At 42.7% G+C, this 288,358-nt stretch overlaps 2 protein-coding genes across 4 annotated transcripts in view; one reads left to right on the forward strand and one right to left on the reverse strand.

Moving 5' to 3' along the window:
* Positions 1–46,927: 46,927 nt before the first annotated feature.
* Positions 46,928–195,239, reverse strand: AIPL1 (AIP like 1 HSP90 co-chaperone). 2 transcript variants are annotated; one of them, XM_073616737.1, is made up of 6 exons: positions 195,107–195,239; positions 162,889–163,068; positions 105,186–105,374; positions 99,825–100,001; positions 87,922–88,063; positions 46,928–49,716 (listed from the first exon to the last, which is right to left on the reverse strand). In XM_073616737.1, the coding sequence occupies exons 1-6, from the start codon at positions 195,200–195,202 to the stop codon at positions 49,514–49,516; spliced, it is 987 nt and encodes a 328-aa protein (XP_073472838.1). In that variant the 5' UTR covers positions 195,203–195,239; the 3' UTR covers positions 46,928–49,513. The 2 variants fall into 2 exon arrangements, with proteins under 2 accessions (XP_073472838.1, XP_073472839.1); XM_073616738.1 differs by lacking the exon at positions 162,889–163,068.
* An 82,879-nt stretch (positions 195,240–278,118) lies between these two features.
* Positions 278,119–288,358, forward strand: part of PIMREG (PICALM interacting mitotic regulator) — a 39,374-nt gene continuing 29,134 nt past the window's right edge. For both annotated transcript variants that reach the window (XM_073616739.1, XM_073616740.1), the window contains exon 1: positions 278,119–278,223. The gene's annotated coding sequence lies outside the window, so the exon portion shown is untranslated. The remainder of the gene's footprint in view (positions 278,224–288,358) is intronic.

Raw genomic sequence — 288,358 nt, forward strand, 5'->3', positions numbered from 1 at the left:
TAAAGGAAAAATACATCTAAGTATGGGATTAGGAGATGAAGCAAAGGTGCACACAGCACCTGGGTCTTCTTATTCCTGCCCCTCTCTTCCTCTATACATATGTGGGCTGTTGAACACACAGTGAGGAGCTCTCCCATCAGGGAGCATCAAGGATAGACGCTGGTCTGAAAGGCATGATTCTCTCTTTTTTCACTGCACAAGGTCACAGATGTTCTCTGTGGTAGCTGGCCTCTTTGGACATTGTGCACCAATTTAGACCATGTGTGTTGGCCTAAGGGTTCCAGGTAGTATTATGTTAGAATTTTATTCCTTTCCCTTTCATCCTTTCCTTTGGTGTGTGGTTTCTATTTTACATGTAGCCCCCATGGTTTGAGGTACATTAAGTGACCTTATATTTCCCCTTACTTTACACTTAGATATGGCATTTTCCCATACGATCACATTTTCACTCACTACCTTTCGGTGATAGCATTGGCCCACACTTTACCATGTTAAATAGGTACACTTCATTATATGTAATAATACACAAAATTTCAACACTTATTTGCAGAGGTTCCACAGGTATCCCATTCACATCGCCATTAACCATCCATGGGGGCCCTTACTCCCAGGGACATCTGTCTCCTGAGTGTTTTTCCATCAAATATCTTGGGTTTTCCACCTCAGCTCCCGGGGCTAGTGAATTGTTTGGCCGGTCTGCAGATCTCATAACTCTATTTCAGACTCATAGCTATATTGTAAGTATGGGTGGATATTTTCCATACTTTTGTTTTTCTCTCCCTCCCCTGCCCTTTTACATTGAGACTGATTATTAATGTGTACAACTTATTAATTATAGATATATATCAAGCATCTGCTCCTGATGAGTGGAGGTCATCCACGAAACGTGTCGAGCTATGTTAATGACACTATTATGTTTACAGTCAGGATCACTCCATCACTTTTATTCTGTTTTATTGCAATATGTTGTAATAATCATGCACTTTTATATATGTATTGTGTGATACATGGGTTAAGTGTCCGACGTTATTATTATGGATTATTATGCTATATTATTATGATGTTTTGGTTGTACACATCATATATGGAATACATTTTTATTCTATTATACTCGTTATGTGCATTCTACTGAAATTTAATAATTACAGTTTTATAACGAACTGGTCAGACACAATTTGCATCATGGTCATCCCCCCAGCTGCATGCTTCATACAAAGTCCCAAACCTCTCTCTTCAAGGAACTTGCATGCAGTATAAGTACAGTATAGGTATGGTATAGTCTTGACACAGGTGCAAGATAGATGTGTTTCAGATGCAGTTTAGGTTTGGAATAAGTGCGGTATAGGGTGCAGTATGGGTGCGATATGGATTGAGTACACTTGATGTCTTGCTCTCAGTTGCTCAGTTTTTGCTAGCAGTATCAGTCATGGGCGAATAGCCCTTTCACCAGTCCCTGCAGCAGTGCTTCAGTGACCTCTCACTGTAGAAGGGAGGCCCTTTCGGTCTGTTCCAGAAAACCTCAGGTAATCAGAGGTGGGAAGCAGAGGGTGAGTGGACGCTCCAGTCTCCCTGGTGGCTGTAGTCACGGAAACGAAAGTGCAAGTGATGTGATGTTGGTGGTGCTGCGCTGCCCCCCCCCCCCCCCCGTGTCCTGACTCCCAATCTCAAATTTAGATCTCTGCTGATATAGTTTCCCATATTCAGACAGAGGTGCTCCCTCTCTATCTCCCTCAGTTCCAAGAGGAAGAACTTTCCCAGGCAGTTTAATGAAAATCATATCTCCGCTCTTGCCTATTAGGATCTGTAGTGTATGGTGCCCATTCATCCCATTTTATGGCTGCGGTCTCTGACTAAAGCCCTCAGGATTCTCAGCACTCTGCATAGATATCTATGGGCTTGCTTTGCTTTAGCTCTCCTACTGCACCTGGCTACACAAAGATCTCAGTCTTCTAGTAACATTAGAAGCTATAGACAGAACACTACCCACCCACCCCAACCCCCCCAAATTATTATATATAGAGCCTATCCCGCTAGCAGGATATTTATAACCTCTTTCTCTAAAAATTATATTCAGAACCTCTTCCCTATAAATATAGATGGAAGCTCATGACCCCTACCTTCTGCAGTATATACCCCAGGAGTATATGAAAAACAATCTTCCCCCCAAAACCACCTTCATCCAAATCCCTAGACGTGTATGCAGACTACTCCCCTGCAGTACTGTATCCAGAACCTCCCTCACTCCACCCCAGCAGTGTATGGAGAACGGAGTACGGAGAATTTTTGGTACACATATATTTGGTATCCATTCCATCTAGAGTGCTGGCATATGGACAGCTCTAGAACTAAGGAGAATCCATCACTTACCATGTGATACACTTCCCAACCAACCACTCCTTTTTATGCTGGTCTACCACATCGTACAGACTTCTTTGTCTTCAAGGCTCTGATGAAGAGGGATTCCCTCGAAATGCGTCAGCCCACTTTTTAGTACTTGCCCCTGTATGGGCATGTCTAATTTTTAATTTAATGTGACTTTTTTTATATGCATTTATTTATTTTATATGTGAATAAAACTGCATTATCTAGATCAAAGCGTCAGATCACGCGCCTTTCCTTCTTTTCTATGTGGCTCTCTTCGGACCACCCCTGGTCAGTTTGGGCAGCGGGACACCTATGATCATCTTCTAACTTTTCTTCTTTTGAAAGTACTACTACCCTATACCAACAACGCCTTCACAAGCGCAGGAGAAATTATTTCTTTTTATTTTCACAGTGTATGGAGAACAGCATATCTTTGCCCTCAGCAGTATATGCAGATTGTCTGTGCCTCCAGCATTATATATCATTTCTGAACCCCCAGCAGTGTATGTAGAATATCTGTATCCCCAGCAGAATATGCAGAATGCCTGTACCCCTAGCAGTAAATATATAATGCCTATAGCCCCAGTAGTATATACAGAATGCCTGTACCCCCTAGCAGTATGTATAGAATATCTGTGCCCCCAGCAGTATGTATGGAATGTCTGTGCCTCCTGGCAATATACTGTATACATAAAGTCTGTGCACCCAGCAGTATATACAGAATGTCTTTGTCCCTAACTGTATATATCCAATGTCCGTACAACACAAATATCTAATCTCAGTTGAAAATTGAGGTTAAATTAACGCATACATTGTTACTTCATAACTTCAAAAATTATTCTTTTGGCGCTGGTTGTGCAGAGGAGAGAAAGACGGTTTATTTAAAGAGGAAAAAAGTAAGATCAGTGCTACACCACAAGAAAAATTAGCTGCTGACAATAAAGGAAATACACAGTCCTTTATCAAACATAAAAAACTAAATTGCAGCGCTTCTAACAATAAAAAGTAGTCCATACATAAAAGTCCATAAAGAGTGCGTTGCTCCTTTAAATGTGCAAATAAGCGAAATGGCAACTCACCAGAAGTAGGTGCTGTCTCATTCAAGAGAACAGCCAACACACTTTGTATAATCAAATGTAGATACAACTTCCAATGTTTATCCACGTATGGTCTCAAACTTTGTCAAATTCTCAGAATCATGTGTAATGGCATCCAGTCATATAAAAGAAAAGTCTCCTAGTGTAGTAATTGATGGATATTTAATAGGATAGTGATCACCCGAGATTATGACAGAAGTTATTACAACCATGCTTCACTCTGCCTTCTCCACATGCAATGCAAGTTCACCAAAAGGAGAATATAGCCATGCAGTATGCAGGCAGCACTCTTAACATGGATGGATAGATGGATCCAAACAAAAAAGTCTGTGTCCTCTATTCCAGATCTTTAACGCGGATGTCCACTAAAGGATCTACCACATACTGTGCTGCATATTCTGCCATCAGCACGGGCTATCCACATATACTCTATACCTCAAAAGTATGAAAAGTGTGGATATGCCCCCTTTTCCACTTACCTTCATTACTTTTTCCTGAAGTGTCTGCTGCTCCTGCCTGCCATTGGCTGTTGCAGCTACCCAAGGCCAGTGAGAAGACCAAAGGAAGCAGAAAAGTAGATGAAGGAAGGAACCACATCTCACATGAGATGCTTTATGTTCACAGGTAAATCTCCAACAGGTGAAAGAAGCCTACTACAGTATTTAGAACACCAAATGACTGGTGTGGCAACTCTAATGCCACATACACACGATCAGAAATTCCGTCAGAAAAAACTTGGATGGTTTTTCCAACGGAATTCCGCTCAAGCTTGACTTGCATACACACAGTCACACAAAAGTTCTCTGAACTTTCGACTGTCAAGAACGCGATGACGTACAACACTATGACGAGCGGAGAAAATGAAGTTCAATGCTTCCGAGCATGCGTCGAATTGTTTCCGAGCATGCGTGATTTTTTTGCGCGTGCGAATTGCATACAGACTAACACATTTTCGCATAGGAACTTTTTCCGACCGAAAAATAGCTCTCAATCTTTTGCTGGCTGGAATTCTGGCAGCAAAAGTCCGATGGAGCATACACACGGTCGGAATTTCTGACCAAAAGCTCACATCCGACTTTTGCTGGCGGAATTTCTGATTGTGTGTACAGGGCATTACTGACATCCATGACTGAATTTACCATTAGGCTCAGTGGACCTGTGCTTCTAGTATATGACACAAAGGGACATCGAGCACACAATTTTCCCATCAGAAATACAATGATGTCACCTAAGCTTCTTTATACACTGGAATAACATTCTATGAAAACAAGTGCTTCTAGTGGAGGGGGGTTTCATTTGGCACCAAAGGCTGTGTGCCTGCAGTCTCCACTGATAGAAGTCTGGCCCTGCTAACCCCAAGCCAGAAGAGGGTGCATCCTCACAAATCCAGGACATGCTAAAGGTTTTCGGGCTGTGTTAAATTGGAAGCACCGAGCTGTCTTGGTTGCAAGTCATTAAGGAGAAAACAAGGCTATCCTGACTTCTCTTTAATTAAATGACTGGTAATGTTTTACAGTAACACTGTTAATTCAAATATTCTAATAGGTTCTTCTGTTGCAGATAAATGCATAATTTTCAAGATTTTTTTACATTTAGACAACTGTTTTGTACAGCCTACATCACAGTGTAGCTGTTGTCCATGGTGCTGATCTCTGGTACTGGGCAAACAACAATAGGTTTATGCCCTCTAGTGGGCATTTGTATATTAACAATTTTATAGTTTACTTTTTAAGAGATAGTAAAGTTTTTTTTTTCCTAAAATAAAAAAAAGAGGTCATACAGTATTTAAATGCCTGTGCAACAATATTGCAGAGAACAGCCCCTTACCTCCACTTCTGGAGTCCCCCTGCTATGGGGGCACCCGTGCGTATGTGCTCTCAAGCCAACTGTGTGCATCCATAGACACACACAGCATGGCTCAGCCATGCCCGACGCTCCCTCCTCACAGGATTTTAATGACAGTAGCAGTATTTATCCCGCTGCTTTCAGAGTCTCCTGCACCACAGACAGTACATCGCTGGATCGGTGTCAGAGCTGGGCTCAGCCTGTCCTTCTCTGAACTGGCCGCTCAGCTGTTGGCTAATTCCCAGCTCCTATTTCTCCACAGTGACTCACCTGTTGATGTTATCCTGCTCATCAGTCTTGCCTACTTAAGCCGTCCAGCCCAGATGATCTCTGCCTTCGCCTTGGTCACATCTCTAGAGACGCTCTCCTGTGTTCCTGTTAAAGACTTGTTTGGCTGACATTCCTTCTGGCTCCAGATCCTGCTTGCTGTTCTACTACACTCATCTCTGGCTCCCTGATGTTTTGGCTTGTCTGACTATCAGTTCCGGTTCATGAACTCTGACTATGTTTTGACTATGTTTACTCTGTTTACCTTTTTTTATTATTATTAAACAAGTGAGATTTAACTGCACTTCTGTCTCAGTCTGATTTATAGTTTCTGACAATCAGTAAGTGTTTAGGGATCTTTTTTTGCTTCCATTGGTTTCGCTATTTATGAAATATTGATCAGCTGCAGCTTCAAAGATCTGCAAAATATTGTCAGGTACCGTGTAAGTACTGCCTTTTAGTACACATATGTAGTATAAATTGTATTGGACATCTTGAGCAAAATACAAAAAGCCCTACAAGCTGCCTTTATTTCATATCTTCACTTATGTCCGCAATAGCTGTCTGTAGCCAGCCAATAGCATGCAAGTGTCACGTCTTACTGAAAATCAATGAATCTTTTACAGTATTGACTAACATTGTGGTGTTTACATGCCTGAGTGAACATCTGCAGTGCTTCAAGCTGTCTGTTCGATATACTGTATAGACAAGAGGATGGGGGGGTGGGATATGGAGATCCCAATATAGTGAACAATTTCTGTAATATACTGCAAATATGATATCCAGCTAAGATGAGATCACAACAGACATTTTCATTAAAAGATAACCATCCGTGATTAATATTTAATCCCCAGCCCCCATGACTTCTCCTTCTCTTCAAACTTTGCAATTTAACCATTCCATAAATGTTACTGTGGAAAAACACACCAAAGTTTTGTGATGTTACAAACCATGTAGTATAACTACTATATATGATAAAATAACTATTAAACTGGATCTATACTCAAAAAAATTGGTATCAAATACAAAACATTTAGAAAGGTCAATTATGCCTTAGCATTACCCTGAAAATCTATCCTTTCCTTAACCCCTTCAGATCCGTGATATAGACGAATGAAGGCTACAGCGTGGATCTACTTTACCGGGAGGCCGTCAATAGATCGGAGTAAGGGGCCGATCCCGGCCCCTTACCATGTGATCAGCTGTCAGCCAATGACAGCTGATCACGTGATGTAAACAGAAGATCTGTAATCATTTTTTTTTTCTATTACATTTACTTTACATTAGATCCTATTTGGTACCTTTGTTAATTTTTTTTCAGATATGTTATGCTTTTTCTCCTGATGAGGGGCATATGGCCACGAAATGCCTTGAGCCTATTGATGTCATTATGTTCCCAACATATAGCTTGACCTCAACTGTGATTCATTTGCATCCTATAACCTATTTGTAGCCATTACTCAATAAGCATTTGGCTTTTTATACTAGTTACTTTAATGGGATACTATGCGATTTTTAGATGCATGCGTGTATATATATGAATTCCTCTTTTTTGTATGCCATTGCCTTGTATACAGATAAAATACTCATGTTCAACCATGTATCACATGTTTATAAGGTATGCTTTGTTCATATGCCTATTAAACAATTTTACTGTTTCTCCTATCACGTGTCTTGTGCCTCAGTCAAAGTCCCCAAAAAAATCCTTCTTATTCCTACTTTTACAGCTGATCACTACTGTTCTGACCGCACTGAGATTTGGTAATGCTCTTCTAGGAGGGAGAAAGTTGTACCTGAGGATCTCCCTCTTTCTGCTCCATTCATTATGTGCTTCCTCTACTATACCAACTGCTTCTTGATCATCATGCCATCCACTGGCAGTGGGAGCCTCCGTGTTGTTCTTAAAAAAGTTTGTCCTTTAAGCGTTGAATAGATATGGATGTCAAGCCTATATACCTAAAAAAAAAAAAAAAAAACAAGCCAGCAAAGAGTACTCCTATAGTCCTATCTTGACCAATTCCCAGGCTACCAAGATAGTAATATCCTGATGCCCCAACAAACAGCAGGCCTGAACCACTAATTTCTAATATAGGGCAAACTAATGAAATGTTTGAGAACATTTGTGAATGGTGGGAACTTTGGTGAGTATTTTAATCACAAGCGGCCTTGTTTTAGAAGCAAAATTGAAGGTAATATATCACAGGTTCCCATTCACTCATGAGCATGCACACATATCATACCTCAATGTTTAATGTTTAATGAGCCATACCTCAATGAGTCATACCTCAATGTTTAAAATTTTTTATGCAACTTGTGGCTACCATTTTCCATTTGGAGAAATTTACAATTCAATAATTATACAGAATGCAGACATGAGAAAGCTTTTCAGTAAATATGGGCAAAAATCACAATTGTGCAAACATTTTGTGTTGATATACTGGCGTTTGCAACTCATTAACAGTAGGGATGGGTGAACGGTTCGGCCTGAGCATAAGTTCGGGCCGAACTTTGGTTGCTTGGATGCTCTGCGAACACCGTTAAAGTCTATGGGACACTAATATGAAAAATCAAAAGTGCTCATTTTAAAGGCTTATATGCAAGTTATTGTCATAAAAAGTGTTTGGGGACCCGGGTCCTGTCCCAGGGGACATGTATCAATGCAAATTTTCAAAAAAATTTTCGGGAGCAGTGATTTTTTTTAATGCTTAAAGTGAAACAATAAAAATTAAATATTCCTTTAAATATCGTGGCGGGGGTGTCTGTAGTATGCAAAAAATTGCATGGGGGTTCCCTTCGGGGTCTGATATGGAAATTAAGAAGAACCCTGCACCAAATTTAAAAAAAAATGGCGTAGGGGTCCCCCCCAAAATCCATACCAGACCCTTTAGGTCTGGTATGGATTTTAATGGGAACCCTGCACCAATTTTTTTTTTTAAATGGCGTAGGGGTCCCCTCCAAAATCCATACCAGACCCTTGGTATGTTCGTGTTCGTGTGTTCTGCCGAATTTTTTGCATGTTCGGTATGTTCTGGTGCGAACCAAACCGGGGGGTGTTCGGCTCATCCCTAATTAACAGTTACAACATTTTATTATTTTATATTTTTGAGATTTCTATAATACATTGGTGAGGAAGGCTCCAGGGAGGTGGGAAGGGATAGGGAGGGAAGTGGGGGAAAAGGCAGTACTAGCATATCGATCTGGTGTTCAACAAGGAACATTTAAACTTTTTATCTTTTTTGTTGAATGTGGAGGAAAATTGTTTACACTCTGTTGGCCTTTGCAACTAATAATCATTTACAACCACAACTTTATGACCACTGACAGGTTAAGTCAAGAACATTTTGTTGTTGCTTCAATGGGATATATTGGGCAGCAAGTAAACATGTTACATAGTTACATAGTAGGTGAGGTTGAAAAAAAGACACACGTCCATCAAGTCCAACCTATGTGTGTGATTATGTGTCAGTATTACATTACATATCCCTGTATGTTGCGGTCATTCAGGTGATTATCTAATAGCTTCTTGAAGCTATCAATGCTCCCCGCTGAGACCACCGCCTGTGGAAGGGAATTCCACATCCTTGCCGCTCTTACAGTAAAGAACCCTCTACGTAGTTTAAGGTTAAACCTCTTTTCTTCTAATTGTAATGAGTGGCCACGAGTCTTATTAAACTCTCTTCTGCGAAAAAGTTTTATCCCTATTGTGGGGTCACCAGTACAGTATTTGTAAATTGAAATCATATCCCCTCTCAAGCGTCTCTTCTCCAGAGAGAATAAGTTCAGCGCTCGCAACCTTTCCTCATAACTAAGATCCTCCAGACCCTTTATTAGCTTTGTTGCCCTTCTTTGTACTTGCTCCATTTCCAGTACATCCTTCCGGAGGACTGGTGCCCAGAACTGGACAGCATACTCCAGGTGCGGCCGGACCAGAGTCTTGTAGAGCGGGAGAATTATCGTTTTATCTCTGGAGTTGATCCCCCTTTTAATGCATGCCAATATTCTGTTTGCTTTATTAGCAGCAGCTTGGCATTGCATGCCATTGCTGAGCCTATCATCTACTAGGACCCCCAGGTCCTTTTCCATCCTAGATTCCCCCAGAGGTTCTCCCCCCAGTGTATAGATTGCATTCATATTTGTGCCACCCAAATGCATTATTTTACATTTTTCTACATTGAACCTCATTTGCCATGTAGTCGCCCACCCCATTAATTTATAGATAGAAAAAACTTTTAAATATGGGACTTTGAGGGCACAATAGTATTCAACTACAAACTATATATTTATTAGAGATATTTTATTAGAAAAATATAAAAAACATTAAACACACATAAATTGTTTAAAAACACTACAAATTCAATGTAGATACTAATGATAATACACCGTATGGGTCCTATCCTGCCAATTTGTATAACATAGAAAAGGCTATAGACAAATACATGTGATGCTTAAACCAAGTATGGGAGAAATACTTCCCCTGAAAATCAAACAGTAGGCAAGCATATAGCTATAGCAGAGAAAATACAGCAGGTTTGGTGATCCACGGTGGGGTATTCTCTAGTTGCTCTACATGTTTCGCGTTTCGCAGAACGCTTCCTCAGGAGCTAGAGACTCTAAGATTCAAACAGATAAAAACAAAAAAGAAAAGAAAATCAAAAAAACATGAGTGTACTAAACACGGTATATATATGGATATCAATATTGAGAATATAATCACTACCAGATAAGATGGCCCGAGGGACTAACACTATAAAAGATTATGGTCTCCAACCAGCGCACGGTAAGCCCAAAGGTTGGAGCCAACAAAAACAGGGAAAGCGGCTAGTACAGTTTGCATTAAAAAGTAAAAAAATATATAGATAATGATAAAAAATAAAAAGTAAAGGTGTAAACACTTACCAATTGGATATGGTAAGATTGCCCAAATCAGCCAGTGGTAACCATATATAACTGACCACAATTTGATCATAAATGTAGAAAGTTTAAATCAGATTGTAAACAGCAATCGGTCATAACCTGGAACCTCTCCAAAAACTGTAGCGTCAAATGTCCATATGAAGGAGAGCACAGGCTTAAACGTTGTAGTGCTAATATATAAAAGAAAAAGGGAAGGGAGGATAAACAAACAAATGATCATTGCTGTCAGTCAAAGAGACAGACAAAGGTGGACTGCAGGCATACAAATGCCTTGCTCAAGGTTGAAAGACGCTAATCCAATAAGACTAACCTTACCCTAAGGAAGATGAGGGGGAGCAACAGGTTATGCCGTCCGGTCTGTGTAGGGGCCGGAGCTGTAGCTGCAGACGGATACAAGACATCGCGTCCCTATATATGGTGGCTCCGGCCGGAAACGGGCAGCCCCAGGGGGGCGTGACGCAATCAGGCCCCGCTGCAGGCTGCTGCGCATGCGCCGCGACACGCTGCCCTCACGCACAATCGCGGCGCCGGGACCTTCCGCGCATGCGCCGAGAAGCAGCGCGAGGGGGGACGGGACAAGGCGAATGACGCAGACAGCAAAGGCGGAGCTGACGGGGAAGGAAGTCCCCGTATCTCCGACAATCGCCGCACATCCGGCCAGACGAGCGGACCAGATGCGCGGCGCTGGGCAGCGGTACTCTTTAGGCAAAAACTATGCAGAGGGAAAGAGACCAACACTAAGGGAGAGCCCCCCGGCCATCAACCTGGCATAGTTAAAAATAGAATTGACGATCCAATGTATATAAACTGTTATAGCATTAGTATAAAATTACACAGTCCCATAAAGGGATATTTAAGGAACAGGTAGACAATGAATTTAATATTATTAAACATGAGGGGAACATATTGAAAACATCGAAAAAAAAAAAAAAAAATTACAAAAGAGATATTTAAAGTATGTAAAAAATATATATGTATTAATTAAAGTTGAATGTATCATATTATAGAACATTCTTTGCAACTCCATTAACAAATTAAAGGGCAGATGATGGTATATCCTGAAAGGGGCTCCCTATGGATCAAAGAAAGGGTCTATATGAATGAGATTCATTTAAACCTGGTGCTCTGGTGGCATTCAGCCGCTCGATCCAGAGGGTCTCTTTTTGTAATATGAGTTTGTCCCAATCACCACCCCTGGGGTTTTGGGGAATGACGGCCAAAGCAGCAAAGGAGATTGACGATGTATTAAAACGGTGGTATAGATCAAGATGTCTGCTCACCGGAGTGAGCATTTTTCCATTCCCTGAATAATAGATGTGATCGTTAATTCTTTGTCTGAGCTGCCTGGCCGTCTTTCCCACATAAAAAACCCCACAGGTGCATTCAGGTAAACCACCCCTTGAGTATAGCATGTGGCTGCAAATTTTGGATGGTAGATTTCACCATTGGGAAGTAGAATGGGATGTTCAGAGGATATCCATGGGCAAAAAGAACAGCTGCCGCAGGGCGATGTGCCCCTAGGCAGTTGTAAAGCGGTAGAATTAAAGGGCTTATACTGACTGGTGACTAATCTATCTTTCAAAGAAGTAGCCCTTCTATAGACTGTTTCAGGGTATGTATTAACGTGTTTCTTTAGAATGGGATCCTCTGTCAGAAAGTGCCAATGTTTTTTTAGAATATTGTTAATGTCGAGTTGATGAGAGGAAAATTGAGTGATGAATCTGACCGTTTGTTTTTGTGGCTGGGTTTTTTCCCCATACAGAAGGTCAGTACGTGATTTGCTCTTGGCTTTATTAAAAGCCTTACGTAAGAGCGATCGGCTGTAGCCTCTGGCCAGGAGTCGAGATCTTAGGAGGTTAGACTGGTGTTGAAAATCCGTCATCTTAGTACAGTTTCGACGAAGACGGAGGTACTGTGCATACGGTATACTCCTAATGAGGGGGGGAGGATGTGCACTCGTGGCATGTAACAATGTGTTTCCTGCCGTGTTTTTTCTAAATAAGTCAGTGGATAGAGTGTCGTTGGTGTCCCTGTAGATCTCGAAATCTAAAAAATTAACTTTGTCGGTATCGGAAAAATAAGTAAAATTTAAATTGAACTGGTTAACGTTAAGTATTTGTATGAACTTTTTAAGGGTCTTCTTGGTTCCTGTCCAAATGATAAAAATATCATCTATATAACGTTTCCAGATCAAAATCTGATCTGTATATTCCGAATACCGGTCTCGAGAGAACAGGTAGCGTTCCCACCCCCCCAGGTACAGATTGGCGTAGCCAGGGGCACAACAGGTGCCCATGGCTACGCCCTGCACCTGGAGGTAGTGGGAACCCATAAATTCGAAAGAGTTGTGAGTCAAAATGAAATTGAGTAACTTTAAAATAAATTCATTATAGTTCCACTGGTGGTGATCCTCCTCATACAAAAAAGTGCGAACCATCTCGATGCCCCGCTCGTGAGGGATGCTGGAGTATAAAGCCTCCACATCTAACGTCACGAGCAGGGCACCGGGAGGGACCGGCAACCCCTCAATCTGTTTCAAAAGATCTAATGTATCTCTGGTGTATGACGGTAGGGCCCTAACATGGGGCATGAGTGTGGCATCTACAAGTTTACTGGCATTGTCCGTTAAACTACCAATACCCGAAATTATCGGTCTCCCAGGGGGCGACACCGGGTCCTTATGCACTTTGGGGAGTGCATAGAACGTCGCCACCCTGGGAGACCGAACATTCAGGTACTCATAGGTGTCCTTCGTAATTAGACCTCCTAAATAAGCGTCTCCAATAATGTCCAAAAAATGATTCCTAAAGGATGTGGTATCTGATAGGGAAATTTGCCGATACCAGTTTTTATTGGATAAAATATTCAAGCACATGTTTTCATAGGAAGATCTAGTGAGGAGGACAACATTACCGCCTTTATCGGCAGGTTTCACTATGATATCAGGGTGATTGTGTATTTTAGAGATAGCTTGGCGCTGGGTTAGCGTCAAGTTATTTTTTCTGTAGGGTAGGTCTATATGTTTGATGTCACTGATCACATTCTGTAGAAACGTCCAGATTTGAGGATTTTGAGATAGGTCGGGAAATTGACGAGATTTAGGTTTGAAATTGGTGACTGGAGCTGTAGAGGGAGTAGACACAGTTGGAATAGATGTGTCAGTAGCGTGGGTATTGTCACTTTCCTCTAGTAGAAGGATTAGGTCCCGTAAAGCTCGGAACTCATCCATCTTGAAGTGTTTTATGCTCTCTGAAAATTCCCGTTCCTCTTTATTTCTAAGTCTATCTGGATCAAATAAGAATTTATAAGTAAGGTTGCGGGCGAACATATAGACATCTTTAATGGTTTCATATTTATCAATTTTTTGCGATGGACAGAAGCTTAAACCGAGTGTCAAAACATTTAGTTCTTGTTCAGAAAAGTGATAAGGGGTGAGATTCAGGACATCCAGTCCTAAGTGTGGGGTGGTAGAGTCCCTAGCACGGGAAAATTTACAGTGGAGGTAGCGTTTGAAACAATGTGAGGGTCGAGAGTGCTTTGTTTTCTACAATTTTGTGATTGTGTAAGGGAAAACGAATTCCCTGGGTTGAAAGAATTGGATGGATTGGGTTGTTGTGTAGCAATGGTGAGTGTATTGTTGGATAAAGAGGTGTTGGGGGTATCGCGGATAGGACCAGAATAAGTTGTAGTCAATGTTGGATTAGTGCGATTTTGCAAGTTTAACATTTGTAATGCTTTGTGGGCATTGGGACCCATATAATTGGGTTGTGAATCAGTACCACCACCGTGAGTGGGAAGAGGCCCCTGATGTAGTGAGCCATTCGAGCGTTTGATATCTTGTTTGTCAATTTTCTTTTTAGGATAGGGTGTAAAGTCCCCACCGTGGATCACCAAACCTGCTGTATTTTCTCTGCTATAGCTATATGCTTGCCTACTGTTTGATTTTCAGGGGAAGTATTTCTCCCGTACTTGGTTTAAGCATCACATGTATTTGTCTATAGCCTTTTCTATGTTATACAAATTGGCAGGATAGGACCCATACGGTGTATTATCATTAGTATCTACATTGAATTTGTAGTGTTTTTAAACAATTTATGTGTGTTTAATGTTTTTTATATTTTTCTAATAAAATATCTCTACTAAATATATAGTTTGTAGTTGAATACTATTGTGCCCTCAAAGTCCCATATTTAAAAGTTTTTTCTATCTATAGTCTGATTCTTGGGGACGCTGGCACATATTGTTACTGAGTACCTGCAGAGTCACCCTGCTTACTGAGGTACTCCGATACTAGGTCTTCCTTTTGACACCCCATTAATTTGTTCAGGTCTTTTTGCAAGGTTTCCACATCCTGCGGAGAAGTTATTGCCCTGCTTAGCTTAGTATCGTCTGCAAATACAGAGATTGAACTGTTTATCCCATCCTCCAGGTCGTTTATAAACAAATTAAATAGGATTGGTCCCAGCACAGAACCCTGGGGAACCCCACTACCCACCCCTGACCATTCTGAGTACTCCCCATTTATCACCACCCTCTAAACACGCTCTTGTAGCCAGTTTTCAATCCATGTACTCACCCTATGGTCCATGCCAACGGACCTTATTTTGTACAGTAAACGTTTATGGGGAACTGTGTCAAATGCTTTTGCAAAATCCAGATATACCACGTCTACGGGCCTTCCTTTATCTAGATGGCAACTCACCTCCTCATAGAAGGTTAATAGATTGGTTTGGCAAGAACAATTCTTCATGAATCCATGCTGATTACTGCTAATGATATTGTTCTTATTACTAAAATCTTGTATATAGTCCCTTATCATCCCCTCCAAGAGTTTACATACTATTGATGTTAGGCTAACTGGTCTGTAATTCCCAGAGATGTTTTTTGGGCCCTTTTTAAATATTGGTGCTACATTGGCTTTTCTCCAATCAGCTGGTACCATTCCAGTCAATAGACTGTCTGTAAAAATTAGGAACAACGGTCTGGCAATCACCTGACTGAGTTCCCTAAGTACCCTCGGATGCAAGCCATCTGGTCCCGGTGATTTATTAATGTTAAGTTTCTCAAGTCTAATTTTAATTCCGTCCTCTGTTAACCATGGAGGTGCTTCCTGTGTTGTGTCATGAGGATAAACACTGCAGTTTTGGTTACTGAAGCCCCCCCGATTCACTCATGAAGACTGAGGAGAAGAATAAATTCAATACCTTTGCCATCTCCCCATTCTTTGTAACCAGATGTCCTTCCTCATTCTTTATGGGGCCAATATGGTCTGTCCTCCCTTTTTTACTGTTTACATACTTAAACAATTTCTTGGGATTTTTTTTGCTCTCCTCCGCTATGTGTCTTTCATGTTCTATCTTAGCCGTCCTAATTGCACCCTTACATTTCTTATTGCATTCTTTATAAAGTCTGAATGCTGAGGATGATCCCTCAACCTTGTATTTTTTGAAGGCCTTCTCCTTTGCTTTTATATGCATTTTTACATTGGAGTTAAGCCATCCAGGATTTTTGTTCGCTCTTTTAAATTTATTACCCAATGGGAAACATTGGCTAATGCCCTTATTTAATATGCTCTTAAAGCAAACCCATCTCTCCTCCGTATTCTTTGTTCCTAATATTTTATCCCAATTTATGCCTTTTAGCAAGGTTTGTAGTTTAGGGAAGTTGGCTCTTTTGAAATTCAGTGTCTTTGTGTTCCCTTCATGTTTCCTATTTGTGTGATTTATACTGAAACTAATTGACCTGTGATCACTGTTACCTAAATTGCCCCGTATTTCCACATCTGTGATCAGGTCTGTATTGTTGGTAATCAGTAGATCCAGTAAAGTTTTATTTCTAGTTGGTGCGTCTACCATCTGACCCATAAAATTGTCCTGCAAGACATTAAGGAACTGGCGAGCCTTAAATGAATGCGCGGTTCCCTCCGCCCAGTCTATGTCTGGATAATTAAAATCCCCCATTATGATAACACTTCCCATCCTTGCTGCTAATCCAATTTGTGATAGGAGATCCGTCTCCACTTCCTCCCTCAGGTTAGGGGGCCTATAGCATACTCCCAGTATTATTTTCCCCTTAGCTTCATCCCTTTGGAGCTCTACCCATAAGGATTCCACCTCCTCTCTAGCTCCCTCAGTGATGTCATCTCTCACATTCGCTTGTACATTATTCTTGATATATAGGCATACCCCTCCCCCTTTTTTACCCTCTCTATCCTTGCGGTATAGGGTATACCCTTGAATGTTTGCCAGCCAATCATGAGAGCTGTTGAACTAGGTCTCTGAAATTCCCACAAAATCCAAATCCTCCTTGTACAACAGTATCTCTAGTTCACCCATCTTGTCCGCCATGCTCCTGGCATTGGTGAACATGCCACATAGTTTAGACCGGTCGCACATTGTCCTCGTATTGGGTGTTTGAAGATTGCAACTAGGACTTGCTACTATACTCACCTTGTGTTGTGTGTTGTGTTGTGTTGTTGTTCCTGATGTGTTGAAAGCAGAAAAAAAATGACATGAAATTTCTCTGTGTATAGGGCTGTGTTGCTGCAAGACAGTCAGGAAGCCCATGCTGACCTGTGTCCACAGCCAAAAGTGCCTACAATGGGAATATGAGCATCAGAACTAGAATACTCACGTTTTCTTTTACATCAGGTGGATGGCTGGGTGTATGTTTATTACTTGCCTAGAGGAAGAGATTGCACCAGAATGCACTGGGAACATTGCAAGCTAGTAGAGGCAGTGTGATGCTTTGGGAAATGTTCTGCTGGAAAACCTTGTTCCTGCCAGTCATGTGGATGTTACATAACATGTGCCACTTATTAAAACATTGTTGCTGACCAAATACACCCCTTCATGGAAATGGCATTTCCTGATGGTGTTGGCCTTTTTTAGCAGGATAATGCACCCTGCCACACTGCAAAAATGCTCCAAGAATGGTTGAGGAGCATAACAACGAGTTTGAGGTGTTGGATTGAGATCTGGAGAATTTGGAGGCCAAGTCATCAAGTATCTGTGAGATGTGCTGGAAAAAATAAGTGTGATCCATCAAGGCCTCCACCTCACAGGACTTAAAGGATCTTCTACTGATGGTTTGGTATCAGATACCACAGCATACCTTCAGAGGTCTATCAGGATCAATGGGTCAGGGCTGTTTTGGTAACAAAAGGGGGACCTACTCAATATTAGGTTGGTGGTCATACAGGTATGCCTGATTGGTGTATGTGTGTGGAATACCAAATACGGGTATCCAGCAGGAATGACCAGATCAGTGGGCAACACTTCAAGAAATCAGGAACCAGACCAAGTATGATTAAAAAAAGTTTAACAATATAAATAAGACCCTTCCAACACCAACATACCATAAACAATGTAAAGTGAGAAAAAAACTGTGACAATGCAGGAAAACCCAGAACAACCACCAACTAACAAACATTCTGTGCAAAAATAAAGGGAGCTCACAAAAACAGGTCAGGGCTGGGAACAAGGGGAGTGGAGGAGGACACAGGGTACTGGAACCATGGTTACAAGGCACAGGATCAGGCAAAGACACTGTTCACAGGCAGAACACTGAGGCAATGCGATCCATTAATGGAGGGATTACATACTTTCCCAGCAGCCAGTGTCAGATGGAGCCTAATTACTAAGATAAGCTGGCTACTGGGAGACGCCCACTGGTGGCCACTGGAACTGTGACTTTCAACTCAGGTGATGCAAGTCCTCACTTGAGTCCTGACAGTTTGTGTGTGTGACCTGTCAATAAACCAGCACTGGTAACTTTTCTAGAGTTCACTGTAGATGTTCTGTTCTCGCTACATGTTTTCCCCTGGCGTGTATGTAGCTCAACATACAGTTTAAACCTTGAATCCTACAATAACCAGACTGTCTGTAACTTTGGATCTTTATTACGATGAATAGGTGGTGGTCATATAAGATAGGATGTATACACGCGGTACACACGTGGCGAAACTAGGAATAAACAGACAATGAACATATATAAGTACTACATGACATAACAAATGCCTACTAGGTACACAAATAAACAGTCTTTAGCATACCAGTGATGCTGCCCTAGAGGGTTAGGAACTTCTAAGAACATGCAGTACAGGCTTAGCTGGCTCCATTACAGTCTGTTCTCCTCATGGTGAAGATGAAAGAGTTGCAATAAGAAGTGGGTTAGTTCCTAGTATTATGACAGGAAATGTCTATTGACCATAGAACACTACCCATCAATAGTCCTTTGTTGAGAGTGGCATCTAGTGGGCAATGTTGATATTGCAAGTACAGAAGATATTATTTTTCCTTTATAGGCTGAAGGCATGACACTCCCAGCCTGGTATCATCAGATACCACTATTTATTCCACAGAGGACAACAACAAAATTAGCTATATGGATAAGACAAGAAATAGCTCGAAACAAGTGTCTTCCATTTTGAGAATCTGGTAAATCTGTTAGATTTAAGCTGGCAGTCTGAAGTTGCAGTCTGAAATGTCGAGATCTCACAGACGGATGTAACTATCAGAGTCTGGATCTACTAGTTCAATAGTGTCACTCTTAGGAACAGTCTGTTCTGCATTGTACAAGAATGCAGGTCCTGTAAACCACGTTGTGTCTTTAAGGTAACATGCAGCAACAGCTCTTGTAGCATGGTCTACAGGATTATGGTCAGTAGGTACGTATCGCCATTGTGTTGGACGAGTGGATCTCCTAATCCTCGACACTGTTGTTGACGTAAACAGAAATGTCTGGTCTCATTGTAGATGTAGCCTAGCACTACTTTGCTGTCAGTGGAGAGCTGGATATCCTTGAGGTCAATGTCCATCTCTGAGGTTATTAGTTCTACTAGTTCAACAGCTAGTACTGCAGCACAAAGTTCTAGCCTAGGTACAGTGTGCTCAGGGTGTGGAGCTAGCTTTGCCTTGCCCATGACGAATCCTACGTGACATTGTGCTGTAGTGTCGACAATTCTTAAGTAGGCCACAGTAGCTATTGCCTTGATAGAAGCATCACAGAATATGCAAAGGTCTTGGCTCTGTGTCTGTGTAGAAGGTATAGGAGCATATGGGCGTGAAACATGGAAATCAGATAAGACTGATAGCTCCTCTTATCAGGGTGTAGTGGGGCATCCCAGTTGGATGTTTCACGAATCAAGTCTCTAAGTAGGGCTTTACCTTGAATTGTAACAGGTGCTGCAAATCCTAATGGGTCGTATAGGCTGTTGATTGTGGACGAGACACCTCTGTGAGTGAAAGGCTTTTCTTCTCCATTTATTTGGAAGGTAAAGGAATCAGATTTCAAGTCCCCAAAGTAGACCTAGACTGCACTGTACAGGTAAAGAGTCTATACCTAGATCTAAGTCTCTTAGATCGTAAGAATGGTCTTGAGCAGTGAAAGCTTCCATTACCTGTTTGCTGTTGGAAGCAATCTTGTGAAGCCTGAGATTAGAACAAGCAAGCATTTCCTGTGCTCTTTTAAGAAGACAGATTGCAGACTTACTGGAAGGTAAGGATTTCAAGCAGTCATCTACATAAAAGTATTTCTCTACAAATTGCTTTACATCTGAGCCATACTCAAGTTCACCTTCTTGGGCGGAATGCCTGAGTCCGTAGATAGCGACTGCAGGTGAAGGGCTATTTCCAAAGATGTGTACCCTCATGCGATACCCTGAGATGTCTTTGGAAGGGTCATTGTCTCTGAACCAAAGGAAACTTAGGAAGTTTCTGTCTTCCTCTCTGACCAGGAAGCAATGGAACATCTGTTGGATGTCAGCTATGAAGGCAATAGAATCTTTGCGGAAGTGTAAGAGCACTCCCAGGAGTTTGTTGTTGAGGTCTGGACCTGTCAAGAGGACATCATTCAAGGACACACCCTTGAATTTGGCACTAGAGTCAAACACTACTCTGATTTGTCCTGGCTTTTCAGGATGGTACACTCCGAATATAGGGAGGTACCAACACTCTTCAGAGTCTTTAAGGGTGGGAGCTATCTTGCCGTGACCGTTCTCAAAGATCTTCCCCATGAAAGAAAAGAAATGTTCTCTCATCTCTGGTTTTCTTTGTAAATTACGTCTAAGGGAAGTGAAACGTTGTAGCACTTGTTCTCTGTTATTGGGTAAGCGTTGTCTCTGTGGTCTGAAGGGAAGAGGTGCAACCCAGCTGTTTGTGCTATCTTTGATTAGTCCTTGCTCCATTACTTCTAAGAAGAGTTTGTCCTCAATAGACATTGCCACATGATTGTCATCTTTAGTTCTTTGAAAGACTGTGCACCCTAAATGGTCTTGGTCACTGTCACAGGCAAAGTTATCACTAGTGGGGCTTGTGAAATGACAAGACAAGTGGGTGGTGTAGGGCAATTCCTTAACAAGGAAGTGGTTGTGGCATGGCTGGAAAAAAAAGGGACGCCCATTTTCTAGGGTATTTGTGAGCATGCTGTTGTGCACGCTTCCTAGACAGACATCTCCTATGATGACCCATCCAAGGTCTAACCTCTGAGCATAAGGAGCGTTGTTGGGACCATTAATTTGAGCTCTTGATTTGTGGACTTGTAAGGACTTGTAATTTATCTCTCCCAAGGAGTAGAATAATCTGAGCTTGAGGATCAAGTTATGGTATCAGTTGCGCTATGCATTTCAAGTGTGGGTGATGAGCAGCCACATCTGGTGTAAGAATTTCAGATCTATGGTCGGGGATCTGGTTGCATTCAATAGAGTTGGCAAAGACAAGCATGATTGTCCATCAATGGACTCGACTTGGTAGCCGAATGCTCTCCTCCCTGCCGTCTCCAATATTCCTGCACAAGTTTTTAAGGAGTAGGGGATGCTGGGGCCTTTAATGCCAAAGATGTCAAAGAAGGTTGAGCTGGCTAATGACTTGTTACTTTGGTCATCCAGAATTGCGTAAAGCTTAATAGCTTTGTCTTTTTGGCCTGCTGGGTAGACTCTGACTAGGCAGATTTTAGAGCAGGACCTGCCACCTATGACTCCCTTGCAGACCTCTGTACATTGTGAAGTGATCTCTGGTGTAGTTGTAATGGTGTGCTCACTAGTGCTGAAAGTGTGTTGTAAAGTCCATGGAGCTGGCCCAGGATGTAAACCTGTGTTGTGATCTGAGCTGTCACATTCTGTGCATCTTAAACTGACCTTACAGTCCTTGGCGAGGTGAGATGTGGAAGAGCAGTACCTGTAGCAGATGTGGTTCTCCTTGAGGAAGGCCTTGCGGTCCTTCAGGGTTTTCTCTCTGAAGATTCTGCATTTTAGGAGAGGATGTGGCTTCTGATGCAAGGGACACTGCTTACCAGGATCTTTGACCTTTGTCTCTGAGTTTGATAAGCTGGCAGACCTGTGAAAAGAATCTGGAGGAGTCACGTTAGTTTTGAGTACTGCTACTGGAGGTTTACGAGGATTAAGTCCAGAAGGAGCAGCACATGACAATGTAAAATCAAAACTTGGACCATCTCTTGTTTTAGCTTGCTGACACAAAAACAGAAAAAGGAGGGAATGGAACATCATACTGTCTTTTAAATCAGGATCCATGTGTAATCCACTGCTCTTGCAAGTTATAGGGTAACTTTTGTACAATGGGGTTGACACCTCTGACTGTGTCAAGGAATGCAAGTCCTTGTAAGTCCCCCTCGAATTTAGCTACTTGAAGTTCCATTAGCAAGTCACTTAGCTCCCTAAGTTTCTGGTAAGCTTTGTTAGGTATTTTGGGGAAGTTATCAAGTCTTTTGAATAGTGCACTTTCTACTGCTTCTGCTGAACCATAACACTCATCAAGTCTATCCCAAATCATTTTAAGACCTGTGTCTGGGTAGTGTATATTTATTGTCCTGATTCGCCTAGCGTGCTCTGCAGACTCGTTTCCAAGCCATTTGATCAGGAGGTCAATCTCTTCACTGCAAGACAGATCTAAGTCTCTGATGGCATTTTGAAAGGAAGACCACCAGGCTCTGTAGCTTTCAAGGCAGTCATTAAACTTTTCAAGTCCTTTGGTGACTAACTCACGTCGTGCAAAGAACCTTGCAAAGTCTATGATGGCTTGGTTATCTCATATTTAGAGAGTCTTTCGTAGAAGGCGTCAATTTGCATGGATTTCTCCTGTCTGCAGGCTTGAGGCTTGTCGCTGACTTGCGGCGGTACCGTGTAGTGTCTTTGGCTTGTCTTTTTGATGTCATCTTTGTCACTGTTTGGCTTAAAATGTTGGTTGATGTAATCCGAAGTTCGTTGTAGAGAATCTTGAGTTTCAGCTTTTGGTTTGAGAATATTGCTGCGTCTGCTGCGTTCATTCTCGTGTATACAGGTAATTCTAAGGCCTCTGCTTCGTCTATGGCGGCTGCTGCTTCTTTCTCTACAGTGAGTTTCTCTAGGGTTACTTCTAGGAGGGCTTCCTCGGCCTCTAACTGTGCCTCTAACTGTTGCTGCGCTTTCTCGGCCTCTAACTGTTGCTGCACTTACTCGGCCTTTAGCCTCACTTTCTCCTTTTTAATCTGCATTTCTTGTTCAGCAAAGGCTGCTCGGGTCTTGGCGGCTTCAGCTTTTGCACGTGCGATAGCGAGTGCATTGTTTGCGGAGGAAGATCTAGAGGAGCCGAAATCTTGGGACCTTGTGAATGTTACTCTGTCATGGGAAGAGTATAGGGGTTGCCATTGCTGGCCTCTTTTTGAAACTGCTAGTTGCCTGGCTGTGCTTGGATTCAGTACTTTTGAATCACAATTCTATAACTTGCATGTGTGTCAGTATTTGTCAGGGTGCACATGCCAGCCCTTCTAGAAGTACTCCAAAGCGCAGAAGAATACTTATTCCCTTTACTCATAGGAAACGAGCATTGGCGCATAGAAGTGTGCATGCACAAATTGGCATGCAAATAGGAGTTGTCGCGCATCCCCGTGCGCGCCAACGCTTGCGCGCACCCGCACACAACCGTGATTGACGCTGGCGCCAAATGGTCTATTTAAACCCAGCCAGTGCCTGCCTCCATTACTGCTTCGTCTCAGCTCCTGTGTGTCCTCCTACCTGTGAAACCTGTGTCCTGATCTCTGTGTTAACCAGGCTTGTTTTGACCATCCCTTGAACTCCACCTGCATTGACCTCGGCTTGTCCTGTGACCCTTCTTCTGCCTTCTCCCTCGGCTCCTGTTTGCACTCATCTGGTTCCAGACCTAGCTTGTCTCCTGACTACGTTCCTGCCTGTACCCTGCATCTGACTGTCTTGCCGTGTATGACAAAGCCTGCCTGACCCTGCTATCTATTGCTGTCACCTGCACCAGCTGCATGCCAAGAACCTTCCGGTATCTTCTACAGCCATCCAGGACATCCGCCCTGCTGCCTGCAAGATTCCTTGGCACTCATGCGACTCCGGCGCCTTCTGTTCACATTATCAGAGGCCCCGAGTCAGAGGTGTAAGAGAGGCCTTCCTCGTCCATTCAGGCTCTACTACCAGGTACGTGATAGTATTGTAGGTCAGCAACTCAGAAAGCATTAAAACCAAAGCCTAAAGCATGGCAGCCATGGAACAAACATGGAACAAACATTATCAAAGGTGAGGCCAGCAATGGCAGCCTCATACTTTTCTCATTGCCAAGTGACTTGTACATTTTACTAATAATATATTTTATACAAAACATATTCCTCAAAAGAGAAGTTCAGGTGTTTTTTTTTTTTTCAAGGATCATACTTACCTAGGTGCATGCAGTATTGGTCAGATGTTGCATCTGTCTCCCACTGGCTCTAAGAGACTGAGCCAGATGCCAGTCCAGGGTTGTGGGCGGATCCCGACCAGATTGTCGCAAACTTTCCCCAGGCTGTCACGTCAGCCGCCAATGGGCTGTCTGCTGAAAACAGCTCACAGAAGTGCAGAACAAACTGCACTCCTGTGATCCACAGGAGAAGTACAGCCAACAAGCTTTGGCTGTATTTCTCCTTTAAATATATTTTTTATCATTTAATAGTGTAACACAAAACAACATTGGGTAGCTTAGAAATACATGTACACAATGAAAGGGTGCTTGCAATAAATATATGGCAAGTGTGCATGCTAAGTAATATAAAAATTTATTTTGATTCTTCTTACAATGATCACATACCTTTCTCTCCAGAAAATTGTACCATCATTGTTCAGGCGTCATCCAGGGTTAACATCTACTTCCTGTACTATAAAAGCTTGCTTAGGGATGATACAATCATGTAAATCCTGGTACCGACACAGTTTTTGGCTGTGTTCATAAATGGAAGATTGAGGAAATGCTTTTTTCTTGCTTGCAGAAGACTGAAGACATAATCATAGTCAAAGTCACTTGACTGGAGCTTAAAGAATGCTTTTTGATAAGAGTGTTAATAAAGGTGCTCCAAGCTGCTCCTCTTTGCTACCATCTGAACTCTGGGTGCTGGAGGTGAACCATCTTGAACCACCTCTATGGTTTATATATGTAACAACTTTTCCTTAAAGTGATCTAAAGGAAAATCCCCGACCTCATCCACCTCCTTTCCCGGCAGCAGATACCCACTTTTCTTCACTCTTTACCCACTCCATTTAGCTACTGGCCAGCATGCGACTTTCTCCCCTTCTCCATTGTGACAACATGATTTGCTCAGCACTGTCACCTGAGGGTGGATGATTAGTCTTCAGCCCTGTGTAAGCTCCACCAGAGCTTGCACAGGGATTTTATTTTTCCATCCTGTTGGCTGAACAGAGTTACACAGTAAAGATAAAAGTTGTGTATATACTTCTTAGGCGGCGAGTTAGAGTTAAGTGCCCATTTTACTTGCTCTGTATGGCCAAGTGAAAAGATGCCTTTAAATATGATCATTTGTCTTTGCGGCATGGGAAAGGCTGTTATTCTTATTAAAATATGCATAAGTTAATGAGTGTAATTTAAATCTGCACCTTCTGATTTCATATCTAAAAACTTTCTTATTCATAACAAGCAATTATTGCCTGCTCATTTGCCCTTGAAAGTGGGAAGGGTTTATTTGCAGCTTGACCAATTTGCCCTTACCTGAAATTATTACAGCACTTACACACTTCTCCTGAGTGATTATCACTCTTGTCTCAGTTATTTCGATTTCAAATGTAACCAAATCTGTTTCATCAAATAGTTTTAATAGAATGGTTATTAAGCTGAAAGAGGACTCATTTGGTTCTGAAATGTAATGCTGAACTCTAATCAGATTTGAATAACTCATTGTTCATAATTAGGAGGATTATCAAATTATTCAGCAGGAAACAGTAAGCTTAAAACTAAAAAAAAATGGTGTTTAATGGGAACCTTTACTCAATTTGTATTTGATCAAGAGCGTGGTAAGCTCCCTCATGTTCTTGTTTTATGGAAAAAAAAACGGTAACGGAAGTCATTGCTTTCTAAGAACCCTGACTCAGAAGTTTTGTGCTCAATGGTTTGTGGGCTCTCTAAAGCCATTGCGTTTCTGCTGTACTGTTAAAGCTAAAGTCCAGACAGGAATGGGAAACCACACATTAAAAGTGTAAGTACCATGTGGTGATTAAAATGTAGACTGCCACAAACTTAGTTCTCAAAGTATTTGACAGTTGAAATATGCTCTTTTGCTTCTAAGTCCATTTTACCTGTGTAAACTAGAAACTTTTGGCCGGGGGGTTGGGCAATTGTGACCAAGTGATTGTTCATGTTGGGGGCTGGTTACTGTGGATAAATTAAACTGTACCAAGCAAAGTATTACAGTGATTGCTGGGCATGGTGTAATGTGGGTGTTCCTAAAGGACATGGAGTTTTGTAACACACCTTTTCAGATATTTCAGCATCAATGTCCCATGCTATTCTCTGCATTTCTTTTTAAGATATTTGACAGCTGCAATGGAAGTTGGTGTTTAAACACTTACCCCTGCCAGATGCTTTGACCACAGGTTTAAGAACAAAGTAGGTAGCTATATATTACCAGGACACATATATTACCAGGACAGGACACAGAAGGGGGATGCACTCACTTTTGTAAAATGAGTGTGGGCGTCAATCCAACGAACGCCGAGTTCGTATACCACAAAAGGGTGTCTTCAAACCGTCCCCATTTCCTCAATGCTCGTCACAATGGGATGAATATATGTGGAGTGTTGGAAGAGAGTGCACATAGCGTGATCCCGTATATAAATCAGTTTATTAGGTTAAAAACAACATGGTACACTTACATTTAGCAGAAGGCTATAGTAAAAAACATCCACGAGCACCGAGCTCGTATCCTATCGTCAGTCTATGACAGTTCCCATGCTCCAATCCTAATTCATACCACTTTTGTCTGTTTGGATCAGCCATTTTAGGTGTTGCAGCAGTGCCCTTTAGCATAGGTATTTCTGACAGCGCAGGAGTTTCTTCATTATTCATCTGACTGACCATTGAGCCACTCGGGCACTGCCCGAAGGCCCTGGGCCACTAGGGGGCCCCATCAGGGTTGCCAGCCTCAGTAAAACCAGGGACAGTATGGACCAGGGACATCCAATAGACAGTATGGACCAGGGACAGCCAATAGAAACATGTCTGTGTATACTGTGTGTATATGTATGTGTATAGTGTGTGTGTGTATACTATGTGGCCCCATAATCTCTGATTGCCTGGGGGCCCCATAATCTCCTATTGCCCGGGGGCCCCATGAGTTGTCAGTCCGCCCCTGTACCTCTGTTAGATTTTTTGCTTTGTTTTTTGCTATCTGTGTCCCATTTGACATATGTCCTTTACTTTCTGCCCTGTAGACTCTATAGGAATTGAGAAAAATCCCCTCTTAGAAAGTCATCTCTTGAATAGGGACACTAGTTGAAAGATTACACCTTTAAACCTGTTTCATTGACAACTCAAAATGTTAACATTTTCCTTACTTCCTAGAGACAATGACCTGCAGGATAAGTCGAGAGGATAAAGCTCCCTAGTAGGGACAGAGACAGCATGATATCTTTATCTCATTGGGGATATTTCCTTTCACTTCCTGTCCTAGATACATAGAAGGAAATCTCTCCAAATTGAAGGTAAATTTTCTCTTACATTCCCTCTCACATAACTCTCATATGGACAGGTGTCCCCACTGAAAAAGTTTAAAGTGGTTCCAAAGGCAGAAGTTTTTTTTTACCTTAATGCATTCCATGCATTAAGGTTAAAAAACTTTCTGGGTGCACCCCCCCCAGCCACCCCTTATACTTATCTGAACCCCATCTCGATCCAGTGATGTGAATGAGAGCAGCGGCTCTCCCGGGTCTCTCTCTCCTCATTGGCTCACACAGCAGTGGGAACCATTGATTGCTGATGCTGTCAATTAGAGCCAGTGAGCCAATGAGGTGAGAGCAGGGGTGGAGTCAAGCCACACTCAGTGTGTGAATGGACAATGTCTATTCAGAGGAGTGTGGCTTGGGAGTGAGCCTGCTTGAGTGCTCCCATTGCAAGAGGCTTGCTACTAGGAGCACTCAGCTGTGGGAAGGAGCCAGCAGGGGACCCAAAAAGAAGAGAATCGGAGCGGCTCTGTGCAAAAGCATTGCACAAAGCAGGTAAGTATAACATATTTCTTATTTTTTAAAAAAAATCAAAAAATAGAAGCTATGTGAGATCATTGTAGTGCTCAAATGTGATATCTTTGCTAGTAACATGAAACAAATGCATTTAGTTATATATGTTTTTATCTATTACTTTTTTTATTGGTTCTTTTACATAAAACTTCGATTTTAGGTTTGCTACCAAACTCCTTTGAAAAGTAAAACGTAATTACCATATATACTCAAGTATAAGCCGACCTGAATATAAGCTTAGGCACCTAATTTTACCACAAAAAAAATGGGAAAACGTATTGACTCGAGTATAAGCCTAAGGTGAGAAATGCAGTAGCTACTGTAAGTGGAAAAGAGGGTCAACAATGCCGATCTGCAGCCTCACTGTGCCCATTTGCACCTCACTGTGCCCATCTGCATGCCTCACTGTGTCATCTGCATGCCTCACTGTGCCATCTCCCTGCCTCACTGTGCCATCTGCATGCCTCACTGTGCCATCTCCCTGCCTCACTGTGTCCATCTGCATGCCTCACTGTGTCCATCTCCTTGCCTCACTGTGCCATCTCCCTGCCTCACTGTGCCATCTGCATGCCTCACTGTGCCATCTCCCTGCCTCACTGTGTCCATCTGCATGCCTCACTGTGCCATCTGTATGCCTCACTGTGCCATCTCCCTGCCTCACTGTGTTCATCTGCAGCCTCATGTGCCTGATCTCCAGAACACCGGCGCTGTGACATGCAGTTGGTAGCCGTTCAGTGTAACAAAGCCCCGCCTTCTTCTCATCCCTGATGGAACACCAATTCAGTTTCCCAGCAGTGAGTCAGTGTTCCGCCTATCACGAATGAGGACGAGGAGAAGGCGGGGCTTTGTTACACTGTATGGCCGCCAACTAGACTGCATGTCACAGCACCGGTTGATCAGGTGCATGAGGCTGCAGATGGACACAGTGAGTCAGGGAGACTCAAGTATAAGCTGAGGGGGGTGTTTTCAGCACAAAAAAATGTGCTGAAAAACTCAGCTTATACTCGAGTATATACGGTATTGAGTTAACAATAAGCTATTCAGTCTCTGTAAACTACTCATAGCTTCGTGACAATACTCTACACCAGGGGTCTCAAACTGGTGGCCCTCAAGCTGTTGCAAAACTACAAGTCCCATCATGCCTCTCCCTGTGGGAGTCATGCTTGTAACTGTCAGCCTCATGGGACTTGTAGTTTCACAACAGCTGGAGGGCCGCCAGTTTGAGATCCCTGCTCTACACCAATACCAATAAACGTATTCTTGGTTAAGGAATATCACCCCGTCATATAGTATTTGCTTATGTACTTGAGTGCTTTGCAAATGTTAGTTTTCAGATGAACGATATTAAGACTTATATTATAAATTCAACAGCGGTAACAACCTCTTTGTGACCAGAGGTCAAAAAGGTTAGATGGTTGGGCCAAATTTAGCAGTGTTAGCATATGTCAACTAACCTAACACCCGCATTTCACTTTGTACACTATTTTAGTAAAACCTTTTCCCGTGTGTATAATACATAAAATATATACAGTGCCTTGAAAAATTATTCATACCCCTTGAAATTTTCCACATTTTGTAATGTTACTGCCAAAAATTGAAATGTATTTTATTGGAATTTTATGTGATAGACCAACACAAAGTAAATGGTTTTCAATTTTTTTTTACAAATAAATATCTGAAAAGTGTGGCGTGCATTTGTATTTAGCCCCCTTTACTCCAATACCCCTAACTAAAATCTAGTGGAAGAAATTGCCTTCAGAAGTCACCTAATTAGTGACTACCAGTGTGTATTTAATCTCAGTATAAATACAGCTGTTCTGTGAAGCCCTCAGAGCTTTGTTAGAGAACCTTAGTGAACAAACAGCATCATAAAGGCCAAGGAACACACCAGACAGGTCAGGGATATACTTGTGGAGAAGTTTAAAGCAGGGTTAGGTTATAAAATATATCCCAAGCTTTAAACACCTCATGGAGCACTGTTTAATCCATCATCTGAAAATGGAAAGAGTATGGCACAGCTGCCGGGCAAGGAGAGCATTAACCAGAAAAGCAGCCAAGAGGCCCATAGTAACTCTGGAGGAGTTGCAGAGATTCACAGCTCAGGTGGGAGAATCTGTCCACAGGACAACTATTAGTCATGCTCTACACAAATCTGGCCTTAATGGAAGAGTGGCAAGAAGAAAGCCATTGTTGAAAGAAAGAAGTCCTTTTTGCAGTTTGTGAGAAGCCATGTGGGGGACACAGCAAACATGTGGAAGAAGGTGCTCTTGTCAGATGAGACCAAAATGTGGCCTAAAATTTGGCCTAAAAGCAAAACGCTATGAGTGGCAGAAAACGAACACTTCATATCACCTTGAACACACCCTCACCACCGTGAAACATGGTGGTGGCAGAATCATGTTGTGGGGATACTATTCTTCAGTAGGGACAGGAAAGCTAGACAGAGTTGATGGGAAGATGGATGGAGCCAAATACAGGGCAATCTTAGAAGAAAACATGTTAGAGTCTGCAAAAGACTTGCGAATGGGGCTGTGGTTCACCTTCCAGCAGGACAATGACCCTAAACATAGCAGCTGTAATTGCAGAGAAGGGTGTTTCTACAAAGTATTAACTCGGGGGGACTGAATACAAATGCATGGCACACTTTTCAGATATTTATTGGTAAAAAAATGTAAAAACCATTTATCATTCTCCCTCCACTTCACAATTATGTGCCACTTTGTGTCGGTCAATCACATAAAAAACATTTACGTTTTTGGTTGTAACGTGACAAAATGTGGAAAATGTCAAGCGGTATGAATACTTTTTCAAGGCACTGTATATATACTATGTATATATACATACACACTGTATATATATTACAGTGGGTAAAATAAGTTTTGAACACGTCACCATTTTTCTAGGTAAATATATTTCTTTTTTTTTTTTTCCAAAAGATTTTATTTAGATTTTCAAAGCGTACAAACAATATACAGCCGTTTTTGTAAAATATTTTACATAGTTAAAGGAACTTAGGTACATACTCGTGTTTACCTGAGGGATATACACTTATGTACCAGCAAGGGATGGCTGGATAACAGATAACAAACAGATCATAACATTCCAATATTTGATTAGTAATAGTAGGTACCTGAATGGATCTGTTTATAGAAACCTTAACATTAGCTAGGTAATAACAGAAACAAAGGGAAATGTAACATAAAAAAAGGAGGGGGGGGGGGGGTAGGGTAATAAGTAAGGCATAGTGGAGGGGGGGGGAGAGGGGGACTGCAAGGTTGAAAGCATAGATAATTGTCTAGGTACATATTGCTAAAGTGGTTAGCTAGTGATAATCTAATGATGATGATAATCTAATGATAATCTAATAAGGGCAGAGTTGGTGATCTGTGTTAAGGACTTTAGGTGGAGGATGTCCTTTGGGGGGTGGAGGTCGCCTCTTTTGGGATTGGAGGATAAGAGTCGAAGTATGAGAACGAGGATTGGCTGAAGTTGGCTATTTCCTCCTGGGAGAGAGAGGAAAGCATGAAGGAATGCCATTTGGAGTAAAAGTTGGCTTTAGATTTTTCTTGTTTGAAATCCGTGTTTAGACGGTCTTTGATAAGGAGATGTAGAAGCTCTCGTTTGATGTGGGTAATGTTAGGGCTGAGAGGGGAGATCCAAAGTTTCAAAATGGTTTTTCTTGCAATTAGAAGACAAATCAGAGTCCATTCTTTGTGGGAGGGGGTGACTTTTGAGATTCCCGTGTGACCTGTATTTGTAGTGGTATGGGACCAAGGTAATAGTTTAGGATCCCAATGGCCAAAGATGAGGAGTAGCGGGTCCTTTGGTAATTTTAACAAGGTTACTGCAGAGATGTAGGATAATACCTGGTCCCAGAAGGTAGAGATGTAGGAGCAGTTCCAGAAGTAATGAGTCAGAGATGGCTTTGGTAGATTACATAGAGGGCAAAAGGCTTTGCTCTGATCTGATTTTGAAGATAAGAAAGGCATGTAAGCTCTGTGAACTATTTTCAGTTTTGTTTCTCTCCAGATTTCGTTTGGTGTTAGCTTATGTACGGAGTTGAGGCCTTGTAGAATTTTCTCCACTAGGTTCGGGTCCGGGAAGTCTTTGCGCCAATTTTCGACAGAGGAGGATGAGAGGGGAAGAGAGGACTTATGTAAAAGAGGTTTGTATATGTCCGAGATTTTGTAGGAGTCATCCAGGATCATTTGGTCAGTGATGTTAGGCTGAAACCTTTGGCTATCTTCTTTACATGCGTCCTTTAAAAAGCTGATACATTGACCATAGTGGAAAGCATGTGTTATGGGTAGAGAGAAGGTTTCCGCTATGTTGGCAAAGGGTAATGGCCGTCCCGTCGTAATATTGCAGAGGGTGGAAAATTTTGTGAGGCCTTTTTGTTCCCAGACGGTGAAGGGTTTGTGTTCCAAACCTGGTGGGAAAACCGGATTCCCCTGAATTGGAAGGTGGCTTGACATGAGAGGAGAAACCTTGAGCAGCTTCCTGGTTTCTCTCCATGCTATTGCAGTATCTCTTAGTAGGAGGTTGTGTTGAAAAGGATGGGGGACTGACTTCCACCTGCAGTGTAGAAGTGCCACTAATAAATATGGGTGAGCCATGTCAGATTCCAAAGAAAAGTTAGAGTATCGGGAGGACTGTGTGATCCAATCTAGACTGGTTCTAGGCAAACATGCTAAATTATAGATTCTAATATGAGGGAGACTAATGCCCCCTTCGCGCCTGGGAAGATATAGTTTTTTAAAAGCTATACGTGGTCTTTTGTTTTGCCATAAAAATTTTGATATGACTGAATTGAGTGATTTCACATCCTTGTGATGGAGAAGTAACGGTAAAGTTTGCAATGGGTATAATAATCTTGCAAAACTGACCATTTTTATCAAGTGGCATCTTCCCAAGAGCGAGAGGGGCAGATCCATCCAGGTAGTTAATTCTTGAGTTATTTTTGAAAACAGAGGAGGGTAGTTGAGGTGGTAGAGTGAGGAGGGGAGTTTCCCTATTTTGATTCCCAAATAGGTAATATATGAATTGGCTACAGGAAAGATAGAGTTCTGGGCCCAAGATGGTTTAGAGAGAGTGCCTATGGGGAGGATTTTGCTTTTGTTGTAGTTAAAGCGGAGGCCTGAGCATAAATGAAATTCATCGAAAACCTTTTTTATTGGTGATTATATCTGATAGGGGGTCGACTGAGAATATGAGAACGTCGTCCGCAAAGAGTGAGGTGCGTAAGTTGTGTGAACCAACTTTTATGCCGTGTAAGGGAGCTGTCAATGTTAAGTATCTGGAAAGTGGTTCAAGGGCGATATTGAAGAGGAATGGGGATAGGGGGCATCCTTGGCGTGTACCCTTGTGAAGGCGGAATTCATCCGAGAGAAGGCCAGCTGCCACCAATCTTGCTGCCGGAGCAATGTACATGGCATTTATGAGATGGTGGAAAGGACCATTGAAGCCCATCGCTGACATGGTCATGGATAACAAGTCAAAACTAATGTTATCGAAGGCTTTCTCTGCGTCTAATGTGATAATGGCATGGTCTGTGTTTGGGTATTGATTAGCGTGCTCTAAGGCCAGCATGACTTTGCGGATGTTGAGGGTGGCCGTTCTGCCTTTTACAAAGCCGGATTGGGCGGGGTGTACCAAAGAGGGGATGATATCTGCTAGTCTAGTGGCTACAATCTTGGATAGAATTTTTACATCAAGATTAAGAAGTGAGATGGGTCTGTAGGAACCCGGGTCCTGGGGGTCTTTACCCTTCTTGGATAATAATTTAATAATGGCCTGATTCATTCCCCGACTGTAGATATGTACCCCCTGACCATATACCATTGTATACTTGGTGAAGAGTGGGTTCTAAGAGGGTTTGTAGGGTTTTGTAGAATTCACTAGTGAATCCGTCAGGGCCAGGGGCCTTGGAGAGGGTTAGGTTATGGATGGTGGTAGATAGTTCAGAAAGGGAGATAGGAGCATTAAGTGCCTCTAGATGTGAAGGAGAAATTTTTGGCAGGTTTATTTTCTCGAGGAAGGAGCATGCTGTTTGTTTATCTATGGGATCTGGGGCGTAGAGCGTAGAGTAGTATTTAAGCATTACCTTATTAATTTGTTGTGGAGAGGAGTGGAGGTTACCCTTGGCGTCTCTGAGAGATGAGAGATGTGATATGTGTAAGTCGGAATTGACCTTTGCAGAGTCTGGCTAGGAGTTTGCCTGCTTTATTCCCAAACTTGTGGTAGGTGGCATGGCGTCTAGATGGGCCTTTTTGGTGAGTTCAAGGGTGTTTGCCCAGGTTTCGAAGTCTCTTTTTTCTGCCTGCCATTCATTTCTGGTAGCTGGAGAATCTTTAGTGTGTAAGGAGCGTTGTGCCTAGAGTAGGCGTGCGCTGGCTGCTTTATATTTAGTTAAGGTGTTACGTTTAAAAGAAGTGGCATATGAAATGATTCGGCCCCTAAGGTATGCTTTGCCGGTGTCCCAGAAGAGGTTAGGGTCGTTCCGGTGGGGGGTGTTGGTCGTAGAGTATTCAGACCATGACTCGGACATGAACTGCTGGAAGTCTGTATTGTTGTATAGGTAGGAGGAGAAACGCCAAATGTTGGGGTGTGGGGGTAAATCCAGATTGTCGAGTATTACCTCTATGGAGGCATGGTCAGAGATGATTATGTTGTGGATGTCAGCGCTGTGGAGCATGGGGAGAAGGTTGTCAGAGCCAAAAAAGTAGTCTATCCTTGTAAAGACATTATGTGGGTTGGAGTAAAAAGTAAATTCTCTGTCAGCTGGGTGGGAGAGGCGCCAAAGATCCTGGAGGTGGATGGCATCCATAGTGGTTGCAATGTACAAAGGGGTGGAGGAGTCGGAGCTAGGTTTAGGGCGCTTAATGGATGACCTGTCATCCGTCTGATGGAGAATATCATTGAAATCTCCGCCAACTAAATGGGGGAGATGGGTGTTGCTAAGTAACCAAGTGGACAGTTCCGTGTAGAACTGTCTGCCTGGGCTATTTGGAGCGTAGACATTTGTGATCACAAGTTCCTTGGAACCTAATTGGACATGTGCCGTGATGAAGCGTCCTTGCTTGTCAGTTTTCACAGACAAAACTGTGCAGGGGAGGTTTTTGTGTATCAGCAGGAGTACACCAGCTTTGCGATCCACCGCGACAGAGCCTAAGACAGTGCCTACCCGAAGCTTCTTCATGCGGTGAAAATCTGGGGTTAGTAAATGAGATTCTTGAATCAGTGCTATGTCAGTTTTGATTCGTTTGAGATGTCGGAGAATTTTCATTCTCTTGTGAGGGGATCTGAGACCTTTAACATTCCAGGAAACTACTTTCATATTGGGGGGGTCTTGAGAAGGATATGGGCCGGTATATGAGATTTGTCGGGGGGCGTGTCCGGACACAGAGCAAGGAAGACGTGCTTGTGTTGAGCTCTGCACAGCCAGCAAACAATCCGCTGCCATCCTCCCTCTCTCTTACCCCGGAGATCTCCCAAAACCACAGCATACTCCCCAGAACACTCTTTACTACAACTACAGCTAAAAATTTTCCTCCATTTCGGACTCTGCACGGCTGTGTACACCCCGGCCTGGCTCCCTGACTCCTGGGCTCGAGGCCCGCCACCATCTTGAGGCCTGCCGCCTCCCACGCTCTTAAACACCGACCATCCTATCTCAACCTTCCAGCAGGGTACCTCCGGAGGACGTTGGATAGACCTGCAGTGGAGCTGTGCTACCTATAGATCTCCAGCCGTGAGCCTCGATATACCGTGGCCTAACGTCCATCTACAGCCTGCGGCCTATTGATCCGGCCGCATCATCCTCCCGTGGGCACAGTGAGTAGTGGAGTATCCACATCTACCATCCCACAGCCAAATACCCCTGACATCAACCACCCACTGCCCCATTAGCTGTGTTTCTTCAGGAATCCCTTTGGCCCAGACGAAGCCCAGAGGAAGCGGAACTTACACTGCCGGCCGGCCCATAGGAAAGCCCGCTGCTTCAGCCTACACACGGAGGCCGGCGGCCATCTTGGGACTCCAGATACACCCAGCTGCTTCTGTCCCTCTCTGCTGTACTTACTCATCACAGTCCATCTCTTTATACTTCCTCAATAATATCCACCACTGGGAATACTATGCCCTGTAACAGCTACTTAAAAAATTGCCCTTACAACTGTCAAATGTAAGACGCACGTGCAGCTTGCAAAAATGGAAGACATCTGAGATTTAAGCTTTGGCCTCCGCCTACATATCCGAATCTCCCGCTCCGCAACGCTATTATTTTCAAGACCCGGGAGACACGCTAACCTTTCAGGGAACCCCATAGTTATCTCTCAAACAGTATATGAGTAAAATCGGAGACCAACGCACCGTATACTCAAAACAAGCCTCGCTGGCCGCACTCCGGCAAACCCACTCAATGGAGAAATACCTACGGAGGCCTCACTCCCTGGCCTCAAGTACTCCGGAGGCAGCTATGAATCAAACGGACAATTTCCCGTTGGTTGACCCCTCTCTGTTTATTGAGGACTCTTCACAGTGCCCACAACCACCTGTTTCCCCCGTAATATCACTACCAGTGACAGTGGACGTTTTAGATACTAAGTTGCAGGCTCTGCTTCACAGCATCACCCATAACATCACCAAAGAAGTAAATAAGCTAGCCCACGAGCTTAGGGGTGAAATAGATCAACTTGGTGAATGTACAGATCATTTGGAAACTAAATTCAATGACATGGTTCAATATATCCATGTCCTAGAGGAGGAAAATGCAGGCCTGAAAAACACAGTCTCACAATTACAAACGCAGCAAGAAGACCTCGAAAATCGAGAACGCCGCCAGAACCTACGCATTCGTGGAGTCCCAGAATCCATACCAGATAAAGAAATTTGACCCTACCTCCTTGCTCTATTTGTCATGTTAGTACCTCATATTCCTGACATAGAATGGCGCCTGGATAGAGCACACAGATCACTGGCTCCTAAACCTCCTCAGGGTGCTAATCCCAGGGACATCATCGCTCGTTTCCACTTTTATGAGAGCAAGGAGGCCTTGACCATTGCTACTCGAAACAGATCAAGGGTTGAATTCAAAGGCGCAAAACTTCAAATTTTTAATGATTTATCGCCCATCACTTTGGCTAAGCGCCGCGCTTTACGCCCAGTTACCTCTCATTTGCAACAATACCAAGTCCCTTATCGTTGGGGTTTCTCGCTCCGATTATTAGTCATTAAAGACGGTTCACAATACTCCATGCGAGACTTGCAAGAATGTGAGACTTTTATCAAAAACCTAGGTCTCCCTCCCATACCAGATGAAGACCTGCAGATACAAATCCCGCCTTCTCGACAGATGTCTACGCCTGGGAAAATTTGGACCCCGGTGCGCCAGAGGTCAAGGAAGACACCAGTTACACCTCAAAGAGCTGCTCCATTTAAAGGCCCTACCTGAAAACGTCCTGTGACATGTCCTTATGGTCCCTCTTTACAGATGGGTCCTACTTTTTTGACCTATGTGTTCTGAGACTCTGGGCTCAGAGTCGAACTTCCATACCTGAAGTGCCTTACACATTTATCTGTTTGTTATAACCCAGCACATAACCTCCATGTTGGTGGTTCCCTGTTTTTCTTTTTTTGATGTTCGGATTGGGCGGAGGCCCACAATTCTGATTTTGTAGGCTGACACACCCCCTGTTAACATGGTCTTGAATCGAGACCGTGATTTCCTGAGGCTCTCACGTTCCTCAGGCCTAATAACTAATTGGTATATGTTTTTTCTTTTTTTCTTTTTACTAGAGACCCTTTTTGGTCCTAACCTGGATCCCTTTTATTTTTATTATTACTTTTCTTGTTTTCTTTTTCTATTCCCCAATCCCTTGTTTTGACTGATTTTTTCCTACACATGGGTTTTTTTTTCAGACCCATATTCAAAATACAGTTATGTTTCAAAAATTATACAATACTGTCATATGATCATTTATGATATATTTATTACTATGTTTTATACATCATGGTACACGTTTCTTTACTACCCTCTAAAGTTAATATATGCTTTACTCATATACCTGTGCTATGGCTGTAAGTATATTGTCATGCAATGTTAAAGGTCTAGGTTCCATCCACAAACGTTGGCTGGCGTTGAAAGAGTTTAGGGCATCCAAAGCAGAAGTGATCATGGTTCAGGAGACACACTTCAAGGCGGAGGAATCTTTTAAATTTGCCTCCAAACATTTTCCTACCGCTTATATAGCATCAGATCCTTCTGGAAAGGCTGGAGTAGCCATATTACTGAAACGTAATTCTAATATACGTGTCAGATCGACATATTTAGACCCTCAAGGCCGCTTTGTTCTCCTGAGCTGTGATCATGAAAATGTCTCATTTACCCTTGCCAATGTGTATGCACCCAACACAGGACAGATTGGATTTCTTGAGATATTTTTTGAAAAAATGCAATCTTTTTCTCAACCATTCATGGTCATCGGGGGTGATTTCAATTTGTGCATGTCCCCGACTAAAGACAGACTTGCCCTTTTTACACACACCCCACCTCCCCAGGTTCAAAAATTGGCTACATCTTTTAGAAAACTTATCAGAGGTCACAACCTCTTTGATACTTGGAGGGTAAAACATCCTACAGCCAAACAATTTATATTTTATTCACCCCCCCCACAAGTTTTATACAAGATTAGACCACTTCTTTGTCTCAGCACCCTTACTATCATATGTAGTTCATTCAGAAATAAATGCAATTACATGGTCGGACCACGCCCCCATAGTACTTGACCTTCTCCTAACCAAACCTACATCTAGGACATGTCATTGGCGTCTTAATGAGACCCTTCTTAAAATACCTGATATTTATATTCATCTCCAGAAAAAACTGACAGAATTTTTTTAACTCAACAAGGGTTCGGTTTCTGGGGCATCCACTCTGTGGGAGGCTCATAAGGCCTTTTTCAGGGGAGAATGCATCTCCTCAAGCTCCCGTCTCAAAAGAGACCAAGCTCTCCAAAGATCATCACTTTTACATAATTTATTAAAGCAGAGGAGTCCCTTGCCAGCCTCCCTACGGTGGAGCACCTTAGATCAGTGGTATCATTACATAACCGCAAATCTCTTGATCTAAATGCATTTGCTAAATCCTTGCTTTGGTCCAAGCAAAAGTTTTACGAATTTGCTAATAGGCCCCATAGAATGCTAGTCAATAAATTAAAGCCTAGACCCGCAGCCTCAATCCCTGATTTACTACTACAACCCAATGGTAAACCTACCTATTGCCCCCAACACATGTCCAAGGTCTTTGATGATTATTACCAAAAACTCTATAACTGCTTAGCAACAGACCAAAATTTGGAATTCACTCAAGAAAAGTTTGATGACTTCATTAAAACTCTAAATCTCCCTACACTCTCTCCTGAGAAACGCTCAGGACTCAATGCTCCCATATCTGCTGCAGAAATTACTGCGGTTATTAACCAACTTCCGACCCACAAGTCCCCAGGGCCCGATGGACTCCCTTACTCATACTTTAAAAGCTTCCTATCAGTTTTAATACCCCATATGATAAGTTTGTTTACCTCTCTGATGTCAGGGATAGTCCCGCACTCCCAATTTCTCCACGCCTTTATTACGGTTATTCCGAAACCGGATAAGGACTTATCACTACCAGACAACTATCGCCCCATCGCCCTCCTGAACTCTGATTATAAAATTTTCACTAAAATTTTAGCTAACAGACTGTCCCTACTTCTCCCCTCACTCATACATAAGGACCAGGTCGGTTTTGTTCCCACTAGACACGCAGGAGATAACACTAGAAGAACTATCGATCTTATTGACTTACTGACTAAAACTAAGAAACCAGTGCTAGTCCTTAGTTTAGATGCCCAGAAGGCATTTGATCGCCTAAACTGGTCTTTTATGTTCGCCATTCTGGCTAGATATGGAATTTCAGGCCCCTTTATATATGCTTTAAAAGCGCTTTACTCCACGCCCACTTCCCAGGTACAGCTATCTTCCCATGTCTCTCCGCTATTCTCCCTAAGTAACGGTACCCGTCAGGGATGCCCCCTATCCCCTTTACTTTTCATTTTAAGTTTGGAACCTCTGGCCGAAGCTATTCGTTCTCGTCCTGACATAGGGGGAGTGGCGCTGAGACATCAGGAATACAAGTTGTCCCTATTCGCTGATGATATTCTACTAACAATGACTCATCCCCATATATCACTCCCCTCTCTCCATGTAATCCTACATCAATTGTGGTAGCATTTCAGGTTTTAAAATAAATCCGACCAAAACTGAAGCCCTTCCTATTAACCTTTCCACAGATATGCTCTCGACTTTACAGGAAAATTTCAAATATCGTTGGTGCCCCCATTCCTTGAAATATCTTGGGGTCTATCTGACTTCCTCATATTCCACTCTTTTTCAGGCCAATTTTCCTCCTATGTTTATAGAAATTAACAAATTATTAAAGACATGGACAACTCTCCCCTTATCCCTTCTTGGAAGGATAAACGTCCTCAAAATGTCGGTGCTCCCTAAGCTCTTCTATCTCTTTGAGACCCTTCCAGTCAAGGTTCCAATGTCCCAATTAAAGCTAATCCAACGAAATTTCCTAAACTTTATATGGAATCATAAATCCCATAGGATAGCTAGCTCGGTACTTTTTGCATCCCGAGCCGGTGGAGGTTTGGGAGCACCCGACATAATCAAGTATTATTACGCCTCACATCTAAGAGCAATAACCTCCTGGACATCTAGATATGCCCCTAACAGATGGTCTGAGATAGAAATGGGTATTACGGTACCCGCACATCCATGCTATAATGTTATGGCCATCCTCGGATAAATTCATCTCTCAGTTACGTAAAATCAGCTTAAACCCGATGCTATTTACTCTCTCAATATGGAAAAGTTGCTCTGGTAAATATATGCTTTCATCCCCATGTTCTCCTTTAACAAATGTTATCTTTAATCCAGAAATCCCTGATAGCCTCTCTTATGATGCCATGTTGCCATGGGCGAAAGCCGGTATTTTCCAACTACGCCACCTGGTTAACCCAGTGACACGTAAACTCCTCACTTTTCCTGACCTACAATCTAAATATAAGATCCCAAAAAACCTTTTCTACTCCTTTCTACAAATCAAACATTTCTTCTCCACCAAAATGCCACAATTGACCCTATCTATTCCTACTGAATTTGAAATGGTGTGCTCCAGAGGTCCTCATGATTCTCATCTAATATCCACTATTTATAAAATTTTACATGCTGCCTCTCCTATCACAGAACAGACTCACACATATATGCGCAAATGGTCCCACATTTTAAACAGACCTATCCTATTAAATGAATGGAAGAATATTTGGGAAAGTGCATCTAAGACATCTAGATGTGTGGCTCAGAAAGAAACAACCTATAAAATACTGATGTTCTGGTATAGAACCCCAGAATTTCTTTTAAGACAGAAACTGACTACATTTGGACAGTGCTGGAGATGTGGCTCATCTCTGGGCACCCATTTCCACATATTTTGGGAATGTCCTTTGATAGTGCCATACTGGTCACAGATCCATGCCCTATTGGAAAAGATCCTAAAATTCTCTGTATCCCACCAACCTATACATCTCTTGCTAGGCCTGCCCCTCCCAAAGCTGCCAAAAACCCTTAGGAAACTGATGGCTTTCATCTTACTAGCGGCTAAACGGGTTATACCCCAATGTTGGTTAGCCAATACCCCCCCCTACTTTTGCACAATTTTTGTCAGTTATTACAGATATTCGCAGGATGGAACGTATCACAGCCATAATTGATGACTCCCTTTCCAGATTTGATGCTATATGGGGACACTGGGACTCCTCTGAATACAACATAGAGACTCCCCAGGTAGTCCAGAGTTAATGAGGTGTAAGGACAGATTCCTCTATTGTATGAGTGAAGCAGGGCCAATGACCATAACATTGCTTTGTTTCACTAACTGACCCTCTTATCTTCTACCATGATGTGTATGTAATGTCTGAAAATCATTTGACACTTAATGTTATTTCTTCTTGATATATAATAAGCTACAAATTTTTTTTTTTTTACCTCATTGAGAATATACTGCTATCAATGACTTTTCTATGAGAATGTATACTCTGTTTCTGTATACTTGAATATACTTAATAAATAAACAATTTTAAAAAAATATGAGATTTGTCACTGTGTAAGTGGTGAGAGAGAATCATAGCTATATTAGGGGGTATGGTGTTGGTGACCTGACGGTGAAGTGGAGTAACGAAGTACGGAGATTTGCTTGAGCCCCGGGGTAAAGGAGGATGAGGGGGGTAAATCGGGGTGGGGGATCAGAGAAAAAAACAAAACAAGCACATGTAAGAACTTCCCTTTTTTCCGCATGGAATCACTGTGTAGGACAACTCCGATGACCGGACACCAGGGGTTGCTTTCCAAGAGAGCCCATGATAGGGTAGCTGGTTCTTATGTGGGCTCCTCCTCCAGGCCGAGCATGTGGGGGAGGGTGAATTGAGCCGTACACAGTGAGGCCAATAAGGATCGTAGAATGTACTTAAAGACATTTGTAACAGTAAGGTATTTGATAACTGAACAATAAAACCTAGCATCAATGTAACAAAGCACATGACAGAATACCTTCCAGAACCTCTATTGAATTGTGGTATTTAGTGGGTATAGATGATAGGTGAGAGGAGGAAGGTAAGGCAGCACTACACGGAGTAATAAAATATTGAATAGTGTGGGGGTATAGGTGTATGAGCAAAGTCAAAGACCGAACCTGAAGTGGTGTCATAAGAGCTGCCTCGATGGTTATCGAAGAAACGTATCTGAGAGTCCTTGGTCAGCGAGGGGTGTTGCGATGCTGGTCCGGGTGCGACGATCTGAATCGCTTGGGAGAGTCTTTGCAGGGGCTCCTTTGGTCCAGGGAGCGATTGATAGGAGCAGCTTTTGATGGGGTGTGAGGGTCAGGGTTTGGATGTAGAGATCGCAGGTAGGCCTCCGCTTCAGAGGGATCTCGGAAGGATAGTTGATCGCCGTTCGGAGTCTTGAGGCGGAGGATAGCCGGGAAGGCCAGCGTGAATTTTATTTGTTGTTTAAAGAGATCTGTGCATACCTGCTAGAAGGCTTTGCGCTTTTTCTAGACCTCAATGGAGTAGTCGGCAAAGATCAGGACCCTTACGCCGTCTACTTGGAGTGAGCGGTATTGTCTGAACTTTTGAAGGATAAGGGCCTTGTCAGAATAGTTCAGGTATTTAGCGATTATAGGTCGAGGGTTTTTGCGTTCTGCGTTGTAAGAACCCATACGGTGGGCACGTTCCACTGTGCAAGATCCTGTAAGGCCCAGCGCTTCCGGAACGTGGTGTGAGCAGAATTCAGATAGAGCAGATGCTTGTAGGGATCCCCACAAATCGCAGGTTGCTCCTTCTGGATCTGTTTTCCAAATCATCGAGTTTTTGGATAATATATTGGTTTGTCTTGTCTTGTGCTTTTTCTGTGGCCTGGGCTTGGTACATCTCCTCTTCCACGCTGGACAGGCGGTGTTCTAGCTCGTTCAGCCTGGTGCAGTGTTCTCCCAGTTGGGCCTTTATTTGTTTCATTCCCGCATTTACAGCCTTTTCCACTGATGCTGAGATCATAGGGGACAAAAGGGCTGCAACAGCCTGAGCTATGAGCTCTGTATTCTGGTCCTCAGCATGTTGTGGGATGGATGTTTATAAGGAGAAGGCTTGGGAGAGGGAGACTTGAGGGAAGGAGACATGGTGAGGCTGTGGCTGAGTAGAGGAGGCTTGTGGAGAGATGTGAGTGGCTGCGCTGCCGCTTACCTCCATTTCCGCCGCCTGTGTATCTGAGCGAGGCTGCTTGTAGGCCAAGACCGGGGCCGTCTGAGCGGTTTGCGTGCGGGAGCTGGTTTTTTCTACAAACCGGTCCATGGGCTGGCGGAGTATATCCGGAGGTAGCCGAGGGTGGATGCGGGCTCCTGGGCTGATTTTACAGGCTGATTTTTCGTCCGTTCTGCGGGAGCTGAGTAGCAGAGCAGCTACTCCATGCAGTGCTGGAACCGGAAGTTGAATATATTTCTAAAGGTACTATTGATATGAAATTTTCACCACATGTTTGTAACAATCTATAACATCCATACTTACAAAGAAACCTAAACAAATACGTTCACAAATGATGTTATGTGTAATAAAATGGAATGACACAGGGAAAAGGTATCAAACGCGCTAACTGAAATGTATTTAATACTTGGTACAAAATCCTTTGTTGGTAATGACAGCTTCAAGACGCCTCCTGTATGGAGAAACTAGTAGCATGCATTGTACAGTTGTGATTTTGGTATATATATTTATATATATATATTTATATGTATATATATATATATATATATATATATATATATATATATATATATATATACACACACTCAAACACACAACTTACATGAGTTTTCCTTTTTTTACATGTAGCGCTACCCCCGCAGAAGCCTCTTAAGTATGTTTGGTTCCGTACTCTGCCTCTCAACCCCGATAACAGTCTCAGCCCCCTCTGGCACACCTGGCAATAGTGTAGGTGCAAGGACCAGATGAGAAACACACACGTTATTATAAAACACAGAAATAGTCTTTACTGCAATATTTCTGTGGAAAAGACTAACTGACAGTAACAGTATATATTCAAGTAATCCAACTGCAGAGCAATAACTGAGATTAGGAGCAATATAGCTCAAGCCTATATTCAGGCTACTTTCAGGGGAATCCAAACCTGAGAATAACCCCAAGAGCAGAGGCAAACCCTATGAGTCCAGGCCAGAGGAGAGGGGAGGAATGACCCTCTCTTATGTCAGACCTCTCTCCTATCCCCTGATACCTCAGGTTCAATTTCCAACACTGTACCCAAATCAACACTTAATAGATCAGTTCCCAAGGTAGACTATCCCGCACACCCACTACATATACAGAGCCCTGGGCATGTGTGTGCATGGCCTTAGGGCACTAGTAAATTCAGTTCCTTGGAAGAAGGATGGGGCCTTGGGTCTTCAGTTAGCCACTTCCATTGGTGCACTTAAACTCCTGAATGGCAGAGCAAAGCAATACAACTAGCCTGGATTTACAAAAAAAGAATGCAGGATCTTCCTCAGCAAGGTGAAAGGACAATGGTGTCTGTATACAGTGTCTCTGTATTTGGATGACCTTGTGTCCTGTGGCACTACAGGTGTCAGCAGCGTGACTAAGAGCAATGAGGTCTGTATATGGTGTTCATAAAGCTGGATGGGCATAGTGAAATAACTGTGTGCAGTGTCCTTGTTTCCTGCAAATGGGCAACTTCCCCCTCACCAGTCCTGCGGTCACGGCCCAAATGAATGTCCTGGAACAGGCAGGGACTGGTCACCTCACACTGGAACGCTCCACACTGTCTATGCAGGTGCACCTGGATATGTACCTAAGATCCCCCTCTTTCAGGCTGGGTGTCCCCGACCAGCCGTGGATGCCCAGGACAACGCAGTGTACTGACCTGGGAGGCAGCGCCTCTCCACTGGATCCAGTCTCTTCTCCTGCCTCATGGGGGCTGAATTCCCTTAGGCAAAAAAGATGGAGTCTTTGGTTCCTTTTCTCCAGAGCATGTTAGATCTTGTAGTTCCATACAGTTCAATCTAAATGTGAAACTTGAGTCCTGGGACTACAATTCCCTGTATGCTTTGCTCCCCGGTGGTAATCACTCTGTTGACAGGATGTGATGACACAGAGTCTTAGCTGGCACTAGAGGGAAACAGTCTCACTGCAGCAATGTTGCAGAGTGTCTTCTGATATTGCAAGTAAGATTCTTGCTACATCTATTTTGTTCACTATTTTATTTTTTTATTTACTTTTGTGTCAGTCAATTGCAGTTCTAATTAGAGGCATGCTGCCTTCTGCAGGAAGCAGTAGCCTCTGCAAGCTAAAACCAACATTTTCTCACTGCAGCCCTCAGTTTGCATGTATTGTCAAAGCTGACATTGTGATCACATGATTGGGCACCACTTTAAATGGTTCTCAATCATTAGTTGGGACAGAAGCTGAGTTTGAAAGATAGCAGCAAAATATTGGCTGTCAAAAGCAAGAAATTTGTTATTATATCCTCAGCACATTCTGTATGTGTGTATGTCATTCTGTATGGAAGCATCTGACTTTGCATTAAGGCTCGTACACACTATAAGAAAATTTGGTAAACATTTTTGTCCAAGGAACTTTTGTATGATTTTCGTATAGTGTATACACAACTTTCGACAGCCGATTCCCACTTTTCATATGAAAATTTCCGAATGCAAGAAATATTTCTTATACAGGAACAGGATGAACGATTTTCGTTTAATATGTACCATTTTCGAACGATTTTTGAACAAGAAAAATCAGAAAAGAAAAACTATGCATGATCAGAGACAATAAACAACAACAAAAAAGAATTTGTTGTATGAATTGTTATTCATCGGTTCCGTTTTCCTGGGAAAAAAACAAGGAAAATCGGACGATCGTTCGCCCGCTTTTCTTATAGTGTGTACCCCACATTAGACTTGTATCTGGACCTTAATATTACAATGTATTGCTTCAATCCCAGATTTGTTGTGTTCAGTCACAAAACAGGGGGACCATGGATGCCCTTGTGGTATGCAGAAGTTTACACCCATGCAATGTCCAACCTATTGGTGGTAATAAGAACATTTCCGAGGGAATTCAGTGCCATTTATCCACCTCCTAAAGTAACTTAAAGTAAGTCAGAGCCAGGCAGAGAATTAGCATTTTCCAAAGAAAGTCTACAATTCTAGCCTCTGTATTTATATCACTACAGGTTTCCTTTAAAAGGTGACCAGTTTAATTTGTTCTAAAAGTTAAAATACACATGAGTATAGTAAAATTATTTAAATGTATTTTATTTATATGATCAGTCTGTTTCTCCATATCTTGAAAATGAAACAAAAGCTGGTATTCTTGTATTATTAAACAATTAACAAAACAATTTGTGTGCATATGTAATGACATTTTAACTGAATATTAATTTTGTCTTACATGGAGCATTGTCTATCCCATGAGCTCTCTGAGCTTCCTAAAGATAATGCAAGGACGAATGGTTGCGTATGATCACCTGACCCAAGGGCTTCTAATTCATTCCATTAGTTTTTCTGTTGATGGCTTTTAACTGGTTATTGCATTGGTGACCTCTGCAGCATAGAGCAGTATGTATGGCACACAAAGAACAGTAATGCCCCGTACACACGGTCGGACTTTGTTCGGACATTCCGACAACAAAATCCTAGAATTTTTTCCGACAGATGTTGGCTCAAACTTGCCTTGCATACACACGGTCACACAAAGTTGTCGGAAAATCCGATCGTTCTGAACGCGGTGACGTAAAACACGTACGTCGGGACTATAAACGGGGCAGTGGCCAAAGCTTTCATCTCTTTATTTATTCTGAGCATGCGTGGCACTTTCTCGGTCGGATTTGTGTACACACGATCGGAATTTCCGACAACGGATTTTGTTGTCAGAAAATTTTATATCCTGCTCTCAAACTTTGTGTGTTGGAAAATCCGATGGAAAATGTGTGATGGAGCCTACACACGGTCGGAATTTCCGAAAACAAGGTCCTATCACACATTTTCCGTCGGAAAATCCGACCGTGTGTACGGGGCATAAGATAGGGATAACATATTTTGATGATATCCATACTGATAGTATCCACACATTGCATTTTTTTGCCTACACATGGTCATACTGTATTTTCCTGGGAAAATGTTGCTTTTCTTTGTGAGACAAATTACAGGGCAAATGACAGAACTAGCGCAAGCAATGAGTCAATTACTAATGTTTTCTAGCAAACAATGCTGATCTGCTAAAGTTACAAAATGCACCCAGTTTACCTTAATCTGTGATCTGTGTAACCCACTGTCACTAGAAACCCCAGAGCTCCTCATAGGTTCACCACGAGTGTATGTTTGTATGCATGTGTTATGTAAGTTCTCTATAAACCTTATATACAGTGTCACCAATCACATTCCAACTTCCAGTTCAGGTTTGAATATAATTGGTGGTTGTGAGGAACTTGTTAGGACTGACATTTCTTTTTAAATATTTATATCAGAAATGGGGTTTTTAAATCACCAGATCACCAACATATATTAGTTGGATGAACTGGTGCAGTACAGCAATACTTGGATGAAAAATGACCAGGTAGGTTGTGTTGCTTATACCTTTTTCAAGGCTTTATTTTACATTTTGATTTTACTTTCTGTATGGGTTTCTAAACATAATTTTAATGTGTATTCATATATAGAAGTTGGGTTTTGTAAAGTTTGCACATTTAAAGTGGAGCTCCAGCCCCCCATCCAAAAATTAAAAGTCAGCAGCTACAAGTACTATAGCTGCTGACTTTTGATATTAGGATACTTACCTGTCTAGGGACCCCACGATGTCGGAACCCCAGACGATTTTTCAGTCAGCTCTCAGGTGCTGCCGCCACCATTCCTTGTGAGGGAAACTGGCAGTGAAGTCTTGCGGCTTCACAGACAGTTCTCCGCTACGCATGCGAAAAGCACTCTGTGCTTTCTGAATCGCCTGCTAGTGGTGGAAGGAGGAGGGGGCGAAACTTCTGGGGGAACTCGCTGTGGCAAAGTCTCCCAGACGTGGGGACGGGTACCTGTCAAATTAGGTACCCGCATCACGTCCACCGAAAGAGGCCAAATGTGGCAGCGGAGGGGGGGGGGGAAGCAAACAAGTGCAGCTTCTCCTTTTGAGTGGAGCTCCACTTTAAGCAAATGTTCATTTCATGCTTTTTTTCAGACCTGTTTTAACATATCTATTAGAAGATTAAACATACCAACTCCAATGTATTTTCTGCCAGGTTATATATGTGCGGAAAACAAAAACTAATATTTTGTTTCTTTTAACTTTAGATGTACCTCTGAAACTACCTCCCGAGCAAGCCTACCACTGGCTGAGATCCTCTGCCTTAACCCAAGACAATTACAATCCAGCTACCAGCTGGTTGAGCCAACTATTGCAAGGCAAATGGTTGCACTGGGTCACATAAAACTGTTGTTTTTTACACTGATATGCTGTATACACTTGTCTAAGTAACTATTTGTCCAGTCTAAATTTTTCCTAAAAGCTTGTGAACACCAGCCCCTTGCAAAAGACCAAGATTTCTTTGCCTACACTTCTGTTTGCCACAAGCTTAAAAGAGCTGTTCTAGGGCCACTTGTACAGTTTATTGAACACTGACATTTTGGGTCATAGGCAAAAACAATTTGATGTCAGTTGATAAAAGTTTTCTTCACCTTTAGCTTGCATTCAGAACTACCGAAGTACTGTAAGTAAAAATCCACATTATGTTGAGTTTCTTGAATGATTTTAGTTGCATAGAAGATTTTCAGTTGCAATTAGACAAGCATGATACAAATGATGTTTCTGATGTGATTGCTTAATTCAAAATGTACAAGTACCATTTCATTTCTGATACTACTAATATCCTAAGAAAATAGATTTTTGTATTTCAGTTTATCTTCCTCCTCCTTCTCTTCCATCCTCACTTCCAGCTTTGTTATCTCTTTCTTGACTTGACGGGTCATTGTTGGGTCAAGTTCCACGACTTTCTCAAAATCTTTTTTTGCTTCAACTTCATTCCATACTTCAGCGTTAGCCTTAGCTCGAAGAAAATAAGCCTTTGTCAAACCTAGAAAAGAAATGATCAACTTTATATTCGGTTCATATTTTGTTCTTACACGCTGCACTGAGATATTTTCTCAAGGAACATGACACTTAAAGCGAACCTAACATCAGAGATGATCACAGAGATCATAAAACTCCATCTGATAATGCCTTCATCTACTTTTCTCCCCAGAAGTTTGTCACCATCTCTTTCAACAACTATCCAGGATCCTTAATCTAAATATTTCCACTAAATGACACAACCATTAAAGTCCCAGTGCCTCTGCAATAGCCTTTATGCCCTAAGTTATATGGCTTGTAAAGTTGTTTCAATTTATTTCATACAAAACACTCTAAAATGAAAAGTCTTAATATTGTCATGTTCATAGTAATTAATTACATAAGTCTGCAATTCTAGACAACCAACATTAATATGCAATTTTCTTCTTCCTTAATATAAGACCGCATAAAATATAGAATAATTAATATAATTAAGTGGATTACAAAAAAACATTTACTTGACCCAGCACATTATACAAAAGAATATCACTTTAGTCTCTGCAAAGTAAAATCCTGTGTGTTTGTATGTAGGATTAATTGAACCCCCTGGGACAAAGCACTCACCCTCCAGCCAGACACTGAAAACAGCTTCAATTGCTGTCATCCTCAGGTGCTTATGTGCATGGTAAGCATCAGAGATTCATTGAACCCTGCAGGTGCCTCAAGAAGCTTTGCTCTTTCTGCTTCAAACAAAGCTGGATGCAGCCAGATCTGGATGGGTTGTCAGATTGACTCTAAAAAGTCATCTAAATGAGCTTCTTGTATCTAGAACCCTGGACGGAGTTTTCCACAAGATACTGCCTGCACCAATGCCATTTTGGTCATGTGAATGAGGCTTAACTGTATTGTGTCAGAGAAGTTCCCATAATGGACGCAGTGCTTGGCGCTCTGGTGCTTGCTGGTGTGTACCGGTGCGTGCTGGCACGTGCGTTCCTGTGCATGCTGTTGTGTGTGCCAGGGTGCACTGGTGTGAGCACGCCTGTGCACAACGGTGCGCACGCGCCGCTTGGCGCAAATCGGCCTATTTAAACTGTCAGTGCTGTCTGATCTGCAGCTTCCTCTGCCCTTGCTCCTGTTACTCTGAATGCCTGATCTCCTGACTACCCGGCTTGCCCCTTGGATTATCCTTTGTCTTCTGCCTGCACCTGACCTCAGCCTGCCTTGACTCTGAACCTGCCCGCTCCCCTGTACTTCGTTGCCCGCCTGTTGCCAACCCTGCCTGTGACCCGACCTGCCTGCTCCACTCCTGCTCTGCATCTGCTGCCTGTGTACTGGTCTGCCTGCCTGCTGTCAAGTAATCACCAAACCTCCAGCACCTGGATCCACCCGCCAGGCTCTCTTACCACTCTGCACTCCCGTGCTTCCAGTCTATACTACCAGGGGCCACGAGTGAGACACGTAAGGGAGACTTTCCTCTGCTCTATCGGGCTCATCGGTCAGGTACGTGCAAGTCTGACATAGTGTGTGGGGACTTCAAGATTCTTTATCCTTCCATATGTAGAGAATTTAGTACTGTCCATACCCACATTGGCCACTGCTTAAACAGTTGTGGACAATGGATGTACTGCACATGCCCAAATAAACATTATGAAAGTACTCAGGGCATGTGTAGTATGTCCTGTTTTTCTGTCCCTCTCCTCCCTCACAATTTCTGGCAATTCTACCTTTCTGGAGTTTCTCTATAAATACAGCACAGATAATAGTTCTGCTGTCAAAAACTGAACCACCTGGCACAGTATTTATGAACTCTCTTCAGACACATGGTAGAGAGATGCAAAGTAACATTGTTACTTTTGTATGTACTCAGTTTTACTCATCTGCAGATCAAAGGGATGAACTTCAATCTGAATATGATGTCAGTTAAAACAACCTGACAAGAAAATAAAATTATTTAAAAATAGAAAAGTGTTCCTATTAAACTGCTTATTAACCCTTAAAGTGTATGTTACTCCAATATTTCATATTTCTGATATGTGTTTGTGTTACTTGTATTTAAAGGTATCCAAATCCATATGCATTGTTTCCCTTGTGTTGTGGTCGGGAGTACAGTCTGCCTCTACTTCAGTACTCAGACTTCTGTTGACATGCCCCCTGCACAGCTCTTTACTTTGTAGGTCAGTGTGCTGCTGTTTCTGTGCCTCCTGCTGATACGTTTCACCCACCCCCATCAAACACTTTACTGTGTATTTCTGTCTCTTCATTTTACAAAGGACTGTACCTGTGCTCTTTTCAAGCTGCTAGCTGCTGCTGCTGCCATGCCCCCCATTGTCACAAGCAGTCTCCACCCCCAATTCTTTATGCACTTTATAGGTGAAGGTTCACATACTGTGCCTGGAAAAAGTATTCATAACCCTTGAAATTTCCCACATTTTGTCATGTTACAACCAAAAACACAAATGTATTTTATTGGGATTTTATGTGATAGACCAACACAAAGTGGCACATAATTGTGAAGTGGAAGGAAAATGATAAATAGTTTTAATTTTTTTTACAAATAAATATCTGGAAAGTGTGGCATGCATTTGTATTCAGCCCCCCTGAGCCAATACTTTGTAGAACCTCCTTTTGCTGCAATTGCAGCTGCAAGTCATTTTGGATATGTCTCTATCAACTTTGCACATCTAGAGAGTTACATTTTTGCCCATTCTTCTTTGCAAAAAAGCTCAGGCTCTGTCAGATTGGATGGAGAGTGTCTGAACAGCAATTTTCAAGTCTTGCCACAGTTTCTCAACTGAATTTAGGTCAGGACTTTGACTGGGCCATTCTAATACATGAGTATGCTTTTATCTAAACCATTCCATTGTAGCTCTGGCTGTGTGTTTAGGGTTGTTGTTCTGCTGGAAGTGGGACTCCTGTCGCTAAAACAGGTAGAAAAAGTGGTTAGGAGAGAGTGAAAACTCCTTTAGTGTAAAAGTGTTTGTAAGGTATACATAAAAATATATATTGGGTAATAAACACAGTACAAGTGAAAACCCAGTATGTGTTAAAGAATATAAAAAACTCAGTAAAAAAGAAAATTTAAAAGAAACTAGTTAAGAAACAATCAAAAATATATGGTACAGCAAATACATATCAATGCAAGGTGAGCTGAGTGTGTTAATCCACAGAATTGGAGTTCAATGGAGGTGGTAGATCAGAAAAAGAGCACCGGTATCCCTAAGGGGAAAAAATACAAAAAATATATATACAGAGGAACTCAAAAGTCTTTTAAATGGCAAGATGGGATAGTCTCATTCAATCCCACAGGTAATTAGATGTGAACTGTCTTCTCAAGAGGTAACCTGAGGGTTATTGGGAAAGGACCCGACCAATGTGTTGGATCTTGGCTCAAATGGATAATTCCCACCAGGAGACAGGCAGAAGCAAAAAGCAAAAGAATGCCCTTACCAGATCCGGTGGACTCACGGGCCGTAGCGGTGAGTCAAACGAGCCTGTACCGTTAAACGGTGTGGGGTAAAGGTGTGTGGGAGAACTTGTAAACCATCTTGTCAGCAGTCCTCATACGAAGCACCGATTTGGAGTCCGGGATCCCCAGGGTATGGTTCCGATCAGCAGATCACCGTTTCCTCGTCTGCTGCTTCTTCCAGCAACTTCTCCTCTCTACTTCCCCCCGACTCACCTCTCACACTTCTTCACTCCAACTTTCACTTTGCAACGGTCATATTGCTGTGTTGGCTGCTTCACTTCCATCCAAGAGCTGGCGCAACTTTTACATTTTTTCCTTACACGTTCTGCTGGAAGGTGAACCTCCACCCCAGTCTCAAGTCTTTTGCAGGCTCTAACAGGTTTTCTTCTAAGATTGCCCTGTATTTGGCTCCATCCATCTTCCCATCAACTCTGACAAGCGTCCCTGTTCCTGCTGAAGAAAAGCATCCCCACAACATCATGATGCCACCACCATGTTTCATGGTGGGGATGGTGTGTTTAGGGTGATGTGCAGTGTTTTCTGCCACACATAGCTTTTTCTTTTAGGCCAAAAAGTTCAATTTTGGTCTCATCTGACCAGAGCACCTTCTTCCACATGTTTGCTGTGTCCCCCACATGACTTCTCGCAAACTGCAAACGGGACCCCCGAGCCGATGCGAGTGCCCGGCGGTCTCGATCACCGCCGGGCTCCCGCAATTGCTCGGGGCACACAGAGAACTGGGATTGGTGTGTGTAAACACACAGTTTCTGGTTCTCTGAGGGGAGAACTGACAGATCGTCTGTTCATACAGAGTATATATTAGTATATATATATACTTAATCAGTATATATATATATTTAGTATATATTTTTTGGGGATATTTATTATAGCAAAAAGTAAAAAATAATGCATTTTTTTCAAAATTGTCACTCTTTTTTTGTTTATAGCGCAAAAAATAAAAACCACAGAGGTGATCAAATACCACCAAAAGAAAGCTCTATTTGTGGGGAAAAAATTACGTTGATTTTGTTTGGGAGCCACGTCGCACGACCGCGCAATTGTCATTTAAAGTGACACAGTGCCGAATCGCAAAAAGTGCTCTGGTCTTTGGCCAGCCAAATGGTACGGGGCTGAAGCGGTTAAAATGTTATAATATAATTTAAAAAAAAAAAATGTATTAAAGTTTTTTAATAAAATGTTATAGCTTTGTATTACTGATAGTTTCTGGGTGTTTGAGGCCATAAATATTGGCTCTCACCTGTGTACATGTTGTTTTATTTACAGATATCTCTTTCGGTAATGTTAGCATAAATTTGTGGCTGACATTTTTTAGTGCTGATCAGGCTTGATTGTCTGTGTCCCCTGTGCCTTGGTTATCCAGTCTTGTAGCCACTGTTTCCGGCGTCTTTCATCTCCATGGTAACAAGTCGGCTATAAGTTTTAACAGGTGCCATAACACATACGGAGGGAGGCGCTACATTTGGATGACCTCACCCGCTGCCATCCCAATAGATGGAAGCAATACGAAGCTCTGTGTTGTGTCCATGAGCCTGTATGCTACATTTTCTTTCTGAGAAGCTTTTGGACTTTTTATCATTATTTGGATTTTGTTTTTTTTGCGCTGCACTTTTATCTTTATATTGTTTATCTCCAAGGTGATGTGACTATCCTCTAAGTGTTCAGCTGGCAATCAATTGTTTGTATTTTATTTATTTTGTCTGCACTGATTGTATTTGTTGCAAAAATTACCTAGTTATTTCTTAATCAATAGGCCCATAGCAGAAATGTAAAAATTGTTCTGATCCATAGGGGGTATACAGGTGTAAGAGCTGACGTGGTTAAACCAAATCAGTTTTTTTGTTTTATTTCTCAGCCAAAAGTCTACTGAACATATCTTTGGATCTTACCTCTATTTTTAAACTCATTTACAGGAAGTAGAAATATTTAGAATAAAAACTAAGATACCTGTCAGTATCAGAATCACCAGCACAAATGGAGAGGGTGACAGGCAGCAATGAAAAAATGACAAGGGTTGTAATTCTTCCCTGTTTCATTCAAAACTAAAAAAAATGACTATACATTTGTTTTAAATAGCAGGAAAATTGCAAATATATCTTTAAAACAAAAAAAATTCTACTGAAAATAAAAATAGCATAAACCATTACTATGGAGAATGGACCAGGAGGTATGACCAGGGCCATCTTTATTATTGATTGGACCCTGGGCAAACATTTTCTTGTCCCCCCCCCCCCGCAATTTCGCTCTCCACCCCAACAGCCCAAATATTGGTCACTAATTGGTTGCTAGAGGTTACTGTACATTTTTATCGCTCACTGATTTGGTTGCTAGAGGCTACTGCACATTAATACTGCTCACCCGTTGGTTGTTAGAGGTTTCTTAACATTATTACTGCTCACTGATTGGTTGCTATAGGTTACTGCTTATCATTACTGCTCACTGATTGGTTGCTAGAGGTTAAAGCACATTGTTACCATTCACTGATTGGTTGCTAGTGGTTACTGCACTTCATTACTGCTAACTGATTGATTGGTTGCTATAGGCTACTGTACATCATTATTGCTCACTGTTTGGTTACTGCACATTATTACCGCTCACTGATTGGTTGCTGAAAGTTACAGCCTTTTATCCATTTTTATCCTTTTATCAGCCATATACAACACATGCCAGCAGAGAAACAATAAGTGCCATACTTACGCACCAAATACATGTCAGCAGACACAAAATGGGTATATATTTATATTATAAATTACAGAAATCACAGTTGTTCCCACACCTGCAACCACCCACAGCCAGAACACGCAACCCATAGCGACTGTCCGGGTGCAGGAACCGCAGAAACACCACTAGATGCAAAAGCACCATGCAATTTCCCTGTGGCTGTATTTTAAAAAGATGTAGGCAGCTTCTGTCTGTGCAAACAGAAGCCTTTATAACTTCTACCACAAATGCACAGCTCAGAAACCATATCACATATTTTCTTTTGCTTCCGGGGTAAAACCTTTTGACAGTCTCGTGCTCATTATACTTAAGTGGACTACTTACAATTAGAAAAATGTTCAATTTGAAGAAAAATTTCCAACATGACTTAAATTTTTTTTGATCATGTAGTGAAAATCGATCATTAAAACAAGCACATTAATAATTAGAAAATCAAATCATTCAGGAAAAGAGAACTTTTGCTTGATTGTCTATACACCAATAGCCAGCTTTGGACTGAGAAATCTTTCTGTGACTTATGAAAAGGTTAGATAGTGCTGTCCATGAAAAAAAATCTATTCAAATTAATCTGTAATTAAGCCAGATGCTATCTTGCCACTCTGAGGCCAAATGGCTAATATGCAGTGAAATCTGAAAGTGTTTAATCCAGTCACTAGCCGTTTCTCTCAATTTCTAATTTTTTATCTTTAAAAATATATTTTTATGGTTGCTTGTATGTATTTGTAGACTTTATGCAATTGCATTTTTTGGTATTTATATTTGTATTATATAATATAATGATACCAGTAAATTTATGTTATCCTAATGCATTATTATTATGATGATGATTATTATTATTTGGATTTATTATTAATCCTTTCTTGAGTGGCATTTTTATTTCTTTCTGAAGTAAAGAAGAGAAAACCCTGGAGGTATTAAGAGAACCATTTGTTTCACTATAAGGAGCTAGAGTATATTAAATCAATTATGCTTGGAGACTTAGAAGGTGCTTATCATCGACTGTTATGTACACTGCATGATTTCATGATGTGATATATGAAATAGTGAATCTTTAAATTGGGCAATTTTCTTTGAATTTGTGTCCTTCAAATACCCTGGCTTTGAAGTAGTGTTAATCTCCCAGCTCAAAAGATAATCTTTGGTTCTAAGAAACGTAGAGCTTTTTTTCACAATTTCCAATAGAAGCAAATAGCTTTGCAGGAATTTTGCTTTATTAATATAGAAAAATCTTGCAGCAACATTATTACTTTGGTCTGCATATTATAGGATATGACCTTGCAAACACATACTTAAGAATTTTCAAAGAAATTAACTTGGTAGCTCAACTTTTATAAAAATTCAGTTTGCAGCTTAGACCTTAGTGGTAGGTATTAATAACATTGCAGAATATGCTTTTGCTATGGAGCCCAGGGGCTTAGAAGGTTGGGCTGCAATATAATTTTCCCTAGGTATGCTGCTAGTAAGTTATTTACTGTCTACAGGAGATGCAGTCATTTCTGTGACCTTGGGCTGATACTAGAATGTAAATGTTGGCATCTACCTAGTACTTCAGCTTCCTAATACAAAATGAAAAAAATGGAAAAACCCCAAGCATGCAGCTTAACATCACAAAACTGAAACTATAGCTAGTGGAAACTCTGAAACACTAAGGGCTGTGTCAACATGTCTTGGGCATCAGTTTGACATCAGTTTGCGAGGCCTCTTTTTTTAGAATTAATTTACAGGTGCATTTAACCTGCAGTTGGCCTCCTTCTAATCGGTGTTTGACCTACTTTAAGCATTCTTATAGACTTTGTCATTTGAAGTGAATAGAAGCCCATCAACACATGCTCTAATACCTTTAGTAGTGTAATGCCTCGTACACACGGTCGGACATTGATCGGACATTCCGACAACAAAATCCTAGGATTTTTTCTGACGGATGTTGGCTCAAACTTGTTTTGCGTACACACGGTCGCACAAAGTTGTCGGAATTTCCGATTGCCAAGAACGCGGTGACGTAAACCACGTTCAACGAGACTAGAAAAGGCCAGTTCAGAACCAAGCGCGGCACCCTTTGGGCATCTTTTGCTAATCTCGTGTTAGTAAAAGTTTGGTGAGAGACGATTTGCGCTTTTTCAGACTAGTGGTTTTCAGATCGTTTTCTGCTGTTCAGTTTGTGCTTGTGGGTTTGTATCTGCTCTTCAGTGCGTGCAAGCAAGTTCCGCGTGACTTATTTGAGTCATTGTGTTCTTGTTTGTTCGTTACTGTTTTTCAGGTTGCTCTTCACAGGCCTTGCTGTTCTTCAGTGAGTTCTGTTACTTCGTTCTGAGCAGCCGACTGTTTTCTAGCCATGTTGCGTATACATACTCCTCGTAGAGTTCGTGCTGTGCGGGGGCTTGGTGTTGGGGTCCTGACCTTGACACAAGTCCAGTCCATGAACAGGGTGGGGAGGAGTTCATGGACCAAGAATTGGTTGCTTCAGCGTGACCAGTTCTGTCACATGCCTTTGCTCCGTGAGATCCGTGAGATTAATCCTGATGATTTCAGGAACTTTCTCCGGATGACAGACCCCGTATTTCACCGTTTGTTGGCTTTGCTGACCCCCTATATTAGCAGGCAGGATACCTGCATGAGGCAAGCCATCACTCCGGAGCAGAGGCTCATCGCCACCCTGCGGTACTTGGCGATGGGGAGAAGCCTGCAGGACCTCAAGTTCTCAACAGGCATCTCCCCCCCAGGCTCTGGGTATCATTATCCCAGAGACCTGTTCTGCCATCATCCAGGTCCTACAGAAGGAGTATACGAAGGTAAGATTTTTATCCTTTAATATCACATTTTAGTGTATTTAATGTTTGATAATATATTGTATTTCTTTCCTCATTCCCTAATTACCATGATTGTAATATGCTGTGAATGTCCCCTTTGTCCTCATGCATGCTGGATTTTTATGTAATTATTATTTTGCTCCTTCATACATAGTTGCCTTCACTTACCTCCCCAGCATGGTCTACAGGCCCTATATTCACCTCATGTAGTCACCTAACAATGTATTTTGTCAGCTCCATAGTAGTGCTTTACCCCAAACACCCCCTAAAATGTTTTAAAATGTGATTGGTGCTTTAAATTCAGGCAGAGTGCCATAGGCTTTTTTTGGGGGGGTCCCCAAATCATTTTAACCCTCCCTCCCCCAACTGCTAAGTCAGCTGATACCAATTCTCTATCTATCCTCAATCATCTATCTGCTGACTTTGGCAAACCCATACACACTATACCCATCTCTTTTGTGGTCAGATTTATGGATGAATTCCCCAAAGCATGTAGTGCAAGGGCCTGCCTGTATACTTTCAAATGGTACTGTGTAAAGTTTTTTTTATCCTATTATTATCTTGATAGGTAATAGCAGAATGTCCAAATGTGCTCAAATATGTACAATGTGTATTTATATCTTTGTATTATGACACTTCTTACCTGTCCAGTGGGCTGCCAATAGTGTAACTAAGGAGGGGCTGTTCAAAGTAATACCCATTATTTAGGCATTCATCTCTCAATGAAGTGGAGAGGGTTACCTGTCCAAGAGCTCCCCCCCCTATAATGTTAGAAATGGCCCATGAGAGGGGGTGGGGGAGGGGGAATCTGATAGGTGTACCTTATACTTTGGTGTTTAAAAATTCCCATTACTAAATGTTATCTTGATGTTGGCCAAGAATGTTTGTGTCTAATCTGCTTTCCATGTTTTAATGTGCAAAAAGACTAATTTTTTTTTTCCTCCACAGTTTCCTTCCACGCCACAGGAATGGCAGACTGTGGCCTCCCACTTTGCCCAGCGGTGGGACTTTCCTAACTGCGGAGGGGCAATTGATGGGAAACACGTCCACATCATCCCACCACCCAACTCGGGGTCATACTATTATGATTATAAAGGGTTCAATAGTATTGTGATGTTGGCGGTGGTGTCGGCTAATTATGAGTTCCTGTATATGGACCTGGGGAAGAATGTCTGGATGTCCGATGGTGGAGTCATCGGCCAGACAGAGTTTTACAGGCATCTCCAGAATGGCAGCTTGGACTTGCCACCTCCAGAAGACAATGTGGAAGGACTCCCATTCATCTTCGTTGCGGATGAAGCCTTTGCGCTGGGGACCACCTTATGCGGCCATTCCTGATGAGGACCCTCACCCCGGACCAGAGGGTTTTTAATTACCAGCTGGCCAGAGCCAGAAGAGTGGTGGAGAACACATTTGGAATCATGGCCATCGGGTTCCGCCTATTTCTTACACCCATCCATATGGTGGAGTATAAACTGAATCATATAATCCTGGCGTGCTGTGTTCTACATAACTTTTTACGGGAACATTCTGCCAACTATGCTGGCTCAGTTGGGCCTGAGGCCGGAATTATAAATGAAACAACCCTGACGGCGCTTGAAAGTGGCCGTCCTGGTTTGCCCTCCCTGAGTGCTCGTGATGTCCGGCTAAGATACCTTGAGTTATTTGCGGGTAGGGGTGCCATCAATATGCCAGACAATTTGTGAAACCTTGATCAAATAAAAACAAAAAATTAAGCAAATCTTTGGTGACATTTACTGCTTGTGTTTTAGCTGACCCTGACCGAAATGTGGTGAGTCCTGAAAATGGCGTGATTGTGTAACCTTATACAAAGCACTGTTGGGTGTTATTTACTAAAGGCAAATACACTTTGCACTACAAGTGCACTTGAAAATGCACTGAAACTGCACTTGTAGTGCAAAGTGGATTTGCCCTTAGGAAATAACACCCATTGTCACAGAAAGCAGCAATTACATCACCACAAAAGTGTTGTAGCGTTGAGACAATAATCCACACATTCTTGATTAACAATCTTTTTAATACCTGCACAATCACATGTGCATTTAGAAAAGGTTTTTAAAACAAACCAACATTTTGTTTGTTGTATAACAATTTTTGTGGTGGCATTATCAAAAATAGAAATGTCCATTTAAGATAAAACAGGCATGTTTCCAAACAACAAGAAAGACACAAATCTTGAACTTACAAAGTTCACATTAGGTAAAACTTGAAGGCAATATCAGACATGAGTCTTTAGGAACTGTGTTTGATATTTCGTTCAGATGGGGTGAAGTCACCCCAGGAAAAGCCAAATTTTGAAGATGCACACCAATTTACGAATGTCAACATGTGCTAGCTGCCATCATGGGGGATCAAGGGACGTGTTTTGGGGGAGCAACCCCTTCCTCTCAGCTACTTTATTATTGAGGAAGGAGTTTCACCCCCAAAACGCGTCCATTGATCTCCCGTGATGGCAGATAGCACATGTTGACACACTGTGTGCATCCTCAAAATTTGGCTTTTCTAAAAATCGCTAAAACATTTTTAACACAAAAAAACAAAGGGATTTGGAAGGGTTTTAAACTCTCCCCAAAACATCAATGATGTTATTATTTTTTTGAATAACATCATTGATGTTTTTCTTGAGGTTTTCTAATGCTAAATTACACCCCATGATCTCCCCAATAAGGATCTGTGCACTTTCCGAGGTGAAATGCCCTGGATCCACAACATCACGATCACCTAAAAAGAGAGAAAACAAAAAAAAACATGTATTATAAATATGCCGGCATCCATCTCTTACCTGAGCCTGTGCTCGCAGACACTCACCTGTTGTGGTGGCTAGTTCCACCATGTCTTCTTCCTCCTGCTCTTCTTGTGTTGGGGGTATTTCCCCTTCTTCCCGAGGTGGGGGGTCTGTGGTCTCCTTGGATGAGGGGTGTCCTCTGAGTCTTTTCTCCCCTATGTAAAACAAAAATGGTATACTTAGCACACAGATATTTGATGGCAGAACTATAAAGATGAAACATTGCTTGGAAGTGGTGTACAATTGTCTATTTTTGCAGAGTTCCAAGATGTAGAATTTTTTATGTCCTTTGTCAAGCTTCTATACTTTACCTGTTTTGTACAAGCTTCACAGATGGAGACCCCCCTATAGTATCCACTGGAGCACCTGTGTGGGCCCCCTAATAAAAAGGGTGTTCTTGTGTCCCACACTAGTGCTCCAGCGTCCAGATGTGAAAACAGCTGCTGAGTGTCCTCTCCTTACACAGAATCTAGTTTGCATTTCATTCTAGTAACAAACCCATCTACACAACCAAATATTTTTCATACAAAAAATGTGGGCAAATGCATATTGCCTAAACAATGGTGTTTTATAGGCCGAAAGAAAAATGTTTGATACGAACGAATAATGTGCCCATGAACATGAAAGTTGCCATTTTAAACTGTACAACACTTAAGAAAAGCACATGGAGAAGCACGAACGTAATAAAGACAAAAAGAATAGGAACACAGCACAACTACTTACTTTTTTGCAGCACTCTCCGGATCTTTCTGTACTGCTCGGGCTCTCTTAATTTCAGGTCCGACCACCGCTTCCTGAGCTGATCTTTCGATCGTCGTACCCCGAAATTCCGGTGCAGACTTTTGACCACTTTCGCCATTATCTTGGCCTTTCTGATATTGGGGTTGGGGTAAGGTCCATACTTCCCATCATAGTCAGCCTTCTTCAGTATGTCGACCATCTCCAACATCTCCCCAAAGGACATATTTGATGCCTTAAATCGTCTCCTTCTGGATCGGGACGTTTCCCGATCCGGGCTTTCCTCCTCCTCCTCCTCCTCATTGCTATAATTAGCGCGCACCTGCTCTGACTCCACCATGTGCTCTTCACCCACTGCGCCGAACGAAAAGGGGTGGGGAATAGACTAGAAAGAACGTCAGGGGCGGGTGGAGTTACACGCATGTGCAGTGTGTATAAAGCGTAACACGCGTGCGTAGTACGTACGATCTGTGAGCGGAGGAAGGAGTATCGGAGGCGCCGATCGTGATAACGAAGGTAAGAGCCAAACTTGGGCCTATACTGCTTCTAGATTGAGGCCTATATTGTAACTAGATTAGGAGAGTTTTGCCTGACATTAGGGTTTGTCTTGTGTTGTGTCTTGCAGTGAAAATGGATATCTTGAATCTTGAAAGATACCGACTTTATGGCAATCTTCATAGATATGTTCAGGGAGCTGCCTTGTCTTTGGGAGATAAACCACCCTGAATATAAGAACCAAACAAAGAGGAAGGCAGCACTGGATCAATTTGTGAATTTGTGAAGACGGTGATCCCCACGGCAGAAATTAAAGATCCTAATTGGTGGCCTGAGGAGCACTTATCTAAGGGAGCACAAGAAGGTCCAGGATTCCCAGAGATCCAGAGAAGCAGATGACATCTATGTCCCCAGGATGTGGTACTATGACAGGCTGCATTTTCTGGCAGGCCAGACTAAACCCAGGTCATCACTCTCCAGTCTTCCTCCCCCCCCAGCTGAGGCTTCTGACGCCCAACCTGGGCCTTCCAGGCAGCAACATGTGGAGGAGCCCAGCTTGAGCCAGGTATAGCATTCCTCTAAATATTTCTGCTTGTCCAATCAATGATGTTAACTAGATGTTAGTTTGGAGTACTAATTTATGATTGGGATTGATGATGCAAAAACTAAAACCATGTCCCTTTTTCATACACAGGGAAGTCTCAGCCAGGAGGTGGCCGGGCCGAGCAGGCTGCCTGATATCCAGGTCCCTCCCAGCCACCTGCAAAGAGAAAGTGGCAGGAAGAGGATTACCCTGGAGGAGGCTGCCATAGACCTCTTTTGGAAGGCTACAGAGGCCCTGACAGCCCCCCACACTGTGGAGGAGGACTTTGCTGGCATAATTGCCTGCAAAATGCAGCGGATGGAGGAGGGCCAACAACTCATGTGTGAGTCACACATGAGTCACACATCTGCTACCCACATTTGTGACCTCACACATGGTCCTCCTCCTCCTGCTCCTCCAGGTCCTACTACTCCTCCTCCTCCTCCAGGTCCTACTCCTCCTCCTGCCACATCTCCAACAGCAGAGCCACAGCCAGGAAGGAAGCGTGGAAAGAAGACCAGAAAGTGATGACCCTGGGTCCAGTCTGGTCTGGCAAAAGATGCAGGCTCTTGTAGTACCACAGCCTGGGGACACAGATGTCATCTGCTGCTTTCCGGATCTCGGGAACTTCTGGACCAGACTGCACTCCCTTAGATATGTACTCCTCAGGCCACCAATTTTGATGTTAAAGAATTGATGTCTGCCCAGGGGGTCCAAGGCTTCGCCAACTTCTGCTGTTTCTCCAGCGTTGCCTCCCTCTTTGTTTGGTTCTGAGTCCTTAATAAAGGAATTTTTGTTTCAATTATACTTGCCTATGTGTGTTTTCCTTCAAAAAGGACAGTTTGTTTGTGAGGATTCAGGTACATTTCTAAAGTACAATGTGAAATTAACAAGAGACACCAACACCAAACAATCTCCTTGAGATTAAATAATACAAGATATCAATGGTGTTGTGGTAACTTGACACACAAAACACACACAGAAATATTCTGGAGTAAAACTAAAAATAAAATAAAACAAAGATCAGCCTTAAAAAAATACAAACCTAAAAAAAATAAAAAAAATTATGCCTTAAAATAAAAAAAATAAAAAAATAAAACAACCCAAAAATAATTTTGTCAGATGTGACAAATCAAAATATATTGAGGGAATCCCGATAAATAATAAAGAAAGAAGTTTGTGAGAAGTCTGTGTGAATATGAGCAGCAAAACTACTTCATTCTTCTCACATTATAAAGAAGAAGAGAGTGCGCTGTATTAAACCATTTTTAACATTGCACCGTGACGAAAGTGTTGTATCCATTGCGAACACCAATTTTACCAGACCGAGCGGATCCGTCTCGGAATTTCTTCTGAGCATGCGTGGCACTTTGTGCGTCGGAACTGGCCACACACGGTCGGAATTGACGCGATCGGATTTTGTTGTCGGAAAATTTTATAGCCTGCTCTCAAACTTTGTGTGTTGGAAAATCCAATGGAAAATGTCCGATGGAGCCCACACACGGTCGGAATTTCCGACAGCACGCTCCAATCGGACATTATCCATCGGAAAATCCGACCGTGTGTACGGGGCATAAGACTTTAGTGAGGTTCTGGTTTAGGTATCATGGTGCACGGGGTGCAGCTACCCTTGGCCTAGGAAGCTTGATGCTTGTGCAGTTACAACCTTTGCACACACAGTAGTTAGTCAACAGACCCTATATATATTTTTATGCTTGAGAATGATTCAACCCTCATCTACAGCAGGAATTGCCAGATACCTTTCAATACACAAAAATGTAGGAAGACTCCCATTTCACCCTTTTGGCAGCAGTTACCTTGTGTGCAAGCTCTCAGCAGAAGGAATTACATTTTTGCTTTAAAAGAAGAGATGCAGTTGTCATCATTGGCTTATGACATATAAGAAAACTATATGTATTTTAGGTACATATTATTTCAATTTTTAAATATTTTAAATGTTTAAACCAGGAAGGTTTTTCAGAGATTGGCACCATAGCTTGTAGACTCTATAACTTTCACAAAGACCAAATAATATACACCAATTTGGGTTATTTTTACCAAAGATATGTAGCAGTATAAATTTTGGCCAAAATATATGAAGAAAAATTTATAATTTGCAAAATTGTATAACAGAAACTAAGAAAAATTCATTTTTTTTACAGAATTTTCAGTCTTTTTTCTTTTATAGCGCAGTAAATAAAAAACCCAGCGGTGATTACATACCACCAAAAGAAAGCTCTATTTGTGTGAACAAAAAGGACAAAAATGTCATATAGGTACATCGTTGTATGACTGAGTAATTGTCATTCAAAATGTGAGAGCACCGAAAGCTGAAAATTGGTCTGGTTAGGAAAGGGCTTTAAGTGCCCAGTGGGTAAGTGGTTAAAGTGATAAACTATCACCGTCATTGCCCTGTGCTGTCTAAGGCTTACCAAAAGGTCAACGTTTATTGAGATATACATAGAAGATACATATCCAAATACATAAAGGGGGCTAACAAAGAGTCCCCCATATCTATAAAATTACCACATGTGTAACACAACATCAAATGGTATAATATAAAAACTTGTCACAGCATAATGTCAAATGGGCGTTGTATGGAGCTTGCCAACATGCCAACATGTTTCCCAGCGCAATGGTCGCTTCCTCAGGGCTTCATTCCATAGAGTATATGGAAGCACAATGGTCCCAGCGCAATGGTCGCTTCCTCAGGGCTTCATTCCATAGAGTATAACTCCACATTTATGCTCAAAATTGTGTGGCACGTCCAAGCTAAGGGGGGACCAAAGAAAAAAACATCTAGTCAGTCACAAAAGGAAACCCAGCTATATCAGAGGATACATGGTATTTACCCTCAAACCTGGATATGACGAGCCACTCAAAATTCAATCAGAGGTTAGATAATCCCTGCAATAAGTGCATATTATCCAATGGCTCAGTCTGGACTGTGGGTTCCTCAGGAGACCTAGATACTTATCATTTCTATCCCTTCCACATATGGGAGATATTTCCATGCATTTTTCAGAGATGTGAGACACCTCTACCCTTTATTTGTGTCATTGGTGGATGATATATATCTCAATATTGAATAAGGATCCTTTGATTGACTGAACCATTGAATGATATACACTTGTTGCAGGGATTACCTAACCTCTGATTGAATTTGAAGTGGCTCGTCATATCCAGGTTTGAGGGTAAATACCATGTATCCTTTGATATAGCTGGATTTTCTTTCCTGTATGTTGGTGGCTGGTTTTCTTTGGTCTCCCCTTAGTTCGGACACGCCAGACAATTTTGTTAAGAAAAGGGGGGATTTGGGACTTTGAGTGAGATGGTGTTAGACAAAAATAAATACATTGCACAATAATGAGAAAGTTTGTTCATATAACTATACATGGGACATGGTACATAGCAGATATGACGAGCTGATTGGCATATAATAGACAAAATGTGAAAATTCCATTATTGCACATGATACATAAAATCAAAGAAAAGGGTATAATATAAATGCATGATTCAATAAAAAACTGAATTTAAAAGCTTGACGCGTTTGGTGGATGAAGTTCCACTTCTTCAGAAGCAAATGTAGAATGCATAAAAAATATTCCAAATTACTTCAATAAATTAAATAAGGATGTAGGGGGAGGAGAAAACCAAACACCCCAAAATTACTTACATATCAGCTCTAAAGTTGTTCATGGAATGCTAAAACCTGATAGTTGAGGAAAGCAGGGAAATATCCCTGCCAGGAGCTGTGGGGCGTAAAACTGCGGGCAGCCAAGGCGGAGAACACCACACTCGAGGGGAGGGATGGAAAGTGTCCATGGTGAGCTGCATGATTATGCCTGAAAACAGCTCCAATCTGTGTGAAATGTAAAATGAATGTGGTCAATGGAAGTGTGGGGTATAACTAGCGAAGGGCATAGAGCCTATAGTGATGGGGTCAATGTGAAAGTGAAGGAGCAGAAAAAAGTGTAGTGAAGACCACCAGAGAACCACACACCAAGACAAACAAAGGTGGTAGGATACAACACCCTGAGATCACGACAGACCAATCCTGTCCAGGGATTCAGGACTTGCAAAAGTGTAAAAGTAAAAGAACAGAAAAAGTGTAGTGAAGACAACCAGAGAACCTCACACCAAAACAAACAAAAGGTGATAAGGTACAACATCCTGAAATCACAACAGACCAATCCTGTCCAGAGATTCAGGGACTAACTAGAGTGACGAAAAAAACAAGAAACGTGGATTTAACCAAGCATCCCCGCTGTCTTACCAGCCACAAACATGCCCTGTGTTTGTTCCCAGAAAATGCTCACCTGAGACAGCAGGAACCACAGATGTGACAAAATACTTGATATGCCGTGAAATGGTGAGCTCTGGTCTCCTGAAGTTTGACGATCGTCCAGAAAACTATTGGGCCTGGATGTCATCTTTTCTAAGCAGCACCCAAGACTTAAATCTGACAGACAGAGAAAAGCTTGACCTACTCTCCAAATGGCTCGGACCAGAGTCTTCTGAGCAAGCCAAAAGAATCAGGTCAGTACATGTTCATGATGAAATGGCAAGGTATACAATGGTATGACAGAGATTGGAAGACTGCTATAGGTTACCTGAAGTAGTTGAAGATGCACTTCTCAAGAAAATTGAAAATTATCCAAAAATAACAAACAAAGACAATCAGAAGCTGAGAGAGCTTGGAGATATACTTTTAGAGCTGGAAGCAGCAAAAGCTGGTGGATACCTGCCAGGCCTCTCATATTTGGATACAGTACATGGAGTCAAACTGATAATCGAGAAGCTTCCTTACAACTTACAAGAAGGATGAATCACGCAAGCATCAAAATACAAAGAAGATCATCGAGTTGCATTTCCATCTTTCTCCTTCTTCGCAAAGTAAATCATGAATCAAGCTAAAATGTGTAATGACGCCAGTTTCACCTTTTTAAACATGGGAGGCTCAAGCTCTGTAAAGACAGAGAAACAACCATCAGCGCACAATAAAGAATGCAGAGCAACAGTGTCTGTACGGAAGACAGAAGTACCGTCTGAGTCTGAAGCCAACCAGGATAAAAGCTCCGGAATAAAAATTGAGAACCCAGACAAGCAGTGTCCGCTACATAACAAACCTCATCCACTGAGAAAATGTTGTAGTTTCAGAAGCAAGACAATAGAGATAAGCAATTCTTCTCTTAAGGGCAAGCACATTTATTTCAGATGTTGTGGTTCTACTCAACATCTTGCAAAAGACTGTGTGAAAGCGATATGATGCAAAGAATGCAATAATGGTAATCATCTCTCTGCGTTGCACCCAGGGCCAGATCCATAGAAAACAGAGAATCCAGTTACCCAAGAAGATCATGGTGGGGAGCAAAAAGAGAGTGCAACACCAGCAATAACCTCAAAGTGCACTGAGATCTGCACAGAGACATTTAGCTCTAGATCATGCTCCGCGATATGTTTAGTCAAGGTCTCAGAGAGAAGGCAGGTCTCAGAGAGAAGGCTATCAGAATGTATGCAGTCTTAGATAAGCAAAGTAACAGATTTCTGGCAAGAACAGAGTTCTTTGACCTCTTCGGTGACAGGGGAGGTTCAACTCCATATACTTTAAAGACATGTTCAGGAGAGTCATTAGATGGGAAAACACAGCTGACTCTCCCCACTCTCATAGAGTGTGATAAGATACCAGATGATAGATCAGAGATCCCCATACCTGAAATTGCACGTCACTACCCTCATCTGACGGAGATAACAGACATGATTCCAGCACTCGACCCAGATGCTGCAATTATCTTTCTACTAGGAAGAGATATACTGAAAGTGCACAAGGTCAGAGAACAGTACAATGGGCCACACAATGCACCATTTGCACAACATCTTAAACTTGGATGTGTCATCATTGGTGATGTATGTCTGGACGGAGCTCACAAGCCAGCAAAAGTGAATGACTACAAAACAAACATGTTGCAAAATGGTCATTCATCATGTCTTAGCCCCTGAACAACAGGATACAGATTAAAGAGAGACTAGTCAACCCAATACAACAGCAAAGAGTTCAGAGCTGCATAGAGGCTATAGCCTCAGCTGCTGATACAGATGAGCTAGGATGCAAGGTGTTTGAAAGAACGCGAGATGATGACAAACCAGCACCATCTGTTGAAGATAGCTTCTTCCTTGAGATCATGGACAGAGAAGTCTTCAGGGATGAGTCAAACAGCTGGGTAGCTACCTTTCCATTCACACTGACATCAGCTTTCTAGCAACAAAGGACAAGCAGTGAAGTGCCTCACCTCATTGTGACACACTCTGGACGGAAAGCCAGATATGAAGGAACACTTCCATGAGTTCATGCAGAAGATCTTCGACAGTGGTCAAGCTGAAAAAGCACCACCATTGGAAGAAAAACAAGAATGTTGGACAGATACAAGTAGTATTCGACTCCAGTGCAAAGCATGAAGGCATCTCTCTAAACGACATCCTCCTCAGTGAACCCGACCTGAATAACACACTCCTTGGAGTTCTCATAAGATTCTGAAAAGCACTTGTTGCAGTAACAGCAGATGTACAACAAATGTTCTACTGTTTCCTTGTCCGCAAAGATCACAGAGACTACCTGAGGTCCCTGTGGTATGAAGATAATAACTTCAACAGAGATGTCACAGAATACAGGATGAAGGTACATGCGTTCGGAAACAGCCCTTCTCCAGCTGTAGCCATCTACAACCTCAGACGAGCAGCTCAGGAAGGTAAAGAAGTGCATGGCACAGTTGCCCAACAATTCGTCAAGAGAAATTTTTATGTGGATGATGGACTTGCTTCTTTCTCCAGCAATGAAGAGGCTATCGTCATTCTGAAAAGAACAAGAGAGATGTTAGCAGAATCTAACGTAAGATTGCACAAGATAGCTTCCAACAGCAGCAAGGTCATGGAAGCATTTCCCTCAGAGGACCGTGCAAAAGACATCAAGAACCTGGATCTAGGAACAGATTCACTACCCCTTCAAAGAAGTTTAGGGCTCAGTTGGGATCTGAAAACCGACAGCTTCATATTTAGAGTATCCAGAGAAGAGAAGCCGTTCACGAGAAGAGGTGTCTTGTTCACAGTCAACAGCCTTTATGACACCCTGGTGTTCGTAGCCCCCATCACCATGCAAGGATAAAGCTCTTATGAGAGAAATTGCCATTGAACATGAACAAAGTGAATGGGACACACCTCTACCTAAAGAGAAAGAAATGCAGTGGAAGTTGTGGAGGGACTCATTGATAGAGCTTGAACAACTCATCATTAAAGGTCATATGTCCCTGTTTCTTTGTCTGCCACGAAGTAAAGAGAATTGTGCATATTCTCAGATGCGTCCACTATGGCTATAGCAGCTGTAGCCTACCTTAGAGTAATGGACTTTGAAGGACAAAGTTATGTTGGGTTTATCATGGGAAAGTCCAACCTAGCCCCACGTCCAATTCACACTGTTCCACGCTTAGAACTTTGTGCTGCTGTCTTGGCAGTGGAAAGGGCAGACTTGATCGTTGCTGAATAAGACATTGAGATCCATGCAGTGAAGTTTTACACAGACAGCAATATTGTGTTAGGATATATTCACAATGCTTCAAGAAGATTCTACACGTACGTGTCAAACAGAGTGACACGCATCAGAAAGTCCACACACCCAGAACAGTGGCACTACATCAGTACAGTTAAAATTCCAGCCGATCATGGGACTAGACCTGTACCAGCGGCTGTCCTCAAGCACACTAACTGGTTCTCAGGACCATCTTTTCTGACTAGATCAGAACCTGAAGAGACTACTCAGTTAGATACCTTTGAACTTATAGAACCAGACAACGACAAAGAGGTACGGGCACAAGTTACAGCATTCAGTACCATAACTACTAGAGGCAATCTTAACGCACAAAGGTATGAAAGATTCCCCAGCTGGAAGTCACTTATTCAAGCAATAAAAGCTTTTTCACCTAGCCAGATCCTTCTGCAGAGCTACTAACACTGACAAGTATAATAGCAATCATCTTATGCAAGCCAAAATCATCATCATCAGATGTGTTCAGCAAGAAGTTTTAAAAGAAGAAATCAAGTGCCTTCTTAAAGGAGAAGAGATCTCCAAACACAGTCTTACACCCAAAAAACTGAGCCCTTTGTTTGGCGAACACAGAGTGATAAGAATGAAACACCCCTTTATCATGCCCAAGAAACATCACGTTTCATTTCTTTTAGTAAGACACTATAATGAGCAAGTTGCACATCAGGGTCGCCACTTCACTGAGGGAGCAGTCCGGTCAGTTGGATTTTGGATTATAGGAAGTAAACAATTAGTCTCCAGTGTTATCCAGAAATGTGTAATCTGCAGAAAAATTAGAGGGAAGCTTGAAGAGCAGAAGATGTCAGACTTACCTGCAGAAAGACTCGCTTTAGACCCACCATTACTTATATTGGCCTAGATGTCTTTGGTCCCTGGAACATCTCCTTTCGCTGGACCAGAGGAAGCAGTGCAGAAAGTAAACCTTGGGTTGTTCAGTTTTCTTGCATGGGTACTAGAGCAGTACACATTGAAGTGATTGAGTCTTTGTCTATCTCAAGCTTTATCAACGCTTTGAGAAGATTTTTCTCTATCCGAGGACACGTAAAGTAACTTTGCTCAGATCGTGGCACAAACTTTATTGGGGACTGTACGAAGTTGAAGAGTATTACAGAAGACTCTGAGACAAGTGCTTATCTTCAAAATTAAATATGCACTTATGACCTTCAATCCTCAGCATGCGTCACATATGGGAGGAGCTTGGGAGAGGATGATTGGAGTGGTTCATCGCATTCTGGATGCCATGTTTCTGAAGGTTGGCTCTGCTCGCCTTACACATGAAGTTCTCCCCACACTTATGGCTGAAGGCATGGCCATCATGAATGCTCAAACTTTAGTTCCAGTGACTACAGATCCAGAAATGCCACCAGTCTTGACACCTGCAATGCTTTTGACCCATAAGATTGAAACAGTGACATCTCCCACAGGAGACTTTGGGCTCAAAGACCTATACACCAAGCAATGGAAGCAAGTTTAGAATCTTGCAGACATCTTTTGGAAAAGATGGAAACAAGAGTACCTGGTGACGCTCCAGTCACACAAAAAATGGCAAGTTGACAAGCCTAACCTGCAAGTCAAAGATGTCATTCTACTAAAAGACGCTCAGGTCCACAGAAACCAGTGGCCAGTTGGACTCATTGTTGAGACAGTAAGGTTAGAAAGGTCAAAGTTAAAGTCATGAGACAGGGCACCCCTAAGGTGTACCTTAGACCTATCTCTGAAGTTGTTTTACTCCTTGCATCATCATGCAAAATGAAACATATAATGTTATTAAGCCAGGTGGGGAGTGTTCTGGTCAACATACAGTATATATTTACTTATGATACTGTTGCTTTAAATTGGCATCCTTTGCTACAGGAAACTGTAGTATATTACTCCGACTTCCTGTCTAGCAGACATTTTGCATAAACCTCCTGCAGTGAAGAAGCATGGCATTAGCATTAGCTCCACCATTTCCTAAAACTGACCTTGGAAGAATAGGTCTGTAATAGGCTGTCATTAGGACTTAATTAAGTAGTATCTGTTCTACTAATTCTACTGCATTTTTTTTGTGTTTGATGATAGTTTCTGCTAGGGAGTTCCTTTAGCTAGGCCTAGTTTCTGTTAGCTAATGCTTTACACTAATGTAGCATGTCTGACTGTACTTACATTTTATAATGTAATGTTCAATGCTAATGTATACTTTATAATTTGTGTTTTGCAGTTTTACAAACAAAATTTAGGAAACTTAACTCAAAATTAAATCTAATTCTCAGTAAAGATTACAACTGTTAACCCCACGGCCTCAGTCTCAATTGGGAAGTTGTTAGCTGTCTGCCAAGCCTTGTACTTTGTGAGGGAAGAACAAGTTTAATAAATATAAGGGATATTCCTATTATTAACAGAGACCAGGCAATAGGGATGGTCCCGATGTTTGAGTCGAACATAAGTTTGACTCGAACATCGGGTGTTCGTTTGTTCGCAGAACAACATTCATGGGGGTTTGCGGCAAATTCAAACTCCGCAGAGCGATCCATAATGTACTGCGAGATCGCAGTGCTTTGACAGCTGCTGATTGGCAAAGCATGCCCCTGACCTGCATGCTTTGGCCAATCACAGCGCGATCTGCTGTGAGAGCCATGATTGGCCAAAGTCCACGCCCCACACTATATAAGGCTGCTTACACAGCAGCCATATATAGTATTTATGAATAGAGATTAGGCAGGTAGTGTAGTGTGTATAACAGTGTAAGGCAAAGTATATATGACAGTGTAGTGTAGAGTATATAACAGTGTGGGGCAGAGTATATAACAGTGTACTGCAGAGTATATAGTACAGTGTAGGGCAGAGTATATAGCACAGTGAACTGCGTAGTATATAACACAGTGTATATATAATACAGTTCAGAGTATATAGTGCAGTCCGTATAGTATATATAAGGCAGTTCAGAATATATAGTGCAGTCCGTATAGTATATATACTGCAGTTCAGAGTATATAGGGCAGTCTGTATAGAATATATAATGCAGTTCAGAGTATATAGTGCAGTCCGTGTAGTATATATAATGAAGTTCAGATTATATAGTGCAGTCCGTACAGTATATATACTGCAGTTCAGTACGGCAGTCCAGAGTATATAGTGCAGTCTGTATAGTATATATACTGCAGTTCAGAGTATATAGTGCAGTCCATATAGTATATATAAGGCAGTTCAGAGTATATAGTGCAGTCTGTATAGTACATATAATATAGTGCAGTGCAGAGTATATAACACAGTGTATTGAAGTAGTTAAAGCGTTTGTTAACCCCAAAAAAATGGATCCTGCTCCTTTAAAGCATGTTATATGACACAGTGCTTGTGCTGTGTCATTTGGCCCCCTGTAACACCTTAAAAATCTGGCTGATCCTGCCAGTTTCTCCCCACCCCTCTGTAAACTGACCACGGTGTATCATGGCTGCTGAGACAAGACACCATGGTCAGTTTACGTGCCACTGTCATCAGCAGCCTGCTATCTGCTCTCCTCTATGCTCCTGTGTCCTCCTCTCCCCTCCCCTCTCTGTCTGTGTGTGAACTGCCCCTCCCCCCTCCTGCTGTTCTCATAACACTAACCTGTATACACCATCAGCACTGCCTCCTATTGCAGTGTCCCCCTATTGCAGTGCCCCCCTCCGTGAATGATTTATAAATATAAATGCTGTAAATACCTCATTTAAGAGCCGAAATTGCGATCACATGACCAGCCAGCTCTCTCCTCCTCCCCTCCAGACTGACATCAGCAGAAGTATCTCAGCCCCATCCACTGCATCTCTCAGAGGAGGAAAGGAGAAAGCTAGCCAGTCATGTGATCACAATCTCTGCAGTGAAATTAGGTATTTCGAGCATTTATTTTTATAAATCACACACAGAGTGGGATACTACAATAGGAGGCAGTGCTGATGGTGTATACAGGTTAGAGTGGCTTAACCACCACTTTAAGGGGAACCCTATGACAGAATTAAGAAACAAAACAGCATGGGGTCCCCCCCAAAATCCATACCAGGCCCTTTGGGTCGGGTATTTATTTTAAGGGGAACTCCACGCCAAAATGTAAAAAAAAAACAGCGTGGTACATTGTACCCCTACCCATTCACTAAAAAAAGTGTCAAAAAATAAAAACTAAAACAGTTTTTGACAATTCCTTTATAAAAAAGAAAAAAAATGTCCCACGATGTCCATCTATCTTCAATCACACCGCCCGATAGCCTGAATGGGAGGCCTCCCGCCGACTGCTGTCTCTTGGCTGTGACAGCTGTTATATAGGCAAGGGCAAAGTCACCCGGTGATGTAACCGAGTGACCCTGCCCCCTTCTGATGTCAAGTGAGGTTAGAAGGGGCGGGGTCATCCGGTTACGCCAGTAGGTGGCCCCACCCTTGCCTATATAACAGCTGTCACAGCGAAAAGACAGCAATCGCCAGGAGTCCTCCCATAGAGGAGGAGTTTTTGTCGGTTTTTGTTTCTATTTTTCAGGTCCGTCGGGTGGTGTGATTCAAGATGGATGTACATTGCGGGACACTTTTTAATTTTTTAATAAAGGAATTGTCAACAACTGTCTGTTGTGGTTTTTACATTTTGACACTTTTTTTGGTGAATGGGTCCCTACCCAATGTACCCGATACCCATTCACATAGGGGGGGGGATCTAGGTGCCCCTTTGTTAAATGGGGCTTCCAGATTCTGATAAGCCCCCCGCCCGCAGACCCCAACAACCAATGGCCAGGGTTGTCGGGAAGTGGCTCTTGTCCCCATCAACATGGGGACAAGGTGCTTTAGGGGGGACCCGGGCAGACGCCGTTTTTTTTCCTTAATTCTTCATCTATATTGCAGGAAGCCAGCAATACATTACAGCCACAAGCAAGTTTAAATTACATTTTTTCCTTTAGAAATGTCATTTTGCTGCCACACGGTTCTACACATCGCACAGATGTGCCACTTTAGAGGCAGACTAAGGGGACACCCCCCCCCTCCCCCCTGGTGCAATATTTAAAGGAATTTTCCATTTTTATTGTTTCACTTTAAGCATTATTAAAATCACTGCTCCTGAAAAATCGGTCGTTTTTTGCATTGATACATGTCCCCTAGGGCAGTACCCGGGTCTCCGTACACTTTTTATGGCAATAATTTGCATATAAGCTTTTAAAATGAGCACTTATGATTTTTCATGTTCATGTCCCATAGACTTTAATAGGGTTTGCATGTATGCTAGAACTTTTTTGCCTGCTCGTGGTGTTCTGGTGCGAACCGATCACCGGGGCGAACACCAGCTGACCGCCCTGCAAATTTGGGTGTTTGTTGAACAGGCAAACAGGCAATGTTCGGGCCAAACTTTTGCTTGGCCCAAACCATTGACCCAACTCTAATATTTTGTGTTAGTGTGACTCTTTTAGATTAAATAAAAATAGAGATTGACTCAACTTGGGTTCCATGTACATCCTTGGGGCTCCATAAGGACACAGCAGTTTGAAAACTAACACAGATACTTGAGGACACTACGGGCTTTCAGTATTTCAGAACTATTGTTACCTACTAAACATTTTAGGGCAGGTCAGGTTCACTTTAAAAGCTTAACAGGAAAGAAAATAACTTTTCCCATAGAAAGCTACATCCAATTTATAAACAGGGTATATCTTTTCTTTAATTTATCTTCTTAGTCTGTTAATAAGAGTTAAGACATAAACAATGCCAACAAACCAACTTCGACATCTAGTAATAGATTGAATCTCTGCGCTGTCTTTGCAGAGGAGCTGAAGGTTAGAGCCCCCACCACATTTGCTCTAGTCTCATTGACTAGCAGGTTCTGCTATGTCAGGTTTTATTAGGGTGTTGGAGATCAAAATGTCCGGAGAGATCTAAGCAAACGAATAGGTCTGTACAGAAAACTGAAGTAAGAGAGACAATTTAACCGGGAAGAGCAGAGGGGGATAACATTGTTAACAAGGAGAGAAGATTCCCAATGCAAACATGATGCACAAACAATAAGTAGGAAGAAGGAAATCAATGCAAGTGAGAAACTGAGCATGGTGAAGCTTTGAAACCATTCCAAATGGGAGTACAAGTAGTGTCGCCCTCTGACCTTTGAAAGGAAATGAAAAGAAAGCAGCACAGAGCTCTTTCCTCATCTGCAGTCATTTTGCAGCATCTCCGTCTCTATAATCTTATCTTTGCGCTGGCTCTGATCCAAGAACAGTGGCAAACAACAGACAGGACTGATGGTTAGCACACTATTTTCTTGCTAACACATGTTATTTTCTATGCCTGCATATGGCACAGAGTAATCATAATGTTCAAAGAAATGGATGTTTTCTCCTGCTTTATTTTTAGATGTTTACAGTCTGTTTTTGTTTGTATGCTGGAGGATGAATAGGTGAAAATGAACCTGCTTTCGGAACTTTACATAAAGTAACCAGATATTTTTGTTTGCCTGTAGCCCCTCAGTATCTTAGTGAATAATATGTTATACATTGTACTGTATATTGATTAAAGTATCATGACCCAGGAGTGCCATAAAAGTCCACTACATCCTAATGCCACATACACACGATCGCACATTCTGACAAAAAAATCCATGTTTTTTTTCCGACTGATGTTGGCTCAAACTTGTCTTGCATATACACGGTCACACAAATCTTGTCGGAAATTTCGAACATGAAGATCGCGGTGAAGTACAAAAAGTATGACGAGCCGAGAAAAATGAAGTTTAATAGCCAGTGCGGCTCTTCTGCTTGATTCCGAGCATGCGTGGAATTTTGTGCGTCAGAATTTTGTACACACGATCGGAATTTCCGACAACGGATTTTGTTGTCGGAAAATTTGAGATCCAGATCTCAAATTTTGTTTGTCGGAAATTCAGATGGAAAATGTCCGATGAAGCCTACACACGGTCGGAATTTCCGACAACAGGCTCCCATCGAACATTTCCTGTCAGAAAATCCGTCTGTGTGTACACGGCATAAGGCTCCTTTTCATTTGCACATTTCATTGTGGTGCATTACTGCATACATATTAAAGCGGTTGTAAACCGTGGCTGGTTTAAAAAAAAAAAAAACACCTGAAACACATCGCATACTAGCACATAATAAAATACTTGCGCTGTTACTGGTGAGAGGGCAGACATCTTCCCCCGGTCTTCCTTCTGGGTTTGCACGCTCTGACCGTGTGATTGGCCGGGGCCCCAATGACGTCACTCGGTTCCGGCACGAAGCTATGAAGTTCCGACAGCGTATGCCAGACCTTCAGAGCTCAAGTATCGGTGATGTCATTGGCTGGACCCAGGGTGAATATCTCCTAAACAGGCAAGCCTTATTATAGGTTTACCCAGGGTTTTTTTTCAGCGGGAACATAAGGGAACGCAGTTCTGGCACCTCTGGCACTGAGTATATGCAATGGCAAGGGGTGCTGGGAGGTGCTGGAGGGTCTATTGCTGGCTGCTGGGGGATCTGTTATCTCTGGAGATATCCAATTGTTGCAGGGAGACTATTGTTGCTGGAGGGGGATCTATTGTTGCTGAGAGTGTTCTATTTTGCTGGGGGGAAGTTTTGTTTTTGGCGGGAGGTCTGTTGTTGCTGGGGGAATATATAGCTTGTGGGGGGGGTCTATTGCTGCTGGCTGCAGGGAATTTATTGTACAGATTTCCTCGTTATCATTAGCAAATTCCATAAAAAATATGTAGCACCACAAAATGATACTTGGTTCTGTATTTTCCAAAAGGGGTGATACTGGGAGGTGGGTAGGGGTGGAACCAACGGATGGTGCTCGGAGGTGGGTAGGGGGTAGAACTAAGGGACAGTGCTCAGAGATGGGTAGGGAGCGAAGAAAAGCAGTGACTCAGCAAAGGGGGGGGGGGAGTACCTGCACCTATTCTCCGAGAAAAAAAGCCCTGGGTTTCTGGGTTTACCTATAGGTAAAAATCGCAAAGCGGACTTTACTACCGCTTTAATACAAGGTATTTAAAAATAATTAAACAAAATGAATCAACAAATCCAAAGCATGTGAAACAAAAAAAGAATAATCATAATACACTTAAAAGTCATAAATGCATAAAGTCAAAAATTAAAAACTTGAACCCTCAAGTCCCATTCTGTATTACAACTTCATTACCAGGCCACTTTTCAGTTCTCAATGTTGTGAAAGTTTGACTGACAATTACTCGGCCGTTTAACACGCTACCCAAAATAATTTTAAATTGTTTTTAAGGCAGCTATAGCTTTCTTTTGGTAGTGTTTAATAACAACTAGGGTTTCTTTACTATAAAGAGGATAAAAGACCAAAGGTGATATATTTTATCACATTTTTGTTTTTAACCGCTTGCCAACCAGCCGCCATCATTATACTGTGGCAGGTTGGCACAAATTGCCATAAGTGTACGTCGGCCGCTTTAAAAGCGATAAGGGGCACGTGCGCCCGCAGCCCGACACCGGAGCCAATATGCGTGGCTAGCGGCCATGATGGCTGGTGGCCACCCGCGATCGCTCCACGGAGAGCCAGAATGGGGATCTGTGTATGTAAACAAACAGATACCCCTTCTGACAGGAGAAAAGAGAGATCTGCTGTTCCTAGTGATCAGGAACAGTGATCTCGCTTCTCCTCCAATCAGTACACTCCCCCCACAGTTAGAAACACCTCCCTAGGGAACACTTAACCCCTTGATCGCCCCCTAGCGTTAACCCCTTCCCTGCCATTGACATTTATACAGTAATTAGTGGCGATTTTTTGCTCTGATCGCTGTTAAAAAATGTCACTGGTCCCAAAAAAGTGTCAAAAGTGTCCAATCTGTCCAACGCAATGTCGTAGTCCTGCTAAAAATTGCAGATCGCTGCCATTACTAGTAAAAAATAAATAATATAATATAAATGCCATAAATCTATTCCCTATTTTGTAGACGCTATAACTTTTGCGCAAACCACTCAATATACGCTTATTGCGATTTTGCTTACCAAAAATATGTAGAAGAATACATATTGGCCTAAACTGATAAAGAAATATTTTTTTTATTTTTTTTTTTTGGGATATTTATTATAGCAAAAAGTAAAAAATATTGTTTTTTATTCAAAATTGTCTTTTTTTGTTTATAGCGCAAAAAATAAAATCCGCAGAGGTGATCAAATACCACCAAAAGAAAGCTCTATTTGTGGGGGAAAAAAAGACATCAAGTTTGTTTGGGTACAATGTCGCACGACTGCTTAATGGTCAGTTAACGAAACAGTGCCCTATCGCAAAAAATGGCCTAGTCATTAAGGGGGTAAATCCTTCTGGTCTTTAAGTGGTTAAATGAAGAAACATGCTGTACTGAGAGGGATAAAATATGAAGCATAGTAATGGTGCATATCAGGCCATACATATAGGCATTAAGAGGTGAAGGGTTGATGTATAGGTCACATGCAGTGGGAAGATGGAGACAAAGGGCTTAATCTGCAGATGTGCAGGATAAGGGAGGCGAATGGTTAATACAAATGTCACAATCAAAGACAGAATGGAGCAGAGGTAAGAGAGGAGGAAGAGGCCCCGGTTCACATATATACGGAAACATAGTGAATCCTGAGCGTTTCCCACACTGGGTTGAAATTGCACTCTGTTCATGCGATCTGGGGACCATTGACAACGTCTGCTGATGACGAAACGCGTCTGGGGGAAGGCACGTAGTGACGCTACCATGCGATTTGCAGAGGAGGACGGGCTCCGTTTTGTTTTATGCCAGCCGGCTTTTTTATATATGCGATATTACTACCTCTTAACTGTAAGTGCAATACTACTTTTTATTAAAGTTATCTTGGATTTATTACACTATGGCCAGTTCTTTTCTCTTTTGGTGTACATACTGAGGGAATGGATACCGTAGCCGAATTAAGTGAGGGATTTCCATCATCCAAATCATCATCCCTATTGTGATCATCTACAAGCTTAGAGGCCCGGGCTGGGTTGAAAGCCATCCGCCTTTAAAGCTTGCCGTCTGGTAAGCCTAATCTACAGCTACAGTGGTCGGGCACTTTACCTTGTTTGTGTGTGCACACTATGGTGATTGCAAGATTTTAAGTGCTTCCATTTGGATATTTGTAATTTTTGGGCATACTTCAATCCTTTTTAGCGCATCTTCTTTATTTTTTTTAGGGTTATTTTATTGAAGAAAAGATATTGTACAACTAAGCATAAAAAGATTAGACTATACATACACTTTGGGGGTCTATTTATGAATGTTTTCATGCAATATTCACATAATATTGTGCAGAAATATTTATGATTCTTGGGAGAAAGTTATGTGAATCTTGAATAAATACATTGATGAAAAGACTCCTTTAGCCCTGATTCACATCAATGCGATCTGGCATGCGATTTGACATGTTAAATTGACGGCCATTCCCGGCAATGGCAGCGTCCAAGTCAGTGCGACGCTGCATTTGTGGTGCGGCACTGCTTCTCAAAAGTAGTTTCTGTACTACTTTTGGCGATTTCGGGGTGTGATTTCCATTGACATCTGTGCAGAAACCCACACAGATGTCTCTGAAATCACCCCCAAAGTCAGGACTGACATGCGGGAATGAAATCGTGCGAGTTCAGCTGAACTCGCACAATTTCATTCCCGCAGTCAGTGTGAACCAGGGCTTTGTTAAACTCTGTTACACCACTTGTATCTACAGGTAAGCCTATAATAAAGGCTTATCTGTAGGTATTGTAAAGATATTCACTATATGTGCTGCTGCTGACATCATCGGCGCATGCGTACTGAATAAACGGGCTGCTGGTGCCATTTCTTCAGTACCCGTGCCATGACTGGTGGCACCCGCGCACATGCGCGGGAGTGATGTCATGGCAGTTTTGGCCAATCACAGCGCCGGAGCCCGCGAACCCGGAAGTAATTCCGGGGAAAGATGTTGGCCGCGGTAGCGGAGTGCGGGCGCGACTGCAGGGCATCGTTCTAAGGTAAGTATTTCATAATGAGCTAGTATGCGATGCATACTAGCTCATTATGCCTTTGTCTTGCAGGTTTTTTGTTTTTGTTTTTTTGTTTTTGTTCAGGGGTTTACAACCTCTTTAAGTCTATATTTTTAATAACCACTAATATTACTAGCAAATGCAAGGATAACACCATAATTACTACTAAATGTAAAACAATAAACTCTGGAACGTAAATATTTAAAATACATATGTACATTTAACATTGAGAATGATAGGGAAACAATGAAAACAAATACAGTATCTCACAAAAGTGAGTACACCCCTCACATTTTTGTAAATATTTTATTCTATCTTTTCATGTGACAACACTGAAGAAATGACACTTTGCTACAATGTAAAGTAGTGAGTGTAGAGCTTGTATAACAGTGTCAATTTGCTGTCCCCTCAAAATAACTCAACACGCAGCCATTAATGTCTAAACCACTGGCAACAAAAGTGGAAATGTCTCAATTGGGGCCCAAAGTGTCAATATTTTGTGTGGCCACCATTATTTTCCAGCACTGCCTTAATCCTCTTGGGCATGGAGTTCACCAGAGCTTCACAGGTTGGCACTGGAGTCCTCTTCCACTACTACATGGCGACTAGGGATGAGCCGAACACCCCCCGAGTTCGGTTTGCACCAGAACTTGCGAACAGACAAAAAATTTGTGCAAACATGCGAACACCATTAAAGTCTATGGGACACGAATGTGAAAAATCAAAAGTGCTCATTTTAAAGGCTTATATGCAAGTTACCCGGATTACTGCCCCAGGGAACATGTATCAATGCAAAAAAAGTTTTTAAACTGACGTTTTCTCAGGAGCAGTGATTTTAAGAATGCTTAAGGTGAAACAATAAAATGAAATATTCCTTTAAATATCGTGCCTGGGGGGTCCCCTTTGCCTGCCTGTAAAGTAGCACATTTTCCCCGTGTTTAGAAAAGTACCGCAGCCAAATTACATTTATTAAAGTAAAAAATGTCATTTAAAATTGCTCAAGGCTGTAATGTATTGCTAGATCCCGGCAATATACATAAAAAATCATTTAAAAAAACAGTGTGCCCCCCCCCCCCAAAGGGCCTGGTATGGATATTAAGGTGAACTCCAAGCCAACATTTTTTTTTTAAATGGCGTAGGGAACCCCCCAAAATCCATGCCAGACCCTAAGGGCCTGGTATGGACGGGGGGGAACCCATGACGTTTTTTTCTTAATTCTGTCATAGGGCTCTGAACTGCAGTATATAAACTATATAGACTGCACTATATACTCTGAACTGCAGTATATATACTAGAGCTGCCAAGAATCCTTATCGCAATTTTTTTCCCTGTTGCAATCTTGACAAAAGTGTTTCACGATTCTGTCTATGCAAAGAATTCTCTCTGCTCTTCTGAAGCCACAGCCCTCAAAAGAAAGGAAGAGAAAAACTGGGCAGTCTGCCAAGAGTCACAACATTCTTTAGCAGTGGAACTAAGTATAAACATTGTAACAATTTGTTAATGGAATAGACTTGTGTAAATGAAGATGGTTTAACCACTTAAACGCTAAACCTTTTTTTGACATTTGTTGGTTTCAAGTTAAAATCTTTTTTTTTTTGCTAGAAAATTACTTAGAACCCCCAAACATTATATATATATATATATATATATATATATATATATATATATATATATATATATATATATATATATATATATATATATATATATATATATATTTTAGTAGAGACCCTAGAGAATAAAATGGTGGTTGTTGCAATATTTTATGTCACACTGTATTTGCGCAGCTGTCTTTCAAATGCAATTTTTTTGGAAAAAAATACTTTAATTAATTAAAAAAAAAAACTAACCAGTAAAATTAGCCCAATTTTTTTTTGTATAATGTGAAAGATTTTACGTTGCGAGAATAATGAAAGAATCGCGATCTTTTTATTCTATAATTGGACCTTAGGTGTTGGTGGTGGCAGAACACAGTAACCCCTCACAGTTACACTTGTTAAATATTATTTCAGAGGCTGTGAGCGTCTTAAATACTTGTTTTAGTGGGCTGTGAGCGTCTGCCTCTCCTTGGAGGCCTTCCGGACACGATGGGTATTTTTTTTAACACCGCACCACACTGTATTATATACTGTGTACACCGCCGAATGCACTGTATATATAGGCTACGCTGAATTCAGAGTATATAGAGAGAGAGAGAGAGAGAGAGAGAGAGAGAGAGAGAGAGAGAGAGGGAGAGAGAGTGAGTTTACACTGTATATATAGGCTACGCTGAATGCAGAGTATATATATATATATATATATATATATATATATATACTAGTCTGACTGTATATATATATATATCAAATACACTGCCACTAACTAACTAACCTGCCAGCCTAATCTAGCTCAATCTCTCTCTTCCCGTCCACTATAACATAACATACTATACGGGCGCTGTGTAAGCAGCCTTATATAGTGTGAGGCGTGGACTTAGTCCCCCTGAGCCATGATTGGCCAAAAGCACTCTGCCTTTGGCCAATTATGGCTCTTGCTGAGGAGCGTGCTGTGATTGGCCAAAGCATACAGGTCAGGTGTATGCTTTGGTCAATCATCATACAGCAATGCATACATTATGGGGCGCTCAAATTTTCTGCGAACGCCCCATAAAATTCGCTGTTCGGCGAACACTCAACGTTCGACTTGAACTCAAAGCTCATCCCTAATGACGACATCACGGAGCTGGTGGATGTTAGAGACCTTGCACTCTTCCACCTTCCATATGAGGATGCCCTACAGATGCTCAATAGGATTTAGGTCTGGAGACATGCTTGGTCAGTCCATCACCTTTACCCTCAGCTTCTTTAACAAGGCAGTGGTCGTCTTGGAGGTGTGTTTGGGGTCGTTATCATGTTGGAATACTACCCTGCAGCCCAGTCTCCAAAGGAAGGGGATCATGCTTTGCTTCAGTATGTCACAGTACACGTTGGCATTCATGGTTCACTCAATGAACTGTAGCTCCCCAGTTCCAGCAGCACTTATGCAGCCCCAGACCATGAAGCTCCCACCACCATGCTTGACTGTAGGCAAGACACACTTGTCTTTGTACTCCTCACCTGGTTGCCACCACACACGCTTGACACCATCTGAACCAAATAAGTTTATCTTGGTCTCATTAGACCACAGGACATGGCTCCAGTAATCCATGTCCTTAGTCTGCTTGTCTTCAGCAAACTGATTGCAGGCTTTCTTGTGCATCATCTTTCGAAAAGGCTTCTTTCTGGCACAACAGCCATGCAGACCAATTTGATGCAGTGTGCAGCGTATGGTCTGATGACAGGCTTACCCCCCCCCCAACCCTTCAACCTCTGCAGCAATGCTGGCAGCACTTATACATCTATTTCCCAAAGACAACCTCTGGATATGACGCTGAGCATGTGCACTCAACTTCTTTGGTTGACCATGATGAGGCCTGTTCTGAGTGGAACCTGTCCTGTTAAACTGCTGTATGGTCTTGGACACCGTGCTGAAGCTCAATTTCAGGGTCTTGGCAATCTTCTTATAGCCTAGGCCATCTTTATGTAGAGCAACAATTCTCCTTTCAGATCCTCAGAGAGTTCTTTGCCATGAGGTGCCATGTTGAACTTCCAGTGACCAGTATGAGAGAATGAGAGCGATAACACCAAATTTAAAACACCTGCTCCCCATTCACACCTGAGACCTTGTGACACTAACGAGTCACATGACACCAGAGAGGAAAAATGGCTAATTGGACCCCCTCACTTAGGGGTGTACTCACTTTTGTTGACAGCGGTTTAGACATTAATGGCTGTGTGTTGAGTTATTTTGAGGGGACAGCAAATGTACGCTGTTATACAAGTTGTACACTCACTATGTGCTAAAACAGCACTTGCAAAAAAAAAATCACCTTAAATATTACTAAAAAAAAATAAGTGATAAATGTCAATAAAATAAAGTGCTCAGTCCCAATACTATTGGTATTGAAATCCACAGTGAGGGTCCATACAATGTGACAAAAAGTCCATTCAATATGCTATACAAATTGCACTGTGCAGTTACACCAAAAAAATTATCCCCTGATGCTGCTGTGTCACCACGTGCTTAAGTAAAGGGCCACACTTACCAGATGTTGTTGACCCATTTGTTACTGGCATAGAGGAACCGATCTCTCCATTTTCCTCCTGCAGCTGCTGAATGACTGCAAGAGGGAGAGGAGGAGGAGGGGGGAAAATGGAGAGATCAGTTCCTTTATATGCAGCCACCCCCACAGCTTTCTCTATGCAGCTCCCGTCATCTCCACAGCTCTGCAGGGTTCTCCCCTCTCCTGCCGGCTGCTGCTGGGGATCTGTCAGGATGAAGCCTTTTCTGAAAGGAGAGTCAATGATCTGTACCGATCACTGACTCTGTCTATTCATAAACTGTGTTTCCTCTGCTTCAGTGTGTGAATGAATGGGACATCTGGTGTCCCCAGCGGAGCCCCAGTCCTTACAACTGGTTTCCCAGTGGAGCCCCTCCTTACATCTGGTGTCCCCAGCAGAGCCCTAGTCCTTACATCTGGTGTCCCCAGCAGCGGATCCCCAGTCCTTACATCTGATGTCCCCAGCAGTGGAGCCCCAGTCCTTACATCTGATGTCCCCTGCAGCGGAGCCCCAGTCCTTACATCTGGTGTCCCCAGAGCAGCCCCTCCTTACATCTGGTGTCCCCAGAGCAGCCCCTCCTTACATCAGGTGTCTCCAGCGGAGCCCCTCCTTACATCTGGTGTCCCCAGTAGAGCCCCTCCTTACATCTGGTGTCCCCAGCGGAGCACCAGTCCTTACATCTGGTGTCCCCGGCCGTGAAGCCCCAGTCCTTACATATGGTGTCCCTGGCAGTGGAGCCCCTTCTTACATCTGGTGTCTCCGGAAGCGGAACCTCTACTTACATCTGGTGTCCCCAGCAGCGGAGCACCTCCTTACGTCTGGTGTCCTTGGCAGCGGAGCCCCTCCTTGCATCTAGTGTCCCTGGCAGCGGAGCCCCTGTCCTTACATCTAGTGTTTCCGGCAGCGGAGCCCCTCCTTACATCTGGTGTCCCTGGCAGCGGAGCCTGAGTCCTTACATCTGGTGTCCCTGGCAGCGGAGCCTGAGTCCTTACATCTGGTGTCCCCAGCAGCGGAGCCCCTCTTTACATCAGTGTCCCCTCTCGTTGGACACACGGGGCGGAGGGTTGGTGGCAGCTCCATTATTTCACGTCTTTCCCTGTGTGACTGTGTTTAGTGGAGAGGGGTGGGGCATCTGATCCGTGCAGTCAATTGGCTTCAGTGTACAAGAGAATTGTCTACTTGTACACTAAAGAGAGAAGCCGATTGGCTGCACGGATCAGAGGCCCCTCCCCTCTCCACTGAACACACGAGAAAAGAGACCTTGTGGCGGTGGCGGCAGCCATCTTTTTGTAGCCCACTGTGACTTTGCCAAAAACAGTCCCAATTCCCGGGACAAAAGCAAAATCTCAGGATTTTATTCGGCACGAGCTCTGATCGGGACAAGGGTGCAAAAATCGGGATTGTCCTGGAAAAATCGGGACTGTTGGCAAGTATGGCATCGGGGCCCTGAAGGTTCTACTTACGCCACTGACTTATGTCTTAGGTTCAAGTCACTGAGCTTGCTTGCCATAATTTTTTTTAACAATGTGTCTGGGTCTATTTATAAAGGTTTGTACACAGCTTTCCTCAAACAGTCTTACTGTATATTGTTTCAGTTGAATCCAATTAGAAAATTGGGAGAAAGCTATGGGAATCATGTGTGAAAATCATTATAAAAAAGACCCGTGGTTGCCAGAAAGAAATTTGCACAGTCTATGGGCTGCCTTAGTCATTTGGAGTATAATATATTTATTGATATGATTAACGGAGCAGGGAGAATAGAGATTACAGATCTAGCATTGCTTTCTGGCAGGTGTGCCTGGATTACAACACTGGCTGAACATTAAAATTCTTTTGCTGGTTAAAACAACTTATATGTATCATCGCATAGTGTATTCACCTGTTTGTCTCTGTTTTAGGACTACATGACTGTACTATGAATATACCTGGGTGGTGTTGGATCAGGTCAGTTGTTTGTTCCAGCACTTCATAAAATTCCTCCATGCGAAGCAGGCACTGACAATAGTTCAGAACCAAAGTGTTAATCATCTTTTCCAGTTTCATCCAAGGCACCTCCCATGGCTTTTCCTGAAAGCAAAAATCGGATATCAAAGATGCTACCAGACTGAATAAAACTCTGGGCCTGCTATAGTTTTGTCTGTTCAAGAATTTTGATCTTCTCTGCATTTAGTGAAAACTTTTGAAGCTTTTCTAAGAGGCCTGTTAATATCAGTGGTGCTAAATAGGGATGAGCTTAAGGTTCAGGTTGAACAGGAGTTCGACCAGAACCCGGTCTGTTTGCAGTTTGGTGAACAGGTTAAGAAAATGGCCATGTTTGGACACTTTGCCCACAGGAACCCCTGGCTGTAAATCAGGCCACTACCACTAAACAACAGATCCCTGCCAACTTCTGTTTGTAAACAAAGAGGCCAACCATTCTGGGAAACGTCACTGACCAATTATGGCGATTACCATTTTTGGTAAATGACACCACCCAGAATCCCTGGCCTGTTTGTTTACAAATAGAAGCTGGAGGGGATCTGTCATTTAGTAGTGGTGCCGGTCTGACTTACAGCCATGGGTTTCTGTGGACAAAGTGTCCAAATATGGCCGTTTTCTTCACCTGTTCACCAAACTGCAAACAGACTGGGTTCTGGTCAAACTCATGTTCAACCTGAACCTTAAGCTCATCCCTACTACCACAAAATGTTAAATTCCCGGTTGACTACAATGTTTACATAGAGAAGCTGGCTGGGCAGTGGGTAATCATCAATTACATGGATGTACATCATTGACATTGAATTTACATCAGATGTCTCTTTTGTTTTTCTAATAAAGTACTTTTTGTTAACTTTTTGACTTTTTCTGGAATGTAATAAAAAAGAAAGCAAGAAGCGGGACTTTGCATGAAGCACACGGAAGCAACAAAATAAAATGAATAAAAATCAGCTTTTAATTGGTTCAATACATCAAAAGAATCATTTTATATTTAATTCATTGCATTATGCTATATATCAATATTTTTATAAAATTCATTAGAACCAGATATTTCACATAAATTGATACTCCAACATGGAGTTTTAAATAGTATTATACAAATACATCGGTCAATATGATACATGATTATATGTATTGTAAATAATACTTATACAGATAGCTGGCGCATTAAAGCGTCACTTCAAAAAGATACAGGAAAGGTGAAATGGGTAGAAAGGAACGGCAATAAAGAATTCATGAAAGTATACATTTGTCGGTGGTTGTTAGCTCTACGCATTTCGAGGCCTTATAGCCACTCATCAGGAGAAACACCGTAGTGATCATCTATAAGTAAGAACAATCATATTTAATGATCTAAAGAAATCATGTGGGTGAAGGCAAAAACATGAGAGGGACCCCCCATATATCTGCTTGACCAACAAATTTACATGTACATCTGCGCAATGATGGTGCGGCCATGAAAATCCCAGACTCGCCATAAATGCCACCTCCTGGAGCTAAGGGGACAACCCACACAAACAGCGCCCCGAGTGGGCCAGTGTAGTTGAAGTGGCACAGGTGTGGGCTGAATATGGTGACCCCAAAATGGGGAATCTGTGTAAAAACATAATAAATGAGATGTAGGTAGTGCAAAAATGTGTCAAAAAGGGGGAGAGAGAGGTGAAAGAAGGAAGTGCTTCTTGCACTTCCCTCTCACGGGGGGTCCCTCTCATGTTTTTGTTAGGATAAAGCACATCAAAAATCACCCATAACTTAACATTTTCATGTATTGGAACTGTCTACATTGCTTCAAAATACGGTAATCAGATTGCACTTTAATGTTTTAAGTACACATTTTGAAAACATATTTTAATGTTTGCCTGGAAGTACTCTATTATTTATTTTTTTTAATTGGTGATTACTTGGCAGCACCGTTCTCTTTTCCAGTTGTTGCAATTCCTTTTCCTAGTTATCTCAGGAGGGGGAAGGAGTGGGGATGATATATGGTAACTCTTGGGTGCAGTAGTTATGTGCACGACTCACTGCACAGGTAGAGTCGGTGCTCAGCGCCTGAATGTACTGGAGTTGACTACCAGATTATGATGCTATTTGGCCATTAAAAAGGCATAAAGGGCGGGATACCTTTCCTGCTCAACTTTAGCTTGTTTTGCTTTACATGGCTACTGGTGCAATATACTGTATATGTTCCTTGTGACATATAATGCTAAATAAAGAGCAAAAAGGAAAGAAGATCTATATATGAGAGAGAGAGAGACAGAGAGAGAGAGAGAGAGACAGAGAGAGAGAGAGACAGAGAGAGAGAGAGAGAGAGACAGAGAGAGAGAGACAGAGAGACAGAGACAGAGAGAGAGAGAGAGAGAGAGAGAGAGAGCTCCACAGGACTTAAAGTGACTACAGAGGCTGTATTGTTTGTTTTTTTCTAAATAACAAGCATTTTATACTTACCTGCTCTGGGCAATGGTATTGCACAGGGTGGCCCCAATCCTATTCTATCCTATTCTTAATCCCCCCTATGCTCTAGGCCTCCTCTTCTACGTGCACCATCATAGGAAGCCGCTCCCTTTGGGGAGGGAGGGCTCTCAAGCTGGGCTGTGTGTATCTATATACGCCCCCCAATACCTCCTCGCAGGATTTGATTGACAACAGAGGAGCCAATACCACAGTGCTAAATCGATATAGGACTAAGGTAAACTGAGGTGGGGGGGTGATATACTTAGTGAGTTGTTTTTTACTTTAATGCAGAGAATGCATTACGGTACAAAATGTCTTTCCTTTAGAATATCTTTAAGCTGTGATAGATAACGTTGTAAAGTTAGCCATTGGTCATTGGTGCTCCCCATTCACTTAATTAGACACATTATTATTATGTGATGCACTCAGGCATTAACTCTGTATAGATTACCCGTACTATTCCTCATTGCTATAAATACATTTTCCATCATCATTTAGCATTTTCTGCAATATTCATCTATTCACCTCTCCAGCTCTATCCCCTGCAGATACTCTGCTCCATAGTCCAGCACTGATCCTGTTGTGCACCATTTAAAGTGGTTCTAAAGCCTTATGGGAAAAAACCTTCTCTGCTGCAGGATAAGACCCCCTTATTCTTACCTGAGCCTGATCTGATCCAGCCATGTGCATAAGAGCAGCGGCTCTCACCACTGTCTCCCTCCTCATTGGGCAGATGCATCCATTGGTAAAGACGCTGTCTCTGTCAATGGACACATCAGCAAGGCTCGAGAGCGAGCAACATGAGTTCTCCCATGGGAAGTGGCTTCCCATAGGGGCACTGGACAGAGAGGGGGAGCTGGCGGGGAACCCGAGAAGATGATGATCTGGGCCGCTCTGTGCATTTCTATTGCAAAGAGCAGTTAAGTGTAGACATGTTTGTTATTTAAGAAAAAAAAAATCCTTTATATTCGCTTTAACCTTCTTCATGCGAGCCTGGGCTGCCGAGAATGAAAATCAGGTCAGTAAGAATGTGCCATTTTCTGCAGTAGTCAGGACCACCAGACTCCAAAGCAGAAGGAAGGAGCATTTCTTCAGTAGCTTCCTGGTTTCTGGCCTAGGCCAAAATGATGTCATATATCCCTACCCATCTTCATGGCCATGTTTTTTTTTCATCTGGGGGAGGGGTTTTCTCAGCTAAGCACATGGATTCCAGGCTAATAGCTAACAGCAGATGGATTCCAGGAGGTAAATGCTACATGAATAATCTGCCCTTACTCTAGATGGCCATGCCCAGAAATGCTGGGGGATGTTTCTCACAGTGATTTCTCAACAAAATAAAGCACGGAGACATGGATGGATGGGTGAGTTTGCTTTGAATGGTAAACATGAAATGAGTAGTGTTTTTTTTAAGTTTGTGGTGCTCAGATAAAGTTTAGTTCCGCTTTAACATCAACTTGAGATTACTTTGTGGTTCTATTCCCCCATACTAGCCAATGTCTGTACTGCATAGCAAATGCATGAAAAACAGACTGTCAGACTGGGTTCACATATATGCAAATTGGTTGTGGGTTTCCTCCGCATCCAATTCATATGACAGGAATGTTTGACTGGCTTTCATTGGAGCCGGTTCACACAGCTCCGAAGCGGCTGCGGTCCACATTTAAAAAGGATCCTGTGCATCCTTGGTCCTTCAGGTGCGAATTTAGGCAAAAATTCGGACCTGATTTGCACCTGAATCTGTGAACAGGGATGCACGGGACCCCAGGCTGTGTGCCGCGGCCACAGCATGTGTGAACCCAGCCTAATGCCCCGTACACACGGTCGGACATTGATCGGACATTCCGACAACAAAATCCTAGGATTTTTTCCGACGGATGTTGGCTCAAACTTGTTTTGCGTACACACGGTCGCACAAAGTTGTCGGAATTTCTGATCGCCAAGAACGCGGTGACGTACACCACGTACGACAAGACTAGAAAAGGCCAGTTCAGAACCAAGCGCGGCACCCTTTGGGCTCCTTTTGCTAATCTCGTGTTAGTAAAAGTTTGGTGAGAGACGATTCATGCTTTTTCAGACTCGTGGCTTTCAGATCGTTTTCTGCCGTTCAGTTTGTGCTTGTGGGTTTGTATCTGCTCTTCAGTGCGTGCAAGCAAGTTCCGCGTGACTTAGTCATTGTGTTCTTGTTCGTTCGTTACTGTTTTTCAGGTCGCTCTTCACAGGCCTTGCTGTTCTTCAGTGCGTTCTGTTACTTCGTTCTGAGCAGCCGACCGTTTTCTAGCCATGTTGCGTATGCGTACTCCTCGTAGAGTTCATGCTGTGCGTGGGCTTGGTGTTGGGGTCCTGACCTTGACACAAGTCCAGTCCATGAACAGGGTGGGGAGGAGTTCATGGACCAAGAATTGGTTGCTTCAGCGTGACCATTTCTCTCATATGCCTTTGCTCCGTGAGATCCGTGAGAATAATCCTGATGATTTCAGGAACTTTCTCAGGATGACGGACCCCGTGTTTCACCATTTGTTGGCTTCGCTGACCCCTTATATTAGCAGGCAGGATACCTGCATGAGGCAAGCCATCACTCCGGAGCAGAGGCTCGTCGCTACCCTGCGGTATTTGGCGACAGGGAGAAGTCTGCAGGACTTGAAGTTCTCGACAGGCATCTCCCCCCAGGCTCTGGGTATCATTATCCCAGAGACCTGTTCTGCCATCATCCAGGTCCTGCAGAAGGAGTATATGAAGGTAAGATTTTTAGCCTTTAATATCACATTTTATTGTATTTAATGTTTGCTAATATCTTGTATTTCTTTCTTCATTCCCTAATTACCATGATTGTAATATGCTGTGAATGTCCCCTTTGTCCTCATGCATGCTGGTTTTTTAGGTAATTAATTTTGTAGGTCCTTCATACACATTGTCCTTCACTAACCTCCCCAACATGGTCTACGGGTCCTATATTCACCTAATGTAGTCACTTAACAATGTATTTTGTCAGCTCCATAGTAGTGCTTTACCCCAAACACCCCCTAAAATGTTTTGAAATGTAATTTGTGCTTTAAATTCAGGCAGAGTGCCTGAGGCTTTTTTTTTTGTGGTGTCCCCAAATCCTTTTTAGTAACCCTCCCTCCCCCCAACTGCTAAGTCAGCTGATCCCAATTCTCTATCTATCCTGAAATCATCTATCTGCTGACTTTGCCAAACCCATACACACTATACCCATCTCTTTTGTGGTCAGATGTATGGATGAATTTCCCAAAGCATGTAGTGCAAGGGCCTGCCTGTATACTTTCCAATGGTAGTGTTTAAACTTTTTAGATCCTATTATTATCTTGATAGGTAATAGCAGAATGTCCAAATGTGCTCAAATGTGTACAGTATGTATTTATATCTTTGTATTATGACACTTCTTACAGTGGGCTGCCAATAGTGTAACTAAGGAGGGGCTGTTCCAAGTAATACCCTGTATTTAGGCATTCATCTATCAATGAAGTGAAGAGGGTTACCTGTCCAAGATTTCCCCACCCCCCATGATGTTAGAAATGGCCCATGAGAGGGGGGGAGGGGGAATATGATAGGTGTACCTTATACTTTGGTGTTGTTAAATTCCCCTTAATAAATGCTATCTGGAGGTTGCCCCAGAATGTTTGTGCCTAATCTACTTGCCATGTTTCTGAGCAAAAATATTAATATTTTTTTTTTCCTCAACAGTTTCCTTCCATGCCACAGGAATGGCAGACTGTGGCCTCCCATTTTGCCCAGCGGTGGGACTTTCCTAACTGCGGAGGGGCAATTGATGGGAAACATGTCCACATCATCCCACCACCCAACTCGGGGTCGTACTATTTTAACTATAAGGGGTTCAATAGTATTGTGATGTTGGCGGTGGTGTCGGCTAATTACGACTTCTTGTATGTGGACGTGGGGAAGAATGGCCGGATGTCCGATGGTGGAGTTATCGCCCAGACGGAGTTCTACAGGCGTCTCCAGAATGGCAGCTTGGACTTGCCAGCTCCAGAGGACAATGTGGAAGGACTCCCATTTGTGTTCGTTGCTGATGAAGCGTTTGCGCTGGGGGACCATCTTATGCGGCCATTCCCGATGAGGACCCTCACCCCAGAACAGAGGGTTTTTAATTACCGGCTGGCCAGAGCCCGAAGAGTGGTGGAGAACACATTTGGAATCCTGGCCAGCCGGTTCCGCCTATTTCTGACACCTATCCATATGGCGGAGTATAAACTTAATCATATAATCATGGCGTGCTGTATTCTCCATAACTTTTTACGGAAACATTCGGCCAACTATGCTGGCTCAGTTGGGCCTGAGGCCGGAGTGATCCCTGAAACAACACTGACGGCGCTTGAAAGCGGCTGTCCTGGCTTGCCCTCCCTGAGTGCCCGCGATGTCCGGTTATGATACCTGGAGTTCTTTGCGGGCAGGGGGGCCATCAATATGCCTGCAAATTTGTGAAGCCTTTTTCAAATAAAAAAGCAAAAAAAAGAAAATTCTTTGTGGACATTTACTGCTTGTGTTTGTTTTAGCTGAGCCTGACAGCAATGTGGGGAGTCCTGTAAATTGCGTGATTGTGTAACCTTATACAAAGCACTGTTGGCTGTTATATACTAAAGGCGTATACACTTTTTATACTACAAGTGCTCTTGAAACTGCAATGAAAATGCTCTTGTAGTGCAAAGAGGATTTGCCCTTAGGAAATAACCACCATTTTTTATGAAAAAAGCAATTACATCACCACCAAAGTGTTGTAGCGTTGAGACAATAATCCACACATTCTTGAGTAACAAACTTTTTAGTACCTGCACAATCACATGTGTATTTAGAAACGGTTTTTATAACAAACCAACATATTTGTTGCATAACAATTTTTGGGGTGGCATTATCAAAAATAGAAATGTCCATTTACGATAAAACAGGCCTGTGTAAAACCAACAAGAAAGACAAAAAACTTGAACTTACAAAGTTCACATATGGTAAAACCTGAAGGCAATATCAGACATGAGTATTTAGGAACTGTGTTTGATATTGCGTTCAGATGGGGTCAAATCACCCCTTGAAAAGCCAAATTTGGAAGATGCACACCAATTTACGAATGTCAACATGTGCGACCTGCCATCACGGGGGATCAAGGGACGTGTTCTGGGGGAGCAAGCCCTTCCTCACCGCTACTTTATTATTGAGGAAGGGGTTGCACCCCCAAAACGTGTCCATTGATCTCCCGTGATGGCAGATAGCACATGTTGGCTTTTCTAAACATTTCAAAAATATTTTAAACATTGTACCAAACAAAAGTGATTTTGTGGGGTATTAAATTCGCCCCAAAACATCAATGATGTTATTATTTTTTTTAATCACATCATTGATTTTTGACTTGAGGTTCTCCAATTCTAAATTACACCCCATGATCTCCCCGATCAGCATCTGGGCACTTTCTGATGTGAACGGGTCTCGATCTCTAACAACGCGATCACCTAAAAAGAGAGAAAACAAACAAAAACAGGTATCAAAAATCTGCCAGCATCCATCTCTTACCTGAGTCTGTGGTCGCAGACACTCACCTGTTGTGGTGCCAATTTCAACCACATCTTCTTCCTCCTCCTGCTCCACTTGGGTTGGGGGTATTTCACCTTCTTCCACAGGTGGGGGGTCTCTGGTCTCCTCGGATGAGGGGTGTCCTCCGAGTCTTTTCTCCCCTATGTAAAACAAAAAGGGTATAATTAGCACACAGTGATTTGATGGCAGAACTATAAATAGGAAACATTGCTTGGAGGTGGGGTACAATTGTCAATTTTAGCAGAGTTCAAAGATGTCGCTTGTTTATTGTCCTTTGTCAACCTGCAATACTTTACCTGTTTAGTACAAGCTTCACAGATGGAGACCCCCCTATAGTATACACTGCAGCACCTGTGTGCCCCCCCTAATAAAAATGGTGTTCTTGTGTCCCACACTAGTGCTCCAGTGTCCAGATGTGAAAACAGCTGCTCAGTGTCCTCTCCTTACACAGAATCTAGTCTGCATTTCATTCTAGTAACAAACCCATCTACACAACCAAATATTTTGCATCCAAGTAGGCCCTAAAAAATGTAGGAAAATGCATATGGCCTAAACAATGGTGTTTTAGAGGGCGAAAAAAAAAATGTTTGATACGAACGAATAATGGGCCCATGAACATTAAAATTGACATTTGAAACTGTACAATTAAGAAAAGCATATGGAGCAGCACGAACGTAATTAAGACAAAAAGAATAGGAACACAGCACAACTACTTACTTTTTTGCAGCACTCTCCGGATCTTTTGGTACTGCTCGGGCTCTCTTAATTTTAGGTCCGACCACCGCTTCCTGAGCTGATCTTTCGATCGTCGTACCCCGAAATTCCTGTGCAGACTTTTGACCACTTTCGCCATGATCTTGGCCTTTCGGATATTGGGGTTGGGGTAAAGCCCATATTTCCCGTCATAGTCGGCCTTCTTCAGGATATCCACCATCTCCAACATCTCCCCAAAGGACATATTTGTGGCCTTAAATCGTCTCCTTCTAGATCGGGACGTGTCTGGATCCGGGCTTTCCTCCTCCTCCTCCTCATTGCTATAATTAGCACGCACCTGCTCTGACTCCACCATGTGCTTTTCACCCACTGCGCCGAACGAAAAGGGGCGGGGAATAGACTAGAAAGAACGTCAGGGGCGGGCGGAGTTACACGCATGCACAGTGTGTATAAAGCGTAACACGCGTGCATAGTACGTACGATCTGTGAGCGGACGAAGGAGCATTGGACGCGCCGATCGTAAGAACGAAGGTAAGAGACAAACTTGTGCCTATACTGCTTCTAGATTGAGGCCTACAGTATATTGTAACAAGATTAGGAGAGTTTTGTCTGACATTAGGCTTTGTCTTGTGTTGTGTCTTGCAGTGAACATGGATATGTTATTAAAAGATAATGACTTCATGTCACTATTCATTGATATGTTAAGGGAGCTGCCATGTCTGTGGGAGATCAACCACCCACATTACAAGAACCAAACAAAGAGGAAGGCAGCACTGGATAGATTGTTGGAAATTGTGAAGCAGGTGATCCCCACGGCAGACATCACATTTTTGAAGATCTTAATTGGTGGCCTGAGGAGCACTTATGTAAGGGAGCGCCAGAAAGTCCAGGATTCGCAGAGATCCGGAGCAGCAGATGACATCTATGTCCCCAGGATGTGGTACTATGACAGGCTGCATTTTCTGGCAGGCCAGACTGAACCCAGGCCATCACTCTCCAGTCTTCCTTCCATGCTTCCTTCCCCTCCAGCTGAGGCTTCTAACGCCCAACCTGGGCCTTCCAGGCAACAACATGTGGAGGAGCCCAGATTGAGCCAGGAATAGCATTCCTCTAAATATTGCTGGTTGTCCAATCAATGATGTTAACTAGATGTTAGTTTGGAGTACTAATTTAGGATTGTGATTGATGATGCAAAAACTAAAACCATGTCCCTTTTTCATACACAGGGAAGTCTCTGGGCCGAGCCGCCTGCCTGATATGCCGGTCCCTCCCCAACACCTGGAAAGAGAAAGTGGCAGGAGGAGGAGTGCCCTAGAGGAGGCTGCCATAGGCCTGTTTTGGAGGGCTACAGAGGCCCTGGGAGCACCACACACCGTGGAGGAGGACATTGCTGCCATCATTGCCTCTAAAATGCAGAGGATGGAGGAGGGACAACAACTCATGTGTGAGTCGCTCATATTGGAGGCTCTTAATAAAGGTATGAGGGGCCAAATTACATCTCAGACACACCTTTGCGAACTCACAGATGGTCCTCCTCCTCCTCCTGCAGGTCCTCCTCCTCCTCCTTCTCCTCCTCCTCCTCCAGGTCCTCCCAGTCCTCCTCCTCCCCCAGGTCCTACTCCTCCTCCTGCCACATCTCCAACAGCACAGCCACAGCCCGGAATGAAGCGTGGAAGAAAGACCAGAAAGTGAGGACCCTGGATCCAGTCTGGTCGGCCAAAAGATGCAGCCTCTTGTGGTACCACAGCCTGGGGACACAGATGTCATCTGCTGCAAATTCTGGACCAGACTGCCCTCCCTTACATATGGACTCCTCAGGCCACCAATTTTGATGTTCAAGAATTGATGTCTGCCCTGGGGGTCCCAGGCTTCGCTAATTTCTCATGTTTATCCAGTGTTGCCTCCCTCTTTGTTTGGTTCTGAGCCCTTAATAAAGGAATTTTGTTTTGAATTATACTTGCCTATGTGTGTTTGACTTCAAAAAGGACAGTTGGTTTGTGAGGATTCAGGTACATTTCAAAAATACAATGTGAAATTAACAAGGGACACCAACAACAAACAATCTCCTTGAGATTAAATAATAAAAGATATCAATGGTGTTGTGGTAACTTGACACACAAAACACACACAAAAATAGTTTGTAGTAAAAATAAAAATTACATTAAACAAAGATCAGCCTTGGAAAAAATACAAACATAAAATCTAAACCAAAAATGGCTTTAAATCACAAAAAAAGAAAAAAAAAAAAAAGAAATTCTGTCAGATGTGACAAATAATAATATTCCGGGAATCCCAAGAAAAAAACACAAAAATAAGTTTGTGAGAAGTGTGTGTGAACATGAGCAGCAAAACTACTTAATTCTTGTCACATTATAAAGAAGAAGAGAGTGCGCTGTATTAAACCATTTTTAACATTGCAGCGTGACGAAAGTGCTGTATCCATTGCGAACGCTAAGTTTACCAGACCGAGCTGTTCCGTCGGAACAGGCCACACACGGTCGGAATTGACGCGATCGGATTTTGTTGTCGGAAAATTTTATCTCCTGCTCTCCAACTTTGTGTGTCGGAAAATCCGATGGAAAATGTCCAATGGAGCCCACACACGGTCGGAATTTCCGACAACACGCTCCGATCGGACATTTTCCATCGGAAAATCCGACCGTGTGTACGGGGCATAAGAGTATATCATACGCCATTGTACACTAGCCCTTACAATCCAGATCAAGGATTATTTTTTAAAATGCTTTTTCTATGCCTGTTTAAAAAAAGTTTTCAAAGTGCTACCTACCCTCCACACTGCATTGCTGCCCTATGAATTCTCCTCTGATCTTGGTGGCCACTCATCAATGATGGCATTCATTTAACCCACTTACTGTTAGCCTACTGTTACCTCCTCTGGGGGTGCATCCTTTTGTGGCTTGGGCTTGAAGGAGATTGCTGAATAGGATGGCACTCATACCATATAGCGCGGGCACAGTTCTACCACACAGTGAGGAATGCGGACACCGGAGATACTATTTGTCAGGTGACTGGCCAAAAGACAGCTGAATTTGAAGTACTGGATGTACTCTAAAACATAATGACTGCAAAATGCCTCTAAATCAACCGCATATTATAATGAAATTACCTTAGTCTGTATATTTTTTAGACAAATAACGGCTTCTCTGTATTTATTGGTAGCGTCCTCATAGCGTCCAAGTTTAAACAGTCGATTTCCTTCTCCATGCAGAACTGGGACTGCTTTCAGCTTTTCATCGTCACTCAAGGCCCAGGTCTCTCTTTTATACATGCTGGGTGATTCGACCTGCCATACAAGAAGAGTCTTTTATGAATGAAGGACAGTTGAGATAGATAGATAGATAGATAGATAGATAGATAGATAGATAGATAGATAGATAGATAGATAGATAGATAGATAGATAGATAGATAGATAGATAGATAGATAGATAGATAGATAGATACAGTAGATTTAATCACAAACAGACTAAAGTACAGTTTCTTTCATAGAGCTGCACCATCCATTACTCCATCTTATATAAACTCCCAAAAATGTTAATGTACCTTGGTGGTTTATCTTTCATATCTAAATATTGCATTAGTATCTTTTTTCTTTGTTTAATATGTGTATTTCTTTGAATACATTTGTATCATTTTCATGGGATATTGCTTACATTTTATAGTTATGTAATGTACAGTATACATGTATATTGTTGAGCATGTATGTGTGGATATGTACAATATATGCATGTACTGTATTTATTGCTATTTTCAAAGAGTTATCGTGTAATATTTAATTGTAGATGAAGGATTAGGTAGGGTGGGCACTTAAAGTGGACTTAAAGTGGACTTTCCCTCAAAGGTGAAATCCTTTGTTAGAGAACAGTTCTTAGAAGGATTGGCACACCTGCAAATGCCTAGCAAAATCAAAGATTGGCACATGGAAATTCGCCAATGCGAATGCGCATGAGCGCACAGGCACGAACAGCCGCGAGGATCCATGTGCCAGTGTGCACACAATGCGTGGCAGATTCTGGCGCCCAGTGGACTATTTAAAGCCAGCAGTATGATCTTCAGCTCCCCCGTGTGCTCCTGTGTTCCTGTTTTTGTTACTATTGGACTTCCTGTTACCGACCCGGCTTCCCTTTGACCGGTCTTGTCTCCATCCCCGGCTTTGACTCTTGGCTTGTTCCAGTGACCCCACTTCTGCCTGCTGATCTGTGCTTGACCCCTGGCTTGCTCCTCTGGCTTCGCTACTGCCTGATTACCAGTGAATGACCCCGGCTGACTCCTGACCCTGCTTGCTGCTTACTCCTGGCTGATCTTCCATGTATGACTTCTGGCCTGGCTTCTGACTCTGCTCCTGGCTCACTCTGCTGCCAAGTCTTACCTGGTACTCCTGAGGACTCCTGCCTAACAGTGCATTCTGCTCGTCAGCCGCCATCCTGCGGGCATCACTTTATCACCTCAGCCTGTTGCAGCTGGCAACCCCTGCTTCTCTGAGCAAAGCAATTCCTGTTACCAACTTCAGGGGCGCTCTGCACTTAGCCGCAAGGCAAGCCCGACCAGGTATGTGACACTTTGCTTATCAAACTCCCCACCCCAATCTCTAGTACATTTGACTTTTTTTTGAGGGGGGGGGGGGTCTGGTACAGTTTTGATAGGTACCTGCTCCCACTTTCTCGGTTTTGCCTAGGCAAGAATGACGTGCACTTAGGCATGTCCTCTGCCCATGCCCCCTACAGGCTCCTGGGTCATGTCACACGTATGCACAGTGGGGGAAAGCTATAGTTTCTTAAAAAGTCACAGTCAGCTCCCATGTCCAAAATCGAGGCCCTTTGGGACCCGCAGCAGTAAGAAGAACCAGCTGCAGGAAGACAGCGCTGGACCCTAGACACTGATAAGTACCTGATATTTAAAATTCAGCAACTATATTATTTGTAGCTGCTGACTTTCAATAAAAACAAAACAAAACTGAATTCCTCTTCAATTGTTCAACTCCAGGCAAACAGCTAAATTCACAGTTGAACATGTGAACAGTCTTACCTAATAAAGCATTTCTAATTCTGTCCAGCCAGGTTTGTGGTTCATATAGCTTCATCAGACAGCACAGCCAGGAGGCGACACCACTTGCTCCTCCTTTTTTAGAAATAGCCTGCTGTTTGGGCAATGGAGGAACAGGCACACACTGTGTTAGTGAGCACTTCTCCTTATCGAGATAATCCATCCACCTCACAGGTGTGGCATATCAAGATGCTGATTAGACAGCATGATTATTGCACAGGCGTGCCTTTAGCTGGCCACAATAAAAAAATGCTCTAAAATGTGCAGTTTTACTGTATTGGGGGCGGGGGGTCAGAAAAACAGTCAGCATCTGGTGTGACCACCATTTGCCTAATGCAGTGCAGCACATCTCCTTCACATAGAGTTGATCAGGTTGTTGACTGTGGCCTGTGGAATGTTGGTCCATTCCTCTTCAATGGCTGTGTGAGGTTGCTGGATATTGGCAGGAACTGGAACATGCTGTCATATACACCGATGTCCGGTGAGTGCTCACTAACACAGATTTAGACAGATTTGTGAACAATATTTGCGAGAAATAGGCCTTTTGTTTGTTTTTTTTTTTTGTTTAGTTGTTTAGTTTAGTGTAGATCTTTGAGTTCAGCTTATGATAAAAAGGGGCAAACACAAAAGTGTTGCGTTTATAATTTTGCTCAGTATATATATATATATATATATATATATATATATATGGTTTCTTTCCAGGTGTAACTTGGTGGAAGTCAGTTTCACCACCTCTGGCTCAGGCCCTCTGCTCCCTGCTCATCACTATTACTTGTAAACACAGAAGTCTGGCTTCTGTGTTTACAAGTGACAGTTTGTCTCTCAACAGGTCCCACAAATCTGATCTTCTGAGCGGCCCCCACTGAGTGCAGGATTGGGACAAGGGAGATGCAGGTCCCCAGGGTGCAGTGCGTATCCTCACACCTTCACTGGATGATCTACCTGCGAGTGAGAGAGGCTGAGCCACTTACAATGTGAGGGGAGGTACTAGAGCCGGCTGGGTAGTTCAGCTTAATAAAGCAACAAATATAAGACATGAAAAATGGTGGAGCTTTAAGAAGGGGGGATAAGATGGGGCAGTGGAGGGGGGGGGGTTGCATGCAAAGGTCAGAGCTGAAGAGAGGTTAAAGGGAGATGTGGATGGGGGATGCAGGGGTAAGTAGATGTAGAAGAAGTTTAACCCTGCAGTCTGTGTGTAGTGCACCCTTGAACTTTGCAACCGGTACATATTACAATCCTGGTATTTAATGGCCCTTTAAGATCCTCCCATTGAAATTTGACCACACCCACTATTTGATGCAGTTTGGAGGGTGTGTGTTTTGGGTGGTCATGGTTGAGTTCCTCCATCTATTTTCTGAGAAAAAAAGCCATATATATATATATATATATATACACAGGGCTTTTTTTGTCTGAAAATAGGTACAGGAGCTCAATCACGACCCCTCGTCCCTCACACACACCCTCCAAACTGCATCAAATAGTGGGTGTGGTCTAAATAGAGTCATTAAATACCAGGAGTGCATTATGGACAGAGTACAGAGTTTCGGGAGGATGTTACACACAGACTGCAGAGCTCAGGGTTTGCTATGTAAATAGTGTAGAGTTCAGTGGTGCGCTGCACACAGAGTGCAGAGTTTAGTGGTGCAATACACACCGAGTGCAGAATTTAGTCTTCTTCCACAGCTACTTACCTCTTCATCCCCCATCCACATCTCACGTTTACCCCTCTTCAGCTCTGACCTCTGCATACAACCCCCCTCTACTGCCCCCATCTTCTCCCCGTCTCCTTAAAAGCTCCACCATCTTCCACATGTCTTATTTTTGTTGCTGTATTAAGCTGAAGCACCCAGCCAGCTCTAGTACCTCCCCGCATACTATAGTTGGCTCCACCTCTTTTACTTGCAGGGAGATCATCCAGTGGTGATGTTGACATTTGCACTGCACCCCAGGTACCTGCATCTCCCTTGTCCCCATCCTTCACTCAGTGGGAGCCACTCAGGAGATCTGATCTGTGGGAGCTATTAGGGAACAAGCGATTACTTGTAAGCATAGAAGTCGGACTTTTGTGTTTTCAAATAATAGTGGTCAGCAGGGAGCAGAGGGCCAGAGGTGGTAGAACTGAGTTCCACCAAGTTCCATCTGACAAAAAGCCAATAGATAGATAGATAGATAGATAGATAGATAGATAGATAGATAGATAGATAGATAGATAGATAGATAGATAGATAGATAGTTAGATTTATTTAAAAAAAATTTGAAACAAATCTCATTCGGCCAGGTTGTTTAAACTCCAAGTTCATGTTTTATTTTTAAGTTTTAGTCTGTGTCCCAATTTGTAAAACGAGGTAAGTTTACCACTTCTGCCTCTCTTTGCTTTGCTGCCTGTAGTGACAACTTCTCCCCTTATTTTTTTGTCCTGCTTTTACAGGGACAGGAAGTATGGTGACATCTCCCAAATGGGGTCAAGTAAAGCAATAAAACTTGACAGACAAGTCTATCTGACTAAATTGAGCTTTATTTAAAAAAAAAAAAAAAAAGAAAAGAAAATTGTACTGCCAATCCAACCTACAATAAGCAACATTTTCTACAAAAATGTAAAATCATTATGTTCAGACTAGAGCCATTTACTGTAACCCCATCGACTTTGCTGGGGTCAGGGGCAATATTTTCCCAATGACTGTCAACATTTGCAAAAGTAGCAATTGCCAACTAAGTTTACATTTTGAATATCTTGATAAAAATGTATTTTTTTTTCACTAAAATAAATGTAGATGTTGATGTTCTGAAAAGTTATTTAATAAGTAAAGAAGTTATCTGGTCACAGCATAGGCTTTCATTGTATTTTATAATATCAGCATTGTAATAACACTACAAACAACAGTTATTTTTGACAATCCAATATAAGCTTACTTTTAAAATTTCCTTTCATCTTGTGAGTTCTGCCTGTCTGCTAGCCATCTCTTTTCACAACTTTCTGGAAGTTTCATGCTTTACAGCTTCTCCTCTGCTGTTTGCTGTGAGTTTCTAAGAACTACATATCCCATGGTACCTTGCTGCCTGCAAGCAGTGATTCTTGCACTGGCTCACCTCCTGAAACTCCTCATCTCAGCACCTCTGTAGTTCAGAAGGCAGGCTCTGTGAAATGTGTGACACAGCAGTGCCTACTGACTACAGCACATAATGAATATGCTAAGAAAGTAAATGTGTGGGGATCTTAAGTAAGTTTACAAACTTCAAGATTGTTCAGAGTAGAATAGGCAAGAAATTATTGAAATACAGTATGGAAAAGATTATATGATAATACATTTTGACAATAGACGCTTTGAATACAAATAATTAATTGCACACGCTACTATCCAACTCACTAATCTAGCAATTTAGGGAACCAAGCATTTATACCAGTGTAGATTGTATAAATTAATTTACCTTCAAGAGTTCAATGACAAATATTAAAGGCTGAGGCTCTTTCTGAAGCTCATCCAGATCTTCATAACCCAATGTATGGTAGGCAAACATGTTCGCCAGCCCACATGTGTGTATGTGCCAGTCTGTTGGGTCCTTTCCTTCAGCTATACGTCGTAAACTTTTGGCAACAATTGGGTATAATCCTGTATGCTGTAAAAAAAATACACAGGTCAGTAGGTCATTCAGAACAGAACCAAGTTTTATGTAGTATATACAATACTGTTAGAAAAACCAAATGTCATTTCTAAGGACCTATTCTCATTGGTATCTGATAATGTAATTGAAGCTACCTAAATGCATTCACACTTACTCAAAGACCTTAAAAAAAGTTTTATATACTCAAATGAAGAAAAAAAAAATAGGCATTAGTACGTTTTTTTCAAGGACCTTGGTACAGAATTTTCCACAGAATAGAGTTGATGTGTAATAACATGGAAGTGTTCTCTGCAGCATTCTCCTTTAAGCCTAGGGTGACTTGATGGTATATCATGGGGGGGGGGGCTGCTCATGGTTCCTTGGGCTTGGTGTCTCCATGTGTTCATCTCTAGAGACCAGCTGCCTCTCACCTGACTGGTTTTATAACCTCTCCTCTAAGCATGGCCCCACCCCAGGCCCTATCAGGGAACCCTATATTAACCTGTGCACTGCAAGCCAGCAGTGCTGATCAACCATTGTGTGATAGCCTCCGTGTGTACTTGCTGTGTTTCCTACGTCTGATTCCTGTTACCGACTGTTATGTTTATCCTTGTCTGCTAGTCGCCCTGACCCTTGGCTTACCCCTTACTTCCCTGTCGTTCCAACCTGCTGCCTCCTTCCTCTTCTCCTGTAAGTCTACGGTGAGCGTGAGCTGTGAGACCCTGGGGGCCGAGACCTGGAGCCAGACTGCAGCGCAGTCCATCCTCACCACTAGAGGCTCTGGTGAACACCTGCTGGCTCTTAGACTCTGCGCCCTGGGGAATCTATGCTCTAGCTCCCACTGGGATCCATGTTAGTTATCCTGTAGACCTGCTTCCTGAACCAATCCGCAGCAGTCAGTCCTAGGGTCCACTACCTTAGCGGTGCACTTCTGACTCCTACAGAGTGCATCTGTCACCTGGTCTCGGGTGACCTGACACTATGGAGCATATTTGTTTTGTTTTATTGTTGTTTTGTATATTAAACACTAAAAAACTCAATAAAAAGTATTTGATTTTAAAAAAAGAGGGATTCCAGTTATTAAGGAGGTTGGGCAGTTTAATTTAATTTAAAATGTTTTTGTGTCTTCATTTTTGGGGATTTTTCCTCACCTGTTCAAATAATAGTGAGTACAGGAAGCGGGGGAACATTTCTACAACACAAACAGTTATAAAAAATATAATTTTAGTAAAAGTGGAGAATGTATATAAAGAGCGGCCTATGTTAGCAACAAGATTTCAATAGGTACAAGTACCATCATCCCAAAATGTCAAGATCAAGGAAAAGGGAGGGTAGGGCGATGGTCGCAGTTGCTGCTACCGTCGGCCAGCGTCTCCGCCCCCCAACAGGGGAAAAGGAGGGGACTATTACGATACTCAGTGTATGTATACAGTAAGGGTAGGGAGTGAAAGAAAAAAATATGTGTATGTGTATGGTAATTTTTATACGAATTTTCCTTTTAGCCATTGTGACTCCTTTGGTTACGTACTCAGGATCCCAGTTCTAGGGATGCTTGAAATGTTAACGTCTCTCACGGCTCTGTATGACTCTCTTGACCTACGGTCCTGTTAACCGGAAGTTTTCCTTGCATCCCAGCTCATGCGTCATATATTATTCCAATCTTTAGGTGGTGAGTGCCAGCTCTACTACTGTCAGTGCGTAGTTTTTCCATCATAATTATTTCCCTTGCATGGATGGGAATTCCTGGGTTCCCCTTTTTTTCCCATCCCCCAGCCCCCCCCCCTCTTCCCCCCCCCTTTTCCCCTCCCCTCCTCTGTCTCCCCTTTTCCACCCTCCTTCTCCTCCTTCCTTCCCCTCTCTCCCCCCTTCCCCCCCCTCTCCCTTCCCTTCCTCTTCCCAAACTTTTCCTTTCCCAGTCCTCTCTTTCCTCCCCCTTCTTTCCCCTTCCCCCCTTTTCTTTCTCTCCCCCCCCCCTCTATTTTCTGCCTTCCCCCTCATTTCCTTCACTTTTTCTCCTCCTGCGCCATTCCCCCTTCCCTTTCCTTGGTGTACACCTCTCCTCCCCCTCCCCCCCCCTCTTCACCCTTCCCCCCCCTTTCCTCCCTCCCCTTCCTTCCTTCCCTCCTATCTCCCCTTTCTGGTTTTCTCCAATAATTTTTTAACTCTGCACCATTCCTTCCACTACACCACTACTCTGGGCTATCTGAAGGACTTGGCATTGGCACTTACACCCCTCCCTTTCTTTATGATATCACAGTATGGTGATATGTATAATCGACTAATCAAATATCTATTTATCAGAGGCTGTCTGTCATCCCCTGTGTCCGCCGCAGGGGGAATTTTTTGGGGTCCCGCATGCCCACAGAGATTTCCTGAACTGGGTGAGCTTGTCCTTAATTTCTATGTTCTGTACGGAATGTTTTTGTTATTTTGCTAACAACTCTGCTGCAATAATCCTATGTGCACTTGATGTTTTGTTTGTATATGCTAAAACTACCCTATGTCATATTGTAGATATGGTTCTCCTGTAGAAGCGGTGGTAACCGCGAAACCGGTCGAGAAATACAGTTGTACACATATCTGCCATCTAAATTGTGCAGAATCCACTTGTTCAGACTATGTGGTACCTCCCTCTTTTTATGGTTATATGTAGTGTTGTTCTTTTTGTCGTTTACAATCGCAATTGTATGCGGTACTGTAATTTTATGAAAATTGTTTCTATTAAAATTGAACTTTTATAAAATATTTCATCATTTTTTTCTTTCACTCCCTACCCTTACTGTATACATACACTGAGTACCGTAATAGTCCCCTCCTTTTCCCCTGTTGGGGGACGGAGACGCTGGCCGACAGTAGCAGCAACTGCGACCATCGCCCTACCGTCCCTTTTCCTTGATCTTAAAAGTGGAGAATGGTTAGAACTGCTGTCTGGTTTTTATTTTTTTTCTGCATTTGTAACGTGTGTGTAAATTCAGTTTTTAATTCTTACGGCACCATAGGTGTGATCTGTATCACCTATGACACCAGCCTTGCAGGTATAATATTTACCAGGACTGGTGTTGTGTCTCCATCTACATATGCGTGTTACCATTTACAAATCGCAAGGCTCCAGCACCATCACGGGCAGTACACACAGTCATGGAGACACAATATGATCATTGGTACCTGCAACTAAAAGCCCAGTTTGTTAGTTATGCCCCGTACACACGGTCGGACTTTCCGATGGAATATGTGCGATTGGAGCTTGTTGTCGGAAATTCCGACCGCGTGTGGGCTCCATCAGACTTTTTCCATCGGAATTTCCGACACACAAAGTTTGAGAGCAGGCTATAAAATTTTCCCACAACAAAATCCGTTTGCGTAAATTCCGACCGTGTGTGGACAATTCCGACGCACAAAGTGCCACGCATGCTCAGAATAAATTAAGAGATGAAAGCTATTGGCTACTGCCCCGTTTATAGTCCCAACATAGGTGTTTTACGTCACCACGTTCAGAACGATCGGATTTTCCAACAACTTTGTGCGACCATGTGTATGCAAGACAAGTTTGATCCAACATCTGTCGGAAAAAATCAATGGATTTTGTTGTCGGAATGTCCAATCAATGTCCGATCGTGTGTACAGGGCATAAGAATAAAATAAAAAGCAAACTGGCAAATGACAAAGGTAACTAGCTACTAGCCCCTTTAAAAGTTTTCAAATGATTCCTGAAGTTCAACTTATAACTGAATTCTCTCATTCAAGCAAGGACAACTATCCTGATAAAAGCGTGAACTCCTTTCTCCAAGGCTTTCTAACACTCCTTTGTGTATATTTTCCATTAAATAGAAAATGTAACGGAACTATGTTTATTTCAAGTGGCTTCGGTTCACATTTCAAAATGTTAAATATCTTGCATTCTTTGTAGTGCACAATATACAGGATTTAAATACTGAATCAAGGTTGAATAAAATTGTATTGCATTGGCAGTAAGATATTTTCCTATGATTTAAAGTGCGCAGTTGTCTATTCCACATGCATAACTGAAAAGCTTTTACAATTACAGTCATGTCTTTTACAATTTTTATTGCTTCTGTCTCATTTCTTTTATTCTGGTTTACAATAGAAAAAAGTTTTAAAATGTAGAATGTTAGCTTACCATACATCAGTGGATTTTAGAACCGAACTTCAGGCATCAAAAAATCACTGAAAAGCATTCCTCAATAGCCAGTAAGCATATACTGTAAATCCACTTTGTGTACAAAAATGCAAACCCAGTAATTAAGTATCAGTGACACCATCACTGTGCTATTCCTAGGCTGTGTGGACAACAGAGCAGTGGGGAGAATCCAGATTGTCACATCCACTACAGAAACACACAAAGCACATCAAGATTCAAGTAAGAATACACATGACTCCTGTATTTGGACGATTTTTGTTCACCCTGAAGTTCCGTTTTTTTAAAACCGAGATGTAAGAATGTAAGGAAATAACTTTGCTCTAGAGCTGGGGTCTCCAAACTTTCTAAAAAAAAAAAAGAGTCAGTTTACTGTCCTTCATACATTAGGGGGGCTAGTGAGAGTAGAAAATGTCCTGGAGTCAGTGGGAGTAACCAATGCCTCATCATTGGTTTTAGGGGGAGGAATAGTGTCCCATCATTGGTGTCAGTGGGAAGAATAGTGTCCCATCATTGGTATCAATGGAGGGAATGGTGCCCCATTTTTGGTGTCTGTGGGAGGAATAGTACCCCATCATTGGTGCCAGTGGGAGGAATAGTATTCCATCTTTGGTATCAGTGGAGGAATGGTGTTTCATGATTGGTATCAGTGGGAAGAATAGTGTCCCATCATTGGTATCAGTGCAAGAATAGTATTCCATCATTGGTATCATTAGGAAGAATAGTGTCCTATCATTGGTAGCAGTGGGAGAATAGTATCCCATCATTTGTATCAGTGGGAAGAATGATGCCCCATCATTGGTGTCAGTAGGAAGATTAGTCCCCTGTCCCCTTCCCAGGACGGAACGTTATACACACACAACCTGTTGGGAAAGATTAGCACGCCACCCCATACCGGCCGCTGTTGCCCGTTCGTTTCTGCTGTTTTAGTGTGGTGCCCTTAAGCGCCTTGTTACTGTGAGTACCCATTGCGGGATTTGTTTATGATTTTAATAAATTTAGTACATACTGCACCATGAAGTCCTTTTTGTGTTGCTATATTGAGGTACAAACCCGGACTGCTGTGAGGAACAGAGGCACCAGTGCAAATCTATCCAGGACCCTGCATATAACATCGAACCCATAGAGGTTCTAAGGCACATTCTGACCAAGCTTAGTTGCAAGGTCACACGCCCTAAGGTGAGCACTTTAGTTTGTGTTCACAATAACACATGAATGGAATGTGGAAGATCTGTGGATTGTTAATTTGATCATTGCACAGCAACACAGCACTGTATTGCAAAGAATCACATGGATGCAACACCAAATCGCATGGATGCGTTTTTTGTATTTTTTTATTTTTTATTGTCTGAACATTGCACTAACACCATATTGCATAGATGCAGCACTGAAATGCATGGATGCAAAACTAAATCGGACTGTTAATTTGATCATTTCACAGCAACACAGCACTGAATTGCATAGAATCACATGGATGCAACACCAAATCGCACGGATGCGTTTTTTGTATTTTTTAATTTTTTATTGTTTGAACATTGCACTAACACCATATTGCATAGATGCAGCACTGAAATGCATGGATGCAACACTAAGTCGCATAGATGTTTGTTTTGAATTATCTATTAATGTTTGAAAATTGCACAAGCTTTGTGGAATATTTGCAATACACAGGCTGATTGGAGCACTTTTACCTATTTATTCATTCACTGAAGTTTATTGCACATTAATATATAGTATTAATAGATTTTGTATAAATGTTTTATGTTAAGCACAATGTTACTTTATTAATATTTTAGTGAAATTTCTTACATTTTGTTTTTATAAGCGCAGCGTGTGTACAATTTGATTACATATATATTACTTCTTGAAACACTTCCACGTGTTTGTGTTTTAAAAATTGCATCTATTTTAATGTACATGTTGATGTGCATTGTGTTTTTTTTTGTTTTTTGTTTTTTAAAGAGCATTGAAAGCACACATCAATGCGCATAAGCACTCTTATTACCAATGATGTAAGAAGTGGCCTAAATTTTGTAAAAAAAAATAAAGAGGGGCCAAGAAAAAAAAATTGAGAAATGCACAATAAACTGGCCAAACATCAAGCTGTTTTGCTTGAATCTGAACAATCGCACAGCTCCCAACTGTCTCTGAGTTCGAGGGACTGTCCCTGATTTGGAACAAAGTCCCTCTGTCCCTCTCTCCTCTTCATTTGTCCCTTATTGTGTTCTGATCTAAATAGTTGTATGTAAAATGCACTATTTATCTTTCAAAAAGTGTTTCCTGGTGCTAAATCTTCCATCCAATTTCTAAATTGATGCATTTATAAATGTAGCGCTGGTAGATTTTTATCTACCGCTGATAGGTACATTTAGTGGGTCGCTTATTATAGGAAGTTAGATTTGCCTCTGTTCCATCTTGGCTGACGTTGCATGCAGTTCCACATTGTGCCGGTGGGTGTCGTTGTCAAGATCGGCAGATGTTGAAGCGTATGAGTGCTCCTCTGTCCCGGTGATAACTCGGTGGAGGTGGTCCTCCGAGTTGCATTCTGGGAGAGGGTATTTATGGGACATGTTTTAGGGTTCATTTTCAGCCACCTGCTGGCCCTCCTGGCCGACAGGTATGCACTAGGAATACCACCTTGTGGTCCTTCGTTCCGGAGGCCCGCGTCGCTGCGGCGTGTGGGTGGGCCCAGAAGCCTGTCTGGGGCCTACCACGGCAGCGGAGGAATGGTCCTGAGCTGTCTATCCTGAGTGAAGAAGCTGGACAACCGAGAAGATCCCAGGGGAGGACCCATCACGGAAGGAGCATGCAGAGTGCTGGTCTGGAGAGGGGCCTGGTGACTCGGTTGGAGGACGCATTCTGAAGTAATCTTACAGTATAGTACTGCCGGGTTGGCTTAAAGGTTCAATACTGTATCTGACATTCATCACAAACCAATACATCCTGTGGCAGAGGATTGTACGGGTTTTATTCCAGATAAGTCTGTGGCAGAGACTTTTGTTTGTGTTACGTACTGGCTGCTAGGCAAGTGAGAGATGTCTATCCAGGCGGGCAAAGACTGAATCCTACGAAAGGGGGACTATTCAATTGCAAGTGTTCAATTACAAAGAATGTTCCGAAGAAATACAACAGAAAGGTATTTGAGCTTCCCTGCAGCTTTCCCACTACCTCTTTCCTGCTACTTCCCTTGTTCGTTTTATTAAAGCATTGGAAAACCTACTCAAGAGTTTGGTGCTTATATCGTCCAGAGGTAAACTCAACGGAACCCTAGACCCGGTGTCGGTGAAATAGAGGTATTGAGAGTGAAGGTAACAAGCCCACTTATACCAGCAGCTCCACCGAGAGTTATTGATACATACATTTCAAAAGAAAAGAATAGTAGTGGTAAAAAAGCGTTTGTGAGTTTAACTAATCATTTTTTTTTTTTTTTTTTTAGGATTTTCATTTAAGGGGGTGTGGAAGGGTGTGTGTCCTATGCCTACTTACTTTTGCTAATAGGTGTCCCTCATTCCCATCTCAAAAAGTTGGGAGGTAGGCAATCGGAGTTTCAGAAATGTGTTTTCTTGCCTGATATGTATATACACTATTTATTGCAAGTTGGCTAGCTCTTCATTGATAGCAAAGTTCAGTGCTTGCTTATGCATAATGTACACAATTTATTTGAAACACCTGAGTCACCAAAGCAATGCAAATAGGAATCCTTGAACACCGTGGGCAGCAAGGCTGTACTGTGCATACCTGCTTTCATAGCAGAGCTAAACAAGGTAGTTTTGACCACTTCTGAAGACAAGAATCTGTGTGTTCATCTACATCACAGCCATGCTATCTGTAGGGTTCAATGAACTAGAGGACCCTGTACAGTATGTTCCACTCACTCTGTTCTGAATGGACCTGAATATCTAGTCACACAGAAGGCCATCTGGCTATACAAGCCTGCACTGCATTTTCAGCAGAGAATAATGTGGGATTATTCAAACTTTTTCAACTCTCAGAAATTATGGAGCACAGAATGAGATGGTGAGTGCCCAGAGGCTCAGAGGCGGCTCTCTAATTAGGCAAAGTAGGCGGTCGCCTAAGGCCTCGCCCCCCCCAGGGGCCTCGCCACCGCCTACTTTGCCTAAAGAACCGCCTCTGGCTATCCTCATACTACATCAGTCCCAGGTACAGTCAGCGGAGCTTCGTGCCACCTCATTCAGAGTACAGTCAGTCCGCCTCCTCTCTGCTTTGTAACACCCTGTCCCACCAGGGCACTGCCCAGTCTCCACCCCTTTCAAGAAAACTCCACTGGAACAGCAGGTGTCCTTTTCATCAGAACACCAGCAGCCACACACCCAGAGACCGTCAACTGCCCCGCCCTGCCCACCAGCAAATCCTGTCCGTCCTGCCCACCAGCAAATCCTGTCCGTCCTTTCAGCCGATATCTTGTGCAAGGGCACAGCTAGCACCTCAGCACAGGATCGTGGAGTCCACCCTCCTTCCAGGGCGGGGCTTCCATGGTGGAGGCCAATTCCAGTACGCTGTAGCCTGTCTGTGTGCAGCCGACTGACTAAGCTGTGAGGGGACAGAGCCTTGCTATGTGTAAGGTACATGTGACTGGGGGGGTTGTACAGGTGACTGGGGGGGTTGTACAGGTGAATGGGGGGGTTGTACAGGTGACGGGGGTGTTGTACAGGTTACTGGGGGGGTTGTACAGGTGACAGGGGGTTGTACATGTGACTGGGGGGTTGTACATGTGACTGGGGGGGGGTTGTGCGGGTGACTGGGTGGGGGGTTGTGCAGGTGACTGGGGGGGGTTGTGCAGGTGACTGGGGGGGGAGTTGTGCAGGTGACTGGGGGGGGAGTTGTGCAGGTGACTGGGGGGGTTGTGCAGGTGACTGGGGGGGGTTGTGCAGGTGACTGGGGAGTTGAGAGCACTGACACCAGCGCACAGTACTAAGTATTAATTAAAATTAATTGCATATATTAAGAGCCCTGGTGTCAGTGTGCTCTATCTCAGCCCTGGTGTGATGGAGCACACTGACACCAGCGCTGAGATAGAGAGTACTGACACCAGTACTCTTAATATATGCAATTAATTTTTATTGCTTGAATTATTTTTTTTTCCAATTATAGACGTTAATGGGGCCTCAGGTCTAGGTTATGCCTAAGGCCTCACAAAGCCTAGAGCCGCCTCTGCAGAGGCTTCATGTCATCAGATGTTATTTAGGGTCCTTCCTAACTATACTTAAAAAAGTGAATTATTTTAAATCTTAGCTTTTACCACATATTCGTTTAAAGTAGTAATCAAGACCCACACCACTAGTGCAGATGAATTGCCAAGGAATAATACTTACAAGGATCCATTAGATCTGGCTCCAAAATTCGATGTGAATAGCCAGATATTTGCTGGAGCTAAGACAACTGGTAGAGAGGTCCATTGGAGCCCTTATGCCCTGTACACACGATAGGATTTTCCGACAACAAATGTTCGATGGGAGCTTGTTGTCGGAAATTCCGACTGTGTGTAGGCTCCATTGGACATTTTCCGTCAGAATTTATGACAAACAAAATTTGAGATCTGGATCTCAAATTTTCCGACAACAAAATCCATTGTCGGAAATTCCGATCGTGTGTACAAAATTCTGACGCACAAAGTTCCACGCATGCTCGGAATCAAGCAGAAGAGCCGCACTGGCTATTAAACTTAATTTTTCTCGGCTCGTCGTACTTCTTCACCGCGTTCTTCACGTTCGGAATTTCCGACAAGATTTGTGTGACCGTGTGTATGCAAGACAAGTTTGAGCCAACATCAGTCGGAAAAAAAACATGGATTTTTTTGTCAGAATGTGCGACCGTGTGTACGTGGCATTAGGATGTAGTGGACTTTTATGGCACTCCTGGGTCATGATACTTTAATCAATATACAGTACAATGTATAACATATTATTCACTAAGATACTGAGGGGCTACAGGCAAACAAAAATATCTGGTTACTTTATGTAAAGTTCCGAAAGCAGGTTCATTTTCACCTATTCATCCTCCAGCATACAAACAAAAACAGACTGTAAACATCTAAAAATAAAGCAGGAGAAAACATCCATTTCTTTGAACATTATGATTACTCTGTGCCATATGCAGGCATAGAAAATAACATGTGTTAGCAAGAAAATAGTGTGCTAACCATCAGTCCTGTCTGTTTGCCACTGTTCTTGGATCAGAGCCAGTGCAAAGATAAGATTATAGAGACGGAGATGCTGCAAAATGACTGCAGATGAGGAAAGAGCTCTGTGCTGCTTTCTTTCCATTTCCTTTCAAAGGTCAGAGGGCGACACTACTTGTACTCCCATTTGGAATGGTTTCAAAGCTTCACCATGCTCAGTTTCTCACTTGCATTGATTTCCTTCTTCCTACTTATTGTTTGTGCATCATGTTTGCATTGGGAATCTTCTCTCCTTGTTAACAATGTTATCCCCCTCTGCTCTTCCCGGTTAAATTGTCTCTCTTACTTCAGTTTTCTGTACAGACCTATTCATTTGCTTAGATCTCTCCGGACATTTTGATCTCCAACACCCTAATAAAACCTCTGGATCTCAAATTTTCCGACAACAAAATCCGTTGTCGGAAATTCTGATCATGTGTACAAAATTCCGATGCACAAAATTCCACACATGCTCGGAATCAAGCAGAAGAACCACACTGGCTATTGAACTTCATTTTTTTCAGCTCGTCATACGTGTTGTACGTCACCACTTTCTTGATGTTCGGAATTTCCGACAACATTTGTGTGACCATGTGTATGCAAGACAAGTTGGAGCCAACATCCGTCGGAAATAAATCCAGGATTTTGTTGTCGGAAAATCCTATCGTGTGCACAAGGCATTACTATTCACTTCCCTTATTGGCAAATCTTCCCATTCCACTGTAAATCCAGACTTGGGTAGATTGGTTTGGTTTTACCTACACTACATGTCTGCATTGTACATATTAATGGGTATCTTTGCTTTAGCATGGAAGCTCCCTGGTACATCACAAGCAGATTGGGCTATTTTGGAATCAGGTGGAAATATTTGGGTTGATTTACCTAGGCAAAGAGACTGTTTACTTTGCATTTTGCAGGGTAATTTTCCATTATCTTAATGAATGGAGTGAAGCTCTGCTGACTTCCATCTTCCAATTATGTGCAAGCAAAAATGCATTTTTATATTTTCCTTGAACATGATTGGGTATGCTTTGAAAAGTGGAATTTCACAACATTTACCAAGCTCTGGGGCAAATTCTTGCAAAGTACAATGTATCTTGCAGCCTTTTTGACTTTAGTAAATCAACCCAAAATACTTCTACACAAGACTTTTTGTTCTGTCTTCCCTACGGTCAAAAAGCAAACATTTATGAGTGGCTGAACTAAAAACGGTGATAGAGGTGCTAAGGGAGCTGATGTTAAGCCCTCATTCACACTAAATGCAGCATTGAAATTGTGCAAATTCAGCTGAAATTGCATGATTTCAAAGCTGCATGTCAGCGCGACTTCAGGTGTGACTTGGCTGACATCTGTGCGACTTCATGCACAGATGTCTATGCAAGTCACACGTGAAATCGGTAAGAGTAGTGTAGGAACTACTTTTTTAAATCGGTGCGGCACCGCAAAGTCGGCATCGCACAGATTTGAACGGTTCCATTGCCGACAATAGGGTACGACTTGTCATGCGATTTGGACCTAGCTAAATCCAGTGGCGTCGCTAGGGGGGGTGTGGTCTGCACCCGGGTGCCACCTGCTACAGGGGTGACACCATCCTGGGGGTGAGGAAAGCCCTGGCTGACTTTGGAAGTTTTTTTTTCAGCTGGAAACCCACCTCCAGCGCTGCGGGTGTTCTCCTCCTCCTCTCTGTCTCTACAGCGCTGCTGCCTGAGCCTGTCACGATCCATTCTCCACCTCGGCGCCTCTCCTCTCCAGCTGCCACCCAGGTGTTCCATGTACCTGAGCTGCCCGAGATGGTGCGGTAACAGCGGGGGGGAGGGGGTGTCTGCTTGCGATGGTGGGGGGGTGTCCTCCGCAGTGTTGGGACGGGGGTCTGTAGTGATAAAGGGGGGTGGTTTGTCCTGGGGGGGCTGTAGTGATAAAGGGGGGTAATTTGTCCTAGGGGAGCTGTACTGATGGGGGGCTGTACTGATGGAGGAGGGTAGCTTGTGCTGGGGTGGGCTGTACTGATGGAGGGGGTGGTTTGTCCTGGGGGGACTGCACTGATAAAGGGGGTAGTTTGTTGTACTGTACTGTTGTGGCTGTACTGATGAAGGGGGGTGGTATGTCCTGGAGGGGGCTGTACTGATGGAGGGGGGTGTTTTTCCTAGGGGCAGGTATCTGTACTAATGGAGGTGGTGCTTTGTCCTGGGGGGAGGGCACTGTACTGATGGAGGAGGGGGGGCTGGTTTGTTCTGAGGGGGGTCTGTACTGATGGAGGGGGTTTATACTTAGTAAGGGGACTATACTGAGGAAGGGGGGGTCAGTACTAAGTGGGGGGGTCTATACTGAGGGGAGGACTATACTTTGTGGAGGGAGGGTCTGTACTGAGGGGGGACTATACTTTGTGGAGGGAGGGTCTGTACTGAGGGGGGACTATACTTTGTGGAGGGAGGGTCTGTACTGACGGGGGGACTATACTTGGAAGGGGGTCTGTACTGAAGGAGGGGGGTCTGTACTGAGGGGGGACTATACTTGGAAGGGTGTCTATACTGAAAGAAGGGGTCTGTACTGAGGAGCGACTATAGTTGGTGGAGGGGGGTGACACCATGTTTTACCGCACCGGGTGACACAAACCCTAGTGACTCCACTGGCTAAATCAATCATTTAAATGATGAAGCCCTACTGATCTTGATAAATATTAAACAAAGAGATAAAAAAATAAAACATTGCCTATGCTATCTAAAACTAAAAAAATAGTTTCAGCCCGGGTTCACACCATAATTCGCTGCGGACCGCACAGGAGCGCTGTGCGTCCCTGTTCACCGTTTCAGGGACGAATCAGGGCCGTTTCTATGCCTGAATTCGGCCCTGAAACGCAGCCAAAGACGCACAGCGTTTTTGTGCAGTGCGCACCGCAGCCGCCCCGGAGATATGTGAACCGGCTCCATAGGGAGCCAGTCACATTCTCCTGCTATGCGAATTAGATGTGCGGAAACGCACATCTAATTCGCATAGGTGTGAACCCGGGCTTAAGTTTACATATGATTAAAGCTAACTTCCAGGCTAAACAAATGTTGTCTAAATACAAAAGGCACATGTTGTCCAACTTGAACATTGGTGTCCTTTGTGCATTTTTTCCAGATCTATGCAATAATCAAGCATTAAACAAGTTGCATTTTGCCTCCTGTAACACAGACCAGTCACTGCTGCTCTCTCTCCTTGTGCAGGGTGACTGGTCTTCTATCCTTCCCCTTTTCTGCAGGCAGCCTGTACTGGGAGGTCCTCCTGGCCCCTATCCACAGCTCTGCTTTCTACACACTATAAGCAGTACAGTTATAATGTCACTGCTACTTTTACAAGACAATACTTGGCTCTGCAAAAAAAAAAAAAAAACGAGTACAAACCGTTGTGCTGCTTTCGTTTCATTATGTTTGTGTCCAAAGTTCAGCTTTCATTTTTTAAGCTTTTCTTTGAGTTTTACACAAGAGTCACATATACATCACAGCTAAAAAAATGTGTTTGCTTAAAGTGGATGTAAACCCCAATTTTTTTTTCTTTTGATGTCATAATGTAGAGTATAAGATTTTCTATCATTTGAGCCCAGTCTTGCCACAAAGAGTTAATCCATCTCTGAGCAATCCTCTTTTATTGTTTAGTGAGATAAATCTTGACAAACTGAGAAAAACTTTGTCAAATCCTCCCCCTTGCTGTGAGTGACTGGTGATTTACATCTCGTGCACCAGCCTAAGAGACATGCATTATTTTTTAATTCCCACCCCCACTCCTTTCTTCAGCAGCTCTGCAAGGATTGGCTGTTCCACACCTCAGCATGATTTGACATGCTGAAGTCATGTGGTTACTTTCCTGTCTTTTCACTGGATGTTAGAGATCATAGCAGAAGTTCAGTGTAAGAAATACACAGGAGAAAATGCATATTGACAAGGGGAGTGTAGAGGTGGGCGGGGAGTCTACTGACATCACGACTCCACTCACCGAGCTCCAGATAACAGACCCACCCACAGAATCTGCAGTTTTTCGGGTCTCATAACAGACAGAGGGGAGACATTTGACAGGTAAAGATACATGCAGGAGGCATGTATATCCTTATAGATAATCCCTATGGCAGTAGTTTAGAAAGGATGACATTGGGTTTACATCCACTTTAAAGTGATCTAAACCCTTACATATACCCAGTGAAGTGAATCCTCCTACATAAGTTGTACCTGTTTATCTGCAGTCTTCTCTTCTCTACATCCAGTCACAGTCCAGGATATTTAACCACTTCAGCACCGGCCTATTGTCAAATGACGTCCACAGATGGGATCTCCCATCCTGGGTGGACGTCATATGACGGCCTCGGGTTCCCGGCCGCCTAGGGGGCGCGCGCGCCCGCCGCGTTGCTCGGGACCCGGGGCGTGTGCCTGGCGGCCGCGATGTCCGCCGGGCACCCGCGATTGCCCGTTAACCGGGCCGGACCGTGGATCCAGAACGGAGGAACACTGATCGGTCTCCTCCCCTTGTGCGTCCCCTCCCCCTACAGTTAGAAGCATTCCCTAGGAAACACATTTAACCCCTCCCCACCCCCTAGTGGTTAACCCCTTCACTGCCTGTCACATTTACACAGTAATCAATGCAATTTTATAGCATTGATCGCTGTATAAATGTGAACGGTCCCAAAAATGTGTCAAAAGTGTCCGATGTGTCCGCCATAATGTCGCAGTCATGAAAAAAAAATTGCGATCGCCGCTATTACTAGTAAAAAAAATAAATAAATATTTTTTTTTTTTAAATTCCATAAATTTATCCCATATTTTATAGACGCTCTAACTTTTGAGCAAACCAATCAATATACGCTTATTGCGATTTTTTTTACCAAAAACATGTAGAAGAATACGTATCGGCCGAAACGGAGGAAAAAATTTTTTTTTTTTTTTTTAAATTGGGATATTTATTATAGCAAAAAGTAAAAAATATTGTGTTTTTTTCAAAATTGTTGCTCTTCTTTTGTTAATAGCGCAAAAAAATAAAAACCGCAGAGGTGATCAAATACCACCAAAAGAAAGCTCTATTTGTGGGAAAAAAAGGACGTCAATTTTGTTTGGGTACAACGTCGCACGACTGCGCAATTGTCGTTTAAAGTGCGACATCGCTGAAAACTAAAAATTGGTCTGGGAAGGAAGGGGGTGAAAATGCCTGGTATTGAACCGGTTAAAGCTTGTTTGCGTTGTCAGAAAACAGGGGATGGAGAGCTGAAAATTACACTCTGCAAAGCTCAGGAGAGCTCTGAGAGCTGATTGGAGGGAAGGGACACCCTCCACACAGCACACAGGAAATGGACTGGGCTTGTCAATCTCAGGCTGTTTGCTAGAACTCCTTCCCCTGTCACCTTTTTTTTCTCTTAGCATCAGGAAAAGTTGTCAGAAGTGACTCATTCAGATAGCAGAGGAATGGGAGAGCAGACATAAATGACAATTAGTGCTCCGGATTGAAACAAGTACACACCATAAAGGGATGAGCTTTGTTCCTTTTTCATATCTGAGGTTTACAACCATTTTACCAGCATATTTTTAATTGCCCAAAATGCCTTAGTCAGACTACAATGACATTTAGGCCTTGTGTGCACAAGTGTACCATAGTGTGTTCTGTGCATTCCAGTGCAGGTAGTCCCATTCATGTCAATAAGGACACATCAGCTGTATGGACACGACCCCTGCTCCCAATTTGACTGCCATGTCGGTGAAGCTGCACAGCCCCAAGTGCACACTGTTTGCTTTTGGAGCCGTAGACTTACACAACTGTCAAATTTTTACTAGCAATCATGTCCATGCAGCCGCTGCATCTGAATGGACATAAATGGAATTTCTGGATGACCAGAATATCTGTGTGAAGAAGGCCTTGCATGTGTTCTCAGTGCATTTACAATGTGCATCTATAGACCTCTATTAGAAAAGATTACCTGACATGTCCAGATATGTCAGAGGCAATAAAATGCATTGCACTATATTATTGTATTTCTTGTGAGCTTACACATAAAAACACACTGGTAATTGAGCAAATATTACAATACACTCAAATACACTCAAATGCGTAAAAACGTTCAGGACCCTCGATAATGTCTCCATACCCTGGAATGGTATATTGGAATTTGCTATTCCCAGTGGCCCATTATCATGGAGGGCTGCCTCACTGGCCAATAGAAAGGTATGAAAGCTGTGTGTCAAAGCTTTGCGCAGTTAGAATGGCCTACCATTGGGCAGAGCAAATTGTTAAAATCCCTGCAGCTATGTCCATGCATATATACCTATATTTTATAATATCCAATGGTTGCCACTACACACATATCAGAGATAAAATTTGGTCCCGGGTGCGCAGCAAAGACTGTAGTACATATGATCCAAAAGAGAAAGAGCTGCACTTGTGGGTCTTGAAAGGTGAACGCACAATGAAGGTTTTATTTCAATGTTTCGACAAGGCACAAGTTCGTCTTGCTGAGGAAGACAAAACGTTGAAATAAAACCTTTCAAGACCCGTGAGTGCCGCTCTCTCTTTTGTACCTATATTTTATAGGTATGAGCAGGCTTTTTTGATTGTTTTTAATGTTATTACTGTATTTATCGGCGTATAAGGCCGCGTACACACGGGCAGACTTTCCGACTGGACTTGTCCGACAGACTTTCCAGCGGACTTTCGACGGACTTTTGACAGACTTCCGACGGACTTTTTAATGAATAGACTTGCCTACACACGATCACACCAAAGTCCGACTGATTCATACGTGATGACGTACACTGGACTAAAATAAGGACGTTTATAGCCAGTAGCCAATAGCTGTTCTAGCGTCGGTTTTTGTCCGTCGGACTAGCATACAGACGAGCAGATTTCTGGGTCCAGCGGAGTTACGACGTAAAGATTTGAAGCATGTTCCAAATCTAAAGTCCGTCAGATTTGCAACTGGAAAAGTCTGCTGAAGGTCCGGTGAAGCCCACACACAATCAGATTGTCCACCGGATTGCGTCCGTCGGACAAGTCCGGTCGAAAAGTCCGACCGTGTGTACGCTGCATAACACACGCTTTTTTCCCCTTAAAATCAAGGGAAAATCGTGGGTGCGTGTTATACGCCGATCCCCGCTGATTGTGAGCGGAGCGGAGTGGAGCAAGCGCCAGCGGTATACACATAGCCGAGTGTACTCGGCTATTCTCGGCTCTACTCACAGTCAGGGGTGGGACTGCGAGAGGAGCCGAAACTAGCCGAGTATACTTGGCTATGTGTTTTTCGGCGCCACTCGTTCCTCACCTCTCGCAATCAGTGGAGATGGGCGGGACTGCAAGAGGAGCCAAAACTAGCCGAGTACACTTGGCTTTGTGTATCTCACCGGCGTTCGCTCCTCTCCACTCACAGTCAGCGGAGATCGGCGCCAATTTTAAATAATCAGCGGCTGGGCAATGCTGCAAAAGGCACTGGGCAAGACTGCAGATGGACACTGGACAAGGCTGCAATGATGGACAAGGCTGCAGATGGACACTGATAAGGCTGCATTGATGGGCATTTAAATGTAAGTTTTTTCCTTAAACTTCCCTCCTAAAAGTTTTTCTCCTTAAAATTCCCTCCTAAACTTGGGGTGCGGGTTATACGCCGGCACGTGTTATACACCGATAAATACGGTAATTTTTTTTGGGAGATGGTGCAATTTCCTCTTACCTCCTATTCTGGGGACAACTGTAAAGCCTCGTACACACGATCAGATTGTTGGCAGGGGATTGTCTATTAACAGACTGTTGTCCTAAAATCTGACCGTTAGTACGCTCCTTCTGACAATTGTTGTCCAACTTCCGGCCAACAAATGTTAGATGGCAGGCTAGTAAATTTTCAGCGGACAAAGGTCTGTTGTCTGATTTTCGTATTGTAAGTACACAAGTCCATCACACAGAAGTCGAAAGTACAAACATGCATGCTCGGAATCAATGCTCACCAAACACGAAATTAGCAGAAGGGGCCCAAAGGGTGGCGCTCAAGAGCTGAAATACCTCGTAGTACGTCACTACGTTCGTGTTTGTTGGCCAACAATTGTGTACCGTTAGTATGCAAGACAAGTTCCTGGCACACGCCCTTTGGACAAAAATCAGACACTCGGTTGGCCAACGATCGTATCGCGTGTACAAGGCTTAAGGCTGGGTTCACACCATCGCCGTATGTGGCTCCCAGCAGGGGTCTAGTGCGTCCTGGTTCGCCGTTTCAGGTCCGATTCCTGCCCGAATTTTTGGCTGAATTTGGACCTGAAATGGACCAAAAGACGCACAGGGCTCCTGTGCAAATTCACACCGGAGCCGCAGCGGAGATATGTGAACCTGGCTCCATAGAGAGCCAGTCAAAATCTCCTGCTAAACTTTTTTAGCAATGGATAGACCTAGTATTCATTGGCACTGGGACAGACAATAATGGGACATCTAAAGTTTTAGGCGGGGTTCACACCATTGTGAATTGGATGTGGGTAACTCATCTAAAACTTTAGATGTCCCATTATTGACTGTCCCAGTGCCAATGAACACTAGGTCTATCCATTGCTAAAAAAATTTGGACTTTAGACAACAACATTTGAAAACTAAATTATGTACATCATTTATATTAATCATATAAATGTAAGTTAATAAAATAAAATAAAGCGCTGCGTAAACTGTCAGCGCTTTATAAATCCTGTATAATAATAATAATACTAAAATAAAATGAACATAAAAATAAAACTAAGAACAAAATACACTTTCCCTTTAAAAAGAGATAGGGCCACATTATAGGATCTGAAGATCTATTTAAATCCGTAACTGTTTGGTATATATAACAAAATAAAATATTACAAGTATAAAAGCTTAAAACTTGGTTCTGTCTTTGTAAATTAGGAACTTTTGGCAACTATGTATTTCTTTTGCCAAGGAGATGTCAACCAGGCCCCAGACCCCACTTATCACATGAGTCATTTGGGAGGAAAGAAAACTTCCAGTGAATTATTGCTACCCGCCTAACGTTAAGAACACAAATGTCTTTATTCTATTTAGAACAAAAGCTGTCAGGAGCTGGGTACACAAGACTAGACTGAATATTTATTGTGTTTTACTGGAAACTGTAAATGACTTTAAAACACACACCACAAGCAGTTTACATTCTCTACAGAATCATGGCCACTACCAATCTGTCACATAAAAATTAAATTGCACAAGAAAAAGTTTCATGATTTTTATTAATGTTCGGAATGTTGTAAAACAAAAGCCTCTTATTTGATTCTTTACTTTTTAATTTAGTGCTCAGTAGAGATAGTGATAAAGTTTATTGACTTATTTACTCTCCTAATTTACTTGTATGGGTTTTACTTTCAATTAACCCCTTTATGCTCTGTGCACGCTTTCAATTAATTTTACTCTATATGGCATAGAGTGTGTGTGTTGAAGATAAAATTAATATTCTGTTAACTTCAAAGGCAATTGCGTTTTTGTTTGCTATATAAATTTTACACCCCATTGTAAAGAAATGTATTGGTTTGTTACAATCTTATTAGCTGCTCTCACTCTATTGCTTCAAAATGCTTGTTAATAATATTTATTCTACTCCTAAAACATGCCTTGGAGCTGTTGATTTTTTTTTTTTTTTAAGCAGCTCTATTGAGCGTGTTTTTAAAACTAGGACACCTGAGCAAGGCTACAACAGAAATCAGCTATAGAAATTTGGACACTTATTTGGACTTTCTGACCACCAAACTATCATTTGCTTAAACAATAGTTCCTTTAACTTTGATGCTCCATTTCCATAGTCGCGTAATTGGTAAGGCTGAATAAAGACACAAGTCCATCCAGTTCATCGTGTGTGTGTGTGTGTGTGTCTATGTTGCCATCATTTCCCATATTCCTGTATATTGCATTCGCTAAGACCCCATACACACTATTAGATTTTCTATAGATTTTTGTCTTCAGATTTACTAAAACCTTATATTATGAGGTCAAACCTTAAGATTTTCAATTCGTATGCAATCAGGCAGGCCCTTGCACTACATGGTTTTGGTAAATCTGAAGACAAAAATCTGCAGAAAATCTAATAGTGTGTATGGGGCTTATGAAACACATTCAAAAGTGTTCTGAACTTATCAACACGCCCCAACGACACCACCAACTGTGGAACGGAGTTCCATATTTTTACCACTCTGACAGTAAAGAACCCCTAACGCAGTCTAAAGTTAAACTGCTTTTCATCAAATTACATTGATGGCCATGTGTCTTCTTAAAAGAGAAGTATGGCCAAAGCTCATATTTCTCTTCTGGGTCACAGGAGTGCACATATTTTTGCACTCCTGTGACCCAGATTTAGCCAACAGCAGGCTAAAGTACACTGTCGGCTGACATCAAAGAGCCAGTCCAGGCTCTGTAGGGATCCCGACAAAAATGTCAGGATCCACCCAGATGCCTGACCTGCAGCTGATTCATCCTTCTGCTCCCTTCACAGCCAGGTGCTCCAGTGAGCACTGGAGGGGCAGAGCAGAGAACGGTGACTGACTGTTACCACTCTCTGCTCAGTGAAGATTGAAAACGGAGCAATCCGTGGTAATGTGATTGCTCGGTTATTAACTGCTTCAGATCCGCGCTATAGCTGAATGACGGCTACAGAGCGGCTCTTTTTGGCTCGAGCGCCCCCTTGGGTCTATGAGACTTGCTGGATCACAGATCGGAGTAAGGGGTCGATCCCGATGTGATGTAAACAGAGCTGGTAATCGGCTATTTTTTCTCCTCACGATGACAGCTGTCAGAGGGACATCGGTCCCAATCAAGGAGAGCAGCCACCAGCTCATCTGTGCCCACCTGTGCCACCAACCAGTGCACAACAGTGCTGCCTACGATTGCCCACCAGCGCCACCTACCAGTGCCCACAGTGCCACCTATCAATGTCACCAATCAGTACCTCATCAACAGTGCTGTCCATCAGTGTCACCTACCAGTGCCCATCAGTGCCATATATCAGTGGTACCTATCAGTAACACCTATCAGTGCCCATCAGTGCCACCCATCAGGGCCATCTTATCAGTGGCCATCAGTGCAGCCTTATCTGTGCCAATCAGTATCGCCTTATCTGTCCCCATCAGTGCCGCCTTATCTGTGCCTATCAGTGCCCATCAGTGCCGCCTCATCAGCGCATTGAAGGAGAAAGATTACCTGTTTGCAAAATTTTATAACAAACTATGAAACATATGAAACATGATTTTTTTTTTTTTTCAAAATTTTCGTTTTTTTTGTTTGTTTAGCAAAAAATAAAAAGCCCATCGGTGATTAAATACCACCAAAAGAAAGCTCTATTTGTGTGAAAAAAATGATAAAAATGTCATTTGGGTACAGTGTTGCCACCGCCCTGTGACCAGCTCGGCTCGAAACTGCACATGCACAGTTCCGGAGATGCCCGAGACGATCCGACCCGAGCCTCTGCAGCTGCAACAATTGCTGCAGCCCCACCACCTCTCAGCCAATCAGCATTAGAGCTCTACTGTAACCCACCCCCCTCCCTTCCACAGCCTGCCACATTTGACAAGAAGATGCAGGTAGCTGGAAGACAGCGTGGCTGTACTGTATCGAGACGGGCGGGAGTCTGCGGTCCCTGGTAACCAGACCAGTAAGTAGGCAAATGAAATAAACAGATTTGAAGCTCCTGCAGATGTGGGCTGAGAAAAGGAAGCACTGGCAGTGAGCAGCAGTCTCTTTATTGTGTTTGCTGGGCAGGCTGAGGCTGGCAGCAGATGACAGGGATGGGGGATGGGAAGAGGAGGTCACAAGGATGGATTTCAGTGATTCAGGGATGTGACCCCCCAAAAGTGAAGGACTACAGGTCCCAGCATGAACCCCTCATAGCTGAGGATGTATCACACCCTGCCCCTCCCCCCCCCAACTAGTGAAGGACTCCAGGTACCACTGTCCCAGCATGAACCCCTCATAGCTGAGGATGTATCACACTCTGCCCCCCCCCCCCAACTAGTGAAGGACTCCAGGTACCACTGTCCCAGCATGAGCAGGGATTCATACTGGGACTTGTAGTCCTTCACTTTTGGGGGAGATCACATTCTTAAATATCAGGGGCCCATGTTGGGACTTGATGTCCTCCAGTAGTTGGGGGTGGGGAGGGTGTCATGTCCTCAGCTCTAAGGGGTTCATGCTGGAACTTGTAGTCTGTCACTTTTGGGGATGTGACCCTCCCAAAAGTGAAGAACTGCAAGTCTCAGCATGAACCCCCCAGAGCTGATGATGTGTCATCCGCCCCCACCTCCAACTAGTGGAGGACAAGTCCCAACATGAGCCCCTGATATTTAAGAATGTGATCCCCCCCAAAAGTGAAGGACTACAAGTCCTACTAAGCATATATTGATTGGTTTGTGCAAAAGTTATAGCGTTTACAAACTATGAGATATTTTTATTTATTTATTTTACTAGTAGTGGCGGTGATCAGTGACTTATAGCGGGACTCGTTGCCATAGAAACATTTGTAAAGGAGAGAACTTAGTAAGATGAACACACCCATGTGGGGGCGCCAAAAATATTTTTGCACCCAGGCGTCTGTGACCCTAGGATCTGCCCTGGGATTGATTCTGTAGCCACATAAGTGAGTATACATATACAGTATATGTTTGTTTTTTTTAATATCCTATATTTCTCATTCGAGAGACCTAAGATTGAATAGTTTTCTACCTATGCTAGAATCCCCATTTAGTTTTATCTCTTGAATAGGTACCCTTTTTAATGCATGCTAATAGTCCGCTGTCCTTGTCTGCTGCGGCTTGGGGTTGCATGCTTTTGCCAACCCTTTGATCTGCTAGGAACCCCAGAAACCTAATTCTTTTTGAATGATTTTTGAGACTGGAGAAGCTGTACTCCATCATCTACTTGTGGTTTGCTACTCTGAAAACCACAAGCCAGAAAAAAGCTAACATGTCAGTGGCATGTGAAATACAGAAAATGCCAAAAATACAACTCTCAACAATCTTCTTTGTGCTCAGAAGCATTAAAGCAAATCTAGTCAACAAATAATAATGAAGAGCCCATCAAAATATAAAAGTAATTCAACCATCTTTTGCTGTAATATTCAACTTCAATCCAGAGATTTCCCCCACAGTACTTTTTTCTGCTTCTTATGGGGCGTACACACGGTCGGACTTTTCGTCTACAAAAGTCCAACGGACGCCGACGGACTAAAGCTGGCTGGTAATCCGATCGTGTGTGGGCTTCTCCGGACTTTCAGCAGACTTTTTCAGCCTCAAATCCGACGGACTTTAGATTTGAAACATGCTTCAAATCTTTACGTCGTAACTACGACGGACCCCGAAATCCGCTCGTCTGTGTGCTAGTCCGACGGACAAAAACCCACGCTAGGGCAGCTATTGGCTACTGGCTATGAACTTCCTTATTTTAGTCCGGTGTACGTCATCACGTACGAATCCGTCGGACTTTTGTGTGGTCGTGTGTAGGCAAGTCCGTTCGTTAGAAAGTCTGCTGCAAGTCCGCCGAAAGTCCGCCGGAAGTCTGTCGGACAGGCTGTCGGACTTTTGTAGACGAAAAGTCCGACCGTGTGTACGCCCCATAATGGGGCGTACACACGGTCGGACTTTTCGACCGGACTGGTCTGACGGACGCCGACGGACCAAATCCAGCGAACAATCCGATCGTGTGTGGGCTTCACCGGACCTTCAGCGGACTTTTCCAGTCGCAAGTCTGCCGGACTTTAGATTTGGAACATGCTTCAAATCTTTATGTCGTAACTCCGCCGGACCCAGAAATCCGCTCGTCTGTATGCTAGTCCGACGGACAAAAACCAACGCTAGGGCAGCTATTGGCTACTGGCTATCAACTTCCTTATTTTAGTCCGGTGTACGTCATCACGTACAAATCCGTCGGACTTTGGTGTGATCGTGTGTAGGCAAGTCCGGTCGAAAGTCTGTCGGACAGGCTGTCGGACTTTTGTAGCTGAAAAGTCCGACCGTGTGTACATGGCATAAAACTCCTTAGACTGATGGCCAGCATCATTCAACCCACCTTCTCTGAGCCCAGGTTGTCCTGGACTCACCCCAGCCTGTAATTGGACAGTGAAAAGAAATACAGCACAGTGATAAGCTCATCTCTCTGTGTCTCTGCTTTCTCCTCCTATCATTTTGTGCCTTACCAACATATGAATTGATTGGCTTATTGTTCTGCTACAGTCCAGCTGAACACGGACTGCAAGGGGCTGACACCAAATCATAATTAGGTACATACATTGCTAGCATTTCAAAATGAATGTGCCTATGGGAATGTTTGACCATTCTTCCAGAAGCGCATTTGTGAGGTCAGGCACTGATATGGATGATAAGGCCTGCCGCACACTCTCCGCTCTAATTTATCCCAAAGGTGTCCTATTAGGTTGAGGTTAGGACTCTGTGCAAGCCAGTTAAGTTCCTCCACCCCCAAGCTCGCTAATCCATGTCTTTATGGACCTTGCTTTGTGCACTGGTCCAAATCATATGGTGGAGGGGGGATTATGATGTGGGGTTGTTCTTCAGGGTTTGGGCTTGGCTCCTTAGTTCCAGTGAAGGGAACTCTTAAGGCGTCAGCATACCAAGATATTTTGTTCATGCTCCCAACTTTGTGGGAACAGTTTGGGGATGGCCCCTTCTTGTTCCAATATGACTGCGTACCAGTTCACAAAGCAAGGTCCATAAAGAGCTGGATGAGCGAGTTTGGGGTGGAGGAACTTGACTGGCCTACACAGAGTTCTGACCTCAACCCGACAGAACACCTTTGGAATGAATTAGAGTGGAGACTGCGAGCCAGGCCTTCTCGTCCAACATCAATGTGCTTCTGGAAGAATGGTCAAACATTCCCATGGACACACTCCTAAACCTTGTGGACAGCCTTGCCAGAAGATTTGAAGCTGTTATAGCTGTAAAGGGTGGGCCAACTCAATATTGAACACTACGGACTAAGACTGGGATGCCATTAAAATTCAAGTGCTTGCAAAGGCAGGGGCCCCAATACTTTTGGTAATCTAGTGTATGTGCATAGAGTTTTGCTTTAACCACTTGACGACCAGCCGCTGCAGTTACTGGCAAGCTGTCTTGGCTGCGTGAATCTTCGTAGGTGTACATCGGCTCGTGCACGGCCCCGTTTGGGCACACTCCACATGCCCATTGGCTGGCGGGGGGAGTCAATCAGTAGGTCCGGCGGACTCGATGTCCGCCAGCTGCCCGCGATTGTGCCCCGCAGAGACAGAATGGGGATATGCCGAAGTAAACAAGGTGTAAAAAATGTCAGTTAGGTGTTCGATCTGTCTGCCGCAATGTTGCATTCCCACTAAAAATCACTGATCGCCACCATTACTAAATAATAAAAATGCCATAAATCTATCCCCTATTTTGTAGACACAATAACTTTTGTGCTAACCAATCAATATACTCTTATTGGGTTTTTTTACCAAAAATATGTAGCAGGATACATATTGGTCTAAATTGATGAAGGAATTAGATTAAAAAAAAAATAATTTTGAGAATGTTTTATAGCAGAAAGTAAAAAATATTGTCTTTGACAGATATCCTGTTCCCACTTCCGCGCCATGCCACCGCAAGGCTCCCTCCTCCTCCCTCCTCCTCCCTCCTCCTGCCCCTGTCGCCTTGCCAGTAAGAGAGAGGAGCGGGGCCTCGCGCATGCGCAGTAGGGTTCCCAGCGTGAAGCCGTAAGGCTACACTGCCAGGTTCCCTTACCCACAATGGCGGCGACAGCACCCGACAGCTGATGGAAACATCACCTACGGTGCCGACATCGCTGGACTCCAGGACAAGTAAGTGTCCTATTATTAAAAGTCAGCAGCTGCAGTATGTGTAGCTGCTGGCATTTTTTTTTTTTTTTTTTTTGGGGGGGCGAACCTCCGCTTTAAGTGGTTAAGCAAGGCAACAGGCAGCTCTTTTAGCAGAAGACAAAGACTGAAATCCTTTGTACTGATATAATTGTGGCCCACAGACCTTTTTTACAGATGTCAGGTGACCCTGCTGCATGGCTGGACGATAAAGCCAGAGTGGCTAATAGTGATAAGCAGAGTGATTTTGATAAAAATAGATTTTCTGTTTTGTTGTATGTTGAGAAACATAGGATAACAGAGGCTAACGAGGGACATTTTTGGCACAAAAACAGGTCCTGGGTAGATAAATCCTGTCATGTATACAGATATATCATGGACCTGTATACTGTACCTGTCATGAGAAACATAGATGGACTGTCACTGTTTGCCTCCCCTTAATAAAATGGCAGTTGTTTAGCTGTGCTGCCTTTAGCATCTCTGAGTCACTGGTCCACGATAAGCGTGAAGCAAAGGAAAGGCAGAGAAAAAAGTCGGATTTCAAAATCTTTTTAACTGTTCCTTGACTCAAAGTCATAGTAACAACATAACAGCCAGCCAATAAACATGTTTAAATGAGGTCAGTGATGACAGCCTATTCATATTTTGCCATTGGAGGTTTTCTTTTATGGTTAATTAGTATGGAGATCACTTGCTTTGACTGTCAGAAGTTTTGTACTGATAATAGAAAAAAAGAGAGTCTTCTTGTCTTCAGTGAAGATAAATGAGAGGTATGCTGGCCCATTGTGATTATATGCATACTTTTATATATAAGATAAGATCTAGAGCAGATAATTGTTTAATTGCTCTGGGATGGGAAACATTTGCTGTTCATTTTATGAAGACTCTTATTCCCTACATGCCAATGTGCCTTAATTACAATTTTAATTACTCCAATCATTCATTATAAGCTTACCTAAACAATCATTGAATTACCATGCATGGTTACCTGCACATCCACTAGAAAATCATGTTATTTTGGAATCTTCTTACAGTACACGTGTTTAGCATAATATTAAATATAAGCAAGTTTATGCGCGAATATTTCCCAGTGACGTGTCTACAAGATTTCGTAAAACCATGGCTCATTTCCAGCTATCAGTAGGTATATGTATTAAATGTGTCTATGTAGCACAGAGCAGCCAATCATCTTCTTCCCTGTTATTCCCTAACCAGAATGGGGTTTGAATGCTCCCAACACATATACTTTTTATTCAATTAACTCATAATACATGCTGGATATCAGCATGGAGAATGGGAAAGCAATGGATCGCAAATGTAAAAAGTTAAAGGTCAGTGGCAAAAGAAATGACATGCTAGTCGTATTTTAGGTGGATTAAGACCAGCAAAAGCCAAGTTAATGCAATAATCAATAGTATACTTAGAGGTGGATTCAATGTACCTTGGGTCCTGGCTTTTTTTTTAAATAATAGGCCTGCCGCTAGTTTATTTGGATCATGCATAAGGTCAGTGTACACAGGCATTTGTGTTTTGTTTCTGACATGGGTTTGGGTAACAATTCTGTAGGATTTGGAATAAACCATTTTAATTAATTTTGATCTTATGTAGTCATACAGACTTGCAAAGTAGTCAGATGTTGGTAAAAGAAGATATTGAAATGATGCTTCCAGGTACAAGGAGCACCAATACATATTTTGCTTGATCATTTGATAATCTGATAAAGGAAACTTTTATTCTGGGCAATACAAAGTATGCCATTCGTGATCACTTTCTGAAAAAAGTCTAAAAACTTACAAAGTTGAAAATGACTTACTGAACTTGTTTAGCATTCCTGCGGGCTCCCGTGAAGTCTAGAGTCTTGGGAACTCGCCAGCTTTGCCCTTATTACAAGGGCTGAGTCAAAAGTAATTCAAAAGTAGACATAACTTTTTTATTAACTTACATAGGTCATTTAAATTTTACATGCTGCTATAGTAACTCTTCCTCTATAGTAACTCTTCTTTTTTTTATTGCAATTAAATAATGGATTCCAAGCAGAAGCAATGTGCTGTCAGTGAGTTCTTGATGAAGGAAGGACAAAGGCTGTCCCACATCCACAGAAGGCTACAGAATATTTACAGAGATGAGACCATTAACAAGAGCAGGATCTTGTCATTGGTGACTCTTGTCATTGGTGCCATCTCTGTAAATATTCTGTAGCCTTCTGTGGATGTCGGATAGCCTATATCCCTCCTATGTCAAAACCCAATGACAGCACATTGTTTCTGCTTAGAATCCATTATTACCAACTCCCTAGGTAAATTTAAAGTGTCCAACTTGTCTGATCCATCCATCTTCCTACCACCCTAGAGCCGCCACGTCCTCATGAAGCTCTTTGGTGACCAAAAATGTTTTATTTCTTCGAGACATGTAGCCTTTCTCGTTGATATTATTGTTCTTATGCCATTCTCTGAGACTACCACTTAGATACACCAAACGTTGCTTCCACTACTGAAGGTACTAATGTTTACTATGTCGTTTTGCTTTGAAATGTTATGCCATATTATTGTTTGTGGGTAAATATGCGTTTCTTTTTTGTTTGCAAGCTTGCATCAGGGCTATTAGGCTTGAGGTTATGTACATGTATCTGTTATTGGACTGTGAAAATCTCAATAAATATATATATAAAAAAAAAAATCCATTATTTACCTGCAATGAAAAGGAAGGAAAATAAAAGTTACTATAGAGGAAGAGTTACGATACCAACATGGGAATTTGTATTACCTATGTAAGTTAATAAAAAAGTTATGCCTACTTTTGCATTACTATTTGTCCAGCCCTCAAATAATGCACCATGAATAATACTGCACAAGCTGCAACTCCTTGGAAAATGTCCCATCCAAATCAATGGCAAACAAGAAATTCATTAAATACAAAGTGCCTAATATTTTAAAGTGTTTGTAATGAGAACTTATAATTTACATGTAACATAAGGGATTCTTCATACCCACCAAGTGCTTTCTGACACAGCTGACAGAAAGCATATATTCCGCCATCTGAGTTTATACTTTTTTTTCTTTAAATATAGATGGGATGGATGTCTATGTCCTTACCAGGTCATGACATCATATAAAGTCCCTAGGGATGGAAATACTTGATCTTACCAGATCATGGCTTCCTAAAAGTCCCTAAATTCCCCCCTCTGTTTCCCCAATTGTCTTGTATACAAATAGGGATGGAAGCATCTGATGTAGCTCTACTAATTTAGATATATTAATCTTTCTGCCACCAACGACCTATGTTTAGTCTCCCCTGTTCCATTTATTTTATTTTTGCAACTATTTTATTCCCATATTGTTTTCTTTAAATTTTTTCATTGTTCCAACTGTCTTATTAGCCTTATTTTTGGTACTGCTGTTTGGGGTTGTGCCGGGCCGTCATGCGGTCTGGTTTCTCTCTCATTCCGGGGGCTGTGACACACCTTGCGGACGCTTTTTCCCCCCTCCCCCACTGCCTTCACGGCCTGGGGGAGCGGATGTGATGTCAATGTGTGTCAGTGTCACGCTTCCTTGCTGTGCGCGGGGCAGCGCTCTGACGCTGCCGCGCACAGGCTGTGTTCACCACACTCGTGGGCTATGGGGGAACGTGCTGCGTGCCGTTGGCCGGAAGCGGCCACCCGGCGCCTGGCGCTCCTCCCCCCACCCCACGGCGTGACACTGGTGTGCATCCCCGCGGTGGGGGTATTTAAGGGCGCTCCCCGGCTGGTCACGGCACTCGGGGTTCTCCACACATCATCCACTACATGGATTTTTCCACCGGTCTTTCTGGCTCCCTTCATGGGGTTCCTCTACCCACCAGGTATATTGGCATTTCTCTTTGTTTCATTACCATCACATCTATCTGGCTTCACTTGTCTACCTCTCATTTATCCACAATACCCCCTCCCGCCCACCCATCTACCTTCCTTCTTGTTTTTTCGTCCTCACTTTATTCCCCTTCCCCCTCTTTCCCCCCTCTTTCTTTCCCCCCCCCCTTTTTCTCCTCCCCTTTTTCCTTTCCCTCCCCTTATCTTTCATATTTCCTTTTTTTCCCCCCCTTTTCCCTCCCTCTTCTCTTCCTTTAGTTCCCTTCCCCCTCTTTTCCTGTTCTTTCCCCCTGTTTTTTCTCTCTTTCTTTTTCTTTGTTTCCCTTACTAACCCCTTCTTCCCCCTCCCTGTTTCTCCTCCCCTCTTTTCTCTCCCATCCTTTTCTTCTTTCCCCCTCCCCTTCTTCCCCCCCCCTCCCTCTTTTCCCCTCTCCTTGCTTCCCTCCCCCCCCCCTTTTCTCTTTCCCTTTTTCCTCTCCTGTGTCTGTCACATCTCCTTGTTCACCATTTTCCCTTCACTATCAGAATGTCCTCGGCTGCCGTGCCTGTCGTGAGTGTCGCCCTCCCCATATCCGTGGGGCTGCCCACCTCAGCTCCCGGTGTGGAGTTATTTCCCGGACTGTCTGTGGGGCCTTGTCATTGCACCTTCAGCATGCCCAATTTGAGCAAGTAAGTCTTGGTTACGGTGGTTTGATATCTTACCCCTAACCTTGTTCCTGCAATTCTTTTTGTTTTTCATTTTTTAATTTTTTCCTAATCCATAGATATCACACGTGCCTGCTCCTGATGAGTGGCTTCAGCCACGAAACGCGTAGAGCTCTTGATGTGCCGTGTCTCCACGAATGTCATTAGAACTTCAAGTCATGATGTGTTCTGTACTCTCTCAGGCCAACGAGGCCATAGGTCCTGCAGGTTATATTCTTTCTTATCAATAGTACACACCTTTAGTCTGTGGTGAACCTGGGAATTTTTAAATATTTCTATACAAATATGTTTACTTTATGTTGTTATCATGTTTTACCAATTTAATGTGATTCATGCATATTTTTATTGCTACCAGCATATATACTTTGAACTGTGTTCAACAGTCTTACCATCTATGTATGTTAATCTACCTCTGCTATTTTTGATTATGTATGTACTATGCAATGTGTAATAAAATTCCTTTAAATTCACCCTATTACTCTTTGGGCTGTCATATGCTTCACACAAAGTCCCACATTCCTGGTATATGGTTATATACCCCTTTTTTTCTTTGAGTTTATACTTTAACGCCATGTATAAGCAAATGATTTGGTTCTTTTGCGGCATGTCACAGCAACCATAAACCACAGCATTTGGATATATTTGAAGCTGAAGTGCCATTTATTTTAATTGTGATCATGGGCAGGCCTCCTTGCCCAGGAAAGCATCTAATAGTCAGAGACAAGAGGCTAAATTCACTGGCAAATAATTCATCTGTACAGTCATTGCCAGAATGCAAGAGTCATATAGTAGATACATTAGCTGACTATTAATAAAAAAGGGTAAAATGTATGACAAAAGGGCCTTGTAATGTGAAGGTTTGCTATGGTTTACAATAGGTGACCATTAAAGGCAGAAACCTCAATAATTTTTATTACTGTATTTTGACCAATAGTTATAGTTAATCATTCATATGCCACATTCCTAAGATTCATTGGAAGAAGAAAAAGAGACCCTCTAAGTTGGACTTTGAAGGCAGATTGGAGCAACAATATGCTTTTTTATAAAAAGTTTAATTTTATTAAACATAGATATATGAACATATACAATATAAAATAGTTGTAAAAAGGTATTGTCCACTAGCGGCCACGTAATGACCAGAAAAGGAGGACGTTACATATACCCAATGAGAGAAGAAATGATGTTTCAACAGTATGACATCAGAACATGCGTGAACCCCTATGCATCAATGCTTTTCACTGGATCGCTTCTTCAGGACACACATTGGGGGGTAAAGGAACAAATCTCACTGATCTAGACATAGGCCACCGCCTGCACAGGATCTTCCCTGGATGGGCGCCGCAGCACCAAGAAAACCACAACCAGGGTCCAAATTTGAAATATATAACAAAAATAGTGGCAAATGAGAACTGATATAGTACACTTGTCATCAGGGATGAATCACGTATTGGCTGCACTGACATCAATAATCACATCCACTCCAGACAGTGATTACAGCCTATTGAAGCATAGCATGGAGATCATCCATTTCACAGATCCAACTGCATAAACCCACAGGGGAACAGCACCTGTATCATGTGCCTGTATATCTTCATCTGAGAATGTCATCAGAGGATGAAGGAAGGTCCTGTGCAGGCGGTGGCATATGTCCGGATCAGTGAGATTTGTTCCTATACCCCCCCAGTGTGTGTCCTAAAGAAGCGATCCAGCAAAACACGTTGATGTATAGGGGTTCACGCATGTTCTGATGTCATACTGTTGAAACATCATTTCTTCTCTCATTGGGTATATGTAACATCCTCCTTTTCTGACCATTACGTGGCTGCTAGTGGACAATACCTTTTTACAACTATTTTATATTGTATATGTTCATATATCTATGTTTAATAAAATTTTACTTTTTTTAAAAAGCATATTGTTGTTCCAATCTGCCTCCAAAGTCCAACCTAGAGGGTCTCTTTCTTCTTCCGATGTATTTTGACCAATTTTCACTCTTTCTACTAATGATAATTCTTATCCAGCATCTCTCCTTCCCTACCAGTGTAGTCCATTGTACCTCGCACATACATTAAATTTATTCTGTAAACTTTGAGGGATTTTTCCTTTCGTCTAAGTTTATAACACACATAAAGAGTGCTGCTTTTAGGGCTGCATATATTAAGATGTTTTTTTCTTCATTTACAAAGTACAAACAAGGTGCAGTACAGTAAATCTTTATAGCTGAACAGACAAGCATGTTCAGAGTTGTCTCATTTTGTCTCAGGGGTTATTTCTGGCAATAAATCCTTTATAGTTTTATAGCCATTGTACCTGGCTGCGCTTTCCAGTCTTATTTTGTGTTTCTCACAATGCACCATGTCTACAGAGGCCAGTTTCTTCCCTTGTAATTCTGTTTTGAATGATGCATCAGAAGGGGTAAAATAAGGTTAGAATGCATGATAGGAACATGTCAGAGATGGATATACAGTCAAAGGCATAGCTATTTACAAAGCTCCAGGGAAACCTAAAACTAAATATGTGTGGATGCCAATGCATTATTCATTGTGCCTGCAAAGGTTCTAGGTAGAGCAGAATTCTCTATCTTTATATCCTCTAAGGTTCCACTGAGCTCATTGCACCTCTCCCATGTATTTCCTCTAGCCTGCCAGCAAAGAAAGGCATATCACCATATGTTATGTGTGTGATCTGCACAATCACTCAAGGACTGCTCTAATCTGCTTAGAAAATGATGAGCCTGCAGCTAAAAGGATCTTGAAAAAGGCCCCGAAAATAAACTAGGCCCCATAAACAATAGGCAGCTAAATGGCAAAAGCCCACAAAACCTGTGCAACTCACTCTCACCTTCCTGGCGTTGAAATAGCTAAGTAAGTTACAGTGGGAGGAAGTATGGAAAGTATATTTGCCCAGTTTAGCACTTTACTGAATCATATTCTTCCCAGCAAAACAGAACTGGCAAGAAGAGCTGCAAGTGATTGGAAGTAGATGGTGCTACATAAGCAAGGTTTTCTGAATAGGCCACACAGGTTGTGGTCTAGGATGGGTGGACCACCAAAGTAACCCTTAGAAACCTGTCCTCCATGCTGCTGAAAGTCAGCAACACATTCTTAGGTGTGCTAAAAGGTTCCAGAATGCTGTCCAAGATGGCAGTGCCATCTAGTCCACACCCTCAATGTTGCCATCATTTACAGCCTGCACATTTTCTTTGATAAAGTAGTGTACTGTGTACTTACAATTAGGTTTGTACCAGTAGGACAGAATGGCAAGGAGAGTAAAAAGGCAATTGGTCCTGATCTTCTAAGGGTCAGTATTAGGTGCACTGTCTTTATTGTCTGTCCATCCCTGCTTTCCAAAATGGTTGACCCAAAACAAAGACTTCAAAAGTGTGCAAAATAGTTCCCAGCACCAGAAAACCAGTATGGGCTTATGCTCATATTCGTGTGTGTGCGTATTGTTCACATGCTAATACTTCTAGGCAAAGAGCCAATAGATGTACCTTTCTAGTTCATTACGCTCGCATTCATGCATGCACTCACACGCATACACATGCACGTACAAATTAGTTGCCTATTTAAACAGGCCTGTCACCCTGAGCAGTTGCTGAATGGTCTTCACCTTGTATCTGTATTTCTGTGACCTGATCCATTGAATCTGCTTACATGTGTATGACTCGGCTTTCTCCTGGACTTTGCCTTTGCTCCTTGTTCATCTGACCTCTCTGACCTCGGCCTGCTTAGTGGACTTGTCTTTGCCTGTTGATTCTGTACTGCGCAGTCTGGCTGTTACCGACCTTGGCCTGTTTTCTGGACTTGTTCTGCCTGCTGCCTTGGTCCCTTGTTGCCTGGCTGCCGATGGTCAGGTCACTGCCTGCATACCTGGCTCTGCTACCATCTCCTGTTCTGGTGCCAAGCTGCTTTTAGTATCCTGTCCTTAGGACCCCCAGCTTCATCCACCTAAAAGCAGACTTTGCCAGCAAGCTCTTGCCACTCCGTGCCCTCACACTGTCTGTCTCCACCTTTAGGATTGTTGAGCAGGAGGTGCAAGAGAGCCCTCCACAATATTCCAGTCATCACCAGGTAAACTATTCAATGAATGGCACGAACATTTTAGGTTTAATACAGCTTGTTTTCACGCACAGGGTAAATACTTTTTGATTGAAATCAAATGTATTAATGAAGAATTCTAAAAAAAATAAATAAAATAATACTAAATGCATTCATTTTGCAAAAAGTAAAAATGTGCATTTTTTTTTTTTTTTTGCATCTGTGTCTAAAATGTATTGGAACCGCTATCTGTGGATTGTGTGTATGATGCTCTGGCTTCTACAAACTCTTCCTCCAGTCCCTGATCTGTACAGTGGTACAGATGGAAGTGTCAATGAACTACATTCAGGATTAAGGAGCAAGAGAGACACCTTTGGACAGCAGTATTGTTAGTCTGGGGGAGGGGGGATATTAGATATACTAGCAGATTTAGATACTCTAAACAAATTATAGTCAAACTCCAGCTAACACTTTTAAGCACCTACAGCAACAGTTTTGTTCTTTTTGGGATAAAGATTTGACATAAACAAATAATAGCTGATCATTTTAAGCACCCCTGTCAGTGGTAAATGGTTTGTCTTACCTCAGTAACATCTACATCTGCAGGACAACTTGTTCAATTGAAAAACAACAGACTTACTGGCCGGATTACCATGTGAAAAAAAAGAAAGAAGGCCTAAAAAGATAACTAATGCAGCCATTACATCTAAGAATTGGATTTCTGACATATACAATGTAATATATGTTTGACTTTTGCTTAAGGTGTTACTAAACCCAGTAATATGAAAATAGTTCATCCTGTCCCCCCCCCCCCCCCCCGCAGTGCCCACATCTTATAAATCTTTTTATATTAAAATACTGCCACTATATACCTTTGTGGCTGATTTGTATACCACAGTCACATGATAAACTGCAGGGTCTGCCTAAGTGCTGATTGTTCAGGTAGGAGGAGATCTCCACTATAGCCTGTGTCCTCATGCTGTTATGGGAGGCAGATCATCCATCGATCAAGATGTGACATCCCATCCACTGTGTTCTTTTTTAGTTACTGGGCATGGAGGAGGAGGGAGGGACTGGGCTGTCATTTGAGATTTGTATACACGCCCACATGTGTGATCTCAATATCATGTGACCTGCAAAGCTCAGCTCAAACAGGAAATATTCTCTCCAGCAATGGAGACCAAACTGAGCATGTGCAGCAGGACTACTCTGACTGTGTCTTATCTGGCCTTGCCCAGAGTGACCCTGCAGGATGGGGAGGGTCTGTCCATACAGGATCAAAAAGCCTTTTTACACAATGCAGAGGATTAACCCCTGAGTTCCACAGTGAGTATAACAAGCATGCTATTCTGCATATTTAGACAGATTTTATTGTTGTGGGTTTAGTAACACTTTAAAGTGTTACTAAACCCAGGACTCTGCATTCACTATATCTGGTCTCTTACAGTAAACAGAACATGCAAATGCAATGATTTTAGCGAATATAAACTGCTAAATACCGTTTCTCATCAGCAGTTAGAGCAGTCTGGTGACTTCTATCAGTGTAGGAGGAGTTTCCATACTGCACAGAGCTGTCCTTTTAGGATCCAGGACACCTGACTCTCTGTCTGGACAGTGCTGATTGGCCCTGTGCTGATCACATGCACTCTCCCAAGAAAAAAAAACCCTCTCTAGCAATGCACACCAAACTGAGCATGTGCAGAATGACTCCAACGGCTCTGTATTATCTGGACATGTTCTGGAGTCAGTGGAAGAAGAGGGGGATCTGTGCATACAAGAGCAAACAGATGCAGAGGATTAACCCCTTAGGTTCCACAGTGAGTATAACAAGCATGCTTTACTGCATATACAGACTGATTTTACTGTTGTGGGTTTAGTAACACTTTAATACTACTTTAAGGAAGTAAGCACCCCTAGGCAAGTTAAAGCAGGCAAAGTTTGGCAGTTTTATAAAACTAAGTATGATAAAAATGCAATTACTTTGCCAATCTTTAAAAAGAAACCCTTGAAATATACAGTATATATGACAGGAGATCTTATGCTAGAGATGCCTGCTGATGTCGCCTGTTGATCGCAGTTCATAACAGTAATTTTTTATATGTAATACGGCAGCACTAATGTTGAAATTATTGTATTGTCCAAAATATTTTTGCCATCCAATATTTATTTTGCTCATTTCCCCATTTCTAGCCATTTTATCCAGGGATATCAGCTTTTTATTACCTCACATTTAAGGTGCTTTTTTGTGTACGCTTCTGCTTCTTCCTTTGTATTATGTTTGTATTATCTCTGAACAAAAAATACATGTTGGCTCCAGTAAAAAGCTTTTACATTCTTAGCGATACCACTTACTGTGTACTTCTTCCACTTCTGCCTGAAAGACAGCAAGGTTCTTTATATTTATATACTGCAGACAATAAACGCCTAGAAATATTATTGGATTGGTGACCTTTAAAAACTGTCTGTCCAGATAATGGGATCTGCACTTTATACGTACTACCGCAGGACTTTGAACTTTCCACTACTTAGAAATCACAACAGGGGGTGGAAAGTAATGCTAAAAATAACTGCCAAGAAGTAGCAATTCACATTCACAAAAATGGAAGTCAATAAAGTTCTGGCATGTTGAACTTACTGCTCACAGTGCTAAGATAGTATTTAACATAATGACAGTTATCAAGACTGCAACCATTAAGGAAATTCACTTTGCCCATTGATGTGCAATTCAGATCAATAAATCAATTTCTCATTTGGCTCCTGTGGATTACTACACATTTTACCTTCAGTGCCTTGCAAAAGTATTCACCCCTTGGCATTTTTCGTGTTTTGTTGCCTCACAACCTGGAATTAACATGGATTGTTTGAGGATTTGCATCATTTAATTTACAGAACATGCCCACAACTTTGAAGATGTTTTTTTTTATTTTTTTTTATTGTGAAGCAAACAACAAATAGGACAAAATAACAGAAAAAGTCATCGTGCATAACTATTCACCCCCCTAAAGTCAATACTTTGTAGAGCCACCTTTTGTAGCTATCACAGCTCCAAGTCACTTTGGATAAGTCTCTATGAGCTTGCCACATCTTACCACTGGGATTTTTGCCCATTCCTCCTGGCAAAACTGCTCCAACTCCTTCAAGTTGGTTTGGTTTTGGATGGTTTGCGCTTGTGAACAGCAAGTCTGACCACAGATTTTCTATTGGGTTGAGGTCTGGGCTTTGACTAGGCCATTCCAACACATTTACATGTTTCCCCTTAAACCACTCAAGTGTTGCTTTAGCAGTGTGTTTGGGGTCATTGTCCTGCTGGAAGGTGAACCTCCGTCCTAGCCTCAAATCACACACAGAGTGGTACAGGTTTTGCTCAAGAATATCCCTGTATTTAGCACCATCCATCTTTCCCTCAACCCTGACCAGTTTCCCAGTCCTGACTGCTGAAAAACATAGCCATGGCATGATGTTGCCACCACCATGTTTTACTGTGGGGATGGTGGTCTTTGAGTGATGTGATGTGTTGGGTTTGCGCCAGACATAGCGTTTTCTTTGATGGCCAAAAAGTTCAATATTAGTCTCATCAGACAAGAGCACCTTCCTCCATACATTTTGGGAGTCTCCCACATGCCTTTTCGCAAACACAAAACATGCCATCTTGTTTTTTGCTGAAAGTAATGGGTTTCTTCTGGCCACTCTGCCATAAAACCCAACTCTATGGAGCGTACGGCTCATTGTCGTCCTATGTACAGATACTCCAGTCTCTGCTGTGGAACTCTGTAGCTCCTCCAGGGTTACCTTAGGTCTCTGTGCTGCCTCTCTGATGCCCTCCTTACTAAGTCCAAGAGTTTTGGTGTGCAGCCGTCTCTTGGCAGGTTTGCTGTTGTGGCATGTTCTTTCCATTGGGTTATGATAGATTTGATGGTGCTCCTAGGGATCATCAAAGATTTGGATATTTTTTTATAACCTAACCCTGACTTGAACTTCTCCACAACATTGTCCCTTACTTGTTTGGAGGGTTCCTTGGTCTTCATGGCAATGTTTGGTTAGTGGTGCCTCTTGCTTAGGTGTTGCAGCCTCTGGGGCCTTTCAAAAAGGTGTGTATATGTAATGACAGATCATGTGACACTTAGATTGCACACAGGTGGACATCATTTCACTAATTATGTGACTTCTGAAGGTAACTGGTTGCACCAGAGCTTTTTATGGGCTTCATAACAAACGGGGTGAATATATACGCACATGCCAATGATCATTTTTTTATTTCTGAAAAATAGTCTTATGTATATATTTTTCTAATTTTACTTCACCAAATTAAACTATTGTGTTCTGATCCATCAAATATAATTTAGATTAAAAAAACATTGAACCAAAGGCTGTAATGTAACAAAATAGGTAAAAAGCCAGGGGGGGGGGGGGGGCGGTGAATACTTTTGCAAGGCACTGTATACTAGTAAATATCCCCTATTAGTAGGATATGTTTATTCCTGCAGTTTCAATATAAAAAAAAAGAAAATCCATTCCAGTTGTATTGTCTTACAAAAATATTACTTAGAACTATAATAATTGCACAGAAATAGCAAGCAAGCTTATGGCAAGGATTTAAAGGAGAAAAATAAATCTTTGTAGTAAAGCACCATTTAACCAGTTGCCGACCGCTGCACGACGATGTACGTCAGCACAATGGCACGGGCAGGCATAAGGACTTACCTGTACATCCTTGCCTGCCCGCGGGCGGGGGGTCCTATCGGACCCCCCCGGTGCCTGCGGCGGTTGGATTATCGTCACGGGCGATCAAAGGTGAGGGGGAGGCCACTCATTCGTGGCTCCCCCCTCGCAATCGCTCCTGGCGAATGAAATGCTTTCTTGGCTTCTGTAATGTAAACAGAAGCGGAGGAAGTGATGTCATCTCTCCTCGAGCCGGTCTTTTCGTTCCGGCGCCGAGGAGAGAAGACATCAAGTAAGTTTGCTCCAACACTACACTTCCAGTAGAACACGCAGGCACACTTTTCACCCCCCCATCACCCAACAGTCACCCCCCGATCATCCCCTGTACCCCTTGTCACAGTGACACCAAAAGCAGTTTTTTTTTTCTGATTATTGCACTGGTGTCAGTTTGTGACAGTTATAAGTGTTAGGGCAGTTAGGGTTAGCCCCCTTTAGGTCTAGGGTACCCCCCTAACCCCCCCTAATAAAGTTTTAACCCCGTGATCACCCCCCCGTCGACAGTGTCACTAAGCGATCGTTTTTCTGATCGCTGTATTAGTGACACAGGTGGCGCTAGTTAGGGAGGTAAGTATATAGGTTAAACACTACAAACAAACACTACAACAAGACACTAAGCACACATAACTGCAGCGTTCGCAGAGTCAGGTCTTATCTCCCTGATCGCTAACAGTTTTTTGGTAGCGTTTTGATACAGTCGCTGACAGTCAGGAGCTTTTTTGCCTGTGAGTCTCACTAGTGTACCACTAAATTTAGAGTCCAAAATGGCAAATCAAAGGTACACTAGTGAAGAGGCCTACACGTTTCTGAGCATGACAGATAGTGAAGAGGAAGTCACTCATCTGTCAGATTCAGGCTCAGAATATGATCCTGTAGAGGACAGGGGCTCCATGACAGATAGCTCTGACGACGGAGTTGTGGTCCCTGCCAAGGTCAGGCGTACCAGACCCCAAACTTCTTCTTCTGTCCTTGATGTGCAAGAACCGCAGGGCTCTCGTATGGAGCAGAGCAGTATTAGCGCCGCTATTCCTTCTGGTGAACTGGCAAGCACCAGCGGCCTAGTACACCCTCGTCGTACATCCAGCACTGCAGTATCATGTGGTGAAGTGGCGAGTCCCATAAGTGCAGTTCAAGTTGGCGAGGTGGCAAGCACAAGTAGTGTCCCACTGCCACCAAGAGGACGAACACAGGCCGGTCGTGCCCATAGTGCCCTTCCTGCTGCATTCGCCAATCCTAATTGGGAACCCACCACTTCTGCAGCACTCTTACTTCCCCCATGCACTGGCCAACCCAGAATTCAGGTGGAAACAGTTGATTTTACGCCACTTGATTTTTATTCACTGTTTTTCACCAAAGATCTCTATAGATCTATTGTGGACCAAAGCAATTTATACGCTAGTCAACACAACGCCACTATTCCCCAGTCCTCCCTTGCCAGAGATTGGAGACCAATTACGGTCTCCGAATTTAAGCCCTTTCTGGGCCTTTCCCTCAACATGGGCATAACTAAAAAGAGTGAGTTGCGGTCATATTGGTCCACTGACCCAATTCACCATATGCCCTTGTTCTCTGCCTCCATGACCAGGGCACGATACAAGCAGATCTTGCGATTCATGCACTTCAACAACAATGAACTCTGTCATCCTCGTGGAGACCCTGAATATGATCGGCTCTACAAAATTCGGCCCCTCGTAAACCACTTCAACCAACGTTTTGCAGACTTGTTTACTCCCCATCAAGTTGTCTGCGTTGATGAATCCCTGATTAAATTTTCTGGCCGCTTGTCATTCAAACAGTACCTTCCCAGCAAGCGTGCCAGATACGGGGTCAAGATGTATAAGCTCTGTGACAGGGCCACAGGCTATACATGTAGTTTTATGGTTTACGAGGGCAAAGATAGTCACGTAGAGCCGACAAACTGCCCTGACTACACAAGAAACGTTGGCAAGATTGTGTGGGACTTGGTGTCACCCTTATTCGGAAAGGGGTACCATTTATAGGTGGACAATTATTACACGAGCGTGACAGTTTTATTCACCTTTTTGATTATCAAATTGGAGCATGTGGCACCGTGCGACCTAATCGCCGGGGCTTTCCCCAGCAGCTTGTAGATTCCCGTCTTAGGCTGGGGGAGAGAGCCTGCTTGCGGTGTAATAATTTGCTTGCTATGAAGTGGAGGGACAATAAGAATGTTTTCGTTCTTACCTCCCTTCATGCAGACACGACGGTCCAAATTACTACGGCGACTGGTGTTGTGGAGAAACCCCTCTGTGTCCACAAATATAACCAAAATATGGGAGGGGTGGACCTCAACTACCAGTTGTTGGCGCCGTACCTAGTTGCCCGTAAGGCCAGACGCTGGTACAAAAAAGTGTCTGTATACTTATTTCTATTGGCTTTGCTGAACGCTCATGTGCTATACAGAGCTTTAGGACAGACTGGATCCTTCCTTAAATTCCAGGAAGAGATCGTCAGAGCCCTTCTGTATCCAGACGGTGCTCCAACTCACCTTCCCCAACCAAATGCAGTAAGCCGGCTGCATGAGAGGCATTTTCCTTATGTCCTCCCAAGTACCCCTACCCAACGAGCCCCCCAAAGAAAATGTCGTGTCTGCAGAAAGTGTGGATATAGGCGTGACGCCCGCTATTATTGTCCCTCCTGTCCTAGCAATCCTGGTCTTTGCATTGGTGAATGTTTTGAGTGCTACCATACACTAAAAAATAAGAAAAAATACTGCGCTACCACTAAATCGATAAACCCCCCAAAAAGCAGCAGTTAAACAGTGAGATGTGCATCAAAATGACAAAAGAAAAAGAAATAACTGCGCTAAAATATATATAAATAAGATATGTGAAATATTCGATGTCCCAAAAACCTCTGTTAGAAAATTCATGTATGTATGTGAAACATTGCGATAATCAGATAAACATATATAAGTCCATACATATAACTCTGAATCAAAAGGTGATGTCCATATGTGGTAGATGGAAATCTTTATATATGATAATTGACCAGAATCAGTCACAGAGAGAAGCCCATGAATGGACACAACCAGACTTGGTGGTAAAGATGAAAGAGACACCACACTCAGTGATCCGCCACCGCATAAATATTGCGCTTACCACAAGGCAAGCAAAAACCAGCCTATGTTCCGTCCTGGTATGGGAAAATCCAGCTGGTGTGACTTGACTGCATACAGCGTGGCTAAGAGGATGTAGCAAGGAAGTGGTGTTAGAAGGGATTGAATGATCAGAGAGTTTCTTTTCATTCACATGCCTGTGAGACGAGAGTTTGGGGTCCTTGCTACATCCTCTATCCTCCTATATATATTTTTCTGATTATCGCAATGTTTCACATACATACATGAATTTTCTAACAGAGGTTTTTGGGACATCGATATAAGAATATTTCACATATCTTATTTATATATATTTTAGCGCGGTTATTTCTTTTTCTTTTGCTACCATACACTAGTTGAGTTTTAGCGTAGGGTACAGCATTGCACAGACTAGGACACACTTTCACAGGGTCTCCCAAGATGCCATCGCATTTTGGGAGACCCGAACCTGGAACCGGTCACAGTTATAAAAGTTACAGTTATAAAAAAAAATGTAAAAAAAAAAAAAAAAAAGTAAAAAAAAAAATACACAAAAAAAATATAAGATAAAAAAAACAAAAATAGATGTCGTTTTATTGTTCTCTCTCTCTATTGTTCTGCTCTTTTTTACTGTATTCTATTCTGCAATGTTTTATTGTTATGTTTTATCATGTTTGCTTTTCGGGTATGTAATTTTTTTATAGCTTACTGTGTTTTATTGTTAACCATTTTTTTTGTTTTCAGGTACGCCATTCAGCTGCAGCGCGGATTTATTTATCTTGACAGCAACAGCGTTTGCTCCCATGATACATAAAGCCATGACTCCAGCACTGTCGGAGGTGATTTCACCACCACAGTTACATACTTCAGAATATATGCCGAAGCGTGGTGGCAGCAGTGGGCGGAGGAGCGATTTGTTCCTACCTTTTGCGGGAAGATGCCCCCATGCTTCGGCATATATATATTTTAGGCACAGGTTGCGTTAAAGGTTTTATTTTTTACTATTTTTTTTGTATTTGCTTTGCAGGTATGGTAAGTCTTATGCCCTGTACACACGGTCGGATTTTCCGACGGAAAATGTGTGATAGGACCTTGTTGTTGGAAATTCCAACCGTGTGTAGGCTCCATCACACATTTTCCATCGGATTTTCCGACACACAAAGTTTGAGAGCAGGCTATAAAATTTTCCGACAACAAAATCCGTTGTTGGAATTTCCGATTGTGTGTACACAAATCCGATGCACAAAGTGCCACGCATGCTCAGAATAAATAAAGAGATGAAAGCTATTGGCTACTGCCACATTTAGAGTCCTGACATACGTGTTTTACATCACCGCGTTCAGAACGATCGGATTTTCTGACAACTTTGTGTGACCGTGTGTATGCAAGACAAGTTTGAGCCAACATCCGTCGGAAAAAATCCTAGGATTTTGTTGTCGGAATGTCCGATCAATGTCCGACTGTGTGTACGGGGCAATACTGTTATACTGTAATATTACTTTGTTTTATTGTTAACCATCATTTGCTTAGCAGGTACGCCATTCAGTTGCAGCGCGGATTTATTTATCTTGACAGCAACAGCATTTGCTCCCACGATACATAAAGCCGTGACTCCAGTGCTGTAGGAGGTGAATTCACCACCACAGTTACATACTTCAGCATATATGCCGAAGCGTGGTGGCAGCAGTGGGCGGAGGAGCGATTTGTTCCTACCTTTTGCGGGAGGATGCCCTCATGCTTCGGCATATATATATATATTTTAGGCACAGGTTGCGTTAAATGTCTTATTTTTTACTATGTTTTTTTTGTATTTGCTTTGCAGGTATGGTAAGTCTTACTGTTATACTGTAATATTACTTTGTTTTATTGTTAACCATCATTTGCTTAGCAGGTACGCCATTCAGTTGCAGCGCGGATTTATTTAACTTGACAGCAACAGCGTTTGCTCCCACTATACATAAAGCCGTGAGTCCAGCGCTGTCGGAGGTGATTTCACCACCACAGTTACATACTTCAGCATATATGCCGAAGCGTGGGGGCAGCAGTGGGCGGAGGAGCCATTTGCTCCTACCTTTTGCAGGAGGATGCCCCCATGCTTCGGCATATATAAACGGTGCATATATGCCCATCATTAGAAGTGGGTGGATGAAGGGAGGTATTCTAATGGTGGGCATACCCACCGATCAATCTCTTTTTTTCGTTCAGCCCACAGGCTGCATGAAAAAAAAGTTTACAATATATGCCCAACAAGGACCAGCAAGGTACTGGTATGTTGCTGGACTTTAAGTGGTTATACCAGAATGATGCCTGCAGGTTCTTTTCAGCCAGCGGTCGGCTTTTATGTAAAAGAAATCCTAGCAGCTAATTAGCCTCTAGACTGCTTTTACAAGCAGTGGGAGGGAATGCCCCCCCCCCCCCACCGTCTTCCATGTTTTTCTCTGGCTCTTCTGTCCCAACAGGGAACCTGAGAATGCAGCTGTTTATTCGGCCAGCAGACCATAGAGCTGATCAGAGACCAGAATGGCTCCAATCATCTCTATGGCCTAAGAAACCTGAAGCTACGAGCATTTTATGACTTAGATTTTGCCGTATGTAAACAGCGCCATTGGGAAATTGGGAAAGCATTTTATCACAACGATGTTGGTGCGGTCAGATGCTTTGAGGGCAGAGGAGAGATCTAGGGTCTAATAGACCCCAATTTTTTCAAAAAAGAGTACCTGTCACTACCTATTGCTACCATAGGGGATATTTACATTGCCAGAGATAACAATAAAAATGCTAAAAAAAAATGAAAGGAACAGTTTAAAAATAAGATAAAAAAGCAAAAAAAATAAGAAAGAAAAAAAAAAAAAAAAGCACCCCTGTCCCCCCCGCTCTCGCGCTCGGTCTGGTGTCAAATGTAAACAGCAATTGCACCATGCATGTGAGGTATCACCGCGAAGGTCAGATCGAGGGCAGTAATTTTAGCAGTAGACCTCCTCTGTAAATCTAAAGTGGTAACCTGTAAAGGCTTTTAAAGGCTTTTAAAAATGTATGTAGTTTGTCGCCACTGCACGTTTGTGCGCAATTTTAAAGCATGTCATGTTTGGTATCCATGTACTCGGCCTAAGATCATCTTTTTTATTTCATCAAACATTTGGGCAATATAGTGTGTTTTAGTGCATTAAAATTTTAAAAAGTGTGTTTTTTCCCAAAAAAATGCATTTGAAAAATCTCTGCGCAAACACTGTATGAAAAAAAATATATAATGTTTGGGGGTTCAAAGTAATTTTCTTGCAAAAAAAAATGATTTTTTCATGTAAACAAAAATTGTCAGAAAGGGCTTTGTCTTCAAGTGGTTAGAAGAGTGGGTGATGTGTGACATAAGCTTCTAAATGTTGTGAATAAAATGCCAGGACAGTTCAACCCCCCCCCCCCAAATGACCCCATTTTGGAAAGTAGATACCCCAAGCTATTTGCTGAGAGGCATATCGAGTCCATGGAATATTTATATTGTGACACAAAAAAGACAACATTTTTTTTTTTTTTTTTGCACAAAGTTGTCACTAAATGATATATTGCTCAAACATGCCATAGGAATATGTGAAATTACACCCCAAAATACATTCTGTTGCTTCTCCTGAGTTTGTGGATACCACATGTGTGAGACTTTTTGGGAGTCTAGCTGCGTACGGGACCCCGAAAACCAAGCACCGCCTTCAGGGTGTAAATTTTTAATTTCACTCTTCACTGCCTATCACAGTTTTGGAGGCCATGGGATGCCCAGATGGCACAACCCCCCCCAAATGACCCCATTTTGGAAAGTAGATACCCCAAGCTATTTGCTGAGAGGTATGGCGAGTATTTTGCAGACCTTACTTTTTGTCACAAAGTTTTGAAAAAAAAAAAGAAAAAAAAATACATTTTTCTTGTCTTTCTTCATTTTCGAAAACAAATGAGAGCTGCAAAATACTCACCATGCCTCTCAGCAAATAGCTTGGGGTGTCTACTTTCCAAAATGGGGTCATTTGGGGTTTTTTGTGCTATCTTGGCATTTTATGGCCTACGAAACTGTGATAGGTAGTGAGGAGTGAAATCAAAAATGTACGCCCTTAGAAATCCTGAAGGCAGTGATTGGTTTTCGGGGCCCCGTATGCAGCTAGGCCCCCAAAAAGTCCCACACATGTGGTATCCCCATACTCAGGAGAAGCAGCAGAATGTATTTTGTGGTGTAATTCCACATATGCCCTTGGCATGTTTGAGAAATATATCATTTAGTGACAACTTTGTGCAAAAGAAAAAAAAAATTGTCAGTTTCCCGCAACTTGTGGCAAAATATAAAATATTCCATGGACTCAACATGCCTCTCAACAAATAGCTTTGGGTGTCTACGTTCAAAATGGGGTAATTTGGGTTGGGGGGGTTGTGCCATCTGGGCATTTTATGGCCTTCAAAACTGTGATAGATAGTAAGGAGTGAAATCAAAAATTTACGCCCTTAGAAATCCTGAAGGCGGTGCTTGGTTTTCGGGGCCCCGTATGCGGTTAGGCTCCCAAAAAGTCCCACACATGTGGTATCCCTGTACTCAGGAGAAGCAGCTAAATGTATTTTGGGGTGCAATTCCACATATAACCATGGCATGTGTGAGCAATATATCATTTAGTGACAACTTTGTGCAAGAAAAGAAAAAAAAAAAAAGTTTGTAATTTTCCCGCAACTCTTGTCAAAATATAAAATATTCCATGGACTCGACATGCCTCTCAGCAAATAGCTTGGGGTGTCTACTTTCCAAAATGGGGTCATTTGGGGGGGTTTTGAGCCATCTTGGCATTTTATGGCCTTCAAAACTGTGATAGGTAGTGAGGAGTGAAATCAAAAATTTACGCCCTTCAAAATCCTGAATGCGGTGCTTGGTTTTCGGGGCCCCGTACGCGGCTAGGCTCCCAAAAAGTCCCACACATGTGGTATCCCTGTACTCAGGAGAAGCAGCAGAATGTATTTTGGGGTGTAATTCCACATATGCCCATGGCATGTTTGAGCAATATATCATTTAGTGACAACTTTGTGAAAAAAAAAGTTTGTCATTTTCCCGCATCTTATGTCAAATTATAAAATATTCCATGGACTCAACATGCCTCTCAGCAAATAGCTTGGGGTGTCTACTTTGCAAAATTGGGTAATTTGGGGGGTTTTGTGCCATCTTGGCATTTTATGGCCTTCAAAACTGTGATAGGTAGTGAGGAGTAAAATCAAAAATTTACGCCCTTCAAAATCCTGAAGGCAGTGCTTGGTTTTCGGGGCCCCGTACGCGGCTAGGCTCCCAAAAAAGTCCCACACACGTGGTATCCCCATACTCAGAAGAAGCAGCTAAATGTATTTTGGGGCACAATTCCACATATAACCATGGCATGTGTGAGCAATATATCATTTAGTGACAACTTTTTGTAAAAAAATTTTTATTTTTTTATCATTATTCAATCGCTTGGGACAAAAAAAATAATATTCAATGGGCTTAATATGCCTCTCAGCAATTTCCTTGGGGTGTTTACTTTCCAAAATGGGGTTATTTGGGGGGGGGGGGGTTTGTACTGCCCTGCCATTTTAGCACCTCAAGAAATGAGATGGGCAGTCATAAACTAAAAGCTGTGTAAATTCCAGAAAATGTACCCTAGTTTGTAGACGCTATAACTTTTGCGCAAACCAATAAATATACTCGTATTGACATTTTTTTTACCAAGGACATGTGACCAAATACATTTTGGCCTAAATGTATGATTAAATTGAGTTTATTGGATTTTTTTTATAACAAAAGTTGAAAATATCATTTTTTTTCAAAATTTTTGGTCTTTTTCCGTTTATAGCGCAAAAAATAAAAACCGCAGAGGTGATCAAATACCATCAAAAGAAAGCTCTATTTGTGGGAAGAAAAGGACGCAAATTCCGTTTGGTTACAATTAGCAATTAAAGTGACGCAGTGCCAAATTGTAAAAAGTGCTCTGGTCAGGAAGGGGGTAAATCCTTCCGGGGCTGAAGTGGTTAAATTCTTAAAGGAAAGTTGGATGTTTGAAAGTAGAGGCCTGCCCTATATACTCTGCAGAAATTGGGGCCTTAGGTGTTGGTGTTGCCACAACACTGTAAGCCCTCACAGTTACTCTTGGTGGGTGCAGGAACGGGCTCTGCTGTGAAATATTAGATCAAGAATTGTAATTACATGCCCCTGTTGAACAGGGTCAGAAAAATTGAGCCTTTGGTGGTGGTGGTGCTGGTGCCACAACACCGTAAGTCCTCACAGTTACTCTTGGTGGGCGCGGAAACGGGCCCTGCTGGGTAATATTAGATCAAGAATTGTAATTACATGCACTTGTTGAACAGGGGCAGAAAAATTGGGCCTTTGGTGGTGGTGGTGTTGCCACAACACTGTAAGTCCTCACAGTTACTCTTGGTGGGAGCTGGAACGGGCCCTGCTGTGAAATATTAGATCAAGAATTGTAATTACATGTCCCTGTTGAACAGGGTCAGAAAAATTGGGCCTTAGGCACTGGTGCCACAACACTGCAACCCCTCACAGATACTCTAGTTGGAGCGCAGGAATGAGCCTTGCTGCAAAGTATTGCATCAAAAATTGTAATTACACGCCCCTGTTAAACAGGGGCTGAAAAATTGGGCCTTAGGCACTGGTGCTGGTGCCACAACACTGCAACCCCTCACAGATACTCTAGTTGGAGCGCAGGAACGAGCCCTGCTGCAAAGTATTGCATCAAAAATTGTAATTACACGCCCCTGTTAAACAGGGGCTGAAAAATTGGGCGGCGCCCAGAACCAAAAATATTCTTACAAGCTATCAGCATGATCATTGAGGAGGAAGAGGATAGTCACTCAGCATAACAGGATAGTCACTCAGCATCAGCATAGGCAGTCTTGAAGGGATCTGACATTTCAAAAAGAATTATTCGGTTACATCAGCCATCAGGTGCTTGGCAGCTGGTGGTGATCCAAGGCTGATTCATTTTTATGAAGGTCAGTCGATCGACCGAGTCGGTGGACAGGCGCACCCTGTGATCAGTTACAAAGCCTCCAGCAGCACTGAATGTGCATTCCAAAAGAACGCTGGATGCAGGACAGGCCAGTAGCTCAATTGCATACTGTGCAAGCTCTGGCCAATGATCCATCCTCAAGACCCAGTAACCCAGAGGATTTTAGGTGGGAAAGGTGTCCAAGTCAGATCTTGCCCCTAGGTATTCCTGCACCATGTAAAACAGACGCTGGCAATGGTTGCTGGAACCAATCATACCTTGGGGCTGCGGACTAAAATATTGTCTGAACGTATCGGTCAGACGGCCACCTTCTCCACCGATCCTTCTTTGAGTGACCTAAGCCTCAGCAACACGTTGTCCAGGAACAGGAGTTTGTAACCTCCCAGTCTCTGGGAATGCGTTGCACAGACCTTTCTGCAAGGCCTCCTGAAGATGTTTCATCCTCTGCTCCCTCTGCGATGGCAAGATAAGGTCCACAACCTTACCCTTGTAACGTGGATCAAGGAGGGTTGCCAGCCAGTATTGATCCCTCTCCTTGATACCACGAATACTAGGTTCCTTCCGCAGGCTTTGCAGGATCAGGGAGGCCATGCAGCGTAGGTTTGCTGAGGCATTTGGTCCGGAGTCCTTTGGGTCACTAAGGACGACATGATCCACAGCCACCTCCTCCCAGCCACGTACAAGTCCATGGGTTTCTTGGGATTGTAAATGATCCCTTAAAGACTGCTGCTGATGCTGAGTTCCAGGCTCCACCTCCATGCTGACACAATCCTCCTCTTCCTCCTCCTCCTCCTCGTTCTCTTCCTGTGTGATCGGCGGGCACACAGGAACACTGTCTGGATAAAGGGGGCTAAGGAAGTCCTCCTCTTCCTGCCTCTGTTCTGCCTCAAGTGCCCTGTCCATTATTCCACGCAGCATGTGCTCTAACAGGTGGACAAGGGGGACAATGTCACTGATGCATGCACTGTCACTGCTCACCATCCTTGTGGCCTCCTCAAATGGTGAGAGGACAGTGCATGCATCCCTGATCATGGCCCACTGGCGTGGGAAAAAAAACCAAGCTCACCTGATCCTGTCCTGGTGCCATAATCGCACAGGTACTCATTGATGGCCCTCTGCTGCATGTGCAGCTGCTGCAGCATGGCCAACGTTGTGTTCCACCTGGTAGGCATGTCACACATTAGGCGGTTCTTGGGCTGGTTAAATTCCTTTTGGAGGTCTGCCAGCCGAGCACTGGCATTATATGACCTGCGGAAATGCACACAGACTTTCCTGGCCTGACTCAGGACATCCTGTAAGCCCGGGTACCTGCCCAAGAACCGCTGCACCACCAACTTAAGTACGTGAGCCAAACAGGGCACATGGGTCAGTTGTCCCTGTCGGAGGGTGGAGAGGAGGTTGGTGTCATTGTCGCAAACCACCATACCTGCCTTAAGCTGGCGTGGCGTCAACCACCTCTGAACCTGCCCCTACAGAGCTGACAGAATCTCTGCCCCAGTGTGGCCCCTGTCTCCCAAAGCACACCAGCTCAAGCACCACATGGCATCTTTTTGCCTGTGTGCTTGCATAGCCCCTTGAACGCCTACGAAGCACCGCTGGTTCCGAAGACAAATCAGCACAGGAAGAGGTCATGAAGGAAGAAGAAGAGGAGGGGGTGGAGGAGAGAGGTGTAGCAGAATCACCACTAGTAGTATTTTGGAGGCGTGGAGGGCGGAACAACCTCCAACACTACTGCACCTTGTCCTGCATCCTTCCCAGCTGCCAGAAGAGTCACCCAGTGCGTGGTGAAAGATAGGTAACGTCCCTATCCATGCCTGCTAGACCATGATTCAGCGGTAATATGCACCTTACCGCTGACCACCCTGTCCAGCGAGGCTAAGACAATGCCTTCCACATGCTGGTAGAGAGCCGGAATTGCCTTCCGTGAGATAAAGTGGCATTTGGGAACCTGCCACTGAGGTACCGCACATTCCACAAACTCACAGAACGGGACAAAGTCTACCAACTGAAAAGGCAGCAGTTAAAGTGCTAGAAATTTAGCCAAGCTAGCATTCAACCGCTGGGCATGTGGATGGCTGGGAGTGAACTTCTTTTGGCGGTGCAGCAGCTGGGGCAGGGAAATTTGCCTGGTGCAATCTAACATTGGTGTACCGATAGCAGATTGCCCCCAAGTACTTGGCTGTGACACACCTAATTCTACACCTTCATTCCTCTCAGTGCAGGTCTCAGAGAAGACTGAAGGTATAGTGGGGTTGGAGATCCCAGCTGATGAGGAGCAAGGAGAGGTCCTCTTTGTTCTTTGGTGTGGGTCTTTTAGGTACGCTTGCCAACGAACTGCATGGCAGGTCGACATATGTCTGGTAAAGCATGCGGTGCCCAAGCGGGTGATGTTTTGGCCACGCAAGATACGCTTGATACATATGTTGCAAATAGCAGCGGTGGGATCTGATGCGCTCATCTCAAAAAAGGCCCACACCAAAGAACTTTTGGAGTAACGTGCAGAGACAGCAGCGCCCTGCACATTCGGAGCTCTGAGGTGTGATGCAGTCGGTGTGCTGCCCTTAAGCTGGCCCCTGGAGAGCATCCTGCCTCGTGAGGATGTGCCTCCTCCTCCTCTCTCCTATCAGGCACCCACATTTAGTCAGTGACCTCATCATCCCCTCCCTCCTCATCACTGGAGCAAAGCTGGCAGTATGCTGCAGCTGGAGGAACATGACTGCCAGATTTCTGTCCTTCTTGGGCACCCCCTCTTTCTGGGCTCATGTTACTTCCTTCCTCTAGCTGGGTACCATCATCGGAGCCTTCAAAACGCTGGGCATCCTCCTGGAGATGTACCCAACACTGTGGTCAAACTGTTCAGGGGACTCCTCAGGAAGACATGGTAGGGCTAGGGAAGGAGTGACTGATGCCATTGAGCCGAGGGAAGAGGCCGCGTTGGCAGCTGCTTTGCCAAAGTACCCTGAGCCTGGGTGAGAGAGGGTGAGGAGGATGAGGACTGCTTGGTCATCCACTCTACCAAGTCTTCTGCGTGTTGCAGCTCAACACGGCCAGCTGCCGGAAAAAAAGGCCAAGCATGTCCCACAGCCACGGGCTAATGAGAATGCACCGTGTCCACAACCAGCACTGTTGCCTCTAGACACAGAGCCTGCTTGTCCTCTTTTATTGGTTTGTGACTGTCTGCCTCTCCTTGTTGGCCTTCCAGACATACTAATGGTCTGCAGTGAGATGTAGCTGCACAAAGCTGGGATGTATATATATATATATATATATATATATATATATATATATATATATATATATATATATACTGATACTGCAGCTAGCAGAATCAACTGCCTGCCTGTAGTATTATTAGTATGAGAACACCAGAAATTGTCTTCAGGTATCTTTAGGTGCACACTGTGCAGAGGACACAGTACACTAACTATAAATACTGTAGCTGCCTGCCTGTGGTATTAATATACGATCAGAACACCACCAATTTTATTCAGGTAGCTTTAGGTGCACACTGTGCAGAGGACGCACTACACTAACTTGTAAATACTGCAGCTGCCTGCGGTACTGTACTAATAGGATCAGAAGAACACCACCAATTTTCTTCAGGTGGCATTAGGTACGCACTGTACAGAGGACGCACTACACTAACTTGTAAATACTACAGCTGCCTGCGATACTAATAGGATCAGAAGAACACCACCATTTTTCTTCAGGTAGCTTTAGGTGCACACTGTGCAGAGGACGCACTACACTAACTTGTAAATACTGCAGCTGCCTGCGGTACTGTACTAATAGGATCAGAAGAACACCACTAATTTTCTTCAGGTAGCTTTAGGTGCACACTGTGCAGAGGACGCACTACACGAACTTGTAAATACTACAGCTGCCTGCGATACTTATAGGATCAGAAGAACACAACCAATTTTCTTCAGGTAGCTTTAGGTGCACACTGTGCAGAGGACGCACTACACTAACTTGTAAATACTGTAGCTGCCTGCGGTACTGTACTAATAGGATCAAAAGAACACCACCAATTTTCTTCAGGTAGCATTAGGTACACACTGTGCAGAGGACGCACTACACTAACTTGTAAATACTACAGCTGCCTGCGATACTAATAGGATCAGAAGAACACCACCATTTTTCTTCAGGTAGCTTTAGGTGCACACTGTGCAGAGGACACACCACACTAACTTGTAAATACTACAGCTGCCTGCGATACTAATAGGATCAGAAGAACACCACCAATTTTCTTCAGGTAGCTTTAGGTGCACACTGTGCAGAGGACGCACTACACTAACTTGTAAATATTGCAGCTGCCTGCGGTACTGTACTAATAGGATCAGAAGAACACCACCAATTTTTTTCAGGTAGCATTAGGTACGCACTGTGCAGAGGATGCACTACACTAACTTGTAAATACTACAGCTGCCTGCGATACTAATAGGATCAGAAGAACACTACCAATTTTCTTCAGGTAGCTTTAGGTGCACACTGTGCAGAGGGCGCACTACACTAAGAGGTAAATACTGTAGCTAATAGGACTAATAGGATCAGAAGAACACCAGCAATTTTCTTCAGGTAGCTGTAAATACTGTAAAAACACCTGCCTGCCTGTCAGTAGGAAGAGAATAACAGGAACGGATCTAGCTAAACTGAATACAGTATATATATATATATATATATATATATATACACACACACACACACACACACACACATACATATATATATATATATATATATATATATATATATACACACATATATATATATATATATATATATATATACACACAACACCTAGGATGTATATATATATATATACACAATACACTGTAAGTGCAGAATGACACTGTCTATCTCTCCGCTGCCGCAACACACTACACAAGGCTGCCACGCAGGCGGCCTTATATAGTGTGGGGCGTGTACTAAACCCTCTGAGCCATAATTGGCCAAAGTCACCCTGGCTTAGGCCAATTACGGCTCTCTGTACAGACGGCGCTGTGATTTGCCAAGCATGCAGGTCATAGTGCATGCTTAGCCAATCATCAGCCAGCAATGCACTGCGATGCCGCAGTGAATTATGGGCCATGACGCACCACTCGAACTTGGCGCAAATGGCCCATATTGTTCGTAATTCGACGAACGGGCGAACATACGATGTTCGAGTCGAACATGGGTTCGACTCAAACACGAAGCTCATTCCTAAATACAAGCAAATTAAAACTTTCCTAAAGGAAAAGCACAGCAAGTAAGCATATGAAACACTTATTTTTTCTGTGATTTTACATTTTTTCCATTGGTTACAATGTCTCTAACTAGTTTCGTCGATCTGGGTGGACGTCATATGATGTCCTCCCGGATCACATATTGCCGCAGGGTCGCAATGCGGCACGATCAGATGCAGCCAATGACTGATTAGTGTACCAGCCCCCTGCCGATACTAAGTGATCACTGTGACCAATCACAGCAAATCACATGACTATTGTATGGCTTCCTTTCATGCCATCAATTGTGTAAAATTGTATGGCTAGCTGTGATTGGTCACATTGATGACATGGTACAGACAGGGCCAATCTCAACATCTGTACCATGTGATTAACTGTGGCCAATCACAGCTAATCACAACAAAAAACACACTGAATCAATGGCAGCCACCCTCCCGGATCCCCCGGCCGGGTCACGGGGGGGTCACGGGCGGCATCCCCCCTCCAGTCCGGGCCTCGCACTTACCCCATCTCACGGGCAGTGTGGTGGGCGGTGTCAGCTTCTCTCTGGGCTGTGAGCTGCGGGTTGCTTGTAGGTTCGGTTCCCGTCTTCTCCCTCCTCTCCTCCATGCGTCTCCTCCCTCCTCCTCCAGCCGACCAATCAGATTGGATCTTCTTTCGGCCAATTGGTGACGGGTCTCTTGACCTGCTTCCTGATTACCTGGGAGGAGATTCAGTGTTACAATAGCGAATATTCATTTGCTGTTGTAACACAACTGGGTGGGCTCGAAAAGCAGAGCTCTGCGCCCCGAGACCACCCTTTTTTCAAGCCTATTAGAGCCTCTGGTTCTAATCACGTACTTAAAAAAAAAAAACACCGCCCCCATTAGAATCCATGCGTCTGGCATTCCTGCATGTAGATCAGAAGGCTAGATGCATGGAAGGGCGGGTGGCGCCCTTGCGCCCCTAGTGGATGGGCTGCCACTGCACTGCATTAATTTGTTTCATTCAGTAAAAAATTATTATTATTATTATATTTTACATACTGTCACCAGTCAGTGTCCCTGATCACCACCACACATGTGATAACGCTATATTGCACTGGTGACAGTATGTATAAAAAAATTTAAATTTCTTAATTTTCCAGAAAATTGACAAAAAAAACTTCAAAAAATTTACCATGCCTCTTACTAAATACCTTGGACGGTCTAATTTCCAAAGAAGGGTAATTTGGGGAGTATTTGTACTGTCCTTGCATTTTCGGGACTCAAGAAATGAGACAGGCCATCAGTACATCAGGATTGATTTACAGATATAGAAAATAGTTGGTGGACTCTAACTTTTCTACAGACTAAATAATTTACACTGATTTTGGTTATATTCATCAAAAAAAATTAGCAGAATACATTTTGACCTAAATTTATGAATAAAGATGATATATTTGCAAAATTCTATAACAGAAACAAAGAAAAACGTGTTTTTTTTTGAAATTTTCAGTCTTTTTTCATTTATTTAGTAAAAGGTAAAATTCCAGCGGTGAGGTGATCAAATACTACCAAAAGAAATCTCTATTTGTGTGACAAAAATGATAAAAATTTTCTTATGGGAACAGTGTCGCATGACTGCTCAGTTGTAATTCAGTGTGACAGCGCTGGAAACTGAAAATTGGCCTGGCAGGAAGGGAGTAAAAGTACCTGGCATTGAAGTAGTTAAACCCATTTTACTGTTGAAAAGTCTGCTGCTGTTGCCAGGGCTGTTGAGAGATGGGAAAGGGCTCTACAATGGAATGGGTGAGCAGTTCATCTCACAATGAATAACGGTTACTCTAAAGAAGATGTTTTAAATGCACTGTTCTTGTCAAGAAAGGAAAGTAGTGTTTTTTTATAAGGCTGAAGGAAGAATGGGCACTTAAAGAAAATGCACTATAAGTGCAATTATCCTGTAAAACAGAATGGCTTTAAAGGATAATCTTCCTTTTTGTTGCAGATATAAAAACAGGAGGTTTAATTTCAAGGGTCCAATATCAGGAAATAAGCACACATTCTGCTAGTGGAACCTGAACATTGTCATGGCAGCAGAACACAGGGCCTCCTCAAAGATCATGATCTGTATTCAGCCACTGGTTGGCTTTGCATGAACTTCACCCTCTAGCAGCACTCACATGACCTGCTGGGCATTTTCTTTTGTAAAAGGCCACAGGAAGAATTGGTAAATAAGTGCCCATAATCTTCACTTCCATCACAAATATAAAAAAGTTGTTTATTTTTCAATGGTTCGTTTGTGTTATAATCTTCACCGGCATCTCTGGGCTCCCTTCAGCATGCAACAATTGAATATATCCCTGGCAGAAGAATACATGCCCTCCTTAGAAAATGGAGATCTGTTTTCAGCCACTGTTTGGATCTTTGTGAACGCAACCCTGTAGCAGCACCAACATGACCTGCTGTCACAGTTCTGACCAGGTGTCATTAGCTAAAGTGAGCTTGCAGCTGTTGGTAGGTAGGTATTCGCTTTGCTGGTTGAATAAGGCTAAAGGGTAATCTCCTTTAACACCATGTACCAATAAATATACTTTGGAACATTGGGTTTTTGAAGTCTTACAACAATTCTGTTTGAATGCATTGAAAGAATAACAATGCAAATAGTTAAAAAATCAACAAATGTCTGAAGATCAATAGATATTAGGTGTAGTATTTGAAATTAAATATAAAGATCACAGCAAAAAAAAAAAAAAAGAAAGTCTGGAGAATACTCACTGTGACATCACACCAGAATTCAGCCACTTCACCAATCCTCATAGAGGCGAGCAGGACTTCCCAGACCTCCAGCTTAAACATGTTTCCAATAACTATTTCCATAGGGACCCCAACTTTCTTGCTGTCATCAATCACTGTTCTATCACTGTCACATTTCAAGGTACGAAAATGAAAAGTTACCTAACCAAAAAAAAAATTAAAAAGTCACAGTTAAAGGCGGTCAAAACATGTTATATATCATCAGTTTTCCAAAAGCTCTCTTCGCCTCTATCTACGATATTACCAACAAACAAAAGGGAATGTATGATGGCTAGTGTCTAGTGAATGCCAAAACGATATAATATATTGTCGTATTTCATGATTATTGTCTATCTGTATAAAAATACTTAATATTCACATTTAGTCCTCTTAAAGGAGCATTTCCCAATTCACAAACACCCGTATATACATTGAAAAAAAAACTTTATTTGTAGAACCAATTGTTACAGAAATTAGGAAGACATAAAATACCTACAAATTGTGCAGCTAGTGTCTCTGATGGGAAACAAACCTTGAACCCCAGTGTGGCAAAAGTACTATCCTGCCCTTAAAATAAACTTGTGCTTTGTTCATGCAGCATCAAGTAACCTTTAATGCAGCCCCCTCCCAACCTCCTCAACTCAGGACTGAGATCTCTTCCCGCCACCATGTGTAAGGTCAAACCACTGTGCTGTCACATGGACTGAGTCACATGATCCTCCACACGTTGAAATAATGTGTAATTTCTTCATGCCGGAGAGCTAAACAGAGTAGTGGGGAGTAAAGGAAAGAAGAGCATATGCTGCTGGAAAAGGCGGCAAAGGCTTTCTTTAGAAGGACTGTACAGTCTGTTTAATTCATTTTTTAGACATCTAATAGACAACAGATATACATTTATGCAATTTTCTGTGCATTGTTTTTGATTATGTACAGTGCCTTGCAAAAGTATTCACCCCCCTTGGCATTTTTCGGTTTTTGTTGCTTCACAACAAAACATGGAATTAACATGGATTGTTTGAGGATTTGTATTTAATTTACAGAACATTGCCACAACTTTGAAGATTTTTTTTTTTTATTGTGAAGCAAACAACAAATAAAACAAAATAACAGAAAAAGTCAATGTGCATAACTATTCAGGAAGCCTAGAGATTTAAAGAGTCTGCTGGCTCTGAGTAAGGATTTCCCGATACAGCCATCAATATCCCAGTGAGATAGAGCCCAATGAATATAAAGTCTGAGAGTTGGTAAGCACACTCTACAGCTGTGGTGGTGGGTTATCACCTTTGTTCCAAATGCACAATAGGGTGTTGGTTTCAGGTGCATGCTCATACTTGGTTGCAAAACAATATTATACTATGGCAAGCATTTTTGTTTCTCTTTCGGTAATGAACTGAGGGAACTACGCCTGAACTCTGACAGATCTGATCGGTCCTTATCTCAAAAGGCCCCGGCTGGGTTTAAGCCATCTGCTCATTACATTTTGCGTTCTGGTAAGGGCAATTCATGGTCGTGATCTTTTGGATTGTGAATTATTTCTATGCATGTTATACCATTTGGATGATCTGGAGTGCTTTTTTCCCACTCATAGCGATATTTGGACTATACCATCGTACATATACTTCAAATATTTTTTGTTAATATCAACTAAAGGACACTTAGCGCAGTTTATTTTTATTATTGATATTTGTGTTGTCACACTGTTCACTGCTGCTTTATTTTATTGCTCCAGGGCGGTATTTTTTTATTATATAACTATTCACCCCCCCTAAATTCAATACTTTATAGAGTCACCTTTTGCGGCTATCACAGCTCCAAGTCACTTTGGATAAGTCTCTATGAGCTTGCCACATCTTACCACTGGGATTTTTGCCCATTCCTCCTTGCAAAACTGCTCCAGCTCCTTCAACTTGGATGGTTTGCGCTTGTAAATAGCAATCTTTAAGTCTGACCACAGATTTTCTATTGGATTGAGGTCTGGGCTTTGAATAGGCCATTCCAACACATTTACATGTTTCCCCTTAAACCACTCAAGTGTTGCTTTAGCAGTGTGTTTGGGGTCATTGTCCTGCTGGAAGGTGAACTCTGTTCTAGCCTCAAATCACACACAGAGTGGTACAGGTTTTCCCCAAGAATATCCCTGTATTTAGCACCATCCATTCTTTCCCTCAACCCTGACCAGTTTCCCAGTCCCGACTTCTGAAAAACATCCCCACAACATGATGCTGCCACCACCATGTTTCACTGTGGGGATGGTGTTCTTTGGGTGATGTGATGTGTTGGGTTTGCGCCAGACATAGCATTTTCTTTGATGGCCAAAAAGTTCAATTTTAGTCTCATCAGACCAGAACACCTTCCTCCATACATTTTGGGAGTCTCGCACATGCCTTTTCGTACACTCAAAACGTGCCATTTTGTTTTTTGCTGAAAGTAATGGCTTTTTCTAGCCACTCTGCCATAAAGCCCAACTCTATGGAGCGTATGGCTTATTGTCGTCCTATGTACAGATACTCCAGTCTCTGCTGTGGAACTCTGCAGCTCCTCCAGGGTTACCTTAGGTCTCTGTGCTGCCTCTCTGATTAATGCCCACCTTGCCCAATCTGTGAGTTTTGGTGTGCGGCTGTCTCTTGACAAGTTTGCTGTTGTGCCATGTTTTTTCCATTTGGTTATGATAGATTTGTTGGTGCTCCTAGGGATCATCAAAGATTTTGATATTTTTTTTATAACCTAACCCTGAGTTGCACTTCTCAACAACATTGTCCCTTACTTGTATGGAGAGTTCCTTGGTTTCATGGCAGTGTTTGGTTAGTGGTGCCTCTTGCTTAGGTGTTGCAGCCTCTGGGACCTTTCAAAAAGGTGTGTATATGTAATGACAGATCATGTGACACTTAGATTGCACACAAGTGGACATAATTTCACTAATTATGCGACTTCTGAAGGTAATTGGTTGCACCAGAGCTTTTTATGGGCTTTCTAACAAAGGGGGTGAATACATACGCACATGCCAATTATCAGTTTTTAATTTCTGAAAAATAATTTTATGTATATATTTTTCTAATTTTACTTCACCAACTTAGACTATTGTGTTCTGATCAATCACATATAATTCAAATTGAAAAAAAACATTGAACTAAAGGCTGTAATGTAACAAAATAGGTAAAAAGACAAGGGGGTGAATCACATCACATCACCCAAAGAACACCATCCCCACAGTGAAACATGGTGGTGGCAGCATCATGCTGTGGGGATGTTTTTCAGAAGTCGGGACTGGGAAACTGGTCAGAGTTGAGGGAAAGATGGATGGTGCTAAATACAGGGATATTCTTGTGCAAAACCTGTACCACTCTATGTGTGATGTGAGGCTAGGACGGAGGTTCACCTTCCAGCAGGACATTGACCCCAAACATACTGCTAAAGCAACACTTGAGTGGTGTAAGGGGAAACGTGTAAATGTGTTGGAATGGCCCAGTCAAAGCCCAGACCTCAATCCAATAGAATAAAGATTGCTGTTTACAAGCGCAAACCATCCAACTTGAAGGAGCTGGAGCAGTTTTGCAAAGAGGAATGGGCAAAAATCCCAGTGGTAAGATGTGGCAAGCTCATAGAGACTTATCCAAAGCGACTTGGAGCTGTGATAGCCGCAAAAGGTGGCTCTATAAAGTATTGAATTTAGGGGGGGTGAATAGTTATGCACATTGACTTTTTCTGTTATTTATTCTGTTATTTATACTTTTGCAAGGCACTGTAATTGGTAAGGTTGAATAAAGACAACAGTCCAGCTAGTTAAACTTGTGTCATTTGTCCCTGTGTTCTCTTACACTCCCTAGGACTGAAAAGTTTCACACCTACGCTAGGATCACCGTTGAGATATTTGTATAAATGCTATCATATCTCCTCTCAAGCGTCTCTTCCCCAGGGAGAATAACTTTAGCACTTGCAGTCGTTCCTCATAATTAAGGTATACCATAGAGAGGATCCTGCAATCATCCACCACTGTTGTCTTCTGTGGACGTCCAGGCCTTTTTATGTTGCTGAGCTCACCAATGCACTCTTCATTCCTCAGAATGTACCAAATTGTTGATTTGGCCACTCCTAATGTTACTGCTATCTCTCTGATGGATTTTTTTCATTTTTGAAGCCTAATGCCTCGCACACACAGTTGGATTTTCCGACGGAAAATGTTCGATGGGAGCCTTTTGTCGGAAATTCCAACCGTGTGTAGGCTCCATCAGACATTTTCCATTGGAATTTCCATCACACAAAATTTGAGATCTGGTTCTCAAATTTTCCAACAACAAAATCCGTTTGCGTAAATTCCGATCGTGTGTACACAATTCCGACATACAAAGTGCCACGCATGCTCAGAATAAATTACGAGACAGAAGCACTCGGTCTGGTAAAACTAGCGTTCTTAATGGAGATAGCACATTCCTCACGCTGCAATTTTTAAAATAGTTTAATGCAGCGCATTCTCTTCTTCTTTAGAATGCTAGAAGAATGAAGTTTTTCTGCTGCTCATATTCACACAGAGTTCTCACAAACTGGTTTCTATATTATTTCTCGTGATCTCATGAATAATATTAATTTTGTTTTTCGTCACATCTCCATAATAATGTTTTTTTTTTTTCGTTTTTTTTAACAAGATCTCCATTTTTTTATTTTTCTAGTGCTCTCCATAATATTATTTCTCGTTTTGTGTGTCAAGATACCACAACACCATTATTATCTTGTATTTTTTTTACCTCAAGGAGGTTAGTTGGTGCTCCTTGTTAATTTGACCTTGTATTTTTGAAATGTACTTGCCTACTCACAAACTGTCCTTTTTGAACTAAAACACATAGGCAACTATTTGTGAAAAATAAATAGCCATTTATTAGGGGTCATAACAAAATAAAGAGGAAGACAAAGCTGGAGAAACTGGTGAAATTTGCGAAGCCTTTGTACCCCAGGGCAGACATCAATAATTTTACAGTAAAAATTGCTGGCCTGAGGAGTCCTTATAATAGGGAGCACAATCCGGTCCAGGACTACAGGAGATCAGGAACAGCAGCAGATGACATCTATTTACCCAGGCTGTGGTCATACAACAGCCTGCATCTTTTACCAGACCAGACTGAACCCAGGCCATCACATTCTTGTCTTCCTTAAATGCTTCCTTCCAGGCTGTGGCTCTGGTGTTGGAGTTGTGGCAGGAGGTGGAGGACCACGGACCATGGTTGAACTCACAAACGTGGCTTTGGCTTGTGAGCTCACCACTCAACCCCTTTTTTAGGGCTTGTAACATCACTTCCTCACATAAGAGGCATTGGCCCTCCTCCATTTCCAGCATTTTGCAGGCTGTCATGTAGGCATAGTCCTCTTGAACACTGGGGGGGTTTCTGAGGGCCGCAGTAGCCTTTAGAAATAGGCCAATTGCTGCCTCCTTCAGGTTACTCCTCTTCCTGGCACTTTTTTGTGGAAGGCCGAGGGGAGGGACCTGGGATTCTGTCAGGCTACTGGGCCCGGCCACCTCCTGGCTGCCACTTACCCCCGCCACCTCCTGGCTGCCACTTTCCACGGCCACCTCCTGGCTGAGACTTTCCTTTGTATGAAAAAGGGACATAGTTTTAGTTTTTGGTTCATCAATCACACACAATTTTCAGCTCATAACTGTTGCAAATTTAATGTTAATAAATAGAAAAGACTATTATTCTGACCCCAGCATTTTTCATTCTTGTCACAATCATTTGTGGACACTACTGTCTATTGATATGTGAAACACTTTGTGAAATCAAAAATCAGTTGTCAAAACTAACATATATTTAACATCATTAATTTGACAAACAGAAATATTTAGAAGAATGCTATACCTGACTCAAGCTGGGCTCCTCCACATGTTGCTGCCTGGAAGGCCTAGGTTGGTCGTTGGAAGCTTTAGCTGGGGAGGAGGAAGACTTGAAGGAAGACTGGAGAGTGCTGGCCTGGGTTCAGTCTGGTCTGACAGAAAATGCAGTCTGTCATAGTACCACAGCCTGGGTACATAAATGTTATCTGCTGCAGCTCCTAATCTCAGGGAATCCTGGACATTCTTGCGCTCCCTATTATAAGTGCTCCTCATGCCACCAATTAGGGCCTTCAAATAGGGGATGTCTGCCGTGGGGATCACCAGCTTCACAAATTCCAGCAATTGATCTAGCGATGCCTTCTTCTTTGGTTTATTGTTATAAAAGGGGTGGTTTACCTGCCACAGGCAGGGCAGCTCCCTGTACATATCAATGAATATGAGGATAAAGTCCTCATTGTTGAATAGATCCATTTTCTCTGCAAGACACAACACAAGACAAACCCTTGACTTTTTTTGGAAAGTTAAGTTATTAGTCATTTATGGTTAAAGTTTCTTACACCTATTTTTTTGTTGTATCGATGGTTCATCATAACCTTTGCTACACATTATGATGGTAGATTAAACTGTTTGTTGACACAATTATTATTGGGATTTTTTTTTGTAAAATCTCCATTTATGTGGTTGTTTCACATTTATTATATTTTTTATATCTGTTATCCTACTGTTTTTTCACATTGCTGTTAGTATTATTTTGGATTTAGCGCCACATTACCTATTATTATTTAAGCTGTTTATTTCAAGGTGTGGGAACACAATTATTATTGGGATTTTTTTTTTTGTAAAATCTCCATTTATGTGGTTGTTTCACATTTATTATATCTGTTATCCTACTGTTTTTTCACATTGCTGGTAGTATTATTTTGGATTTAGCGCCACATTACCTATTATTATTTCAGCTGATTTGCATGGTATTGTCCTAAAAAGAGTTTGGGGACCTGGGTACTGCCCCAGGGGACACGTATCAATGCAAAAAAAAGTTTTAAAAACAGACGTTTTTTCGGGAGCAGTAATTTTAATGATGCTTAAAGTGAAAAAAAAGTGAAATATTCCTTTAAATATCGTACCTGGGTTGTGTCTATAGTATGTTTGTAAAGTGGCGCTTGTTTCCCAGGCTTAGAACAGTCCCTGCACAAAATGACATTTTTAAAGGAATAAAAGTCATTTAAAACTGCTTGCGGCTTTAATGTAATGTCGGGTCCCGACAATATGGATGAAAATTAGTGAGACAAGCGGCATGGGTACCCCCCATCTATTACCAGGCCCTTTGGGTCTTGTATGGGTACCCAAATTAAAAAAGGAAAGGCGTGGGGCCCCAAGGCCCTATATACTCTGAACAGCAGTATACAGGAGGTGCAAACAAGACAGGGACTGTAGGTTTGTTGTTAAGTGGGGAAGGGTTATCACCCTTGTGACATTTGTTTTGCAGTCTGTGCTCCTCTTCAGAAGATTTCACCTCACTTTCTGTCCCAATGACAAATGTTTTTAGAAAATTTGGGGTTTTTAGTGAAACAAGGATTGGTGATAAAGCATCAGTGGAAAGGAGAAACGTTTTTCCCATATTAACTCTTACAGGAGAGAATTTACCTTCCTAGGGGTAGATTTCATCTGTTGTCTCCTTCTGTTTGCAAGTAGGAGTCGTTTGTAAGTTGGATGTTTGAAGGTAGGGGCCTGCCCTATATACTCTGCAGAAATTGTGGCCTTGGGTATTGGTGTTGCCACAACACTGTAAACCCTCACAGGGCCCTGCTGTGAAATATTAGATCAAGAATTGTAATTACATGCCCCTGTTGAACAGGGGCAGAAAAACAGGGCCTTTGGTGATGGTGGTGGTGCTGGTGCTACAACACTGTAAGTCCTCACAGTTACTCTTGGTGGGCGCTGGAATGGGCCCTGCTGTGAAATATTAGATCAAGAATTGTAATTACATGTACCTGTTGAACAGGGACAGAAAAATTGGGCCTTAGGCACTGGTGCTGGTGCTACAACACTACAACCCCTCACAGATACTCTAGTTGGAGCTCAGGAACGAGCCCTGCTGCAAAGAATTGCATCAAAAATTGTAATTACACGCCCCTGTTAAACAGGGGCTGAAAATTTTGGCCTTAGCCACTGGTGGCAGCGCCCAGAAACAAAAATATTCATGCTATCAGCATGATCATTGAGGAGGAAGAGGATAGTCACTCAGCATAACAGGATAGTCACTCAGCATCAGCATAGGCAGTCTTGAAGGGATCTGACATTTCAAAAAAAATTATTCGGTTACATCAGCATCAGGTGCTTGGTATCTGGTGGTGATCCAAGACTGATTCATTTTTATGAAGGTCAGTCGATCGACCGAGTCGGTGGACAGGCGCACCCTGTGATCGGTTACAAAGTCTCCAGCAGCACTGAATGTGCGTTCCGAAAGAACGCTGGATGCAGGACAGGCCAGTAGCACAATTACATACTGTGCAAGCTCTGGCCAGTGATCCATCCTCAAGACCCAGTAACCCAGAGGATTTTCGGTGGGAAAGGTGTCCAAGTCAGATCTTGCCCCTAGGTAATCCTGCACCATGTAAAACAGACACTGGCGATGGTTGCTGGAACCGATCATACCTTGGGGATGCGGACTAAAAAATTGTCTGAACGCATCGGTCAGACGACCACCTTCTCCACCGCTCCTTCTTTGACTGACCGAAGCCTCGGCAACACGTTGTCCAGGAACAGGAATTTGTAACCTCCCAGTCTCTGGGAACGTGTTGCACAGACCTTTCTGCAAGGCCTCTCAAAGATGTTTCATCCTCTGCTCCCTCTGCGATGGCAAGATAAGGTCTGCAACCTTACTCTTGTAACGTGGATCAAGGAGGGTTGCCAGCCAGTAAGGATCCCTCTCCTTGATACTACGAATACGAGGATCCTTCCGCAGGCTTTGCAAGATCAGGGAGGCCATGCAGCGTAGGTTTGCTGAGGCATTCGGTATGGAGTCCTCTGGGTCACTAAGGACGACATGATCCGCAGCCACCTCCTCCCAGCCACGTACAAGTCCATGGGTTTCTTGGGACTGTAAATGATCCCTTAAAGACTGCTGCTGATGCTGAGTGCCAGGCTCCACCTCCATGCTGACACAATCCTCCTCCTCCTCATCCTCTTCCTGTGTGATTGGCGGGCACGCAGGAACACTGTCTGGATAAAGGGGGCATTGAGAGCTAAGAAAGTCCTCCTCTTCCTGCCTCTGTTCTGCCTCAAGTGCCCTGTCCATTATTCCACGCAGCGTGTGCTCCAACAGGTGGACAAGGGGGATAGTGTCACTGATGCATGCGCTGTCACTGCTCACCATCCTTGTGGCCTCCTCAAATGGTGACAGGACAGTGCATGCATCCCTGATCATGGCCCACTGGTGTGGGGAAAAAAAACAAGCTCCCCTGACCCTGTCCTAGTGCCATAGTCGCACAGGTACTCATTGATGGCCCTCTGCTGCATGTGCAGCTGCTGCAGCATGGCCAAGGTTGAGTTCCACCTGGTGGGCATGTCACAGATTAGGCGGTTCTTGGGCAGGTTAAATTCCTTTTGGAGGTCTGCCAGCTGAGCACTGGCATTATTTGACTGGCGGAAATGCACACAGACTTTCCTGGCCTGCCTCAGGACATCCTGTAAGCCCGGGTACCTGCCCAAGAACCGCTGCACCAACAAGTTAAGGATGTGAGCCAAACAGGGCACATGGGTCAGTTGTCCCTGTCGGAGGGCGGATAGGAAGTTGGTGCCATTGTCGCAAACCACCATTCCTGGCTTAAGTTGGCATGGCATCAACCACCTCTGAACCTGCCCCTGCAGAGCTGACAGAATCTCTGCCCCAGTGTGGCCCCTGTCCCCCAAAGCACACCAGCTCAAGCACTGCATGGCATCTTTTGGCCTGCGTACTTGCGTAGCCCCTTGAACGCCTACGGAGCACCGCTGGTTCTGAGAACAAAGCACAGTAAGAGGTCATGAAGGAAGAAGAGGAGGGGGTGGAGGAGAGAGGTGTGTCAGAATCATCAGTAGTGGAATTTTGGAGGCGTGCTGACAGAACAACCTCCAACACTACTGCACCTTGTCCTGCATCCTTCCCAGCTGCCAGAAGAGTCACCCAATGCGCCGGGAAACTTAAGTAACGTCCCTGTCCATGCCTCCTGGACCATGAGTCGGCGGTAATATGCACCTTGCCGCTGACCGCCCTGTCCAGTGAGGCCAAGACATTGCCTTCCACATGCCGGTAGAGAGCCGGAATTGACTTCCATGAGAAAAAGTGGCGTTTGGGAACCTGCCACTGAGGAACTGCACATTCCACAAACTCACGGGGGGGGGGGGGGGCAGAGTCTACCAACTGAAAAGGTAGCAGTTGAAGTGCTAGCAATTTTGCCAAGCTAGCTGTAACGAGCCCCTGCTCGATCGGTTCCACTCTCCCGACACTCCTCTGCAGCTATAGAATCAGATTGCAGATCGCAACATCTGATGGTTCGGTCATCCGATGCTCCGGGACTAGAACTACAGCTATGTGCCGTTCTAATCCAGTTGTATAGCTCAGAATAAACACCAGGCAGGCTGAATGTAAGTTCAACCAGGAATCTCATTTATTGCAAGGAATACAGGCTCTTTTATACAGTAAAAGAGGAGGTGTATACCTCCTGCTCATATTACTCTGAACATACACCTGTGACCAGAAACCTAATTAACATGGGTTAATTAACTAATCCCTTTAGACAGCCTAGATGACCCAGACATGACTTTTAGGCCAGACTGGCCGTCTTGTAGCTCAGAAAACCCAATCAACATTATCACAAATCAACACACTAGCAGAGTTAATTAACACAAACAACAATGGGGATCTAATGACTCTTAGATCCCATACTAGACTTATTTACAATACACATTCTAGCAGGCAACAGACAGACAGGTGGCTGGAATTGACATCAGCATCTCCTAACAGTATTTGTCCCAGCATTATGAATCAGCCAGTATTTCTAATATGGCAAATCCAGGGTCCCCCCCTGGGGGACCAGGACCCGATTCTACAGTAATACCACCACAAGGGTCCCCAGGCATACAGCTCACAAAGAGCACCGTTCCCCCAAATGCCAGGGCCCACGATCGATCGGCAAGAGGCTAGAATTCAGTCCCCTCCAAAAGTCTCTCTCTCTACTAGGTCTGTCACATTTCTCCCCTTTCGACAGGAGACTAACACAGGAGGAGACCCCAGACGGGTTGACTCCGAAGTTAGTCAGTAGTTCCAGTCCTCTAATGCCTGTACCCACACAGTACCCCAAACAAATTGCTCCAAACAAAGCATTACTCACCCAGCCAACCTCTGCCTCTCACAGAGAACACACCTGCCGCTGGGGAGAGGCCTGGACTGGCCCTTCTCCCTGGAGTCCTTTCTGCCGCTGGAGAGAAGACACGGTGTCAGGGCTCACTCCATCATGCTGTTGGGGATCTGGGCTGACTGCCCAGCATCCCTGGGGTATACAGGTGGAGAATGAAGTCCCATCCACCTTCACAGGAAATCCATCCTCTGTTAGTTGAGGGCAGAGTCCAGCAGTACTCGGCCCTGTTGCCAGCCCTGCTGCTGGAAACCCCACATTATCTGCTCCGGCTAACTGTTGGGGAGGGGGGGCGACTGCCCCGCCTCCCTGGAACTCTGTAGTTGTTGCCGGTGCTGGGCAGAGGTTGGTAGCACTCTGCTCTGTTGCCAGCACTTCTGCTGGGGACTCCGCATCCTCCGCTCCAGCTAACTGTTGGGGCAGGAGGCTGGCTTCCTCCACTCCCAAACTGTGTAGCTGCCATTGGGGAGCTGAGCCGGCTGCTTCCTTTTCCATTCCCTCATCTGGATGTTGGGACGATATGTCTGTGGTACTGTCTCCCAGGTGCATGGATCTTTGCTGGGGAGGAAAGACCACTTCTTCCACCCTGGCCAACTGTTGGGGAGGGACGACGAACACCTCCTCTCCCTTCTCCCTCTGTATCCTGAACTGCTGCTGGGAAGTGACCACCTCCTTCCCACCCTGAGCCTCCGGAACCGCCGCAGGTGTAGGGTAAATTTCTTGGACCCTCTATCTGGTTGCCAGTGCTTCAGCTGGGGAAGTTCCTTGTAACTTCACATATACTTCTGTTGGTGCTGGGCAGAGCACAGTGAAGTTTGACCCTAATAACAGCTCTTCTTCTGCTGGAGGCTCACCGGGTTGTTCTTTCCTCAGCAGAAAAGTCTATCAAATCCCCTGTCTCTGCAACTGGTGTCTGGGGATAAAGGTTCACCATCTCCTCTCTGTGGAACCCAGAAGATGCTATCAGTGCTGGCCAGAGGTTAGCAGAGCTCTGCCCTGTTGTCAGCACTTCAGGTTTGGGGACGGCAATCTTCAGATTTTCCACTGCCGATTCTCTGGCATGCTGCTGGACAGGCACATTCCACCATTCAAGATCATCCCATGCAGAAACAGGATCATCAAGGTCAGTCAGCACTTGCTGCATCCGCCATAAGACCTCCGCTTCCCTAGCTGTGGGGGCAGGTTGGCAAAGCACACTGTTACTCTGCCACATTGTCAACTCTTCAGCCAGGATTTCAGAGTTGTCAACTGGTATTTCCTGATAGTCCCACCCTGCTGCTGAGCGGAGTCTAGTCTGTAGGCCGTCTCAAGCTCCCATTCCTGAACGGCCAGAAACTCCAAATCTTCCTGTGCCCAGTGCACTTCCGAGACATTCAGTCTTCGCTCTCTGTGCTCCATTATTTCCTCCAAACGCCACTCCCAATCACTCCCATAGTCAGGGTCCCTGGACAGCCTCCAGTACAACAATCCCAGGCCATCGTAATCAAAGCCTTCCGTGGGGCTGTCATCCGCTGTCCACAGGCACACTTGGGCTACATACCACTGGAGGGCTCTGTAGCTCTCGTCCAAACGCATTTCTGCCCGGATCAGCCTTCTTAACTCAGCTGTCCACTCCTGGTTCGGCTGTTCCCCCAATAACAGCATTCACACTTCATACTGCGACCAGTACCTTACATGGATGGAGGGGAGAACTATTCCCTGGTTTCGCTGCTCACGGGCTAGCGCTTCCTTCCAGAGTTCACAGCAGATAGAACCAAACCATCCTAGCAGGACCTGCTCTGATACTGGTCCTCTCTGCTGTATCTGCATCTCTTGTAACCTTCTTCTGAATTCCTCTTCCATGGTGGCTGGTATCTGTACCTCTCCTCTCCTGCTATCTGGACCTTGGATCCAGGTGATGGTTTGGATGTGTTCATGGCAAGGAAGCACAATCCCACCATTCCCTCCACGGCTCTCAAGTAAGTCTTTCAGTGTGGCTCTCCTGCAGGCTGGTTTGGAGTGCCCCAGTAACTGGAGAGCAAATCCCACGGCTACCAACCAATGTAACGAGCCCCTGCTCGCTCGGTTCCACTCTCCCCACACTCCTCTGCAGCTATAGAATCAGATTGCAGATCGCAACATCTGATGGTTCGGTCATCCGATGCTCCGGGACTAGAACTACAGCTATGTGTCATTCTAATCCAGTTGTGTAGCTCAGAACAAACACCAGGCAGGCTGTATGTAAGTTCAACCAGGAATCTCATTTATTGCAAGGAATACAGCCTCTTTTATACCTTTTTTATCCTGCTCATATTACTCTGAACATACACCTGTGACCAGAAACCTAATTAACATGGGCTAATTAACTAATCAATTTGGACAGCCTAGATGACTCAGACATGACTTTTAGGCCAGACTGGCCGTCTTGCAGCTCAGAAAACCCAATCAACATTATCACAAATCAACACAATAGCAGAGTTAATTAACACAAACAACAATGGGGATCTAATGACTCTTAGATCCCATACTAGACTTATTTACAATACACATTCTAGCAGGCAACAGACAGACAGGTGGTTGGAATTGACATCAGCATCTCCTAACAGTATTTGTCCCAGCATTTCTAATATGGAAAATCCAGGGTCCCCAGAGTCTGTGTGTCCTGGGGGACCAGGACCCGAATCCACAGTAATACCACCTCAAGGGTCCCCAGGCATACAGCTCACAAAGAGCACCATTCCCTCAAATGCCAGGGCCCACGATCGATCGGCAAGAGGCTAACATTCAGTCCCCTCCAAAAGTCTCTCTCCCGGCTAGGTCTGTCACACTAGCATTCAACCGCTGGGCATGTGGATGGCTGGGAGCGAACTTCTTTTGGTGGTGCAGCAGCTGGGGCAGGGAAATTTGCCTGGTACAATCTGACGTCAGTGTACCGATAGCAGATTGCCCGCAAGTACTTGGCTGTGACACACCTAATTCTACACCTTCATTCCTCTCAGTGCAGGTCTCATAGAGGACTGAAGGTATAGTGGGGTTAGAGATCCCAGCTGATGAGGAGCAAAGGAGAGGTCCTCTTTGTTCTTTGGTGTGGGTCTTTTAGGTACGCTTGCCAATGAACTGCATGGCAGGTCAACATATGTCTGGTCAAGCATGTGGTGCCCAAGCGGGAGATGTTTTGGCCACGCGAGATACGCTTGAGACATATGTTTCAAATAGCAGCCGTGGGCTCTGATGCACTCATCTCAAAAAAGGCCCACACCAAAGAACTTTTGGAATAACGCGCAGAGACAGCAGCGTCCTGCACATGCGGAGCTCTGCGGTGTGATGCAGTCAGTGTGCTGCCCTTAGGCTGGCCCCTGGAGGGCATCCTGCCTCGTTGGTGATGTGCCTCCTCCTCCTCCTCCTCCTCTCTCCTATCAGCCACCCACGTGGAGTCAGTGACCTCATCATCCCCTCCCTCCTCATCACTGGAGCAAACCTGGCAGTATGCTGCAGCAGGGGGAACATGACTGCCAGATTGCTGTCCTTCTTGGGCACCTCCTCTGTCTGGGCTCACGTTACTGCCTTCCTCTAGCTGAGTACCATCATCGGAGCCTTCAAAAAGCTGGGCATCCTCCTGGAGCATGTACCCAACACTGTGGTCAAACAGTTCGGGGGACTCCTCAGGAGGACATGGTGGGGCTAGGGAAGGAGTCACTGATGCCATTGAGCTGAGGGAAGAGGCCGCCTTGGCAGCTGCTTTGCCAGACAAAGTACCCTAAGCCTGGGTGAGAGAGGATGAGGAGGATGAGGACGGCTTGGTCATCCACTCGACCAAGTCTTCCGCATGTTGCGGCTCAACACGGCCAGCTGCCGAAAAAAAGGCCAAGCGTGTCCCACAGCCACGTGCTGATGAGGATGCACCATGTCCACGACCATCACTGTTGCCTCTAGACACAGAGCCTGCTTGCCCTCTTTTATTGGCTTCTGACTGTCTGCCTCTCCTTGTTGGCCTTCCAGACATACTATTGGCCTGCAGTGAGATGTAGCTGCACAAAACTGGGATGTATATATATACCGATTATACTTCAGCTAGCAGAATCAACTGCCTGCCTGTAGTATTATTAGTATGAGAACACCTGCACTTATCTTCAGGTAGCTATACTGTAGGTGCAACTGTGCAGGGTAAACAGTACAGTAACTGGAAATACGTCAAGAGCCCACACAAGCACCTGGCTTCAGGTTGCTATACTGTAGGTGCAACTGTGCAGGGTACACAGTACAGTAACTGGAAATACATCAAGAGCCTACACAAGCACCTGGCTTCAGGTAGTTATACCGTAGGTGCAACTGTGCAGTGTACACAGTACAGTAAATGGAAATACATCAAGAGCCTACACAAGCACCTGGCTTCAGGTAGCTATTCTGTAGGTGCAACTGTGCAGGGTACACAGTACAGTAACTGGAAATACGTCAAGAGCCCACACAAGCACCTGACTTCAGGTAGCTATACTGTAGGTGCAACTGTGCAGGGTACACAGTAGAGTAACTGGAAATACGTCAAGAGCCTACACAAGCACCTGGCTTCAGGTAGTTATACTGTAGGTGCAACTGTGCAGGGTAAATAGTACAGTAACTGGAAATACGCAAGAGCCTACACAAGCACCTGGCTTCAGGTAGTTATACTGTAGGTGCAACTGTGCAGGGTACACAGTACAGTAACTGGAAATACTGTAAAAACACCTGCCTGCCTGTCAGTATATTAGAAAGAGAAGAACAGGATCTAGCTAAACTGAATACAGCGGATATATATATATATATATATATATATATATATATATATATATATATATATATACACACACAACACCTGGGATGCATATATATATACCCAATACACTGCAAGTGCAGCTAACTGACTCGACCAGCCTACTCTATCTAACTTAAATCAAATAACACTGTCTCTCTGTCTATCTATCTCTCTCCACTGCAACACACTACACAGGGCTGATGTGCAGGCAGCCTTATATAGTATGGGGAGTGTACTAAACCCCCTGAGCAATAATTGGCCAAAGCCTCCCTGGCTTTGGCCAATTACGGCTCTCTGTACACACGGCGCTGTGATTGGCCAAGCATGCAGGTCATAGTGCATGCTTGGCCAATCATCAGCCAGCAATGCACTGCGATGCCGCAGTGAATTATGGGCTGTGACGCGCCACTCGAATTGGCGCGAACGGCCCATAATGTTCATAATTCGGTGACCGACCGAACACACGATGTTCGAGACGAACATGCGTTCAATTCGAACACGAAGCTCATCCCTAGTACAGAAGAATCAAGAGAGTGCTGAAAAAAAGTAAGTATTTTGTTGTGTGTTCCTATCCTTCTTAACATTCGTGCTGCCCCATGTGCTTTTCTTTACTGTTGTACATTTTAAAATGGCTACTTTGATGTTCAAGGGCACAGTAATCAGTCGTAGGAAACATAATTAATTTGCCCACTTTAAGATGTTTTTGGCAGATAGAGGTTAACTACATTTGTTCAGGCCTATTTGCATTAAAATAAGTTTGTTGTCTAGATGGGTTTGTAACTACAATGAAATGTAAACTTGATTCAGTGTAAGGAGAGGACACTCAGCAGCTGTTTACACATCTGGACGCAGGAGCACTATTGTGGGACACCAGAACAAACTTTTTTGGGTGTCGCACACAGGTGCTCCAGTGGATACTAGGGGTGTCTCCATGTGTGATATTTTAACAAAAAAGGAAAGTATTCCAGCTTTGTAAAGGGAAATAAAATGTTCTTCAGCTTGAGACTCTGCCAAAACAAACAATTGTACGACACTTCCAAGCAATGTTTCATATTCCTATTTCTGGCATCAAATATCTGTGTGCTAAGTATACCTATTTTTTATTCACATAGGGGAGAAAAGAAAAGACATCTGAGGACACCAAAACACAAGCAGAGGATATGGAGGGAGACATTTATGAAGTGGGCGAAATTGTCACCACAACAGGTGCCTGCATATTTATAATACATGGTGTGTTTTTTTCTTTTAGGTGATGTGGATGTTGGGGAAGAAAATTTTATTTCACAAGTGAAAGTGCCCAGATCCTCATTGGGGAGAGAATGGGGTGCAATTGTGATTTATAAAATATAAAGGAAAACATCAATGATGTTCAACAAAAAATGAAGAACATCATTGATGTTTTAGGCAGAATATAAAAAAATAACAAAATTGTACCGTTTTATTGTGTATTTTTGAATTAAAAAAAAAAGTTGTAAAGTATTAGAAAAGCCAAATTTTGAAGATGCACACAGTGTGTCAACATGTGCTATCTGCCATTAGGGGATATCAATGTACGCGTTTTGTGGGTGCAACCCTTTCCTCCCAACTCAATCAGGTGATAGGAAGGGGTTGCACCCCCAAAACATGTCCATTGATCCCCCATGATGAGAGATAGCACATGTTGACATTAGGCATGGGATCAGGAGGGAAATCCCCATTTTGACTCTCAATTTGTGTGCATCTTCAAAATTTGGCTTTTACGGGGGTGACATCACCCCATCTGATGAAGGCAAGATTAACACAGTTTGGACATACTAATGTCTGATATTGCCTTCACTTTATCGAAGTTGAACTTTGTAAGTTACTGAGTTGTGTATATTATGCTTTGAAACATGCCTGATTAACCAAAAAAAAGGATCTTTACAATGTAAAAAAAAATATACACCAAAAATGTTGGTTTGTTCCAAAACCCCTTTCTAACACACATGTGCATGTGCTTTGAGTAAAATGTTTTCTACTCAACAATGTGTGGCTTCTTCTTTCAATGCTCAATAGCAATTTTTGTAGTAAGTTGGTGTTTACAGTGACAATAAGGGTTATTTACTAAAGGCAAATCCACTTCGCACTACAAGTGCACTTTCAGTGCAGTTTCATATGCACTTTTAAGTGTTGGCGTGCAAAGTGTATTTGCCTTTAGTAAATAACTCCCACAGTGCTTTATAATTTGCCACAATCACCCATTTTCATGACTCCACAAAATTCACTCATGGTGCTGAAAATGATGAATATTTTTGTCAGTAATGCATTACATACATTAACAACAATAACAAGGTGTGTGTAGCAGACCCACAACATAATAATATTTTGCTGAAGAAGAGATTGTCACCTCATGTATCAAATAAATTACATTTGCACTATTGAAGAAAATGTCCAAAAAGAAAAGCCCATTGGAGAACCTAGGAGACAGCTAAAAGAAACCCATGCAGTAAATCAAAGGAAATTTTCTTTCAGTTTAAGTTCAAAAATTGTTGATAAAATGTTTCTTAAACCATTTCTGGCATATCAATGGCCCCCCTACCCGCAAAGTACTCAAAATACTTCTGTCTTACTTCGCGGGCACTTTGGGGGGGCAAGCCAGGACGGCCAGCTTCAAATACCATCAGGGTTTCTTCTTGAAGTTCGGCCTCAGGCCCATCTGAGGCCACATAGTTCATTGAATTTCTCCTTAAATAGTTGTGTAGAATGCAGCATGCAAGGATTATATGATTAGGTTTATATTCCGCCATGTTGATTAGCGTAAGGAATAGGCGGAACTGGCTGGCCATTATCCCGAAAACGTTCTCCACCACTCTTCTGGCTCTGGCCAGACGGTAGTTATAAACCCTTTGGTCCAGGGTGAGGGTCCTCATGGCTTCAAAACGGTCAGCTGCTCAGAATGAACTAACAGAAAGCACTGAAAAACAGAAAGGCCGGAGCTGAAAATCAAAATCGAGCGGACAAGAACGCACTGAAAAACAAATAGGTAATAGAAATACAAACTCACAAGCACAAACCGAAGAGCAGTAATGATCGGAAAAGCAGGAGGCTGAAAAGCGTGAATCGTCTGTCACCAATCTTCTACTAACACGAGATTAGCAGAAGGAGCCGAAAGGGTGGTGCACTTGGTATTGGACTTCCTCTTTCTAGTGCCGTCGTACGTGTTGTACATCACCGCGTTCTTGACGTTTGGACCAACTTTGTGTGACCGTGTCTATGCAAGACAAGTTTGAGCTAACATGCGTCGGAAAAAATCCATGGATTTTGTTGGAATGTCCGATCATGTGTACGAGAAATTACAATGGCCTGTTTCACTTGCATTAACATCTCCTTTGAACGCATGATGTAGGTCCCCAGCAATAGATTCCAAATGCAAATACCACACTTAGAATCAACTCCAAACTCCTGCTTAATTGATGAAGAAACAACAAAGGAGTGGCCCACACCTGGCCATGAAACAGCTTTTGATTCAATTGTCCAATTACTTTTGGTCCCTTGAAAAAGGGGGGATGGCTATTCTTAAGAGCTGTCATTCCTAAACCCTCCCTCAGATTTGGATGTACATACCCTCAAATTACACCTGAGAGTGTGCACTTTCAGCATATATACATTATATAACTATAGCTTGAATATGTTTTGGTAAATACCTGAAAAAAACTAAAATTGCACCTGTGTCCAAATATATATGGACCGAACTGTATATTTTTTGGTGAGATACTCTCTAAGGATTAATTATTGATTATATTGAACACAGACTCTCATTCAAAAATCAGTATTCCAAGGATATAGTTAAACATACAGCTTTTTTTTCACGCCAACCGCCTCCTGCCCTTTAAGAGTTCTAAAAGCCCGGAGGTGGAGGGGGTATTCAGGTCATGTGACCACTGTGATTGGCTGTCACAGCCATCACATGATCGGTAAGCTCTCAATTGCAAGTATGCATCAGGAGCATGTAGGGAGCATGCTCTCAACACAGTAAGTTGTTTTAACAGGGCCGCATATATGCGGCTGCTCAGCATTGAGGCCTACCTGTGAAGCGTCCGCATATTTGCGTGCGCCCAGCGCCAAGAGGTTAAGAACAGGACAAAGTAGGACTCTGTTACAAAGTTTGTTAAAATCCTTGCAAAATACATTGATCACCCAGAGGGGATTGTTTTTTTACTCTTTAACCTAATGTGTTGGGTATATAATTTAGAAAGCTGTCTGAAAACGGATATCACAAGATGCCTATCACCTTTTTTTTCTGGAAAAGCCATCTATTTACACCGATTTTATTTTGGTTTCACTTTCATTTCACATTATGAAATTCGTTTTGTGTATTAAAGGATTGTTTGTTTGTTTTGGAAAAAAAATAATGTTATATTTACCTGCTCTGTGTAGTGGTTTTGCACAAAGCAGCCCTGATCCTCTTCTTCTCGGATCTCCTGCCGGTGCTCCTGGCTCCTCCCTCCTGCCAATGGCACTCACAGCAAGCAGTTTGCTATGGGGGGCCACTGCTCTGTGTGTCCATTATCTCTCATTGGCTCACTGGCTGTGATCGAGAGCAGCGAGAGCCAATGGCTCCCACTGCTGTCTCAGCCAACGAGGAGGAAGAGTCCCCTGAGAGCCAAGGCTCTCGTGCTCATTGCTGTATCGAGATGGGGCTCAGGTAAGTATTGGGGGGCTGCTGTACACAGAAGAATTTTTACTTTCGTGCATAGAATGCATGAAGGTAAAAAACATTGAGCCTTTAGAACCACTTTAAGGGTTCAAAGGCATCAGGCTAAGTCCCTTTATCATCCATCCCAATAAAAGTGCTTTAGTGACCAAAAATAATGTTCTGGATGTAAGGTGGATGGGCCATACAATGTCAGACAATTTGAGCCAGTTGTAACAAACTGAAACCAGTATTAAAGAGATGAAAAGAAAAGTTTAGAATGGCTGAGAGGGTTAGTTTAAGACAATCATACACAACCTGATATTTGCAATTCATGCCTTTGGAACCAATAGAAGACTACTGTTGCTTTCATTCCAAATGTTACTCAATAACTCAATATTTCAACCTATCTTATCTGCTTGCCATCAGCTGTGAGAAGAAATAAGAGACCCAGCTGTTGCCATTAGCCATCAACACAGACCAATCAGGTTTTTATTCTAATATATGATAATCTCCATATTGCAGCTCAGACTTTGGGCATTAGGGTATAAAGGCTTAGAAATAAATGAATATAATGCTTTTATGACCAATCTCATCGAATACAGAGTGACAGGAAGCTATTGTTGGCTGTGTCTCACTATGTCCTGGTGGTAATGATTGTGATCCCATGCTGATTTACAGTGCTTATAAGTGCATGTGACATTTGTACGACGATACACTACCCATACCTATTTTTCTTCCATCCTTGTTAAATCATTTTTCATTCCTTATCTGTGTTCTGTAAAGAACATTCTGATTGCTTACGATGCTCCTTTACGATAAAGTTAGGACTATAAAAAAAGACATTTAAAAAAGTCCCAAGATACAACCATCTCTAAATAGTAAACTTACAAAGATCATCTTATGCTGTCTTAATGTCATCATGGGTATTATTGAGCAAACATTGCTTGTATTATCTTTGATAATTAAAAAGTGGCATTTAATTTTCATTAAGACACAAAGTAAACAGATAAATTCATAAGAAAATATGAGACTAAATTGCAAAAATCTATGAGGTGTTCAGGAACATATAATGCAAAAGCTTAAAAGAGGATCTCTGGAAGTTCTATTATACTGTCTCCTCAGACAGTGCAGCAAAAATAATTATTGCCATTAATTGGCTTTACCTAAATATACCTGTAGCGTTTTTTGTTTTATTGAGGGGTATAACTTGAATGGGGATGGGAACTATGGGATGCCCAGCATAAATCAATATAACAGCAATTGGTTTTGGAACAACTATGTACAATCCCTATACATACTCCTTCAGCTTCCTCCTGCACAATCTTGATTGAACCTCATCACTCCTCACTTCACCAGCACATTACGTGCTGCAGACTGTTACTCATAGTCACCTCCAGCACATCACTTGGTTCCCCAGGAACAGCTAGCACTAATTGTTGGTTAGACCTGACACTGACTCAGCCAGGCCTCAGCAAATGCCCTTTGTAGGCTGGGACCACGGACCCCAATGGTGTAGCAGAAAAGTCCTTGTCCTAGCTGCCCTACTATGGCTAATTATCCCAGTTAGCCTTCTTCAGGCCCTGCCAGCACTCCTGGCTGCAGCTGCCTCTTTCCACCGCCCCTTCCACCACAGTCCAAACGTCTGGTTCTGTACCCATCTCAGACTGCAAGCTCCCAGTCCTCTTAGGCATGCCTCCCCAGTCCTCCTGACTGTGCCTCACTCAACAGCCCTCCTGGCTGCAACCTGTTGTCCTCCCTGAAATCTCTTAGCAGTGCTCTCTCCCGCTGTCCTCTCTTTGCTCTCTCTTGTGCCTCCGGTCCAGGACCTCTTCATGTGTCCCTGAAAGTGGTCCCGACTGCACCCAGGTCCAAGGTTACTCCCCGACTGGGGAGCTCCCTCAAAGGCCCCGACAGCCTCCACACTCTCTCACTCCAAATCTTCACCCGACAACTCCTCCCCAGCTGGGCTGACCCTGGGTATTAGGGATTGGTTAGGGCTCCCTAAAACACCCCAAGCAGCTCCACGTCTCCTCTCTTCCTCTCTTTCCAGATCTTTCTACCAAACTCTGGAAAGAAGAGGGTGGTCTCAGTGATGCTGCCTGTGAGTCACCAGCTGCTACCCTGAGCCACCCCCAGTTCAGATCAGATCAAAACAAACATGCCTGGCTGGTAGCCAGGCCTGCCTAAATTTACCTGTCCTTCAAAAAATCCTAACTCTAGAACCTACCTACCTAGAGGATGCTACATACCTTTTGCTTTCTGAATTATATCCAGGAAATGAAGAGCAAAGTAACCACAGAGGAAAATAAAGGTTGTAAAAATGAAATACTATCCTAGGGATTTATTAGAATTTTACTTTAGCTAGTTGAGCAGTAAGCTAATTGTTGGCAAACTTACACTGCTGTGCTTACTGTTTTTAGCTACCTGCTACCTAAAAGTACAACTAAGAAAAAACTTGTACCTGTTATCTTTTTAAAGAAAATTGGTCAAGGGCTAGAAAGTGTTTTTTATTGTAACCTGTAACTCAAGGACTTTAATGATATAACAAGTCCTTAGATGTGGTGATTGCATTTGTTTTTTCTTTTTTTTTTTTAGCACAGGAATAACTGTTGATCTTGTTAGAAATCTATTTTCCTTTGAACTGAAATGTTAATGTTTTCAGCAATCTTCTGTGAACTACAAAGCACCTCCTCCATTTGTAATGGACCTGAGGAGAGGGGGAGGTGTTTATACTTCAAATCAGGAGGGTTGTCCTAGGGTGACAAAGGCTTTCCTTACAGTACAGTTAGTGAGCATCATCACTCTGGGAAGTGTGTTATTGTGAGAATCACAAGGTGAAAATAAAAGCTAAAACAAAACCTGAAAAAAAATAAATGAATGTACCTACCACAGCTAAGGGTGTTTTTGGGTTCAGATACACTTTACCATAGGCTTGAATTCTTTCCCAAAGCAGAGATTTCCCATCATTGTCTGTCCCCATAAAACTCATTTCCAAAGTTAGGGAGAGAAAATATTTCTGAAGTGGTTATAGACAACAATAATAGATTGTTGTCTAGCATTCTAATAATTGTGCCAGGATTAATATTCCTTTTGTTAACCTTTTGTATACTCAAAGTCCCTAAAATTTTACGAGTTAAGAGTTACCAAAAGATACATAACACTGTGTGTGTGTATATAAACGGTTTGTGCTTCCACCTAGCAGCACTAGGGTTGTCAGTTTGAATCCCACCCAAGGTACTACCTGCATGAAATTTGCATGTTCTTCCTGTACCTGTGTGGGTTTCCTCCCACAATCCAAAGATATGCTGGTAGGTTGATTGTTGGCTCCTGTCTAAATTGGCCTAAGCATATGTACAAATGTGAGTTAAGGACCTTAGATTGTAAGCTCCTTGAGGGTAGGGACTGATGTGAATGTACAGTATATACTGTATGTAAAGCGCTACATAAATTCTTGTGCTAAATTAATACCTGTAATAAAAAAAAATGTGAATATATATATATACAGTATATGTAGCTTTTCTCAAGATGAATAGAGATAGCAAACAATGTATCAAAGTAAAGTGCAATGCTAAATACAAGTCCTAACAAATAAAAACATTCTTCCCAAATACTACATTTTTTAGCAAACTTATAATAACTTTTGGAATATTAATTTGTAGGGGGTTTCAAATGAAAAACCCATAGCTGCTTAAACTTATTTAAACTAGAGGCGTGACCAGTTTACTATAGCGTAAAGCATAATTAGATTAATTTCAGCAGAAAAAATAAACACTGTTTTATACATTATTGTTGCCTATTTATTACCTATTTATTTACCTCCTACCTTATATCTTTCTCACGCTGACCCAGATCATATTTTTTGCACCAAGATATCCATTATAAAAGCAGTCTAACAACTAGTTTAGGTTCCCCAAATATACTACGGCTGAATGTAGAATGTCGAGTACCAGTATGCAGATCCTCTGGATTTTTACTGAAGCTTCCTTTCTACTGATATGCCAAATCAACAGCAGAGAGGACATTACATACAGTACTGTAAATTGTTTCTACATGTGCCCGGTGGTATTCCAACAACATACTGCATGCAGAAACAAATCCAGGAACTATAGCATAGACAATAGTTGATTCTAGCCCAGCAGACCCTACTGACTAACTGAAACCATAATTCCATGTTGGGTTGGAAATGGATAGAGGAACTGTGACAGAAATTTCCTACCACTGGAGCAACCAAGAGCTGTAAGAATCTAGCAGGTGACTGTGCCCACTACATTCCACAAATATTCATTTTGGGTGGACCAATCCTTTAACTCCCAAGGTAGAAGCAGCCACCCAAAACTACAAGGTGGTTGGGAAAGGCTAAGTAGTCATGGCAGGAATTTCTTAATGGCGAAGTCTCTAAAAGTTATGAGAAATTCACCGGTGACTCCACAGGTAACAGAAAGTAAGTTTTGGATAGACTGACCAATTGACTTAATTAATGGGAATATTTTTGGCAATTACAGAAAACAGATGTGTACCTGGGATACATTTTTACTGGTTTCGTATAAAGCTCCGAGACTCCATTGATTAGATTTCACCATGGTAATTTATGTCTCCTTTTTCTATGAGTCCATATTGTTGGTGTCACTCACAGCTGGCTTACCCAGTTTTATAGACAATTCACTGGGGGGGGGTTCATGACACTATATTACAAACATGTACTGGTCATTTTCAGTTGGGTGAAATTGTAAATTCATTTGGGTTATATCTTACTACTGAAGTTCTTGAGTGTTACAAAAAACAAACAACTCATTGTTCATTATTCCAAAAACCATGCAAAACAAATTTTAAAAAATTGTGTATTAGACCTTAAAGAGGAGTTCCACCCAGGGGCTCCATTAAAAAAAAAAAAAAAATTAAAAGTCAGCAGCTACAAATACTGCAGCTGCTGACTTTTCATTGGACACTCACCTGTCCCTGGGTCCAGCGATGCGGGGGATCGAAGCCCCGCTCGTCCCCCCCCTCTGCTCGTCGGCGCCGGCATTTCAACTGTGGCCGCCGGGCTGTGGCTTCACAGCCTGGCACCCACTGCGCATGCGCGAGCAGCGCCGTGTGCCGTGATTGGCCGCTCAATCACCTGGGACCTGTAATTGGTCCCAGATGATTGACAGGAGGGAGGGAGCAGAGCCGAGCCCTTCCTGTGCCTGGGGGGAAGTGATGTCACCAGCCCAGGCAAAGGAATAGGCAGACTACGAGGGACCACCTAGCAACAGGCATTTAGAGGTAAGTAAAAAAAAAAAAAAAAATATTCAAATTTTTTTTGTTTTTTTTTTTTTTTTACAATTTTTCAGGTATTTTTGTTTTTTTGGGTGGAACCCCACTTTAAACACTAAGTGTTAATTAAAATACACACAATATTTTCTAAACAACCGTCCCATGAGCTTTGTGGTTTCAGTTGCCAATAGGGCATATTCTCCTTTAATTTTGTAAGTATAAACAAGATTAATTATACTGTGCAGCTTTGTGCTGCCTCTCTGGGCCTATATAACTCTGGCAATGAAACACAATTAAAAATGGTAGTGATCAAGGGAGTTATTTCTTTTTGAGCATAATTAACTTAGGAAATATGCTGACTTGTTCTAAAAGTTATTTAGATCAAGAAAAACATATTTGAGGATAATTCCACAGAGGTTGTGGTTGTAAAACAATCACGCCACTACCTAAGTGACAAGCACAGTTATTATTCCTCACTTTCTAATATTTAATGGAAAAAGGAACAGCTTTCTACCAGCATTATAAGACTTGTATTTAGAATTAATTGAAAAACTGGTTGGTAGGCTCAAGTCTATCCTTAAGCCGGGTACACACGGTCGACATTCAGCCCATGTGTATGACGGTCTGTCTGGCATGTCTGGTTTCTGTTGGACATGCATGCTGTAAAACCAGCAGCCCACTGACTCTCGATCAGCACTTTCAGCCAATGACAGAGAACGCTGATCAGAGTGTTCTGGAGGGAGGCCTTCCCCCTGTCAGAACACAACAGCTCAGCGGGGGAGACTGATGCACTAATGTCAGAGCATTAGTACAGCGTCTCCGACCGGAGCTGACAGTTTTATTTTCGTGCAACCTGCTGGGTTGCATTAAAAAAAAAAAAAAAAAACTGTAGTGTGTACCGGCTTTAATTTGCATGCTCAAACATTTCAGTGACCAAAACCAATTTCACTTTCTAGGACAACCAGTTGAAAGCTTGCTCTTATTATCTATCCTGAAGTAGATAAGCAATATGCCCTGTACACACGATCGGACATTGATCGGACATTCCGACAACAAAATCCATGGATTTTTTCCGACGGATGTTGGCTCAAACTTGTCTTGCATACACACGGTCGCACAAAGTTGTCGGAAAATCCAATCGTTCTGAATGCGGTGACGTGAAACACGTCGGCACCATAAATGGGGCCGTAGCCAATAGCTTTCGTCTCTTAATTTTCTGAGCATGCGTGGCACTTTGTGCGTCGGATTTGTGTACACACGATCGGAATTGAAACGATCGGATTTTGCTGTCGGAAAATTTTATATCCTGCTCTCAAACTTTGTGTGTCGGAAATTCCTACGGAAAAAGTCAGATGGAGCCCACACACGATCAGAATTTCCGACAACACAATCCGATCGCACTTTTTCCGTCGGAAAATCCGATCGTGTGTACAGGGCAATAGGCTTATCACTGATTTGTTGTAGTGGTAGATAGCAAATATTCCACATGAATGAATGAGGACAATCTTTTCATATTCATTGTGACATCATTATTAAAGAAGAACATGTAAGCTCAAGAGCTTCTAAATTAGTGGAGAACTACCTCCTTCCATCCCTTCAAGACTTGATATGCAGAATAAGGTTCCCTTGCATGATGTCCCATAGAGAAGGAACAATTGCAAATAGTATTCCCCTGCAATGGAAATAATATACTCACCTCTTCTGGGAGTGCCCGCTGCTTGTGCCCACGCCATGTACCGTGGCTTCATACTTCGACTCCTGCATCACTGCTGTGTCCTGTAGTGACATAGGGGGTGGAAGATGGAACCACAGCATGCGGCAGGATACAGAGGAATCTGAAACTCTCAGAAGTGTTAAATGCAAAGTCAAAAGACAAAGGCCAATGAAGAGGGACAGGTGCCCAGGCAGACTAGTAATTACTGACAGGGACAGCTGCTAAAGTATTTATTTCTGCGTTCACTCCCTGTGCAAGAAGACAGCAATTTTAAAATAAATTAGTGGTAAAAGCTTAAAACAGTTCAGGGGAATTGAATAAAGTAGTTATGACACTTTTGTGGTGGTATGTCCCCTTTAAAATGACCATGCCAGATTAAAAAAAACCCTTCCGTCTTGGTATTGGTAGCTTGACTGACACATGTGGCAGATTGAGGCAGTTCTTAATAGCACCACTTTAACAGAAAGGTGTTATGGCTGTCCTAAATTCAAAAAGTATTACCTCTGATTCATAGTTAACAAAACTGGAGGTATTTAAGACCAACTCAAACTTGGTGTACAGATGCAGGCAGAATGCAAAGCAGCACATTTGGAGGCAGGTAGAGGGCAGGATAGGCCCCTTTAAAGGTCACTCCTCCTACGTAGAGGATTCTGGGAGTCCCTACAAAGTTTAGAGGGGGAGCTGGCAGAAACTTCGAGAGAGCAAGGAACAAAGACAAGGCTGCTGTGCTCCTGCTCTCCTTGCTCCCTGGTAGAGAGCTAGGCTCTCTGGAAGTTCCCTTTTCTGCACTCCTGGGGGAATAAAGTAAAGCTCCACTGCATCACAGCTGAGGAAGAGGCAGTACGGTCTCCTCCTTGGATCCCCCCTTCAGGGGGAAGGAAGTATGGAAGGCAGTAGAAGGAAAGTGTAGACTAATCACCCCAGCCAGACCAAAGCTGAGGAGTGAGCATCTTCTAGTCGGACAGTTACACTCTTCCTCTATTGTTGTTGAGAACAGCTTTGGATTAATGAAGTTGGAACTGATATGCTCCCACTCAACTTTCTACAGTAAAGAAGTTATTTATCAACTCTTTCCTTCATACGAATGTTTGGACAATGGATGTGAACAACAGCCAAACCTGGGGAGATAATAATAGACATGTCTATTTAAATCTGGCTGTCGAGCCCCGTAAGGAATGAGGTGCCAGCATTTAGATACCCCTGAGAGTGAGGGGGTTGAACAGGCACAGCTAGGAGGGTGCAAGGGCCTGGTTTCCAGCCACCATCCTCACACAGGGCAGTACAATCTGGACTAAGAAGAATTTTTACCCTTGAAGTCGGTACAACTTGTGATGTGACTGGACTACTCACTATGGACACATGCGAGGCAGCCCTGGCCCTGCTTACATGTTTGAAAACTAGTGACAGGCGGGAGGGGAGGAGGTAGTGGCGGCAAAAATGCTGTCAGCTTCACAGTAGACAGGCACCTGGCACCCAGGAATGCTGTTTGTGGGCGGAGCCTGATGGCAAAGCTGAGGAACCAGTTCTCCATCCGGTTCGCTCTTTCTTTGCGATTAACAATAGGCAGTGGTTGGATTCTATATAAGCAATAGCAGGTTGTCTATTGGACCTAATGGGGAAACTACGGTCTCCCCATCACCCTCTGCCCACCCAGCTACAAAACTCATTGCCACTGCACTGTGTAACAGCTACAGAGGAGGGGAGGGAGCTCAGCTGCAGTGAGGATAGAGTGTCCATATAGACACTCCAGCCTCAGTGACAGTGTGCCTCCCCACATGGTGCTTACCCCAAATTCATACACGTACATGAACCTTTCACCCACACCAACATCATGTCATGCGGAAGCTCAACTGACTTATGACTTATGACTCTCCTTATGGATGCCCCTTTTTTTTTTCATTTCTCAGTCTATAATAAAAAGTTTGAGCAGGGACTTAATGCCAAGTTATCATCTATATTTGTAAAGTGGAATCCCTCCTGTGAGTGATCCCTCCTGTGTGTGCTCATACGATCTCCATTAGAGATTAGAGATCCAACAGATCTGGTAAGCATGCTTTCTGTTGAAGGGCTCAACCTCCACGGATTTATACAGAGTGATACTTATTATGGACTCTTTGTTGTAACTCTATTGGGGCATTGTTTTGTGCTTAATTCATGTTGGTTTCACACGCACGTTTATTTGCATATGTTTTAACCTATGCTGTTTTCTTATACATTTTTGTTTGCAAACCTTTTTGGTTGCTCATCTATTTTCTTCTTTTATCATCTATATTTGGTCTGGACATGTTTTGTCATGTTTTAGTTATGCCTTCATGATGCATGTTCTGTCTTTGCTATAAATGTATGATGCTAAATTCTTTTAGCTGAAAAAAAAATCCAGCCCTTGATATTCACTCTACAGTTAATTAGCATGTATAGCAAGAAAACAAAAGACATATACCACCATCTGTTGTGTGTAATCCTGCTGCTTTAATTGATAATGCCACTGATAATACTGGGGACATTCTCAGAGGCCACAGATTATACAGCAACATATAGGATGGCTAGTCATAAAATATAAATGTGCTTGCCACTGTGTTAATTAAAGTCAAATATATCTGCTAGGCATACATCTCAACCTGCTACTGAAAATATAATTTTCTGAAATGATGCTATATAGATTAAATAGGAGAGAGGGTTTCACCATGTCAGAAATAGTGTGGTTGCCACATCCCTAGTGTACAATTTGAAAAAAAGAAAAAAAACCCTTCCATGTGACGTTAAATGCAACACACACTTAGGTGATACGAAAAATCAACTTTATTCAGTTTATATAAAAAAGTTTGATCATACAGATGATCGTTGATTAAAAAGCATCAAATGTTATATGAAGAATACATACAAAAAACAAGAAAAAACAAAAAAACAATGATTTGCATAAACAATATGACAATATAGTGATACTCTCCGGTATATAGTAATCCCCGGCGCGTTTCTGGTTAAACACCTTCGTCAGGGGTATATGATAGGAGTAATTATAGTCACAATTTGACGAAGGTGTTTAACCAGAAACGTGTCGGGTACCGGGGATTACTATATACCGCAGAGTATCACTATATTGTCATATTGTTTATGCAAATCATTGTTTTTTTCTTGTTTTTTGTATGTATTCTTCATATAACATTTGAGATTTTTTAATCATCAATTATCTGTATGATCAAACTTTTTTATATAAACTGAATAAAATTGATTTTTCGTATTACCTAAGTGTGTGTTGCCTTTAAAGTCCCATGGAAGGGGTTTTTTTCTTTTTTTTAAACTATATAGATTAAAAGGGCAGACACTGGGTCCTACAGAAACGAAACAATGAAACATGCTGTAAAAAAACATCACATCATTATATAATTTGTTGTAGGCCAATACACAGTAATGGGCATTGTTTGGAAAGACTGTTCATATATAAGCAGATTCTTTGATAAAAGATCCAAAAACGTGTCACTCTCAAAATAATTGCCAAGCTATGACTATAGTTTTAAAAACTGCTTCTGACTCCAGCATGTTACTGTGATCATTTCCTCCGTAAAATTATGCTTTAAAGTGTATCTAAATCCATGAAAAAAGAAATAATATATTGCAGCTTACCAGGTCTTAGATGTAGTGTTGCATTAGCCTTACTGTTTCAGGCTATGTACATTTTTTTTGGCAAGTTATTATTATGCAGGATTTATATAGCGCCAACAGTTTACGTAGCGCTTTACAACTTGAGGGGTAGACAGTACAAATACAATACACTTTATTACAGTGGGAATCAGAGGGCCCTGCTCCGCAAGTGCAAAACATTTCCTTTTGACCCTGCCAGAAATCTGTTTTTTTTGTTGTTATGGTGGGGGGATACAACATATCAGAGTGTATGTTAAGGCAAAACTTCAATTTTGAATCAACTTTTTTGAATCAACTGGAATGGGGTTAGAACCCTACTCAGGTTTTATTTGCTCTGTGTCTCCATTAGGCAAATTCAATTTTCTTCTGTGTCCTGTGACAGTTATCTCTGGGTCAATAGAGGGGACATCTGCTCCATTGACAACTGTGTAAGAATTGATTTCCCTAGCTTTGAAGAAATTTTCTCTCTCTCTTGTTGTCTCTACAAGACAGGAAGTGAAAATTCATAGGGCAAAAAAAACTCAATACAAAATTGAAAAAAATGGTTTTGGATATCTTTTAATCTGCAATATTTATCAGACAAAAAAAAAGGGAAAAATATATTTTTTTCATTTGATTTGTTTATGTACTAAACATAGTAAATACAATGAAATTGTGCGCAAAACACTATACACTGTACATTACCTCTAAAAATAATATTAAACTGCAAGAATGAAAGCTGAAAATGACAATCACTGAGTGAGATACTAGTCAATTAATAGTTACGTATTGAAGGTATTTAGGTTAGAAAATAAGTTCAACCTCTTACAAACTCCAGGTATCCAGGCAGACATGTAATTTGTGCTATAATTCCATATAACTTCCTTTTAGACTGCACTTACAACTTTGGTAGTAGTAATGTTACAGGAGAAACAATGACATCTAGACTTGGCAGTGCAACAACACAAGAGGAACAAACCTTTGATCCACTGATACATTTCGGTAGCTCTCCTGTTCCTCCATGATGAATTTTCTTCCTCACTCCTTCAATGTTCAAACCTATTGCTTCCTCCATTGTACCTGCTATCTGCGGATGAAAATGGATTCGGACTGAGAGATTAACCTTTATATAGAGATAAAGAAGGATCTACAAAGCTGCCTTCAAAGCATAAGACCTAGGGATTGAGGAGTCTTAGGACAGATTGGTTGCCTTAGTCAGGAATCCCTGTATACTTATATAACCAATTTTTCTGCACAACCTAGAGGTGACATATAAAAATAATATATGTGCAGACACACCACATAGGATTCTAAAAATTGTTTTTATTTATATTTCTCAACTGAGAAATAATGACTTGCAATGCTGTGTGATTTATTTCACTGCAATCTTACAGAGAAAAAAGTTTAAAGGAGAACTCCCAGAGAAAAAATATAAACAAAATGTCTATCTATCTATCTATCTATCTATCTATCTATCTATCTATCTATCTATCTATCTATCTATCTATCTATCTATCTATCTATCTATCTATCTATCTATCTATCTATCTATCTATCTATCTATCTATCGAGAGAGATCTATATATAGATATAGCTATATATCTATATATAGCTATATCTATATAGCTATATCTATATGGCTATATAGATATAGCTATATATCTATATATTTACATCATTTGTACAAAAACAGTCACAAAATGTGATGCTTTCAAACTTTTTGGACAAAAATGCCTGTTTTCTTGAGAAAAAAGTAAACAAGAAACAATGCAAGAATTTTAGCAAACTATATTGCAGATCCGTACCTGCTTTTGCCTGTTAAAGCAGAACTAAAGGTAGAAGGAAAAAATGGTGAGCAGACAGGCACTTTATTGCAAAAAAGTGACGTTCAATGTCTCTTCTGCAATAAAATAAACTTACCTGCCTGTTTACTAATTTCTATAGAATATACGCATGCATAGAGTAGTATATGTTTTCTGCGGTAAAATCAAAATAAGTGCAGCGCTAAATACAAAGTATCCCCTGAGGGATATATAGTGCAATCAATAAACAATATATAAATAAAGTACAATATGTACTTTATTTATATATCCTTTATTTATTTATACATCCTTTATTGAATGCACTATACTGTATATCTCTCTCATGGGGATACTTTGTATTTAGCGCTGCACTTATTTTGATTTTAGTTTGATTATTCACATGTTTAGGAAGTGTGTTTAGTGCTGGCAGCTTTAATTAGATTAACATAGCAGCTCACAAGATTTCACATATTTATGTTTTCGACGGGCCCCAGTGTTGGGATGAATAAACTCCCCAGTGCATGAATGGAAATGACATCATCCTGTGTAGGCCAATTAAGACAGCAGAAGACCCAGAAACTGGAAGAAGCTGGGAGAACATTATGCAGCCGACCAGAGAGCTTTTTTGTGGACTTTAGTTCCATTTTAACCCTGAAATAGGCCATTACAAGAAAGAGTTGTGACTGTGAGGTCTAGCCATTAGTATAATCACATCATTGGTCGTCACAAAATTGGAATAATTAATACAGGGTGTAGCAATGACCTCTGCTTGTGCATCATCTTACGCCATCCTCTATCTGGGGAGTGGGTGTAGCAACTGTTTGGATGCCTTGTCTACCTGTGTCTCATCTTACGGTGGCACAAATATATGGGGGATGTGTTCATCATCTGGATAAGCCATGCAAAGCATTGGATGACCTAATGAATTGTCTGAATTGTAATGACTTGAATATATACTGGGATTATTAAAGTATCTAAATTGCTATGATGTGATGATGATATCATGTGATCGCCATCATATTTCCTTCCTGGGTATACCAATTCTTGTGAAGTACACTGCATCAAGAAAACTTACGGCTTGTAACATGATCAAACAAGCAATTGTTTTGCTTTAGATATTTATAACTATAATTATCAGTACATCAGCAGAATTTTCTATATAGGTTGGCAGTGGTGAATACACAGACTGACTGAAATGAAAAGAAAGAAATTAAAAAAAGAAAGAAATGAAAATAAAGAGCCAGAACCGTAGAAACTGACAGAACGTATCTCTACGCATTTTTGGTAGTAACATAATGCAAGCATTGGGGCAGTATAGGGCAGGTGTATGGACAGCAAACAAAAGAATTGGAAGAATTCATACATAATATACAAAAAAGGGTTGATCTTCATTTTCTGTGATAGCCCACAATATTACACACTGGAAGAATTAATAACTTGCTGCAGAGAAAAACTGCAGATTAGAAAAAGATTTTACAGGAAGTGAATGGCCATTTTAGCAAGAGAATTGTACTTTATAATGTGCATGTAATTAGGAGTGCCTGTTTATATCCCCTACCGAATCCCAGCCAATTCTCACAGGCATAGCTTAGACCCCTTTCACACTGGGGCCGAGCCGTGGCGATTGCGGTAAATCGTCACTCGTTTTAGCAGTGCTTTAGCGCTGTTTAAGCACTTTTTGGCCGCTAGCAGGTTGCTTTTAACCCCAAAGAAGGGGTTAAAAAATCTTGTGTTGCGGCACTTCCGAAGCGCTTTTCTTGTGCTTTCAATGGGCAGGGCATTTTGGGAGTGATAAATACAGCGCTTTTAACCCACCCCAAAGATGCTGCTTGCAGAACTTTTTGGAACGCCCCGCAAGCGCTCCGCCCGAGTGTGAAAAGTCACACTTAAATTAATGGGAGGCGGTTTTCAGGCGCTTAGTAGAGACTATTTCTAGCGCTAAAGCCCCTGAAAACCGCCCCAGTGTGAAAGGAGTCTTAAAGTTGAAGTTTAGTTTGTTTATTCTTTTAGGGAGCTGAAGGGGTACGGCAGCAAACACATAAGTTGTATGTAATCGCTAGAAAGTGGAATAATACTGCGCAAAAACAAATTATAATAGCTGCTACACTAAATGTGACAAACATCGATACAAAGGGTGAGAGGAAAATGCAGCGCTTAGCAGAATATGTGTACAAATAATAAGTGCATTACCATGAAAGTAATATATATAAAGTCCAACATATATAATGATAATAATGTGAGTCTCTAACCCCAAATCCTAACCAGGAAATGGGAAAAACCAAACAAATAAACAGTCCTCCGACAATAAAGGGAATCCCTTTTACCCTATTACTTTCACGGTAATGCACTTATTATTTGTACACATATTCTGCTAAGCGCTACATTTTCCTCTCACCATATGTAATCACTAGTATCACATCCCCTGGGGCCACTCTTTGTTAAAATCTTACTTTTGGTATCTTCTTCATAGCCACTGGCTATTGCCCTGTCTGTCTTCTGGCATGGTGAGTGTTCTTAGCAGCTGCTGCTACTGAGAAAGGTCGCACCACCGGCCGCATTCCTCCCTCTCCGCCAATCGTATTCCTTTTATCACTTTTCGCCCACAGTGCATCATGTTCTGTGAATACATGATGGAGATCCTTTCATTCAACTGCTCCTCCTTCATATACAGAATGCAAATCATTGTGGGAGAATAGTGATATGAGCTCTGTGAATGGGCAAAAAGTAGTGGGCAAGTGGTGCAACATTTCTCTGTAGCAGCGGCTGCTGTTAACCTTCTTAGCACCAGAAGACAGCCACTCAGGGCAGTATCAGGTAGCTCTGAATGGGCCAATACAGGGTAGATTTTGAGCAGAAGCTGGTAATGGGATAAACCACTATTAAACATAAGCACCAAGCACCAATGTGCTTGGTGCTGTATCCACCCCCCCCCCATAAACCAAGCTCCTCCTCCTTCTACATACACCTTCAAACGTACATCCACATCATTTTAACCAATAACACACCCTAAAACTGAATACTTTTATTACTGGCACCAAAAGTGTCAGATGCTGAATCGTTAGTTACCTACACTGAGAAAACTGAACAATATTTTCTGAATATTTCTGTATATTTTCACATATTTTATTAGAACTATAGGCAAAACTTTTGTTTTCATTTTGGATAGAGTAACAGGGTTATAACCCCTGTAAGGTTTATTTTTGCCATCTCTGCCTCATTAGGGAAATTTACCTTCACTTTCTGTCTAATAGCCAAACAGGAAGTGAGAGGAAATCCCTGTAAACTAAGGGAATCTCTTGGGGAGTCCCAGGTCACCAGAACAAGTGTCCCTATTGGAAGATTTCCCCTCTATTACTTTTCTTGGGACAACCCAAAATGTGGGATTTTCTTTTACTTTCACTTTCAATGATAATGGTAAATAGGACAAATAGAGAGCACAAATCTCCCTAATGGGAGCACAGACAGCAGTAAAAAACTGAGAAGTGTTCTAAAACCTCTCCATTCTGTCCAAAACCAAAAAAAGTTTTGCCTTTATTAATACTTTAATAAACCTGGTTGGTCTAAACCAGGCAGACAAGTTTAGCTCCTTAGATGCAGTGAAGTTTTTTCTAAGCACACTCCAGTAACTCCACATAAGCTGTGCAGTTTGGACAGCATGATAGAATGAAGAGGGTGGTCAGTGACCAAGTACGTGCGTGGGGTCAGGTTATAGGTGTGCCTATTGGCTGTTTTCCCACAAAATGAACAGGTATCAAAGAGTGAACCTGTCATGAGAGAAGTGCTGAGGCTACCAATAATGACCTCTTACTGAAAATGTCAAAGAGCTGAACCAGCAATACCTTTTAATATCCTAAAAGTCTTTAGTTTCAAGGGATCTTAAAAATCTTCTGTTAGTGTGTGACTCTTCCACATATGGATCCCATATTCTCACCCCTCCCTGACTTATCTGAAATTGGAGATATTTTTCTGCAGCTGTAAAACATTGTAAGACAACAAGACATCGGCAAAAACATACCTTCAGCAGTCTGACATTAGTTTATGTTCTTTGATAACGCTTCTTTTCCTCCAGTTTCTGCTACTGATCCCCTATTTCTCATTGCTAATACTACCCTTGAACCCTGGTAAATGCAAACTGCCCTAGCCTGTTTGGTTGCTCAATCACACCTATCTGTCACCTAGCCTGTCCTGTGGTCTGAGGGCTGCAACCTGAGAGCTGCTGTGCAACCAAGTTCTGATACTTATGAAAGTGGAAAGATAGCGCTAAACCTGTTATCTCATTGGTGTTGCTATTCAACAGTATTGTAATGTTGCTGGTGGTCTGGTTACTAGGCAGACAGTTTCTCCATCACAGAGGATCTGCGCAGTCTCCTTTGTTTTCAATGTACTATAATATAAATAAGAACTGAAGCGCCACACCACTGTTCCAGATACAGTTTTATTCCAATAAGGGTCAGACGAACAAACTAAAAAGTAGCCAGCATGTTTTGGGGGTCCAAAAGTGCCCCCTTTATTAGGACAGGAATAGAAGACAATACATAGGATTGAATATTAACCGGAACTTCAGTGCTACTGTCACAAATGTGAAGGTCTGCACAAAGTTTATTCAACAGCTGGTTTGGCAGCCAAAACAACAGCTGCAGAGATTTTTGCAGACCCCCACACTTATGAAAACACCACCCAAAACCATAAAATACAACCTTTTTTTATTTCCAGAAACCACTGTACTTTTATGTCAGACACTGAGTGGTAAGAAAATAAGGGCCCAGAAGGGAGGGATGCAAAGGAGGACTGGAAACCTTTAGCCTGGTGGGCAAACACAAACAACTAGCACTTTTTGTGGAAGCTACAGACTTATGTGATTCAAAGCTACAAATGTTGCCAATGTGCTCACTAATTGGTTGACATATGAAAGGTGGGTGTTCCTAAAGGACATGTTTTTTTGTGATACACCTCTTCACGTCATTCAACTTCCTTGCAGCTTTTGGCATTCACTCTCATGGTATATCAGAGCCACAAAAAAAAACCCTTCTGAATGCTGTAATTGAAAGTTTAAATAAAGTAGCTATATACAGTTCCTTTAAAAAGTACTCAAACCCCTTTAAATTTTCCACAATTTGTCATGTTATTACCAAAAAACGTAAAATGTATTTTATTGGGATTTTAGGTGATAGTCCAACACAAAGTGGCACATAATTGTGAAGTGGAAGGAAAATGATAAATAGTTTTCAAAATGTTTTACAAATAAATATGTGAAAAGTGTGGCATAAATTTGTATTACCCCCCTTTACTCAGATAACCCTAACGAAAATCTAGTGGAACCAATTCACCAAATTAGTAAATAGAGTCTACTTGTGTGTAATTTAATCTCAGTATAAATACAGCTGTTCTGTGAAGTCCCCAGAGGTTTGTTGGAGAACCTTAGTGAACAAACAGTATTATGATGGCCAAGGAACACACAAGACGCGTCAGGGATACATTTGTGGAGAAATTAAAAGCAGGGTTCAGTTATAAAAAAATATCCCAAGCTTTGAACATCTCACGGAGCACTGTTCCATCATCCGAAAATGGAAAGAGTATGGCACAACTGCAAACCTACCAAGACATGGCCGTCCACCTAAACTGACAGGTTGGGCAAGGAGAGCATTAATCAGAGAAGCAGCCAAGAGGCCCATGGTAACTCTGGACAAGCTGCAGAGATCCACAACTCAGGTGGGAGAATCTGTCCACAGGACAACTATTAATCGTGCACTCCACAAATTTAACCTTTATGGAAGAGTGGCAAGAAGAAAAAAAATGATGAAAGAAAGCCATAAGAACTCCCATTTGCAGTTTAGGAGAAGCCATGTGGGGTACACAGCAAACATGTGGAAGAAGATGCTCTGTCAGATGAGACCAAAATGTAACCTTTTAGCCTAAAAGCAAAACGCTATGTGTGAAAATTAACACTGCACATCACCCTGAACACACCATCCACACCGTGAAATATGGTGGTGGCCGCATGTGGGGACGCTTTTCTTCAGCAGGGATAGAGAAGCTGGTTAGAGTTGATAGGAAGATGGGTGGAGCAAAATACAGGGCAATCTTAGAAGAAAACCTGTTAGAATCTGCAAAAGACTTGAGACTGGGGCGGAAGTTCACCTTCCAGCAGGACAACGACCCTAAACATACAGCCAGAGCTACAATGGAATGGCTTCTAGATCAAAGCATATTCATATTTTAGAATAGCCCAGTCAAAGTCCAGATCTAAATCCAATTGAGAATCTGTCTCAAGACTTGAAAATTGCTGTTCACAGATGCTCGCCATCCAATCTGACAGAGCTTGAGCTATTTTGCAAAGAAGAATGGGCAAAAATGTCACTCTCTAGATGTGCAAAGCTGGTAGAGAAACCCCCAAAAAGACTTGCAGCTGTAATTGCAGTGAAAGGCGTTTCTACAAAGTATTGACTCGGGGGGTGAATACAAATGCGTGCCACACTTTTCACAAATTTATTTGTAAAAACAATTTGAAAAACATTTATCATTTTCCTTCCACTTCACAATTATGTGCCACTTTGTGTTGGTCTATCACATGGTCTAAAATACATTTACGTTTTTGGTTGTAACGTGACAAAATGTGGAAAATTTCAAGGGGTATGAATACTTTTTCAAGGCACTGTAATTCCCAAAGCATGTCACTAACTGTGGATCCAACTCTGAATGGTGAAGTGTCTGTACTCAGGGCCACCAGCCCAGCATATCTAATCAGTACTGGCCCGAGGGGCAAGTGCCCCTCTGTCCCCCAGTCATGCCCCGATACAGGCCAATAGATTTTAGATTTCCTTGGAAAAGCCCCTTTATTCTGACAAGCTTGCACTCACTTCTTACTGTGAAACTGCTTTACATAACAGTAAAATTTCAGCAGTTGCAATAAGCTATTATTTTCTTAGAGACTCATTTCCTTTAATTAGTATAATTAACTCTACTGCACATAATTATTTAACCCATTTATTATCCTACAACACAATACAAGTTTCCTTGTGATAACAGCAGTAACTGAATAAAAACAGTCACTAGTAGAATATGTGATGTTCTCTAATGACAGGAAGATGTGTAAAGCTATTATAAGTGACCAACTACTCCAGCTGGCAGTTAGCAAAACAAAGCCTTGCTTCAGACAATGTAAAGGCATTGCAAGCATGAATGGAGCATATCAATGCTGCAGCTTTGTATTACAAAGTCAGATGAAGGTACTTGTTACCTAGAAGTCAATTTTTCAATCACAGATGAATAGGTATCAGTTCCATTATTGTAGTATGCTAATGCAGTTACTAGGGGTGAAATCGGGACATAGACTTGTTAAAAGTCTCAAAACAATATAAAAATGGAATTTGATATGTAAATGTTCTGCAAACCGTTCCTGGCACAAACTAGTCTACCGGAGACCAACAGCGGGACGTGTTTAATCTGTTGGGCATTTTATATAGGAAAACCTGATAAAAGTACACTGAAACTCACAACAGCCCATATACAGATAAACATTTTTTTTTGCTGCTGCTGGTAAATACCAGAATTAAAAGAATGTCGGCCAAAACTGAATTTATTACAAAGGCCACAGCAGGGTTAATTGAAATCTTCCTTACATACAGATATAGGAGTTAGAAGGACATACAGGTCCCCAACTCAATACTGAAGATACGGTAGGTGCCGCAGCACATATAGTGAACATTAGCTTACATCTGTGTATGTGGCAAAACTTTTGAAAGGAAAAATATACACTGATCAGCCATAACATTATAACCACTGACAGGTTAAGTGAAAAACATTCACTGGATGGCCTAGTGTGTCTGCGTCACTTACCTGGAGAAGAGATGGCTCCATGATACATTATGAGAAGAAGGCAAGCCAACAGAGGCAGTGTGATGCTTTGGGCAATGTTATGCTGGGAAACTTTGAGTCCTTACATTCATGTGGATGTTACTTGACATGTACCACCTACCTAAACATGGTTAACCACTTCCCGCCCAAGGACGTCATATGATGTCTTTGACTGCAGCTACAGGCATCATTCAGATATCCTTGTTTTCAGCAGGCGATTCTGTGCACCATAAGAACAATCATAGCGGCAGTTCAGCCACTTGATCGTTCTTACAGGCAACGGGAGGGGACATCTCCCCTCCTGCCGTCATCCAGTGCTTCTCTCCCGTGCCATCGGGGTCCCAGAGAAAGAATCGGCCGCCACCGGATGACGATCATAGAGATTTCCGGTCACCAGTCATCTCTATGACTTTACGATCTCATGTTTTCCAGCCTGGAGGAGAGAGGTCTTATTGACCCCGTATCTCTCCATAAAGAGGACCTGTCACGAACGATTCCTATTACAAGGGATGTTTATATTCCTACATCCCTATCCCCGGTAGCTTGCGCTCAGAAGTGAACGCACACGTTAGTCCCGCCCACATATGTAAACGCCATTCAAACCACACATGTGAGGTATCGCCGCGTGCGTTAAAGTGCAAGCAACAATTCTAGCACTAGACCTCCTCTGTAACTCTAAACATGTAACCTGTAAAAAATTTTAAAGTGTCGCCTATGGAGATTTTTAAGTACCAAAGTTTGCCGTCGCAATTTTAAAGCATGACATGTTGGGTATCTATTTACTCAGCGTAACATTATCTTTCACATTATACAAAAAAATTGGGTTAACTAAAACTAAACTACTGTTTTGAAAAAAAACGCGTTTGAAAAATTGTTGTGCAAATACCGATAAGATAAGAAGTTGAACGACCGCCATTTTATTCCCTAGGGTGTCTGCTAAAAAAAAAAAAATATAATGTTTGGGGGTTCTGAGTAATTTTCTAACTAAAAAATTATGATTTTTACATGTAGGAGAGGAGTGCCAGAATAGGCCCGGTATGGAAGTGGTTAAAGTGTTACTAAACCCACAACAGTAAAACCAGTCTGTATATGCCGTAAATCATGCTTGTTGTACTCACTGTGGAACCTAAGGGGATAATCCTCTGCATTGTGTAAAAAGGATGTATTAACCTGTCTTTTCTGATCCTCCCCCTTTTCTACTGTCCCCAATCCATCTCCTGATATGACAGAGCTCAGTTTGGTGTGTATTGCTAGAGAGGTTTTTTTTTCTAGGGAGGGTGCATGTGATCAGCACAGGGCCAAACAGCACTGTCCAGACAGAGGGCCAGGGGGTTATGCAGCATCATAGGACAGTCAGAGTAGAATGAAAACTCCCCCCTCCAAGCTTTAACCAGACACTGATAGCAGGCACAAGACTGCCATATACTGCTGATGAGAAAAGGTATTTAGCAGTTTATATTTACTAATATAATTGCATTTCTGTGTACTGTGGGAGACCAGATATAGTGAATGCAGGGTTCTGGGTTTAGTAACACTTTAATGACCAAGTACAACCTTTCAAGGAAACAGTATTCCCTGATGGATAAGCAGGATAATGCACCTTGCCATACTGCAAGAAATGGTTCAAGAATGGTCTGAGGAACACAAACAATAAGTTGAGGTGTTGACTTGGCCTCCAAATTCTCCAGATCTCAGTTCAATCAAGCATGTGAGGTATGTGCTGGAAATACGAGTCTGATCCATGGAGACCCCACCTTGCAACTTACAGGATCTGATACTGATGGATTAGTGCCAGTTACTTCAGCGTAACTTCAGAGATTTAATGGCATCAATGCCTCAACGGGTCAGGGCTGTTCTGGCAGCAAGAGGGGGATCTACTCAGTATTAGGTGGGTGGTCATAAAATTATGGCTGATCCGTGTATGTTTTCATGGGTATATATTTTGAGTTTTTATTGCAATGTGTACCTTATTTGGACGAGCCTTTCACATTTTTTTGTATCCTTGTTCTTCAATATTTTTGGAATTGTATTAAACACACTGTATATGCTACAAAAAGAAAAAGGAAAAATGTGCTAGTATGTACTAAAAGCCCTAAACAATATGATCAAAGCAGCAATTCTGTGTGCAACACAAAAACCAACAGTACATATAAATAATAAGAATTGCGCTATTAGGTGAAAAATTCACACATGATAAATCAAATAAATCAATAAACAACAAAAATGAATAAAGTGCCACAGTGCATAGATCCGTGAAGGAATTAAAATTATGTGCAAACTGTCCATAAACAGGTGATTTGTAAAGATGATCTTTTTAGGAAACAAGTCCATCTTCCAACACCAAAACCGCTGTGAATCCACCACCAGCTGAAGAAACTGCTTACCAGCTCCTGTGGACCCTTTATCATAGGGGCCAGGTACCGCTTGTGGCTTATCACCCAGCCTGGGCCTTTCTCCTTGTCTCACGGCTGCTCCACACATCCGGTATCACTCGGTAGCTGAACAATGGGATAAGGCACCAAAAAGAGACCAGGAAGGCTCCGCATAGTGTAAAAATCTTTTGGATTTATTGGGTAAAAAGCACAGCACTCATGCGTTAAAATCAAATAGCACCTATTTTTTAGTGTGTCGGCCATACACAACCAAAAAAAAACCATACATCAGGACACGAGAGTGGTGGTGATGTCAGCGAGTCACTCCGTCCTATGCGTTTCGTCACAAATTACAACGTCCTGGGGCACCCACTGTATATTCTGTATATCTGAAGCAGATGCAATTGGAGACTCAGGTCCTTCACAGCATAAAATCTATTACTTTAGTATAGGCAGAGGTAAAAAATCCAGAAAGCAAGCAGTGTACATGTTTCAGCCCTCAGGGGGCATTATCATTGGTAGCTATGATTAAGGACCCTTGGGGGCCGAAACGTGTAAGATTTTTTACATCTGCCTGTATTAAATGAATAGATTTTATGCTGTGAAGGCTCCGAGTCACCAAATGCACTTGTGTAAAATCTTTATCTCTGGCTTGTGAAACCTGATGATCGGTCACCGGAGGATAGTTTTTACTACTAAACTGGATTACTGGGGAAGTAGAACAATTTGTGTTTTACACTTGTTGAATCTGAAGATTTTTAGCTTCCCTTCTTAGCAGCTGTTGAGAAAATATATCAGGCAGATCATAATAGGTATGTGCAGCCTATTGCATTAGGGTGTGCACCCCAAAGCTAAAGTGTGTGTGTGTATATATGTATGTATGTGTAATATATATATATATATTTATATATATATATATATATATATATATATATATATATATATATATATATATATATATATATATATATACACACACATATACATATATGGACGTGTCAGTAGGGCTGAGGTTGGTGTCAGTAGGGCAGTGGGTGGTGTCGGTAGTTTTTTATTTTTATTAATTTATTTTTATATTATTTTTTACAATTTTATTTTTAGATGAATTCATTCACTTTTTTAGAAAACCCTTTGGAGACATATCAGCAGTACAAATCTGCGGCGCAACTGGGTAATTAGGGTGTGCCCAGGCACAACTGGCACACCCCCTGCGCACGCCTATGGAGTGCATTGTTGCCACAGACTTGCACTATAAGGCCTCACTAGAGGTGTCAGCAGATATTCGTGGCAAAAATCTGCCGATCCATTCAGCTGGAATCACAGGTAGTTGCTTGTACAAAGCAATGACAGGCTGACAGAAGTTGAGCTGTCCACATGTATCTGCAAATTCAGTGGTTACGTGTAGTTAGGCACAGCCTAAAAGTGCCCAGAGATGATCCGCCATCTATAATCACACAGTGACAGACAGCCACAGCTCCCATCATCCTGTCATTGCTTTGTACAGGCAGAAGGGAAGCAGCTGTTTGCCACCACTTCCAGCCACAGGAATCCACAGATTCTTGCCACAGAAATCAGTTTACAGCCCTAAACACAGGTCTGAAAGAGGCCAAGGAGCAGCAGTACATGACTGGAGCTGGCCATACATTATACAATTTTCTTAGTTCATTTACTTTAGATTTACCTTCAACTATGTAGTGCAAGGTGTGACCTCATATTATATGGTTTTGGTAAATCTAATGCCCTGTACACACGGGCGGACTTTTTGGCAACAAAGGTCCGACAGTCTTTCCGACGGATTTTCGACTGACTTTTGACGGACTTCCGACGGCCTTTTGAACGAACAGACTTGTCTACACACGATCACACCAAAGGCCGACGGATTCGTACGTGATGACTAAAATAAGGAAGTTGATAGCCAGTGGCCAATAGTTGCCCTAGCGTCGGTTTTCATCCGTCGGACTAGCATACAGACGAGCGGATTTTTCAATAGGAACTGGGTTCGGCGGAGTTCCGACGCAAAGATTTGAAACATGTACCAAATCTAAGGTCCGTCTGATTTTCGACAGAAACAGTCCGCTGAAAGTCCGATGAAGCCCACACACGTTCGGATTGTCAGCCGGATTCGGTCCGTCGGACCAGTCCGGTCGAAAAGTCCGCTCATGTGTACAGGGCAAAAAGGAAATTTGTGCATGAAAATTGTACATTATATGGCCAGCCTAAATGTAGCACTACAAAGCAGGAAGAAGAACCTGTGTAAATAATTAGTAATTATTATTTCCCCCCATGTATATACACTATATTACCAAAAGTATTGGGATGGCTGCCTTTACACGTACATGAATTTTAATGGCATCCCAGTTGAAAGGAAAACTACACCTATCATACAATAACTTAATAGTACTTAATCCATCTCAAAGGTGTACCCCCTATATATTACTCCTATACTAACTAAAAGGTTATCCCAGATTTGTAACAAGTTAAAGTGTTACTAAACCCAGTAATATAAAAATAGGTCATCAGCCCCCCCCCCCCCCACAGTGCCCACAGCGCCCACAGCTTATAAGTCTTCTTTTTACATTAAAATACTGCCACTATATACCTTTTTGGCTGATCTGTATACCACGGTTACATCATAAACTGCTGCACAGTTTCTCCAGTGCTGAGAGATCAGGAAGGAGGAGTTTTCCACTACAGCCTGTATACACGCCCACATGTGTGATTTCAATATCATGTGACCTGGCTAGCTCTAAGAACAAGTAATTATTCTCTCCAGCATAAAAGACACAACTGAGCATGTGCAGGTCGGCTACCCTGCCGTGTTAGCTGGCTTTCCACAGAGAGACAGTGCAGGAGGGGGAGGATCTGTGCATACAGGATAAAACAGCCTTTTTACACAATGCAGAGGATTAATCCCTTAAGATCCACAGTGAGTATAACAAGCATGCTTTACTGCATATACAGACTGATTTTACTGTTGTGGGTTTAGTAACATTTTAACGGTACCCATCTATCTGAGGGATTTATTCCTCCCATATCACCAATCTATACTAAGCCCTGCCTGCACTCTCCATTCCACTTGTTCAGACACACACTCACAGAGCCCTGCGGGAGCAATGCAGGTCAAAGTCAAAACACGGAAACAGCTCTCAATCTTTTGCTGGCTGGAATTCTGCCAGCAAAAGTCCGATGGAGCATACACACGGTCGCATTTTCGGACCAAAAACTCTCATCTGACTTTTTCTGGTGGAATTTCCGCTCGTGTGTACAGGGCATGAGACCTTCTCACAGTGTGCATTAGAAACTGCATAATTCCCACAAATATTGTGCTGTGCCTTTAAATCACAATCTACTATGTAAATCCATTCAAAATGTGCAAATCGTGCACATAAGTCATAAAGGAATACATAAAAGTCCACCACTTATAATTCATAAATCCATCGGTGACCTCTTGTGAATCCCAGCACCACATAGAAAACACCAGCCTCTTACCGGAACACAAGACCCCAAATTATAGGAGATCTGTGTGGCGTTAGAGATCAGCCAAATGCACTGTCCTGTACAGACCAAATGATTCTCATTTGTCCCATTCCCCACAGGCCTCTCCAGCAGGAATGTATCACAATACTGGCAAAAGATGAAATCATAGAAACTCCATAGCATAAAACCGCATATTCCATTTATTTATTATAGAGAAAAGGTACTCCCATTATGCAAAGTAATACAGCGCAGTATACAAACGGACCACCAGGGGGTACGATGGCGTAATGGAGTCAGCACCAGCCCCGTCCTGACGTGTTTCATCATAGGAGGCGTTCTCAAGGGGAGCAGCTGCAACCTGTCAGACAGAGCGCACCTAATTTTCTGGCTGTAGAATGTCCATCATCATTTAGCACTTTCCTCCCAGTCCACCCTTTTCACTCATTGGATTTTAGTTCTTCCAATCATGGAGGCTCAGCGTCACATGTGGGTGTTACCTATGGTCATCTGCATGCCAATGCAGGCTCCCTAGGTAATCCCACTCCTCCAGACTGACACTCGCCCATGTGGCATTTCAATATTTGCATAACCCTTCCCAAAAGGCAGCCCACTGCTCGCATCAGGGCTGAGGGCTCTTGAGAGGAGTACTGAGGCAGGGTGCTGTGAGGTCTTCAGGAAGCTATGTATAGTACCCAGCTGGCCCCTCCCACCAGCCATGATCTACCTGTATTCAATAGAGAAGCACAGAGACCCAGTGATAATATCACTTGGTCTTAAATAAGGAATGTTATTAAAACAGAAAGGTTTGATCTAAAAAAACGCATTTGTTTGTTGAAAAGAAGGGTAAAAAAAATCAGGTTTACTGCTTTGCGTTAACATACCTACTTCTTTTATAAGAGATAATCTTCTTCAAATTCACATGTGCAATCTGGCATGAAACCAGGATTGCAAAACAGGACAGACAGCATGTGGTGGTGAGTGGTGAAATATGGAAAAATAGGTAGTTGTGCTAACATACCCTATGAGTCTCCCACCGAGCTTTGGACAAAATGAGCCTATGGCACGTTGACATAAGGTGGAACAAAACACAAGGCAGAACCACAATGGTTTAAGTTTGTATAAAGTGCAGGAAGATTAGAACCTCTGTCAAGATTTTACAGCTGCCTGTGCCCCATTAAGGGAGATTTCCCTTCACTTCCTGTCCCAGAAGTAAGTATAAATTTCCCCAGTTAAAGAGAAATTCCACCTTTGGCACTTGTCACTGTAACAGGATTCTTGGTCAGAAGATACCTCCTCTACATCTGTGCCATGGACAACCATACAGTTTGGAATTGTTTATTACTTTAGTGGCCACAGGAACAAAGGTTGGTGAAATTTCCCCAATCAGAACACAGGCAACAAAAAAATGAAAACCAAACCCCTCCCAATATCAAGAACTGAAAAAAAAAAGATCTACCTAGGGCAGTATTTTTCAACCTTTTTCAGTCGTGGGGGCCTTTAAAAGTTTGCAAAACCTTGAGGCACCCCAGTCTAAAATGTAAAATACGTAAATGTTACTTATCTATGGGAAACCTGAGCCTGGGCTGATGCACACAACCTCCTTTGTGAAATTAACCTCACATTAGAGGTTCCCCCATCCCATCAGAGGTCCCCCTATCCCCATCAGAGGTCCCCCCTCCACATCAGAGGTCCCTCCCTTCACAATCAGAGCTTTCCCTTTCACATCAGAGGTCCCTCCCTTCACATCAGAGGTCCCTCCCTTCACAATCAGAGGTCCCTCCCTTCACAATTAGAGGTCCCTCCCTTCACAATCAGAGGTCCCTCCTTTCACATCAGAGGTCCCTCCCTTCACAACAGAGGTCCCTCCCTTCACATCAGAAGTCCCCCCTTCACAATCAGAGCCCCCCCTTTCACATCAGAGGTTCCTCCCTTTAAAATCAATGGCCCTCCCTTCACATAAGAGGTTCCCTTATTACATCAGATGTTCCCCATCACATGACAGGTTTCCCCACCACATCAGCGGTCCTCCCATTACATCAGAAGCTCCACTTCACATTAGAGGTCCTCCCACCACATCAGAGGTCCCCCCACCACATCAGAGGCCACCCCACCACATCAGAGGCCACCCCACCACATCAGAGGCCACCCCACCACATCAGAGGCCCTCCTATCAAATCAAAGATCTTCCCACTCAGTCAGAGCCCCCCCCCCCATCACTATAGAGGTCTCGCCATCGCATCAAAGGTTCACCATCACATCAGAGGCTACCATAACATCACAGTCAACCTTATACATGGCTAAACATGATTCCCCCAATCACATCAGAGGTTCACCAATCACATCAGAAGCTCCCATTCACATCAAAGGTTCCTCCATCCCATCAATCAGAGATCTTCCATCCCATTAATCAGAGGTCTTCCATCCCATCAATCAGAGATCCCCCCATCCCATCAATCAGAGGTCCCCCCATCCCATCAATTAGAGGTCCCCCCATTCACATCAGAAGTTCCCCCTTCACATCAGAGGTTCACCCATCACATCAGAGGCCCTCCATTATATCACAGTCACCCTTTACATGGGCTGGCCATATATGATTCCTCAAATCGTATCAGAGTCCTCCCATCACAGAGCTCCCCAATCAAAGAGCCCCCATCCCATAGCCTCCCCATCATAGAACACCCCATTCACACAGTCCCCTCTTCACATCAGAGCCCCAACTTTTGCCTCCAGTAGCGTTTCGGGCGGCGAGAGGAGGAGGTCTGGACGAGGCAGACTTCCATCATCCCCTGAATGCTAGGGGCAGCTGGCCTGCCCCAAATCAGAATCATGTGTTGTCATGGTGGAGGTGAGCCGGTCGACATCACCATAGAAATGAATGATGCCATGTGTCCTAGAATTAGACTGTTACTGGTTGTTATGGTGCTGGAAGCTGGCCCACCTACATTGCGCCAACTCATGATGTAGATTCAAAGCAAACTGAGTCCCATGCTCGCGGCCCCCCAGGGGAACCCAGATGACACCCCGGTTAAGTAACACTGAGCTAGAGATTAATGGAGACTGTCATTGCTGACCTCTCTTTCTGGGAATCTCACTTCTCTGGCTATCAAGTTGATGCTAAAGTTTCAGAACTGTGATAACGAATTATAACTTTTTTCGATGCACATTCATAGCATGAATGTTCTGTAACCCAAAAGTGTTATAGCCAGACACAGCCAGGCAACTAGTATTTTTTATAAGGACGCCAGTACTCCTGGTTCCCATGCTTTTCATAAAACAGACTTCTAAGAGGGTTAGTATTTATACAAGGGTGCCATCTAGTGGAATATATTGTGTATGACAGCCATTGAAAAAAAATCGAAAAAATTACTTCTTGCGAACACAATAGCACTGGACAATATATACTATATTTGAAGCAGCATTAAAACAGGACTATTGTCAATGATTTTTTTCTAATCCAGCACTGCTTATGCACTTTCAGAAACCACCCACTTTAATACACTTTAAACCCTAATGGTGGACATACACTCTTTGATAAATGATCAATTTCTTTTACGATTGATCTCCTTTAATAGGAATAACCAATCTATAGATAACAACCCATTCAATCAATATAACACATTTGGAGAAGTGGATTTCAATGGAAAGGATACAATTGTGATAGATCATAAATGCAATCAAATGCATTTCTGTTTCCATCATGTAATCCCATAATCTGATTGGTCACAATAGTAGAGTGGGAGTGGCTTAGATCCCTCTGACAAGTCTTTATCACTGTCTGGGTCCCCATTGTGGAGATTTACCCCTCACTTCCTCTGGGGTCAGGAGGACAGGAAGTGAGCAGAATTTCCCCCATATCTACCCAGACAGCAATAAATTAGGGGATAAGGAGCATATACTGTACACACGGTGGCCAATGTGAATTGCAGAGTCTTTCCAGGGATGAATGCTTTAGGGAACTACTAGAATTCCCCCAAATGGTTAAAAGGGAACTCATCCTGAGAGAAATATGAAAGTGTACATTGCTGACCGTCCTCTGAAAATGCTAGACTCCTGGCTGGCTCTGGCTTCCATGCTTTCTGCATCACCGCATGTTTATTCAGAACTTCTGTTCTTACTTGATCCCAATCAGTGTTGGAGAATGAACAGAAACCAATGGATCAGGATAACAGCCAGGCAACTAGTATATTCAGAAGGAGACGTCAGCAGTCACAGTCTCTGTATTCTCCCAGGACAGGTTTCCCATAATAAACAATCCAGGGGACTTTACAAGATGCCCCCACTACCCTCATAGCAAACAAACACTGTCATTTCTTCACACTCCACATGAAAAAAAAACTGAACCTCTGATTGGTTGCTTTTGGCAACATGTATATTTGTTCTAGAGAACATAGGGCCCTATACATGAGATGTCAGCTAAAAAGGTAAAACAACCTTGTTGCCATAGCAACCTTTTTGTTTACAAAACTGAGCTGTAAAAAAAGAGCCTCCCGCTGTCTATATTACAGCTCAGGTTTGTAAACACGTAAACAAACTGGTTGCTATGGCAACTTGGTTGTTCACCTTTTTAGCAGATATCTCATATATAGGAAAATGGTCACTATGGGCAACAGGCAATTTTTACCAATCTTTTTCTTTTCACCAATAACACGCTTCATGTAACAAGTCTAAATTTGAATATATCAAAGCTCTCCAAACACCGCCATTTTAGTAAAATGACCCTCTGATTGGTTGCTATTGGCGACATGTTTGTACACTTGTCCTTTACACTTGGAAGGGAACATAGGACCTAATAACATGAAATGTCTGATAATGATACAACAGCCCTGTTGACTATGGAAACCAATCAGCTTCCTTATGCCTTTTCAATCCTTGCTGTAAAATAGATAGCTGGAGGCTCAGTGGTTGCTATGGGCAATGCAAAATTGTGCCATTAACACAAACAAGGTGACAAGTCCATTAAGTAGATGAGATTGAACTGACATTAGATTGATTATAAAGCAGAACAGAGCTTTATTGAGGGAAGAAGTTGAAGAAATTCCATGTAACCAGCGAGACAAGCAGCTCCCCAGACACCAGCCCCCCCCCCACCAGCACCAAATGTATAAAGCTGAACTCCAAACAAATAAAGAGCCCATTGAAATATATTTGTCAGAAATAACTTGCCTGCCAAAAGATGGGGAATTCAGTTGAGCCAGTTTTCTGATCCAGACACCACCATAGAAGGCACGACCAGCTCCCAGATGTCCATGGCAGTTACAGGACACAGCCAGGGGAGGGCACACATCCAGCCTGCTGATTGGTCATTCCTGTCATTTTTTTTTTTTTTAATGAAAAAAAAGTCAACCCTCCGATCAACCCTCCGATCACCTTCAGGAAGGAATTTTTTGCCCCACTGGAACAAATCACACCATGCTGCACAAGAGTTTTTTTTTGCCTTCCTTTGGATCAACTGGGAGTTATGGAATTCACCTGCAAAACATGCCATCATCAAAACTGGCCGGAGAGGGATTACTTTGACGCAGTTGGCCAGCTTAAACATGTATTGCGCTATATGTGAACCAAAAATCCCTCTTTTTATGCAAAGTTTGTTAGAAATGGAAGGGGTGTATACCAATGTGCAGAGCATTGATTTCTAGATTATTTTCTCCCAACACAGCCCACCACAACGCAAAGTCGCTTGTTGTGGTGCACTGCACATTTTGTTGTGCAGATTTTGGAAAAATTCTGGAAAAAGATGGATCAAGCGTGTGGCAGAAGATGGGAGAAGGTAATCTTTATTTAAATTGGCCACATTGTTTACTAGGAGCAATGCCATTTTATTCAGATTTAATGTGAGGCTCTCATTAAAGATATATCCTTTAGTACAGTTTCAAACAATTGAAAATAATTAAGAGGGAAACCTCAAAGAGTTTGAGAATAAAAATGAGGTGTGCAAAGCGTGCTGTCAAGAGGGCATGGGGGTACATCATTGGTGTCAGTGAGAATAAAATAAATCCCATCAATTGAGTCAGTGGGATGAAATCCTATCACTGGTGTCAATGGAAGAAAATAGGTCCTATCATTGGTGACAATGAGCACAAAACAAAGCCCATCATTGCAGTCAATGGGAATAAAATAAATTCCATCACTGCTGTCAAAGAGAATAAAACCGTCCCATCACTGGTGTCAAAGAGAATAAAATAAGTGTCATCATCGTTGTCTGTGATAATAAAATAAGTTCAATAACTAATGTCAGTGGGATAAAGCACACCCCATCATTGGTGTCAGTGGGATAAAGTACACTCCATCATTGGTGTCAGTGGGATAAAGTACACTCCATCATTGATGTCAGTGGAATAAAGTACACTCCATCATTGGTGTCAGTGGGATAAAGTACACCCCATCATTGGTGTCAGTGGGATAAAGTACACCCCATCATTGATGTCAGTGGGATAAAGTACACTCCATCATTGATGTCAGTGGAATAAAGTACACTCCATCATTGGTGTCAGTGGGATAAAGTACACCCCATCATTGGTGTCAGCGGGATAAAGTACACTATATCATTGATGTCAGTGGGATAAAGTACACTCCATCATTGATGTTAAAGGCAAAATAATAACTCCCACCATTAGTGTCAGTTGAAAATAAAATGATTCCCATCATTGGTGTCAGTGGGATAAGTCCCATTGTTGTGTCACTGGGAATAAAACAAGTCCCATCATTGGAGAGAGAGCAGAGGGGGGGAACAAGATTGGAAAGTGATAAACAAAGGGGGGGGGGGGACTGAAGAGATTGGGGGGAGGAGGCACCCAGAAGAAGACAAACTATGACTGGGGTAGGAATGGAAAGATGAGCCCACACATAACCTCTAATGCCATGACTTCTGGGGTGGGAACCGCTGATCCAACTGGTCATCCAACTGGTCAAAGACGAAATCCCTGTGCACTAGTCATAGATGCATTCCTTTGCTGGTGTCAGGCTCACCTCCTCCTACATGATATAGATATGGTCCATTGATCACTTCCTCCAGCCCTGTAACTGAATGTCCGTACCTCTGTATAGACTTGCAGCTGGAAGAATAGTCTGCAGGAACCGGAGCATTGCACCTGCCATCCACTGATCGTGGTTGTAATGCTTTTCAGGCTCAAATGCAAAAATAAAGAAATGCACAATTTTTTCACCTGTGTGGGTGTGTTCAATATTCTTTTCAAAAGGTAGAATTAACATAAACTGTCGGTGTAAGTAGACTAATAAAGTTATGAACAAATACTTTGTGGGGTGGTACAGAAATATAGTATAATCAGAGTATGCATAGATTCTCTTAAAGTGACCCTGTCACCACTACTATAAATATAAAAATATAAAAAGGATTATGCTGCACTAGAGTCTGTTAGACATGCTACTAAATTATAGCATGATATAACAACTGCGTCTAAATAAACGCATGTGGATGTGGGAAACACAATACCTCTACAAGGTAAGCGGACCTAATAATAGATAAATACTCTGAATACAAATGTGAAAATTGACAAATGAATCAAAGCATTACTAGATAGTGCAATGAATAAATGAATATAAACGCATCAAAGTGCAAATGTGAAAATTGACAAATGCATATAAACGCATCAAAGTATAAATGCAAATTCAAATGTGAAATAAGACAGATTAACGCATCAAAGTGCACAGGTACCCATAAGCATAACTGAATCACAGCATTACTCGTGCAGTGAATAAATTAATATAAACGCATCAAAGTGCAAATGCGCCAATATGCATAACTAAATAACAATATTGCTCAAATGTGCAAAATATAAACGCATAAAGTGCAAATGTGCAAATAAACATACTTATTACAATATAAATATATATATGAGCATGTAAAAAGTGCTAAGTGCAAAAAACACAAAACAAAAAGTAATTAGGTGTCACACAGTTCATGTGTAAAAAAAAAAATAACCAAAAAATAGTTTACTATGAAGTCCACTGGTGATACAATCAACTTGCTAGTAACTCTGAAAGTGACCCCAAAGGTAATGCACTCACCTCAAAGCGTGTGACCAAGTCGCTAGACAAAATCAAACCACACTTGTGAACCACCCCGGGTTCTAAGTAGATCACAGGATCCCAGGCTCCAATGCAGTAAAGAGTATATAGATGGGAAGAAAAAAAATATATAGGTGCGTCAGTGCACCGCTCTAAACATGGCAAGTATGATATTTTTCGTGAGGGTATGGTGTGCGTCTCCTCAATAGGCAGCTCAGCTGTCTCTCGCTCCGTCCTGGCCCCTCCCCTACGCGTGTTCGACACAGGGATCACGTGTCATCATCAGGACCCCCACACCGTTTTTTCAGCGTAGGGGGTTCCCCTTAAAATCCATACCAGACCTAAGGGCCTGGTATGCCCCTGGAGGGGAACCAATGCTGGATTTTTATTTAAAATTTGGCGTGGCGTTCCCCCTCATGATTCATACCAGACAGCTGTCAGCAACGCTTGTTGCTCATTGGGAAAGAAAAAAACAGTTTTCCTTTCCCGATGAGTGAGCCAGCGCGAGATGTACAGTACCTTGTCGCCGAGAACCAGCGCGATCCCAAACACATTCTCGCGGTCAGGTACTGTACACATCTACTACCGCCATTTGTACAGATTCTGTGACATCCATATTCAGTAATAAGTGAAGACTGTACAGAGAGAAATGTGGAAGCTGCCATTGCTGAGATCTCCTTCTGGAAATACTAGTGTCCTGGCTATCATGATGACCCAAAGCTTACAGGACTTTCTGAGTCACTGACCCGGAACAAGTATGAGTATTGGGAGATCTGACTTTTCTCTCACTTCACTAGCTACATGCTTGTTCCAGGTCTGTGACTAAGAAAGCATTGAAGTTAGAGACAGCCAAGCACATGGCATTTTCAGGAGGGGGCGGTTAGCAATGGCAGTCCTGTGATTTTGTCAGAACACGCCTCCTTTAAAGGCCAACTCTGTGAAATGTGAAAATGGTCCCTTGCAGATAGGCTAAACCCCACATTACAAGGGTTAATTGCTTGCTCATTCTAAGGGAGAGAGAAGCACTTTTACTTATCCGATCCTCCGCTTCTCCAGCAGATGGCGCTCCCCCCCCCCCCTGATACGGCAGTAAAGCCCTCATGTCCAATGCAGGGCTATAGGCCCTGCGTTGGTCTTCAATATGTCAGTATCTTAGACTGCTGGAGCATAGGGAAGAAGATGCTTTAGGAGTCTAGAAGCATAGAAGAGTAGAGGATCTGGTAAGTAAATCTTCATTAACCTGTTGCTGCATGTCTAACACATATGTACGGCATGAAAAGGGTGAGTTTTAACACCCACAAGCCACACATATACATGACTGCTTCTGTGCTAAGAGAAAACTCACTGCATGCTCCTAGAAAAGAGACCGAGCTGTCAAAGATGGCTCTCAGTCCCCACTTACGATCGGGACCTGCTCCTGATCGTGTGACAGCCAATCACAGTGGTCAGATGATCGTCGATCCTCTCAGCTCCTTGGGTGTTCAGAACCTTTTAAAGGAATGCTGGGGCAGGCAGGAAGGGGTTTATAAGCCCCCTAGATCCTCAATGAGCAATTAACCCTTGCAGTGACTGTACTGTGGTCAGGAAATGTGTCAATCTTTTTGGCAGCTATGAGCACCGCATCCTCTGCACTAAAGAGGAGAGGGACCTTCTGGCTTTTTATCAGTTCAAAATTCAAAAGCCTGCATGTCTGATGGTATGGAGGTGCATTAGTGTGTATGGAATGGGCACCATCAATGCTGAAAGATATATCCAGGTTTTAGAGCAACCTATGCTCCCATCCAGACGACATCTATTTCAGGAAGAGCCTTACATATTTCAGCATGACAATGCTAAACCGCACACTGAATCTATGACAGCAGCAGAAGACTCTGGGTGCTTTACTGGCCTGACTGCAGTCCAGACCTTTCATCAACTGAAAACATTTGGCACATCTTGAAATGCAAAATATGAAAAAGAAGACCCAGGACTGTTAAGCGGTTTGAATCCTAAATCAGGCAAGAATGGGACATCATTTCTCTCCCAAAACTCTGGTAACTGGTCTCCTCAGTTCCCAAACCGTTACAGAGTGTTGAAAAACACTTGCCGACCCCCAGCAGTACATTTACTGCAGCCGGGTGGCTCCCTCAGTCACAGGGCAAGGCATAGACATGCAGTGGCGTGATCTGCAACCACTGTGTCCACTGACCCAGTGGGCAGCCCAGGTACCATGTGATAAAATGCTTTTGGAGTAAAAATCTATGTAAAGATAAATTTTCTATTTAAGATACATTAATAATTTAGTTTATTCAGCATGAAATGGAGCTTAGTTATGTAGCATGAGGAGCAAAATGGCAGCAGGCCTTAAAAGAGACCCATTTTGGGAATATTTTGATAAAGTTCCTCTACCTATGGATAGCAGGTATGCATACAAAATGCAAGCAATGCAACAAAAATATGCAAGGCCTGGTGGCTCGAATGAAACGTCCTGAGAAGACGTGCTGTGATGAAAGGACCATGTTGTAAGTTATTTTTATGTGGACCCAGCTGATATATTCAGGTTAAAGAGGAACTGCAATCTGCTCACATAATTTGTAATAAAAACATCTTTGCCATTCTGAAGCTTCCCTCCAACCACTTTGCATATTATTTTATATTGCCAAATATGCTGCAGAAATCTCCCTCCACCGAGTCTGGCTGCAGTCATTTTAACTGTGGGCAGCTGAAGCTTCTACCTGTTCACTTCCTGGATTTACACAGACACACAGAGGCACACCTCCAGCTCTGCAGCTTTCATTGGCCCTCTTATGACTCATCCCCCCTCCCTTGCTGGCAAACTCTCACGAATGTGAGAGGTAGAACTGTGCATGATGTCATAAGCCTAGGCTAATGACCAGACAAGAAATATGAAATGGGCTGTTTAAGGTATTTACTGGCAGAAGAAAAGGTTTTACTATCCAAAGTTAAAACAACAAGGGCAGAAGATTTAATAGATGGAAAGATGAAAAAATGACTGAAGTTCCGTTTTAAGTTCTTTTGTTTGCTTTTTCAAAGATATTTTGTTTATGCACTTCAGTTACTAAACATTGATGTTTATTAAGCAAATACAAGAATATCTAATAGAATGTTATTGTTTTAATTGAATAAAAGAATTTGAGTAGTTCTCCAACTATGTGTGATGATTAACCTAAAATCGTCTCTATTGTTGTTTTACTAACCTGACAGCTTATTACTCTAAATAAGAAACCTTCATTTTGTTTGCAAATATTAAAGATTCTAACTACCGGCAAGAATAAGTCCTTACATTTAACCACTTAAAGACCGGCTATACGTTGGCAGAATGGCACGGCTGGGCAAAGTAACATACCTGTACGTCACTTCGAATTTCCCGCCCTGCGAGCGCCTGCCACGAGCTCCATGATCGTGCCCGCGGGACCCACGGACTCAATGTCTGCCAGGTGCCCGCGATCGTTTCACGGAGCTGAAGAACGAGGAGATGCCAGTGTAAACACAGCATTTCCCCGTTCTGCCTAGTGACAGGACACTGATCGTCTGCTCCCTCTCATCGGGAGCAGCGATCAGTGTTGTGTCACTGCTAGCCCATCTCCCGGTCAGTTAGAATCACTCCCTAGGATGCACTTAACCCCTTCCCCACCCCCTAGTGGTTAACCCCTTCACTGCCAGTGACATTTTACAGTAATCAATGCAATTTTATAGCATCGATCGCTGTATTAATGCCAATGGTCCCAAAAATGTGTAAGAATTGTCCAATGTGTCCACCATAATGTCGCAGTCACAATAAAAATCGCTGATCGCCGCCATTACTAGTAAAAAAAAATATTTAAAAAATGCCATAAACCTATCCCCTATTTTGTAGATGCTATAATTTTTGCGCAAACCAATCAATAAACGCTTATTGCGGATTTTTTTACCAAAAATATGTAGAAGAATACATATCGCCTAAACTGAGGAAAAAAAATGTTTTTTTATATATTTTTTGAGGATATTTATTATAGCAAAATGTAAAAAATATTGCTTTTTTTTTCAAAATTGTCATTCTATTTTTGTTTATAGCGCAAAAAATAAAAACCGCAGAGGTGATCAAATACCAACAAAAGAAAGCTCTATTTGTGGGAAAAAAAGGACATCAATTTTGTTTGGGAGCCATGTTGCACAACCGCGCAATTGTCAGTTAAAGCGACGCAGTGCCGAATTGCAAAAAGTGCTCTGGTCTTTGGCCAGCCAAATGGTCCGGGGCTGAAGTGGTTAAAGAGCACCTGTCATTTCAGATCCATCATGACAGCGCCTGTTAGCGGGCTTCCACTCACCTGCTGCCGCCATGTCCCTCACCTTGTTGTGTCACTGCCGCATCACCAGCCATCCCATTAAAATGTATGGGACTGTTGGTGAGTCAACAGCGGGTCAGAGGAGGAGCTGCTGCAGGACAGAGATAGCAGTTGCTCTTTAAAAAATATGATTTAAATCAAGTTGATTTAAATCAAATCCACCCTGTTTACTACTGTGTGTGATCTGTGATTGTCATCAGTGATCACATGGTACCTGGGCCATTCACAGCACCCTGCACCATGTGATAGCTGTGGGCCAATCACAGCCAATCACAGAATCACAATAGTAAACAATGGGGTTTATTTACTAAAGCTGGAGAGTGCAAAATCAAATGAATAAAAAACAATCTGCTTCTAACCTCAGCTTGTTTAACCACTTCTGGACCAGCCGCCGCAGTTTTACTGCGGCAGGTCGGCTCGGCTGGGCAAATCAACGTTACCTTACATCACTCTTCCTTTTGGCCACTAGGGGCATGCGTGCGCCTGCAGCATGTGCCCGGAGCCAATGCGAGTACCCGGAGGGTGCAATGACTGCCAGGCACCCACGATCGCTCATGACAGAGCGAGAACCGGGATCTGTGTGTGTAAACACACAAATCCTTCCTGGTTCTTTCAGGGGAGTAGAGACAGATCGTGTGTTCATACTAAGTATGAACACTGATCTCTCTCTCCTCCTAGACAGTCCCATCCCCCCTACAGAACACACCTAGGGAGCACAGTTAACCCCTTGATTGCCCCCTAGTGTTAACCCCTTACCTGCCAGTGACATTTATACAGTAATCAGGTCATTTTTATAGCAGTGATCGCTGTATAAATGTCACTGGTCCCAAAAATGTGTCAAAAGTGTCCAATTTGTCCGCGCAATATCGCAGTCCTGATAAAAATCGCAGATCGCCGCCATTATTAGTAAAAATATAAATTATATTAAAAATGTCATAAATATATTCCCTATTTTGTAGATGCTATAACTTTTGCGCAAAAAAATCAATATACGGTTATTGCGATTTTTTTTTTTACCAAAAATATGTAGAAGAATACATATCGGCCTAAACTGAGGATGTGGGTTTTTTTTTTTAAAATGTGGGATATTTATTATAGCAAAAAGTGAAAGATATTAGGGCTGATTTATGAAAGCCATGCGCCATCAGTAGAGGCGCATGGCAAGGCGCAATGCACATTTTGAAATTTACGGGAACAGAGCGCAAATCCCCCATTTACTATAGTGATCTCGGCGCATGGGAGAATGCAATCTGTGCGCCACTATGGACCACGCACGACATCTTTAATTCAATATTCACAGTAGATGGAGGTGCCAATATTATGGGGTGATGTGAGGAAGTTTAGTAACAACTGCCCAAGTAACAAATATGCCCAAAATAGAATGAGAAAGTAACTTTTTCAGAGAAAGCCTGCTGTATGTAAGCAGTGCACAATCGGCTCTTGCGCTCGTTTAAATGCGTTTGTTCACTGCGTGGCCAAAATCTTAGTAAATGTCAAGCAACATAAATGCAATTGCATGGGTTGAACAGGCACACCTCTAAACTTGACAATTTTTTTTTTCACGCTGGTTCACCTTTATGTATTTTTTTAAGGAGATTTGCACACAGGTCATGTTAGCATGTTACGTTGCCAACATGTGACATGCACCTTGTTAAAATTATGTAAAAAGACTCTCGCTCCTCTAGCGCCTCTTAAAAGGGCATTTAACCTTCCCCCTCTAATGCATATGATTTCCTTGGGCTAGCTTTTGCTTTTAAAGGGGAACTCCACACTCCATTCTCCAATGCTCCTGTCTTACCCCTCTAACCCTTTGGATTTCCATGGGCTAACTTTTGCTTTTAAAGGGGAACTCCACACTCCACTCCATTCTCAAAAGGCTGTGAGCTGCCTTCACCAATCCAAACCACATCCTTTTTCAGAGCATACAAAAGGGCCAGCTAGGAAAGGGACGAGAAGAGCGATCGCCCAACCCCCTCCTGAACCATACAAGGCCACATCTACTCAATATAGCTGGCTGCCTTTGGGGCATATTGGGCTCAGCCCAATACCAACCACAAAGCACCTTGTAGATTTGTGAGTTTTCTCTAAAGCCGTACATCTTTGAAGCAGCATTTTGGATACATGCTACAGATGCACCACTTTACAGGCAGAGTAAGCCCCCCCCCCCACCAAGTTACTAGCTTTTAAGCAATTTTGCATTTTTAAAGGCACTTCTTCTTGTATAGTTTTTGGGGTTGTCCAAATTGGTGACATTGATATATGTCTCTCAGGGTGGGACCTGGGACCCCATACCCATTTTAAGGCCAATAACTAGAACATAAGCCAGACAAGTGTGGACTAGCAAAATTAATAAGTCAGTTCCCATAGACTGCAATGGTATTTGTTATATAACTTTTGCCCATGTTAGGCTCTTTGTTTGCCCCCCCCCCCCTGAACCGGGGGGGGTGTTTGTCCCATCTGTAATTTTGTAGCATGCTGGATGATGTGCTTAATTTTGGACAGGGGAGTGGCTTTTGTGCTAGCTGTATTTGGGTTGGTCTGGGCATGCTCAAGGACTTAGCTTTTTTTTTTCTTCTTTTTTGTGTGTGAACAGCACTTGGATGTTTCTGCTCAGAGAGTGTGTTTTTTGGGTTAGTACTTTAAGGGCATCCTTAACAGGTGAACCCACTTTGAAGTTCTGTCTCTACATTGGGTGAACTTTCATTTTGTGTAGTTCATGGACTGTGCATGCGTTTTCAATTGCCTCATTAGCACACAAACCTATGTTATATAAAGCTTGCAGATAGCATTCTTTACCTTGCCCTGAAAAGAGGCCGGATTGTGTGTGGGGATGGCAAGAGAGTACATTTGAGTGTCCTTATAGAGTTCGGAACACATGTATTTTCTCTATGTATTTTGTTTGTTATGTCTTTGCAAAACAGATGTGTTTTAGAGCAAGTTTTTTTTAATTTTGTATATAAAACACAAAGCGCTGTGATGCTAAATAGCTGATAATTACACATAAAACCAAGTGAGGCTGCTATCAAAAGAGAGTGTTTTCAGAGTCACTTAAAAAGAATAAATAATGATATTTGAAGCGCTTCACAATGTGCATGAAAATGAATATATAAGAATAAATATAAATAGTCAAATAAATCCAGCGGTGAGTAAAAATTCCTAAAAAATCCAGCAATCAAAATAGTGTAAAATTATAAAAAATTAGTGACACCAAATGTGTAAAAAAATTCACATAAAAAATCCACATAAAAATAAATATATAGGGATGTATTCAGAAGGTTCAATTATACAGGTGTAGAATCCTGATTGGTATAGAGCTTTTGATCACTAGCAAAGCTGTTTAAAAACACTTGCTTAATTAAGGTGCTTATTGACCTTCATAGTAACAATGTGCTTTTTGCTTCTATTCACAACCAATGTGAGAATCATAAACAGGCAGATAAGAGAAAAAAACAATCACTGTGCAATAGTTAGGATACCAAGGTACACAGGCAAACTTCAATCCACTCACGTGTGCCTTATAATGATAAGGCATATGCAGGTTTTACTATAGCAGTCAGCCGCCTTAGACAGGAGCAGATTCAGTGCAGTACACTGTGTGATACTGCTGATCTGCACAGAGCGTCCTTGGCTCCTCCCACGCGTTACATCACAGTCACGTGACTTTTTCAAGGATAATACAAGCTCTGACGGACTCAGCTTTATAGCACAACAGCAGAGTGGTTGCCATGGCTACAGCATGAGTTTATCATCATCCTGCTTCCTGCATAAACTTCAATCCTGTTAAAACCTACTTTTATTAGACATGTAATTCATATGAATATCGTTGGTTTATCAAAACCACGATTCCATGTGTAAAAAACGCAGTGTCTAAAAAGTAAAAAATATATATATTGATATCTCTAATCACGTTTACTTCTTCAACTCCCTCCAGTGGTCACAATTGGTATAACATCTCACAGAGGGAATATATGGCAAAGCGTTGTCTCTAATGGTTTTGATAATTGACCAGTGCCCCATGATAGCACAAAAATGGGGTATCCACATGCTCTGCTCATAAATGTATGGAAAACGGAGTAAACAAGATGACATGATATATATATATATAAAATATACATATATAAAATTAAAATAAGATATGATATAAGAAATAGGGAAATAATATTAAAATGTAAAATTAAAATCTAAAAATTCCATGATAGAATATTGCAAAAATGGATGATGACCATTATTTATATGCTAGAACTGAACCAAATATTGCCACTCAGAAAAAACTGGTATTGGACAAATAATGAGAATATTGGACCAAAAAATAAGTAAAAATAAAAAATAAAAAATAAATATAAAAAATAAAATTAAAATATATACCATAAAAATATATATATAAATCTGAAAAACCTCTAAAAATCAGAAATAAAACAATTCAGGTCGAATTCAATGTATAAACCATGGGGTTCTAATGTACCCATCTGGAATATCCATTTGGATTCATTCTTGCTGAGTTCCCTCACTTTATGGGAACCCCTCCAATGAGCCTTATACTTTTGAATAGCCCAGAATTGGAGACCCCTAGGGTCTCTGTTATGATACCTATCAAAATGTTTTGAAACACTGTGTTTTGCATAGCCTTTTCTAATGTTCTGGATATACTCTCTTATTCTCTTCCACATTGGTCGCTTCGTTCTGCCAATGTATTGGAGGGAGCAGGAGCACTGTAAAGCATATACCACCCCCTCAGTCCTGCAAGATATAAAATCCTTTATTTCAAATTCTTGTCCAGTATTTTATGAAGAAAATTTCTGACATTTGTATCCATTTTAATTAGTATTTATGCAGGCATAACACCTTTTACAGGGATAGAATCCTTTACCCTGAAAAAAGGTTAAATCAGTTATTCTCTTGGGTGGGTTGGGTACATTTTTAGCTATGATGTCCCTTAGAGTTGGAGCTCGTCTATAAATGAATCTCGGTTTTTCTGGGAGTATATTTGCCAAAGTAGTGTCAGTTTTTAAAATAGACCAATGTCTTTTTATAATCCTCTCCATCCTCCTGTGTTACATAGTTACATAGTTAGTAAGGTTGAATAAAGACACCAGTCCATCCAGTTCAACCTGAGTGAGTGTGTGTCTACAACCCTGACCCTTGTTCCTAACCCTGTACATCGCACACTCACATCAGTCCCTACCCTCAATCAAAGGTCCCCATTCATATACTAGGGCCAATTTTTGGACAGAAGCCAATTAACCTACCAGCATGTCTTTGGAGTGTGGGAGGAAACCGGAGTACCCGGAGGAAACCCACGCAGGCACAGGGAGAACATGCAAACTGAAGTCCATTATCAGAGGTATGTCATCTGTTTTGTCATTTACCTTGATTTTATCTTGGATCAGCGCTTCTCTTCAGGTTTGATTGACTTCTGTTATTTTTTCTTCTATAAAACAATTATTGTACCCTTTTTCTTCAAACCTCTTACCTATCCACTGAGCTTGTTTAAGATAGTCATTATTTTCTGAACAATTTCTCCGTAAGCGAATAAACTGGCCCTTCGGAATGTTGATTAACCATGGCTCATAGTGGCAACTCGTTACTGGTATATAGCTGTTCCTTTCCACCGGTTTGAAGAAAGTTTTTGTGCTGATGATATTGGCTGTTAGTTCTATTTCAAGATCAAGGAACTGGATTTTAGTCTCACTAATTTGATGTTCAAGTTTAATATTTTTTTGGTTCATATTCAAACGTTGGAAAAAGGATCTTAAACTCAGTTCATCACCCTTCCAAATAATAATACAATCGTCTATGAATCTTTTATATAGAACCAGTTCCTTCGGAGTATTTAAAAAGATGGCATCCTCCTCCCATTTTGCCATGAATATGTTGGCTACACTTGGGGCATATTTAGCTCCCATCCCAATACCCGTTAGTTGTCGAAAATAATTGTCATTATACCAGAAGTAGTTATGTTGAATACCAAAGGCCAGGCTTCTAAGAAGAAATCTTTTCTGTTTAGAAATGAGATGGCTGAATGAATCCCTAGCCCATTTAGATGCTTCTATTGCATCGCTATGTTCAATTATTGTGTACAGTGAAGCAACATCAGCAGTTGCTAACAGATATCTTCCATTAGGGTCCAGGGTCAGAGATTTTAATATTTGTAATAAATGTTTGGTATCACGTAGATAAGCTTTAGTGTTAGGTACTAGGGGTTGCAAGAATTTGTCCACATATTCCCCTAGTCTTGCATTGATCGATTGAATCCCATTAATGATGGGTCTTCCTGGTGGTGCCTCAGCATTCTTATGGATCTTCGGGATGGTGTAAATGATTGGAACTCTACATGTATCCGGTACTAAATATCTAGATTCTTTTTTGGATAAAATATTTTTGTTGATTCCTTTTTGAATCAAAGAGGACAGATCTCGTTTGTATTCTCTAGTAGGATTGCTACTGAGTTTCAGATATGTGTTATTATCGTTAAGTTGTCCCATCAGTTCCTGGTGGTAGTATTCCTTAGTTAGTACTACAATGGCGCCCCCTTTGTCGGCCGGTCTAATTATAATATCTTTAATTGCTTCCAATTGTTTTATACCTTGTTGTATATGCTGGGATTCCGAGATTCTACTGAACTTGAGTTGTTCCAGGTCTTTGATCACCATTTTTTTAAACACCTCAATATGTTCATTATTTGTAGAGGGTGGATTGAATAGTGACTTATTTCTTAAATCACTATGCTGTACTCCTCTGCCAAGTTCCACTCCTTTGTTCAATGTAGATGGTGGTCTGGATAATAAGTATTTCTTGATATTCAATTTCCTGGTGTATTTTTGTATGTCAATATACATCTGGAATTTGTCCAGATTCTTTTTTGGTGCATATTTAAGGCCTTTGTCCAGTGTGATTAATTCCGCTCGTGTGAGCTCTTTGCCGCTGAGGTTGTAGATGCCTTCCCCTAGTACTCTCTTTTTCTTTTGGGTTTGACATCCTGCTCTGCATCCCCTTTTATGGTGTTTGGACTTCTTTCTCTGTTTGTATATTCCTGTAGGGGTGGGGGATCTTCGTTTCTGCGGAAATCTAAAAAAGATCTTGACTGTTCTTCCTCTATGTAATTTCTAAGAGGCTCGTATCTATTGGTGGTAGGCAATGGGCTCCTCCTATCAGAATATCTGTATTGGTCGTATTCTCTGGTCCCATTCCTATTACCATTGGACTGGTGGTCTCGAGATTCACCATTGCTCTGTTGATAGTCCCTATGATCTCTCCTATCCTGATCATACCGATAATCCCTTGGCTGATCCCTATGAGGTTGTTGGTAGGAGTTTCTGGGGTCATTTCTGGAATTATATTGATTTCCTCTTGGTTCAGTTCTAGTTGAATGTTGATAGTATCCTTGTTCCCCATACCTGGGGTACCTGCCATTTTCCACCTGATCATATTGCGATTCATTACCTGATTGGTGCGATCTTGGCTGACTGCTATGGTAAAACCTGCATATGCCTTATCATTATAAGGCACACGTGAGTGGATTGAAGTTTGCCTGTGTACCTTGGTATCCTAACTATTGCACAATGATTGTTTTTTTCTCTTATCTGCCTGTTTATGATTCTCACATTGGTTGTGAATAGAAGCAAAAAGCACATTGTTACTATGAAGGTCAATGAGCACCTTAATTAAGCAAGTGTTTTTCTCCTTGTCAAAAGAAGTTTATTGAGTATACAATGTTATAAAGATACATAAAGTAAGTTTACAAGGATCTATAAAGTAAGCTCATTGTTTTACAGTAGGGTTTATATAGGTAAATATCATGAAATTTCAAATATTAAACATTGGGTTCACGTAAACCTAAATTAAAGATATATATCATTTCCTTAGTTACTTTTGTAGGTATTTAAATGATTTATACCTACTATACATATTGTTTACAAGTAGAGTGTATATAGGTCAAATAAATTCTGATAATGAGCTTTAATCGTAAGGTGGAGAAAAGGAAAGAGAAAGAAGAAAAAGGGTTGAAAGGTAGAGGTATGGTCCACAAGGTTGTCCCGCTCGTCAGTTTATTATTCTTTTTAGTTCTCTTTGAAGCCTTAGAATGGGTGTCTCTGTAAGTCATTTAATCTGTTACCATGGCAACAGGACAGAGTCATTGAAGTTTGACAGGAACTGTTGTTTTATCCAAGGATGCCAAAGTTTTTCAAATTTTGGAATTTGATTTTGATCGATGGCTACCATATTAGCATGGGACATTGTATTATTCATTCTATGAATTGTTTCTGCTAGTACCAATGTAGGAGGTTTCCATGTCTTGGCCACTGTTTGTTTTGCAGCCGTTATTAGTTGGATCATAAGTTTGAATTGAGAGAGTGTTAACCATTCCGGTTTTAGATTAAGTAAAGTTAAATATGGATCTGGTTGTATTATTTTTTTAAATATTTTAGATGCAATCACGAAGACTTCCTTCCAGAAGGTTTGGATTACTGGGCACGTCCACCATATGTGTAAATATGTGCCTATTTCTGGGCATCCTCGAAAACAAAGAGCTGAGGTATTAGGTGAATATTTTGCCACTCTAGCGGGTACAAGGTGCCAGCGAGTTAGGACTTTATAATTTGTCTCCAGTGCTAAGATGTTGGGTGAAGATGACTTAGATGTGAGCCATATGTTAGACCAGTCCGTGTCTTCTAAAGTTCGTCCCAGGTCCTCCTCCCACCTCTGAACGTAAGAGGGTCTATTAAGATTTGCTACTCCATATAATTGATTATAAAGTGATGAAATTGTACCTTTAGCAAATGGATCTTTTGTACAGATTGATTCAAAAATGGATAATTGGGATAATGGTGTATCCCCCTTTAGGAATGGTGTATAGAAATTTTTGATTTGGAGATATCTAAATATCTCAGAGTTTGGTAGATCATATTTTTCTCTAAGCGATGGGAATGAAAGGAATGATTTAGATGCTATGAAGTCATTTAGTGTCTGAATGCCTGATGTTGTCCAAGCTTTAAAAGAATGTGGGTAGATCCATGCCGGATAAAAGGCCGGATTTCTGATAAAAGAAAGGAGAGGATTGTGTGGAGATTGTAACTGATATTTGGTTTTTAGTTTATCCCAGAGAGATAAGAAGTGTTTAGTTATGGGATTATGAATTTTAAAGCGGTCTTTAGGATCAAGCCATAATAAATTTGATATTAATAGAGGGTCATTTTCTGAAGCCTCTATAAATACCCATAATGGGATTTCCTGTTTTGCATGGTATTTGGACAGACTGGCCAAATGTGCTGCTCTGTAGTAGTTAGTAAAATTAGGGTATCCCAGGCCTCCTTTATTTTTGGGAAGATGTAGTGTGTGTATAGGTATACGTGGTTTAGAAGAGCCCCATATAAACGAAGTTGCTCTTTTTTGTACTATTCTCAAAAAATAGGAAGGAATTGGAATAGGGAGGACTCTGAATAGATAAAGCAATTTGGGTAGAATAGTCATTTTGATTGCATTAATCTTCCCTATCCAGGATAAAGGAAGTTTGTTTTATTAGATTTGTGATCTGTCTTAATACAGGAGGATAATTGGTTGAGAATAAGTCAGAATGAGATGCTGTTAAATGAATTCCAAGATATGGGATTGATTTTTCTGCCCATGTGAATGGGAGTGGAGCCCTAGCCGGGATCAATTCCATGTTTGTGAGTGAAATATTAAGCACTAGGCATTTCTTAGGATTAATCATAAGGCCGGATAGGGCTGCAAACCCATCAAGAGCTGGTATTAAGTTAGGACCAGAGACCTGTGGTGATGATAGAAAAAGTAATATATCGTCTGCAAATATACATAATTTGTGTGTAATACCTCCTACTTTAATGCCAGTTATAGTTTGGTTTGTTCTGATGTATTGGGCCATGGGTTCGAGTATAAGGGCAAATAATAAGGGAGATAATGGGCAACCCTGTCGGGTACCTCTTTCGATATTAAAGGCTTCAGATTTGTATCCAGCATATTTTATATAGGCTTTGGGTTTATTATATAATGCTTTGATCCATGTTAAAAAGTGGGGTCCAAAACCCCATTTTTGTAATGAATATTGCATATATTGCCAGGATACTGTGTCAAATGCCCTCTTAATATCGAGAGATAGAAAACATAAAGGGATTTTCCGTTTTTTAGCAATATGTGCCAATAACACTGCCCTGCGTATATTATCGCCTGCCTGTCTATTTGGCATGAAGCCTACTTGATCTCTATGTATTCATTTTCCTATAATGCTATTGAGGCGTTTTGCTATTATTTTTGCTAATAATTTAATATCGAGGTTTAACAGAGAGATAGGCCGATAATTCACACAGGAAGTATCATCAGAAAGGGGTTTTGGGATCATACAAACAATTGCCATTAGTGTTTCTTGCCGAAAAGAATGTCCATCTAGAAGTTTGTTAAAAGTTTCAGTGAGAATGGGAGAGAGTATTTCTGAGAATGTTTTATAGTATAAAGCCGAGTAGCCGTCTGGGCCTGGTCTTTTGTTAAGTTTTAGGTCTTTTATGGCGTTAGCAACTTCATCTATAGTTAGAGGCTCATCCAAACTGCTTTTTTGATTCTGAGATAACTCAGGTAAGGTTATTTTTGAGAAGAAGGATTCAGCCTCTGTAGGATTAAATTCATTGTTTGTCTTGTATAAAGTTGCGAGATGTGAGTGAAATTTATGGACTATTTTAACTGGATTACAAGTGTAAACATTTTTTGATAATTTCAAACGTATTGGTTTGAAAGATTTGTTAGTTGAATTTAATGCCCGAGCCAAATATGTACCTGGTTTGTTTGTATTCATGTAGAAATTGTGTTTGGAGCGTTTGAGGGATTTATCAACTGACTCAGTGAGAAATAGATCGTATTCCAATCTAGATTTTTCCAGATGAGATTTTGTACTCTGAGATGGATTATCTTGAAATGATATGTAGGCTGCATTAAAATTGAGTTCTAGTTTTTTTGCTAGATTTTTGCGTTCCCGTTTAAATAGTGCCATTTGTCTTTGTATTGTACCACGCAAGACAGGCTTATGAGCTTCCCACAGTGTTATTGGGGAGATGTCTGTTGTATTATTAATTGATATGTATTCCTTTAAAGCTTGTTCAATGGCCATCTGATGTAGTGGGTGTTTGAGTATTATGTCCGGTAAGTACCACGTTGGGTCATGCGCTTTTGGTATGGCTGAGGCTATAGTAGTGTATACTGCATTATGGTCAGACCACGGAATCGGAATTATATCTGATGCAATAATTTCTGGTATCATTCCTATTGTTAGAAAAATATGATCTATTCTGGTGAAGGTTTGATGAGGGTGCGAGAAATAAGTGAATTTCTTTTTCATTGGGTTACTTTCTCTCCATGAATCTACCAGATTGTATTTGGAAAGAAGTTGAGAAAAAGGTAATCTAGAGGTTATTTTGGATGGTGTAAAAGGTGATTTATCTAGAAATGGGAGGAGGACCTGGTTCGAATCCCCACACATTATCACTGTTCCTATTTTGTGTGTATTAATCACTTGTAATATATGTGAGAGGAATGGTGTAGGTTGTTTGTTAGGAGCGTAGTAAGAAATCACCGTGATTGCTGTATCCATTATATAACCCATGAGTATCAGGTATCTGCCTTCTGGGTCTTTAATTTCTGATGATAAGGTGAATGGTGTGGATCGGTGAAATGCAATTAGAATTCCCCTTTGCTTGGTACAGGCAGAAGCCGTGTAAATTTGTTGATAAAAAGGAGAAATATATTTTGGAGTAGAATCTTTGGTGAAGTGTGTTTCTTGGAGGCATACTATGTGAGCCTTCTTGTTATGGAAAGTACGGAAGGCTTTGGTCCTTTTTTGAGGGACATTTATTCCCTGAACATTCAGGGAAAGTATATTCAGTGGTGCCATGGCAATAGATCAAATAGTTTTGACTTACTTTTTGTTATGCAGAGCTGACTGCGCAGATCAACCTGTGTGGACTGAAGAGATAAATAGATAGAAAAGAAACCAGTGAATTCTGGAGTAAAGAGTAAACAAAAAACATATGAGATTAGATGATACATTGTATAAATTATTTTTTGCAAGTAATCACAATTTACCCGTGAAAGAGAATAAATATCTCTCTCAGGGGAATAAGTGCCTTTGTCACACTCCCACATAATATGGTTGGGAGAATGAGGAGGGCTAATGGGGGTACACGGATCTTCCGCTTACAGGAGAGAAGTGCTATGTTAAAAGACATCAAAATGATGTTTCATTAATTAGAGTGCAGAATATAGTTTTTGTTGAAATTATTTATTCCAGGGTGGTTGTATATGGTTAGTCTTGCCCTAGGCTAAATAATTCAGTTAGAAAGGTACTGTTAATAACTTTGGTATTGATGAAGATAGTTTGAATTATTTTGGGATTTTAACCCTTTTAGAGTAAACAATTACATATTTTATTCATACGTAACTGTTTAGATATGTTAACTCATAAAATTGAGGTTGTATTGCTTCAGATTAGAATAAACAAAAACATAATTCTAGGAACTAGTTAGGTAATAATATATTTGTTTTAAGAAAAGAAAGAAAAAGCTTCCATTACTTCTGGATTATTGAACATATTTGTCCTAAAAAGTAATAAATCTATTGTTATTACCTGATAATATATAACTGAACAAGAATTTCCTTATTTCACTTATATATTCTAAGGCTATATGAATCAGAAGTAATAAGAAATATAACTGGAATGTAACATGATCCCACACAGTGTGTGACTATCAGAATGCAGTTACATTCAGTTATAAATATAGGTTTTATATAGAGAACCATCTCTTAGTATAATAAATGAAGAGATATCAGGAATTAGGATGTCAGTCCATTGAATCTTCTTGGTCCATGGATGATGTGGCATAACGGCCTCTTTTGTGAGAATGATGATTCCCATTTTGTTCTGAAATTTTCTGGGTGCTGCCTGAAGGTGAAGATGATGCCATTCTTCTGCGTGTGGGAGTGTTGCTGCTTGTGGGTTCTGTCAGATTTAATTTTAAAAGGGTTTGTTGTAGTTCATCTGCTGATCTGCTTCTGTAAATTGTACCTTGGTAGTTAAATCTGACTGAAAAGGGGAAGCCCCATTGATACATAATGTTGTGGCGTTGCAGTTCCATTAGTTGGGGTTTCATGGATCGTCTTTTAGTAATAGTAAGTTGGGATAGGTCAGCAAAAATTTGATAATTGTGTCCTTGAAAATTAAGTTCCTTTTTTTCTCTTGCAGCAATTAGTATTTGTTCTTTCGTTCTGTAATAATGAAATTTTGTGATTATATCACGTGGGGGTCCATCTTTCTTTTTGGCTGTGAGGGCTCTGTGTACTCTGTCCAGTTCTAAACGTTCAATAGGGATATCTGGCTTTAGTTCTTGTAATAGAGCAGTAATAGTAGATTGCAGGTCTGTCACAGTTTCAGGTATTCCCCTTATGCGTAAGTTTGAACGTCTGGCTCTATTTTCGTAATCTTCGAGCTTAGTTTGAAGTATTAAATTCTCTTTTTTTAATTGTTCCAATTCTGTTATATTTTCTTGGGTTGTAATTTCAATTTCATCCATTTTTATTTCTAAGGCTGCAGTGCGGTTTCCCAGCTCTCTTATTTCTTTGGTTAGGCTTTTTGTTATTTGGTCTGAGGTTTGTTTTAAAGCCTTATGAAGCATCTTTTCAAATTGTAATAATATTACTGGGGATACTGAGGAGGCTTGTGGAGAAGTTTGTGAGAGGATTTGTTCTGTATCTGACTCAAATGGAGAGTCTTGCTGTGACATTTTCTGTCTGTGAGAGCGCCCTGATGCTGTATCTTGTGAGGTGACTGGAGCTGCTTCAGCTGCAGTGAGTGCCTGTGAGCTCTTTGTGAGGTGATTTTTATTTCTGCCACGGTTTCCTCCCAGTACCATATTTCCTGCCCAAACTTTCACAGTTTGTTCCCTGGGGCAAAAAGGTTCAAATGGATACCTTTTGAGCCTGCAGGCTCCGCTTTGTCCTTCTCTTCTCTCCTCAGCGGTGTGGAGCTCTAACAATGCATGTCTGCTCTGCTAGGCTCCGCCTCCTGCCCTCTTAAGCAAGTGTTTTTAAACAGCTTTGCTAGTGATCAAAAGCTCTATACCAATCAGGATTCTACACCTGTATAATTGAACCTTCTGAATACATCCCTATATATTTATTTTTATGTGGATTTTTTATGTGAATTTTTTTACACATTTGGTGTCACAAATTTTTTATAATTTTACACTATTTTGATTGCTGGATTTTTTTAGGAATTTTTACTCACCGCTGGATTTATTTGACTATTTACATTTATTCTTATATATTCATTTTCATGCACATTGTGAAGCGCTTCAAATATCATTATTTATTCTTTTTTTAATTTTGGTTTATTGTATTTTTTTGGGGGGGAGTGGATATTTTCCCCTGAAATATTTTTGATGCTATCAATGTGTGTCATTTGTAGGTTGTTAGTTTCACTTTGATTTAACTGTCTGTGCTACATTATTTTGCAAAATCTTCCTCAAGATGTTGTGACAAATGTTTAAATCCTTAATAGATGTCCGTTTGTGGGTCAGTTTGTGGTCCTTTTAACTCCTTTTAATTTCCTCTGCATAATGGTCAGACCTCAAAACCATATTCTGTTAGTGTCTCAAATTAACATACATGTATTTTTTACTTTCCTTGCTCTTTTCCAAGTCCTGTTTTGTTGATCAATACAATTTGTCACAATTTGGCATGGCAAAACAAAAAAAGTTGTGATTTGTCTAAAAGCTACTTTCCTGGTGCCTTCATGGTAGCATATGCATGGATTGTGCGTATGCTGCCATAGTTAGGCACCAGGAAAGGAAAATTACAGAGAGGTAAGTATTCAATTTTCCATTTTAGCGCAGTGGTTCTCAGCCTCAGTCCTCAAGTACCCCCGACAGGACATGTTTTGGGATTTTATCTTAGCTAAAATAGCTGTCCAAAATACCAAGCAATTGACCGTGATTTAAAGCACCTGTGCAAGATGAAGGAAAACCTGCAAACATGGCCTGTTGGGGGTACTTGAGGACAGGGTTGAGAAGCACTGATTTAAAGCACTGGGCTAAAATCTAGCTCAAGAGGGAAACTAAAGTGAGTGAACCCCTGCTTGTCTTTTTTAGGTTGGGCTTTGGGTCCATTTTCTGAAAATTGGCATCACTTCCTGTCACAGCCAAACAGGAAGTGAGGGTAAAATCCTACCAATGTCTTTCCTTGGGGACACACAGGTCAATCTAACTAGTGTTCCCATTAGGCAAATTGCACTCTAGCACTTTGTTGTGTACACCCCAAATTATTAGTTTTTTTGGGGTTTATTAAAGGCAAATCCACTCTGCATTTCTACTCGCTTTAAATCTGAGTGAAAGCACTGGTGATTTTATCATCCAATCATGTAGAAGCAAAGATGCTGTTTTTTATTTTCCTTGCATGTCCCCCTCAGATCTCCAGCAAGTGCACTTTTAGTGCAAAGTGGATTTGGCTTGTGCAATTTACCTAATGGGGAAGCTATTTAGATTGACCTGTGCGTCCCCAAGGAAAGACATTGGTAGGGTTTTACCCTCAATTCGTGTTTGGCTATGTGACAGGAAGTGAGTAAATTTGAAGGAGAAAGGGTGAAGACATCTCCCACATTTTTTCACTATCAGGGGTGCAGACATCCCCAAAAACTGACAAGACTTCTAATCCCTCTGCACTCTATCCCCAAGCAAAATAAGAAAGGATTTCATTTAGTTTAACTTTTCATAGACACATTCCAACTGTGATGCATGTCAATGGCCCATTTAGATCTTGTTTAATAGAAAACACCAGTTGCCTTTCACTCATAGGTGTGCGCACAGGGTGTACCAGGTGTGCCTGGGCACACCCTAATCACCCCATGTGGCGCAGATTCCCCATTTAAACCCCTGACATTTCACCAAGGCCCCCTAACGGGGCTTCTAAAAAAATAGTAAAATAAAAACAATAAAACTGTAAAAAAATAATAAATAAAATAATAAAAATAAAAACTACTGACTCCATCCACTGCCCTACTGACACCGTCTATTGCCCTATTGACACCTTCCGTATATATACACATGCACACACATGCATATGTGTTTGAGCTTTGGAGTGCACACCCTAATGCAATGGGCTGTGCACGCCTATGCTTTCACTAGAAACATTTGTTAGTCCAGTACTGGAAATCTGCATCTGACTGCTTTACTACCATGTTTCCCCGAAAATAAGACATACCCTGCCGTAGTAGGATTTCTAAACATTTGCGCAATATAAGCCATACCCCGAAAATAAAACATAGTGATAGGCGTGGCTATGTGCTGCAAGCTGAGGCATAGAGGGAGACATAGAAAGTGAAAGTAAAAGTCTCTTCAGTGAAGTGAGGAGCAGGAAGCTCTGCTTTATGTATTGTGTGTCCTCAGGGGAAGAAGTAAAGCTGTGGCTGTCGTTTTATTCAGCACTGTTGGTCTCTCTCCCCCAGCACCAACCAGCAACAGTCTGTGGGTCTCTCTCACCCCCCCCACAAACACCAGTAAAGCTGCTGCGTAGCCTCCCTGGCGGTATTACCGAGTGTGGCTTGGGGTTAAAATTCAGTACCATTAGCGGTAACCCCGAGCCACACTCGGGATCGCATTGCAGGATCCTGGGGCGGCTTTACTTACCTTGTCCCCGGGATCCTGCGATGTCACCCGCAGTGTCCGAGGGCTCCGTCCTCCTCCGAAGCCTCTCCGTGCCAGGCTCCGTTCCCTGCGAGCGGCGCGACGCACGGGGGCAGAGCCTGGCGGCAAATTCAAAAAAATTTAAAAAGCATAACACATACAGTACTGTAATCTTACAGATTACAGTACTGTATGAAATGATTTCACATCCCTTTGTCCCCAGTGCTCTGGCCCATGCCCTGCATGCAGTTTTATATTGCATATACTGTTCTTTCTGCCTGGAAACTGGAGATTGTCCATAGCAACCAAAAAGTGTCCCTTTACGTCAAAAATGGCTTTAGACCAGCTAGAAAACAGCGATAGTAAATTAGAACACTTGCAGAATTGAGCGATAGTGAATCGTGTGGAAATTTATTTTATTACTATTTATTTTTATTTTTTTTAATTATTATTATTATTATTATTATATTATAATTTATGTTTTTGTGTTTCAAACTTTATCATACCCGGGATATCTACTAGACTCTTGTTTGGACAGATTTAAGTGTGTTATTGTTAAGAATTACAGGCCTACAATATAAAACGCCAAAGTTCCATGCAAAATAATTGTACCGCTTTCAGCACCTAAAATCCGAAATAATCATACCGCCAGGGAGGTTAATAAAAATAAGACAAAGTGTGTCTTCTTGAGGAAAAATAAATATAAGACGGTGTCTTATTTTTGGGGAAGCCCGGTATTAATTTCCCTAAAAATTGGGTTCCTGCAGCTAGATGCTCAACTGCTTTGTGCGCGGAGGTATACACCTGTGGCGCAAAACTGGTTCCCAGAAGTGGCGGACAGCACGCAGGAATGACATCACGCCCCTCCAGGAAGTTGCTTGTACTGCTGCTGATATCTTCCCACCACCATGCCTCGCTCACTGTTCTCTGAGGAAGAGATGATCCTTATTTGCAAATTAAGAAAATTATGTATTTTTTAAAAAATGGGGTGGTGTTTGTGTGGGTCCCTAACACACATTCATACATATTAGGGCCAATTTAGAAAGGATCTGATTTACCTACCAGCATGGTTTTAGAGTGTGGGAGGAAACCAGAGTACCTGGAGGAAACCCACGCAGGCACAGGGAGAACATGCAAACTCCAGGCAGATGGTGTCAGGGGCGGGATTCAAACCAGTGACTCTTTTTGCTGCTAGGTGAAAGTGCTAACCACTACACCACTGCTGCCCAAATACAAATCTATAGATGTAGGTTTTTCTGTTGACCAGCAGAGAGAAGTTGGGTAGATGCCACACTACCAATTCTGGAGGCATAATAATGGTCTAGCACAGGGGTCTTCAAACTACGGCCCTCCAGTTGGTCAGGAACTACAATTCCCATCATGCCTAGTCATGTCGGTGAATGTCAGAGCCCTCGGGCTTTCACACTGATACAGGAGCAGCTCTTTCAGGGCGCTTTGCAGGCATATTTTTAGCGCTGTAGCGCCTGCAAAGTGCCCCACTGTGAAAGGGGTCTAATGTCTGAGAAATATTGTTAGGAAAATACAAGTGGGTCATGACACATCTACATTCCAAATTTGGCACTTAAGATGGTCATGCACTATGCAATCTGATTGGCCAATCTCTGTACAACTTGATATTTTGGCAAAATAGGTAATAGGAAGACGCACTTAATTCAAATTATAGGAAATCAAACAGGTTCTTGCACTAAATCTAATTTATTTAACCGCTTGCCGACCACCTCACGCAGATATACTGCGGCAGAAGGGCTCGCACAGGCAGAATCACGTGCCTGTACGTTCCCCTTTAAGAGGCGGCCAGCAGCAAGCTCCGTGAGTCGGGTTGCGGGTCGCGCGGACTTGATCGCCGCGGGGATACCCGCAATCGCCTCACGGGGAGGAAGAACGGGGAGATGCTAATGTAAACAAGTATCTCCCCGTTCTGCCTAGTGACAGTGTCACTGATCTCTGCTCCCTGTCATCGGAGCAGAGATCAGTGACACGTCACACGCAGCCCATCCCCCTCACAGTTAGAAACATGCCCCTAGGACACACTTAACCCCTACACTGCCACCTAGTGGTTAACCCCTTCACTGCCAGTGTCATTTACACAGGAATCAGTGCATTTGTATAGCACTGATTGCTGTATAAATGACAATGGTCCCAAAAAATGTGTCAAAAATGTCTGATGTGTCCGCCATAATGTCGCAGTCACGATAAAAATTGCTGATCGTCGCCATTTAAAAAAAAAATATTAATAAAAATGCCATAAAACTATCCCCTATTTTTTAAACGCTATAACTTTTGCACAAACCGATCAATAATACCTTATTGCGATTTTTTTTTACCAAAAATATGTAGAAGAATATGTATCGGCCTAAACTGAGGAAAAAAATTGTTTTTTTATATATTTTTGGGGGATATTTATTAGAGCAAAATGTAAAAAATAATGCATTTTTTTTCAAAACTGACGCTCTCATTTTGTTTATAGCGCAAAAAATAAAAACCGCAGGGGTGATCAAATACCACCAAAAGAAAGCTCTATTTGTGGGAAAAAAAGGACGTCAATTTTGTTTGGGAGCTACGTCGCACGACCGCACAATTGTCAGTTAAAGCGACGCAGTGCCGAATCGCAAAAAGTGCTCTGGTCAGGAAGGGGGTAAATTCTTCCGGGGCTGAAGTGGTTAAGATCTAACTGATTGCAGTGTATGGTCACCTTTAAAGATGAAGATCTGAAAGTAGTAATTTATTGCGTTTAGAAACACTTCTCTGTTCTTTGTAATGTATTGAAAGATTTTGGTAAAAATAGAAAAAAAAACACATTTCAAAGATATATTAGAAGTAAAAGGAATGAGATTAGCATCAAAAGGGTTAATTAACTGAGAACACCTATTAATTGCCTAACAAGACACATCCAATGAGATTAAATGAACCAATTGTTTTGGGCGTGCGCTATTATCAATGAGAAAACTGCAGTTACCCTAGCACCAGTTGCAGTTTACATATTTATTATCGTTTTGCGCTTCAAAGTGCGCCGGTTCGCACATTCGGTTAATGACTTTTCCAGCGCACCAATTAAGGCATCAACTGGCGCAACACATTCTTCTTAGTAAATCAGCCCCATTGTGTTTTTTCAAAATTCTCACTCTTCTTTTGTTTATAGCGCATAACATAAAAAACGCAGAGATGATCAAATACAACCAAAAGAAAGCTCTGTTTGTGGGGAAAAAAAAAGGACGTCAGTTTTGTTTGGGCACAGCATCGCACGACCACGCAATTGTCAGTTAAAGTGATGCAGTGCCGTATCGCAAAAAATGGCCTGGTCATTGAGCAGCCAAATCTTCCGGGGCTAAAGTGGTTAATTAAGCTAAAATAAAAAAAAATAAAAAATCAGAAGGTTTCTATGCAGAAGATTTTGCACTATCCAGCCTTAGTAAAGAAACCGCAATGAGTCATGAATGAAAGCCATTCATGACAGTTCAAACCATTGCTGTTAGTGATGATGCCAGTGATCATCACTTTGACAACCAATTACAGTATAAAAAGAAAAACAAATCCCTGATCCCCCCCACCAGAGAAGTACAGTATCACTATGGTAACACTCAATTATTCTGATGACAGTATAGAAAAAAATTAAATATAAAAAAAAATGTTGAGAAAAATACAAATATATATAAAAAAAAAAGTATAGTTTTGGGTTTTTTTTTCTACATACTGTCACCAGCCAGTATCCCTAAATACCGCTACAGCAGTCAGTATCAGTGATCACCACCTGTCATATGATGATGCTGTACTGCAATGGCGAAAGTAAATTAAAAAAATGTATTTATTTTCTTAATTTCCAAAAATTATGACACAAAATTGCAACTTAAAAAAACTCACCATGCCTCTTACTAAATACCTCAGACTGTCTACTTTCCAAAAATGATCATTAGGAGGTATTTGTATTATCCTGGCATTTTAGGTCCTCAAGAAATGAGCTAGGCTGTTAGTACATCAGGCTTGATCAATTTTCAGATATACAATATCTCACAAAAGTGAGTACACCCCTCACATTTTTGTAAATATTTTATTCTATCTTTTTATGTGACAACACTGAAGAAATGACACTTTGCTACAATGTAAAGTAGTGTGTGTACAGCTTGTATAACAGTGTAAATTTGCTGTCCCCTCAAAATAACTCAACACACAGCCATTAATGTCTAAACCACTGGCAACAAATCATGTGACTCGTTAGTGTTACAAGGTCTCAGGTGTGAATGGGGAGCAGGTGTGTTAAATTTGGTGTTATCACTCTCACTTTCTCATACTGGTCACTGGAAGTTCAACATGGCACCTCTTGGCAAAGAACTCTCTGAGGATCTGAAAAAAAGAATTGTTGCTCTACATACAGATGGCCTAGGTTATAAGAAGATTGCCAAGACCCTGAAACTGAGCTGCAGCATGGTGGCCAAGACCATACAGCAGTTTAACAAGACAGGTTCCACTCAGAACAGGCCTCGCCATGGTTGGCCAAAGAAGTTGAGTGCACATGCTCAGCGTCATATCCAGAGGTTGTCTTTGGGAAATAGACGTATGAGTGCTGCCAGCATTGCTGCAGAGGTTGAAGGGGTGGGGGGTCAGCCTGTCAGCGCTCAGACCATACGCCACACACTGCATCAAATTGGTCTGCATGGCTGTCGTCCCAAAAGGAAGCCTCTTCTAAAGATGATGCACAAGAAAGCCTGCAAACAGTTTGCTGAAGACAAGCAGACTAAGGATATGGATTACTGGAACCATGTCCTGTGGTCTGATGAGACCAAGATAAACTTATTTGGTTCAGATGGTGTCAAGCTTGTGTGGCGGCAACCAGGTGAGGAGTACAAAGACAAGTGTGTCTTGCCTACAGTCAAGCATGGTGGTGGAGTGTCATGGTCTGGGGCTGCATTAGTGCTGCTGGCACTGGGGAGCTACAGTTCATTGAGGGAACCATAAATGCCAACATGTACTGTGACGTACTGAAGCAGAGCATGATCCCCTCCCTTCAGAGACTGGGCTGCAGGGCGGTATTCCAACACGATTAGGGCCAGAACAATAGTTGTCAACTATTTTCATAATTGATTAATCGCTCAGCAGATTAGTTGGCCTGCATAAAGAATGCATTATTTGTTTACGTATTAGGAAATACAGTGCAGCACACATACAGCTCAGTACACCATCCATGCATGTCAGTAAGTGCCTGAGAACTTGTGAACGTGAATATGTGAGGAGCAATGTCTCATTGGATATGTATTCCTGGGCAGGAAGTGAGTGGTTCTAAAGTCAGAAGTATTTTTACCTTGCTATAGGGGCACTCTATATTACACTTTGCAGCTTGCTATTGGGGCACTGGGGAGGAGCCAAAAGTGTCGGTGGAGGGACCCCAGAAGAGGAGAATCCAGGCTGCTCTGTGCAAAACCATTACACAGAGCAGGTAAGTATAACATGTTTGTTATTTAAACAAAAAATACTTTAAAGAGTGCAGGGAAATCAGCATCTGAACCCAGAAAAGGTTGATGGAGGTAATATAAGGCATTACAATTACCGTATTTATTGGCATATAACACGCGCCGGGAAGTTTCAGGAAAAAAAAACATATTTTTTAAATAAACAACTTTGAAGCAAATTAAGGGTCAGTGCCCATCAATGTCCATCTGCAGCCTGATTAATGTCCTTAATGCAGCCTAAACAAATCAAGAAAGCCTGATTATTGTCCTCAATGAAGCATAAAAAAAGTCCTCAATGTAGCATAATAAATGCCTTTATTTAAACTATATCATTTGCAGCCTCACCATCTCCCCCACCTGCAGCCTGAATCAGGAAATAACCAAGCCTTCATCCACTTGGCTCTCATGTTACACACACACAGTCCCGCCTCCGCCATCGGCATTGGACCAGCTCCTGTGATAGGCAGAACACTGCTCCAATGCTGGTGGCGGAGGCGGGACTGTGTGTGACGTACGAGCTGAGTGAAAGCCAAGGAGCCGAGTGGCGAAGAGATGACAGCTCGGTGAGGTACTCTTTTGGCGTATAACACGCACCCCTGATTTGCCCCTGATTTTCAGGGGGAAAAAAGTGCATGTTATACGCCAATAAATACGGTACATTTAAAGGGTAAGTTCACCTTTGTAAACTTTTTTTTTCTAAATTCCAGCTCCCCTATGCACCAATATAGCATTCATGTACTTTTTTTGCAAAAATATCAAAGCTTTCCATTAAATCTACAGTCACTTACTTTTCTTGTCCTAATCCACATTTCCGGACGTTTCCATTAGTAATGTTTCTCTTCCTGATCAGACTTTAGGTCATGACACAGGAAGGAGTTGACAGCTGACCTCTTTAGCACACGCCCTGCATCATCCACCCACCCAGTCCCAGGTGCACGTTTTTAACCACTTCCCGCCCGGCGCACGCCCATGTACATCGGCAGAATGGCACGACTGGGCAAATGGGCGTACAGGTACGTCCCTTTGAATTTGCCGCCGTGCCATTGCATGCTCTGTGAGTCGGGTTGCAGGTCCCGTGGACTCTATCGCCACGGGGATACCCGCAATCGCCTCACGGAGAGGACGAACAGGGAGATGCTGATGTAAACAGCATCTCCCCGTTCTGCCTAGTGACAGTGTCACTGATCTCTGCTCCCTGTCATCGGTAGCAGAGATCAGTGACTTGTCACAGCTAGCCCATCCCCCTACATTTAGAAACACTCCCTAGTACTGACTTAACCCCTTTCCGCCCCCTAGTGGTTAACCCCTTCACTGCCAGTGTCATTTACACAGGAATCAGTGCATTTTTATAGCACTGATTGCTGTATAAATGATAATGGCCCCAAAAATGTGTAAAAAATGTCTGATGTGTCCGCCATAATGTCAAAGTCACGATAAAAATTGCTGATCGCCGCCATTACTAGTAAAAAAAAAAAATATTAATAAAAATGCCATAAAAGTATCCCCTATTTTGTAAACGCTATAACTTTTGCACAAACCAATCAATAAACATTTATTGCGATTTTTTTTACCAAAAATATGTAGAAGAATACGAATCGGCCTAAACTGAGGGAAAAAAATGTTTTTTTGATATATTTTTGGGGGGTATTTATTATAGCAAAATGTAAAAAATAATGCTTTTTTTTCAAAACTGACGCTCTCATTTTGTTTATAGCGCAAAAAAAAAAAAAAAAAAATCGCAGAGGTGATCAAATACCACCGAAAGAAAGCTCTATTTGTGGGGAAAAAAGGACGTCAATTTTGTTTGGGAGCAATGTCGCACGACCGCGCAATTGTCAGTTAAAGCGACGCAGTGCTGAATCGCAAAAAGTGCTCTGGTCAGGAAGGGGGTAAAATCTTCTGGGGCTGAAGAGGTTAAATGAAATGCAATCAGTGATCACCCTTCTCACTAAATACACAATCAGATTGCATAGTGTATGGCCATCTTTATACAAGTACATAGGAGGGAGTGGACAAACACTCAGCTGTCAAGCCCCGTTCATAAATCTGCATAGCGGAAAATCGCATTCCCATATGCGTTTTTTGGGGGGTTTTTTAGCGACGGGGGGCGTTTTGGAGCATTTTCATTTTGGCGCAGTGGCGAAGATGGCCAGATAAACCAAGCCACTCCACCAAAAGCGTCAAGACAAGCCCCTCCGAGCGCTTTCTTCCTCAGTTTAGGCCGATACGTATTCTTCGACATATTTTTGGTATAAAAAAAAAAATCGCAATAAGCGTTTATTGATTGGTTTGCACAAAAGTTATAGTGTCTGCAAAATAGGGGATAGTTTTATGGCATTTTTATTAATAATTTTTTTTTTTACTAGTAATGGTGACGATCAGCAATTTTTATCGTGACTGCAACAATATTGCGGACACATCGGACAATTTTGACACATTTTTGGGACCATTGACATTAATACAGCGATCAATGCTATAAAATTGCATTGATTACTGTAAAAATGTCACTGGCAGTGAAGGGGTTAACCACTAGGGGGCGGGGAGGGGCTAAGTGTGTCCTATGCAGTGATTGTAACTGTGGGGGGGATGGGCTAGCAGTGACATGGCACTGGTCACTGCTCCCAATGACAGGGAGCAGAAGATCGGTGTCCTGTCACTAGGCAGAACGGGGAGATGCTGTTTACATCAGCATCTCTCCGTTCTTTAGCTCCGTGACATGATCGCGGGTATCCCAGCAGCGATCGAGTCCGCGGGTCCCGCGGGCACGGTCACAGAGCTCGCAGCAGGCGCACGCACGCGTGCACGGCGGGAAATTCAAAGTAACGTATAGGTCCAATACTTTGCCCAGCCATGCCATTATGCCGACGTATATGCTGACAGCGGTCGGCAAGTGGTTAATTACAGTATATTATCAGGATTTGAGCTGGCAATGTTTATAACAATAAACCAATAGAAAAATGTCCACCCATTGCTTGTCATCATAGAAAGACAAATCCATTTTCATGGAATTATTATGGACATATGTTTGTCACCCTTAATAGCACCTGTTAGTAAGTAATACACATATTCTTAACCACTTGCTGACCCCCGCATGCCGATTTTACATCGGCAGAATGGCATGGGCAAGCAAAAGGGAGTACCCGTACGTCCCTTTGAATTTGCCGCCTAATGGGTGCGCGTGCCGTGGGTCCCGCGATTGCGGCGAGGAGAGGCAGAACGAGGAGATGCCTATGTAAACAAGGCATTTCCCTGTTCTGCCTAGCAGCATGACAGGGATCTACTGCTCCCTGTCATCGTGAGCAGTGATCTCTGTCATGTTGTAGTGAGCCCATCCCCCCTACAGTTAGAACACATCCAGGGAACACACTTAACCCCTTGATCGCCCCCTAGTGTTTAACCCCTTCCTTGCCAGTGTAATTTATACAGTAATCAGTGGCTATTTGTAGCTCTGATCGCTGTATAATTGTCAATGGTCCCAAAACAGTTTCAAAAGTGTCCGATCTGTCCGCCATGTCGCAGTCTCGATAAAAAAATCGTAGATTGCCGCCATTACTCGTAAAAAAAAATAATAATAATAAAAATACCATAAATCTATCCCCTATCTTGTAGACGCTATAACTTTTGTGCAAACCAATCAATATACACTTATTGCGATTTTTATTTTACCAAAAATATGTAGAAGAATACATATTGGCCTAAACTGTGGAGGAAATTTGTTTTTTTATATATTTTTGGGGGATATTTATTATAGCAAAAAGTAAAAAATATTGCTTTTTTTTCAAAATTGTCCCTCTTTTTTTGTTTATAGCGCAAAAAATAAAAACCACAGAGGTGAACAAATACCACTAAAAGAAAGCTCTATTTGTGGGGAAAAAAGGAAGTAAATTTTGTTTGGGTACAACGTCGCACTGCCGCGAAATTGTCAGCTAAAGCGATGCAGTGCCGAATCGCGAAAAATGCTCTGGTCAGGAAGGGGGTAAATCCTTCTGGGGCTGAAGTGGTTAAAGTATATATTTGTGTATTATTGTATAATCTTACAGCGGAGTTCCACCCAAAAATGGAACTTCCGCCTCAAGTGATGGTGACTCCCTGACATGTCACATTTGGCATGTCATTTTTTTTTGGGGGGGGGGGGGGAGCGGATACCCTCTTTTTAGAGGCATCCAGCTCCCACTTCCTTGCGTTGCTCCGCGGCACCGTAAGGAAGTTCTTTTCCCCCCTCCCTCCTTGCAATCTTCTGGGACACATCACAGAAGATTGCCCGGCCATTCAGCCACAGCCGGGCTCCCACAGTAAGAATGCCAGCGCCGTGGAGAGGAGGGGGAGAGGAGCGGGGCTTCGTACGTCCGCATCACTGGACCGTGGAACAGGAAAGTGTCCGATTATTAAAAGTCAGCTGCTACACTTTTTGTAGCTGCTGACTTTTAAAAAAAAATTTTCCGGCAGAACTCCGCTTTAACTGCTTCCGGACCAGCCACCGCACTGCTGCAGGTTGGCTCCCCTACGCAAAACCACGGAACTGTACGTGGGCTCGCGGGGTCCAGATAGCAAGTGCAAAGTGGGGGGTGCCGATGCTCGTGGCTGACGATCGCGATGACCGCCGGCCACGAGCGATCGTGAGCTGGAGACACAGAACAGGGACGAGTGTGTGTAAACACACACTTCCCTGTTCTGTTCTGACAGGAGTGACAAATTGTGTGTTCCTATTAGCTAGGAACCACGATCCGTCACTTCCTGTAGTTAGTCCCTCCCCCTTCAGTTAGAATCATCTCCCAGGGAACACAGTTAACCCCTTCACCGCCAGTGACATTTTTACAGTAATCAACGCATTTTTAATCGCACTGATCGCAGTATTAATGCCAATGGTTCCAAAAATGTGTCAAAATTGTCCGATGTGTCCGCTATAATGTCGCAGTCACAATAAAAATCGCAGATCGCATAACTAGTAAAAAAAAAAAATAAATAATAAAAATGCTATAAATCTATGCCCTATTTTGTAGATGCTATAACTTTTGCACAAACCAATATAAAATCAAATCAATATACGCTTATTGCGATTTTTTTTTACCAAAATTATGTAGAAGAATACATATCAGCCTACACTGAGGAAAAAAATTGTTTTTTTTACATATATTTTTGGGGGGTATTTATTATAGTAAAAAATAATGCGTTATTTTCAAAATTGTCGCTCTTCTTTTGTTTATAGCGCAAAAAATAAAATCCGCAGAGGCGATCAAATACCATCAAAAGAAAGCTCTATTTGTGGGAAAAAAGGACGTCAATTTTGTTTGGGTCACACCACGTCGCATGACAGTGCAATTGTCAGTTAAAGCGACGCAGTGCCGAATCGCAAAAAGTGCTCTGGTCAGGAAGGGGGTAAATTCTTCCGGGGATGAAGTGGTTAAAGTTAATTAATCCTAGACACACTATCAGCATGTATATATCTATGTAGGGTTCAATATTGAGATGGCCCACCCTTTGCAATAGCAGCTTCAACTCTTCTGGAAAGGCTGTCCACAAAATGTCTTGGTATACTGACGCCTTAAGAGTTCCCTTCACTGGAACTAAGGGGCCAAGCCCAACCCCTGAAAAACAACCCCACGCCATACTCCCCCCTCCACCAAATGATTTGGACCAGTGCACAAAGCAAGGTCCTTTAAGACATGGATGAGCAAGTTTGGGTGGAGGAACTTGACTGGCCTGCACCTGACGTAATCTTTCAGAATTCCCTCACACTTCACAGGAATTTAATTTCCATCAAGATAATGTTCTGTGCCATACCGCCAAGGCTGTTAAGGGCTGGCTTTCATCCCATCATACTAATGTTATTAATTGGACAGTACACAGTCCAGACCTACACCTTATTGAAACCTCTGGGGCAATATTAAAGCAGGGTGTTGTTAAGGATGGATCAAGAAAGAAACAGGAACGCATAGGGGTTCATTTACTAAATGAGAAGAGCATGTTCACTTTGCAAGGGAATTTTCAATTAGCTTAATAAATGTAGTGAAAAATCACTTTGCAAATAATAACCAATCACATGCAAAAAATACAAAATAAATAGGGGGAATTTGGGACTTTAAACTAGGCTATTGGCTGGTTATGTTTTAAAAGATATGTGGACATGTTAACATATAAATGTAAATACATTACAATGGTACATATAATATATAAGAGTAATGTCATATGAAAAAACATGCATAAATAGCGTGGACAGCATAAATAATGCATATAACAGCACATGATAATGCAGGCATAGTAAAACTATAAAAATGTATGTATAAACACATATCAACTTGGCAGCACGTGGCAATACTGAATGAATTGAGTATAGATTGTGTTGGTAGAAATGAAAGATGGTAGTTCTAGATAATTGCTGTTGAAGCATATAGTTACATCGTGAAAGTCTGACGCATTTCGTGTAAAAACACTTCCTCGAGGGAAGATACTACATAATATCTACAAAAAATGAAATAGTGTTAAGTCTAATATTGGATGAGCACAACAGGAGAGATCTAAATTGTCAGTCCTTGGTACTTACATATATATATATATATATATATATATATATATTCCTGGGTGGAAGCCCCTCACTACAGTCTCTAAATGAGCTATATGGTTGGAGCCCCATTCTGGTGGTGCAGGCTTGTCAAAGAAAGCTTTAAACAAGCTTTGACATAAATGACAGTGTACTTTGCTTTCCATATGCTTTTTACTTCTTTTCTCTGTGTTATGGGCATTTGGCATTTCCAAGATGGTGGCAGCAGTGCAAGTATACTCTGAGCATGAGAGGCAGGAATTGATGCGGCCTCTGTGACCAGTTTCCTGGCTAGAGCTTTTCCAGGATGGCGACCTGAGTATGCTCAGGCACTAATATCATCACTAATGGCAAATGTGAGTTTCCTATCTCCTTCTCACTGCTTGCTCTGGGATCACTTTGTTGGGCTCAGTTTCCACTAGTGCAACTTGTCACTGCTACGTCATATGACATGTCGTACCCCATGATTTCCAATGAGTACCATTCATATCTGTGTCCACAGACCTCAAGAATACACAGGCATTGCTTCAAGTTGCATCAAATTTGCGGCAAAATCGTGTGACTTTCAGGTAGCAATAGTAATAGTAATAACAGCCTTATGCTGTTTTTCATTTCAGTCTGCTGCTTTGCTCTGTTTCTATGGGGAACGCTGCCCAGTCAGACCACCCATTGCCTTTAAGGTATAGGGATTAGGTAAGTAGTGAAGATTGAGAAAAAGAGAGCCAATATCTATAGTCCTGTAAGGACCACAAGATGGAGGTAGCCTTCTGAAGGTCAAGACAAGTCGCCATCTAAGAACAGACATCCAAGCAATGTTGATTAAGGTCATTATCTCATCCCTCATTATCATTGCTCCTCGTTTACAAAGATCACAGTTACAAGCCCTAATAGTCGCTGCATTTGTGGTGGAAAGTCATTGCCTGTCAAGCTAGTATGTCAAATCTGCCTGGTACAAGCGCTATACAGCCCTGCAAGGACCTCAAGATGGAGGGAGCCTGCTAAAAGCCAGAACAGTCACCATTCAAGCGCAGACATCCAGGCAACATTGATCAATGTCATCATCTCACCTCTCATTATTATTGCTCCCCGTTTACAAACACCACAGATTACCAGCCGTAATGGTTGCTGCATTTATGGTGGAAAGTCATTGCTTGACAAGCTAGCATGTCAAGTCCACTTGGAGCAAAGAAGGGGATGTCTGTAAAGTAGCTGCCTTGATTAAAGAATCGGCCAAGGAGTTGATGTATGAAGCCTGTATTCCCCAGTCGGTGGCTGAATTGCCTAGCACTTCCAACCAGAGCCAGTAGGTGGTGTCCAAATTGGAAACTTGCTATGGGAAGAAAGCGTTAAAAGGGGCCACAAGCTTTGAAGATTGCCCAATAGAGCCTTTTTGAAAAGGCAGCTAAGGAGGCAATTGCCTGGAGCGAAGTGGAGGAAACTCTCCACAAGATTAGCAAGTGCTCATTCTCTTCACTGAACTGAAGGAGTTAATCCAGGTAGAACTGAAGTGGTCTGAGAAAAATGCCTGTATAAAAAGGCTGTCAAAACTGTATACCCTGAAAAATCTAAAGGTCAACCTGCAGCAGTCTCCTCCGATGGTGGATGCATCATTAATGTAGCTGGCAAGACATGTCACCTTGCTGTCACATTCAAGGAGGCTCTAGTCCGAAAATTAGATCTAGATCTGAAGTGCTCCTACATATTGTAGCATCAGCAGGTCTCGGTAGACCACCAATAACCGGCCCATGTGCTGAGTGAGTCTAATGGGAGTGGTTTCATAATTATCAACCAGCTGCTGCACCTGCAGGACTCTGAGGAAAGTGGCAGGGTATGCATCCCTTTAGACGTGATTTCCTATTGGGAGTATCGTATCAACAATGACATTTTTGTTGCAGTGGATGCCTAAAATCTGACTTGTATCTTGGTGCAGACTTCTGGGAAAATCAGTGAGCCAGTCATAGAAGTAGGTAATGATGTTTCTGGGGCTGTTCTGTACACATTCTGTATACAGAGCACCTCCAGATAGTCATGTTGCATTGCATTTCACAGACAATTGCAGCCCTACGGATTAAAGAAAAAAAACTGGTGCAATATACCAGACAACAGATCCAATCTATTTGGGAGTAGACAGGATACAGCCATCTCAAGGATGACCACTAGCAGGTCAGGGCAAATATCATCTTACAAAAAACAGAAAATTCAAAAAGGTACAGCATACAGAGAGCAACCCCCAAATAAACCCCGGCAATGATGTCAGTGGATGGTATAATTCCCCTTAGCATTGGTGTCAGTGGATGCAATATTACCCCCAGCATTGGTGTCAATTGGGGCTGTTCAATGTAAAGGGATCCAGAGGTGCAGGGTGCTGTGTAATGTAAAGGGATCCAGAGGTGCAGGGTGCTGTGTAATGTAAAGGGGTCCAGAGGTGCAGGGTGCTGTGTAATGTAAAGGGATCCAGAGGTGTAGGTTGCTGTGTAATGTAAAGGGATCCAGAGGTGCAGGGTGCTGTGTAATGTAAAGGGATCCAGAGGTGCAGGGTGCCGTGTAATGTAAAGGGATCCAGAGGTGCAGGCTGCCGTGTAATGTAAAGGGGTCCAGAGGTGCAGGGTGCTGTGTAATGTAAAGGGATCCGGAGGTGCAGGGTGCTGTGTAATGTAAAGGGGTCCAGAGGTGCAGGGTGCTGTGTAATGTAAAGGGATCCGGAGGTGCAGGGTGCTGTGTAATGTAAAGGGGTCCAGAGGTGCAGCGTGCTGTGTAATGTAAAGGGATCCAGAGGTGCAGGGTGCTGTGTAATGTACAGTAAAAGGGTCCAGAGGTGCAGGGTGCTGTGTAATGTAAAGGGGTCCAGAGGTACAGGGGCTGCGTAATGTAAAGGGGGTCAGGTACATTTTACTTGCAGTTATAGCCGCAGTCCTATAGATTTCTATTAGGTTGCGCATTTTTTTCTGTATTTTCTGAAAAACACCAAAAGTCCCGCATGCTGCATCTTTGGCACACTTCCAGAAAACTGGAAAAAAATATTTTTTTTTTGGGGGGGGGGGGTGACACCATGTTTTACTGCACCAGGTGACACCAACCCTAGTGACGCCACTGGCAGCAGCACATTGTAAGTGTGCCACTGTCAGTTGCATGTATTTCTGTCTGGTGCCAACCACCCAATGACAATCTTTGGGTCGGTCTGTGCCGTTTTTGCAGAGGAGGGGCCTGGCCACCTGGGGAAGCAGAGGGAAGAGGATTCATCTGGGTTCCACAACACGTGACATCATTTGATGTCAATGTGCGGTGCATCGACTGCCCGCTTGGGGGGACGGGGGGTGCCAGATATAGGATCTGCCCTGGGTGCCAAATGCTCTAGGTACACTCCTGGGTACTGCATACAATAACAGTCACTGTGGAACGAATTATCTGAGTTTCCATTGATTGCTATGGGGAAAGTAGCTTTGATATACAAGTGCTTTGGATTACAAGCATTCTTCTGGAACGAATTATTCTCATAATCCAAGGTACCACTAGATATATAAGAAGGCCAGTATGGCGGCCTGAATTTATGGGAGGAACCCAGGAGGTATTTAAGCAGCCCACTCATCTGTGGTCTTGGTCGGTTCCTGTGAGCAATACTACACATCACTAGGCCGACTCGTCCCAGCTCACCTCATGTTCCTGAATCTGTGCCTTCGATCACAAGTGTGTTGCAGCTTCTCCGTTCATGGTTTTTGTCGGCGGTTTTTGCTCACTGTTGCAGATAGTGTTTGAACCTTTCGTTCATATGTAACGTTATGATTCGTCATGTTTCCTATCCTGCAAACTTGATTTGCAGGTTCCCTCTGCATTGCTTGTCATCCCATCCTCAAACATACGATTTGTTCGCTTGATCCAAGCCTCCGAGCCACTGTCGGTCGTTGTCCGATATCACTCCATACAGGCTATAGGATTCACTGTCTATGGAGTTTTTGTCTCATCCATTTAGAGATCAGCATGTAATGTTTGCACGGGTTCTGTAGCTAATCAAGGTGGTAATTAGACCTACCTGGTGCCTTGTCTGCACCTTGATTAGCCTGGGGGGCTGCCATGTTTTCGGTTTTAGAGTGGCATACACTCTGCAACCGATTCGTATCGGATTTATTTCATACATCTTACCATTAATTCGTATCGGTTTTACTTCATACATTTTTCAACCGATTCTTACCGGAGTCATCTCCCTTTGCAACCGGTTCATATCCGTACTTCCAGGCTTCGATTTTTTTCGTTCGTAGTTTTCATAGATCGAGTCTTGCTCAACTGTCACAGGTAGGATTTGTATGTCAGTTCTTCTTTTCTCATGCAGTCATTGTTTTGTTAGGTACCCCGTATCATTGAGGTCCCGCAACGGAACTTGCGAGTCATTCGTTAAGTCTCCATGCGCAGTCTTATTTAGCTTTGTGCAAATCAGTTTGTTGAGCACAAACCCCGAGCCGATTCATATCGGTTACATTTGTACATTTTTTGTTCTTCGTGATTACATACTTGTTCTTCGCATTAAGCGACTCACCGATTTGTGTCGGCTCGTTTTCAGTCACTTCCACTCATTTCATGCCATGCTCCACAGTCCGGTTCGCTGTCAGTTGCAATTGCCGCACACCGATTCGTGTCTCTGTCATGGCAAATCACTTCATTCCCATACCCTACACTCCGATTCGAATCTAGTCATATCAGCAATGCACCGATTCATGTCGGCTCGTTTTAGTCATCTCGTCTCATTCCATTCCATGCTCCACAGTCTGGTTCATTGTCAGTCGCAATTGCGGCACACCAATTCGTGCCTCTGTCATGACAATCATTTCATTTGTTTCATTTCATATACCCCATACTCTGATCTGAATCCAGTCACATCAGCGACACACTGATTCACGTTGGCTCAATTTAGTTATTTCGACTCATTCCATTATCCACTGCCCGATTCGCTGTCAGTCGTAATTGCAACACACCAATTCGTTTTCGGCTCGTTGTCAGTCACTCGATCTTATTGCATTCCATGCTCCACAGTCCGGTTCGCTGTCAGTTGCAATGCGGCACACCGATTCGTGTCTCTGTCATGGAAATCATTTCATTCGTTAAATTTTGTATACCCTATACTCCGGTCCGAAACCAGTCGCCTCTGCAGCACTTCGATTCGTGTCGGCTTTATTCGGTCATTCCATTTAATTTCATACTTCACAGTCCAGTTCCTTGTCAGTCGCACCACTATCACTTCAATTGTTTCAGTTGTCTTATTGGCATACTTTCTGTCACTTTCTCCTCTAGATGCAGCACTCGATTTGTGTCGATTCATGTTGGTCATTTCGGTTTGTTTCATCTCATGTCATGCGCTCGACAGTTCGTTGCCGGTCACTTCAGCAACACAATGATTCGCTTTAATTTCAGATCATTGCATGTTATTATTTCATGTAATTTTCGGACACCCTACAGTACAGCTCACTCTACGGTCCAGGTCAAATCCAGTCGCAACCACAGCACAACACACATTGCTTTCAGGTCAACTGTTTCAATTCATTTCATTCAATTTTGTGTTTTCCATTATCCGGTTCGAAGCCAGTCACTGCAGCAGTACACCGGTGCTCATTGATTATGGTAAGACTTTCTAAACTTTGTTCATACACAGTCACAATAGCGGCGCTAGGACTTGTACTAGGTCCGTGCCATTCATGTCTGCCTCTCGTTGTTTCATTTCAGTTTCTACACTTACCGCCCGATTCGAGTCTAGTTGCACATCGCAGCTCCGATTCACATACGTTCGTTCATTTCATTTCATACACTCTTCAGCCTGATTCGAGCCCTAGTGGCATCAGCGACGAAACGATTCGCACTGCTTTCACACCATACTTTTGTTTTGGTCATGCCAGACACTCTCAGTCACGGTCGCCATCATTTATGATCACAGCCCGTTCCTAAATACTCCAGTTTCCGCTACCCTCATGGTTCACCTTCTGATAAGGTTTTCTCTTGCAGTCATGGCAAACATATCTCAAATGGCACGATCCGGCCACTCATCTCCTATGGCAAATAATCGAGCCACTTACCATTGTCTGTCTATCATTTCTTCTTTAGGTCAATCGAGTGCAGGTAGTTCCATTCTGCACCAGGTTGGATACGGTGGTGGACCTAGGCTATAAATAAGGGGGGATTTCATTATATAACTATCACTGTTCATTCTCGGCCAAAGCGGCAGCCAGGCTTACTCAGTTCCAAGCTAGCGCAAACTGGATTCTCGTCGACACACAGTTCTGCCACCACTTTGCTGGCCTATGCTCCCCACTCTGCGCTATCTGCTAGTCCTCCACCCACACTGTGAACTAGTGCTCCAACACAGCAGTTAGATGCCCTCTCAATTTCCCCTCCACCTCTGGTACCGTTCAGGGCTTGCATCCGCTCAGTAGCTCCAGGTGGACAAGTTGGGACGCCTATTCTGTCAGTTGAGGAGCATTGATCTGCAATAACTTTAATTTTAGGTTCATGCAACTACAGCCAATGCCGGCTGCTCCACATTTGTGCCACGTGTCACAGGGCCCATCCAAAAACCACATGCCAGCTCAAGCAGCACAACACGTCCTGACTAGGCCGAGTCAACGTCCTATGGCTGGGGTTTTACCTCGCCTCACACCGCACTCCCTCACGGGCCGCTTTTCTCATCCAAGGATTCACATCAGGCCTCACCACACTACCTCACTCGACTCACGAGTGTAGGAATCTCCAGTCAGCTTACCCGTGCGCAGGGGTATACTAAGAAACAGCTTCAATCCTGGTTAGGGATGCTCAAATTTGCAATGAGGATTATTCCCCAGGGACAATCTATCGTTTTGTACCTCTTGGTCTTGGTCTCAGATACAGGGCCCCGATCAAATTCTTAGACTAGACACAGCAGAAGTAGTGGATCTGTCTATGTGGGACGAGTGCCTTACTAGTTGGAACGGTATATCCATGTTCATCCCATCAGTATCAGCTCTATCACCTCAGGTAGTAATGGATGCCGTGACCTCCACAGGTTTTGCTGCAATTTTTGGCCATCATCTGTTGCAGGGCCATGGCCTCCAGAGATCTTCCTAAATCCCCAGTTTTATCCAGTCTTCCTCACTTTCTAACTGTACCCAATCGTGGCAGCTGCTCGGGTCTGGGGCCATACTTGGACGGGACAAACGGTGGCCCTCGCCACAGACAACCAGGCAACGGCCAATATCATTAACAAGTAGGGGTACAAGTCACTCTCCATTATGTCCTTCCTACGCAGGCTGGGGCAGTTGTCTCTGCAGCATCAGTTCAATGTTCCCTGCATGTACATTCCGAGCATCTGCAACATCGCAGCAGACGCACTGTCCCGTTTTAACTTCATTTCATCCTTCCAGCAGAAACCCGGAGTCGACCCAACGTCATTTCCTATCCCACCTTGGTCTCAGCTGACATTGGATTAAGTCGCATTGGCATTGCGACCCAGCTCATCCATTAGTCTTATCCCACAACACACTGAAGGCCTACCACACGGCTTGGAACGCCTTTGGCAAGTTTCTGGCATCCTGCCCCGGGACAACATCAGCAGACATTAAGCACGTACTAGCCTCCATATCATTTTGCCACATACAACTGGCTCTATCACATATCACCATCAGGCTATACTTAGCCAGCATCTGACACTTCCTGGCCTTACAGGATCCCACAAAGCCATCCTTGTTCGCAGCCCATACAGTACAAGCCATCCTACGTGACATTCAGAAACAGCAGCCTTACCCAACTCCAAACGCTTGCCCGTCACTAGCACCATTTCCAGAGACATGTCGACTCTCCTCTATCGTTCCCCGTTTGGGTTTCTTCCCAGTTTGGTCATTCAAGCTGCCATCTACTTGGCCTTCTACAGCTTTTTGCGGCCTAGCAAGTTTACCTGTGATGGCCCTGTCGGCCAGGTACTGGGTAGATGTCACCTGGCTTGCGTCCAAGGTCACTTCATTCTTCACCTCGCAGCATCCAAAACCCAGTAATCCGGCCCCGGGTTGGACTTCCAACTTTTCCAGACCAACAACATGTGGTACCCAGTAGTGATACACAACCGCCTACCCAGCCAGTGGAACTCTAGTCCCCTGCTACCTTTTCTGACCAACTCCTTGAATGACAGTCAGTTCATCAAGCACTTCAGGATCCTCCTGCCTAACCTAGGCCTCGACCCCGGCCAGTACTCTGGACACTCCTTCCGAACCGCAGTAGCCTCTCAACACGGGGCTCCAGACCATGTTATCAAGAGGTTAGGCGGGTGGAAATCCACCTATTTCGCCTGGTACATTCCCGAACCCTCAGGTAGAAATGTTGCAAGCATTTACCAAACTTGCTCAGTAATTAACACTAGACCAATAAAGAGCTTCACCCCTACCTGAAAGTTTTTGCCCCCTTTTTTGGTATACCGGCCAGCAGACCAGGGCACACTTCAGGTCTATGTTATTTTGTGAGTCTTGTGGTGTGGTTCATATCCATCTCAGTTGAAGGGCTTCGACCATAAATAAGAAGGCTAGTATGGTGGCCTCAATTTATGGGAGCAGTCCAGGGGGGATATTTAAAGTGGAGGTCCGCTGAAAACAAAATATTTAAAACCAGCAGCTACAAATACTGCAGCTGCTGACTTTTAATATATGGACACTTACCTGTCCAGGGAGCCCGCGATGTCGGCAGCCTAAGCTGATCCGTCCGTCGGCTCTCGGCTGCTGCCGCTACCATTCTCGGTAAGAGAATAAGGAAGTGAAGCAGTGCGGCTTCACTTCCTGGTTCCCTACTGCGCATGCACAAGTCGCGCTGCGCGTCCTCTCTGGTCCCTGCTGTGTTCTGTGTCTCACAGAATACAGCGGTGGAGGACAGTGTAGGCGCCGGAAGTGGCGTAGGTCACCGCAAGCGTCGCGGTGATCTATGCCAGGAAGTGGGAGAAAATACCTGTATTAGACAGGTATCTGCTCCCTCCTCCCCCCTGAAAAGTGCCAAATGTGACACCGGAGGGGGGGGGAATCCAAAAAGTGGAAGTTCCATTTTTGGGTGGAACTCGACTTTAAGCAGCCCACTCATCTGTGGTCTTTGTTGGTTCCTGTGCACGATACCCTCCCTCTCATTACCCTTTTCAAGGCATTTCTCAGCACATTTCTTTACACAAGCATTTATTACTTATCTTGGGTATGCCCCCTTTTTCCTTTTTTGGTATACCGGCCAGCAGACCAGGGCACACTTCAGGTCCATGTTATGTTGTGAGTATTGTGGCATGTTTCTGTGGTTCATATCCATCTCGGTTGAAGGGCTTTGACCGTGTGTGTGTGTGTGTGTGTGTGTGTGTGTATATATATATATAAATATATGAAAAGTGTGTGTGTGCATATCCTGTATATATGTGACTACATTGTGAAAATTCCTTTCAGCCCTGACAACTTTTGACAAAGCACACTGGAGATTGTAGTTTCATAAAAAGGAAAAAATTAAGAGGGCTTTATAAATGGAACAAATGTTACAATGGGTGTCGGAACTGTCATCTGAATTGGAAGGGGCATTTGTCTGATTCTGGTTCTGACCAACTTTGCTGGCTATTATGACCAAATCTGCATATGCATGAAACAAATGATTTGAGAACACTCTTCTTAAACCAGGCTGCTTCAGTTTGATGGTAGAATTATAGCAGCTCCAGCTGCAAACTTCACTGTTCAATTATTCATCTATCATCACAGACTTGGGATGCATTGCTATTACATGATGTTTTTCTTCTGTTTTTGTATTCCATGAATCAATGGTTATAGCTTCTTATGGAACAGAAAAGCATATACTCTTTCTCCTTTTATTCACCAAGGCGTTTTTTTCCATTTTAAAAGCAACAATAAAACGTGACAATGTGCCATCATTACTGCTACAAACATTGGCATGGTAATGCCTTAGGCTATGTTATCTTGGAAATTATTGTGACTATATTCAACAGGGTTGTAAATATTTACAGGTAATGAACAGAGTGGAGATGCAGAAGAGTGACAACATAGATGGAATACTAGCTCCCTCCTGTGTTCAAAGTATAAACTTGTTCAAGCAACACACTGAGTACTACCTTCTAAATATTAAACTTTTTTTTTTTAAAGATGCTCTTTATTATTATTTTCATTGTAACAAGTAAAAATACACCAGTACAATCACCTATTAACCATCAACAGAGCATGTGTCCTCTTGTATTTTATTGTATTGTCTCTCTTTTATATTGTAAAGTGCTGCGTAAACTGTTGGCACTATATAAATCCTGTATAATAATAATAATTATATACTGCATATCGCATAGTTATTGGACAGTGAGTCCTCCCTATAAAGAACATAGTCAGAAAACATTCAAATGAGATATACAGCAGAAAACTGTCTACAAGGGACATGGGTAGATCAAACAGTAAGGGGTGAATTAGTCTATGGACCCCATATGTTATCAAATCAATTAGGAGAGCCCCGAGTAGTGTAAGGAAGTTAGTATAGTTGGAGGACCGGTTTAATCAGATTCTTCCATTCTGAGAGGGTTGGCGGGAGGGATCTGCTCCAGGTGAGCAAAATAATTTTGTTTGCATAGAAATATAATATGTCTAGCAGTTTTTTAGCTTGGGAACTCACCGGTAGATCCTCCACCAACTTTAGCAAGCAAATCTTAAAGTGATACTAAAGTCTAATTTTTTTTTCTTTAAAAATAACAACCATGTTATACTTACCTCCGCCGACCGACACACTATATATAATACAGTGAGCGCTCGTCCTAATAGATCCCCCAGATGAAGGCACACTATCCCTGTGCCGAAGACTCGTAGGGGAGGGGCAGGACAGAGCCACACAGACAAGCAGAGGATTATATACCACGCCGCACGCCAGACGTTTGTTCCTGTATCCCTGTGTATTATGCTATGGATAGGATAGTGCACTGACGCACCTATACCTTGGTAGTACCCTCCTGGAGGGAAGTGGTTTTAATTTTAATACATTTTTGATGGTATTACACTATGGAGTTTCTTTCTTTCCCACATATGTTACCATTGATGATTATCTGAGAGAGGTGCAGATCATTCCCAACAGATCCCATATGAGCCCAGGAGTGGCTCTACTGCGTGTATAGACACTGTTTAATCACTGTGTCACATGCTCAGAGGTGAGCGCATGAGCTATTGGGGGTCACTGGAGGGCACCAAAGCATGCCGTATTTTGCACACCATATAGGAAGAACACGAGGAATGCCTATATATAATTTATTTGGACACTAATGCCTGCACTTTATACATCATTTTTTTGGATTAATTTTATTGAATTTTCGGACATTTAAAAAATTTTTTTTCCATCATCACCTGGATTTTTTCACGTTTTGCATGTTGCATGTTATATTTATATATATTTATTCACTGTTTTTCATAAATTAATAGCACTGATTATTATTGAATACTTTTAACGTGATTTATAGATAATTTATATATAATTTTATATATATATATATATATATATATATATATATATATATATATTCACTGGTTTTCATTAATGAATGGCACTGATTAATGGCACTGAATATTATTAGTTTTATTTTTAACGTGATTTATAGATTTTTCGCTACAATATTATTTTAGGTGTTATCTATACTTTTATCACGTTATTTTTACCTAGCGCATACACAATTATTTATTTTAATGTTATGCTTACCTGCTCTGTGCAGTGGTTTTGCACAGAGCAGCCCAGATCCTCTTCTTCTCGGGTCCCTCGTTAGCGCTCTTGACCCCTCCTTCCTGCCGAGTACCCCCACAGCAAGCAGCTTACTATGGGGGCACCCGAGCCAAGCCGCAGCTCTGTGTGTCCATTCGGCCCCACCCCCTCTGTCTCCTCATTGGCTAACTGACTTGACAGCAGTGGGAGCCAATGGTGCCACTGCTGTGTCCTGGCCAATCACGAGGGAGAGGATGGCTGAAGCACTCGTGCACATCGCTGGATTGAGAGGGGGCTCAGGTAAGTATTGGGGGGCTGCTGCACACAGAAGGCTTTTTATCTTAATGCATAGAATGCATTAAGATAAAAAAACCTTCTGAGTTTACAACCACTTTAAGCCTGGTAAATACGGGCTGAATATGTGCCATCTTCTGTTGGACAGGCTGCTGAATGCATGGGACAAATGTCAGTTGGTTTTCCGAGGAACGTCCTGCTTCTGTCAAAGGAGCATGTCGGAAGATCAGCAGCCAATCAGGATCCGATCAGAGCTTGTAGCCAATGGCAGCAAATGCTGGCCGCTGTGTTCTAGTAGGGGGGGCAGTCCTTTTGTCAGAACACAATAGCTCAGCGAGGAGATTGCTGTAGTTGGTACAACGTGTTCCTCGTGAGCTCTTCAGTCACCAGTCTTTAGGACATTGGACATTTGGGACCAAAATGACTGTATACACGTCTGTTACTTTTGGCAACTACTTATGTTTTCTCATTACTCTACTCCATACTGATGTCTTCATACTCCAATGTGTTAAGACCCACTGGTTAACTGTACGTGTGGTGGTTACTTTGATGCACCTCTTTAAAAACTTCAGACCAGGCAGGGGCAACGTTTCAATACTTTACTTGGCAAAAATAGACATTTCACAGTCCATCGGGCAGGAAATGATTCTTTCCTAATTCCCTAACTATCACCACAGGCTGAGTGCTGCCCCGGCACACCTGAATTGATGCAGTCCGGTAAGCATAAGTCCTTCAGAGGCAATTCTCCAGCAAACCCCAAGTTAAAAGTCTCTACATATGGACAAGCACCATTCTCCTGCTTCTACGGGTCTCTTCGTCCATCTCCATCCCTTAAAGGCCTCACAATCCAAGGTTGCATTGCCACTCCTTGGTTTCTCTCTCTTGCAGCCCCCCCCCCCCTAACAGAGCCAATGACGGCTGTCTAGGGGGACTCTCTGTGCTGGACCACTGACCCAATTTATATCACACAGGGCAAGTGGGTAGAACCCAGACAGGATCCCACCAAAAAAAAAACCTAAAAGACTGGGCAAGGCATTAACCCCCGCATTCCCAGCCAGGACAGCACCCTTTGACTCTTTCAGCCTGCTTACAAGTTTTGAAATCACAGGCATAAACTCTTGATGCATCTCATTACAACAGCAAGATCTTCTATTCCAAGCTTCTGGAAACAAAAATCACCTCCAATGATACAACATTGGTTTCCTAAATGAATCAAACATGCAGGTGTAAGTAAAAATGGTTTTACTGGATATCATTCTATTTTACAGATATCATTCATATCTAAGTCACATAGCTCCCAACTGTCCCTAATTTCGAGGGACTGTCCCTGATTTGGAGCTCTTTCCCCCTCATTTTGGTCTGATTTATATAGTTGTATATAAAATGCACTTTTTATCTTTCAAAAAGTGTTTTCCAGTGCTAAACCTTTCATCCAAACTCTAAATAGCTGCATTTGTAAATTTTAAAAGCCAATATAAAAGAAATAGTAGTGGTAAAAAAAAAAACACCTTTTTTTTTTTTTTTTTTGGTTAATTCTCCTTTAACCGGTTCCCGACCATGTCACACAGATATACTGCGCCACAATGGCTCTCCTGGGTGAAATCCCGTACGGGTACATGATACCCTTCTTTCAGTCACCAGAGGGCGCGCGCGTGCATGTGTGGCTGGTGGGCACAATCGCAGCCAGCCACGCGCGATCGCGTGCACGAGCGCCAGCACGGGATTTGTGTGTGTAAACACACAAATCTCTGTGATGTCAGAGGAGAGGAGCCATATCGTTTGTTCCTACTAAGTAGGAAAAACGATGTGTCTCCTCTCCTAGTCAATCCTATCCCCATACAGTTAGAACACACAATTAACCCCTTGATCGCCCCCTAGTGTTAACTCCTTTGTTGCCAGTGACATTTACAAAGTAATCAGTGCATTTTTATAGCACTGATTGCTGTATAAATGCCAATGGTCCCAAAAAAGTGTCAAAAGTCTCCAATCTGTCTGTCGCAATGTTGCAGTATCGCTAAAAATCACAGATCACCGCCATTACTAGTGTAATGGAAATTTGTAAGTTCTGTATATAATTGTATTCTATTTTGTATGTATTGCACACTGCCCTCACTGTGCACACAGCACTAATAATGTTTTCAGAACATGTTTGCATTCTTTCGAGTCCTGATTAGAATTAATCTGCCTATGTTACACCCCTTGTTACCATAAATGTACAATTGTAATATTAATGTGATACCTACGTAATCATGTGTATAAAAACCTTCAATTGCATCATAATAAGGCAGAACAGTTATTTGGAAAGATGCCGAGCGTATCTTTTGTGTCTGTTCCCTACTGCAGTAGTTATTAATTTGGAACCACTAATTAATATGAGGATAGAAGCCTATCTATAAAATGTCCAGGTCACTAGTAAAAAAAATAAAATAATAAAAATGCCATAAATCTTTCCCATAGTTTGCAGACGCTATAACTTTTGTGGAAACCAATCAATACACCCTTTTTGTTTTTTTTTTTTATTATATATTGGCTTAAACTGATGAAGAAATTTGTTTTTAAAACATTTTTGGGGCATATTTATTATAGTAAAAAGTTAAAAATATTGTTTTTTTTTTTCAAAATTTTCCCTTTTTTTTTTGTTTTGTTTTGCGAGAAAGAAAAAACGCAGAGGTGATCAAATACCACCAAAAGAAAGCTCTATTTGTGGGAAAAAAAGGACGCAAATTTAGTTTGGGTACAGCATCGAAACAACTGTGCAATTGTCAGTTAAAGCGACGCAGTGCCAAATTGTAAAAAGTACTCTGGCCAGGAAGGGGTTAAAATCTTCTGGGGCTGAAGCGGTTAAGGGGGTGTGACAGGGGGCGTGTCCTATGCCTACATACTTTTGCTAGTAGGTGTCCCTCATTCCTTTCTCAAAATGTTGGGAGGTATGAAGTCAGGATAAGTAATCCTTGAATTGACCTAATGTTCACTCGCAATCTCATCCCCTTTCATAGGTAACTTGACTCTTGTTCCTGTTACATTTATTTGCTAAGTGTATATTATTTAGACTGTGTGAACGTTATAGTGTATACAAACTATGGTATATATTTGAACGTTATCAACCCTGATGTACTGCCTATCTCAATTCTTTAGGACCCTAAAATGCCAGGACAGTACAAATCACAATCAAGGTATTTAGCGATGAAACATAGTATGTTTTTTTTGAAGTTTTTTGCTAAAAATTTTTTAAAAATTGCTTAAAAAAATGTAATTAAATTTATTTCACAAAGTTGTCATTTTAGCATGGGCATACTTACAATTACACCCAAGACACTTGGAGGCACTGCCTAGATACATAGAGGGGCCCAAAATCCAAGCATTTTTCACTTGGATCCAGACGTAAGAAACTGTCTTTGAGCTTGGTTTTATTAGGGGTGATAACTTGGGTGGGGTAGAGGGGGTTATGCGATGGCCAAATTGACGGAAACGGTGTATGGGGACAATGTCCTTCCTATGTACAAGATCCTGGACTGTTCTCCCTCCTGACCTCCAACAGTCTTTGATGATCAAAAGCAAAAGACCCTTGAGGAATAAGAGCTCTCAGTTCCTTGGAAAACAGAACAATATGTTGTAAGCTGCATACAGGAGTATCTCCTCTCCTTTGCAAAACTGCTCCCAGCTCTACTGTCTGCAGGAACCAGCCCACCTGGCTGCTCTGATGATCTCCCAGGGAAAGGCATAGGATGGGTAAAGCACAACGCTTTCCTCCTGAAAGATTCCCACATGCGGCAGTCAACGCCCCCCCGAGACCCAGGGGTCCCTTCTAGGCCATTGACAGTCTCCTCAGCACTCCATCTTCCACCCAACTGCCCTGCTGGCCAGCCTCCACCATATTTAAGGGCTGACTCAACCACCCTGCCAGGACATTCTGCCTGGGGATTGGCCATGTCCCCTCAAGTAAGCAGATCAGCCCTGCTGGCCACTGCCCAGTAACTTCTAGAAGTTTCTCCAAACTTCCAGATCCAGGGGGAGGCAGTAACCCTGCCCCAATTTCTGACTCACAAACTAACCATGAGTCATAACATAAAATTTGCCTGCACTAGCACTAGTGGCACACTAAAGGGTGCTACACCTGCAAGGGGCATAAATTACATGTAGCACTCCTGTCAGAAACCATGAACCAGACCGAGACAGAAGTACAGTGAAATCGCACTTGTTTATTAATTAATATAAAAAGGTGAATAGAGTAAGTGTAGTCAAAGCATAGCCAGAGTCCAGTAACTGGATCGGGTAGTCAGCCAAGCCAGAGTTCAGTAACCAGATCGGGTAATCCGCCAAGCCAGAATTCAGTAACCAGATCAGGTAATCAGCCAAGCTAGAGTTCAGTAACCAGACTGGGTAATCGGCCAGGCCATAAGTCAGGGATCCAAGTAGAGGAACAGCAAGTAGGATAAGGAGCTAGAAAGGATGTCAGCAAAGTCAGTCTTTAAACAGGAACGCAGGAGATGGTTTCTTGTGATGTGACCAAGGCGAAGGCAGGAATGAAGTGAGCTGGAGATCTTTAAGTAGGTGGGACTGACAGGCAGATCCACAACAGCTGGTTTACTGTGGAGAGAGATGAGAGCTGGCAATTAGCCGACAGCTGAGCGGCCAGCTCAGAGAAGGAAGGGCTGAGTCAGCCCTGACAGTTCCCTTCTATGTACTGTAGGTTACTATAAATGGCAGGTGTAACGGATCCCCGTCACACTCTGCTTGAGTGCATCCGTCAGCACACAGCTTCCTCCAATTTGCACCTTCAGATATGAGATTTTTACAGCCCAATATTGTAACCAAGATCCAGATGAGACTAGCTTAGTTACACAGCTTTAACATGGGCTGTTTATTTTTAGATCTCACACAAATATATACACCAGAATGACAATACAAACTGTAACCAGAAACCTAATTAACATGAGCTAATTAACTAATTCTTTAGACAGCCTAGGTGACTTCAAAGGCATGACCTTGCAGGACAGACTTGCTGTCTTTTAGCGCAGAAGACACAATCAACATTATCATAAATATAAACACAGCAAACCTCCTCACAATAGCAGAAGCTAATTACAATAAACAATACAAACAGTGATCTCCCCCTTCCTCAGCCTAGAAGGCAACAAACTATAGAAGGAGTAGACTGTCCGGCTTCTACCCAGTTCTAGAGGCCTGTGATCAGCTCTTTATATATATATCCTGGGAGATATTGTGGATAAATATTACTGTTATATTTAAGTAACCACCTTCTCATTCACCCTGTGCCCCTAATGGACACAGGGTGACTTAGACATAGGAGGTGCATGGGGAGCTGAAACAAGGGTTTCGCAACCTCTCCAAGGGATTCTGGGTTCCACGGGCCCTCCCGTCACAGCAGGTACTTTTCATTTTTGGGGTTCCCTGTAGTCAGTGAAGCAGTGAGTGATTATTTTGGGCTGTTCTAGGTTTTACTGGCTGTAAGGTCAGCTGCTTTTCCATGCCTTCTATTGGATTGTAGAATGTAGTGGGCTGGAAGGGGCAGACCCACAACCTGAATATTAATGTGGTCTTGGCCAATCCCTGGGGAAGGAAGCCCAGTAGGTGACTACGGGTGTGTCTGAGGCCTGAGAGGTCTTGTCTAGGAGAAGTTCCCAGCCTGGCAGTACAGTTTAAGTTTTACAAGTGCATATCAAGGTCCCAGCTCAGCTAGAGCTGGGGGCCTGTTCTAGTGATCATCGAGGTCACTGCTGTGTCAGAGCTGGGGGGCCTGTTCTACTGGATCTTGCTAGAACTGACTGGGAAATTTCCATTGAGGATCTGGTCTGGAGAGTTCACAGGAGAAATGTCTGGCTGATATTGGAAGTAGGCATCCAAATATACAGGGACATTTGTAAGTACAGACCTACATGTAGGATCCTATTGACTGTGTGCTGTTTCAATCCCCTGTGTATCAGTGCCAGAGCTTGCTTAGAGTGGGACAATTTCTATGGAGTCTCTATATCGCTCTGTCCCTTAGTTGCTGCTGGAGGGACTGTATTAGGAAATTTGAGAAAGTGAGAAGTGTCCTCCTGTTTTCACATATTGCTACTGGAGTATACCACAGTCTCCCTGTACCCTATCAAAGTTCAACTTACAATAAAGCATCAAGCTACTCCTAGACTGTTCTGAGCCAGAAGTGTGACTGTTACTGAGTGCACCCCCAAAATGACCACATTTTGGAAAGCAAACACCCAAAAGTATTTTTGTGAGGCATAGTGAGCCTTTTAAATATTTAATTTCTTGCCACACTTTGGGAAATGAAGAAATATATTTTTTTTTTACACAACGTTGTCAAATAATCCCTAACACACACAGTATAAGTGTACTTAGAATTACACCCCAAAACACATTCTGCAATCCCCCACGCCTGAGTATGGAGTATGAGGATATCACATATTTGATACTTTTTCACAGTCTAGCCACATTGGGGCCCAAAATTCAAGGATATTTTGGAGGCCCTGGAGCACCAGAACCGTAGAAACACCCAACACATGACCACAGTTTGGAGAGTAAACACCCAAGCTTATTTTTAAGGAGGCATGGTGCGTCTATTGAAGCTTTCATTTTTTGCCACAAGCTTTTGGAAAATGCAGAAAAAAATGAAAATGAATGTTTTACATAATGTTGTCAATTAAATGGGATATTTCTCACACAGCATAACCATTGCAACCCAACACACATTCTGATACTCCTCCTGAGTATGGGGATACCACATATATGAGACTTTTTCAGTGTTTGGACTGATTATCTACCAAAACATTGTATCTTGCGTATCACAAAAATCAACCAATATTGTATCAAAAACAAGGTATGATCAGTTAATACAGCATAGTGTAGTGTTATCTGTAGCAGTCCCTGAACCTATAAGCCAAGCAAGCGTAGCCTACTGGTATATGGTTGCCCCCAGGAATGCAATGTTCCCTGGCCAGGAAGTGCCACAGGCTGAACAAAGGGTGAACAAAAGAGTTTCTATGGTTCCAGAAGTGCAGTTGTCCACAGAGAATGGCTGAGACTGGTGTCTCGTAGGAACGTAGTCAGTGGTAAGTGCAGATGGGCAATTTCAGGTGGCAGGCAGAGGCATGGTCAGCAAACAGGCAAAGAATTGGCCGGGTAGCAGGCAGTAACGTGGTTGATAAACAGGCCAGGATCAGTACAGGTAGCTGGTAGAGGCAACACTACACTGATGTGGTGATGATCAGGAAAATTATTGCTAGCTGCACTGGCTTCGGTGACACTGTACTGATGGGGCAGCAATCAGGGACACTGTTGATGGCTGCACTTGCTCTGGTGACACTGGCATTGATGTTGCTAGTGATCAGGAACTGGCTTACACTTGCCTCATGACACTGGGACTGGTGTGTTGGGGATCAGAAACACTGTTGCTGGCTGCACTGGTCTGGTGGCAATAATGAACACTGTTGCTGGCTTACACTGGTTTACCAACACTATGAAAGGTGTGGCTGAGATCAGGAACAATGTTGCAGGCTTACATTGGCTTGGTGAAACAGGGACTGGTGTGGCAGTGAGCAGGAACACTATTGCTGGCTTACATTGGTCTAGTAAAACTGGGCTTGGTGTGGCAGTTTTCAGGGACACTGTTGCTGGCTTACATTGGTCTAGTAAAATTTGGACTGGTGTGGCGGTTATCAGGGACACTGTTGCTGCCTGCAATGGCTGTGGTAACACTGGCATTGGTGTAACAAAATTTAGGAAAACTGTTGCTGGTTTAAACTTGTTTGGTGACACTGGGACTGGTGTGGCAGCGATCAGGAACACTGTTGCTGGCTTACAGTGGTCTGTTGACACTGCTACTGGGTTGTCAGAAAGCAGGAACATGGTTGCTGATTGTACTGGTCTGGTGAGGTGGCGATCAGCAACACTGCTATTGGCTGCGGGTGTGATGGCTATCAGGAACGCTGTTGCTGGTTATACTGTTTGGGTGAAACTGGAACTTGTTGGAACAGGAACACTGTTGCTGGCTGCACTGGTCTGGTGACACTGGGACTGGTCTGGTGGCAATCAGGAACACTGTTGCTGGCTTACACTGGCCTTGTGACAATGAGACTTTGGATTCTGCCACACAGTACAAGTATAGTCCTTGCCCAATAGGGAGACAAGCAGCAACCCTGTAGCATTTCCCAGGTTAGTAAACTACTGAATACCAATGCTGGGGGCTTTATCGTTACTGCCAATGACCACTAATAAATGGAGGGATTAACATTGTTACTACTGACCACCAATGAATGGAAGGATTATTATTAGTACCGCTAACTATTAATTAACCACTTGCTGACTGCCTACCGCACTTTTACTGCAGCGGGTTGGCACTATTACGCGAAAAGAGGTACCTGTACGTCATTTCGTACAATAGATACTGGGGTGCACGTGCATCGCCGGAGGCGCGATCGCGCGTTGATTGGACACAGGGATGCCAATTAGCGAGTCTGGCGGACCTGATGTCTGCCTGTCATCTGCAATCGTTACCCAGAGAGGCCCTTGTTTACACAAGCGGATCGCCGTTCTGACAGGGAAGAAGATAGAGATATTGTGTTCCTGCTAAGAAGGAACACCGATCTCTGTCTTCATCCAGTCAGAGCCACCTTCACACAGTTAGCAAGCACCAGCTAGGCACACATTTTGATCGCCGCTGATGTTAACCCCTTCCCTGCCAGTGTCAATAGTCAGTAAAAGTGCATATTTTTAGCACTGATCACTGTAATAATGTCACTGGTCCCCAAAAAAGTGTCAAAAGTATCAATTAGGTGTCCGATTTGTCAGCCGCAATGTCGCAGTCCCACTAAAAAATCGCTGATCGCCGTCATTACTAGTAAAAAAAAAAAAAAAAAAGCCACAAAAATATCCCATAGTTTGTAAAAGTAATAACTTTTGCGCAAAACCAATCAATATTGGGATTTTTTTTTTTCACCAAAAATATGTAGCAGGATACATATTGGCCTAAATTGATGAAGAAATGAAGAAATTAGATTTTTTACATTTTTTTTTATTGGATGTGTTTTATAGCAGAAAGTAAAAAGTATAGCTTTTTTTCAAAATAGTCACTTTTTTGGTTTATAGCACAAAAAATAAAAACCGCAGAGGTGATCAAATACCACCAAAAGAAAGCTCTATTTGTGGGAAAAAAGTACATACATTTTATTTGGGTACAGTGTTGCATGACTGCGCAATTGTCAGTTAATGTAACGCAGTGCTGTATCGCAAAAAATAGCCTAGTCATTAAGGGGGTAAAACCTTCCAGAGCTGAAGCGGTTAAGGAGGGAAAGGGGTTAACATTACTACCACTGACCAGGATTGCCGATAAGGGAGTAGCACTGGTCCTCCTGTACCAGGCCTGAGCCAGCAGGGGAGCCCACGCAGGAAGAGAATCGAAAGTGGGCAGAAGGAGTGATCAGTGAGGTTGGGGGCCAATCACAGGAACCAATCCCCTGTGTGTCTCTCCCTGCAGCAGCTGAAAGCCAGCTTCTCTTCTTCTCCCTCCCCTCAGCTTTCAGCTGCTGCAGGGAGAGACAGAGAGGGGATTGCTTCCTGTAATTGGCCCCCAACCTCACCGATCACTCTCCCTGTCTGTGTTCTATTCCCCCTGCTACTCTGGAGCCCTGGTGTGCACCCCTCCCCTGCAGTGCTGCTGGCCTTCCTCCCTTCCCAGCTGCTGCTGCTTTCAGGATGGAGAATGGGGGAAGGGGTCAGTAAATATGTAATTTACTAGCCCCTTCCTTTTGTGAATGAACGCAATGAGTGATCGGTACCACTGCACAGAGCAGGTACAGTATCTCACAAAAGTGAGTACACCCCTCACATTTTTGTAATTATATCTTTTCATGTGACAACACTGAAGAAATGACACTTTGCTACAATGTAAAGTAATGAGTGTACAGCTTGTATAACAGTGTAAATTTGCTGTCCCCTCAAAATGACTCAACACACAGCCATTAATGTCTAAACCGCTGGCGACAAAAGTGAGTACACCCCTAAGTGAAAATGTCCAATTTGGGCCAAAGTGTCAATATTTTGTGTGGCCACCATTATTTTCCAGCACTGCCTTAACCCTCTTGGGCATGGAGTTCACCAGAGCTTTACAGGTTGTCACTGGAGTCCTCTTCCACTCCTCCATGACAACATCACAGAGCTGGTGGATGTTAGAGACCTTGCGCTCCACCACCTTCCGTTTGAGGATGCTCCACAGATGCTCAGTAAGGTTTAGGTCTGGAGAAATGCTTGGCCAGTCCATCACCTTTACCCTCAGCTTCTTTAGCAAGGCAGTGGTCATCTTGGAGGTGTGTTTGGGGTCTTGATCATGTTGGAATACTGCCCAGCAGCCCAGTCTCCAAAGGGAGGGGATCATGCTCTGCTTCAGTATGTCACAGTACATGTTGGCATTCATGGTTCCCTTAATGAACTGAAGCTCCCCAGTGTCGGTAGCACTCATGCAGCCCCAGACCATGATACTCCCACCACCATGCTTGACTGTATGCAAGACACACTTGTCTTTGTACTCCTCACCTGGTTACCACCACACACGCTTGACACCATCTGAACAAAATAAGTTTATCTTGGTCTCATCAGACCACAGGACATGGTTCCAGTAATCCATGTCCTTAGTCTGCTTGTCTTCAGCAAACTTTTTGCGGGCTTTCATATGCATCATCTTTAGAAGAGGCCTCCTTCTGGGATGACAGCCATGCAGACCAATTTGATGCAGTGTATGCGGTGTATGGTCTGAGCACTGACAGGCTGACCCCCCCACCCCTTCAACCTCTGCAGCAATGCTGGCAGCACTCATACATCTATTTTCCAAAGACAACCTCTAGATATGACGCTGAGCACGTGCACTCAATCTCTTTGGTTGACCATGGCGAGGCCTGTTCTGAGTGGAACCTGAGCTGTTAAAATGCTGTAAGGTAATGGCCACTGTGCTGCAGCTCAGTTTCAGGGTCTTTGCAATCTTCTTATAGCCTAGGCCATCTTTATGTAGAGCAACAATTCTTTTTTTTCAGATCCTCAGAGAGTTCTTTGCCATGTTGAACTTCCAGTGACCAGTATGAGAGAGTGAGAGCGGTAACACCAAGTTTAACACACCTTCTCCATTCACACCTGAGACCTTGTAACACTGAGAGACACCGGGAAGGGAAAATGGCTAATTGGGCCAAATTTGGACATTTTCACTAATGGAGTGTGCTCACTTTTGTGGCCAGCGGTTTAGACATTAATGGCTGTGTGTTGTTATTTTGAGGGGACAGCAAACTTACAGTTATACAAGCTGTATACTTTTGGTGTAGTGCAGTGTGATTTGAACCCATTCAAAATGAACTTGCTTCGGATCTTTCTGCAAGCAAAATACTGTGTATAAACTTCAGTAAGGCCCTGTTCACATGAGCAACATGGGAGTGTCATGTTTTTTGCAATTTTTTTAGGTTGCATTCACACTTGACCACTCTGAAAATGCAGGCAGAATCATGCGATATTGCCTGCGTTTTCGGAAACACAGCAAAATGTGCAACATGCTTATGGTGCAACTATTTCTTGATGGCATCCCAAATGCAGTGAGATTTTGCAGCACGACGTAACCCGTGAGAGTCGCAGCAAAGCATATGTCCCCAAGCGCACCTGTCTCAGTGCCAATATTTGGTACATGAGCATCTTTGCCACATTTTTCATGCATAAGGCAGCCCATTCAAGTGACTGCATTCCCACTTATATTTTTTGCATGTTTTTCACGTTTCCACATGTCACGGATTTGGCAATGGGCTACCCTCCACTCAACAAACACAGCTGAAAGGGTTCTGGAGCGTTGTGTGTACAAATTTGGGGTGCCATTAACAATTATTGGCACTGCAATGCGCTTTTGTAGAGTGCAGCTAAGTGCCCATTTCCTGAGTGTTTTATTGTGCATTCAGGAAATGCCAAGTGTGAGTGCGGCCTTATGCCCCATACACATGGTCGGATTTTCCGACGGAAAATGTGTGATAGGACCTTGTTGTCGGAAATTCCGACCGTGTGTAGGCTCCATCACACATTTTCCATCGGATTTTCCGACACACAAAGTTTGAGAGGATATAAAATTTTCCGACAAAATCCGTTGTCGGAAATTCCGATCGTGTGTACACAAATTCCGATGGACAAAGTGCCACGCATGCTCAGAATAAATAAAGAGATGAAAGCTATTGGCCACTGCCCCGTTTATAGTCCCGACGTACGTGTTTTACGTCACTGCGTTTAGAACGATCGGAGTTTCCGACAACTTTGTGTGACCATGTGTATGCAAGACAAGTTTGAGCCAACATCCGTCGGAAAAAATCCTAGGATTTTGTTGTCGGAATGTCCGAACAAAGTCCGACCGTGTGTACGGGGCATAAGGCTGCATTCACACGTGTGCTCGCAATTTTGGTTGAGCAATTCTCACCCAATTTTGCGCGTTGCATAGGACCAGCCCATTCACTTGAATGGGCTGCTCTATGCACGTTTGTTGCTGGAAAAAAAGCTCCTGCTCCTTTTCAGGCAACAAGATTCATGCGATTGACACAGAATTTGGAATCACGGCCTTTCTTTGGGACGCCCTTGGCACATTTTTGAATAGCGTGTTTTCGCAGGGGGGGGTTGGGCTTTTGTTGTGCCATTAACAATTAATGAACACTAGAAAGAATTAGAATTAAAACCTGACTAAAGCTCAACCACTTTGTATAAAAAAATCTAAAACAAGATCCAAGGATGGAGGGACTTGAAGGACAACTTGGCACAATATAATGTACATACATTGATAATTTAATAAAATAATATGAATAAATTATCAATGTATATATAATTGTGCCGAGTTGTCCTCCAAGCCCCTCTGTCCTTGGATCTTGTAATAGAATTTATACAAAGTGGTTGAGCCTTTGGTTTTCATTCTTTCTGGTTTTCAGAATTGATTCACAACAACGGCTTCTTGTTGACCAGTCTATTACTTCACTTGTGGTTCACAGCAGCTTTTTTTTCCTCCCTCCCCCTCTGGCGTGTGTTTATCCCTCCCCCTGGCTATTTATTTTTCTTCCCCCCTCTGGCGGGTGTTCATTTTTTCCTCCTCTTCTGGTAGGGTTTTTTGTATTATCTTTATGCAACTTGGAGTAAATAGACAATACTGAAAAAAATATCAGACTAGACCTTTTATATTTCTGGAATGGACCCAAACGCACATTTCAGAATAGCAGGAGGAATTGTGCAATTCAGATGTGAAGGGGCAAGAACCCATATACAGCCATGGCCAAAAGTTTTGACAATGACACAAATATTAATTTTTCACAAAGTCTGCTGCTTGTGTTTTTAAATCTTTTTGTCAGATGTTACTATGGTATACTGAAATATAATTACAAGCATTTCGTAAGTGTCAAAAGCTTTTATTGACAATTACATTAAGTTTATGCAAAGAGTCAATATTTGCAGTGTTGACCCTTCTTTTTCAAGACCTCTGTAATTCACCCTGACATGCTGTCAATCAACTTCTGGGCCACATCCTGACTGATGGCAGCCCATTCTCGCATAATCAATGCTTGGAGTTTGTCAGAATTTTTGGGTGTTTTTTTGTTCACCCGCCGCTTGAGGATTGACTACAAGTTCTCAATGGGATTAAGGTCTGGGGAGTTTCCTGTCCATGGACCCAAACTGTTGATGTTTTGTTCCACAAGTCACTTAGTTATCACGTTTAACTTATGGCAAGGTGCTCCATAATGCTGGAAACGGCATTGTTCATCACCAAACTGTTCTTGGATGGTTGGAAGAAGTTGCTCTTGTAGGATGTTTTTTTACCATTCTTTATTCATGTGTTCTTAGGCAAAATTGGGAGCAACCCCACACATAAATGGTCTCAGGATGCATTACTGTTGGCATGACACAGGACTGATGGTAGTGCTCACCTTTTCTTCTCTGGGAAAGGTTTTTTCTGGATGCCCCAAACAATCAGAAAGGGGATTCATCAGAGAAAATGACTTTACCCCAGTCCTCAGCAGTCCAATCCCTGTACATTTTGCAGAATATCAGTCTGTTCCTGATGTTTTTCCTGGAGAGAAGTGACTTCGTTGTTGCCCTTCTTGACACCAGACCATCCTCCAAAAGTCTTCACCTCACTATGTGTGCCAATGTACTCACACCTGCCTACTGCCATTCCTGAGCAAGCTCTGCACTGATGGTGCCCCGATTCCTGAATCAACTGTAGGAGATGGGCCTGGAGCTTGCTGGACTTTCTTGGGCACCCTGAAGCTGCCTTCAAAAATGCAGTGGAAATGTTTTATGGTATTAAGTTCATTTTCATGGCAAAGAGGGACTTTGCAATTAATTGCAATTCATCTGATCACTCTCCATAACATTCTGGAGTATATGCAAATTGCCATCATGAAAACTGAGGCAGCCCACTTTGTGAAAATGAATATTTGTGTCATTCTCAAAACCTTTGGCCACGGCTGTACTGTTCCCTACAAAACATAATTCTCCAACACTCCCTATCATGGGTTTTCATAGACTACAGGCTTTTGTAAGTCAAACCCGAAAAACATGATCTCTCCAGCTTCACAAGCCCTGCCGTCCTCTGTATTGAGCTTGCGTCAGCCACCTCCACCCTGAATTGGGATTGGCCATCCTCACACCCCCCTGTGCCCAGGTCTGGGATCTGCCATGCTCACACCCCCCTGTGCCCAGGACTGGGATGTCCCATCCTCACACACCCCTGTGCCCAGGACTGGGATGTCCCATCCTCACACACCCCTGTGCCCAGGACTGGGATGTCCCATCCTCACACACCCCTGTGCCCAGGACTGGGATGTGCCATCCTCACACACCCCTGTGCCCAGGACTGGGATCTGCCATCCTCACACACCCCTGTGCCCAGGACAGGGATCTGCCATCCTCACACCCCCCTGTGCCCAGGTCTGGGATCTGCCATCCTCACACCCCCCTGTGCCCAGGTCTGGGATCTGCCATCCTCACACCCCCCTGTGCCCAGGACAGGGATCTGCCATCCTCACACCCCCCCCCTGTGTCCAGGACTGGGATGTCCCATCCTCACACCCCCCTGTGCCCAGGACAGGGATGTGCCATCCTCACACACCCCTGTGCCCAGGACTGGGATGTGCCATCCTCACACACCCCTGTGCCCAGGACTGGGATGTGCCATCCTCACACACCCCTGTGCCCAGGACAGGGATCTGCCATCCTCACCCCCCCCTCCTGCCCAGGACTGGTATCGGCCATCCTCACATTCCCCCTGTTCCCAGGACTGGGATCTGCCATCCTCACACCCCCCTGTGCCCAGGACTAGGATCGGCCATCCTCACACCCCCCTGTGTATCCCAGCCTGGTAGTCCCGCCCTCCTGTAACCTTCCAGCTCCCAGGCTTTGTACTATTCCTCATCGCCGAACGCCCCGCCCTCTATCTCCCCGGCGCCGAGAGAGTTACATTACAATGGAAGCCGGGACAGCCAATGGGAGGCGAGCCTGGGCTGTGAGGAGGGAGCTGGCGCCGCATTCGAACAGAAGGAGTGTGAGAGAGTGTGGGAGCGAGAGGCGGGTGAGTGAGCTCGGCGCTGATTCCTGCATTGTCTGCTGTGTGTGTGTATAGTGGACGGGGCTTTTCTCCGGCAGCACGGTGTGTTCCTCTCTATGGGCTTCTATCAAAGCCCGGGGACCGTGCAGACATCCTCTGAGCGCTCTACATACACGGCGGGAGGGATGATGGAGCCTGGGAAGTGGGGGATGGGTGTTCAGGTAAAGGGGAGGAGTCACAATTGGGTGGGGTATCCTGACTGGTCAATTCTCCCCCCGACCCCCCCAGGTAACCTTGTCTGAGTGGTGGGAAAGGACTCAGATGATCTCCCCATCTGTCTGTATATATCCAGATCACATCGATCGATACACCCCACCACTGATCGTCTGCAATGTATTCTACTTCTGTCTATGGAGTGATATATACTCCCCCATCCTGCCCACCAATCTTCAGCGCTGTCGCCCTTTGACAATTCTGGGTCATGCTGCACTGTACTCATATGATGTTTTTATCTTCGCCCCCCACGAATAGAGCTTTGGTGGGATTTGATCACCGCCTGGGTTTTTTATTTTTTGCTAAACAAAAAAAAAAAGTCTGAAAACTTTGAAAAAAATAAAGTTTTTTCTTTGTTTCTGTAACAAAACTTTGTAAATAACTTAGTTTTCTCCTTCGCTGATGGGCACAGATAGGAGGGACTCATAGGTGGCACTGATGGGCACAGATAGGAGGGACTCATAGGTGGCACTGATGGGCACAGATAGGAGGGACTCATAGGTGGCGCTGATGGGCACAGATAGGAGGGACTCATAGGTGGCGCTGATGGGCACAGATAGGAGGGACTCATAGGTGGCGCTGATGGGCACAGATAGGAGGGACTCATAGGTGGCGCTGATGGGCACAGATAGGAGGGACTCATAGGTGGCGCTGATGGGCACAGATAGGAGGGACTCATAGGTGGCGCTGATGGGCACAGATAGGAGGGACTCATAGGTGGCGCTGATGGGCACAGATAGGAGGGACTCATAGGTGGCGCTGATGGGCACAGATAGGAGGGACTCATAGGTGGCGCTGATGGGCACAGATAGGAGGGACTCATAGGTGGCGCTGATGGGCACAGATAGGAGGGACTCATAGGTGGCGCTGATGGGCACAGATAGGAGGGACTCATAGGTGGTGCTGATGGGCACAGATAGGAGGGACTCATAGGTGGCGCTGATGGGCACAGATAGGAGGGACTCATAGGTGGCGCTGATGGGCACAGATAGGAGGGACTCATAGGTGGCGCTGATGGGCACAGATAGGAGGGACTCATAGGTGGCGCTGATGGGCACAGATAGGAGGGACTCATAGGTGGTGCTGATGGGCACAGATAGGAGGGACTCATAGGTGACGCTGATGGGCACAGATAGGAGGGACTCATAGGTGACGCTGATGGGCACAGATAGGAGGGACTCATAGGTGACGCTGATGGGCAGAGATAGGAGGGACTCATAGGTGGCGCTGATGGGCACAGATAGGAGGGACTCATAGGTGACGCTGATGGGCACAGATAGGAGGGACTCATAGGTGACGCTGATGGGCACAGATAGGAGGGACTCATAGGTGACGCTGATGGGCACAGATAGGAGGGACTCATAGTTGCACTAATATGCTGCACTGAAAGACAGCACTGACTGGCATTCCTAATGGGCAGTGGGGGGCTTTACTGTAATTGGGGCACTGATGATCGGTGCCCTGATTACCTGTCCAGGGGTCCCCTGCGAGGAGATGCTGCTGATCGGCTCTCCTCGCCACACACTCTGTCAGTGTGAGGCGATGAGAGCCCATCACTGGCACTTCCGCATTTACATGTGACCAGCTGTGATTGGACACAGCCGGTCACATGGTTAAAGAGCCGCGTCATTGGCTCTTTACAGAGATTGGGGTCGTGCTGTGTCCTAGGAACATGGCACAGCCGCTCTGGGATGACGTCCTCCCAGAATGAGAGCTGCAACGCTCCTTTTTAGGTTTTTTTTTTTTGCATTAAAAAAAGGCATAACCCTTTTTTTTTTTTTTTTTTTACAAAATAAAAAGACGTCACAGTGAATAAATAATTACCAAACGTCATGTTTTAAAATTGTGCATGTCCGTACAACGGCAACCAAGGACGTAAATTTTACTATCCATAGGTGACACTTTTTAAAAGCCTTTATAGATTACCACTTTTGATGTACAGAGGAGGTCTAGTTCTAGAATTACTGCCCATGATCTGATGATCGCGGCGATGCCTCATGTGTGGGACGATCGTGGTTTGTGTGTGTTCAGGACCGATGCACGCCTTCGACTTTGTGTGCTAAGGTGGGGGCACTTTACAATTTTTATTTTTTATTTATTTTTTTTTTTTTACACTGTTGCCTTAAATTGATTAAAAAAATAAATTTTATTGCTGTCAGAAGGAATGTAAACATCCTTGTGACAGTAATAGGCAGTGACAGGTACTCTTTATGGAGAGATCTGGGATATATAAGACACCAAATTCGTCCTTTGCACTTGAAAGCCTTCAGAACGCCAAGATGTAATGAATGCCGGGTCCTGAGGTCCTGAGTTTAGTAACACTTTGGAACCACTTTAAGCAATTGTAAACCCATTCAAACCCAAAATGACTTTAAAACAAATTAGTGTGGCCTATAGTACTGTGTGCTCTGTCTTTATCGCTTCTTCCCTACTTGATTTTGGTGTAAGCCTTCTGTTTCTTTTCAATGACATCACCGGCGCATGCGCTGTTAGCTCTATTTTTCCGGGAAGCTTATGCTGCCAGAAAAATGCTGTGTATATGCCGGGTGTGTGTCATTTCCTAATGTCGGCCCCGAGATCCTGAGACACTCATTTCCCCATTGAGAAGCTGGGCAGCAGCAGGATCTGCTCCTATTTGCTGGATACAGTTTCCATAGTAACCAGAAACTAAAACGAGGCTTGGCTTGGAGCAATGCGCGGGGTTATGGCCACGAATACATAGTGAGGGCCGGAATAAATGATTGTATAGATGCAGAAGACAGACATACAAGCTGGAGCAATCACAACTTTACTCTAAGGCCCCTTTCACACTGGGGAGCTTTGCAGGCACTACAGAGCTAAAAATAGCGCCCTGAAAGAGCCGCTGCTGTCTCTCACACTGGAGCGGTGCGCTGGCAGGATGGGAAAAAAAGTCCTGCTAGCAGCATCTTTGGAGCGGTGAAGGAGTGGTGTATAAACCGCTCCCGCCCGTTGAAATCAATGGGGCAGCGCGGTTATAAAGCCAGCATAGCGCCGCAGCGCTTTGCGGTGGTTTTAACCCTTTCTCGGTTCCAAGCGGGGGGGTAAAAGAACCCCGCTAGCGGCCGAATAGCACCACGAAATTGATGGTAAAGCGCCGCTAAAAATAGTGGCTCTTTACTGCCGACGGACCCACTGCCCATGTGTGAAAGGGGCCTAGAAAGTAAGATTTATTTGGCATACTATGTGCGGTGCTTTGATTGAAAACTGCAAAATGAAGTTGTATATTGCTGACTTGTAGTTACATTGTCAGAATTTAATACTGCTTTAATAGGTGTTCATTTGTACCACATTTGGCAACTTTCAGGGGGGGGCCTGAAATTCTAACTTTCCTGACTCTCCCAAACTGAAGTTACAAAATGTAGGCTTTAGATACATTGTAATTTCAGATGTGACTCCGGAGTCGTTCGTTTTGATAAGGTTCATAGAACGATGTGTTTGTTTTCTACTCCCAGCAATCTGTAACATTTATATTTCAGTCATCCTGTGTAAATCTAAGCACATGATCTTTGTGTTTATGTCAATGGCAGTCCCAGCCTGGCAATATCCTTTAGCATCTCTATGATCGCCCATAGGATATTTAAAATGGTTACAGTATAACTAAAAGGGAATTTTTTTTTTTTTTTAGTTTTGGAGTGAGGGATTAAAGCCCCTGACAGCGCACATGTGTTCATGCATCATGTTTAGGGCAAATTATTCATTTCAATGGGCTGCCCTACATGCAAAAATCACACAAAAAATGTTCATGACCCGTTTTTACAAATCTTTGGGGTGCCATGCAGGTGCCTGCAAAAGGGCTGCTCACTTTTTGTGCATTAGGGGAATGCACGCAATTTTGCACGCGTTCCTGAAATGCACAAATGTGAACCTAGCCCTGGGGAGATTTGCCTGATTTGTCCTGTTTACCATTATCGCCAAACGTGATTATGAAAGAAAATCTCACATTTCAGGGTGTCACCAGAATATGAATAAAGGGGAAGTCTTCCAATGAGGACACTAGTTCTGGTGACAACCAGGGACTCCCTCACTTTGGAGGGATTTCTTCTCACTTCCTGTTTTGGCTATGGGACAGGAAGTGAAGGGAATGCTCCCTGATGGGAGCACAGATGGCAAAAAAACAGAGGGTATAACCCTCCCCTTATTCTATCTAGAACAATAAAAAGTTTTTTACTTTAACCACTTCAATACCGGCCTATAGTCAAATGACGTCCGCAGGAGAGATCTCCCATCCTGGGCGGGCGACATATGACGTCCTCGGCTTCCTGGCCAACTGGTGGGGCGCATGCGGCAGCCATGATGTCCGCTGGGCACGCGCTAACAGAGCCGGGACGTGGATCTGTATGTATGTAAAAACACGGATCCACATCCTGTCAGGTAAGAGGAGACCGATCATGTGTTCCCACTACAGATGAACACCAATTGGTCTTCTCCCCTTGTGAGTCCCCTCCCCCTACAGTTAGAATCACTCCCTAGGTAACACATTTAACCCCTTGATCGCTCCCTAGTGTTAACCCCTTCCCTGCCAGTGACATTTATACAGTAATCGGTGCATTTTTATAGCACTGATCGCTGTATAAATGTGAATGGTTCCAAAATAGTGTCAAAAGTGTCCGATATGTCCTCCGCAATGTCACAGTCACGATAAAAATCGCAGATCGCCGCCATTACTAGTAAGAAAAAAAATAAAAATGCTATAAATCTATCCCCTATTTTGTAGACGCTATAACTTTTGCGCAAACCAATCAATATATGCTTATTGCGATTTTTTTTTTTTTTTTTTTTTTCCAAAAATATGTAGAAGAATATATATTGGTCTAAACTGATAAATTTTTTTTTTTTTTTTTTTTTTTTTTTTATAAATATATATATTTTTTTATATAACCACTTCAATACTGGACACTTAGACACCTTCCCGCCCAGGCCAATTTTCAGCTTTCAGCGCTATCGTAATTTAAATGACAAGTGCGCGGTCATACAACACTGTACCCAAACACATTTTTTATCATTTTGTTCCCACAAATAGAGCTTTCTTTTGGTGGTATTTGATCACCTCTGTGGTTTTTATTTTTTGTGCAACAAATAAAAAAAGACAGAAAATTTTGAAACAAAACAAGTTTTTCTTTGTTTCTGTTTTTAAAAATTTTTGTAAATATTTACGTTTTCTTCAATGACGAGCACTGATTTGGCTGTGCTGACGGACACTGATACAGCGGCACTGATAGGTGGCACTGGGCACTCGTAGGTGGCACGGATGGGCATTGACGGGTGGCACTGCCGGGCATCACTGAAATATAATGGTGCCAATCGGTGCCCATTTGTGGGCACTGATTGGCACAGATTGGACACAGACCGGGCACATGTCGATGGCCATGGGTTACATACATGGCCATCCACATGTTGCCCCCTTCACTGGTGGTCCTAGTGGCGTCCCTGGTGGTCCAGTGTGGTCCCCTGAGGGGGGGGCCGCGCTGATAAACAATCAGCGCAGACCCCCCCCCGTCAGGAGAGCCGCCGATCTAACAGACGCGAGTGAGGAAAAGCCGATCAACGGCTCTTCCTATTGACATCGTGATCAGCCGTGATTGGACACGGCTGATCAGACTGACACACCGCTCCACCGATCGGCACGTTGCGCGCAGGCATGTTATCCTGCTGAACGTCATATGATGCCCAGTCAGGATAACAGAACCACCGCCCGGCTGTCAATCTGCTATAGGCCGGGCGGGAAGTTGATAAAATATATTATAGCAAAAAGTAAAAAATATTGTGTTTGTTTTTTTTTTTTTTTTTTTTTTTTTTTTTTGTTTTGTTTTCAAACTTATCACTTTTTTGTTTATAGCGCAAGAAATAAAAACCGCAGAGGTGATCAAATACCACCAAACAAAAGCTCTATTTGTGAGGGAAAAAAAAAGATAAAAATTTCATTTGGGTACAGTGTTGCATGACTGCGCAATTGTCATTCAAAGTGCGACATCGCTGAAAATTGGCCTGGACAGGAAGGGGGTGAAAATATCCTGTATTGAAGTGGTTAAATATATGATTTTTATCTAAATTTTAACTACGGCTAAAAATTAAAATCTGTATAGGTGAAGCCACAAGCTGTAGTTGTTCAGGTCACTGGGTACTTGGCTGCTGTGATTAGTCCAGCTCTGTCATGGCTTATGGCAATGTATACTGATAGAAAAGAGCAGAAACTGCTTCTGATTATTATTATTATTATTATTATTATTATTATTATTACACCATCAATGCTTGAAGCCCCCTCTTAGTATGCTTTGGTAACATTCTCTAATGGAATACTCCATATTCCTGATGTCAGCTATTCTGTTTAGCTCTGACTTTTGGCTCAGTAACATAAGTTTCTTCCTCTTTGACATTTCCTGTGAAATCCGCAAGCTGTAGAAAGTGTACTGGATATCTTGGTTCTCATTTCCTATCCTCCTCCTTGTAGAATGCACATTTCACATTCCAGTGGTGGAATCTATTCCACCCATTGTGAACTTGGCAGTGGATGAGGGTTGTGGCCTTTTTAGAATTCAAATTCAAATTGAACCATAATAATTAATGTTCCTTGTAAAGCCAGAGAAAAGTCAGTCAGTCACTTTTCATTTTGAAGATGTACGATGACGTGAACATTAACAAATAAGCCTTAGTTTGGTCACATAAGCAGATTTTTTTTCTTTTTTTGGTTCAGACAATATACAAGAACCATGCATAGACGGGGGGTTTCCTGTGATCACACACACTTTTCCAGACACAGATGTCGTTTCTTGTTTTCTTGAATATTTCAGCGTGTGATAAAGCCAATGGGGTAGTATTGTGTAAATCAGGTTACATCTTATTATCTTTGCTTTGTACCTGCAAAAGATGACTATAAAATCTGGCCAAAACAAAATTGCACAGAGTGACCATAGGAATATGCATTTATGATGACTTGTAGGGCAAAGCAAAAGGTTTAATCCACCCTTGGTTCACACCTATGCGTTTTTTTTTTTTTAGTGTGCTTTGCAGAATCGCACTACAGTCCATTTAACATGGTTTGCTATGGATCTAGTTCACAGCTGTGTGCTTTTGAAGTGGTTGTAAACACTGTTACACCACTTGTACCTAATGTTAAGCCTGTAATAAGCTAAATAATAATTCAGCTCCGTGACACAGGGGGAGATTGCCGCTCTGCGAGAGGAGGAGGACTGGGGCGTGCCAGGATGACACCCCTGCAATGGGCGGCACCAAGAGCGGACCCCGCCTCCTTTTTGGCGCTCTATTCTCTGTATTTTTTTTCTTTCGGCAGCCGATATTTCGGTGCACCACTACTTCCTTGTGGAGAACAGGAGCAAGGAGTGGAGGATCTGTCTCCAAGCCATAAATTTGAGCTTTGACTGGACTCTCTGTGGTTGATTTCTAAAGCTGGAGAGTGCAAAATCCTGGGGCAGCTCAGCCAATGACAGCTGATCACGTGATGTAAACAGAAGAATCGTTCTTTTTTTTCTCCTCATGCTGACAGCACGAGGAGAAAAAAAAACAGATCACCGGCTTCTGTGTAAGGAACATTGGTCCCAAAGAGGCACAGCTGTCTCACCTGTGCCAACCAGTACCACCTGCCAGTGCCCACAAAGTGCATATTAGTGCCACCAATCAGTGCCACCTATCAATGCCCACCAGTGGTGCCAATCAATGCCTCATCAGTACCACCTAGCAGTGCTGCCTATCAGTGTCACCTATCGGTGCAGCCTCATCGGCGTACATCAATGCAAAATTTTATTACAAAATATAAAACTGGTTTTTATATTTTTATTCAAAATTTTCGGTCTTTATTCTTTTTTTTTTTTTTTTTACAAAAAATAAAAATCCCAGAGGTGATCAAATACCACCAAAAGAAGGCTCTATTTGTGGGAAAAAAATAAGTGTAATTTGGGTTCAGTGTAGCATGACCGTGCAATTGTCATTCAAAGCGTGACAGCGCTGAAAGCTGAAAATTGGTCTGGGCAGGAGGGGGGTTTAGGTGCCCAGTAAGCAAGTGGTTAAAATAAGGGCACTTATCTGTCCAAGGCACCCGCGATGTCCTCACCCCAAGCCAACCCATGCCTCGGCTCTGGGTGGAGGTGCCGGCATCTTAAGTAAGAGAATCAGGAAGTGAAGCCTTGCATCTTCACAGCCTGGCTCCCTACTGCGCGAGTCATGATATGCGTCCTGAATGATTACTGCTGTTTTCTGATACCTGTGTGTCTCCCAGAAGACAGCAGGGGAGAAGAAGGGGCCGTACATGGCGTAGATCGCCACAGATTCTGCGGTGATCTATCGCTGGAAGTGGGAGCAAATGACTGTATTAGACAGGTATCTGCTCCCCCCTTGAAAGGTGCCAAATGTGACACCGGAGGGGAGGAGGAACCCTATAAGCGGAAGTTCCAATTTTGGGTGGAACTCCGCTGTAATGATAGATTTTTTGTTTTGTATTTGCAGTGCAGATGGGTGTGTGTTTATAAAGTAATGAACAATACATTGTTTGCACCAGTGGTTATTTTCTAGAGCAGTGGTCTCCAAACTGTGGCCTGGGGGCCGGATGCGGCCCTTTTTTACATACATAGTTACATAGTAGGTGAGGTTGAAAAAAGACACAAGTCCATCAAGTCAAACCTATGTGTGTGATTATATGCCAGTATTACATTGTATATCCCTGTATGTCGCGGTCGTTCAGGTGCTTATCTAATAGTTTCTTGAAACTATCAATGCTCCCCACTGAGACCACCACCTGTGGAAGGGAATTCCACATTCTTGCCGCTCTTATGCTATGTACACATGGTAGGATTTTCCGACAACAAATCCGTGGATTTATTTCCGACGGATGTTGGCTGAAACTTTGTCTTGTATACACACGGTCACACAAATGTTGTCGGAAATTCCGAACGTCAAGAACACGGTGACGTACAACACATACGACGAGCTGAGAAAAATGAAGTACAATAGCCAGTGCGGCTCTTCTGCTTGATTCCGAGCATGCGTGGAATTTTGTGTGTCGGAAAATTTGAGAACCAGCTCTCAAATTTTTGTTGACGGAAATTCCGACAAAAAATGTCCGATGGAGCCTACACACGGTTGGAATTTCCGACAACAAGCTCCCATTGAATATTTGTTGTCGGAAAATCCTATTGTGTGTACGGGGCATTACAGTAAAGAACTCTCTACATAGTTTAAGGTTAAACATCTTTTCTTCTAATTTAAATGAGTGGCCATGAGTCTTGTTAAACTCCCTTCCACAAAGTTTTATCCCTATTGTGGGGTCACCAGTACGGTATTTGTATATTGAAATCATATCCCCTCTCACGTGTCTCTTCTCCAGAGAGAATAAGTTCAGTGCTCGCAACCTTTCCTCATAACTAATATCCTCCAGACCCTTTATTAGCTTTATTGCCCTTCTTTGTACTCACTCCATTTCCAGTACATCCTTCCTGAGGACTGGTGCCCAGAACTGGACAGCATACTCCAGGTGCGGCCGGACCAGAGTCTTGTAGATCAGGAGACTTATCGCTTTATCTCTGGAGTTGATCCCCTTTTTAATGCATGCCAATATTGTTAGCAGCAACTTGGCATTGCATGCCATTGCTGAGCCTATCATCTACTAGGACCCCCAGGTCCTTTTCCATCCTAGATTCCCCCAGAGGTCCCCCCCCCCAGTGTATAGATTGCATTCATATTTTTGCCACCTAAATGCATCATTTTACATTTTTTTTACATTGAATCTCATTTGCCATGGACCTTTGCTTGCCTTTATCCAGCCCTTAAGGCACTGTTCCTCCCACTGATATGAGACACTATTCTGCCATCTGACATCAGTGGGGCACTATTTCTGCCACTGACACCAACAATGGGG

The sequence above is a fragment of the Aquarana catesbeiana genome, linkage group LG02 (genome assembly GCF_042186555.1).
Source record: "Aquarana catesbeiana isolate 2022-GZ linkage group LG02, ASM4218655v1, whole genome shotgun sequence".
NCBI classification, from domain to species: Eukaryota; Metazoa; Chordata; class Amphibia; order Anura; family Ranidae; genus Aquarana; species Aquarana catesbeiana.

Excerpts from the sequence above, each read along its gene's own strand:
- AIPL1 (XM_073616737.1), bottom strand. The coding sequence starts at position 195,202 with ATGGAGGAAGCAATAGGTTTGAACATTGAAGGAGTGAGGAAGAAAATT. Across the intron at positions 105,375-162,888 it reads AATTCTGGTGTGATGTCACA|CATACAGGATTATACCCAAT; the intron begins GTGAGTATTCTC and ends TTTTTTTTACAG. Across the intron at positions 49,717-87,921 it reads CCTGATCCAACACCACCCAG|GTTTGACAAAGGCTTATTTT; the intron begins GTATATTCATAG and ends TTTCTTTTCTAG.